The 210,737-nt window shown below is 42.7% G+C and overlaps 3 protein-coding genes, 1 long non-coding RNA gene and 1 pseudogene across 5 annotated transcripts; 2 read left to right on the top strand and 3 right to left on the bottom strand.

The window, feature by feature from the left end:
• Positions 1-5,380: 5,380 nt before the first annotated feature.
• Arhgap31 (Rho GTPase activating protein 31) lies at positions 5,381-115,574 on the bottom strand. Its single transcript, XM_020176544.2, has 12 exons — positions 114,748-115,574; positions 48,206-48,308; positions 44,726-44,870; positions 33,868-33,950; positions 32,805-32,912; positions 32,039-32,181; positions 28,504-28,702; positions 26,513-26,637; positions 19,637-19,699; positions 17,351-17,929; positions 13,994-14,271; positions 5,381-12,198 (listed from the first exon to the last, which is right to left on the bottom strand). The coding sequence occupies exons 1-12, from the start codon at positions 114,845-114,847 to the stop codon at positions 9,805-9,807; spliced, it is 4,320 nt and encodes a 1,439-aa protein (XP_020032133.2). The 5' UTR covers positions 114,848-115,574; the 3' UTR covers positions 5,381-9,804.
• LOC141423244 (acyl carrier protein, mitochondrial pseudogene) lies at positions 35,501-40,460 on the bottom strand (annotated as a pseudogene).
• Positions 115,575-138,268: 22,694 nt separating the features above from the next.
• On the top strand, positions 138,269-177,276 carry B4galt4 (beta-1,4-galactosyltransferase 4). 2 transcript variants are annotated; one of them, XM_074073218.1, is made up of 7 exons: positions 138,269-138,413; positions 150,354-150,746; positions 153,884-154,116; positions 162,961-163,148; positions 169,070-169,192; positions 170,956-171,060; positions 173,757-177,276. In XM_074073218.1, exons 2-7 carry the CDS (start codon positions 150,494-150,496, stop codon positions 173,887-173,889), a joined length of 1,035 nt encoding a protein of 344 aa, XP_073929319.1. In that variant the 5' UTR covers positions 138,269-138,413; positions 150,354-150,493; the 3' UTR covers positions 173,890-177,276. The 2 variants fall into 2 exon arrangements, with proteins under 2 accessions (XP_073929319.1, XP_073929320.1); XM_074073219.1 differs by lacking the exon at positions 170,956-171,060.
• A 3,718-nt stretch (positions 177,277-180,994) lies between these two features.
• Upk1b (uroplakin 1B) lies at positions 180,995-207,569 on the bottom strand. Its single transcript, XM_020176536.2, has 8 exons — positions 207,400-207,569; positions 196,147-196,234; positions 194,954-195,154; positions 192,727-192,801; positions 191,957-192,079; positions 188,179-188,358; positions 183,952-184,035; positions 180,995-181,909 (listed from the first exon to the last, which is right to left on the bottom strand). Exons 2-8 carry the CDS (start codon positions 196,213-196,215, stop codon positions 181,859-181,861), a joined length of 783 nt encoding a protein of 260 aa, XP_020032125.2. The 5' UTR covers positions 196,216-196,234; positions 207,400-207,569; the 3' UTR covers positions 180,995-181,858.
• Positions 195,127-207,450, top strand: LOC141423245 (uncharacterized). The gene is made up of 3 exons (XR_012447955.1): positions 195,127-196,492; positions 198,681-198,833; positions 201,161-207,450. It is a non-coding gene; the product is annotated as an uncharacterized lncRNA (long non-coding RNA).
• Positions 207,570-210,737: the final 3,168 nt, after the last annotated feature.

The following is a 210,737-nucleotide window of genomic DNA, read 5'->3' as shown; positions in this document are numbered from 1 at the left end:
ATGGGTGGTTCTGTTTGTTTCCTGCTGGGAGGAAACATTTCTGAGATGGCGTCTTGGCTGGTCTGTTCTACCTTGTAACATTTAAAGATACTTTTGAATAAGCTGCTGTCCTGAGGTTCAGGTTTTGCTGTCACTTTTCCTGTTCTTTCACTTCTTTTGCTTCCAAAGCTTTTCCTTTAGTTGTTTGAAGTAATAATTTTCAAAGACAGAAAGCTTTTAGAGTGCCTAGTTATGAAGGAGATGATGTGTAATTGGCCCTGTGGGAGAAAACGAGTGTAAAGGCCATGTAAACTAGCGTGTGGGTGTATTGAAAATACCCAAGTAACTGGAAGAACAAGCAAACCCCCAGTTAAACAATCTTGGGCACAACCTAGCAGCAACCATTTAGAATGGCATCATGTTTGGAGTTATGAAGGGATGTGAAATACAAGAAATTACTGCTTTGTCCTTAGAGAATTTGATCTAGATCCAAAATGTGTGTTTTAAATTTCATACTCAAAGGCTGGGGATGTAGTTCAGTGGTCACATGCTTGACTGACATGCACAAGGCCCTGGGCTTATACATGTTTGTGAGTCAATAAATAAATTTCATACTCTGGAACCTTCATGTTTGTGAACATTAACCCTTCAGGGTATTACCTCCCATGCTCTTGGGGGGTGATGTACTTAGTCCGCTGAAGTCATCAGTTATCTAAACTTCTACGGTCTTGTCCTGGAGAACCTAAAATAGATTGTCATGTTTTTGTTTTTCCCCCATCTCTGATAATAATGTTTTCTGTGCTTAGTTTTTTCACACTGAAACTTTGGGTGATGCAAAAATACAACTTTATGAAGTAAAACACCAATCATGTAACTCATAAACTGCATCTGAAAACAGTTCTTACGGAAGAATTCCCAAAAGAGAATAACAAGTCTAAGGAATAGATGAATAGGGGGACAAAGGAGAATGATGGAGGGGGTGAATTCAACTATGATATATTGTAAAAACTTTTATAAATGTCACAATGTGCCCCAAGAACAACAACAATATAGTAAAAATAGGTGAATAGCTATGAATATAGCTATTCAAGGTGACTACTTCCATGTTAAATTAACCATGGCTTCCTTAAATATTTTGATGTGTATGCCTCTTTTAAAAGTTTAATTGACATTTAGATGTTCTTCAAGTATTCAACAAATATATTGACTAGGTATTAACTAGGCCTTGTGAATAAGAAATGTAGAGCCCCTCCCCTCTGCATATGTGTCTGGGCAGGTAGGACAGATCATAAAATAAGTTTGTACCACATTTGCTGGTAGTAGTGGTAAGTTCAGTAAAGAGAAATCAGAGCAAGGAAACAAAGTAGAAATAGCACTGCTAGAAAGCATTGAGGAGATGATTTTCAAACAAAGATCAGACTATGCAGATCAGCCATATAAATAGCCTTGGCAAGAATTCCATGGTATAGTAGCAGTAAGGGCAGTAGCCTTATGTAGGAGTGAGTATATTGGAAGAACAGCAAGAAAACCAGTGTATTAAGTTAGTTGCTGTTTACCGTGGTTTAACCTAAATATGGTGGTTCTTGTGAAGGAAGAAGAGCAGGAAGCTGCTGTCTCATTGCTTTTCTTAGGGTATTGAATATATGCTTTTCTTGACTAACAAAACATTTGGTGAAATTAACAGTTGAGAGCAAAACGAGTAGCATAAGCACAGAAATGCCTCATCAGAAAGCCCCCAACTTAGCCAGGCAGCCAGTGGTGCACTTGGGAGCCTGAGGTAGGAGGATCACCAGGTTGAGGTCATCCTGGACTACGTAGCAAGACCCTGTCTCCCCACCCAAAAAAAATCTTGGCTCTAGCATACAAAAGTAGCCCAGATACACTGATGAGAGCAAACAGTAGTTTTCCCATTTCTGACTTGACCTGTCTTGGCTGAATACTAAAGGAGTAGCATGGGAGTGCCAGCCTAGTGTTTTGTCTGTTGCAATGGCCAAGTTCTCCCTGCTTTCACCTCCAGATATGGCAGCATTGGAGATAAGAACCCTTTCCTTCAACATACTTGTACACATTACAGCTGTTAGTACTTGGGTGTTACTACATATCATGTGAGAGAAGGGACACCATCTTTTCTTAGTGATAGTAGGAAATAAATACTGAAGAATGGTCTTTTGTTATTTCTAATTCCGTGCTGGGAAATTAAAAGATGAATGAAAAGGAAGGTATAGCAAATTATCAGTTGAGTGAACTTGGGATACTAGAAAGGAAAAGGTTTTTATTTGTCCGTGTGGCCTAGATGGGCAGATGACTTGGGAATAGAAGAAGGTAATTCCCAGGAATGAGTATAATGGAAATGTTTCTCAGTATCTTATTTGCTATGTATGATTCTTTGTTTATATTCTAAGCTCCTTTCCTTCCCCTCCCAACCACTTCCACCACTGTTGCCTCTTTTGCCCAGTTCTCTTTAGTCAACAATTATGTGTTGGATGTTGTTAGATGTCAGAGATGGTGATGTTCAGAGTTCATTAACGAATAAAAGACAGGTAAGTAAGTCAATTGTTCATAATAGATGTATGTATGAGATACAGTGGTGACAGAGAAAGGAATGATCAACTTTGCCTCATTGGAGGGGTGTTTGTGTAGCGGGGACAAGATCTATACAAAGATCTAAGGTCTGGACTCACATTAGATATTTACATAAAAGTTCACTAATGCCAGAGAGCTAGGTGAGTAGGAGATTGCAGGAGGACTTGACTTCCACACTGAGTTTGAATTTTTTATTCCCTTGTAGGCCACAGATTCTCAAAGGGGTAAACCCTGGATGCTGCATTGAGGGGGAAGCCTAGTAATATGCACTTCTCACAAGCACACCAAGTAGGTGTTTTGTTTTGTTTTTGCATTGGGTATTTTTGAGGTAGGGTCTCACAAACTACCTGGGCTGACCTCTGTTTCACAAGTAGCTAGAATTTCAGGTGTGAGCCACTGGTGCCTGCCCCAAGTAGTTATTAAGTTCATAGAAGTCTGAGAACTTCTGTAGTTAGAATATGCCTAATGGAAGATTTTAAGCAGAGAAATAACACAGCTTATGATCCAAAGCATTCTCAGTGTTAATCTCTAAACCACACTGCATCAGCAGCACCTGAGAACTTGATAGGAATGGATTATTTTTAAGCCTCACCCCAAACCTACTGAGTCAGAAACTCTGGAGGAAGCCCAGACAGTCTTTCAATGAGCTGTCCAGCTGATTTTGAGGAATGTAGAATTTGAACACCACTATCCTTAAACATTTTGGCAGTAATTTGTAGGATGGACATGGAAATGTGGAATGTTGCTGAGACTTAAAGCAAGGAGACCAGTGAGTCAACCATTTAAAAAATCCATATAAGAGAGAATAGGGGTAAGGATGGGTCACTATCATGTGGGTAGTAGGAGAAGCCATGGACTGTGAATCTAGGGAAAGAATGTGGAGTGAAAAAGGAAGAACAGGATTGTTTTCTCATGAATAACATGTAAGGGTAGAGGAAAGGGAAGCTTTCAAGTGAACAAGAAAATGGCCAAGAAAGGAAGTAAATTAGAGCTAAAAAGGACCCAAAAGTATCAAATATAATAGGGAAGTCGAGACAGAAGTAACTTTTAGATGTGGTTACTAGATATTGGTGACTCTAGCAAGAGAGATTTTACTCCAGCAGTGATGTGGAGATCAGGTTGTAGTTGGTCCAGAAGAGTGCATTGGAATGAAGTAGAAACAGTGAACATTGATGACTCCTCTAAGAACTTGTGTACAAGGTGGTAAAAGTAGGCAGAGTTAAGGAAGACTTGTGTAAGATAGAAGACTTTAATATTTACATGCTGAGGGATAGAAGACCACAGAAGGAAAGCTTGAATTTATGGGAGAGAATAATGGATGGGTAGACACTGATAAGACGAGCCTTGGAGAGAGGGGCACTTCCTCAACCACAAGGGACATTGGGTGCACACATGGATATGGTAAGTGGTGGTAGGAGGCTGCTGAGAAACATCTGACAGCACAAATGTGCAGCCACAAGCATTTGTCCTTTGGGAGGGGTGTGTGATCTAGGAAAGGGTTAAGAATACACAAATAGCCATTGTGAGTTTTGGGAATGAAGCCACTCCTGAGGTGATGGACCATAATCTAAAGGCTTTTATAACTTTCTCTGCACTTACCATAAACACAGTGAAGAGCAGGGAAGATGGATGATTAAGAGTTACGGTTCTAGGTGGGGGGTTAAGCCAAGCAGATGTGGCTGAGGGACTATTGGTTGAGGGAGTTAATGGCCATGGCAGGAATATTTGAGAAGATGCATCATGGCATCTAGAAAGGCTAAGGAAAAATGCATGAGATCTAACGAAGGTGGTGTCTGTCAAGAGTAGCAGTGGACCAGTCATTAGTGACCTTGCACAAATTGAAAAAACTAGCAAGTATAGAAGTTTCTGAGAAAGGAAAATGGGTATCTAGGATCACAGAATTCTGGACTGTGACATAACCTGATGTGTAACCCTAGAAGCAAATGGTCAAAACTGAACAGAGGTAAAAACCTGTAAACAATTATAGCAAGGGTGCCGGGTGGGTTTTCCTTGAGAGCAAGAGTGATGGGATATGTGGTAGAAGGACAAAAAGCCTGGTACTGAAGACTGAGAAGTCTGGGACATTGACTACATTGTGGCCATAAAGAATGGTAAAAGTGAGAATAGCTGGATCTATAAATTTTGGTAATGAGGGACTTTTTGAATGAGATGGGAAGAAACAGTGGTGCAGAAGCAGAAGTGAGAAATTGGGGGAATGTCTTCTGATTCTTTGTAAAAGTCTGTGCGATGTCAGAGAATGCAATGTTTTGTGCAGGAAAGAAATGTCCTGTTGGGAGCCCTATTGAAACCCAGGAAGTGGCAACAATATTCTATGAAGAGAGATTATTATGTGTGATTGCTCTCCCCACATCCCCAAATCCCATCTTTTTTTTTTTTTTTGCAAGACTATATGCCAGAATAGCAAACATTAGCTTTCTCCCTAAAGCATCATTAAATGACCACTCAGTAGTCCTTCATTGATGGAAGAAATAGCAAAATTAAGTTCACATCTTTTCAATGGATCCCATCACAACTCCTTAAGCTGTGGAGTTGTGAGAAGCAAGTAATGTTTTTCTTCTCATTTCCCATTACAGTGTATCCTGGGTACAGTACATCAACATACTAGGCATCTCAGTGAAGTGATTGTGTTATTGCAAAGGTGAGGAGGTGAAATTGCAAACTCTTGAAATTATTAACATTAAAATAACAAAAACAAGAAAAATTTACTGAAGCAAATCCTCAGAACTTTCACTGTGGCACCAGACCTGGAAGTAACAACAAAAAAATGACATCAAACAGAACAAACTGGAACAATGAATCTGATGCATATAATTTACTTTTCTGATTATTGACTTTGATGATCCCATGTCTTCTTCTAGCTCATAGTCCAACATCATAAGCATTATGTTTTATATCATTTATTAGAGTACATTTTTAAAGCATAACAATCTTTTAATTACACTTAAATGTCTCTATGGATAGTTTAATAATTATACTTTTTAATGAATAGAAAAACATTTTGATTATATCTTTGGAAACATTTGTAGAACTTAAAAAACAGCTGTAGTCATGTGGCTTTCTAATAGAATCCTTTGAAAAAGTGCTTTACTTTGCAGAATTATAAGCCAGAAAGTACAATGGCATTAAGTTAATGCAAAGCATTGTGGTTCATCCAGTAACACAACATTGCTATGGACTTTATAGGCTTCCATTATTAGCTGTGTCCTCTATCACTCTCACAGAGACACAACCCCTGCATTACTCAGGTACCTCATGGTCACTAAGGGATCTTCTGCATGCCAGTCAATCTGTGTGACCCCCCAATCTTACACTATCTGGACTGTTGCTCATCTCAGGCAGTCACCTTCTACCACCTCCTCCTCTTCTCTGTGCCTGGACAGGTGCTTGCTCCCTCTTCTGGACTTATTTTGCTAGAAAGGTGTTGGAAAGGACACATTCTTTGTCATTCCATGTTTTGAGTTGATCTTCCTAGTAGAAGTGCCTAAAATCATACTGTTGGTAATATGACATCCTGATTCATGTTGTCATCAGATAGGACCAGCCATGATAGAATGTGGTCCTACTCAATCCTAGTGGGAAGTGGACCTACTGGGAACTATTTCTACTCCAATCTTAGACAAATGAATCTTATGTTCTCCAAGACACACGACCTGGTAGACAAATGACTGTTCCACCCAATTTTAGCAAATGTGATTATCATGTGCTTTTAAATGCTACATGAAGTGAACAGTTTATCTTGGGTCTATGACTTCATCAGCAGCAGGAGTTAACTCACTTTGTAATGACAGAAGTCTCTAAAATCCCTTCTCAAGGAGTGTGGAATGCTGATCCCATCTGGCTCATTTGCAGAGATTCAACAGGACTTCACATCCAAATCAGGACTGTGCAAAACCTCAGGACTACTTATTCTTAGTTGCTTACCACTCCAGTTATTAAAAATCAAACCAAGTTCTCAACACCTGAGTGTCTCATTGGCACATTACGTTGGACTTGCAATTGTTAACAGTCCTATTGAAAGATGCTAGTTGCTACATTATTTTCACTTTCTGCCTTCATTTGATAATCAATACTATACTTCTCAGTCTTGTTCCCAGTGGTTTATCGTCTGTTTGCTCCCATTCCTTGCCCTTTTGGACTAGACTCCTCAAAAATATAGGAGTAGAAAGGCACCTAGTGCAGTATTGCTAAGCTCTTGATAAGTATTTCTTGAGGATGATGATATTTACACTTTTAGTGTCCCCAGAATCCAGAGTTTTGACTTGGATAATACGAATTTTAGGGCTTAGATTAGGCTAACAGTCTTAATGGAGTTCTAGGTCAGGTCCCTTCATATTCCAAGTAAAGCAGAGAATAAAAATTAGATATTCTCTATCTGGTCCATTTTGGCAAAAAGAAAAAAGATTGCCTGGAAGGGCCATTTTGGAAATAAATAATGGATTATTATCTTCTTAAGTGATCATTAACACTGAAAGAAAACATTGGTACATGTATGCATTTCAGTTCAAATTCAACATTTTAAATCAGTCACTGCCACCTGGAGGATGACAGTTTGATTTGAAGTTTGACTCTGTGGCCCTTTATAGCCCAGAGCTTCCTAAAACATTAGCACTCGTTCTGCTCCTCTTCTGGATGGGACTGTCCAGGGGTCCATTATTCAGTGCCCCAAGTGGGTGACCAAATGGGTAATCCCGTGGCATTTTGGAAAATAATTTAGGACAAAAATGAGGGGAGGGAGGTGTTCCTTTTTCTTTTTTTGTCATGGAATGTAATTTCCTCAGTGCCAGCCCAGTCCGGCCCGCAAGTTTATGAATATGTGTGTGACAGTTGACAGGCTCTGAGACAGTCAAAAGGACCATGCTTGAGCAGTAGTGCACTGAGAAGGTGAGTTAGCTTCTAAGCCCTTCTGGAATTGGCTGGGTAGTAATACTTGGAGTAGGGAATATCTCCAGACAGGTGTCAGTGGGTTGCATAATAACACCCAAACTCCTGTAGGTGATAAGGTGTCAGTCAAAAGGAACATGGCAACCATTTTATAAATTTACATAGGTGCCTCAACCCCCAGAATTGAAGTCACTTGTTAATATGTAAATGGTAGCTTCTTAGTCTATCCCCAATGAAAATATATCCAATATGTATTGCAAACAAAAGTTTAAAAAAATCAAAGTAGTTTTAAGTATTTCATTACTTGCTCAGAGTTCTGACAGTGAAGCAGAATATGGTCTTGCCCTCTTGTATTATAACTGGAACACAGGCCTTGTCAAAGCATGGGCACCACAAGTACAGTGAGACTGTCATAAAACTTATCTACGACATTTTTCTGATAAGGCAGGAATGTGCTTTTCAAATCGCTGGAACATGGACTTTTTCATCTCTCACCATCATATTTCTTCACCTTGCTTGCCTAGGAGGAAAATGCTATGTTCTAGGACTTTTCTTATGGGTTGGCATCTCATTGACTGTTGGTCCAATGCTTTGCTTATCCAATGAGAAAGCAAAAACACTAAAGACTTATTAACCGTCCCCCTGCTCACTCACCTCTCTAAAGGCAGAACTCTTTAGCTGACTTGCTGGTTACCTTTGCCACAGACATTGGCTTAAATGTATAGGGCAAGAGTTTGAAACTCTAAGACTTATCAGGAAAGGAAGAATGGGGCAGGTGTGGATCTACGGCAGGGCTTCAGCTTCCAATTTCTCATGGAAGGACATGACTTCACCTTATCTTCCACCTGGCCCAGAGGTACTGCTAGCCATTGTTTCTACAATGACTGAACTTTTGGACAGAGTTCAGCCAGACTTGAATCTGAGAAAAGATGCCTCATGAAGCCTTTTTTGAAGGGAGCACCAAAAATCTGCCAGCAAGTATATTAGTTCTCCTCTCCAAGGAAAGAACCATTGAAACTCCTAAATAACAGAAAGAGAATCAGATTGATTTATTGCTTCTGCTGGTATCCAGACAGAGAAGAGCAAGTATGAGTGCCAAGGGTGGGTGGTGAATGAGGGGAATTATGGAAGGGACAGAGGCACCTTGAATCTGTTCTTGAGCAGTAGGAGGTGGGGGGGGGGGAGAGAGAGAGAGAGAGAGGAAGGAAGGAAGGAAGGAAGGAAGGAAGGAAGGAAGGAAGGAAGGAAGGAAGGAAGGAAGGAAGAAAGGAAGGAAGGAAGGAAGGAATGAATGGACCCACTGGCTAAAATAGAATTCATTTTCAAGGAGGACAGCTACCAGTGAGTGGTAGTGATGGCCACTCTGGTAGGCTCCTCCCTGCATCCCTTCCTGTCCTACTGGGCCCAGCCTAGTGTGGAAGAAGAAAGGCTCGAGCCTTTCTGCTTATGTCCCACCAATTTAAACGCATCAAGTTAGCAGTGTAGTTGTGCCTTTGCATGAGACTTTTCTCTATGATGACATTGGTACTTAGATTCTGATACTGTTAACAAAGTTGATACCACACTTCACTACATAAAGATTTCAATGTTTCCTTAAGGTAATCCTCAGCTCAGCCCCCACTCTGCCAGCTACCAGATTTATAAATCATAATTCAGTACAGTGGCAGCTGAAGTCCCAAGTTAATGAAAGCCAGAAAGTCTTTGTGGATGGTGCCAGTCTTAGGGTTTGCTCTTGAGTACAGATGGTGACTTTCTGTGCTGGTGTGCAGTCATTTTGGACAGGTCTGTAGGGATGATGGGGAAAGCATGGGTAATTTCACCCATTTAGATATCTAAGTGGCATGTTAGTTGGTATTTGCAAATCTGCTTCTATTTTGGATAGTGCACTTTTACAAAGCTTACTAGGAAACTAGTCTAAAAGAACACATGCTCTTAAAGAGCATTAAAAGGTAGAGGAGGCCTTCACATCTCTAAGTAACATTTTTCTGACATAGGCAAAGGATTTTTCATTCTTTCAAAGGACATTATCACAGCCAGCTTTCAACAGTAACAGATGATAGTGTGGTCTCCTAACTACCCAGCTCACAAACAAGCCCATAATTTCATTGAAAGCAGGCATTCCATCCTCTTCCCTTTCTTCACCTTTTGCACTTGCTCATGTAGATGTATTGAAATGTCACTTTTTGGTCCTTGCCTTGACCACTCTTCTGGCAAATGGACTAATTAATGAATGATCAAAACCTGAAAAAAGAGATGTCAGAGGCCGAAATAATCTCAAACTTTGATAACCTGCACCTGTAATAACTTCCAGATGAATCATGACCAGCAGGTAAACTGATATCACTCTATTTGCCTCCCGCTTCTTCCATCCAGTATCACTGATCTCCTCTGGGGCTGGTAAAAGCAGCTGGTTGAGGTCTCTAGTCTTTGGCCATTCTTAGGGATGGTCATTTTATTTCTAAGTGTAACCCCTTCTGGTGTGACCCATGTGTTCTCTGCCAACTCCCCACAAAGAAGGCCAGGGGAAACTGTCTGTGTGGGACTTCTGATAGGGGAAAGCAAGACCTTGGAATCTGTCACTGTGGATGAAGGGGGAAGGTGGTCCATGATGGGGAAAGGAGGACTGAATAAGATTAGGCTCTGAGGTCTTCCTGGCCTTGACCTGTGGGAAGACTTAGGGCCCCCAGATGGTCGCTCTAGTTTTGAAGAAAGAGGGTTGTCCCCAGATGGTTCTGTCTCTGATGTGCGCTTTCTGCACTGCACTGTGGCATCCTGGGTAGAGAGCTGGTTAGATAAGCCTGGTTCTGGAGAAACGGTGGGTTCCTCACACATGCAGGATGCAGTGGTGTCCGTTGGTGGAGACTTAAAGGCTCCCGTATCTTGCTTTGGTTTCTCTTCCTTTGGGCTTTCCAGGGAGGAGGGAGAATCTTCTTCAGCAGGTTTCTGAGAAGTCCCACCAGTTGAGCTGGGTTCCTCTTGACTCCTTTCTAGAGGCTGAGCCCCACTCTCCCCTGTGCTCTGAGAAGGCAGAGGCTGTGGAATCTGTGTGTACTGAATCTTGGGTGGGATGACTGGGACTGCCTTGGCCTGACACATTTTGACCATGAAGGAGGTTCTCACAGCTGACACACTCACAGGAGCTGAGTTACGGCGACCTGTCAGGGCATGAGCAACAATGTCCAGGTCTTGGAAGTCACGGGAGTAAACCTTCCACTGGTCTGCTTTACAGTGAGATGAGGTCATCCAGGTGACCTTGGGATCTCCTGGCTCAGAAAGCTGCATTCCAGGTGAACTAAATGAGGCCCCATTCTCAAGCCGGAAGAGGTCAGATATGGGCACTGCAGAGTCCAAGTTGAGGGATGAAGGTCTGTTTTTCCCTTTTGAGGGCCCACATTCGGTGCTCTTCAGCTGTAACTTTGGAGGATGCTCTCCAGGTGAGGTCCTGTTCTCAACACCAGATGGACTCTCCTTGCTCTCTGGTCCAGGAACACTGCCTTGCTTAACCTGGGGGTTGCTGTGCCTAAGGTGTGGCCCTTGTTCCTTTCCCTCTGTTAGGCTGATGGAGTTGGTGTCTTCTGGTTTGGGTTGTACACCACCTGGTCCCTTCTGGCTGGGAAGAACCTCTTCTTTCATGCCAGAGAACTCTCTGAAGGACCTCAGTGCTTTCTCATCCCATTCATCCACCTCCCTCCTGGCTGCCAGGAGTGGCAGAGAGTCGGAATTCTCAGTTTCAAGATTAGCACAGCTGCTGGAGGAGGGAACCTCGAGAGTCCACTGGCTCTTCACAGTGGTTTTGCTATCCAGAGAATGACTCTGGTGGAGGCTAGGTCTGTGGCAAAGCCTCCTCTCCAATCGGTGGCTCTGGGAACCCTGCACCTGGGATTCATATACTTCTTTCAGGGTAGGAGAGTGAAGGGGACTTGTCACCCACTGGGGTTCCTCCCAGGGTTCCACCATTTCTAGGCCATGCTGAGCAATGTCTGTCACAGTGTCGTCTTCGTCACAGTCTGAAGGCTCCTGTACTGAATGGGCTACATCCCCCTCTCCTTGTGGAGAAATCTCGGCCTCCTTTGGTAGGTTTGGGAAACCAGGGTCTTTTCCCTCAGGAGCAGCATTCTTTGAATTTTCATTTTCATTTTGTCTTAGAGTAGCCTCATCTCCCTGACAGGGGATAGGGATTCCAGGGCTGTCTTTGGACTTGGGCTGCTCTATATAGGGATTCGTCCTCAAAATCTTAGATGGATCTTTTTCAGGTGCACCCTTTGATAGCAGGTCTCGAGGTGCCTCCTCTAGTGGAGTTGGAGGGGGAGGAGCAGAAGGAAGTGGAGGAGAGAGATTTCCTGGGCCTTTCACCTCCATGTTTGTGGGTGGAGATGCCTTCTCAAACAGAACTATTTCCTGAGGAGCCAGACTGGCATGGTCTAGATTCAGTCCCTGCTGAGGATCAGATCTATGAAGGTTGCTGGTTGGCTCCAGCTTCTCTCTGTTGACTGCTGTGGCAGCCCCCTGTGTACTCTGATTGGTTGAGTCCCTAGTCCATGCCTCCAAGGGGGTGGAACTACAAGCCAAGCTCCTGGAAGGAAAGGGCCCAGGACTAGATTCTAGAATTGGCTGAATTGGGTTGATCTTCTGAGTAGGTGATTGCAACGAGGTGAGTTCCTCTTCAGATTCAATAATTTTCAGCTCCTGTTGAATCTCAGGCCAGATCAGGGCATTGGCCAGATCATCTTCATCCTGAAAAACATCAAGAAGTTGATTCAAGAATCCTTCTGCTGGAAGTGGCACTCTAGCCTGCCTAGTAAGTTCGAGCAGTACCACGCCAGAGAAAGGAAGAAAGTCTGGAAGAATAAAAACTAAATATTAAAAAATCCTTTGACTTCTGTCTCCAAGGCTCCCACTCTAGTCAAAGCCACCTGCTTTGCCACTCACTACCATCCTAACTGGCATCCCCACCTTCTGTCTTGCCCTTCTGCAAGCCATGCTTCTCACAGAATGGAGTTCACTCTAAGGACAAACTTCTGAATATATTATGTGCTTTTCCAATGCCCTGAGGTCAATCCCCAAACCCTTCCATGCAGCCCTGTGTGATGTGGCTCCTGCTTCTACCTGCACCTCACTTTCTCCAGCCCAACTCATTCCCATTGCTTGAGTGTTTCTGGCTCTTTTCCCACCTCAGGTTCATGGCACATCTTGTTCTTTCTGCCTGGAGGTCTCTCTGTACTTATTACACCCTATACCCCTTTCATTTAGTGAGGCTCTTGACCTAAATATCTACTCTTCAGGGAAGAGGTCTCTGACCCCTGTGACACTCCTCCCTCTGACTAGGTTAGGTCTTCCTGTTACACACTCCCACCATACTCCTTATTTCCACTTCTGGAAATTACTTGTTCAGTGACCTTTCCCTATGATGCTGTCAGCCCCAGCAAGACTGAGATGGTGACAGTCTTGTTCATTGCAGTGATTACTTGGCACAAAGTAGGGTTTAGTATATGTTCAAGTGAATGAATGAATCGATGCCTTTACTTGTTCCCAGAATCCACCCTAGTTCTTCCAGCACTGACTTCCTCTGCTTCTTAAGGTAATGCCATTCTTACTTGGGCCTCCCCACAAGAATTCAATCTCCCTAAGAATCTGCACCCCTCCTCTTTAACAAATTCAAACATATATTACGGGAACCCTCACTTGTTCTGACAGGCCAGCATGGCACCCCAGCTCTGCCCTAACTCCTAGCATGTGTTCTTCTTGTGCATGTCCTGGAAGCAAGTTAAAAAAGGCAACGGGTTGGGGGGCGGGTAAGGGAGGGGATGAGGGGAGGGGGGAGAAATGACCCAAACATTGTATGCATATATGAATAAAAAAAAAAGGCAATGGGTTTCCTTTTCCTCTTGAGCACACTCCCCTGGTTACAGAGCTGCCTCCCAAATGCAGGACTCTTTTCCTAGGTGTCTCCAGGAAAATTCTTTACACCTTCTTATGGAAGGATGTCTCATAAACCTCATCTTGGAAAATTCCATCTTGGACCTCGGTTTCCATCTTGGACCAGGTTCTGTCAACTCTGGCATCATATGTTACCTTCTCCAGAAGTCACAAGAGAAGGGAGGGGATCCTAGCAGTCTTTTTCAGATTTTTAGGAAAAATTCTAGACATTTGTCCATCCAGGATGTCTGGGAGAAGAGGGCTGGGCCCTGTGAATGGCCATCATATTTTGGTACTGGAATATGACAAACAGGTTTTGTGCTGCTTTCAGGGTTGAATGTCATTAATTCTAAGAACATGTTACTGGTTAATGGTGACTCCAGGTCAGAACAATTTAGAGTTGAGTTTTTCCTAGGGACTTGAGCTAGATGATTCCTTCCCATCACTGCAAGACCTCTACAACATCCACAAAATAAAAACAAACTAGGCCTGAGTAAAAATGGGCCTTTTAAAGTCTCTTTTCAGAAATTGATTCTTAATATTTTTTAAAATGTACAAAGAGCTCTTGAGAAAAAGAGGCCTCTATGTGGCTGGAGCAGTGAGACCACCTTACCATCTCGTGGAGAAATATGACTTCAGCTCTGGGCCTGGGGCTTTCCTGGGCAGCATTGGGTCCCACCTGGCCAGCCTCTCTGTCTTCCTCCACCACCTTCTCTGGATTCAACCTCTTCTCTAATTCTCTTGAATGCTGGGAGCCCTGGGCGATTTCTGAGGTTTTCTTCTCCAGCTGGGTACCTGGCTCCAGGGAAAGGGCTTGGCTACATTCCATTGTCCCCAGGACTTCAGGTTTCAGTGTGCTGGCCTCAGGAGCTGTCTTCTTGGTGACAGAAACTGCAATGAGGAGGTGATTGATCAGTACAAAGAATATATTTCAAGGGAGGCTGGTCCCAGAACAGTCACTATTCTGCCTCCTGTCCTTCACAAGGATGGGATGGGGGGTTCTCCCAACTTACTGCCCCTCACATCCTTTACCCTGTTCTCCTGACAATTTCCAGCCTCAGTTACTAGAGTCACAGACTGTCAGAGATGAGAGGTCTTGGAAGATTTCAACTAGAAGCCATTTTACTTCCCCTTCCAGGACACACTGCAATGTCTGGAGACATTTTTGGTTGCTCCAGCTTAGTGAGTGCTATTTGCATCTACAGTGTAGAAGCCAGGAACGCTGCTAAATATCCTCCAGTGTGCACCAAAGGGTTATCCAGCCTCAAATGTCAATCAATAGTGTCAAAGCTAAGAAATCCTGCTCATGTCACAAATGAATACTCAGGGCCCAACAACTCATTGGTCCAAGACCACAAACATCTCTTCCCCACATTAGGCTGCAAGATATCTTATAATTATGGTTGGCAGCTTCTCAGGTGCTACAGTCAATTTGGGTATATCCAAGGTGATTTCACTCATATCTTAAACATATACTGAGACCAGCAGGAGGGAGGCAGACCACAGATTTGGCCTCTGTTGCCTTTTATGAAGGAAGGCCCTATTTTACCTCATCAGTTTTCACAGTGAGGAATAAAGACTAAGCAAAGTACAGAACCTAGGACAGTGCTTAGCACACAGCAGCCCTCAATAAATAGTATTTACAGTGGGACCAGAGAAACCTGGTTTTAAATTCTCATTTCTTAATGAATCTTGCAATTTTGGTACAATGGCTTCACAATACACACAGCTTTTGCAGCGCTGATGTGAGGATAAAGTAGATAACGGAGGCAGAGCACACAGCACAGGGTCTGGCATACAGAACAGCTCAGAAAAGTTGGCTGGCTAAGAACAAACTCTGAGCCAGGTGTGATGGTGCATACCTGTAATGTAATCTCAGCACCTGGGAGGCAGAGGAAGGATTTTGAGTTTGAGGCTGTACTGCTACCTCAATAACAAAAAATCAAAAACCAAAACTCTGCTCACTGCTCATTGCCAAGGGTTAATCTTGTGATGAAACATAACTCTAAAATGTCTGTCCAGCTGCCAGCTCAGATAGACACAGTGACAACACACTGCTGTTGGAACTAATAAAACTTTGGAATTGACCACAGTGCTATTTTCTTTTGCCCTTCACTTAATACACTTCTCCCCTTCCCTTCCTCTCCCCTCTCTTTCTCTCCTTTCTCCTCCCCTCCCCTCCCTTCCCTTATGGGATGGGTTTGAACTCAGGGCTTTGCACTTGCAAAGTAGGCTCTCTCCTGCTTGAGCCACACCTCCAACCCTCCAAATCTATTTCAGAATATGATCTCCATTCAAAAGCCCCACAAGTATCCCTCTACAGGGTGAGAGCTTGGGCCATTTATCTGCTCATTCCTGGCCCATATTGTTGAGAGCTGGCTTAGTTGATTCTTCATACTCTGGATGGTCCCAAGCAAGGGTTGAGTAAAATCCTTCCTTCAGAAGAGGCCCTGAGACAGAAAGACAGAAAGAAAGCCAGAAACCAAGGCAGACTCTTAAAAGAGGCTGCCTTCTGTGCTCAGAAACTGTTCCTTCCAGATGCACAGGGCCCACAAAGCTCTCTAGGACATAATTTGTGGATGCACTTCAACTGTTCCACCGCTCTCCTAGCGATGGGCATTTGGATCATTTCTAGTCTTTTCTATTGTCACAAGTAATGCCATCATGTGCACACACCATTTTGCATGTGTGCGGCTATTTCATTTTGGTGGTACTAGGATTTTGAACTCAGGGCCTCACACTTCCTAGGCAGGCAATCTACCACTTGAGCCACACTGCCGGTCCAATAAAGTTGCTTTATGCACACAAATCTATATTATGTATGTATGTATGTATGTATGTATGTATATATTTAGCAGTACTGGGACTTGAACTCAGAACCTCCAGTTTGCTAGGCAGGTGCTTTACCACTTGAGCCATGCCCCCACCCCTGTGCACAGCTATTTAGGATAAATTCTTCAAAGCATGACTTCTGGGAGAAAGAGCAATGCATCAGTAAAATTTAAAAGATATTTTCTGCACCCTACCAAGGCCTGTTAGAAGAATCTGCCAGCATCTCTCTTGGTAGAGCTCACAATCTCTTGGTGTGGACTGTGACCATTGGGTGGGGAGTGGAACAGGGACCTGTTACTCCTCTACTGACAACCCTCAGTGGATCCCTGTGCCTCTTTAAGGGCACACAAGACCCTCTTCACCCTAACCTGGTCATGTGTCCACTCTTCTCCTACCATTCCCTTCTGATGGGCCTTGCATGCCTCTGCTCTGGTCCTCCCTGTAATCCAAATTCAATCCATCCTTCAAGACATGCACCTAACACCACCTCTGCCTCTCTCCTTCCTCCTGCCTGCTGCAGCACTCAGTGTCATCATTCTGTGTTGTGCCCAGTTATCGGGGCACCGTCATTCTTCATGTTCATGGCTTCCATCCCAGGGTAAGTTCCTCAGGGCAGTATCTACTCCTAGAACCAATATCTATTCCTAGAAATTGCCTACTAGCCACGTTCTCTGCAGATGTGAGGAAGAAATGAGGGGTGGATGGATGAAGACAGAATTAACTCTAGATAAGATGAATTCCCAATTCCAGCTCTGTAGCTCTGCATTCTGTTTCTGACTTTTCCTTCCTGCCTTGTCACCATGTGAGTGAACAAAACAATGATAAATAACATTTTCTGAGTACTTCCCATGTATTAGACAAGTTCTGAGAGCTTCGTATCTGTTAACTTAATAGTCACAATGGACTTTTGGAGAAGTATAGTTATTATCACCATAATTCCCATTTTACAGTTTTAGAAACTGAGGCACAAGGTGCTTATGTTAACTTGACGAAGATTACATGCAAAATGGCAGAGACAGGATTTCAACTCATACAGTCTGGTTCTACAGCCCACAGTCCTTACCACTTCATCACATTGCCTTGCAATCTCTATTTAGACAAGTTCAAGTGTGGTTTTTAATCCCTCTCCCTATTTTACCTGTAGATGTCTCAGCTCCCAGTGGCTTCTCCTCTTCTGGCCAAGCCCCACTCTCTGAGCCCTGGAAAGAAAACTCTTCCAAGCTGGAGAGGGAATGCAGCTCCTTCGGGGGCGTTCTGCACGGGGTGCTGTTGGTGCTGATGACAGCTGACACACGCAGGGGCACGGACACTGCAAAGGGCTCCGAGATGTTCAGAGCCTTGCGCTGGTGTCGTGGTGAGGGCTCCACCTGGAATAGGCTGCTGCTGAAGACGGATTTGCTGGGGCTATCGCTGGAGGTGTAGAACATCCCCAGCATCTTGGGGGCTGCCTGCTCGCCCTCGGGATCCTCCACAGGCCGGAACACCTTCAGCTGCTCAGGTGGAGGACGGACCTGAGCGCCCTGCAGCTGGCTTCGGTCACCGCTGCTCACATCAAAGCCCCCCTCTGCCCCCGCAGGCATCCCCTCCTGGCCCCATTCACCCTCCTGCTTGCTGAGGTCACAGGAGCTGCCAGTGCTGATGGAGTGTACTTTCGAGGCTGGAATGAAAAATCCCCCAGTGGTGACTGTTCGATTAAAATTTCCTTTGGTTTCTTTTCCTAGAGAAAAAGAATAAGCATACAGTAAGCAGCCTGGGTACACACAGCTGCAGGCCCTCCAAGAAGGGGAGGCATAGGATTCTCAATACTGAAAGAGGTAGCAGTCTAATAAGGGAACAGCCACCCTAATGAAGACAGGTGCATAGCATTTGTTTGACAAGGGAGAAAGCATTTTCTCAAGTGCACTGAATTTTAGCAGGATACTCTAGAAGACTATTCACTGTTGTGCTACAGGTTATCAGTTTTAAACTCTGCAGGGAGAGCAGGCCATTGGTAAGAGTGCTAAACAGGACAGACATCTACCAAACTAAGTGCAGATCACAAAAAAAATATATATATAGAGGTGGCAGAAGGATGTTATGAAGAAGACAAAAAGGGCAAAATAACAGCATCTTGTTTTACTTTAAAATTTACAAGTCTTCTCTGGCAGCTAGACCCAGGCACAGTCTTTGTTTTCCCAGCAAGGAAAGCAGGGCTGTGCTCAGCTAGACCCTTCCGCCTTCCCTGGGTTTCTTCCTGTTGCTTCAGAGGATGAAGGACTCGAAATGTCATTAGAGAACCCAATGGTGACTAAGAAGTGAAGGTAAAGAAGAGAAAATTCCACACGGGGAATAAATAAGCTGAAAGATAACAGGGACCGGCCAGGGATCTGGAAAAGAATTTCTAACTTGGTTTTAAGTTAAGCATCTTACAGAATAAATTCTGTAAGAATGCTAAGCATCTTACAGAATAAATTCTTATAAGCACACTGTAAGGGAGACGTAAGTATCTTCTTTAACACATGAGGAAACTGAGGAAAGATGACCTACCCAGCATCTGGGAAAGTCATAGATAAAATCTTGATATATTAAAACCGCCTAGGAAATGGATGAATATAAACATGAGAAAAAGCTAAAAGCATCATGACAGCTTAAAAAAGATGTCAGAGTATTTTACAGGTTTAGAATTCTTTTTAAGTTGTGCTAAGTATTTCCTATATTGTCTCAGGATACTTCATTTATCAAAGGAAAAATGTCATGTATTAAAGGTGTTGGAAAGTCATGGGGTAAATTTAGAAGCATTTGAGCAGTCTGCTTGCCAGGGAAGCCCTTTGCCTTGTACCTTGCAACTGGGCTTCTTGGTTGCTTAAGAAAACAGAAGGGAGAGAGACACAGGCAAGTGAGCCCTTTAGGTTAGACCTATGAGAACAAATGAGATTACATTCTGTTTTACTGATGGGTACACCTTGTGTGTAACTGTCCACATATCCACAATTTGTACATACAAATTTGTCTAATCAGTGTTTGCTGGTAAATGATGAAAGAATGAACCTACCAATTCAAGATCATGACTTGGCAAGCACTATGAAGCCCATGCCTCTGGAAACACCCAAATTCAAAACATAAAAGCACCAGGCAAAAATCAGTACCTGGTTCTTCTTTCTGCCCATCCTTCCTCTGCCTTAGTTACAGATGTTGTTGACATTTTACCTGGGTCAGGTTTGAATGAAAAGGAGCTGTGGTCTGTGGTCTCCTCTAGGCCTAACCCTGAGGTAGAAGGGGAGGTTATAGCAAGAGCTATGAGAAGCCCTTGAGTTTGGGAAAATCAGGGAGGGCCTGGGGAACCAAGCAACTGATCATAACTGCAGATGAGTAGCCCAGCAGCTTCCAAAGCCAAGTCTGGAGTGAGTGCCAATCCTTAGCCCACAGATGAACTGTAAAATCTCACCTTCCACAGGCATTGAACACAGGGAGTCCATGCTTTTAGCTGGTCGGATAGTAGACTTTTCCACTAAGGACAAAAGAAAAAAATACCCCTGGTGAATGCGTATTAAGAAGAAGTATTCAGAATGACAGGTCAGGCTGTTAATCTGAGAATCTTCCAGGAAAGTTTTTCAAGTGTTCATAATTTATCTGTTTAGAAAACACCCCCCCCCCACTCCATTCTATATGTTCCTACTTTCTTAATGATACTGACTTTAGAAAAACAGGACATGGATACATCAAAGTTTCATTGATATTTTAGATAAAGATAAATTTCAATTTTGTCAAATAGCTATTAGCAAATGAGGAGTCCTGAATTCAATTTAATTGTACAAAAAGTATTCAAGACCAGGGCTCACGCTTATAATCCTAGCTACTACAGAGACTGAGATGGGGAGGATCGTGGTTCCAGGCCAGCCCAGGCAAAAAAATTTGCAAGACCCATCACAATGGAAAAAAAGCTGGTCATGGTGGCACACACCTGTCATCCCGACTATGCTGGGAAGCTTAAGATAGGAGGATCAAGGTTCAGGCCACCCTGGGTGAAAAGCAAGACCCTATCTCCAAAATAACCAAAGCAAAAAGGGCTGAGAAGTGGCTCAAGTGGTAGAGTGCCTGCCTCTCAATCATAAAACCCTGAGCTCAAACCCAAGTATCACAAAAAAAAAAAAAAAATTCAAGGGTAAATCTATGGGATAGAATCCATGAAATGTCTCCTTTTTGGCAAGGTAGAGAGCAGGATTCTTGGCTGCAGCCATATCTGTCAGCACCAAGGAATTTGGTACATCAGGTGAGAAGACCCGGGGGAACTGGAATCACCTTTCTCTTTGCTCTTTGAAGTCTGTAGACTGGTTGTTTCTCCAATGATCTCACCCACTGGAACAGATCCTAACCAAACCAAGCTTTTTTTTTTTTTTTTGTAGTGCTGAGATTTAAACTCAGGGTTTGCTCTTGTTAGGCAGGGACTCGATCACTTGCACTACACCTCCAGCCCTAAAGCAAACCTTTTTTGAGCACCCACATGCATGCTGTACTCTATATATCTTTGTAAGCTGCTATAGCTGGATTTTGGAAAAGTGTGGTTTTAATGAGTTAAAACTTATTCCAGCCAGGCGCTGGTGGCTCACACCTGTAATTCTAACTATTGAGGATGGAGAGACCAGGAGGATCCAGTTTGAAGCTAGTCACAGGCAAATAGTTTGTGAGAGCCTATCTTGAAAAATACCCAACACAGAAAGGGCTAGTGAAGTGGTTCAAAATGGTAGAGCACCTGCCTCGCAAGTGTGAGGCCTTGGGTTCAAGCACAGTACCACCAGAAAAGAAAAGACAAAAACTTATTTCAGGCACAATAATAGTTAGACACTGCTATGAGTACTCCCCCCCCCCACCGCCAAAAAAAAAAAGAGTTTGTGCACTGGGAACTTAAATCCTCAAAATAGCAGTGTTGGGAGGTAGAAGTGATTGGGTCATGGGTGCAGCCCCCATAGATAGATAATGCCTTTCTCTTATGAATGGGTTAGTTATTATGAGACTTCAGTCCTCTTTTCTCTCTTCTGCACTCCATTCCATTCCACTTGCCACCATGGGTCAAAGCAACATGAGGCTCTCACTAGAAGCAAGCAGATGTCAGAGCCATGCCCTTAACTTCCTAATGTCTAGAACTGTGAATCAAAATACACCTCTATTATTTATAAATCACTCAGTCTCAGGTATTCTCTTATAGTAACAGAAAAGGGACTAAGACAGATACATTCACAGACATCATCTCTTTTCAGGGAGCAGAACTGGCTGAAAAATAGTTCCTTCCAGGTCAAGCCTGTTAGGAAGATAGAGGACAGCTTAGAAGCTGAGTGTGGGGGAGGGGAGGAGGGGGGCAGGACTAGCAGCCATTAAGGTAAATCTGATCCACACAGATCTGGATTTGAATCCCAGCTCTGTCACCTTTGGGCTGTGAGACCTCAGATCAATAGCTTACTTTTTCTAAGCTTCAGCTTTCTTGTGTGTAGAATGAGGAAACAGAGCTGTCGTGAGGATTAGATGAGAAATGACTACGAAGTAATTGTGTTGTATTAACCCGGCGTAGAATAAATACTCAACAGTAATATTGTTTATTGGTGCTACTGCTACTCAGAGTCCACCAGGGCTCAGCAACAAAGGGCAAGATGGGAGGAGGTTTTTTAAGAAGCAGTTTGAGTTGGCTCTCATCCAAATTGGGCCATTCCTTGTGCTTTTTTGTTCCACCTTTTTTTCTCCTTGTTCCAAAACACCCCTCCTTCTTAGAAGGCTCTGACTTTGCCCCTGGCCTCCACCACTTGATTCTGACTCCCATGTGGAGCCATCTTCCCTCTAACCCTCTGCAATGGCAGTGAGTACCTGTGTTCCCCTCCCTTTCCATAGTGTGCCAGGCTTCTCATCCTTTGAAGAGCTACTGTTTTTACAAGTTTATAACCTGATTTATTGTCCTAAAATGGCCTGGCTGGCATCCCTTCAGCTGTGTGTTCTGACACATGCATTTCTGGATTTTCTCCAGTTTCCATGTGTTGATCTTAGGGGCAGTGACCTAGAGACCCTGAGTGTCACAGAGAGTAAACAATTCTGTCTGCGGGGCTGTCAATGTCCACTTTTGGTGTTAGATCCTTTCTGTCTCTCCTTTTTTCTTTTTCGTTTTCTTTTTTTTTTTTGGTGCTGTGGGGGGAAAGTTTGAATCCAGAGCCGTGGGCATATAAAGCTTGCACCCTATCACTGAACTGCCCCCCAGCCACTGGATCTTCTTTCTCTTGCTGCAATTCCCTGGGCTTGGGTGTCCACAGCAGCACGCCAGAGCTGTGGCTTTTTGGCAATAGTTCCTTAGGATTCCCTGGCTCCTTTTCTCCACAGTAACTAAGAGCTTAGGACCCCTGAGTCCATGCCTACACTTAGGTTATATTTTTCTGTCTTGGACATTTGTCTGGCCTCCTGAGATAACCCCTTCCCACTCCCATTTTATTGTAGCCTTTGTGTCCTTGAGTCTTCTCTTAAATACTTCATGCAAAGGTAAAGCCTAAAACTACCAGAGCCCTGTGGCTTTGGTATTTCTCTGTTCAGGTGAGTTCATGTTGATAATATACAAGAAGATCAAATTCATTCAAACATTAGTGTCTGGTGTTTGACTCAAAGTATATGTCTTTTATTTAGTCAGTGTCATTTTTTTCTTATTTTTTCTTATCTCTGTTCAATTTCCAAAATATCCTTAAGCACCTCTTCCTCTCCATCCAACAAAACCTCTAATACTATTTATAGTGAATTAATTTTTTTTTGGCAGTACTGGGGTTTGAACTCAGGGCTTCATGCTTAGCTAGGCAGGTGCTCTACCACTTGAGCTACTCTACCAGCCCATGGAGAATCAATTTTTTTAAATGCCCTTAGTTATGGAAAAATTTTAATATATTATTTATATATGTTAATTTAAGTATTCCTTTTTTAAAATAAGCATATTTAAAGAAATAGCAAACTTATGTGCCACACTTACAGAGATCAGACTGGTGGGTTATGTTATAGGGCTCTGTGGCCTACCTGTAAGTACAGAATCCACTAGAATTATGACCAATGACCATAGATCACAGACCATAGGCCTAGGCTTAGTTTCTGGGGTTCCAAGCAATGGTCTTCTAGTTAATAACAGCCATTCTGGCGTCAGTCAAGGCCACAGGGAGCCACTTGTACTCACAAGTACACATACAGTACACACACACAAGTACACACTCACAGTACACACACTGATGGCTCTTCAGTTTCACCCCTATATCCCACCAAAGTTCAGGCAGTTCCTTGATCTCTCTCTTGGTCTTTTGTTCATAAGAACAGTGATTTTTCAAACTTGATGCATATTAGAATCACCCAGCAAGCTTTTCAAACATCACCAACACTCAGATCTTGCCACAGACCTCCTGTGGCCAAACTGCTGGGGCTGTGAACCACTCTGTGGGCAACTCTGAGGTGCGGCTGTGCTGAGCACACTGTACTTCTTGCCACCATTTGGTCTAGCATCTTGGATTTCTTCCGTTTGAAAAGTACATGGGGCAGAAATCTTCCTAAATCAAGATTGAAGCAAATCACTTCATTTTTGCTCATTTGTTTTATTCTGTTAGTTTTGCCTTTTTTATTTCTTGGCAAGCCTCTTCTATTGCTATATCACCGATTGTCTCATGGACATGCTTAAACAATGTCTTATTCTACATTTCTTGTCAGGTACTCTTTTTCTCACATCCTCCTTTGAAAATCCCAATTTCTGTTTTGTATCTTTTGTGTCATACAGTGGCACCCTGTCCTTTTCACTTGGGCTATATTTCTATTTTGTGAAAGACGTGTTTCCTGGGCATTGAATGTCATAGATGCTTACCCAGAATCCATTTCCTTTTGCCCTTTTCACAGAGCTCTTATATTTGTGAGCTGTAATTTCTATTCCTCATGCTAGTGATTGGTTCCGAACCCAGGGCTAGGCAATCAGCACACAGCATCCCCCTGACCATGTAACCAGAAAAGGCTACTGTGGCAGGGCAATGGGGGGCTGAACATTTCACGGGGAATTCTGGGACAGAAGAATTTCTGTTCTAAGGAGCCAGTTACCAGAAATGATGTTCTCTACCTTTTGGGGCATAATGATAGTTGATGGGAAAGGCCCATCTCAATATTCACTTTACCACAGCAAAGGAAGCCAGCCCGGGGATGAAGCTGACCCAAAGAGGAGGGAATAGTGAGGGACACCTAGGAATAGAGACAGGGCTGCCATATTAAACTACCCTGAAGATTTCCCTATTTCTGGATGTCCAAATTATAGAAGCCAATAAGTTCCCTCACTGCTGAAGTCACTCCAATGGACTTAGTGTTTTTATATCTAAATCATTGCTACTGCCTCACACTGTGACATCCTTTATTACTCCAGTAGCTAAACAGGAAGATTTCTAACATCTGTACTTCTAACCCTGGATATGAAATTTTTACTGGGTTTGGGAAAAGTCCTTAAAAATATTACCTCTCATTTTTCCTGTAGGAATTAATCTTCCCCCAAATACTTGTTATTAAAATTTTCAAACATTCAGAAAAGTTGAAGACTTCTAAATCTACTATGGACTTTCAACATTTACTGACATTTTGCTATATATTTGCTTCATTTGTCTACTTCTATATCTACTTTCTTATATTTCATGATCTGAAAGTGAATTTTAGTATTGTGACACTTCATCATTAAATACCTCAGCTTTAGCTTATGACTCTTAAGAACCATTAGTACACTATGAAATTTTATAATTCCTTAATATCATCTAATAACCAATCTATATCCTTATCCAGTCTATTCCTTATTCAATCTATTCCTTACTTGTCCCCAAAATTGTCTTTTGTAGATCTTTTTCTTTCCAGTCAGGCCTGCTCATTGCACTTGTACACTAACCCTTTCAACTTGCTTTTATAACCATTGGCCCCATTTTTACCAGCTTGCAATCCCTCACTAAATAAATCATTATGAAAAATTTCCTTGGTCTTCCCTTTCCTGACATGATATTCATCTGAACAGGTTAGACTCTTCATTAGATAGTGGCTCCCTCGATTCCTTCTTGTATCAGGATCTGTCCAGTACTCAGAAATAAGTTCTATGGAAAAGCATCCTTATTTAAAAATCACGAGGCCGAGGGAGGAAGGACAGACTTCTTTATAGTAGAATTCCAGTTAATAGAAAACGGCTATTTAGAAAAAATAATAACAATAATAACTGGTGCAGGTAAGAACCAATCTATTGATGCCAAAATTCATGACAAATAGCACTTTAGACAAGTAACCTATCTTAACTTCCCAAACAGTGAGATATTGACATCTATGACACACTGAGAAAGGCATAGCTCAACTTCTGTAGAATTCCTAAAAAATTCCTAACTCCAATCTCACCGTGAGAAAACACTGGACAAACAAACACTGAGGTACAATTCTACAAAATAAATGGCTGGTGCTCTTCCAAAGTATCAAGGTCAGAGAGACTAAGGAACTGCTTTAGATTATAGGAGATAAAGGGATATGACAATAAAATGTGATATGGCTTTTTGGATTGGATCCTGGACCAGAAAAAGAACATTAGTGGGACAACTGGTCAAGTAGGAATAAGATCTGTAAATTAGTTAACAATAATATATTGATATTAATTTTTTGGCTTCAATAACTGCATTATAGTTATGTAAGATGTTAATATCAGGGAAGCTGCCTGAAAGATGTATAGGTTCTCTGTGTAATCAAAAAATTACTATTTTTTAAACTACCGCTTTGATTAATTTTTAAGTTCCTCTTTCAGGGATAGTGAATTTTTTTTTTTTTTGGTGGGACTAGGATTTTGAACTCAGGGCTTTACAATTGCAAAGCAGGTTCTCTACCACTTGAGCCACACCTCCAGTTCATTTTGGTCTGGTTATTTTGAAGATGGGAATTTAGAGAACTATTTGCCTGGGCTGGCCTTGAACAGAATCCTCCTGATCTCAGTCTCCCAAGTAGTTAGGATTATCAATGTGAGCTACTGCTGCCAGGCTTCAGGGATAGTAATTTTTTTTTTTTTGTGGTACTGGGGTTTGAACTCAGGGCCTACACCTTGAGCCACTACACCAGCCCTGTTTTGTGTTGGGTTTTTTCAAGATAGGGTCTCACAAATTATTTGCCCAAGCTGGCTTTGAACCATAATCTTCCTGATCTGTGCTCCTGAGTAGCTAGGATTATAGGTGTGAGCCAATGGTGCCCGGCAGGGACCTAAGAAATCAAAGACCTAAGAAACAGAGCTAGGTGAAAAAAGCTTGCTTCAAAAGATGCAATTATGGCTGATTCTTACCTGAGAGCCTCTGCCCTCTCACAAATACACTCCCATTCCTACTCAGCTTTGATTTGGAATCTGATCCAGAACGTCCCAGGTTGAATATTGATTTCCACTTCTTTGATTTACTGGAAAGCTTTCTCCTAAAAGACCCAAGCCATACGAGGTTAGTTTAACTGTCACTGGGGGGACTTTATGATTGGGAGAGAAGATTCCAATCATGTTCTTAGTTATAAACGGCCCTGCTATTTTGGGAAGTTTCCCCTCTAAAATCCAAACTGAGCCTGACTCTCACCCTGTCTCAGGATGCCCTAGATGAATGAATTAGGCTTTCATGAGTCAGAGCAAAGACATCTATCAAAGGCAAGGGAGGGGGGAAAACAGAGGCAGGGTTGGTGGGAGACTCAAAGGTCAAAAGTTGCTCCCACAGTTCTGAATTCTGTTAAGCAATGTAAACCTTGCTTTTCAAAGATAACATTTTTTAGAGGACTAAAATTAAAGACCATCAACTCCAGCTCTGCAATGCTGCCTGCCCAGCTGCCACATTGCTGGGACATCCATAAGTGAGGTGAGGATGAAAGGAGACCATGGACTGAAAAGGGAGGGACAAGAAAGCCGACCTGGAGAAGAGTCTGGCCTTGTGCAGCTGGGGAGAGATGCAGCTAGCTGGGTGGGGTTGGTAGTCACTGCAGAGAAAGACAGAGGGATCAGTGCACCTCTGGCTTTGCCTCCCACTATACTTCTATGGGAAAGGCAGCACTGGGCTGGAGGTCAGGAGAGCCTGGAACCACCATACATCACACAAAAGTCTAGAAGTCTATCTGGGGCTCTGCCTAGCCATGAGACTTTTATGACATTCTGAGTGAAACCCTACAACCTGTGGGTCCTGCAATGGGCCTTTTCTTTTAGGGCTCTTTAGAACATCAAGAGCTCAGGTGTAGCATGTCTTTATGAGCTATCCAAGACAAGTCTGCAGCGCTTGGTGGTTTCTTTTGGACTTGGCTTGGTTTTTTTTAAAGCACTTGGCCTTTGGGTATATTTGATAGGCTGGCGTATTTTATAGGGTATAGTGTACTCTGGCTATGAATGAAAGCACAGAAAAAAAATGTACTAGCTGGTCCTTCCAAAGTATCCTTCTTACTGATCCTTGAGAAGGAGTCTTATTTTCCATTGATTTAGGGAGAGGTGCTATGGGCTCAGTTCCAACAGCACACAATCCACACACTCCAGGAAACGGAGAGGTTTCTCCCCAGGAGAGTTCAGGTGTGCCATTTCTATAGCATCATGACTTGTGGAACATGGCGGCCCTGTTCCTCCCTCCCTGAAGGGAAACGGCCTGCCATCTTGGGGGAGGAGACTGACAGAGGGTGCCTGTTTTTATGTTCCTTTTCACTCACCAAGGACTAGGGTTGCAATGGAGGAAGAAATAAGGAAAGAGGATATGAGGAAAGAAGGTGCTTGGTTAGTTTTGGAGGGGAGGGAGGGCTCCAATAGGTCTAGAAGAGGCAAGGACATCAGAGATGCTGCCCCCCACAAGTGCTGCCACCCAGAGTTCTCTGTTGAAGTGGCACAATTTGTCAGCTTGTCCTCGTAGATCTATCTCTATGCCTTTTTTATTGTGATATGAGGATGGAAGTGAGGGGGAGTGGGTCAAGTTATTGTTTTTAGTAAACTTCCTTCTGTAAATGCCAGCTCTATTTCATCCCAGCTAAAGGAGTAAGGGAGTTTAGTCAGGACTCATGATGAGACTCCTACTTCCATCCTGGTGATTGGGGTCTCTGGTGGGAGATTGAGGGGGGTCTCAGTAATTCTGGGGCAGTGCATGAAGATAGCACCACTGATGAGAGAGAGTTGTGGAGATAGCTCTCTTCTCTTCTGGAACATTTCTTTACATGCCACCTAAACAACAACCCCAAAGCACACTGTCATCATGGCCCTGAGACTATCCACTGTTCTTCCTGTCTCCCTCCACCCACCAATCCCCCAGAGTTTAAAAGAATGCCATTTACTTGTTATCTGGTAACTCAAGGACAGTGTGGAAGAGGGTGCCCATGGGAGGGACGATCTCAGGCAGGCTGTTCTCCCTCCTTTCCTTCCGAGCAGGGTGGTTCGTAGCCAGGCTGCGGGCCTGAGCCTCCTCCAGGCTCACCAACTTCATGGGCAGGGACAGTGCTGGCAGGGTCAAGCTCTTCACAATGGGCCAGTCTTCTGTAAAGCAAAAAGAAGAGCTCAGTCTGGATGAGGGCTGCACCCTCATCCAGTGAGAGTCCTCATCCACAGCAACTCCTTCTGACTTCTTGAAAGGACATAAGTGCCAACTCTGGCTTCTCTTGAGCATGGTGGGTTCTGGGGATGAGGTTATACACAGGAAACTGGCAACTCTCCTGGCGGACTAGCCAGAGGGCAAACAGGGGCCTCAGGAGGTAACTGCACTTTCTGTAACAATTCATTCATTTGACAAATATTTATTGAGTACTTGCTGTGATTCAGAATTAACAGCAGTGGGTCTTTCCTTCCAAGAACTCTGCCTAATACTGTGGCCAATGGGAAGGTCTGTCCAGCCACAGGAATGGTCTAACTCAGCTATGACAAGGCAGGAGAATATATGCTCCAGGACAACAGAAGGCTGGAGCCTCTATTTTCCCTAGATCACCTAGGCTTCTATTTCTGCTGGAAAAACACACTTTGCGCACAATACTATTCCCTAAGTGATTTGTGGCTCTTCACTTTCTGTCCAGCCATCTTTAGTGTGTGTAATTAACTCTTTCCTATTCTATGGCATTTCTTAAGGAATGGAGTAATGAAGACAATCAATGATGTAGAAGGTCCTTTTCTTATCGGTGGTTCTTAACTTGGGGTGATTGTGCATACTTTCCCCTCTCCAAACCCCAACAGTGAACATTTGACAGTATCTGGAGACATTTTTGATTGCCATAGACACACGTGGGAGAGCAAATGGCACCTAGTGGGTGGAGGCTAGCAAAGTGCTGGCCACTGCAGGATGCACAGAATAGCGTCCCACACAAGAATTATCTGACACTATCATCAATAGTGCTGAAGTTGAGAAATCTTGATCTAAGCAAAAAAGAAGTCTACATTTGCTTCTAGTCTTTGGTGACCTTGTCAACTTCTTTTTCTTTTTTTGGCAGTACTTGGGTTTGCACCTAGGGCCTTGTGCTTGCTAGGTAGGCATGCTACCACTTGAGCCACTTCGCCAATGCTTTTTTGAGATGGGTTTTTTTTCAAGAGAAGGTCTCTCAAACTATTTGTCTGGGCTGGCTTTGAACCTCCATCCTCCTGATCTCTGCCTCCTGAGTAGCTAGGATTATAGGTGTGAACCATCAGGCTGGCTCCTTGTTGACTTCTGAAGATATAGAGAGACTTGACGGTAACTCAGACCAAATTAGATTACAGGGGAGTCCTTGGTATAGGACTCCCCTGTGTTCTGGATGGCACCATTTCTTTTTTGCAAGGCATGAGCCTCTCTGGGTGGAAGAAATTAAAGCCACTATAAAGGGCCTATAGACAGTGAAGACAATGTGTGACAGTGGGGTGTATCCAGGGAGGATAAGCAAGGCAATGATTCTATAGGTTTAAATACATCCTATGAACCAGATGCCTAGCTACTTAGGAGACAGAAATCAGGAGGATGGCAGTTCCTGGCCAGTCTGGACCTAAGGCCCACTCAAGGTCTAGATGTGTAGCAAGCATGTCTTAAACATTCATTACGGTCCTTATGATATGCTCCTCACTTCCACACTGGTACCTCCTCTCACCTCCCCATGTCAGTAAATGGCACCATGGACCACTCTGCTGTGTAAGCCAAGACCTGGAGCAGTTATTTTTTATTCATTCCCTTCTTTGATTCATCCCTCTCCCAAGATCCAGCCTAGAAGCAAGTCTTGTAACTCTACCTCTAAAATATACCCTGAATCCAGCTACTTTCCTCCCTTCTATCCTTCCTTTTTACTTCTAACATGCCAGTACAGGCCACCGTGTTTCCTAGCTGATTTCTGCACTGGCTCTTTACTTCTCTCCCTGCTTCCAGTCTCTTGAAATGTGGCATCCAGAACACTCAGACCTTGCACTTGCCACCCACCCCCATCCTCCAGTGCTGGCCCAAGGCACTGAGAACAAACCAGGCTCTGAGTGTGACCTATGAGTTCTTCATCTGCTTGCCTTCTCCTCTTTGCCACTGATCAGTGGGCTATAAAAACACAGTAAAACCTTTTGAGTGTGTACTCTCTTTATATATATCTCCAATATATACCACATTCATATTAAAGCAGGGATTTGGAGTCATGGAGACCAAGATTTGGTGCCCATATTCTCTCAGTTAAGCCATCTAAATGTGATGTTAATTGAAATAGGTCATTCTGATGAGTATGCTGGTCATACACCCACTGGTTCTCCAACTGTGGGCCCTGACTGGCAGCACCAGCATTCTGTGGGAACTTGATAGAAATGCACGCTACCAGTCCCACTCCAGAACTATCGCACCAAAACGCTGGTAATCTGTGCTTTTTTGTTGTTGTGTTGTTTGTTTTTTGGTGGGACTGGAGTGGAACTCAGGACTTCACAGTTGTGAAGTAGGTGCTCTACTGCTTGAGCCATGCCTCCAGTTCATTTTTTGCTCTGATTATTTTGTATATGGGATCTCTAGAACTATTTGCTGGGAGCTGGCTCCAAATCACAATCCTCCTGATCTCAGCCTCCCAAGTAGCTAGGATTACAGGCATGAGCCACGAGTTTCTGGCTAGTAATCTGCATTTTAACAAGATGCACACCAACATTGGAAAACCTCTCATACACAAATGGTCACTACAGGATTTTTTTTTTGGTTGTACTGGGGGATTTGAACTCAGGGCCTTGTGCTTGCTAGATAAGCTTTCTACCACTTGAGCCACATCCCCAGCCCTTTCTGATTTGGTTATCTTTGAGATAGGCTCTCACAAACTTTTTACCTAGTTTGGCTTTGAACCATGATCCTTCCAATCTCTGCCTCCTGAGTAGCTGGGATGACAGGCAGAAGCCAAGGTGCCCAGCCAGCAGGATTTGTGATTAACTTGATTTATGGGTTTTGCAACCTAGACTCATAGGAGTTCCAGCAACATAGAGCAGCTTATTTCTAGGGTTTATCATATCATTATGAGATGTCCCAAAACACACAAACATAATCATTTTTTGTACACTTACTACCTGGTACCAGGCAGGACAAAGTAAGTACTCAGGAAAGAGCATGCATTCTGGATATACATGTGAGTATGAACACACTGCCTCTCAACTTGTTCACTTAAGACTTCAGGTGAAGGCACAAGGATCTTTTGAAATATCATTATGCAGGTAAAAATGATGTCTAATCATTAAAAAGGAGAATGTTGCCAGTACCTTAGAGATACAGGCATGATCTGCAGACAGTAACACACAGTAGCAGCACACACACACACACACACAGAGTCAGAGCTAGAACCAAACCCACCCTCACTTGACCAGGGCCAAAAAAGGAGTATAGCCTGGTGGGACATATGCCAGAGGAGTCATTACCATTGTTCTCCAGAGTCCCAGGAGTGCCGTTGTTAAAGATTTCATCCACATGATTCAGTATGAATTCAATCACCACCTGCTGGACCCGAACTGCCAGGAAGGCTGCATCTCCATTGCAACCAGTGGCTTCGATTTCTTTAGACCTGACCGTGGAAGAAACATATTCACTGAGTGAGTCTGCCTTATAACTGGAAGCAGGCTTTTGTAACAGGTCCCATCATCTAAATTCATTTAGTTAGTTAATTTGTACACTATTTTAACTCTTTAAGACCAAGGCTATGAAACCAACCCACTGAACAGACTTAAAACAGTTACCAGGCAGTATACCTTGCAAGACTATAAACACATTCCATAAACACACGGGAAGTGATTTCTTTTTTCTTCATAGGATCCCCTTCCACTTCCACTCAATTGTCCTATGGCCATAATTTGTAAAGTCACGTGGAGCAGCTGATTCAAGTTACAGCCATCTGTGACTCCACCAAAGCCAAGAAAAGCCAATAAGCCCCCAAAAAAGGTCTTTTCAAGAAATTATAACATACGGACTCATAACTTCAGCCAACAAATGCCTTTGGAACCCAGAGTTTCCAAGTTAGCAGGCAAAGAACTTAGGCTATTCAGAGCACCTCTAATTCATATGTGCTGTAAAATATTCCTTAGCTGCACCTGGTTTTCAAAGGCTTCCATTTTGAAAAGTCCAGGCTCCGTTTCCTCTGTGGGGGCTCTGAGCCCAAGGGTGGTGAGAAAGCGAGGGCGTGGTAGTTACCTGAGCAGATTTGGAGCCCACACCAGGGCCAGGTTCCTGGCGTGCATGTTGGTCTTGCTGCTGAAGGAGGCGATGTGGGCCAGGTGCCGAATCAGGTATTCCAAGGTCCTGTAATGGTTCATGATTTGGGTTTTTTTTTGACAAAGTAATAAACTTCAGCGCCTGTGTGAAACCTGACATCTGGAGGCCATTTCTAAGTTTGGGTTCCAGAGACTGTATTTATATCTTATGAATTTGGAAGGAATATTGGGAAGAGATCAAGATTGATGGGAGTAATTTCCTTGGCTCCAGCCCCACTGCCCTGGGGGATGGGAGAAGTCCTGTCAGAAGTCAGCAGAGGCCCATGGAGCATCAGCCAGAGACAGAAGGGGATCACAGACTGCAGGGCCACAGTGGCCACTTGCTCCTCTTTTCACTCAGGGCAGAACTGCCTCCCCGTCTTGAGATAGGTTCTCATCTATCTTCCAGCAGCAGTTAACTTGGTGCTTGTTAGGAAGCTCATTTCATGGACAAAGAACGTTTGTGATTGCCTTGTTCTTTCTTATACCACCTCAAAATCTGCCTTCTTGCAAAAGAAAGGCAGGTGTAGGGACACTGGGAAAGGTGGTAACATTTGGGGCTAAGCTATGAAAGTGAAATGAAAGCATGGGGATGTCACAAGGGTGGTACTGATGAGCCAGTAGAGAGCTCAGTCAGCCAAATGCACAAGAGCCACAGTCATCCCTTCTTTGAAGGCCATGTGGGTTTCCATAGGTTTGGTTATGCTACAAATCTGCATAAGAACCAAGGACATCACTGTGAGGCTGGCTTGTCTGACTGGAATGACTTCCTATGGGATGCTGATGAGTGCCTTGCAAGTCACTTGGAGACAGTCTGCCCTTTGCTGCCAATGTCCCTGTCCAGGCACCAACTCATTCTGGTAAGAGTGACCTGCTCATGATTTTCAGATTGCCCCCAGGAAAGTCACTGTCCACTGAGCTTCCTCCCTTTCATCACACCATCCTGCCTTCTTGATATCACACCACATGAAGAGCCTGCCCATTTTTTCCCCAGGGATTCTTACCTGTAATGGGATGGAGGAAGCTCCTGGATAACATTTTGGATTCGGGCCAGTTGGCCTTCTTCCGGGCAATGTGACACTGCGTCCTGTCGAGAAGAACGTGAAGCAGCCCGGTGAGTGCCTGCAAGTGCAGGTCTTATTCAGGCCCCTGGTGGTCCAGCCTGATAACATGCCCAGAGATCACCCTTCAAAAGAGGCACGCTCTTCTATGACAACGGCCAACCACCTGCAATTTCTGAGGATTCATGATGTGAAGTATCTCGAAGCATGTGCGCACTAGGATGAGTGGCAGAGAGATGAGTGACAGAGACTGGGTGAGATGGAGACGTTGCCATGGCACATGTTTATTCGGCCAGTTGTCTTCCTGGGTGTGAACAATCATTCCTCACCTAATCTGTGACTCTTCTGTGACCTCAAGTCCTCAGCTGCTGCCTTTCCCAGATGCCAAGAAGCAGGAAAGATGTGCCTTCCTCAGCAGATATAAGAGCCTTGTCCCTGAGATCTGGTGGCCTTGTCCTAAACTTGCTCTCTGGTTATTTCCTGTGTGGGTCTTTTCTTCCCATCAGCCCAGGCCTTCCAAAGGGGACAGGAACCATGAAGGCAGTGGTAGTATGATGACAGGCTGGACCGTGTCCATTTCTCACCTGCCTGGGGTTGCTACACAATGCAACAGCCCTGCCTCAGGAGTTGTCCTGAGACAAGTCCTGCCCTGAGAATCTACGCTGCTTGTGACCAGTTCATGGTCCCTCCAGGCCACTGTGTGTGCTCATGAGCTGCTAGCAAGGGAGCACTCCCTGAGCCACAGCAATAGCAAACACATCTTTTTGTAGCTGTTTGTTTTGGGGTCTCACTATGTAGCCCAGGCTGACCTGGAACTTGCAGTCCTCCTGCCTTGGCCTTCTGAGTACTGGGATAATAAGATGTGCATCAACACACTCCTTCCTTTATAAGTAACCAATATAATTTACATATACTAGAAATGTACAAATTTTAAGCTACTACTCCATGAGGTTTTTTTCATAGATACACGCCTGGATAGCCCCACCTAGACCAAGTTATACTTTGAAGGCAGCTCCTGAGCTTAGATCTTTATGGTGTTGAGTTCCCAGGCATATGTGACTGATACAGTCTTGTGTTTCCACCTGGTGCTGCAAATTTGCCTTACATTTAGATATAATGCCAGGTGCAATCATCGAATACATTGTTTAATTTGATAAATACTGCCCATTGCTATACAAGCAAAAATGAGATTCTAATACATGACCTTTGTGTATTGCTCACCTCTAGTCAGCATTTGCTATCATTTTCTGGCTTGTGTTTAAATGCTGAACTTCCCACTCTCAGTAATGAGAGTTTTTAGGCACTTGTTACTCATTAAAATGGGAAAACAAGTAACCTTATTGGGCACCTGCTGTTTGCCAACCCTACTTTAAGTCATACTTACTAGATATGTTCTAACTGACAGGAGTAAGTACCCCAAGGACCTGTCCCAGCCTGGACTTCCCTGTCTCTCGTTAGAATGTAAACTCTGTAAGTACAGGAATGCCATGAGTCCCTGTATGCAGAACAGTGCCTGACACATAGCAGTTGCTCCCTGCCTGGGACATCATGCCAGGCTTTGTCCATCAAGTCTATCTTTCTTTTTTTTTTTGGTGGGACTAGGGTTTGAACTCAGGGCTTTGTGCTTGCAATACAGGTGCTCTACCACTTGATCCACATTTCCAGTGCATTTTCTTCTGGTTATTTTGAAGATGGGTCTTGGGAACCATTTGTCTGGGCAGGCCTCAACCTCTGATCCTCTTGATCTCAACCTCCCAACTAGCTAGGATTATAGGCTTGAGCCACTAGTGACAGTTTCCTTCCCTCCCTCTCGCCTTCCCTCCCTCCCTTCCTTCCTCTTTTCCTTCTTTCCCTTCCTTCCCTCCCTTTCTTACTTTTCCTGAGATAGGGTCTCTTATTTAGTCCAGGCTGGCCTTGAACTTACCATCCTCCTGCCTCAGCCTCCTGAGTACTAGGATTACTGGAATGTGCCATCAAGCCCAGCTCTCTTTATAAATTGAAGTAAAACATACAGAAGCTCAATGCTTTTAAAGGCAACCAAAATTCTCAGTGTGGAAAACTTGAGTTCTCGTTTTCTAAGCAGAACTGAGGGGAAATGTGAGACCTAGAGTGTTGGAGTCACAGGTGTCCCAGTCTTGTGGTGGATTTGCCAGCCAGGAGAACATTGGGAACAGACACAGCAAGATCTCTGCAGCCACCCTTGCTTTGTGAGATAGGCAGATAAGAAGGGGCAAGGAAGCACCCAGACATCTCCATTCACTTACATGGAGCCTTTTATTTAGGAAACAGGATTGTGGAGAGGACCTTGGCTGTCCCAGATAGGAGAACCTTGCTAAGGAAATTGAGGGTGAGACCTCTAGGGTAGGGAAGGCTTGGAATGTCTTGTGGAGCCTCCCACCTTCTGTGGTGCACAGAGGGAGGCCCAGGAGGCCTCTGTTCTCTCTCTGCCCAGCCAGAATCAAGCTTTGCAAAGTCTTCTGCCACGCCCCTCCTAAAAAAAAATATGCCTGGGGAATAAAGGTGTAGGTCAAGTTATCAGCTCTCATGGAAAGTTCCTTTAATATTTTAGGAAGCTGTTAGTCATCTTTGTTCTCTGAGAGAAGGAGGGGCAGGCCCACCCTCTGCTGCTTGTAGGTTGGGATTAGGGTTTATTTCATTATTCACAGACTCCCCCATCCTACTCCTATACTACTGGAGAAGCTCCCTAGATCCTCGATTTTTCTCTAGGAGGGGGTTTGGTCACTGCAAATTTTTTTTTAGCTTTTTTATGTTCCCTCATTAGGACAGCAGATTGCATGTTCAGCAATGGGGGAGGGGAGTTGAAACCATGCCCACCCTAGTTTTCCATCTGGAAGAGAACTTCACTCAACATTAGCCAGGCTAATTTGGCTAGCAGAACCTATTTTTTTTCTTTTTCTTTTTTTGTTTTGTTTTGTTGCTAACATAACTCTTAAAAGAGCTGGGATGAATCTGTCACTATGTGTTCTTTCTACTCAGTATCAATAAAACCAGTTTCCTGCCCTTTGAGGACACTGGCAAAGGCTTGGCCCTTATTTTGATGGTGGGGCTCTTTCTTGCTCTGGCTTTCTCTGTTTCTCCAAAGCCATTATTGCCCTGCTGCCCAGGCTGCCTATCACTAGGTGGCCCAACACAAACAACCTGGAGAGCTCTCCTTTTCAACTGCACCCCACTCTCAAATTTCAGTTTTAATTACTTAAAGCTATTACAAAATAATCTTTACATTATTAACTAGATTTTTTAAAAAAGCAATTTACGCATTTTTTTTAAAGCCAAGCATCCAAAAAAAGAAAAATACATAAAGGGAAGTTAGTTTTCCTTCCAACTGTAGCCTGTGTCCAGAGGCAACTACTGTGTCCTCCCAGTCTTTATTGTCAGTAGTAGGGTTGAGCTCCAGGTACTCTACCACTCTGCCAGCCCTTTTTGTGTTAGTCATTTTGAGATAGGGTCCCTCTTTATGCCTGGCAGGCAGGCCTATATCCTCCTATTTGTGCTTCCCCACGTAACTGGGGGTGACAGGTGCACGTCACCATGCCAAGCCATTGGTTGCTATGAGATCTTGTGAACTTTTTGCCCAGGCTGGCCTCTAACTGCCATCCTTCCCAATCTCTACCTCCCAAGTAGGTAGGATTACAAGCATGAGCCACTGTGCCTGGCCTCCAGACAGTCTTTACATGTGTCCTTGTCTTGCTTTTGAAAGCAAGTGCTATTAGGTGACCTTGTAAATTCCTTACCCCATATCTGTTCACAGTCACCTTGCTTGCTCCATGCAGGCCACACTGACCTCTCCATGTTCCCTCTAGCTTAGCAAGGCCTTTGCACCAGCTGTTTCTTCTTGGTATCCGCTTCACTCAGGTATGAGCACAATCAGTTCTCTGTTCAAAAATTCTTATCCTTGTCTTGGTTCAAATGTTGCCTCACAGAGACACCTCTGATTATCCTACTTAAAATAGTGCCCCCCGCATTGTTCTTTCCCCCACATGGCATTATTTTTCTTCATAGCACTCAACAGTTCTCATTATAGAGCTATGCTTTCCATGGGTTTACAGGCTTTCTCCTTCATTTAGTGTCAGTAAAGCAAGGACTCATCTGTGTTGTTTACCATTAAATCTCCAGCCTCTAGAACTGCACAGGCCAGCTGTACACAGTAAATGCCCAGAAAATATTCATTGAATGCAATGAGTAAGTGAGTGAGTCAATATTTTGATTTATGCCTGAAAATGCCAAGTAGTCACTTTTGGGCCATCCTTCCATGACAATACCATCCTAGGACCATTCCCCACTATGATAAATGCCAGCCTTCCTAAGGCAGCTCCCCTCAAATTTGGGCTCCTGACAGGGTGACCATCTTGGTCTGCCCAAGACAGAGGGGATTCTTCTGACATCTTAACATGAGAGAGTCCAGATATGAGCATGAGTGTGGCTCTCCCACTTTAAACCAAGGCAAACCAAGGCAGATAGCTACCCACCCCCCCACTTGAGGCCATCTTGCCTGTAGCCAAACATTAGCTGTTTGCTTCAGGTGACATTTCAGGAAATCTGTACAGTCAAAAAATCTGCTAGCAAACACTTTCTAGGTAACACTTACAACATTTTCCAGTTGCTGGAGAGCAGGGAAAAGAAACACAATGTGGAGTAAAATAAACAGTTCCTGAGCTCAGGAAGCTTGTAATTTAAGGAGGGAGATGGAGACGTAAAGAAGCAAATTCAATCTCTAATTATACTGCTTTCCCTGAAAACTCATAATCAACCATTTTTCCCCATTTTCTCCACTTTGGGTGTAATCATTTTAGCTGAATCAATGTGAGCAAAATTCAATTTTTCCTAAAATGAATGCTGTGAGTTTTTGGTTTTTTTTTTTCTGATGAAAAGAAAGTGGAATATAGTAGGTTGAATAATTGCTCCTAAAGATATCAGGTCCTAACTTACCTTGTTTGGAAAAGCCTTTTTTTTTTTGTGGTACTGGGACTTGAACTCAGGACCTACACTTTGAGTCACTCCACCACCCCTTTTTTGTGAAGCATTTTTTCAAGGTAGGGTCTCTTGAACTATCTGCCTGGGCTGACTTTGAACTGAGATCCTCCTGAGCTCTGCCTCCTGAGTAGCTAGGATTACAGGGGTGAGCCACTGGTGCCCAGCTGGAAAAAATCTTTACAGATGTGATTAGGGACTGAGAGTTGGGAAGATATTCTAGATTATTGGGGTGAGCCCCAAATGAAGTTACAGGGCTCTTTATAAGAGGGATGCCAAAGGAGATTTGACACAGAAGACAATGTGACCCTGGAGGTAGAGATGGGAAGAATGCAGTCACAAGCCAAGGAATGTCAGCAGCTACCAGAAACTGGGAGACACACGGGATGGCTCTTCCTCTGGAGCCTCTGGAGGGGGGAGCACAGCCCTGCGAAATCCTGAAGTTCATTCCAGTGAAACTGCATTCAGGCTTCTGGCCTCCTGAGCTATGAGAGCCTGAATTCCTGTTGTTTAAGTCATCCAGTTTATGGTAATTTGTTACAGTAGCTACAACTAATACATGTACTCGGAATTAAAATATGAAATTCGCAGAAAATGAAAATTGCTTTTTATTGCACTTCTCAGAAATAACTATAACTATTAACCTACTTACATTGGCAGCATAAAAGCAGCCATCTGCCCCAGGCCTCCCAGCACTGAACCTGAACCCTGCCATCCCTTCCTGCTTAGTTGCACGTACTGTATTCTTCCAATTTAACTTTATATTGTGGCCAGTAAATATTGGCTACACAGTTTTGAAAGTAACAGATTTCTAATTTATTAATTTTCTATGACAGACATGTAATACCCTCTGGATATTAGGTATAATATTGCAATGAATATAATTTTTTTTTTGGTTTTATAGATTTATTTTCAAAGGGCAAAGCAAACTATTTAAATACAAGTCCAGTGGAGTAGCTGTCAAATCCCCCATGTCCGGGCACACTCTCCTTTGCAGACACTCACTGCTGTCATCTGAGTCCTCTCTGATATTTTATTCACATACATCCTTCTTGTCTGCAATGTAATCTACAATTTCTTGTGGACACATTAACTTTTCTGCATCTATATCAGGAATTTCAAACCCAAATTCATCTTCCATGGCCATAATAATCTTCACTTGGTCCAAACTGTCTAAGCCCATGTCTTTCATAGAATGGGAATTTACCGAGAGCTTTTCTGGGTCAGTCTTGTCGTAGAGTTTCAAAACGTACAGAACTCGGTTCTTGATTCCCTCTAATGTCAAAGGGGGCAGGTCACTGTACTGACCACACAACTGGGTAACACTCCCTGGAACCTGTGCGAACGGCGAGGCCGGCTGTGTCGCCCTGGCCCTCCTCCGAGTGCCCGCGGGACACAAGGCAGTGCTGAGCGGCCGGGCTAGGGCCAGCGTGGGGACCCGCGGCAGCGGCGCGAAGGCCGCGGGCAAGCGGCGGACACAGGCGGAAAGGACACGAGCCGCCATGGCTACGCCGACCCAAGATGCACTGCCTAATGAATATAATTATGTATCAATTATGTGTGCACACCTGATTATTACCCGAGAATGGAGTCCTAGTAAAGAGCTACTGGATTAAAAATCATGAGCATTTTAGGACCCTTGATAGTAATTTCAAATGACTTTCTGGGATGTCCCACAAATTCACACTTCCAGTAGAAAACTATAAAGAACCAGTCTTATCACAGGCTTGCTAGCATGAAATGGTAATGCTAAGATAGATAGATAGATAGAGAGATAGATAGATACAGATAGATTTATGGATAGACAGGTAGACAGATAAATGGATAGATGGATGGATAGGTAGATAGGTAGATCGATAGATAGATTGATTTATATATAGATAGGTAGATAGATGGATAGACAGATAGATGGATAGATGATGGATAGACGGATGGATGGATGGATACAGATAGATACATAGATGATACAGATTTTTTTTTGTGATCCTGGGGTTTGAACTCAGTTCCTTGCACTTGCTAGGTAGGCATTCTATCACTTGAACCACACCCCCAGCCCTTTTTGCTTTAGTTATTTTTCAGATAGGGTCTTGCTTTTGCCCAGGGCTGGCCTCAAACTGTGATCCTCCTATCTCTGCCTCCTGCAGAGTTGGGATGTGCCACCATGCATGACTTGTTCTTTGCGGTAAGATCTGATTAACTTTTTGCTAGGGCTGACCTCAAATTGCAATCATTCTATCTCTGTTTTCCAAGTAGCTGGAACTATAGATGTGAGCCACCACACTCAGTCAAAAACTTATTTTTAAATATACAGATACAGTTTCCTAATCATTAGTGACTTTTAAATAATTTTATTTTTTCTATGAATTATCTGCTGAAGCTCTGCTTATTTCTTGAGTGAAGCACTGTATTTTTTTCTTTTTATTGATATGTATGAATTCTACATAATTAAAAAATATTAACTCCCTGTCATTTTATTGTATAGTTTTTATAGTTGGTGCTTTGCTTTTAAATTTTATCAATTATTAATATAGAAAAATAATGTAGCTATAATTCAGTTTGTTAAATTTTCCTCTTTTTACTTTTTTTCTTCGCTTTTGTTGTTAGGAAGTCCTTTACCATCCTGAGATCTGCTGACTAGTAAGAATGTAACTTGGTTTACTTTTGTTTGTTTTTGGAGGTGCTAAGGTTTGAACTCAGGGCTTCCCGCTTTCTAGGCAGGTGCTCTACTGCTTGAGCCTTGTCTTCAACCTCCAGTTGTGCAATTTGGTTCTTATGCAGTAGTTAGTCAATTCTCTCTTTCTCTCAATCTCTCTGGGCTTGAACTCAGGGCCAAACGCTTGCTAGACAGGCACTTTACTGCTTGAGCCACTCCACCAGCCCAGAAATTCTCTTAACATGGCTTATGGAGCTATGCCTTCATTGCTTCTCCAATTATGTTATTTAATACCTGAGCCTACTTAAGTGCTAGCTCTATTTCTAAGTACTGTGTGAGTTATGTTCTACTTACTAGCTGCACCATTCCAGGCAAGTCTCTCTGAGCCTCAACTTACTCATCTGTAAATCAGTGACAATAAAACCTGCTTCACTGGATTATTCTGAGGATTAAATGAAATCTTATTTACAATGAGTTTATCACAGTCAGCACTCAATAAACGATAGCTATTAGCATCACCAACATCATTATTCCATGATTACTTTCTAATTCTCTCATTCTATTGAGATATTTGACTTCAGGTGCATAAGAGTTTAAACAAATCATTGTAAGAATGTGTACTAATGTAATAGAGCTTTAGCTGTGTCCCTGAAGGTTTGTTTAAATTTTCATATTCATGACTGTGATCCAAGAAATTGCTTAAATGATAAATTCTGCAATTTAATTAACTTCAATAGGTCCTACTTAAGTAGAAGTCCATAGTCATAACAAATCATTCCTATTTTACTTTTTAGTGTCAATAAAGTGCTTAAACGCAATGCCATTTCCTCCAAATCTGATAACAAGTTGACAAAAGGTCACCTTCATCTTTTTCAGTCACTGTGAGAGAACAGAAAGATTAACAATACCATGGAACAGGAGCAAAGGGAGAGAAATGTGGGCTTGTTTTGATCCTATAGACAAAATTAAGAAGAAACTCTGCATCTGAAATTTCAAGATAAGAACTCCTATCTACCCCCAGTTATAACAGAAGATATTAGTTAAAAAATTCAATTTGTTCAACTCATTAACATGATGATATTCTATTCTATCACAGTCAAAGATGATACTGACGTACTGATAAGAGGACCACAAATATGTAAAATCAAAACAGCAGTAAGATATTATTTTTAGTTGATTCAGACTGGCCATTAATTTAACAAATTGGCAAGTCTGTAGGGAAAAGTACATTTCTGTCTCTCTGGAGGACAAATTGATGATACGTAACAAGAGTTAAAATAAGAACTCTCACACTGGGGAAGTGGCTCAGTGATAGATCCCTTGCCTAGTGTGCCTGAGGCCTCGGGTTTAATCGCCAGCACCACGAACCCCCAACACCAAGTACAAAATAAAAAAGAAACCTTCATGCAGCAAATATACTCTGAGAATATAAATAGACGAAAGTGTAAAGACACATGTGCACAAATGCCTATTATACTGTTGTTTAGAAAAGTAACCTGTTGAGATTCAGACAAACGAACCATCATTTGAGAGAGTGGGATCAGACATAATGGCCCATGACAGAACACTGGAAAAATAGTGTTTCTCCTGACAGAACACTGTGGAAAAATAGTGTCTCTCCATATTTATTCACGTGGAAGGACAGTCACATTTGGAAAAAGTTCCAAAACAGTAATATGTAGTATTGCAGTGAAAAAGTGTGCATATGGAGGGGGAGAAAGCTCTCTTAAATATTAATAACGGATACACCCTGGGGCCTGGCACTTCCTCCGGTGATTTACACTTTCTCCTTTATACTCTCTTCTCTTTCTCTATATTTACTTGTTTACTGATTGATTGATTGATTGTTTTTGCTGGGAACTCAGGGCTCTACTGCTTGAGTCACACCTCCAGTCATTTTGCTCTGGTTATTTTGGATGTGGCATCTCGAGAGCTATTTGTCATGGTTGGCCTGGAACCATGATCCTCCTGATCTCAGACTCCCAAATAGCTAGGATTACAGGCATGAGTCACTAGTACCCAGCTATTTTTCTAATTTTTGCAATAAAATTTTATTTTGATTTGGGAAAACAAAAACACTATTGCAAAAAGACTGGAGAAAATTCTCACATGTTAACATTTTAGCTCTCTTTGATTTTTAAAAAGAGAGACAAAGGGCTCCTTTCTACTTTGCTCCATTTTCCAAATTATATTTTATTGAATATAATTACATTTATTTATTTGTTAATTTGTTTATTTATTTATTTTGGTGGTACTGGGGATTATACTCAGGGTCTCACACTTGCCTGGCAAGTACTCGAGCACTTGAGCCATGCCCCCAGCAATTTTTTTCTTGAGAATTGCTTTTTTTTTTTTCTTTCCTTTTTTATAGTCTTGGAGCTTGAACTCAGGGCCTCACGCTTGCTAGGCAGGTATTCTACTACTTTAGCCACTCTTCCAGTCCAATTTTTTTTTTCTTTAGTTGTTCTTTTCAGATAGAGTCTAGAGCTTTTTGCCAGGGGCAAAAATCTGGGACTGCAATCTTCCCCTTTAGCTGGGATGACAGGCGCACCCCACTATGCCCAGTTTATTGGTTAAGATGGGTCTCTGTAACTTTTTGCCTGGGCTGGTCTCAAACCATGATCCTCCTGATCTCCACCTCCCAAGTAGCTAGAATTATAGGCTTGAGCCATGACACCCTGTCCCTTGTCTTGACTTTTGTTTGTTATATTTCCCTTCTCTACCCATTCCCTCTTTCCTACTCCTCCCACTCCCACAGAAACACAAAACAACCGCTTGATAAAAATGAACCAGCAGGGTATGAAGCATCAGGGTCTCGGGTTCCTGCACCACCTCTGCTGTGTGACCTTGGGCTAACCACTTTATTTCTCTGGTTCTCAGTTTTTCCCTATACAATGAGGTGCATTCAGTTGGATAAACATAGAGATAATTTAACCTAGCTCTTCAAACAAACAACATGATTCTGAAAATTTGAGAAAGAAAAGTTTAGAAAATGCTCCCCCTCCCCTACTTTGTTCACGGACCATCCCACTTTCATCCCAGTGCTAAAATAATGGCTACCAGCTGGTAAGTTTTATGACTGCTATCTTGGTGCTAAAACTCTCCTTGGCCCATCCATGCGTGCCACCTAGTAACCAGAATAGAAATGCAAACACTCACCGTGAATTTCTCGTAGAGCTCATAGGTCAGGAGGGGGTTAGGCAGCTCCCTAAAGTAGAGCTTGCAGAGGGAGCCCACGCAGTGGATGTCTTGGAGGTATACCTCTCTTGTCAGATCTGGACATTGATCTGAGCCAAACTCTTGCCTGAAACAACACAGACGGAGACATAACAATCCAGGGAGCTTGTGTTCCAACTCAGCAGCTTCTTGGCAGGTTGGGGGTAAAAAGACCCTACCCTGCTAATCTGCCCATATTTTTTCCCTTTTGTTTTTTGAGGCAGAGTTTTGCTACATAGTAGTATAGGCTGGATGGAGCTCTTGATCCTTGTCTCTGCTCCCAAGTGCTGGGATTAGAGGTGGGCACCACTATGCCCTGCTGATCTGACTATATCTTTGACCTTTGTTCTAACTCTAGGCACAAAGAAGTCATGCACCTCCACTTCAGGTCTGGGCTGCTCTTGCACAATTTGCTGTGATTAGAAGACATAAAAGTCATTTTCAAGTGGATTTTCCCATGGCTTTGTATCTGCCATGAACACTGGGGAAGCATGAAACCAATTTGCCAAAAGGTCTACTCAGATTTGTTTTTCCAAAACATTGCTCAAAATGAAATTCTGTCTCTTACAAGAGACCAAAACCAGGGTAGGTCAGATCATTATCACGCATCGCCATATGCTCGGGTCAGCAAACTTGTTATCTGGAGACTCAAACCCAAGACTTGAGAACTTAACCAACCATCTCTTTGATGCCTGGTGGAACCTTCTGGATGCTTGATGGGGACTCCTACAGGAAACATGAGTTCATAAATATCTTCTTAAACCATCAGTAGTGGGAAGTCTGGGAACATCCCTCCCTTCCTTCCTTCCTACTTTTCACTCCCTTCCCTCCCTCCCTCCCTCCCTCCCTCCCTCCCTCTCTCTCTCTCTCTCTCTCTCTCTCTCTCTCTAGATAGGATGTTGCTACATAGCCCATGCTGGTGTCAAGCTCATGATCCTCCTGCCTCAGCCTTCTGAATGCTGGGATTAGAGGAGTGCACCGCTATAGCTGGTTCAGTCTGGATTCTAACTAGGAAACATTTCAATATACTGCCTCCAATCCCAGGCATCTGCCATGTTACGAGTTAAACATTTGTTTAAAATGACACATTTGAGCTTTACTATAGAAGCCAGGCTTCTGGAGAGCATTCCTTGGTTAGTACGGTGGTGTGAGGTCACAGGGACTCTGACAGCTAGCATTTTGAAGACTGCACATTGCTTTGTCTCTATTCTGATTCTGCCTATTCAGCACTGGAGTTTGAACTCAGGGCCTCACGCTTGCGAAGCAGGTGCTCTACTGCTTGAGCCATTCCACTCTTGGTTCTTCCTCGTTAAAGGGTGGGAGCTGGGCACGGTGGTACATGCCTGGAATCCCAGCTAACTGGAAAGCAGAGGCAGGAGGATTGAGAGTTTGAGACCAGCTGGGGCAAAAAAGTTGGGAGCCCCTGTCTCAAAAACAAAATACAGACAAAAGGGCTGGGGGTGTGGCTCAAGTTGTAGAGTACTTGCTTAGCAAGCTTGAGAAGCTGGCTCCTGGCTTCAAGCTCTAGAACTAATAAATAAATAAATTAAATAAAATTGGGCTCTCTCTGATGCTGTCCCAACCTGAAGGCAACTGATGGGTTCTTAAAAAGATAACTATGTTGTGGTCTCAAGCGTGCACAGGTATGTGATTTTCTAAGAGAGCAGAAGGAGAACAACCTAAATTTACTTTAGTCCAAAATTTCCCTTGTTAAAGCTGAGGCCAGTCATTAAATAAAAAAGAATTTGCCACCACCCAACCGTCTCTCTAGTGCATTTCAGAGCTCCTAGCAAACCATCAACAAATATTTGCTGTTAGAGGATGTGGATATAGCTCAGTGGTACAGCACTTGCCCAGCATGTTTGAGGCTGCTTTGATCCCCAGGATGAAAAAAAAAAAAAAAAGAAAAGAAAAGACTAGGACAGTAGCTTGCATCCGTAATCCCAGCTACACGGAAGGTGGAGATCAGGAAGATTAAGGTTAAAGGCCAGTCATGGAAAAAAGTTGGTGAGATCCCATCTCAACAAATAAGTCAGGCATGATGGCTCATGCCTGTTGTTTCAGTTATGCTGGAGGCAGTAGGTAGAAGGATCATGGTCTGAGACCAATCCTGGGCAAAAACAAGAGACCCCACCTGAAAAACAACTAAAGCAAAAAAAGGCTGTTGGGGGGGTGCGTGGCTCAAGCAGTAAAGTGCCTGTCTAGCAAGCTCAAGGCCCTGAGTTCAAACTCCAATACTATCGAGAAAAAAAAAAAAAAGCTTTTGCTGTTAGTAAAACTCTAAAAAGTCACATTCATAAGTTAGTGCAATTATGTAGAGATATATATATATTCATTACAATCTATGCCCCCGGTGTAGCGCACTTGTGCAGCACTTGCCTACCATGCACAAGTCCCTCAGTTCCAATCCAAGCACCACAAAGAAAAATAAGTAGATAAATAAATAAATGAACAATCTACGGTTGCAACAAACCAATTACTTTTCTTAAAGCCACTGCTTCCCTAGAAGTAAAAAGGATGCTTTATTCCTTTGGTATAATTTAATTGCAAGTAAGATTTGTGGGGGGAGGGGTAGAAACCAAACAGGAGGAAGATGCCAGACTAAATTACCTGCATAATAAATTAAATCTTACATATTAACCTTGTAATAAGAATGTTCTTATTATTTTAAAAGTTTGTTTATAACCAAAGAACATATAATAAATATGTAAAAATCAATACTCATGATGATCTTTTTGGTGTTAAAAATAACATGCAAAATAAATAAACCTATTGCTTTAGTCATAGAAAGTATATATCTTATATATGTATATATTTTATATACGCTCAGCATGTGTACTGTATATACTCTCCACACGTATCTGTGGTTTGTGTCAAAGTCTTTGCCCACTTAATATGATAGAAATTTAGAATAAATCAGTAGAATAGGAACTGTTCATCCATTAGTAATTTTCAAAATAGCAGTATCAATTAGGGAAATGTGCAATGATGCAGACTTCTGATGAAACATGAAATGTCTGCCAGCAGAAAACCTCAAACAGCCTCGGAGTTAAGTACTGTGTAAGGGGACCTAATCTAGCTGAGCTTAGGGCAGGTGAGGGAATGATAATGTGTTCCATTTTCTAACTTGTAACTTAGATCATCTGAATTAAATCAAATCCACCCTAAGAAGGATGAGCCATACCCAAGACAAATAAACAGATTGAAAGCGTCCAGGAGCGTTTGTTGGAAAGAATTACATCAGGCCAGGGAGTCTCCTGATTGGATTAGAATCAGTCGGGTGTCTGAAAAGAGCCATATCTGATCTAAGCTCCAACCCTTCCCTCCATCCCTTCAGGGTTTTGGTACCCAACACGTGCAGACAGAGGCAGGGACACAGGAAGGCTGATGGGAGAAGGTCTCTGGGCTAGTCTCCTGGCTCACCTTAGCCGCTGTATGTTTGAGGTGACCCCTGAGAGCCGGTAGATCCCGTCCACAATGCCATGGGTCTCTATGAACTCTGCACAGCTCTTCAAGACATATGGAACTGTGAATAGGAAAAGAGAAACAGTAATATGTCAGATGTAAGTGGGACTGTCTTTTAAAGCTATGCCTTTAAAAATCCAGATCGCTTCAAAGAGAAACAGGTATGGTGCTCACAAGAATTACAAGTGGAAGCAATTATAAGCGGTAGGTGGTTTTCCTTTTGTATTTTTTAAAGTTACAGTATTTAGTCAGGTATGGTAGCACAGCTGTAATCCCAGTTACTCAGAGGTTAGAGGGAAGAGAATCAAGGCCCACCCAGGCAAAGTTAGTGTTTTAAGATCCTGTCTGAAAAACAAGCCAAAGCAAAAGGACTGGTGTGACATGCTCATCTAAATCCCCAATACAACCCCACAAAGTTTTGATAAAGTTTTAAAAACTTACATGTTTTAAGAGTTTTTTTCTTTTTTTTGCAGTACTGGGGTTTGAACTCAGGGCCAACACCTTGAGCCACTCCACCAGTCCTATTTTTGTGAAGGGTTTTTCAAGATAGGGTCTCACAGATCTATTTGCCCGGGCTGGCTTCAAACCCCTATCCTCCTGATCTCTGCCTCCTGAGTAGCTAGGATTGCAGGCGTGAAGCACCAGTGCCTGGTTTTTAAAAAAAATTTTTTAAGAACTTGAAAAATAAGCAAAAACTCAGACTTTTGAGAGCAGCAGTGACCTTGGAAGTCCCAGAGCTCAGTCAGTCTCCTCATCACACCTGTTCTCCAGGTATGGTTTCCTGACCACCGACATCTTAGTAGACATGCAAATTCTCAGCCCCACCCCAGACCTAGACCCAAGTTCTGGGGATGGAGCCCACTGTGTTTAAGCACACAGAGTTCTAAAACACCTGCTAAAGTTGGACAGCTGCTACCTTACCTTCCTTAGTCTACACATGAAGAATCCGAGGCATAGGCAGTTTTTTTTGAGGTACTAGATTTAGAGTTTGAACTCAGGACCTCACACTCACACCCCCAGCCCTTTTTGCTTTTAGTTTATTTTTCAGTTAATCTCTCACTTTTGCCCAGGGTGAAGCCTCAGACCATGCTCTTCCTACCTCTGCCTCCTGAGTAGCTGGGACTACAGGCATGCCCCATCACACCCAACCCTAAGCACAGGTAAATTTACTTAACTCATTAACCATTACTTATTGCTTATGAAAAGTAATCAATGGGAAGAAAATGCTTATAAGTAGGTAAAAGAAAGACACAAATTTGAATATACACCGTAAATTCAGTTATGTTACAAAAAAAAAACTACCAATGAAAAAAGACTGAAAGAAAATGTGCCGGGATGTTAAGCACAATTTAAAGGTTAAAGTGTCGAACTGTCCTTTTAAGGTGAGAGTCCCTAACTCTTCCCTGCAGTCACTGACCACATGCAAGGGGCTGACATGGCCTCTTGAATTCAGAGCGCCGGTGGAAGTCTGGCTGTGTTGTTTTTTCCTTGGGCTGACGTTGAGAGGCTCAGCCACTCAGTGACTTAGAATGGCAGATGCAGGCCTGCTGGATGCATGGAGAGGGCAACTAATCACTGCCACTTGGGTCCCTGCGAAGGTCCTCCTGGAGCCCCCCCGTGAGAGTGCAGCAAATGGTGGTTTTCACGAAACAGTCCAATTTCTCAGACCGACGTCTTCGGGAGCTCCCAGAGGCCTAGAGGTGGTAAGGTCCTCCGTGAACTGAGGCTCAGGGTGGCACTGCCAGTGTTCCCAGCACACACCCATCCATTGTTTTCTTAGAGTAACTAATGTCAATTCATCAGTGCAATTGTACCTGCTTGCGCCTACACACAATTCCAAACTGGGCTGGACCTTCACAGGGTAGACACCATGTTCAGATTCAACATTCTCCCCTCTTATTCTTCTTCTTTCCTGGGGATCTAACCCACGGCCTCTTAACGTGCAAGAAAAAGTGCTCTACCACTGAGTCACAGCCTTGACCTCTACCTATTTACCTATTCTCTATTACGATACCTTCCAATCACCCTCTCCCCTTGCTGCCTTCAAGCAACTGTAATACAGCACTCAACAAAACCGAGCAGACTTCAAAGAATTCTGCCCATCCCTCAAAAGCTGTGTAAGCCAAGAGCCTGTCTGCCCAGAACACATCCACACGAGTTTGTCCCATCCTCCAGGACTGTTGCTGGGAGAATCTTCCCAGTTAACCCAGGCTAGGGAAAGGAGCAAGGATTGGAAATATTGAGACCAGAGGCCAAAGAGATGGAAGTACTTCCTGTGAGTGAGTACACATGGGAGCCAGGTGGAGGAGTGGGCAGGAATTCAGATCTTCTGCCTACCTTGATTGGATCTATTTTGTAAAAGAGGGTTCTTGGTAAGACTGTATCTTCTCCCTCATACAGATAGATAGATAGGGCTCCCATGCTTCATAGGATACAACACACACACACACACACATCTTGAAATTCCTGCTATGTACAATGATGGTCAACTCTCTCCCTACTGTACAAAGCTCTTCTGTAACCAGCCATGTGTGGGCTATGGTTGAGAGTACAAGTTCGGTTGCCAAACTGAACTTGGGCAAAATACATAATGATTGTGTTTGCTAGTTTCCACAACTGTAATATGAAGATAATAGTGGTGTTAACCTCCTAGCTAACACTGAAATCATACTTGTAAACATTCAGCACAGACTCTGGCATATAAAAAGCATTCCAGGATGACGGCTATTATTTTTACTTGCAGCTTATCCAGGTTGTGAGTTTATAACTTGGTTAGCGTACCTTCTTCCATTGAGTGGGTTCTTACCAGTCAAAACTCATCTCTGCTCTTTGGCCACTGTGTTCTTTTTCAGTAAGTGTTTCTATTTGGGAGTAACCAGGTCTCTGATCTGTGCATTTAGGTGTTTCTTTGTAGCACAAAGGCACTGTTTGTTTTAAAGGTGGGGAAAACACATTCCATTTACTCTGGCTTCAGTACAGAGGCCCTAGAAGCTCTTGTCCACCGCTCTGTTGAAGCAGGTGGCGTATTAAAACACCCATGGCAAGAGGCCACCGTCCAGCCCCTGTGAACTGTCCCTTTCCTGGGTTCTCATCCTGGGTGGAGTCGGAAGGGGTAAGGATTCTCCATCACACTCTGTCGTGGGAAAGGATTCGCTTCCTCTCTGCGCAGCCATTTGGAGCAGTGGGCATCCCACACAATGAGGTTCCCTGACACACTCAGAAGTTGAAGAACCTCTTCTCCAGATCCAAGCTTCTCACACTTTGCTTGTGGATTTTGTTAACATGCAGATTCTACTTCAGTAGGGAAGTGGGTGGAGGCAGGTGGAGAACTTGCACGTCTAACAAGCTCCCAGGTGATGTGGTATGGCTGCAGTGGCCCACGCCCAGGGCAGCAGGAGTCTAAAGATAGCAGTGGGCGATGATGTTGCAGAGGCTCCAAAGAGTTTAGTCTTAGACTCAGAATTCTTGAGACTCTTGTTCCTGGGGTCCAAGCAGACTGAGGACACCCTGGAATTCTGGACAGGGTCTGACACAAAAGAGCTGAGTAGATAGAATGGAAAGAAAGCTTCCATGGGAAATTTAGGCATGGAAAGGAGTAACACTGGAGGTCAGAGTCACAGAGCTGGCCCAAGGGACTTTCAGTCTTCTTCTAGAGGGGTTCTCACAGCTGCTGATTATGATAGGATGATATAACTTAATTGTTTTCACTGATGGTTCTCTAATGTCACCTTAGTTTTTAGACTGGTGATCTCAAAGATAATTTGTTCGTTTGTTTTGTTTTGGCAGCACTGGGGTTTGAATTCAGAGCCTCACACTTGCTAGGCAGGTGCTTGTTCCACTTGAGCCATTTGCCAGCCCTTTTTTTGTGATGGGTTTGTTTTTTGAGATAGAGTCTCTTGAACTATTTGACTGATTTGGAATGGCAATCCTTCTGATCTCTGCCTCCAAAGCAACTAGGATTACAGGTGTGAGCCACCTGTACCTGCTTCAAAGTTAAATTTTAATCTAAGCACAAAATACATCTCTAGGTGGTTTCTGATGAAAAGAAAATCTTACTTTCAATTTAGGCTTTACAATTTATGAAGCATTATAAAATCCCTTGTCTCAATTGCTCTAACCCAGTACAGGTGAAAGACACTTTGTACTGATAAATTATGTGGGCAGCTCTCTTCCATTCCTGACTTCTTTAAGAACTTAGTTCAGAAAAAGGCAGCTGTCAAATTATTTCTCTGAGTCATCACCCCCCCAACACACATCGTAGGTCTCTGTGTGGCTGGACCTGATCGGTTTGGAAAACAGACTGGAACAACCCAGTTTTATTTGGTCATGCGTGCAGCAATGAAGGCCACATTCTTTCGTAGTGCATTAAATTGTATCCTGCTTTGGGGAAATAGACACTCCCCAGCCCCACTCTGGAGCTGGTTCAGGTCTTGTATTAGTCAGATATCACCCCTCTCTGGGTCCTGCATCCCTGACTTTCAAAGTGAAGTCTACTAGTGCATTCACACACAGGATACTACTCAGCCATCACAAGGAGTGATATATGCACAGGAGGGCATCCCAAAGACATTAGGCTGGGTGATAGAAGCCAGTCCAAAAAAGAGTCCATACCGTATGATTCCATTTATACAACTCTGGGAAATGAAAAGGAATGGACAGAGAAAGCAGGGAAGAAGCAGGAGATAGGGTTGACAGAGGGGATGGAGGAGACTTTTAGACTGATGGGTACATTCGTTATTTTATTTGAGTAAAACAAAGGACCAAGAGCCACTGGTGGGTAAAGAATAATGGTATCTGAGGGGAGATAGAGGGGAGAGTGAGGGACAAGACTGCACAGAGAAGAAATCCACATGGGAGAGAAGGGAGACATCTTAGTGCCTCTCTTTGGCATTTTTGTCTCTGGCATTTTCCCAAGAGATGTAGAAAAGACTTAAAGACCCGCTCCATTATTCTAGGTTGTCAATTTAGAACCTCCTACGTGTTTCCCCTGGATGTCAGAGCTGTCTCGTGGCACCCATGGCTTCTGTCTCTCTGCTAGCTTCCACTCTTGATGCCTGTCCTGTCTGTCTCTGTGCCTCTCCAACCATCTCTCTGTCCTGTGCTCCTCCCCAGCCTCCATGTGGCTGTCTAAGAGGTCACTATTCACCCCAATTTTCCCTGATTCTCACAGAACTGCTTTCTGTTCTCTCCTCCTGGCCTAATGTAGAAAATTCTAGAAAGTTTTGAAAAATCGTGGTATTTATTTAACAAAGTACAGAATAATGTTTTCTATAAAAAATTAACTACTTTCTGTATTTCTAGGGAAAAATTAAAATACATTGGAGCTTTAACCTGTCCTCTTTGGATAAAATTGTTTCTTAATTTTTTTGTTTTAAATAGGGCAGTAGAGCTGGAGGAGTGGCTCAAGTGGGAGAGTGCTTGCCTAACAAGTGTAAGGCCCTGAGTTCAAGTCAGAGTGCCACCAAAAAAAAAAACAAAAAACAACAACAACGACAAAGAAAAAAAAAAACCCTGCTGGAAAAAAATAGGACAGGGTGTGGTATCACATGCTTGTAGTCTCAGCTACTTGGGAGGTGGGGGCAGGCGAATCATTATCTGTGGGTGGGTCAGGCCAAAGTTAGTATGAGATCCTATCTATTTAAAAACAAGCTAAAAGCAAAAGGACTGTGGGTAAGGATCCATTGGCAGAAGGACTGTGGGTAAGGGTCCAGTGGCAGAACGCTCATCTAACGAGTGCACGACCCTGAGTTCAGTCCCTGTGTCCCCTGAAAAAAATTGATATACCTCAAATGCCATACATTTACCATTTAAAAGTGCGCAATTAAGTAGGTTTTGTTTTTTTTTTTAGAATAGCCACCATCACACTATCTAATTCCAGAAGATCTTATTCCCTAAGAAACTCAACACCCATTATCAGTTACCACCATTCTTCCTCCCTCTGTAGCACCAATCAGCTTTCTATTCTGATGGACTTGCTTTATCTAGACATTTCTGGCAAATGGGATCTTAAAATATGTGGCCTTTGTGAATGGCTTCTTTTACTCAGCATATTTTTTTCAAGGTCTATGTTACATGCTGTAACACGTGTCAGAACTTCATTCCTTTCTATGGCTACACAATATTCCAAATAATATCCTAAAGAATTTCCTCATTTTAGTTACCCATTTGTCAGCTGATGGAAATTGGAGTTGTTTCTAATTTTTAGCTATTATGAATAATGCAGAAATGAACCTTAACTGTAAGTTTTGGTATGGACATATATTTTCAATATTCTTGGATCTGTATCCAGGAGTGGAATGGTATCTCTGTGTTTAACTTTGGTGGTTTCTGGGGTGGTTTTGGTGATACTGGGGTTTGAGCTCAGGGCTTCATACTTGCTAGGCAGGTGCTCTAATGCTTGAGCCATACCTGCAACCCTTTTTCCTTTGGTCACTTTGCATATAGGGTCTTGCTTTTTGCCCAGGGCCAGCTGGACCACAATCCTCCTATTTATACCTCCTGCAGTAGTAGGAAATGACAGGTATGTGCCACCACACCCAGCTTTTTCTTTTGAGAGGGGGGTCTCGAGAACTATTTTGACCCTGCTGGCCTGGAACCACAATCCTTCTGATCTTGGCCTGCCATGTAGCTGGGATTACAGGTGTGAGCCACAGCACCTGGCTTATGTTTGACTGGAGGAACTGCCAAACTGTTTTTCAAAGTAGCTTTGTCATTTTACATTGCTGCCAGCCAAGAGGTGAGGATTCTGATCTCTCTACATTCTTGCCAATACTTGTTATTGTCTATCTTTTTTATTACAGTCATCCAACTGGCTGTGGATTGGTGTTTACAGAGCTTTTGATTTGCATTTCCCGAGGATTAATAATATCGAGTATCTTTTCTTTGCATGTATGTCTTCTTTGGAGAATGTCTCTTCAGATCCTTTGTCCATTTTTAGTTGAGTTGCTTATCTTTTTTTCATTGAGTTATAAATGTTCTTTACATATTCTGGATACTAGACCTTTATCAGATATGACTGGCAAATATTTTCTCCTATGCTATGGTTTGTCTTTTCATGTTTCAATTTTTTTGACTTAACTTTAATTTTTTTTTTTTTTTGGTGGGACTGGGGCTTGAACTCAGGGCTTCATGTTTGCAAAGCAGGCACTCTGCCACTTGAGCCACGCCTCCAGTCCATTTTGGTGATCTTGAGAACTATTTGCCCATGCTGGCCTTGAACCCTGATCTGCCTGACCTCAGCTTCCCAAGTAGCTAGGACTACAGGTGTGAGTCATCAGGGCCTGGCTCATTTTAATTTTTAATTGACACAATACTTGCACATATTTGTGGTGTTCTGTGAGGCACAGGTTTACATTTTAATGAAGTCCAATTAATCTGCTTCTTCCTTTTGTTGCTTGTGCTTTCAGTGTCAGGAGCAAAGCTTATTTCAGATGAATATTGTTGTATTTTTTAGCTCTTCACCATTCACAGACCTAAAAATGACATTATAAGTAAGGCACTGTCTCTTATTGCTATGGATCAGATCATACAAATCCAAAAGAGCTTTGACCTCTGGGAAATTAAGCCATTGCCCAGGTCAGAACCATTCTGGGGCCATCCTTTGGGACTTAGTAGTTAGAAGTCCTACATGTTTAACTCTGTAAAGAATTCAAGTGCAATCTTCTCCCAGAAGAAGGAGGAAAAAAAGGAATGAAGAATGTTAATATTTCTCTCACTTTTCCTACAAGGCTCAAAGAAATTGTTTTGTTATTATTTCACTTTTAAATCCAAGACAAAAGATAAAATAAAAATAAATTCATTTCAGGAGATGTGTTATTTGTTTATTTATTTGTTAGTTTTTTGAGACAGGGTCTCACTATGTAGCCCAGGGTGACCTTGAATTTGAAATCCTCCTGCCTCAGCTTCCTTAGTGCTGGGATTACAGGCGGGAACAACTATGCCCCCAGAGGATGGGCTTCAGTTCTGTTTCCTCTTCTACAGAGAGAGACTGTATTTTGTCTTTTGAAAACAGAGACTTGACTGTGTTACTTTCCTGCCTAAATACCTCCATGGCTCCGCATCACCACAGAAAGCACCCACAGGGCAGTGTGAAGCTTGCAGGCCTTCCACAACCTGGCCAGGCTCCATCTTCCCCCAGGAATGCTGGGTTCTGGCCAACCTGCCACTTCCTGAACCCCTCTGCACTTTCACACCTCCCTGGCTCTGCAGGGGATGCTTCCCTGCCTGTGCCTCTTCTCTACTGGAAACTCCTCCCATTTGTGTCTGAGCCTCCCTAACACCTTCCTCAGCAAAACGGGGTTCTACTTGGTGTATGTGTGCATGTCCCCAGAACTTCTCCTTGGTGGTACGCTCTAGAATCTCTAAGTACAAGTCAACTGCAAATGAAAACAGTACCGAAAGATCATTTTTCACTTTTCAGATTGGCAGAGATACATAAATTTGATAACACCCTATGATGGCAAACCTATGGTAAATCAAGCTCTGCTGTGCACTGCTGGTGGTGTCAGGGTAGACTGACGCCACCTCTGGAGGGCAAATTGACAATTTCTACCAAAATGACAGGTACACATACCCTTTGACCCAGTGGTTCCTTTCCAAGGAATTAATCCTATAGCTATTCTTATGTGATAAATAACATAATTTGCAAGGCTATTAATTGTAGCAGTTTTTGGAAGCGCTCAAGACTATCCATTAACAACAACAACAACAACAAAAAAGCCCACTCACATAAATAGTGAAACATTTATACCACGGAATATTATATAGTCGTTAAAAAGAATGTTAAAACTTTCATGTATTGATATAGAGTGGTTTCCAAGACATATTGTTAAGAAAAAAAGAACAAAATATATTGTTAGCAGAGCAACATAGTGATATGCTAGCATCTGTTTTATAAAGAGAGAATAAAAAATAGATGTGTATATTCATTTGCCTATGCATTCAATAGCTGTGGAAGAATATAAAAGAAAATGATAAATTCACTGACCTACAGGCAAAGGAGCTCAAGGAGAACATTCCTCCAACACATTATTTTTTACAAATTTTTTTCATAAATTCAGTTCCTAAACAGAAATTTACTGCATACCTGTTCTGTCCAGCACCAGGTGCAAGGTATTGCCTATCTCCATGCCTCTACACCATCTTCATTACTAGCTTGTGAGCACTGCCCTCTCAGTCATCCTGAGCAGTCTTGAAAACACAAGCACTCAAAATGTCTTGATGGAGCTGGGTGTGGTGGTGTGTGTCTGACACCTTAAGCTACAGCAGGAAGTGTAAAATAGGAGAATTGAGGTCCAGGTGGCCTGGACAAAAAATGAGACGTTATCTCCAGAATAAACAGAGCAAAAAAGGCTGAGGTGTGCCTCAAGCTGTAGAGTACATGCCTTGCAAGTGCGAAGCCCTGAGTTCAAACCCCAATCAATCAATCAATAAACAAACAAATAAATAAAAGTCTTGCTGGACAGGAAACTGGTCATTTTTCTCCCCTTGGGTCTTCTGTGCTTCATTGACAGGTGGAGCCTTCAAAAAAGCAAACACTATGTGCTGGGCACTGCCTCACGTGGCTATTTATTTGTTTGGCAGCCCTCTCCATTCTACGATCATAGCTAACTAAGAAACAGGTAAAATCATCTCCATTTTGAAAACATGAAAGCTGACTCTCAGAGATTAGTCCAGCCCTGGCTTGGTCCAACTTCAAAGTCATGCTTTTTCTCTAACGCCAGAAGTGATGGGGAACAGGAAAAGTTCCACGTTCCAGCTATCCTGCCTCAAGTCCTCCTCTTCAGGAGGGCAGGCCCTGGGAGTTGGTGTCCAACCATGGAGATGAGACTTGAGGACATCTGATTGGTTGGCCAACTATGGAGGTGACACTGGACGATAGCTGATTGGTTAGCCAATTGGTCTCTTAACCTTGACTTCCAAAATGCCTGAACTTCTCCTACCACAAGCCCTACCATTAGGTGCTCAACACCTCTTGGTTAATATCCATTTTAAAGTTCCTTTTGAAAAAGTTACAAAAGAATATATGTGGGCCAAAAAATGACAAAGATGCACAAATATAAAGACTACAGAGTGACGGCCAGATTTAAACTATTCTTCCCCATGTATCAAATGACAAAAAGTGACCCTTACTGGAATGCTAATAGTAGTTACCTCTAGGCGGTGGAGAATAAATGGTGTTTTGCTTTTCTGTGTTTTTAATTTTGTTTTTCTAATTTTTTCATGATAAGGATATAGGATATTTTTTGGCTGTTTGAATCCTAGATCTTGGGCTTGCTAGGCAAGTGCTCTACCACGTGAGCGACGCCTTCAACCCTTAAAAGTACTTTTAAAAGGTCAGTTTTGAAAAACAAGTTTCATTAAAGAAGCCAGAGGGGTTTCTGAAATCAGTGACTCAACTTCTAAATATTTGCAAAGTTCTCTCCGGTGACCCACTGAAGTGATCACCCCTCTTTAACAGAAGTATTTGCCTAACCTGTTGACCTGGGCAGCCAAGGACTAGCTCTGCCACACTGCAGAGCCAGGCTTCCAGAGACATATGGCTCCCTGGAGCCATGTCCCCACCTTCCTTCCCCCCCACCCTGCCACTTTCTGGCTCTCCGTCTGACTCTTATCCCTGTTGGGGTCCTCAGGTCTCTGCAATCAATTCAGCCCCTGTCTTTCTCAACCAAAGCAGATATTCTAAGGACCTGCCAAGATTGAAGGACAAAAAGGTGGAAATGGTCTTTGCCCTCCAAAAGCTGAGATGGGAACAGAGAACAATGGTGAACCTACTAGGTGCAGAACCTGAGTTTCGTACATTTTCATGCAGTCCTCCCAGCCACCTTGGGAGGGAGGCATTTGTCTCTGTTCCACCAGTGAAGAAACAAGCCCAGAGGTCGAAAGTAACATGGTCAGCAGAAAGATCAAAGTACCTGAAGGGCCCTAGACAGGCACACAAGAACGTGACTGGAGCTCTTTTAAGGAGATTGCATGGGGTGGGGGAAGTCAAACAGGGCGCTTAGGTGTTTAACAAGTACAGGAAGTTGTGTGCATTTACAGAACACCAAATGCATAAGAGGAACCACGTCAGAGAGTGCTGAGATGGGACCCCACGCTCAGGGGCTCACAGTGTTGAGAGGACAAAGAAGGACAGATCAAGGTGTGCCAAAGAACTGTGATGCTGGTACATCGGGTGACCCGTGATGGATGCTGGGATGTGTGGTGGGAGTTGATGTACAATACATGCAGATGCTTGGTTAAATGCCTGGCATAACAGACACCCAGTAAACGTCACCCACCTTCCGGTGGCATTGGGAACAGAGAGTAGTACAAACAAGGTGGGAAAATAAGGAACAATGTACTGAATTCCAGGAATGCTGACTAGACCAGTCTGGTGGAAAAGGGCTCAGGGAAATGGAGGAGTTTTTAAATGGTGCCTATGAAGACTGCATTCTATCTCAATCTCTATTTCCAGATACGCTTTAAAACCACTACTTGATAATAAAGCCCCCTCCTGCTCTACAGCACTCAATGGCTCCCCATTGCCTGTACTGTCCAATTTAGGCAGCTCTGGAAGCAGACATTCAGCTGCCTCACCAGAGTCAACCCTGGAGTTCTTTCCTTCAAGGAAACAGAGCTTTGAGAACAGGTGCAGAGGGCACAAACACATCACAGTAAAACCAAAAAATAAGGTGTCCCTTTAGGGTTAGTGAAGAAGGCCGCTAAAGATTTGTCAAAGATAAGGCTTGGCAAAGTGGCTCATGCCTCCTGTCCCAGCTACTCGGGAAGTAGAGATCTGGAGGATCTAAGTTGAAGGCCAGCATAAGCAAAAAAGTTTAAAAAGCTGGGCATGGTGGCATAAATAGGAAGATCATGGTCCAGGCAGGCCCAGGCCAGAAAAAAAAAGAAAGGGGTGGGGAGAGGGCTGGGGTGTGTTTCAAGTGGTAGAGCAACTGCCTAGCAAGCCTGAGGTCCTGAGCTCAAATCCCAGTACCGCCCAAAGGACAGGGATGAAAGAGGAGGTAAGAAGGCTCCATCTTTTCCAGCTGTTGCCTGATGTTTCCTTAGGAAAACTAAGAGCTTTTCTGACTCTTAGCTGGTTGAGGGCGGGGAGGTTTCTGGGAGCACCCATCTTCAGTGGGTTAATGAGCCTGCGGGAGAAGACTCATGGATGCTCCTGGGAGTGTGTTCGAGGGGGGTGGCTGTGGCTGTGAGGAAGGGTGGTGCTGAGTCGAGAAAACGGGTGGGGTGTGAGAAGGCTGTGCACAGACAGCAAACTTGCAGAGTCTCCAGCAGGGGACTGAGAAGTGACCTAATCCACCTAGTGCTCAGAAACTGGGTCCAGAGGATTCTCGTCCCCTGGCTGAAGTGGAGACTGTGAGGCTTTGTGTAATTTCTAAAGACTTTTTGGGTCCATCCTGCCCACTGTCTGACTTCGTAATCAGGAGACTTGTAGGGCTGGCCTCCCTCCAAACTTCCTTCATGGAGGACAAAGACTCTGTCAAGTCCCTGCAGTTCCCAGGCCCAGCTGATGAGCAACGACAGATCATTTAAAATCAAGGAGACCCTCAGCTTAATTGCACAAAGAGCATAGTCAGTTGGAGTCACTGACCAAGGCTTTAGTTACTGATGGGCAGCTTTATTGCCACCTGCTCTTTGGGACGCCACTGGGTGGAGGGCCTTCAGTGTTAACGGATAAAGTTGAGGGCACACACCCCTCCAGCGAGAGTCCTGGGGAGGTGGGTCATGAACCAAGCAGGTCAATGAGAGATAAATAAGGAAATAAACCTGTCTCTAGAGCTATATGCTTCACTGACACCCGTCATCTCAAGAATGAGGACAAGACAGGCTTTTTTGTCTTCTGAGTGTGTCAGGCCACCTACTTATTTGCATGCTGCAAGGATAGTCATGGGGACATTTTGATCAAATACTTGCTGGAATCCCTCCCTTCACAGTCATTATTTTATTTAATTCTTATAGCCCTGAGGTACAGGTGTTGCTATTCCTGTTTTCTAGGTGGAAAAGACTCAGTGTGGCTAGAGGACTTGTGATAGGTCAGACAGCTGGTGGCAGACCTGGGAGCCATTCCAAGTTTGTTGAATCCTGCACTTTTGATAAGCATAACATCCATACTAGGGAAACCAAGGCACTGACTGTGGGGAAGACCAGAAGCAGCAGAATACAGGTGATTTCAAGTCTAACAGCAATTTGAGGAGGGAATAGGACTTAGACAAGGAATTAGGAAGCCTGGGTTCCAGTCCTGCTCTACAGTTATTGGGTTTGGACCTTGGAGGAGAGTAACTCTTCACTTTCTGAATTACCCAGGAACCTCTCAAGACCCAGGAGGCAGTCCATGTCACCATGACAAGACCCAGCTGGGCATCCTGAGCAAATCAGCCACTTCTGGCTCAGACGTTCATCTGTGCAGTGGTAAGTTCTGGATCCAATGATTGCCTGTGCTGCTTTCTGGCCTAACATCCAGGATCTGTCAGCTCCCTGTGTGGAGCTGGTAGGAGGAGCTAGGCTAGAATTCAAGAAGCAGACCTGATTTGCAAACATCAAGCCCTCTTCACTCCTGCTCCCTCTGGTTTATATCTAGGTCTTCTGGAACAAAACAGAAGGGTTGGTTTTTGTTTGGTAGTTTTTTGTTTCGCATGTACAATCTTCATGACTCTCCAACTCACTCAACCCGTAAGAACGGAAATTTCTGATAAATGAAATATAAACTTCAATCTCAGGGGATTTATATGCATCTCCTTTGGTATGGCCGGATTTCCATTACCCACAATGCTGTCTTATTAGATGTAGACTGGAGTCCTCCAGGGACTTGATTGTAAATGGTCCTTTTCTTGCTTGTTGTACCCTCTGCTTTACTGGGAAGGACATCTTATGGTTTCCACACCTATGGTACCGTGGGTTCTTCTCATTTCTATATTTTTTCTAAAATCCATCTTGCTGATGGGAGATGGGGAGCATTTAGAAAAAAAAATGACTTCATCTTTGGCAGACTATTAAAATTATGTGAAGACCAGCCAGGTAGTGTTTATCACAGACTGGCTGCTCTCACCCCACCCCAGCATCCTTTCACTTCCTGCCCCATATTCCCGAGCCACAGGCAGCCATTGTTCCCAGAATGGCTTGGCTTGGAAGCTTTGGTACTGAGGCCTCCCAGCAGTTCCTGTTGTTACAAGGGCTCTTTTTCCTGCTGAAAACAAGGGTACTTCCCTGTGGTATGTAACCCTTTTCAGGCAGCTCATTTCTTCCACCAGCTCCTTTAATCCTTACCGCATTTATTTTATTTAACATGGTTTTAAAATTGTCAGTGTGCAAGAGGTGCAAGTCCTTAGTAGGGAGGACAAACTACAGATGAAGAACAACAAAAAAGTCATGAAATCTCATCCTCTCTATTTGCATTGAAACCTCTTTGGTGTTCTTGACTGAAGATCATGGGACTCCAGGCTTGCAGAGGTGACCATTCCCAAGGTGGAAGTGGAGGTTCTCCTATATCCATGTGCAAAAGGGGCTCCCAGGAGCTTATGAAAAGTGCAAACTCCAGGAGACTGTCCTACAAATCCTTAAGAGCACCTTTGGAGAAACTCTGAGAGAGAGTCTCTTTAGTTTGTTATAGAAAATTTGGGCTGATGTGGTGGTAGATGCCTGTAATCCCAACACCTAGGAGGCTGAGGCAGGAAGATAGCATGTTCCAGTTCAGCCTGGGCTACACAATGAAACCCTGTCCAAAAAAAAAATTTTTGTGAGCAGCTCCTGGGGCAATTGAATTTGAACGGGCAAGGGAGGTGGGAGAGCAGCAATTTTGTTGAGATGCTGGGAATCTCCTCACTCCATCCCCTGCCAGTTGCCATCGTGAACTTTTGAAAACACAGATCTAAGTGTGCTTGAGAAGCAGGCAAGGCTGAATTCTTTGTGATCCCTTTCCAATATTACCCTCTCTAGTCACGTCCAATTCCCCACAGTCCCTGAAGACCAACTCTCACTCCTTTGCATCTCTGTCCTAGACTGAAATGGTTTCAGGAGATGCTTGGTTCTTCTGAGCTTAGCCGAGAAAAGCCTTCCCTGGGGCTCCTACTGCAATCTCAAGCAGAATAAGTCATCAGAAACCAAGTCCAAGCTCTGCAGCACAGGCTGGGCTTCTGAACACTAATTCCTGGTGCAAATCACGGTATCACAATTTCTAAGATTTTCTGTTTTGCAGCCCTAAGGAACACAGCTGAGGGATAAGGTGTAGCTACTCTGTGAAGACCAACCTTCCCCCCTGCCCCTTGAGCCCCCAACACACAAACACCTTGCTCTCTGGATCACACTTCCCAACAGACAGACATACTTCTGCAGACAGACTATCCTTTTACCTGGAGATGCCTCCAGGGCCCGATGGACACCCAAGGGCAGATAGTGGGTTTTTCTTCAAGAAAAATCAAGCAATAATTAGTACCAATCTGTGCTTTGTTAAAACAGCAAGGAACAATGATATTAAGCCTTTTTCCTTAAGTTTTTTTTAAGCCAGGGGCTCATTATGAAGCCCAGGCTGGAAACTCTCCATGTAGCTGAGGCTAGTCTTGAACTCATGATCCTCCTGCCTCAGCCTCCCAAGTGTGCTGAGAATCACAGGTAGGAGCCACCACACACTCAGTTATCCTAAAGTTTTGTTACTCAAAATTACTTAGTATCTGTGAAATGTCTCCTATTAAGATCTGGCATTTATTGAGAGGCCCACACTGTGGATGGCCAGTTTCCACCTGGCTTCCCTCACTCTATTACTCTCTGCTCTTTGCTGTCTTCAAAAGTGATTTTCACCAAATATATTCAGGGTTAAGGCTCAAGGATGAAGACAGCACAAAGCACTGGGACTTGGGAGGGACCTATGATTATTTTGTTGAACCTATTTGACTCAGTGCCAGGAAACTGAAGCCCCAGGAAGTTCTGGGGTCCTATCTAAAGTCGCCCAGCTCAACATGGCCAAACCTAGAATTGAAGAGAGACCAAAAGGGGCAGGGTCATGAATAATTTGCAAAGTGATTAATATTTCCTTTCTTTATGCAAATTGATTACTGTCAAGTTTGTTGATACCTCCTTGGAGGAGGAAGCAGTCATAAATATACAAAGGACACAGAAGACTTGGAAAGAGAATGCTAGTTGTCATCAGACACTCTTATGTCTAGAGCTATAGGAATTAGATGTCACTCAGATATTTTTGGTTTTAATTTCTAATTTTTTCCCTCCCCATACTTCAGAGATTTAGCATTGGGATTTTCTGCTGTTTGCAACAGAAAATGTCAGAAGTTTCATCTGAACCAAGGGTAGTCTAGGGATGGGCATCTTTCACAAGATGAGGCTTAGGTTAAACCCAATTTCTTGGGTACACAGAAAGTGTCAGGCAAGGGGTCAGAGATACCTTCAGAGCCCTCTGGACACCTATGGGCAGTAGCCTAGAAGAGGTGGAGACCAAATGTCTCCTCAAGCTTGCACACAGGCCACTGTAACGCTTCCACGAAGGAAATGATGGTGACGCTGGGGTTTTAAAAGATCTGTGAGGGTCAATTAGAAGTAGAAAGACCTCTGGGAAATGACCCAGGCATTGTGTGACTCACCTCAAGAGCACTTCCTCTGGGAAGCCTTCCGATCCCCAAGAGTGGGGAGTACTTGCTATATAGTCTTAGAACAACCCGTACACAATTAATAACTCATTGTATTGAACCAGGGCCTTGTACTAGCTTGGCAGATGGTCTACCACCTGAGCTATGCCCCCACCTGGTTTCTCTTTTTTTGAACACCTGCCTTTCTTTCATTTTGTAAACTCCATGAAGAGCAATGTCTATCTTACTCAATTTATAAAACACTACACACGACCTCACTTTGCTGTCTAGTAATTTCCCAGTGCCTTGAGCAGTGCCAAGAATAGGGCAGGGCACACACATGGATGAATGAGTGAAAGGCAAGACTGGGCCCAGATGCACAGTCATCAACCAGACATTACGTAGCAGATGTCACCCGCTTAGTGAGGGCAGAAGAAGCCTTTGTGGGGGAACTACCCAAATACATATTGATTTATTCCCACCTCCTCTCCCCACATCTACTCCAGACTCATCCCTACTCTCCTCTGTGGGTCAACTGAATCCTGGAGAATCAAACTTGGGAGGGGCCTGAAGATCATCTTGTTGAATCTGCTTGATTCAGTGACAGGAATTTGAGGCCCCAGGAAATCAAGGGGCCTCTCTAAAGCCATCCAGCTCAACAATGGCAAAGCCCTAAAATTGGAAAGAGACTGAAAAGAAGGGAGAGGAGCAGTTTGCAAAGCGATTCAGAGTTTTTTTCCTTTCTTTCTGATTTTCAAGATTAAGGTTTAACTACCTGATAGGCTCCTTTCTGCCCAAACTACCACTTTGATGTCAGAAGTAATTTCAGGTATTCAAGCTTTGACACACCCTTAGCAGTCAAGTCAAATTAATTATGTTTATTGGATCTTCACATGTAAAACTCTGTGCCAGACTTTTAGGATTCAAAGAAGTATCTTGTAAGACATTGCCCATGACCTCGGCTTGCAGTCTAGTCCAATTACGTGCAGTTAAATTGAGGATAGAACAAAAATGTCAGGGAGAGCCCTTTTTGTTCATTCTACAGCCGCCAGGCAGGAGTCATTGGGTTTAATGGCATCTTTCTGGAAAGAGAGGAAAGGGAGTCCACTGCCAGAGGCTCTCTCCTGTCTCATAAATTTGTTCTATTTAAAAAGTGAGTAGCTGATCCTCTGCAAGGAGGAGGATTTGTTTATTGGGTTAAGGATCTCCCGGTTCCTGTTTAGGGAGGGTGTAGGCTTGCAAAGGATTGACCTAGGCTTAAATTTACTGAACAGAGATGGAGGTAGCAGGCTCTAAGGGGCAGTCGGAGCTGGAAGGGGTGGCCTCAGGCTAGGAGCTGTGTTGGGAACACGGAGGACTGCAGGTCTGAGCTGGCTGAGAAGATCTTGGGACTTCCCTGAGAATCAGCTCAATAAACAGAAAAGAGCACCCTCTATGCTACAAGTCAGCTGGTTGGGCCCCAGATGATGTGATCCCTTTTCCATCTACTGGATCTTGCTGGGGAGAACACAGAAGAATTAGGTAAGGGCTAATAGCCCTTTATGATTTGGTTTTAATGCAGATGTCATTTTGTTTCTGTCCCAGTATTGTAGTTTGCAGTCACATGCTGAGCCCAAATGGTATCCTTTTCTCACTAACCCTACCCAAGCATCCAGGAAAGGATTAAGGGAGCAAGAGGTCCCTGCTTGTGTCTGTGCTAATATCCCACCCTTTTCTCAAAGGCTTCCCAGTTTCATTTGCTCATCACATATTTCTTTGCACCCACTCTCTACTTGCATACTGGATGCTAGGTGTCAAGGACACAAAGGAAGGCAAAACTGGAGGCTCCACCTTAAGGAAGCCTTGCACCTAAAGGGAGGAAATTTATGTGCACAAATCTCCTCTCCTGTTCCTGGTTAAGGGGACAAGTTCTAGAGGCTCTAACCCTCCCTCTGCCATTCCCTACCAGTGAGACTTGTCTCCCACAAGTAGAATGCTATCATCACTCTGGGCCAGGGGAGGTCAAGTTTGCGCCTCTTACTCTGGGTTCTTATGGATGTGACTCTCTTTCACTTTAAGACATTTCTCATTCTGGGTGAAAAATTACACAGTTATCTTAATTACGGGGTTGAGTTTCTTTGTTTGTAAACTGAAGTTAGTAATAATATCTACCTTAGTTTATTGGATCTCAATAAGCTCCCAATAAATATGAAGAGCTGTTATTGTTATTGTCTCATTGGACTTGGGTCCTCCATTAGTGAGTGGGTCTGAATGTGAGAGATTATCCCTAGAACACAGCACCATGTCCTGCACAATGGACATTCTGTCTCCATGTCCACCCAGAGAGCTTGGGCAACAGGCTGCTGCCATACTGAGGTGCTCTCGTAGAATAGCAGTTGGGCAAACTGTAACAAGATGCTGTCCTCTTTGGACTCACCTAGAATCACAGGGCAATGGAAGATGTTCTCTTCACTCCCTTTCTGAATAGCGTTGTCAGATAAAATACAGAAACTCAGTTAATTTTGAATTTCAGGTACTTTTTACTAAAAGTATCTGAAAAGTATCCCCAACATTGCATGGAACCTACATGAAAACATGATTTGTTGTTTATCTGAAATGCCAATATAGTTGAGTGTCTTGCATTCCTATTTGCTAACCGTGGTGACCTTATTTCTGAGTCCCCATTCCCATTCTCAAAAAGTTACACCTCATATTTGCAGTCCCTCAAAATGTTCACCCAGAGCAGAGCAACCGACCCTGGCCTATGCCTGGGACATCCGTGACGGCTTAGGTCCCTCCTGCAGGAGGAGGGACAGAGTCAGGGGTGGGCAGCTGCACATGGGCATGTGCCAGGGCTATGCTGCTCTGAGTCAGAGGCTCCCGGATGTCCAGAGGTCTGTGGGCTTCTCTCCCTGAAGAGAAGGGGAAGCTATTTCCCTGCCTGGGCTGTGAGAGAAAAGAGAAAGCAAGGGCAAAGGTACCTTGCCATCCTAACCAGGCTGTCCCTTCTTGTGGGTGTCCTGCCCTTTCCCTGCCTTTGCATGTTCTCCACTCCTGTGGCCTTTCTCCTTGGTTACTAGGCACATTTTTGATCATATGACTGTGTGGAAAGGCAGAGATTATCTTTGGAGCATTCTTTTAGCAAAGGGGAAAGGTGAAGATACCAGGCTGTCCCTGAGTTCAAGGAGTATAAATATTTGGAGTACCACCTTCCTCTGCTCCTCCCTTTTTCTTAGAATATGTACGGTGATCCAGGCATGAGATAAGTGTCTGGCATATATTATTTCCTTTAATCCACACAAATCTGCAAGACCAGGATAACGTCCTCATTTTACAGAGACTCGAGAGAGGTTTCCTAATTCAGTTATAAGGGGTGGAATAAGTTGATTCTCTGTCACTCCCAGTCCCACTTGGAACCAGCCCCCAGTCTGCTCTTCTTTCTCAATCCTCCCTGGCACCTACTAGGGTTAAGAAATATTCCCTGAATGAGCATGATTGAATGTGTAAATGAATACAGCCAGACCCACTTCTGTGTACTCACCTGACAGTAATTATCAAGAGAATGATTTTCTATGATAAGTCTTTATGTTTTTGAATCTGAAAATTCATCAAGGTCATTTGCGATTAAATATTTCATGTCTAACTAGCAGGAAGGGAAGGGGGAGATAAGAAAGAATAATAGAAGGGGTGAATTTGGTCAAAATATATTAAAAGCATGTATGGAAACATCACAATGAAACCCCTACGTACAATTAATGTATGCTAACAAAATATACACTACCAACTAACTTCATGAGACTATTTTGTGTTTGTTTAAAAATGAACATGTTTTGGTTGCAGGTCCTGGGTTCCATGGACCTTGATGCTTCTTGCTATTTTTTGCATTTATTATAGTGTTTTGGAGGAACCTATTGTGTAATTCAGGATTCAGCTGGCTTTTGGGGCAATCATCCTCCCGGGAGTCTTAAATCACATCCTCTGGCTGGTCCCGCCTTTTAAGAATGTCAGTGAAATGTGCTCTGACCTTCAACTTTGTGTGAAGCAGCAGTAACCAGTGGTCTCTGCATAGCTCTGAGCATCCATTGAGAAATGTATTTCTTCTTTTGATCTTGCCCCATACATTTGGTATTAATTTTTTTCTTGGTGTGTTTCCATTTACACATGAATGACCTCAGTCGGTGTTAGCAGAGCTTTGCTAGAGCTAGAGGAATACGGGGCTTATGAACAGAAGTCCTTGAAGTTGCTGGCCTAGGTTACAGCCCCTCTTTCAAGTAGAGTCACAGTACACATTCTGTCACACACGTGCGTGTGTGCACACCCCCCCCACCACCACACTGAGTCAGAGGGCACCAGGCTGTGAATCAGAAAGGGACTCTACTCTGAGCAATGTGGAAATGAATATCAAAAAGTGAAACAACCATCTCAAGAAAAAAGTGGCGGGGACCAGGTTAGGTACCAGCTGCGACATCAGGCTGGGATGGTTTCAATCAACATTCCAAGCGTGTTCATAAGTTCTAAGTCTCTTGTCGGAAAGTGAGAGGACCTCCGGAGGCCTCGAGAAGTAGCAGGAATGTCTTGTGTGCAGATTTTTGGTTGTTACATAATATCTGAGCTGGATCTTTCACTCGTGGCTGTAATGTCCCTGCCACTGTGACCAGGGTGCAACAACAGTAGAGTAGTCCTATAAAAGCCCAGTCACTTGTGTTTATAGGAATATATTTAAGAAGCCAGAGCCACGCTGTTCTCAGCAGATGGAACGCCCTTGTCTTCCTTAGAATCTATTTCAAGGGTCAACAATGCTAATTTGGGGGAGACTGACTTCGTAATAGCTGTGTGACGCTGAGCACATTTTTTTTATCCTCTTAGTGTTTTAGTGGCCTCACCTGTCAAATGGACAGAATAAAAGTAAGTACCTCACACAGTTGCTGAGCAGATTAAATGGGTTAACATACACCAACCTGGTCCCCGCCACTTTTTTCTTGAGGTGGTTGTTTCACTTTTTGATGCCTGATGCATCAAAAACACCAAAAAACAAAACAAAAAAAACCCCCACAAAAAACAAAACCAAAAGAACGCCAAAACACTGTGTACAAGTTTGCCATTATTATTATCACTGTGACAGCAACATGGGTTTAAGATAACCATGAGTGTCACCTCCTTCCTGCAGCTTTTCCAGGTTTCCACAATTGGATGTCTCTCTTGTCCCCACCCTTAGGTGGCCTCCTGTCCTATTCTGCCCAGATCTAAACACTTGCCTTTTTGGCATTTATATACTTTTCCTCAAACAATCCTTACCAAGACCATTGCAGCATTCATTGTGCCTGGTGTGAAGTATCTACTTGGTGAATAATTGTTTAATTCTGGCCTCTTCAAATGCTGGATGCGCCCTGCCTCCCTGACTCTCTGCTGTCTTTAACCCCAAATATCTTCCTGGCTAATATAACGTATGTGATCTTCTCACTCCACAGAGTATTAAGACACATTCATTTTTTTCATTCATCAAACATTTAAAGGTACATGCTCTGTACAAGCTCTACCAGGCACTAGTAAGAAAAGAAATTCTGTGAACTCTCTCATGCCAATTCATACACTGAAGGAAGGCTCATGCAGTCATTTGAGCAGCTAGTCCAGCCACCTGCGTGACCAAGGGAAGAAACGGAGTATGTAAAAGTAATCTTGTGTTTGGAAAAGAAAAAATACGTGTGGTTGGCCAATCATTAGCATACTTATGAGAAGACCATGGCAGAGTAATAAAACTGGGATTGTCTGGATATTCTGGGCCATATGGTCAACAAAGCTAAACTGCTCCAGAAAGAGACTCATTGAAGTTCTTCCTGGAGGCTGCAGCCTTGGTTTGTTTCGGAACAATGTCCCGGCCACACTGAGCACTAGTCTGGGTCCTGTGTGTGGTGTTTGGCTACAACACCCAATAAGATAAGAATGATCATTCTCTATTGAATGACTCTTACTGGAATTTGACGTGGTGTTTGCAATAGATACCTCTAGGTCTCCAATTTTTGGAATACCACTAGCACACTTAATTTATATGATAAATTGAGAAGAAAACAATCATCTTGAGATAGCCACTGGGGTCAGCTCAGCTTTTTTACTGGATAAATTATTCATTTCTACACAGCAGACCCTCATCTGTGTTATGAATGTGTGGCCCAGTCAGACTAGAAATATTGCAAGGTATACATCTTATTGTGGTTTTAATTTGCATTTCCATAGTGCCTAAAGATGGCAAGCATCTATTCATGTGTTTTCTGTCTGTATATCCTCTTCAATGAAATGTCTGCTTGTGTCTTGTGCCCATTTTCAAATTGGATTGTTTCACTTGCTCTTACTGCTAAGGTTCAAATTTTCTTTATATATTCTATATACTAGACATTTGTCAGATTTGTGGTTTGCATATATTTTCTTCTGTAGCTGGTTTTATCATCTTTTGTCAAGGTCTTTTGTAGAGCAAATTTTTTAGTTTTGATGAGGTCCAATTTATCAATGTTTCTGTTTGTAGATCATGGTTTTGATGTCAAGACTAAGATAAGAACTCTTTGCATAGTTTCAGATTCCAAAGATATTCTTTAATTTTTTACTTCTAAGAGGTTTACAGTTTTGTATTTATATTTAAGTCTATGGTCATTTTTAAGCTCACTTTTTCTTTCTTTGTTTTTGGCAGTACTGGAATTTGAACTCAGGGTTGTGTGCTTGCTAGGCAGATGCTTTACCACTTAAGCCACTCCGCCAGCCCGTCACGCTAACTTTTTAAGTAAGGCATAACTGCCATAAGGCTCCTTTTGTCTTGGGGACATCCAATTGCTCCAGAACCATTTCTTGGAGAGGTGGTCCTCCCTCCCTTGAGTTGGTTATATACCTTTGTCAAATATTGGTTGGCTGACCTGTGGCAGCTGTTTCCGGGTTTTCTGTTTTATTCCACAGACTGTGAGTCTGTGATCTGCTAGTAGGACACTGACTACACTGTCACTCTGTACTAGCCTAGATATTGGGAGGAGAGATTCTTCCCACTTTGTTCTGTTTCAGGGCCTGTGATTTTTTCATATAATTTTGTTTTTTCTGTACTGTGGCTTGAACTCACCTTAAGCCACTCCACCAGCCCTATTTTTTTGTGTGAAGGGTTTTTTGAGATAGGGTCTTGTGAACTATTTGCCCAGGCTGGCTTCGAACCGTAATCCTCCTGATTTCTGCCTCGTGAGCAGCTAGGACTACAGGCACAAGCCACGGGTGACTGGCCATCAAATAGATTTTAAGGTAAGATTATCAATGTTTACAGGGAAGAAAAAACCTTCCTGGGATTTTGATAGGAACTGTATTTAACCAGTAAGTCAATTTAAAAGAAAATCAATTATCTTCACTATGTTAAATGTATAAGAGTTTTTCAAATTGTTCCCATTCCATTTCTGTAGCCAAGAACACAATTAGTCTATATTCACTGACTAATCTTACAATTTCCCCTTTGGATGGTAGTCTTCCATTGTCCCCATTCATGCTGTGTGTGTACCGTTGCCAAAATAATGAAGCGACCCCAAGCCCTCCTCTACCACACTACCCTTTTGTTCAGGAGTCTCAAGTGACTTTCTGCTCCAGACCCAGGCCCAGGTTCACTGTCTTACTTAAACTCACCAAACTTCCACTTCTTGTTCAATCTTGATACAACCAGGTAATCTTGGCTCTGGACCTTTCTTTTCCTAAATCTGTAATTTAGCTAGGAATAGCTTACACACTGCCGACCTATTTCAATCTCCTTCCAAGTCAAGCTCACACACCAAAAAAAAAAAAACAAACTGAATAATCTGGTCATTTTGTATATGTTTGTATACAGTGGTAGTCCTAGCATATCTGAGCAGGTCATTCCTTCCTTCTTTTCTCTCTCTCTCCTTCCCTCCCTTTTTCTTCATTTCTTGGGTTTCACTATATACTACTGGCTGACTTTGAACATGTGATCCACCTGTATCTGCTTACTAAGTCTGAGATTACAGGCATGTACCACCTCACCCACCTTAGAGCAGGTAATTTTTAATGCCACTCTGGAATTATGTTTGTTAATAAGCATATAGTATGATAACAATAATAACTGATATTTTCTCATTTTGTTTTTTGGTTTTGAAAACATAATTTACAGAGAATAAAATTCTATTTTAAGGACACGTAAATTCCGTTATATATTTCATGCATGAACTAAAAATTTGCACTTAGTGAAATAAAAATACTTTGCAGTTTGCATTCTGCTTCACAGTTTTAAATTGTGTTTTTTTATTCATTTATTCATATGTGCATACATTGTTTGGGCTCTTTCTCCCCTCTACCCCTTACCTCCTCCCTCTCCCCACAGTTTTAAGTTTTGAACATAAATAAAAATTTCAAATGGTCACACAATGATTTATGTTCTGATTCTCCCTGCTTGTCATGTCATCATTGTGCTGTTTTTGCTTATTTCACAATTCCTTTTTTTTTCTATTGTTTACTAGAATACATTAATGGGACAAGGAGGTTTCCTTGTAATAATGCCATAGATGTTTGCAGTGCACATTGAGCAAGTTCAACCCTTCCATTAGATTCTCATACCTTCCACTCCCTCCGCCCCCGCCTGTCAGAGTCTGATGGGTTTCATTACACTCTTATACATGTGTATGTAATGTACTTTGATCCTCTTCACCCTCCCCCAGTACCCTCTCATTTCCCCTTCCCCTTCTCGATGGTTCTCCCCTCCCCCCAGGTACTCCCCCTTTCACAATTACTGTTTAAATGTAGGTTATATAGTTCTGGGTTTGGAAATACAAACCATACCTGAAACTCAGACTATCCACACCAGTATGAGCATGTGGTTAAAGTAAGTCCACACGTGTTGAAGGCTAACTGTCTAAATGAGAGTTCTCTAAGTAGTATCATGCACAATGCAATGTTTATTATGGGATAAATAATAAAAATGTACCAATTTGTTTATTAAAGGATAAGTAAAAAAATAAACTTTAAGTATATTTGCATATATATATAATTAAAATGAACAGTCTCTCAAAATGTTAGTCTAGAGTTACTACATGATTTAGCAATTCCACTCCTAGGTACATATAGCCAAGAATAATAAAAACATACATTCCTGAATGTATGTTCACTGGGCTCAGTGTTAAGAGTACTTGCTTAGCAAGCAGGAGGCTGTGCATTTGATTGTCATCATCGCAAAAAACAAACCATACATTCACACAAAAACTTGCAACCAAATGTTCATATTCTTAAGAATATCCCAAAAGTAGAAAAAACTCGAATGCCCATCAACTGATGAACAGATAAACAACTTCTGGTGCAATCATTTTGTAGAATACTATTTAGCAATAAAGGATTTAAGTACCAGTAACACTTCAGCATAGCTGGCCCTTGAAGACATTAGGTTAAGTGCAAGAAACCACATATAACAGGCTACATGCTGTATGGGTCCATTCATGTCACATGTCCAGAATAGGAAATCTACAGAGACAGCAGGAACATTAGTACTTGCCTAGGGTTGGGGGAGTGGGCAGGAAGGTGGGGAAATAGGAAGTGACTTTTAGGCTGATGAAAATATTCTAAAATTGATAGTATTCATGGCTGCCCACTCTGTGAATATTCTAACAGCCACGGAACTGTACACTTTTAATGGATAAGTTGTATGGTATGTAAATTATATCTCAGTAAAACTTAAAAACTTTTTGGTAGTACTGGGGTTTGAACACAGGGCCTTGCACTTGCTAGGCAGGTGCTCTACCACTTGAGCCATACCTCTAGTCCTTTTTGCTTTAATTGTTTTTCAAATAGGGTCTCACATTTTTGCCAAGGCCAACCTGGACTGCTATCCTCTTATTAATGCTTCCCAAGTAGTTAAGATGACAGGAGTGTACCACAAGGCCCAGCTTGGTGGTTGAAATGGAATCTGGCTAACTTTTTGCCCAGGCTGGCTTCCAACCAGGATCTTCAGATCTCTGCCTCCCAAGTAATTGGGATTACAGATATGAGCCACCATGCACAGCCCTTCGATAAAACTTTTTTTTTTCTTTAAGCAACAATAAGGATGGGGATGTAGTTCAGTGGTAACTCTACCCTGCCAAGTATGTGCAAAGCTCTTTGTTCAATCCCCAGCACCACAAGAAAACAAGGCAAAAAAAGAAACAATAATAAACACTGCAATTGTTTAGAACTTACACCAACAACCAAGTTGAGGAATATCTTATCACTGCTATTGTTAGATAACCACATGGTGGTAAAAAAGAACAGACTCCTTGTTGGATTCATTGTCTTTCTTAACTTCTCTGCAGACAGTGTGTTTCCTTATTTCAGACATGCAGGGTTCCCTCTACCCTAACCTCTGCATCTTGGTGCATCACTGTTGATATGGTCTGCTTAGGTCTGTGCCACAGCTCATGTAGTCATTGGTTGATAGAAATTGCTGAGAAAAGTCTAATTTGAGAACTGTAAGAAATTTTGAATAAAAAAAAATAGAGGTGACACCCCTGTTTTTGGAGGGGGTTCGAGAGCCATTGAAAATGAAATAAAGTCTTTATATAGCTAAGTAAGTCTTCTGTAGATTTTTTTTACCCAGAAACCACTGTTTCTAAACTCCATTAACTCCAGATCAAGGTTTCCCCAATCAAGAGCCTCTTCTGATGTCCATTTTCAGAATGGCCATTGTCAACACACTGTCCTCATGCACTAGGACAATTCATTGGTAGAAATGCCTGCTGCTCCTCCTAACCCCTAAGCAGTAGGAGGCCTCCTTCCACAGCTGTGGAGGGAACACCCCCAAGGTATCTCCCCTCCAGCCACAGACAAATGGTCCTGCTCACCAGAGTCCAGACCTCCACTGCAGCGTGCCTGCTGTATTCCCCCTTCTCCTGACTAGGCTCCATATCCTGTGGGAGCCTGTGAGTCCTTCTGCCCCACACCCTTCCCTCCTGTTCTCCCCACTTACTAGCCCCAACCTGAGGAGGACACATAACCTCAGAGGTTCCCAAATCTGGCCTGGCCTGGTCATCCAACCTCTCACTACCTTACTGGGACCAAAGAAGCTTATGTCTACACTTTAAGGACCAAGACTAGAGTTACTGGCAACCTTCCTTTTGCTTCCTGGAATGTCATTAATGGTAGTCAGTCCTACAATATGGTAAATGCTGTTTTAAAAAGGACTTTTCTGTGTTTCATCTTCTGTGATTCTTGCAGTTTTTAGAAGTTAGATATCATCTCCATTTGGTAAGACTGAGGTTCATGTCACACAGTTGGTTAAGTGAAAGAATTACAATAGAAACCTATGGTTTCTCTTCCTTTCCCATGGAGTATTACGCAGAAGAGACCACAGTGAAATTACAGTCTGTAGAGACTCCTGTTGGCTGGGCTTAGAGCCTAACCACCATTTTAGACCTTTTTTTTTAAACCATGGGAAAGTGCATTCAAGTTCCAAGCAATCAACATACAAGTGTTCTTCTAAAGCATGACTAATTTTTAATTTGGGGGCTGTTTCTATTGTCTCCCCACTGAAGGTTTCTGTTTTTTTTTTTTTTTAATTGACTCTGTTATCATACTGGTCAGGGCCCAAAGGGAGGAATGAAAAACAAAAGCTTTGGAGTTGAACTTGGACGGACCCAACATCACTTATTAACTGTACCTCAAGACAATTTTTCTTATTTAAATGAAAGAGTTATCCATCATAACAATCCATTATTATTTGTTGGATTCACCTCAGTACCAAGGAAGTAATAGGTTCTCAATAAATGCTAACTGAATTTATATTTCACGTATATTTCTATTTTTAATGGACACAGTATTTGTACCTATTTATGGCATGCAGTGTGACATTTCAATACATGTATAGAATGTGTAGTGACCAGATCAGGGTAACCAGCATATCTGTTCTATTTATCATTTATCATTTCTTTATATTAAAGAATACTCAAAATCCTTTCTGTTATCAAGCAAATTTACTTCTCTGAGCCTCCTCTATAAAATATAGGTAACATTATACCAATAAGACTATAGTAAGAATTAAATGAAGAATGCATGCTTGTCCTGCACTTGGTGTAGAGCTAGCCTGCAGTAAGTGTGGACTATTGCTATTGTTTACAGGTGGGAGGGGTCAGGTTGACTGACTTGAAAACATAACCTGGACTATAGCCCTATTGGCTAGGGATTAGCCTTGTTTACTCCCTGTGTGCAGGTGAAGTTATTAATAGCACTTCCTTCCATTCTTTTTTCTTTTTTTGGCAAGGACTGGGGTTTGAACTCAGGGCCTTGTGCTTGCTAAGCAGGCACTCTACCACTGAACCATAGCCCCAGCCTTCCTTCCATTCTTAAGGTGCTCCAATATGAATGATAAAATATACAGTTACCCTACCTGGAGATAGGTAGTTGGCAGGGCCTAGGAGCAAGCTGTGACTTCAAGGGGACCACAAAGCCCCAAGGCTGGAGGCTCCCTATCTTTAACGTAATCTGGCCTTAGTCAAGAGCATCTCATCCAGTGCCGAGAATTACCATTTGGATGTTTCCAGAAGCGATATCTGGGTTCCCATTGAAGATCTGAAGCCAGGAAGAGAGCTTGCAGGGTTGAGGGAGCCCAGCCAAAGGAATCAGCAGTCATGTAAGATTCTGGTCAGCCAGGAGCTCTGCCAAGGAGCCAGGCCACAAGGGCAGGGCGGGGGCTGGAGAGAGGGCCAAGAGGGCAAGCCAAACAGGAGGTGAGGGGGAGCCAGAAGAGGGAGGTGTCAGGGACATCAGTAAGGGAGGTCAACAAGGAGCCGGAAGGGTGATGGGTCTCACTGTGCCTGGAGGTGGGGTGTGCCTGGGCATTGGTCTTCTCCCTGGGGACTGGCTTCATCCTTTCTCATCTTTAAAAGGGTTAGGGAACTGTCTAGGGCCCATCCGGGTCATACGCTCTGTGATGCTGGGCACATGTGCCAGGGTTGATCAGTGCCAAATACAAAGCAGCAGTGCCATTTAAACCTAAGGCATTGCATCTTCTACCTGCCTGTGTTAATTTGCTGTTTATTTCAATTTTACTCAAGTACTTAAGTTCTCACAAAGTAACTGTAGTAAAACACCTCTCATAGATGAAGTGTGATAATCAAAAGTCCTACTAAGGCAAAAGAAAAGAATGATGGGGTGAGAGGAGAGCTAGGTCTGTCCTGCTTCTGTGCCTTCCTGATTCTGAATCTTTACACAGGTCACTTTGTCTTCCTGAGCTCATTCTCTCACCTATCCATCCAGATTGCCATTGTCCTGAAGATGAGGAGACAGTACAGGGTGCCGGCATGACAGACTGTGGAGTGGCACACAAACAGACTGGATACCACTGTAATACAGTAGCAAAGTTGCACAGTTCCTAAAATAAATTTATCATTCATACTAAGAAAATCCAAAAATGCTAGAGAATGAAAAATATTGAAACAACTGGTCTATATGAGTGTAATATCATCCACTGTACAGTAAGCTGCTGAATATTAGGTGATAGAGAACAAGTAAGTAACGGGGGAGGAGGTTAACTTGAAAAAGCATGATAAAACAGACCTGAAGTATCAAGGAGAAATCCTCTTGGGCCATCAATATACACGTTAAAAAAATGAAGGGCAGGAGGGAAAAAATAGGTCTTTTTCGGAGGTGGAGACTAGTGGGCACAAGGAAAGAAGGAATGAGGGTGAATATGGTGGATGTATTTTGTATCCATATATGAAAATAGAAGAATGAAACCTGTTAAAACTGTTCTAAGAAGCTTCTTAGAGGAAATAGAAGGAGAACAATGGAGGGGATAAATCTAACTAAGATATATTGTAAGCACATATGTAAACATCACAATATATCCCCAGAACAGCTACTATATGCTAATAAAAGTATTTTTAAAAAGCCAGAAAATGATTTTTATTTTTAAAAGAATGTGGCTGGGATAAATGTAATGAAATATATGTCAAAATCATTAGAATGATCTCAGAATTCTTGCAACATCAAGAAACACCCCCTTTACTTGTGAGTAATATGTTCAAAGGAGTTGGTAACTCCTCCTTCTTCTGGAAACATACAACAGTTAGAGAACAAATGACTTCCCAAAAGGTTGGGATAGGTCCATGGGTGAGAGGCCCATAGTGGAATATTAATATTAATGGAAATTCAGAGTTCCCTTTTGAAGAAGGAATGATGATCTTTCTTTCTAAAACACACTCCTAGTTTAACCAGAATGCTGGGTTGTGTTGTTTGGGTTCAGTGTTCCAACATGTGGAGCCAGCAGCACCTTTCATCAGGCCATGTAGTATTAGAGAAAAAGCATGGGTTATCCAATCAGAGCCTGGGCTCTATCTAATCCACCAGTCCTGGTTGCTCTAAATGATCTTTAGGCCTTGGCCTCACTGAAGCATGGTGCTCTCACATGGCAAATGGACATACAGGTATCTACCTAGTAGCTTAAATTAAATAACATTAACCGTACCTCATATGGCACAGAGGAGGGCATTAGTAAATGGAGGTTCTCACTATCACCATAAGTACCTTGACCTCTGCCAAGCATTGCCAGGAAGTCAGGGACAGAGACTGTGGCAAGTGCCTGCTACTTGTCAATGTAGGTGAGCAGTGGAGCAAGGCTGCCAAAAAGACTAAGGTGGTCAGGCCGCATAGATAGAAAATTGTGTGTGTGTGTGTGTGTGTGTGTGTGTTTGAGAGAGACAGAGAGAGACTGAGATCTTTGAGCACTTTGCTCCAGTGCACGTAGAAGCTCATCTTAAAATATGGAGACTCCAAAGGAAGATAAGAAGAGCCCAGAGAACCTAAAGATTATCTCATTTGGAAAAGGATGGAAGGTGCTAGATGATTTAACCTGGAAAAGAGAAATCTAAGTGCAAGGCTATTACTCTTTTCAGATATTTGAAAGATTTAAAGAATTAGGTGAAGATATATTCTCTGTGACTCTAAGAATAATACAGGACCCAAAGACAGAGCTGACAGAGCCACTATTCAGCTCTCAATAATCCAAAGGACTCGTTCCCTAAGGGCACAGGCTGCCTCCCTGAGGTCATTGCAGGCAACTGAGCAGAAGCCAGAGGCTCTGGGTCCAGGATTCCTGCACTGGGTTGGGCTAGGGCTAGCAGTCCTAGGAGCTTCCTTTGGAGTCAATCAACCTTTACCAGAGCCCTGGTTTCCATCATCCTGAGAAAATGGTTTTGTCCTTATTAAGTCATATTTTATAAATCTAACGTTCTTTGAAATGGTTACTTGGTGCGTATACCTAAAGATATTAAAGTCAGAGAAAACAGTGGATATAGTGCTGTTAGAGCTGTTCTCCTTTTGCCACTAGATTTAGCTCCTTCGGACAATTTTCATTCCAGTCAAGAACTAATGACTGTTAAAAAAGTTCCCAGGAATTGTCCACACACCTTTCCTGCCCCCCTCAAAGTCCAACATGGTGTTAAAGAATCCTACTTAATAAAATTTAAATTACCTTAACAACACTTAATATTATAGTGTTAGTACTTAATGTTAAAAATAGTTAACATCACTTCACTGACCCCTTCCATTTCTATTCTTTTCTCTCAAATTGTTCTCAAGTTCACAGTGCATTTGTGCAGGAATGCAATACTACACACTCACACAGAAGGAAACCGACTCGAGGGCTGATTTTGCTCCTCTTTTTCCTGCAAAAACAGCCATGTATGTTACATCAGATATCCCATCTCAAGCATGGAGTGTGGCAGAGCTGCGATTCAGGGCAGAAACAATGTTCAATTATTAAGCATGGAGACCCTGGGGCGGGTTTGCAGACCCTGTGGTCCTAGCCAAGCACCCGTGAACTCATTTGACCAAGGCCAGACCATCAGAAGTGGACATTTGAAGCATGTCATCAGTTTCAGAGGAGCACCCAATGACATTTTAATCTGAAAAATTATAAACAACCTCTCTCCCACCAGCAGCTATGCCACCTCCTGAGGAATGTGCGGCATGGTGGATCTGAAGGCGCCATTGATAAGGATGGCAGCTTTGCAGCGCTCTGGGGAGGCGAAAGTTTGACAGCTGAGATTATTTTTAATGCTTTCAAAGGCACTCACTTTAGAGATATATTGCACATGCAAAGCATACATCTGGTCCAGTGCATAATGTATATTCAGCAGCCTACCTAAAAGCCCACTTACAATGGCTTTTCTAGAAGCCTCCCTCCAGAGCTATAGAACACACTAGCTTCTGGGCACTTGGAGGCTGTCCCCAGCTTCCTGATTTTACAGATGAGAGACCTGGAATTCCAAGAAGGGGAGGTGACTTGCTTAAGGGTCACCAGAAAATTAGGCCTAGAATCCAGGTTGCTGACTCCCAAGACTAGTTTATTGTATGATGGGAGAAACAAAATAGCCATACTGTAAACAACTGCAAACCAACCCTAACAACAGGCAAAGCCACTGCGGGCCAGGAGACCTGGTTCTCATCCCAGCAGAAGAAGGTACACCCAACCCCATTTTCTGACCACTGCAGCACAGACCGGGGGATGCTCACGCTGGGGCATTGCACAGTCCTGGGACATTATCCACATGTGTACCTCTTCTCTTTCAGTGTGGCTCGCTGTTTTCTTGAGGCTCTTGCCACAACATTGACTGGCATGATTAGCTTAGTTTGAGCAATCAGATGATTAAATGGAAATGTCTACCACCCCAGTTTTGTTTATGAAGCAATTGGCTCATTGAGTCACAGATGATAGCAGAAAAGCTGCTCTGCACAGACACAACCTCATTTTCTTCTCCTCTTTGACTTCCTCAGTGTCTTTGCTTGTTTACCCACACAGGGTCTTCATTTACCGGCTTTCTCAGCACCAGGGAGGACTTGCACAATGAGGCTTGGATAGGGAGGACACTGTGGATGGGCGCTCATGTTCAGTCACAGAACAGTCTGTCCTTTCATGGCACTTGGAATGAGCGCCAGCTCTGTGAGTGAGCTTGCAGGGCATCCTCTGTCTGAGAGCCAAGTCCTGTTCCCAAGTTCTCCTCCGTAGCCTTGGAGACGGCTGGATGGGAGTGGGAGGCCTGTAAGAGGCCTTTGTTCCTGGAGACTCTATGGAAGGAGGATATGGACATCTGGGTTTTGGGCCTGGCGAAGGAGGAGGAAGAACTGGAAAGAGAAACCAGAACTTCTGCAGCCCTGCTAAGACAGAATGGGGCCAGGATAGGCCCACTACAAGAAGATTCCATGTTTTCTATCCCTTCTAACAGCTCCTGGACGTCTCCTTTTCAGATGCTCCTAACTAACAGGCTGTAAGGATTTTGTCAGGAGGTTCAGGAGCCAGAGGTGTTTGTGTGGTGTGTGCATGTGGTTCTGGTCCTTCAATGGCGCCATCAGGCCACCCCCAGTGACTCAATGCAGGCTGTGCTGACATGTGACTCAGGAGAGCAATCAATGGAGAAAGATGAACTTGGCGACCATTTGGTACAATCTAAAAGGCAATGAAGTGGCAGTGCACCCTACTAGTATCTATTTTAGGGAAGTCTGTGGGGACCATGCAAACTGGACTTGCTCATATTCTCAGGCAGACTGCCTCACTGTAGTATTGTTAGGTCCCTTTCAAAGTACACAAGAAGGCCGTATGATGAAGTTAGGAGATCTCAACATGGGCTGTTTAATTATTCAATAGATAGTTCTTAGAATCAAAATAATCATTATTATTTTTCCAGAACCTATCATTTAAATGATCTACTATAGGCCAACATCTACTTACAGGGTTTCATTTCCTCTTCCTAGAAACTGGGTATTAGCATTCCCGTTAATACATGAGAACAGAGTTGCAGAACTAGAAAAGGGCAGGGATAGTTTTCTTACTTAGGGCTACCTGTTCCCACAGCTTGTATTTTTATAACAATAAATGCATTCAACTTTAAAGTATCTTTTAAATATTTAATGTTTTTATTGTCGTATGCTGTGCATTCAATTATGGCATCACCTTTTTCATCTCTGAGAGTACAACTCATTGTCCTAAAGGTTACACCAGTTGGGAAGCACATTATATTGAAAGTTCAGTATGGCACTGACAAAGACACAGATAAACTTCAGAATGGATTACCAGAAGTACAGTGTCTAGAAAGAGGAAGGAAGATATTCCTCTTCTCAAATGGAACTGTAATAAGATGGATTCTTTTGTTTTCTCCTAGTCATGAATGTTGAATTTACTTGTGCCAACACCACCAAGTGTATGTGCACTCAATTCATTTATTCATTCAACAAATATGTGCAGTATTCAAAATTGTTCTCAGCACTGGGGAAACAGCAATGAACAACAAAAACAAAGTTCTTTGCTTCTGTGGAGCTGCCTCTTAATGGCAGTGAACAAGTTGACAAATGAAATATATGCAATATAAACAAAATACATAATGAGATGGTGACAAGCTCTTAAGAGAAGAGCAGGGAGAAGTGTGTGGGAGAAGGGGAAGAGAAAGGATGTTGCCATTAAATTGGGTGGTAAAGACCCTTTAGTTTTATTTAAACAGTAAAGTCCCACTAAGAGGGTGACTGGGGGTGGTTAAAGCCTCAGCACATACCAAGCAGGGAACAGCAGATGCAAAGCCTCAGACATGTTCTGAAGTCCTACCAAGGGCTTAGTATCATGAGTGACAAACAGAACTAAAACACCAGCCTCTGAACACCAGGATCTTGAAGAGGAAAGAACACATCTGCACCCAAAACAATAGGCAGTTCACTGCCAAGCACTAAATTGGGTAGATCTGATCACTGAAAAACCTTCTCCACTTTAGTTATACCAGACCAGCCATTGTCTCCTGAAACACTCCTGGAATGTCCCCAGGCTCTGACTGTCCCAGCACTCAGGCTAGAAAGTTCTTCCCACACTTCCACACCAGATCTTACACAAGTTTCCAACCTGTCCTTCATGGAGCACTTCCTGACCACCCAGCATCCAGTGTTTCCTTTTCTGAATCTAGAAGGTGGCAGGCCTCACCGACCTACATAACCAGAGCTCAAGTTTTTACAGGATCCACAGAAGACTGATGCGCATGCTGAAGTCGCCACTGCTCTAAGTCACTCATCTTCAATTGTGACAGCCACTGGAAAGCCCTGGGAAGCTTTTCAAAATTCCAGTGCCACCTTCCACTTCTAAGATTCCGATTGCATCAGCATGGGTGAGAGCTGGGCATCGAGACTGTTTTCAAACCTTCCTAGGTGACTCCAACATGCAAGCAAAGTCTGGAAATTACTAGTAGTTCCTCTTTCATTTCCCTCAGATTCTTCTCCCCACCTGTTTTGCCCTAGCTATCAAACAACCTTATTCTTGAGGTGGATTCTTAGGTATAAGAACCAGGACAAGCTAGCTTCCTATCCTGTCCCCAGGCTCTGAGCCCTGCCACATGAAGCCTTCACTGAATGAAGAACAGCAGGGACAGAGGGAGGAGGTGGACTCGTGGCCTTATGGTAAGGCCTTGGGCAAGCCACTTCAATATTGCCTCTGTAAAGGGGTACATCAGTATCTTGCCAGTCTGCCTTGTGGAGTCATGGGTCTTTGGAAAATCAAGAGATTATATATAAAAGTACTTTTAAAATGTAGGGTATTAATAGGCATGAAAACTGGGAGGACCTTCTGTCCAGTAGTCCTATGACACTCATTTCAAACTTAAGAACCTTCCTTTCTCCTACTTCCTAAACATAAACAAGAACTTGTAAGCAAATTTTATCTTAGCATCCAAAAGGGAGGAATGTGCCTGTAGTTTCTGTGTTGACACAGGTCGGTATGATTCATAGTCACCACGTGTGGCACCTCCCATTCTAGATAGCAGCGATTCCATGACTTGAGGATGTTTTCAATTGATAACAAACACTCCATGTGTTCAATAGATTAATTCATCAACAAGGTCCAATTTGAGATGGTGCCATGCAAGTCCACACTGTGCCATTATGGAAGTGAAGAGTAATACTTACCTCTTAAAGGAAAAGCACAGCATCTTCATTTAGCCACCGCAAATCAGATCAGCTGATTTACAAACCGGAAGACCAAGAGACCCTAGCTTATTCAAATAAATTTTCTGTTTTACTAACAGGAGTAGCCCATTAAAAGTTATGCTCAATGTCAAATACCAGAAGTTAAGACTAGTGTGTTGCCCTAAGTAGATCAAGGAGTTGAGAAAGCACAGAAAGTTTCCTCTTCCCAAACATTTTTTTCCTCCACACCTACCCCTAAAAATTCTATGAGGTTCTCATTCTGGCAGACTTGTTATTGTAGTTAATAGATTCAAACGGCCTTGGAAAGGGCAGCAAGAAGGCACCAGTGAACCGGATGTTGAATGGGTCAATTGTCCTCAAGTTTTTAAGATTTCACAGATCAAATTTAAAAGATTCTGGGGATCCACATAGGATTGCTAATTTTAATTTTTCTGAGAAAGGACATCCAACAAAGAACAATAACACCTCTCATCATTTCATAAAAGAATGGAAGTCCAAAATAAAAGAAGCTATGAAAAATAGTCTCATCACAAAGGAACAGAAGAGGCAATGGCGATATTAAAATCGTGATGAAATATCAGGTAAATATCTCACATGATCCTAGCATTCCTCTGTGTGTGCATTTGTGAGCCTCTATTCCAGAGGACCAGGAGGGTCTTAAGTGAGTTGAGAATGTCCGATGTCCTCCAGATGGGGTGCAGGCTAAAGATAAAGGCATATTCTGAAAAGGGGCAAGACTGTAATCCTCGCATTCATGTAGGCTGAGGCAGGAGGATCCTGAGTCAGAGGCCAGCTTGGGTTACACAGCAGGACCCTGTCTCAAAATAAACCAAATTAAACCAACACAAAAATTATAGAAGAAAACACCACAGTTAGTAATTCCGCGTGGGTTACATGCAGATACAGATAACGGAGTGCTAGGACAGGACGATGGGTGGGAAGGGAGCTCCATTCCTCCATTATGTAAAGATGGTTGGCCCCCTACTTATGATAGCCCCCAAAAAGAAAGCTCAGCGTCAGAGGCCTCCCACTAACTTGTTGCTTTTGCCTGGGAGGGCACCCCCTTTCCCCGCCCCCAAGGAAGTGGGGAGGAGAGGAAATGTGAAACTATGTCTACAGTGTGAACATGATAGAAATGTAAGTTAAGGGCAAGGACCAGGGGAGGGGAGGCGGGGGGACTGGGACGTGACATGGACAAAAATCTTACTAAAGATGAGACTTTCTCCAGAACGGATAGAAACATTTTCTACTAATCTCCATTTTGCCAAGAGAAACTGAAACTCAGAGGACCAGCTCCAGGCCACACTGTTGGTGGGTTCCAGGGCCTAGCCCCCCTGCCCAGCTCTCAAGACCACCTTTGGCCAGTTACATAGTATGTCCTGTGAGGCAGGTAGGAAACCCAAAACATGAAAGTGTTTGATGTCCCCACTGCAGAAGAGCTAATACAGAAACCTTAAAGCGACGGAGGTCAATATGGGAAGGGGATCAGGAACCAGTGTAAAGATCAGTTAGAGATGAATCAACTTGGGTTGTAACACGTGTACAATGAAGCAATGCTAGGAATCTCTCTGTATATCTGTCCTTAACTCAACTAGCAAAAACACTTTGTCTTTCTTATTATGCTTATGTCTTCTCTTCAACAAAATTAGAGAAAAGGGCAGAACAGGTTCTGCATGGAAGCGAGGGGGGTGCGGGGAGAGGGAGGAGAGCAGTGGGGAGAAATGGCCCAAACAATGTATGCACATATGAATAAACGAATTTAGAAAAAAGAAAAAAAAGCAATTTATTTAAGCCATGATGTTCCCTCCAACCCCTCCCCCACACACTTATTTTCCCATTATCAGGCAGGTTTCTTATCTTCCTGGATGTGATAAAAACAAAAACGTCAACGTTTTTGCTGTGCAGGGTCGCTTCTCCCTCCACCGCCCTTGCTAACGCCACGCGCGCGGTGCACCTTCGCCTGGGCGCGTGACAAGCCGCACCACCGCACGTGCGTGGAGCTGCGTGGCGGGTCAGCAGGCAGGACTCCAGGCTGGCCCTGGGGTGTCCCCAGTCCTGGGACAGATGCGTGCGGCTCCGCCCAGGCTGGGCGCCGGGTGACTCACGGTGCTGAGGGCGGGCCGGGAAGCCGGAGCCTGGAGCCCGCGGGGGCGCGAGGGCTTTCCCGCCGCAGCGCTCGGTCCCCAACGCCCGCCGCGAAGGGGATCAGAAACCCGGGGGCCGAGTGGCGGGAGAGGAAGTCGCCGGCCAGGAGCCAGCGTCATTGTTTCTTTTCTTTTTTTATTGTGGTGAGCTGGACCCCAGTCCTCCCCGCAGGCTGGGCAAGCGCTCTCCATGCAGACGCATCCTCAGCCCCCATGGTTTTCAGACAGGACCAAAGGGAACAGTGGCCTTGACGTTGCTACAGCGAGGAGATGGAGAGGGCCGAGGGGGCGCCAGGCCCCAGCAGATTAAGGAGGACTGGCATCCCATCAACTCGGGGCTGGGATTGGGAACAGCAGTTTGGCGTGAGCTCCCTTTCTCCTTCTCCCTGACACGGAGTGTGGCAGGGTCAGACCTGAAGCCAGGTCAACAACAGATGACTGAGGAGCTGGCTCTGGATGGCCCCTGAGCAAAGAGGGCGTTTGAGGCCAATGGAGGGAAATGAGCGCTCAGCCACAGAACCCGCCCACCTCCCCTTCTCAGCCTTGTTTCCCAGGCCAGCCATGTCTATGTCAGAGATTCCTTTGTCCTCCACATTCATTTGGAGTTGGAAAAGGCCTAACAGTGACCCCCCCCTTATTTGGGGGCCCATTTCTCTTCCTTAGGGAGGGAAAGGAGGTGGTCAGGAAAGCCTCCATGTCTACATCTTGCGCGTCTCTAGAGATCGTAAGTAGCATCAGAGAGTATGTACTTATTAATAAGCTTCCCCCTGTAGAAGAACTGTCCAATTTGGTGTGAGCATCTGGTAGAATGGAGAATGTAGCAGTGTTCTTCAAGTGACCTAACACTACATACTGCACCTTTGAACAACCATTGGAACACAAACTGTGTTGAAGACCCCTGTTATGGTAGAAGGCAACACTCATGTTCTGGATCCAAATGGTGGATGTAGAATTTAACAAGCCTTAGAAAAAGATCTCTTCTGGGTTTAGGGAAGTCTTGGTGGTTCTAATTCCCCTCCCCTGATTCTTCCTCTGTAGGGAATATCCCTTGCTGACCTCACCTCTCAAAAGGATCTCACCATAGGTGGGCTTTTTAATCACCTGCCCCTCACCTACCAAGGCTGTACCCTTTTACCACTGATGAAGTGGGAAAACACACTAGGTTGAAGACTACACTCCAAGCCCTTGGGTTCATGGCCTTCCTCTAACAACTCTCTCAACATCATCTGCCTCCACTCTCCCCAGCCTCATCACTCTGTTTTCCAATCACTGGAAGAGGTTACTGGAGACACCTAGAGCCATCCATGGTTCTTTTCAGAGCCAAGAAACAGGATGTTTCTGCACTAGGAAAATGTTAGGCTTTATACTAAAACTTGTTGGTTAAAGAAGATAGGGAGCAGGACATTTGGGTCAATATGATTTTATTTTGTCACCAAGACTGAAGAGGGGGCTTGCCTTACTTGATATCCTGCAATGTATGGAATGCAGAGAAATATCATCTTAAGATGTCTTATGCTGCAATGTGCAGTGACTTCTTAAATACCTTCCATCAAAATCAAAGAAGATGGCAGAGAAATCATCTTACTTAAAAATCATAATGGAACAGAAAGGATTTCTGTTTACTTTGTCTAAAATCAAAACACTAGCATAAGCATTTGTATGATACTTGGGCCCACAAAATCAAAGAATTTTTTGACTATATCCTAAAATAAATAAATAAATAAAGCCACAACCAACTCTCTAAAGACTACTTAAAACATATATATATATATTATATGTGTGTGTGTGTGTGTGTGTGTGTGTGTGTGTGTGTGTGTGATGAAATCCAGAAGGGGCTTTTATCTCCTAACACCCATACCAGAAGATTAATCTCTGTGGTGGTTGTCTTGTTCTGAATGGGACTAGGTTTGAGCCTAGCTTTGGAATTCTCTCTAGTCAGAACATCTGCTCCACAGTTGTCAATGTTTGTTTGGTATTGCCCCAAAGAAGGCAGCACAAGGGAAGAATTTTTAACAATGAGTCCCAAGATAGCCTAGACCTGCAGCAGTGCTTATTTTGAAAAGGCATTTTTGGGGAACGATGTGACCTGTGTGTGACAAAAAAAAAAAAAAAAAAAAAAAAGAGCAGGTCTTTGGAACAAGAGATGGATATCCATTTAATCCTCGAATGAAGTTTAGCTTGTTTTCACCATGTCTCAAGTTTTTTCCCAGAAATATTTGTTCACCGAATTATTACTATATTCCTTACTAGCAAAACTTAGTTTTTTTAATTTTAAAAGATTTGAAATGTTTCACTCCAAATAATTATGTGAGAGACTGGTTTTACAGTATTCAATTAGAAGTTTCCAGGAATAAAAAGCTCTAGTTATCTTGGAGAGGAAGTCTAAGTAAAACATGTAACTATGGGTATATCATTTGTACATTTCTATCTCCAAGAAAAGAAATCATTGTTACTTTAGGTTCTATGGAACAGGACTAAATTGTTTCACGAGGAAGAAAAGTATCTTAGTTTGCTAAAATGAGGTTCAAGACAAAGCTGACCTGTATTTGCAGAGTAAACAAGTTACATTTAAGTCAAAACTCAAATAACTGGATGATGTTTTTAAGAAAGATTAGAGTGCAACTCTTCTGTCAATAATACTGTCTTTAAAACTATTACCATCCAAGAGTTCTAATGGAGGTAATGTATTATGACTGAATTTTCATCCAGTGGAAAACCCCTGAGACTTAGCATTTGAAAACTCCGTGGAAACAGCTGGGTTTAGGTTGGAAGTTCCAAAATTAAATTGAAAGAGGGAAAGCTCCTCATCCCTCAGACCATCTGTTCAAAGAAGAGTGAGGAAAATGACAGAGCCTTCAGCCAAGAAGATGGCAGCACTAAAATCGCCAGGCCCTTTCCTTGGCACCACTGCTTCATTGGCTACTTGGCATTCCTATGAGGCAAGGCAAGCAAGTATTTGTCCTTGTATTCAGATGAAGAGACAGATTTAGCCAGGTGTGGTGTAGGCCAGCCTAGACTGCAAAATTGAGAGCTGTCTTAAAACATGGAAGGAAAGAAAGAAGGAAGGGAAGAAGGGAGGGAAAGAGGAAGGAAGGGAAGAAGGAAATTGAGGTTTAGAGAAGATTCTTACTCCATGTCACACCAAACATTTTTAGAAAGATCAAGACTCCCACCTAGCTGACCGCTTCAAAAGAACTATGAAGTTACATTGCATTTTTCTGTATCACCTGCTTGCAATTCCCATCCTGTCTTCCTTTCTTTCCCCTTGTCTTTTCTTCTTTCTTTCCTTCCCTTCCTCCCACATTAATTGGGATATGTCTTTAGGAGCAGAAGTCACTCTATGTTGCTAATGTTTACCTAAGAAGCACTTGCATTGCTAGTGGCAGGAAGGCTAACAACTACTTGTAGAAATCTAGAGAAGTGACACTAATGCCACTTTTGTGTGTGTGTGTGTGATGGTACTTAGAGTCTTGTGCTTGCTAGTCAAGTGCTCTACCACTTGAGCCTCGCCCCCAGCCCTACCTTATTTCTTTGTTATTTTTGTTGAAAACACAAAGTTCACATATCATATAAAGTATAAAACAGCACATTACAGATTAGTGCTGACCATTTTTGGTCAAATAATTGACTTTGTGTGTAGATTCTGAAGGCTCTTTTTAAAATGTCTTATCCAAAACAAACCAACACGAAACATAAGGACTGGCCAAAGGAAAGGTTCCAGGGTAAACATGAGGGTGATGGATCCCAGAAAGGAGGTCCCTATAAGATTGGGCAGAGCAGAAACGAGGGGAGAGGAGGCAAATAACTGGCTGGGTGAGTGACTCTCAGACAAAAAGAAGTTTTGCTGATGACTTGCATATTTAAGCAGCAGTGTTTTTCAAACATTTTTCAAAAAACATAAAGTGCCTTGTTTAGATGCATTTCACCCCAAAGCCTAAAACAAATAGCACTGAAAAGCAGAGCTTTCTAGCTAAAGCAAGGTGAGGAACTCTGGAGCCCTCCCTCCAGGCCCCTCTACTAGCCCCTGCTATGGGAACAGCATAGCACAGATTTACAGTCAATTGTCCTTAAATATTCCTTGAAATAAGCCAGCAAAACCAATTTATTAGGATTAAAGTATGGGATCCCCCTGCAACTATCTCACTAAGATCTCCCCCTGCCTCCCTGTGGCCAAGTCATGTCTACTGTAACTCAGGGTTTGCAGTGAGAAGAGGCAGCTGGCCAGGGATTCCTCTCCTTCCTGGAAACCTGATTACTTATCTTCAGAGCAAGGGGTGTGAAAATAGAAGGTTTGGCTTCCTAGCCAAATGGCTAGGGGGGTGTGGAATTGCTGTGAGCTATATTAAGTTTATCCAGTCCTAAAATAACAATTCTGTACAGAGAAAATTATTCCCCAAAACATTTCCACCTAAACTGCACTGAGAAACTTCACACTTTCTATTTCTTTAGCAAGTCACTATTTTCAAAGCATAATATTTTTGTGTCCATTATATTGGATTCCCCACCTCCTGAGGCAAACTGGACAGACACCATTATCTCATTTTACAGATGAGGAAGCTGAGGCTGAGACATATGAAAAGAATCCTTCAAGTTCACACGACATATATAGTTTTTCTCATTCCTAGCCAGAGCTTTAAATATTGTGCGCCTAGACCTTGAATCCTAATGTGGTGTAAATATAGGCCACAGATTTGGTGTCACCAGCTTTCTCTGTGTCCTCATTACATAGCAGATATAATAACTACCTTCCTCATCTATTTCACAGGACTTTTAAGAACTAATGAGATGATTTGGTGAGAGTTCTCACCAAATGTGCTAAGGGTTAGCTATTCTTCTCCTTCCCCTACCCCAACATTTTGGCAGGTTCTCTAACCTTCTATGAATTTGGACTTCACTTTTACAAACCAAATAAAATTTGTTTCACACTCTGTTGATATTGTGCAAGTCAGCCTCTTACTAATGTCAGCAGCTGGCCACTGGCCAGAGCAGCCAGCTAACCATGCTTTTGCACAACCTCCAACCAAAGTCAAGATTAGAGGACACACTGCCAAAGGTTTCTAAGGCTGCTCTACCCCAAGTCCCAAGCAATGGCTATAAAACTGTGGGCCAGACTGATGTCTTAGTGAGGGCCTTAGGGGAGCAGGCAGGAGAGACAATAGGTCTCTGTGGAGTCATCACAGCCCAGGGTTTTGTCTTCATGGCAGAATCTGAACGTGAATTTGGCAAGTGCATCTGACGGGATCTGTTCTCTGCAGCTAAGTTTAGAGGGCATGACTTTGTAAAGTCAAATGGCAATTTAATAGTTTTTAAAATAGCTCGAAATTGGGTCTGGGCTTTTTATAGATGGGGGCCTCCCTGAGGAGAACAAGTTGCAGATGACAGAATCTGTTGGATGAAAACAAAATCAGAGTAAAGAAAGTTGGACTAATTTAGGAAATATGTGTGCTTTGAAAACAATGTTGTTGTTTTTTCAAAGCCTAAACTTTATGCACGTTCATTGTTACAATAACAATAAAAAACTCAGAATATACACAAACACATCAATGTGTGCAGAAGAGAAAAGCACCCAGAGAAAGCTACTGCTAATGTTTATAAGCCTTCTTTCAGACTACCTTGTATATTTGGCTAAAATGGAATTCACTGTATAGGGTGTTTTATAAACTTTAAAAAAATTTAATGTTTTTGGACATCTTTCTATGCTGTTAAATAAATGTCATACTTTTAACTAGCTGTATAGAAAAAGGGTATTATTCTCAAGCTGTGAGGTAGCCTTAGAACCCCCCTTTTCATCAAAAGGTACCATCTTCTGAGCCTCTCCTCCCCATCCCCTAGTTCAGGCATCGCCCATACTACATGGTTCTAGAAAACTCACGGATCTGTCATTTCTGGCCAACGCCAACCAGAAAACCAGCTGTGTCTTCTCAGGCAAATGACTACTCTCAGGGCTTCAGATTCACCATGTGTTAATGAGAAGTTCGGACAGAAAGTTTCTAAGATTCTTTCAGCTCTAAAATGACACACTAGCTTCTAGTTCATTTGTCTCTATGTTTGTCTTGGCACAGGATAATCTTGACACTGTGTGAATGGGGATCCTATGGGGAGCTGCAGCTGTGCACCTGAAAATGCACTTGAAGGCCCTAAAGAACCTCTGCTAGAAGCAGGTGGTTGAAGCTGGCAGGGCTGGGGAAGTACCAAGGGCACATTCAAGGGTTATGTTGGGAAGGCAGCTCTCCTTTTTTCTTTCTAATATGGCTGGCAGTGGGTTGTGTCTTCAGGAGGCATCAGATTCACAGCACAGCACTAAATACAGTCTTTGGGGCCAGTCAGCCCTTCCTGAGCACAAGTGTCTCTCAACTGCAGAATAACTGTGGCACTTGCTTTCTACTTAAAAAACCCTCTTGAGGGCTGGAGGTATGGCTCAAGTGGTAGAGCACCCACCTAGCAAGTGCAAGTTCCACCCCCAAAGTGGAATATATTACCATGACAGTTGTTTGCAGAACAAAGACTCAACCTAAGCTCCACCAGTGGGTTCCTCCTGCACCTCCCTGGTTTCTGCAGGGGCACAGAGACACATGATAGTTGCACACACATGGCAAAATATTCATACAGAACACATCTCTCCACTTTCACCTCATCATCACACAGACTGAGACAGTATGACACTTTCCTGGATCCAGCCATTCATTCAATAAGTGTTTATAACCTGTATGCTAGGCACTGGTGATAAAATGACAAAGCAATTCACATCGCTCCAGGCCAGCCAGGGCAAATAAGTTCACAAGAGCCTGTCTTAATAGAAAAAAGCCGGGAAAGGTAGCATGCTATGGCAGGAAGCCTAAAATAGGAGGATCACTGTCCAGACTGGCCTGAACAAAAGCGAGACCCCATCTTCAAAATAACCAGAGCAAAAAGGAGGCATGGTTCAAGAGGTAGGGCACCTGCCTAGCAAGCATGAAGCCCTGAGTTCAAACTCCAGGATTACAAAAAAAAAAAAAAACTCTAAAAAACAATAATTAGAAGTATGTTGGCTAGCAAACTCTACCCCATCATAAGCAACGAGAAGAAGTATTAATATTCAATAAACAACAGATAATAGAAATTACCAATGAAAATGGTGCCTGACTCATACAACATATTCAATGAACACTTAATTTATCAACATTTAGACAGTAAGACATGTTTTATGAGAACTTTTAAAAAGTGAAAGATTCATACATAAAGAAATTGTTAGATATATTATGGCATTTTTTATAAAAAGTATGCATATTTGCTTTATATACATGAAATCTCTGGAAATACTTCTAAAAATTAACACTAGTTGCTTTTGGAAGAGAGAAAGAGAGCTACGGTTAGAGATGGGATGGAGATTTTTTTTGTATTATCTTTTAAAGTCTTTTACATTTTCAATCACAGGAACATGATACCTGATTTAAGAAATAAATCTAACACTTAAAAAACTATCCATTTGGCAAAATTCCATGTAGTTAAAAAGAACATGAAAAAGCTGTAATCACAAATGAATAATTCCCTAAGATCTACCATTATTTGAAAATTGTTTTTCAAAGCATATGTATGAGATAACTTTATCTTTGTGGGAAAAAATCATTTGGTACATGTATTTTTTAGTGTATGCACAAAGGAAAGTCTCTGTGCTGTCCAATGCAATAGCTAGTATACACGTGCAACTATGTTCATTTAAATTAATTAAAATTAATAGTTCAGTTAGTAGCATCAGCGCTCAACAGTCCTATGTGGCTAGTGACTGCTTCATTGGATGGTGTATATTGACCAGGTTTCTGTCATTGCAGAAGGTTCTACTGGATAAACTGGTCTAGATGAATCAGTTCAGACTAATAACTGATCAGTGGATCAGCAATGTTGTGAGAGGAGACTTTGGACATCATTAGTATCTATATTGTTTGAATTATTTTACAATTATTTTGTAATTTTATAAGGCGGCAGGATTTTATTCCTCATTATAATTGCTTCCAGCATTTTTTCCCCCTAACTGCTCATATTCCACTTAGGAGCAAAGATGAAGAGTGAAGGCCAAGAGTTTTCAGAGAAGGTATATTAGTTTTGCATTGCTACAACAAAATGTCCAAGTTTTGGAGGCTCAAGGGTGTGGTGCTGGCATCAGCTCAGCTCTGGTGGGAACTGTATGGTGTCATAGGAGAATCCTTCATGGGAGCAAGAGATCAAATCAAATAGTGAGGCAGGAAGCTAGAGAGCCCATCTCCATAATCCCTTCTAAGGGTAACCCCCACACACAATTTACCTAAGGACTTGTTACCAGGCTTCACCTCTTAATAGTCCCACTACCTTCCAACATGACTACCTTAGGGACCAAACCATCATGCAAATCTGTTTTAGGGAAAGGTCACTTAAACTATATCTAAACCACAGCAAAAGCTATTTGGAAAGAGAGTAATGAAAATAACCACTATCCAGAGGGTACACAAGCCTAGGAGGCAGCCATCAGGCCAAGTGATCATTACAACCCACCTTGCTTCTTTTTGGGCTCTGCTTTTCAGTTGCTTGGAACAAAAACAGTTTGAGTACCTGCCAGTTGGAGAAGTGAAGTTTGAGTTACTTCTAGTTCTTGAAGCTCTGTAATCTGGTGAGGTTGAAGCAGGTTCTAGACTGGAGGACTCAAGGGACCCTGAGGTCTCCCAACAGATGGGGACCTCAAAAAGTGGGAGAGGACGCTTGTGGGGACAACCATCATGGTAGAAAAAGGAGCCTGGAAAGCCAGGTTTAAATGCCATCTTGGAGAAGCACTAGAAAGAACAGTGAATCTGATCTCATCCCTGTGGCTTCTAAAGTTGGAGGAATGAGAAAACTGAAGAAAAAGCTGGAAGAAAGAGAAGTAAGTGAAAAAAGAAGTATGACCAGGAAGCAGGTGGAAAGGAACACTACAAAGTTTTTCACCTCAAATAAAACTTGGCTTTGAAATGTTAAACATCCTTCTGGTTATCATCCACAAGACAGAGTAAAATGAAATTTCCTACAATTATAAATAAATGGAACAAACTTTGAAACTCTGGTTTATAGTTGCTCTGAGCACCTCAATTTCCCTCCACCTGAAGGAAGTTTATTACTTGACTAGGGTTCCGTGTTTTCTCAACAGCAACAACAAAAACAGCAGAAAGGACATGGTCAACTTTAAATGTGGTTATTTTGAGATTCTTCTTCCTTGGACACATCTGTCTTCACCACTCACTTTTCCCTGGAAAATTTAGAACAGTCATTCAATAAGCCATATATTCCTATAAACATGGCCCAGGCAGGTAGAACTCCTTCACCCTTACGTTCTTCTGAGAATGTTGACCCTGTCATGCTTTTTTCTACCTTTACATGTGCTGTTGCCTCTGTCTGGAATATCTTCCCTTCAGGGAGGTGTCACTCACCTTCCACTCATCTTACAAGATTCCTCTGAGTCAGAATTGAGGTCATCTACTTCCTACTGTGGTTTATGTGAGGATCAGTTGAGGATGTTGTCCATTTCTTGCATGGGATTATGATCCCTCTCTAAGACTTGAAAGTGCCTCTTCATCTCTGTGTCCCAGCTAATCCAGTGCCATGGTCAGTGTTTTATAAATGTTGGTGGCATTTGATGTCTATCTCATCCTGTACTCCCATAATCACCAATCTATCCCCTTTGCTCAAGTTAATGAGCCAACCATGTGCTGTGGGAGAAAAAAAATGTGGTAGGTTGAGTAATTCTCTCCTCCCCCAAAGAGTTCTACATCTTTATTCCTGGAATCTGTGACTGCTGCCTTATATGGTGAAAGGGACTTTGCAATGTGACCAAGTTAAAGATCTTGAGTTGGGGAATCTATGCTGGATTATCTAAGTGGCCCCGTTATAATTTTGGGGTCGTTATAAGAGAGAGTCAAGTAATAGAGATCAGAGAGGAGAAGGTGGAAGACAAGGAAGCAGAGTGGTGTGGTGTGGGGGGAGGCACAAATGAAAGTATAAGGACAGCCTGTAGAAACAGGAAACAGGCAGGACACAGACTCTCTTTTGGAGCCTCTGGAAGGGAACCAGCTTTGCAGTATCAAATGTCCCAATGAACCGAGACTGGCCCCAGTCTTCAAGGAGATTATTTTCTTTCTACTGAAAGGAAGAAACAATATAGGAAACTGACAGTGGCTGAAAGAAAGAGGAATGCAGATCTACACCAGGGTAGAAACACTGGGGATGACGATGACTGACCAACTGGGGAAGGTACAGACATTTGAACGGATACAGTGTTGGGTGCTGGAGTCAGAAGGAGGGTGTCTAGCCTCTCAGTTCTGAGCCCTTTCTTTGATCACTTTCTGTCTCATTGGATTTCCACACCCTTCAGCCCACCCACCTCATCTGAGTGTCCATCCTTCCAAACTATCTTTTCCCCTGTAAAAAGCCCATTTCTTCAGTTAATTCCAATTTTCAGAAGGAAGCCAATTAGACTAATTCCTACTGAGATGAAAACAATTGATAGTGCCTTTAATCTTCCCAAAGGCTTGTTGGGCCTTTATAAGGCATTATCTAACTCATAGGCCTCTCTCTCTGACTGGTAGTTCTCTGAACCCTGTCACCATAGCAAGATCTCAGGTGAGGTGAATCCGTTGGTTTAGAACATTTCCTTCCTTGCATACTACCAGGTGATCTTGGAATGTCTTGCATCATCACTGGCTATTCTCCTGGAAGCCCTTCCAAGTCAGGTCTAACCAGTCTGTTCTTTTGACCACTGAGGACTGAACCTGGGCTTCCTGTGTGACTGGGTATTCTGGTACCTATCACCATTGACTGTTCTTTACTACGTCACAGGTGAAAGCCTCCTTTGCTTGACTGAAGGATAAGTTAGAAGGGATCATGTAGTGAGATGGATGAGTTTGAGCCCTGGCTTTCCTAAATGCCACTTTATGGTCTTGGGCACATCCTTTCACTTCTCTGAGCCTGTATTTTCTCATCATTAATGAGCATTAATAAAACTCACTTCCCATCACAATACCTGACTTCAAAACATACGAACAAGGCACAGTAACCAAAACGGCACATTTAGAGTAAAAGCAGACACATAGATCAAGGAATAGAGTAGAGATCTCAGAAATAAATCCACATATTTACAGCCATATGGTTTTTGGCAAAGGTACCAAGAACATTCATGGAAGAAAGGACAGTCACATCAATAAACAGTGCTGGGAAAACTGGATATTCAAACGTAGAAGAATGAAACTAGTCCCCCATCTCTCATCATATACATAAATCAAATCAAAATGAACCAAAGATTTAAATACAAAACTCCAAATTATGAAGTGACTAGAAGAAAACATAGAGGAAATGCTACAGGATATTGGTCTGGGAAAAGGTTTCTTGGATAGGACCCTAAAAGCATGAGTAATAAATGTAAACATTGACAAATGTGATTACATCAAACTAAAAATCTTCTGCTCAACAACGGAAGTGATCAACACAGTGGGGAGACAACCTGCAGAATGGGAGAAAATATCTGTAAACTCTTCATCTGACAGGGATTAGTATCCAGAATATATAAGGCACTCCAAAAATTCAGCAGCAAAACAAACAATCTGATTAAGACATGGGCAAATGATCCGAATAAACATTTCTCAAACGAGGATATACAAATAGCCAAAAGTATATGAGAAGACGCTAGACATCAGCAATCATCAGGGAAATGCAATTCAAAACTGCAATGAAATATCATCTCACCATAGTTACAATGGCTACTATTAAATAGGCAAAAAATAACTAATACTGCAAGGTTATAGAGAAACGGGAACTCTCACAGACTTGTTTGTGGTAATGTAAATTAGTACCGCCATTATGGAAAATAGTATGGAAGATTCTTAAAGTACTAGAAATAGAACCACCATGTGATCCAGCAATTTAACTACAAAGGAAAGGAAATCAGCATGTTGAAGAGATATTTGAAGTCCCATGTTTATTGAGACACTATTCACAATATCCAAGATACAGTGTTGACCTCAGTGGCACCAACAGATGAATGGATAAAGAAAACACAGTATATATACATAATAGAATACCATTTGGCTATAAGAAAGAATAAAAGTCACTTTGGGTGATATGGATCAGACTGAAGGACATTATGTTCAATGAAATATGCCAACCACAGAAAAACAAATACCGTATATTCTCATACATAGGAGCTAAAAACATTGACCTCATAGAAGTAGAGACTAGAATAGTGTTTGCCAGAGACTAGGAAGAGTGGGGATTGGAGAGAGGGTGGCTAATGGCTACAGGGTGCAGTGGGTTAGGAGGAATAACTTCTTTTTTTGTGTGGGGGGACTCAGGTTTGAACTCAGGGTTTTTCCCTTGCAAAGTAGGCACTCTACAACTTGAGCCACAACTCCAGTCCATTTTGCTCAGGTTGTTTTGTGATGGAGTCTCTTGAAATATTTGCCTGGCTGGCCTCTTACCATGATCTTCCCAATTTCAGCCTTCCAAGTAGTTAGGATTACAGGCATGAGCCACTAACACCCAGCAGAGGAATAACTTCTAATGATCAACAGTATTGTAGAATGCTATGACTAAAAACAATTGTGTATTTCAAAAGGGCTAGTAGAGAGGATTTTGAATGCTTCCAACACAAAGAAATGAAAATATTTGGGTGATGGTTATAACCCTAATCTGATCATTACACACTGCATATATAGAGTGTAGAGCATCACACTGAACCCCATAAATATGAACAATTACTATATGCCAATTACAATAATAATAATACTTGCCTCTTAAGGGGGTTGTCAGGAATACAAAAATTGCCATTTGTAAAAGTGTCTGGCAGGAGGAGCCATAATTCCTGCACTTCTGTGGATCCTTCAGGGGCCAACAGGGCTAAACACATGATGCTGATGGGCAGTGGTACCATGTAGCTTGCATCTACAAACTTACTCAGTAGAACAGCGTATTCTCCATAGACCCAGGCCTTACAGGGCTTTCTGTTTGTTCATTTTGTTTCCAGGAGTCAACGGAACTTAAGGAGTATTTCTAATAGTGTACCAAGTTGGATTAAAATCACATAATCACTAAGTCTTCGGAATTGGAAAAATCTCAAAAGATCATCAGGTACAGACAATCCATCTACTGCCATGAGTTTCTGGAAGGTGGTAAGGCATATATGATGCCTGTACTGTAATCCCTGGAACCTATGGATGTGTCACCTTCTCTTCAAAAGGACTTTGCAGCTGTGATTAGGTTAAAGACCTTGAGATGGAGGTAGTCGAAGATAGTAGATTTGTATTATTTTAAGCCATTACCTTTATGGTGATTGTCATGGCAGCAAAAGGAAACCACCGTTAGGGGAACAAATAGGAAGCTAGGGGATCAGCATGGTCCTATCAGTACTTGAAGCTGCTTTTACATGCTAACTATAATAATAAACACCCTCAGTATCTTCCCTTGTCATCTGTAGCATTTTACCACCCATCACTATTCTGATCACCTTCCTAAATGGACTGTGTATAAACCTCCCACTTAAAATGGAGTCTGAGAGTGGTGGTACACGCCTGTAATCCCAGCTACTTGGGAGGTAGAGATAGGAAGGTCTCGTTTCAAGTCTGATTCAGGCAAAATTAGAGTGAGACCATATCTGAAAAACAAAGTAGAAGCCAAAGGACTGGGGGCGGCTCAAGTGGTAAGCATGAGGCCCTGAGCTCAATCCCCAGGACTGCAAAATAAATAAATGTCTGAAAATAAAGACAACACTCTTCTGTGAGACTCCCAACCCTCAGAAGGGGGTCCCTCCTTCTGTTCCACAGTCAAAGACTGAGCATGGTTTGCAGTTAACTCACACTGAGTTCACTATCAAGCCACACTGACCCCATTCAGGTCACTCTCAAGTTATGGGGCAAATACACAGGAGCACATGAACTGTCATACCCCAGGCCTTACGCTGTTCCATCAGTGACAAACAGGCCATTTTTCAGACTTATAAATCTCTTGAAACACAGATGAGAACTATAAGGCTAGATGGCTGTCATGAGAACTCTCCCTCCCTTTTACTTTTTCCTCCCTTCCTTCCTTCCTCCCTTCCTTCCTTCCTTCCTCCCTCCCCTCCATCCTTCCCTCCCCCTCCCTCCACCCTCCCTTCCTCCCTTCCCTCTCTCTTTCTTTCTTTTTTTGGTTTTGTTTTGTTTTTAGATTCTTTCCTTTTTCTGATTACTAAAGAAATGTGAAACTTAGAAAGTTTACCACGGTTCCACCCCAGATATATTTATCAATAGATAAGAATCTTAAAACTAGCTTTTTTTTCATGCATCCAACCATATAAAATAAACAATTTCTTGTATGTAAGAGAATTAAAAGAAGAAAAAGCCCTTAGGGAGATATGAGGGCCTTAGAAATTCATTCTTAGCTCACATGATTTCCACAACTCAGGAACCACATTCTGAGCAACAAGGCTGAAGCAGGGTGAGAGTTCTTTCTTTTTTTTTTTTTTTTTTCTTGACAGAATAAAAAGTCCTCCTTTATTAAACCTATTTGACATGCTGTATTTATGGTCACCTATGCCAGAAAGAAAAATCTGTCAGTTGGCCCAAACAGCTTTTGTTATATGGATAAATTATTAGCAACTCTAACAGAAATGCATTTAAACACAAGTACTATATTATTATATTTTTTTGGCTTTTTAAAAATTTCTTTTATTCATATGTGCATACAATGTTGGGGTCATTTCTTCCCCCTTTCCTCCACCCCCTCCCTTCCCCCCCCCACTCCCCTCCTTCTCCCTGCCACCCCCTCACTTCCAGGCAGAAACTATTTTGCCCTTATCTCTAATTTTGTTGAAGAGAGAGTATAAGCAATAATAGGAAGGAACAAGGGTTTTTGCTAGTTGAGATAAGGGTAGCTATACAGGGAGATTCCTCACGTTGCTTTCATGTACATATGTGTTACCTTCTAAGTTGATTCTTCTCAAACTAACCTTTTCTCTAGTTCCTGGTCCCTTCGCAGGGTGAGATTTCTAATGACAGAGTAAATGGCTGCCATGTTAACACCCATGGAAAGTTTCTAATCCCCAGGCAGTGTTCTAGTTCCTTTGATCCGTATAATGACCCTAGTGATTCCCACTTTACAGACGAGGAAGCTGAGGCCAAGAGAGGTTTGACAGTTTGTACATAGTCACAAATCTCCCATGTGGCAGTGCTGGAATTTGAACCAATGCAGTCTATCAACAAAAAACCCCATGCCTCACCGCCGTGTGCACTGCTTCGCAGATGGGAAGTTACTAACCTCGTTGTCCTACACCTATTAAGGCAGGAAAGCAAACTAATACTTCTTTCCCCCAAAATAAGGATGCAAACAAGGGGACACTGGAAAATTCAATTAATCAAGACATCTATTCTCCTAATAATTTTTAAAGTTTTTTTTTTATTTAAAAGCTAAAAGTTCATGTTCACTATTGATGTTTTGGGCAATATTAAAAGCCCAACAAGGAAAATAAGTCAGATGGTTTCTCTTAGCTGCTTCTTTTCATTAGCTAAGTGGATGTTTCTCCAAGCGAGATTTGCAGGCCAAGGATATCAGAATGGCCTGGAGCACATCTTAAAAATGTGGCTTCTCACCCAGAATTACCAAAGCAGAATCTTTGAGGAATGGGCCTTGGAATCCCGACAGGCAGCAACAATTAGCAATTCTATGTACAGCTCTAGAAACTGTAGTGTCCATTCTGTAGAACCACGTGTTCTCCACACTAGCATACACTACAAGACCTTTGCAAATATCTATTTAAAACATTTATTAGATGAGGAATACTTCTACATTGTTGGGATTGTAAATTAGTGCAACCACCATAGAAAGCAATATGGAGGTCCCTCAAAAACTAAAAATAGAACTAACTTATGATCCAGTGATACTACTCCTAGGCATATATCTGAAAAAATGTTGCTCCAGGATATGACAGAGTCACTTGCACACCCATGTTTATTGCAGCACTATTTACAATAGCCAAGCTTTGGAAGCAGCCCAGATACCCCATGACTAATGAATGAATTAAGAAAATGTGGTATATATACACAATGGAGTTTTATTCAGCCATAAAAAAGAATGAAATTATGTTGTTTGCAGGTAAATGGAAGGAACTGGAGAACTTCATGTTAAGCAAAGTAAGCCAAGCTCAAAAAATCAAAGGTGCATGTTTTCGCTCATATGTGGAAGCTAGACCTATAAGTTAAATGTATATAGAGAAACATATATGATCATATATACATATTACATATATGTGTATATATACATATATAGTGACAGAGAACAAAATTGTATTAGTGAGTATGAGGGGCCTACGGGAGGTAGGAGAGGTAAAGAAAATGTTACAGAATTAAAATATTGAAACAACCCATCTATATATGAATATAACATAATGTACTGTACTGTAAGTTGTTGAACATTAGGGGAGCATGGTGATAGAGAAAGAGTAAGTAATGGGGGGGCTAATTTGATTAAAGCATGATATATACAGGCCTGAAGTATCACAGCAAAACCCCCTTGGACTATCAATATACACTTTAAAAAAGTGAACAGGAGGGGAAAACAAATGTCTTTTCCAGGGGTGGATACCAATGGGAGATGGTGGGCACAAGGAAAGGGTGAATGCGGGTGAATATGGTAGATGTATTTTATATCCATATATGAAAATAGAAAAATGAAACCTGTTTAAATTGTTCTAAGAAGGGGAGAAAGGGGAAGAGAGAGAATGATGGAGGGGGTAAATCTAAAATACATTGTCAGCACATATACAAATATCACAATATATCCCCCTGTACAACTATTATATACTAATAAAATTTTTTAAAAAATTTTTATTAGATGTCCATTTTGTTTCAAGGAATCCAACATGGAATTTGAAGAACACTTATAAGAGTATAATAAATTTGACTAATAATTGTTCAATTTTAAAATTCAAATTTAAAAGTCAGAACTACATTTTTAGTCATGGCTTAAAAAGAGAGGTTCTTGGACCCAGAATTCAAAACTCATACTGTCCCCAGAGAACACTTCTTTTCCGAAACTAAATTGTCTTCAGGGATAGTAAAAAAAAAAAAAAAAAAAAAGGGACTGTGGACTCTGCCCCATTTGGAAGTCCAGCATTGAATGGAGGACACAGAAAGCTTGCAGATTGTGGATGGGTATGTTTCTCTGCCCTTAAGCCACAGGCTGTGTTGTGTGCCCAGGTCAGTCACAGCTTCCATGCAGCCCCACAGGCCCCAAGCAGGGATTTGTCCTCAACTCTAAGACTGATTCAGAGACTTACATTTAACCTTGCTTTTCCAGAAAACAAAATGGTTCCTCCCCATTAACACCAGGCCCATGTTCTAGCTATTAGTCAAACAACAAAGGATTTTCCAAATATGGACCCAAAGAAGCATGTGTACTTTGAAGGCCACAAGGAAGCCTAAATAGCAAAAACTTGTTTAAAAAGAAAGCCAACAACTGACGCCAAAAGCGTGAGTCCCTAACAGAACAGCAAGACAAAAGCCAGAAAGAGGAACAAAAATATGCATTGCAGGGAGGGGCCAACAGGGAGGTGTAGATTTATATGGAAGAGCTGACATCATTGTTTCCCAATAATACTCAGCAGACAGGAAACAGATGGGAAAGATGTGGTGGAAAGGGCTACTTATGCTAATGCAGCCAACAGTGCATGCGTGCTGCTTCCAGTGCTGCCATTTGGAGCCTACGTGTTTGACTTTGAAAAACTGGGGATGGAAACTCGATTGCCAGAGTTTTATTAAAGTCTAACTAAATCCTACTGAACTTACCCTGGCAAAACTGAGTTCTGCACATCACGTTTTGCTGACAGCAGAGCCACGGCTATTTGGCCTCAGGGCAGACAAAGCCATGGGAGGAGAATTAAATGTTAAACAGATATGCTTTGAGTCCTACTTCACCTACTTCCTGGTTACATGTTGTTAGACAAGTTACTTAACTTCTCTGAGCTGTTCCTTATTTATAAAATGGGGACAGAAAATGGGGACAGAACAGAACTTTCCACATGCACAGTGTGAGGAGGTTAAGGTTAGAGATTTATGCCATACGGCTAGATTTAATCAAGAAACAAAATCAGAGTGGTCAGTCAGCATCCATTTTTCTTCCTCTTCTCTCCTCACCTCTCCTCTCGCCTTCCCTCTCCTCCCCCTCCCCTCCCTCCCTCCCTTCCTCCCGCTTTCTCTCTCTCTCTCTCTCTCTCTCTCTCTCCCCCAGACTGGCCCTGAACTAAAAAACTTCCTGCCTCAATCTCCTGAGCTCTGGGATTGCAGGCTTGGTGCAGTGGTCTGCACCCAGTATAGTCAGCAACATTTTTTCAAGTTTTATCTTTTAACAGAGTATCTCATCCCTCCGTACTAGGATAGGACTTAGACACAGCCAAATCCAGCCAAACCAGTGGTCATTCTTATTATCAGCTGCTCTGTCCTCTCCAGAGGGCAGGCCTATTTACCTGTCCCTGAAGACAGGTTTCTGTCATCTCCAGTGTGTTCTTCCAGCCTGACCACTGTTAAGTCATCCTCAGCTACCTTTCTCAGTGGAAGTGTCTTCTCCCCTAGGCTGCAGGAGGGCATGACCAATTCCAAGTATCAGACAATACCATGTGGTTTTTTGCCTCTAGAAACCAATAACCCTTCTCCCCATTCCTCTGCCTTTCCTCACGGTCAGATGATCTGTTTTATTCATCTTCTCTGCTGCAAGCAACCCACTCTTTCTTGAAGTTCTCTTTCACTCAGCTGCATCAGATGTTAGCATCTCCAGCTTGTCCATCCTCTGCTGCCCTTATTTCACTCTTCTTTGTACTTATTTAGTTGTTTCCCTACCTTATGAGCCCTCTGGGAAAAGACCAACTTGAGAACATCTCTGTAAACCCAGGTCTAATGGATTAGAATTCCATTAAACACTCATTGCATTATACAAGATAGTTTTGCATTAAAAACGTGAACAGCCATGGAAAGAAAAATGCACAATCACACAAATTACTTCAATGGCCTTTCACAAAAACTTATTTATGATTCTCCACAATCGCACCTTGTATGTTCTAGTGTCTGTAATGAGGAAAGCTGGTATATGTTGCTAGATGCTCCTAGAGCTTTTCTCTAGGAGCAGTTTAATTGAGAAAAATAATGTCACACTGCTGGATGGTTGAAAGGAGGAAGAGGAAGGGAAGTCTTCTGGAAGGGAAGATGGCAGAGTCCCAAATCAGCCTTTGTTTTTATTGGTAGTAAGAGAGTAACATTCAACCCTCTCCCTCTAGGAGAGGACCAGGGAGAGAGCCCACCAAAGACATTTTGGGCGTGCATTCTGGGCCAGCATTAGGCCATGGGTGTGGTACCAGGGCCTGGTATGCATCAGCCAATCTTGAACCAGAACAAAGAATTCCTGAGACTTGATCCCAGAAACTCAGTTGGTTCTGAGGCCTACCGAGAATGTGGTTCATACCAAGGAGTGACGGGTGAGGCAATAGGAAAAGGCAGTGTTCCTGGGAGTTGTATGCAAAGCCTGGGTCAGTTTTTACCCAGGAGTAGCTATAAATCCCCGTGGAATCTGAAATAATCTTGGAGTCCTGATAGTCCATCACATAAGCGAGTTCCCCATCCTGAGGTCCCTAGAAGAGCTCTAACCCTGGTTTCCTCTAGAGGAAACAGGGTCACTGAAGCTACTGTCCTGTGTTCACCATAGGCTCGCCAGAGATAGGCACAGTGAGCTACCAAATCTGCCTCAGGTGCCGCATGCCACCTGCTTTCAGTGTAGCGTGCCACCTACTTGCACACACAAAGCCAGTTACAGAAGAGAACAGCAGACAGCATGGAGACCAAACTGGGTGCCTCTGGCCCCCAGTGGATGTTCCCACAGGGAAAGAGGATTGTGGCTGCAGTGGGCAGGGAGAAAGAGGCCATCTGGCTGGAGTTGAAAGCTGGTGGGTTTAGATTATGTATATGTGTGTGTAAAGCAACTTGCAGAGGTCAAAACGCTATATAAATGTCACTTGTTTTTATGACTGTTGCTGGTCTAGGCTGGGGAAGAAAAAAACAAGGAGAAAAACATATAAATGTTTTTGGGGGAGTGTGGTCAAAACTGATAAAGTAAAAGCCAAATTATGAAATATGGTATTCCAGGAGATGTGATTCCTACCTAGGACCATGGCCTTGAGTCAGGCAGATCCTGCCTTTCTCATCTTGATAATCCTAGCAAGTGACCTAACCTCTTAGAACTCGGTTTTCTTTTCTATAAAATGAGGACAAAGATCCTCAGTACTTAAAATGACGAAAAGATTACTTTGCATGTGTACAGTGGCCAGTACACAATAACAGTCAATGTAGATAGTAACTCTCACTACCAATAACAAGGGCTGATTTGGGATTCTGCCTTCTGTCCTTCCAGAAGACCTTCTTTCCACTTCCTCCTTTCAACCATCCAGCAATCTTTCTCAATTAAATTGCTCCTAGAAAAAAAAAAAATCTAGTACCAGTATTAATTCTCCTCTGAATATAGCCAGCCTGTTTTCTCCCAGGCTTTCTTTATTTTAAGCCTTGGCAAAAATTGCACCCTGGGAGGAAGATTAGACAGACCGGGGGTCTAACTTCAGGTTCCTGAAGTTCCAAGCAGTGTGACCCCACCTTACCTAGTATGTAAGGATCACCAAAACTAATTCAACCCAAGCATGACATCTGTGTTGGGCAGAGAGAGAGACAGCTCAGAGAACTAGGTGGGGTGTGCACTCAGAAGCAAAAAAGAAAGTTAATCTGTAGGGTGGGGACAAGTGGGTTTAAATGCATGGCCAGAATACGTGGGAAAATCCTAGCTCCAAGGTCCTGGTGTCAAGATTGGTGTGAAGGAACTCCTAGAAGGAAGTGGGGTCCTGAGACCCCGAGGCCAGCGTGGAAAGGCAGTTTGTTCTGGAGAGAAGACCCAATCAGATGGTTCCATCACTACTTTGTCCCAGAAACATTAACTACAGTATCCAGTGGCAAATGGAATGGTTTTTGTTCTCATCCCCAGCCTGAGTCTTGGAACTTTCAGTCCCGCCCCCTTCTTCCACCCACTGCTCAGAGAATCCCGGGAAACCCTTATGCAGGGAGACCATTCCCGGGAACAGAGTCCCCAGCAAATGCTTCAGAACTGTCTCAGTCAACCAACTTCTGGAATTCAGAATCTCTCCTCCCCAACAGAAAAGGCTCCCAGGCTAGCCTACAAATACCTAGTTAAAGTGGAGGCATAAACATTCATTCCAAACAACAGCTCTGATGGTATTGGAGTGTTTGCCTTTCACTTAGGGCATCATTTATGGGAAAAAGTGCTCTTGTTTTTAGAGTATTTCACCCTGAACTCTAGGAGTAACCCTCCAGTTCTCCCCTGCCCAGCAGATGCTCTCTGGGCTCCAGGTAGGGCTCCGGGGACAGGGAGTGAGTTTCCTTAGTGGCACTAATGCCTGGGCCTCCTGAAGCTGGAAGCATCTGGGTGGCTGCCAGTGGGGGTGGAGACGGGAGGAGGAAGGGTGAGGCTGTCCCTGTGGTCAAGGGGTTCTTGGCACAGGTCTACAGAGCAAGCAGGAGGGAGGCTGTGGGTAGGTGGAAGTAGCTCTTTCCACTGTGTGGTTGTTTATCCTATCCAGACATACAGAGTACTTGCAGCCAGTCTCAGGGCTGGTCAAAAGTGCCCCAGCCTTAAGCCTTTACCCTCCTCTCTTGGTTCTTCCTGTTTCACTCTGGGAGCCAGAGGTGGGGATACCCCTGCACACTCAAGCCCGTGAGGTGGCTGTTCTGTCTCTACCATCTTCCCTCCCAGGACTTGACTTCTCCTTCAGTTCCCTGAGGCCCAGTAGTGGCTGGCTGTGCCCTTCCAGTCTTTGAGGGTGTGTGAGTTTCATGTTGGCATTTTGCTTTTCTACTTCTCTACGTTGATGCTCCCCCTCTCATGGCATCTGGGAAATTCCTGCATGAATGAGTCTCTCCATCAATGTGGCAAGCAATCCTGCTTCCATGTCTCAGGGTGATTGGTTAATACCCCTTTAACTCATTTCAAATACTCATTATCATTGCATTGCAGCCTCAGTCAGTCTTGGTGGCTGTAGTAGGATGAGTCTTAGGTGTCATAACCGTAAAAGTTTTCCATGAACACATCCTCTGCTGAGTGCTTTAATCTATATCAACTCATTTACTATCACAGAAGTCCTATTATTCTCATTTCACAAGACACGAAACTGAGGCCCAGAAGAGTTAAGTAACTCACTTCAGGATCACTCAGCTAGGAACAAGCCAAGGTGGGATTCTATCCCAGGCAAGGTTCTAGCAGTCCAAGTGAACCCCAGCAAAAGCACCTAACTTGAATCAGGAAAGGCTTTCAGAGTGTTCCAATGTTGAGGCCCAAAGGATGAGGAATTAGCCAGCCAAGGATAAGGATGTGCCAGCCAGGATGCTGGGAAAGGAACAAGTAAGCCACAGACAATACCCCTGCCCTCAGACTCCATTCAGCATTGAATCTTATCTTGAACAGAAAAATATTTACCTTTTTTTGCTAAGACCTTGCTCCTACTTACGTTTGAGTGTGTCATCTATGTAATTGGAGATCAAAGCTTTTGTATTTTCTCCTTCAATTTTCTCTTTAGTCATGACCGCGAACTTTAAAGTTCACATCCCACCATGTCTGTAATCCTAGCTACTGAGGAGGCAGAGATCAGGAGGATCTGGTCCGAAGCCAGTCCCAGGCAAATAGTTCATGAGCCCCTATCTCAAAAAAAAACATCTCAAAAAAAGGGCCAGTGGAGAGTGCCCGCCTAGCAAGCATGAGGCCCTGAATTCAAACTCCAGTGCTGCCAAAAAAAAAAAAAAATCACATTCCTGATACTATACAAATTTCTTAAGTCCAGGGCCCTTCTTTTTCCTACTATACCTAGCAGAGTGCCTTAATAAATATTTGTTTACTGAATGAATAAACAATGAAATGAATAAACAATAAAATGAATAAACCAAGTATGGGAATCAGTTACCTTCAAAAATAAAGAGCAGAGCTGGTGGATGGCTCAAGTGATAGAACACCTGCCTAACAAACCTAGCAAGAGTGAGGCCCTGAGTTCAAGACCCAGAACCGCCAAAAAACAAAAACAAGAAACAAAGTAATAAAAGGTTTGGCTGAGTGCATGTCTCAAGAGGTAGAATGCTTGCCTAGAAAGCACAAGGCCCTGAGTTCAATCCCCAGTACCATCAAAAACAAAGCAAAACAAATACATTTGCTGGTGGAGTGGCTCACATGGGAGAGCACCGCCTTGCAAATGAGAGGCTCTGACTTCAAACCCCAGTATTTAAAAAAAAAAAAAAAAACTTAAAAAAATGAAGTGCAGCTGCATCTAAAAGTTCCAGTTGGCTTATCCTTGTTCTTTGAAATGCCAGGGCTTATTCTTATCAAGTTTAGTATTATATTTGCTCTGGTCATTTATTTATTTGTCATGATGGAACTTCTGTTACACACACACACACACACACACACACACGCACGCACACACACACGCACGCACACACACACGCACGCACACACACACGTGCACACACACACACACACACACACACACACACTGAGTACTGGGGATTGAATTTAGGCAAGTGCTCTATTACTTGAGCCACACCCCTAGTCCTTGTTGCTTTAGTTTGTTTTTCAGATAGGGTCTTATGCTTTTGCCTGGGCTGGCCTCAGACTGCAATCCTCCTATCTCTATTTCAGGAGATATTTTCAGGCATATTTTCAGGCTGGTAAGCATGCAAATAAAAAAATCTTCAGAAATAAAAAGTTTGCAGTTCTCATCAGACATTCAGAGAGTGCATCTGGGGTGACCAAGGCTGATCATCCAGGAGAAAAGGGTCTGTAAATCCATGTACTGCAGTGCTCTCCCCCTTGCCTACACATCAAAACCACCTAGGGAAGAGCCTGATTTCATTGGTCTGAAAGGGGACCTGGGTGCCAACATTTTTAAAAAGCTCTCAGGTGACTATCATGTGTAACCATCATGCAGAGTGCCACTAGCCCACTATGCCATGGCAATATCACTTTTTACCATGGAGTGGATAAAAGGAACAAAGATGGTTCAGAAGGGTGAGAAAGTCTTCGGCAGCTGAAGTGAGTCCAAACTGGAGGAAGAAGACAGTTTCCCCCTTAACACTCCCTTACTTGTCCCCTGGCTCCTGGCTCCAGCATCTCTAATCACTGTTGGAAGACCCAGAACACTTGGCTCATTGGGGAAAGAGATAGGAAATGACCATAGACACACTCTGGCCTAGTTTCACCCATACCCCATAGCCTCCCCCAAAAGGTGACAAAGTGATGTAGTTTGGTTACACATCTGTAAGGCTCTTCATAGTCAGTGGTCAAAAGGAAGAAAAAGAAAACTATACTCTTTTCAGCATCAGCAGCAAGGAAGGGATCAATCTTCTCCCTCTATCTCAGACAGGAAGAGAAAGTTAGCTGGTTCCCAGAGGGAAGCCTGGGGTTGGGGACACCTACCACTGTGCTGGAGGGGAAGTGTAAGAGGCTCCCAGGAGCTACGTCATGCTCTGCTAGTGTGTTCTTACCAGGCCAGAGAAAAGTCATCAAAAAAGGGGGAAATTGGGCTGGGGGTACAGCTCAATAATAGATCACTTACCAGGGAAACCCTGGGTTTGATCCCCAGCATTGAAAAAAGGGGGTGAGTGGGTAGGGGAATTGTCCACTTCACCTTGGGCTTCTGGGCTGCTGGAAGTGATCAGGGTAGCGTCTGTAACCGACATCTATGTGGATGCCTGCAGGAATTGTGCACCGATGGGTATGTGTGTTTCTAGGGAAGGAGTTTTATTTTATTTTGTTGTATTTTATCAGTTTCCCAAAGGTTAAGGATGATAACTGGTCCCAAGCAATGTCCACACTGAGCTGAACAAAATTTGTCACCCACAAACTGCCCCATCAGATTTGTCCAACTGAAGATAGCAGGGCTGGGCTCAGTGAATTGCAGAAGTGGCTGGCATGCATCCTTTGTGCTTAGCCTCTGTCTGCCCAGAGTTCCCACTCAGAGGAGCAGCTTCCCCATACTCAGATGGCACAAGCACAGCTAACTGTCACCAGCTTTGTCCCACATTCCAGCTTGGGTTTTCCTTTCCTCTGCAAGTACAGGGGTTGTCTTTTTTCCCTTGCATCTCTGTTCTTCCCTTCTGCCCTTGTGCTCCCATGCTTGAATCCATTTTCCCCAGTCTCTACCCAGGTCCACTGCCTTAGCCTTGACCCCCAAAGCTCGAAGTTCATAGTATCAGTCTTGAGAGGCCCTCTCCAGTCTCCTGGTTACCACCCTGACTTGTTACCCACAGTGTTCCAGGATGCTCTTCCAAGATCTCGGACAAAGGGGCAGTGCCAGCTCAGCTTTTCCTTCCTGGGAACAGAGTCCAGGCCTTATCTACTAATACATGCTCTGGAAAGGCCACGAGGAAGCTACATTGTTATGGAGAAAACCATTAGCTGTGACTTTGTCTATCAATGCTACACTATAACAAAAATAAGAAAAAACTTCCAGAGTTTTAGCTATGTGGTAGGGGTGAGGGAGGAAGAAATCTTAATTACTCTCACTTATATAAGTTGCTAACTATACGTGCCTAATGTCCACAGGGCACAGTCATGGTGTATGGATCACTAAGTGGATAAGTTGTCTTTCATTTCAAAGATGAACTCTATTCATGTATGTTTAGCCTTGAAAGTTTACTGATCGGATGTCTGCTTTCAATTTAGGGGGAGAAATCATCAGAAGAGAATGTTGGCTTAGACATGGAAGTCAAGGAGAGGTAAGAAGCCTAGCAGGTAAGGGCCTGCTGGCATCCTTCACAGTTAACTGTACGACCTTAGGTAGGTCCAATTTCCTGCTTTGGACTTCCTTCTTTTCCTCCTTCCCCGGGTGAGAAGCACTGTGTACTGACTGGCATTCTATATATTTTTGTTTGTTTGTTTTGGTGCTGAAGATCAAACCTAGGGCCTGTGCATACTAGGCAAGTGCTCTACCTCTGAGGTGCATCCCCAGCTCAATAGGCTTTAAATTTTTTTCTTACAGTACTGGGGATTAACCCCAAGGCATTGCACATGCTAGGCAATCACTCTACCACTTGAGACAAGCCCCATGCCCCACTTTTTTCTTAAGCAGCAGTTCCCTTTTTTTTTTTTTTGAAAGGAAGCATGCAAAAATCCAGATCTAAAGCCGGTCAAAGAAGAGCTGCCTCAGGGTGCATCTGAGGTGTCTAACAGAACCCTAGGGTTCTGGCTTATTCTGTGATTCATGACTGCATAAAGGGGAGGGGCTCGCAAGCCCCCTTATGCAACTCTCACCATTTTGGAGAGAGGGCCCAGGCAGCATCCTAGTGGACCTGAGGGTTAACCTGAAGGCCCCTGCAAAAACGGCTAGAGAGAAACATATCATTCCAAACTTCCCACCATAGTGGTTAAGGTGTATACTTGGAGTTTCCCTCATGTTCAAAATAGCTCAATTCAAGTGATTTTATTTCAAATCGACCTCTCCAGATTGTTGGTAAGGAATTCAATGAATTGACTCCAGTTGTGCGTCAATTTCAAAGAGGCAGTTTTGAAACCTGTGGTTGCCCAAGCTCTAAAATACTAAGCCATTTGTCCTAATGACACAGCAGACTCTGAACTCTAGAATACCACAGGAATATCACACCACTGCAAATTACTAGGGGTGCTGAGTCTTCAAAAAATGGGAAGTGAAACAAAAGCACTGCACTGTTTTTGAGATGCACATTTGATATGGGCGAATCGAATAGTTTTTTAGATTATTTTCCCAGAGGCAGAGTTATTCTGCACAGTTACACAGCCTGTAAGTTTTCCCTTTGTTGTATCTAGCTATGTATAAACACACAGCCCATGCAGTGGGCTACTTTCTCTCTCCCTGAAGCTTCCAAAGACAAGGCCTTTTTTGTCATGGGTAAGTGCAGGGCCAGTCAGCTTTACAAAAGGAGTCATTTAATGCTCAATTTTCCCAACTTTCCTATGATTAAAAACTTCTAACCTCAAACGCTGTTATTGTATTCTAGATTGTTTTCTTTCCCCCTCCCCCAACAAATGTTTAAATTGTCTCTACCCTGTTGGGTCCCTTTTTTTCTTTTTTCAAGCTGACCTTGAAAACTGAGACACTCTCCTTTTCTCTTATGTATCCTAAACTATTTTAAAACCTACGCCCTCTGACCTTTTTACGACACACTTTTTGCCTGACATACCAAAAGCTAATCGGAAAGCCAAGAGGAGGTAAAGGGTCGGGGGTTGGGGGCAGGGTGTGGGGGGTACTATATATTTGGCATCAGCTCAGAAATTCAGAAAATGTTTGTGCAACCACTCCCCCAGCCAAGATCCCCACCCCCACTCCCTGACTTCTACCACATTAATAAAAAAGGATAGGAGCGGATGAAACTGGAGAGCCTAGGAGAGACAACTAAGACAGTCACAATTGTGCACACAAGAAAGCCCACTGGTAACCGATCCACATGTTACCCTCATCCCTCCCTTCGAACATCCAAAGTTTAGGATCAGGACCTCTCGGGCTCCCACCCCGACCTCCAGAAATGGTCAGTTAAACTTGCGGCAGCACCGCCCATTAACCCCTAGTGTGAGACCCATGGTAGGACTCAGCCTCTCTGCACGTCGGGGTGGCACCGCTGCGCACCGTAAGAACCATGCATTTTCTTTAAAAAGAAGAAAAAAAAAAAAGTAGTGAGCGCACAAGCCTGGAATACATTAACTTGTGAACCGAATCCAACACACCCCAAGAGAATCCACCGCTGTCTCAAACAAAAAGGAGGGGTGTGTGTGTGTGAGGGGGGTGGGGAGGAAGGCACATTACCATCCTGTCCTGAACTTTCCAGATACTCCGTCAGGTCACAGCCGAACGCACTGGTGGCTCCCTTTCGTTTCAACTTCTGCTTGGCACCCTTGTTCTTCATGAGTTAGTCCCGAAGAGGCTGCCCCTCCGTGTCCCCCTCCCTTTGCTTGGCACCGCGCGTACGATGGTGTCCGGGTTAGATCGCCGGCTGCCGCGCGGCGCCGGGGGTCGGCATGAGCCAGCAGGACACTCGGGCGCGGGCGCAGCGCACGGACCCCGCGGGGCGGCCAGCCGGGTGCGCGCGCGAGCGGGGGCCGGGGCGCGGCGGGAGGCGCGGCCGAGCCAGCAGAGCCTGAAATCCACTCCGCGCGCCTCCAGGGCCGCCGCGCCCGAGGGAGGGAGGGAGGCAGGGAGCGAGAGAGGCCGCGCAGAGCTGGCAGCGGCGGGCCGGCTCGTCTGGGAGTGTCACTTCCTCAGTTCGGAGTCCCAGGGACTTTCACAGGCTCCGGCGGTGTCCTCGGGAGCTCTCCTTCCTCTGTTCCTTCCGAGGTGCGCGGGCGCGGGCGGCAACGGCGAGGGGGCGAGGGGGCGAGGGGACAGCCCCGGGGGCTGCAGTGGGTCCTCCGCCCTGGGCCCGCTGTCCTGCCTTCAGACGGCTTCGCTGAAGCGCAAAGCAAGCATCCTGTCTCCTTTGCCCGCCCTCACGCCTTCCCTTTTTTCCTGTCTTACAAATCCTAGGATCATCCAGCTCAGGAAGCGCTGGAAGGAAGTTAGCTAGGGAGGGGGGCGGAGGGTGGAAATTTTTGGCAGCTCAGAGCTGCTGTGTGTGGAGCCGGAGGAAGTAGGTGGGTGGGTTGAGGAGTGAGGGTGGGGGTGAGGACAGCGCTCTCTCTCGCGCGCGCTCTCTCTCTCTCTCTCCCAAGGCCGGGCTGCCACTCTCCAGAGCGCTCGCTCTCTCGCTCGCTCCGGGCCTCCCTGGAGGAAATCGCCGCTCCCCCAGGGGGACCCCGCGGCCCAGCGCCCGCTTCCTGCCCAGCCACCCTGCTCTTTGAAGCGGACGGGAGGTGTCCCGCGCACTGCGCTTAGGGCGCAGGGACGCTGCTCGGTCGAAGTTCTGCCTCGGTGTTATCCTCCTTGTCATCCCATCCCTGACACTTGCTATTTCCGTGCCTGCCTTTCTCTTCAGAGTAGTGGCAGAAAGAAAAAAAAAAAAAAAAAAGCAGAGAAACCAGACAGGCAATGGGTTCACACTGGCCATCCCCACAGGTCCTTGCCAGGGTCCATGTGCCCCAAGTCTCCCACGCAGGTTACCTTTGGGCTAAAGAAGCCGCAGCTGCAGCTTTGAAACCACTGCCATAAAGTCCGATTTCTGATTAGAGATTCAAGTTCACACACACACACACACACACACACACTATTACAAAGACGCTCAATAGAAGTGATTGTAGGGGAAGGACCCAGGCGTTAAAGGTCTCTGATATTCTAATATTTTAGCATAATATAGAGACCACTATCTCCCAGGTTGTTTGACAGTTTGTGTCAAGTTGCTTCAGGAGGACAAGTTTTTCCTTCAGTTAAGATTTGAACTTCCTTGACTTCTGTGCACTCAGTTTACAGCAAGCACTCAAATTCTTGTGATTTAACAGTCTGAGGATTAGTTTAAACTTCCTGTATAAATTAAAATCCATACATAGGTTTGAAGGGCAGCAACATCCATACACCCAGATTACTAGCAAAAGCTTTAAGTGTGGTTATTTTAGTTACTAAATCCCTTTACAATCACTTACGTATCACCATGACACTATGAACTTTGACTCCTGACCTTTTCTCTATATCAAGTCACAGCCTGATAGCCAGCCTACCAAATCTGGCCCACAGATGTCTTTGGTTTGGCACATACTATGCTTTTTTTTTTTTTTTTCCTGCCTGACATTAAAGAATTAGGATATTTTTATATGAGAGATGGATTTGTTTTCTCTTTGCAAAAACAGAAGCTCTGGTTATACCACAAATGTATTCCCATGTGGCAAAGCACACTGATGCCAATGCCACTGCCCCTTTGGCAACACCCTCTTTAGAGAGATGAACCTCCCACTTTGAGGCCCCACTGTCTGCCTTTCCCCCTTTGCACCTGCCTGGCCTCTGTAGCCACTTGGTTTGTACCCCAAACTCTGTATTTGGGCTCTCCTTCCTTCCATCTTTCCATCTGTCTCCCACTGACATCAGCATCACCCGGTCATCAAGTCTTCAAGTAGCCACTGACTCATTTCTCTCCTTCCACCATCACTGCCAACCTAGCCCCGCCCAGAGTGAGGAGTCCTTTAAAAGGCCTCTCTAAGGGGGGTTCTTCTTCATCAGGCCCACTCAGTGAAGATCATCTGCTCCTTCATTATTGGAATAATTCAGTGGGCTTTGCAGAGTTGGCTCCTCCCACTTCCTCCTCCTGTGTGCTGGAGGCCTGGCCAATCTCCCTGAAGTATTGCCTTGGTACATGTTTCCTTGTTCAAATCTGTCAGTGACTCCCTGTTTCCTACTGCTAGGGTAGCAATTTCTGAGCATTTTGTCAACTACTTGGAGAATATCCGTCAGGATATTTAATATAATGACTTCTCTTTTTATTTATAGAGAAGTATTTCCATATGGAACTATAATTATCACTATTAACATTTGTTTAGGAGTTTACTTCAGCAAGGACTTTCATATTCTCATTTTTCTCTTTGACCTTGCTTACTGAAGATATTTTTTAATGAGTGTGTGAAGGAAAATCACATTTGGATTGCAAAGGGTTTTAGCATTGAACTGTGGATTACCTAGGATGCAAACTTATATGAATGTAATATAGGCATGGTAACTTAAGAAATATATAAGATCTTTCATGATAATATAAATTATTTCTGTTGCAAATTTATTAGAAAAGAGCTTTGCTCACAGGGACATACCACCAAAGAGTTCTGTGACTGCTTAAAATCCCTCTTATCTCCATCTGTTGAGGACTGGTGCCTATCAAAGTGTACCACCTTCTTCATCACCAAGAATGGCAGGCATCTTCTCTGCCATAAATAAATAGAGAAGACCGAGCGGGGATTGGGAGACTTTGGGGTCACCTGTGATTACAAGCTTTTCTTTTACCCAGTTTCTCCATAAAACTAGATTTAGCTGTCAGCAACTTCAGCATTCTCCCTAGCAAGTAGCTAGCTAATTGCTCTTATGTGACTCTTTGTCCATGGGCTGTGAATTTTGTGTTCTGGGATCCCAGAGTATTAGCTTGTTTTGTTACCAGATTCATTTATTTCCCCACTTCTCCATTCTCCCTCCACCTCCAGCTACCCCTATTTTAAAGGAATGTGTGGTATCTAGAGCCAAGATCAGTTGTGGGGAAAGCATTTCTATGAGAGAGGCCTAGTGCCTCACCTCAGCCCAGCCACCCATACCCTCAGGCTCTGAACCACTAGAGATGAGGGTGACCACAGCAAAAGGGCTTCTACGAAGTTGTGTCTCTCAGGCTCCTGTGCTCAGGTTCCTAGGTTTATGTCATTTGCAAACTGCTGCTTCTCAAAGTCCAAAGGAGGCTGAATAAGCTTCCTCAGTAGGGCGGGGATGTGGAGGACCATAAAATCCCTAAGTGAGCAGAACCCAATGGAGAAGTCAACTTGAAGGAATGAGAACCCGAATCAGTGCCCTGTCCTCACAGCTGGCCTCCTATTGCTCTGCTCTCTGTAACTGTGAGAGCCAGAGCTGCTTCCAAGGTCAACAATAGAGAGAGGAAGGGGGCTATAAATGGTCACACCCAGCTTAAATGTTGAAGATCAGACCTAGGCATTCTTATAATGCTCTCTCTCTCTCTCTCTCTCCTCTCTCTCATTATATATTTTACTTCCCTTTCAGTGCCTGAAATTGCAAAGCTGTATTAGGACAAAAAAAATTACACACACACACACACACACACACACACACACACACACACACACACCTGCTCTACACCCTCACTTCCCTGGCTGAGAAAGTAATTCAGTTTCTTTGTCAGCCACTAATAATTTGGAGTAGAAAGGGTGGAGGGTAAGGGAATAGTTAGAAAGAAAGTACTAGGTTACAAAGGAAGTCTTATTTTTTAAATAACGAGCATAAATTGATCGATCCCTACCTCCTAATGCAGAGCCTCAGCCTTTGATTTCAAAGACTGGACATTGGAGAGAATAGAGTCAAGAGGATTCTAGGTTTTATAAGACTAGAGGCCAGTAAGTGTAAAAAGTATTTTTTGGAGAAAGATGAAACATACTTCTCTACACATCAAAGGACATACCAGAACTTTCAGGAGGAAATGTTCTTTTTAAAAAAATTTTTTGGCAGTATTAGGGTTTGAATTCAGTGTCTCACACTTGCTAGGCAGGCATTCTATGGTTTGAGCCATGCCCCCAACTCTTTTGGTTTTAGTTTTTCAGGTAGGGTGAGGATGTGTGTGTGTGTGTGTGTGTGTGTTGTTATTGTTTTTTGTTTGGTTGGTTGGTTTGGCTGGTAGCTAGCCTTGGACTGCAACCTTTCTTCTGACCTACATCTCCTGTATATTTGAGACCACAGGTACATATCTCCATGCCTGGCTTTTTGGTTGAGAGAGGGTCTCACTTTTTACCTGAGCTGGTTTCAAACCACAATCCTCCTAATCTCCACCTCCCATGTAGTCATAATGTTACATGTGAGCCACCAAGCTCTCCTAGGAAATTTTCTTTGACAGTATAACATGCAAGACTGAGTAGAAGCTGGCAGGTTAAGATGAGAGATGACGTAAGGCATTTATACATAGTATTTGAAATTATTTGAGAAATAAGATTTTTCCTACAATTTTTAGTTAGACTCTAATTTCTTTGTGTTGCCTATTGTATTGTTAAAAAATAAGAGGTCTGGAGCTCTTTTGTGTTCTACTGAATATTTAAAAAAAGCCATAATACATACACACGGTTGGGACATTTAATAGCTCTTTAGTAGTTCAGGGCCAATGATTGAACCAGAAGCACAAGACCCCCGGTTCCACTCGGCCGCAGGCATGGATGCTGCCAGCAGCAGTAGGACATTTTCTTCCTGGAGTCACATGCGGAGAGAGACTTCACAACGCCAGAGGAGAAGCCATGTGCCCCAGGTTCAGTCACTATTATGCCCACCTCTGAACCTGCTCAGGCTCTAGCTTCAGGCTAAGTCCGACTTTGGAACCATTTGGTGTTAAGGCCTGTGTTCAGTGGGTCTGAGGGCCAGATGTAGGGGTTTTCCCATAGCTGGGCTGTTCCCATAGGCAGCAGTCACAGAAGCCTGGCAGGGTCTGTCCTGAGGATCTGGCAATAGGTTCTCCAGTCCTGAGCAGCTAGGTTTGAGATGATTTCTCTTGCTCTCTGGGTTAGATTGCTGGAGTTCCCAAAGTAGACAGACTCTTTGGGTAGAAAAGCCTTCATCCCTCACAGAAAATGGGAGTCCTCAGGATAGAGAGTGACTCGCCCATTTGACTTATCTCCACGATTCTGGTTTGGTTTTGTTACTTTGTTCTACCTCTGCTTCTTCTCTACTCTGTTCTGCATCCCTTTGGGCACATTGCTTTCTTTCTGGCTGGAAGAAAACCACAGAAGTCCCAGGGCTGAGGTTCTGAGCTCCATCTTTCTCCCTCCAGGGTCTCTAAACCCCGGAGCAAATGATTTTCTTAGGTGGGTGGGGAGCCATCCCGCCCCGTTCATTGTGTTCCATAGTTTCCTGTACACTGCCTGTAACCCTTTACCAATCTGCCAGGCGCCTTTTAACACAAAAGGGAGGTGGGAGGCGTGCTGAGGAAAAGCATCGCTATAAATAGTCCTCTTGAACAAAATTGTTTTCCCAATACACAGTTGTCGTTAGGCCTTGACGCCCTGTAATCTTCTCCCACACTCTCTTCCCCTTCCACTCTAGCCTTCCTCTCTATGCAGCTTTTCCTCCTCAGTGCTAGAGGGGAGACACAGGTGCTTCATCTCCATGGACTCTCCTGGCTCTAACAGACCTGGGTCCCCAGCCTAGTCCTGCCAATTATCCACCTGTGACGTTGGATGTGCAAATTACTTAATCTCGCTGAGCCTCAGTTTCCCCCTTCTAAGTAGGGGTGAATACTTTGTTGAGTTGCCATGAGGGTTAAATAAGGTAGTGAGAGTGCCTAGCCCTTAGCTGTACCTTGATAGGTGCTGGATTGATAAATAAGAGAGATTTTGATTCCATCTCACAGAGTGAGTCTTCCATCATCATTAAGTCTCTTGGTATTTTGTCTCAATTTCCCCATCGCGTTCCTGGTCCCACATAAAACAATTTGTGTAAGACTGTAAGTTTGGTTTTGTGTTTATTTTTTAATGTTTTGCTCAGTTCTAACATGGTTTGAGATGGTTTTCTTTATGTTTAAGTGGTTAGAACCAGGAGAAATTTTCAGTAAGGGTAAGAGTGCCTCTTGTTAAACAGTTTCCTAACAGGGAGGATACATTGCCTTTGTGGGCTATTTGGGAGGTCACTTTGCTCTTGACTCATGCACTCTTCTTGCGTCTTTGCTATCCCATTCCTACCTTGGAAACACAACATAGAGAAATTAGTACGGACATATGAATGATGACAGGTTACAGATACAAGTTACCCTCAATGTATAATTGTGCCCCTAGAATTGTGAACATTTGTAAGTGGGATAATATATTCTTGTTGTTTTTCATTATAACCTTGGGATAAGTTTGTGGGCTAGTGGGGATATGGTACCAGTTTGTAACAAAAATCACACTTGAAAATTTTACATGTATTTCAGAGAACAATTCTGCTTTTCTCAAGCTTAGCACCTAAGTATTTAATTCTTCTTTTTTTAAATTGCAGTACTGAGGTTTGAACTCAGGGCCTTACACTTGCTAGGCAAGCATTCTACCATTTCAGCCAGTCCCTGAATCCTTTATTGCTTTAGTTATTTTTCAGGTTGGCTCTCATGTGTTTGTCTGGGGCTAGCCTCAGACAGCAATCCTCCTACCCACAGACTTCCACATAGCCAAGATGACAGCCAAGATGCCACCACACCTGGCTTACTGATTTGAGATGGGGTCTGGCTAACTTTTTGCTCAGATTGGCCTCAAACCATGATCTTCCCGACCTCTGCCTCCAGAGTAGCTGGGATTACAGGAGTAAGCTACCTCACCCAACCTGGTATTTAATTCTTTATATTGATCCTGAAAGAAGCTAGTCAAATACACACAAATCTGATATACCTGTGTACTTTTCCAAAGTAAGATGTGTGGTGTGTGTGTGTGTGTGTGTGTGTGTGTGTGAGGGTATATATGTTTATATCTTTGTCTATGTCTATTTCTCTTTATTACACATGAACTTGATTTCAATGGAAGTCCTCCCTGATTCCATGAGACCTGATTATTTAAAGTAGCTACAGGTTTTGGCTCTAATTCTAGGTTTTCAGAAGACCCTCCTCAGTTAACATCCACCCGAGGATGCTTTAAAAATCTTTCAAAGATGACACGAACCTGCCTGAGATATTCTTTAACATGATTCTCCCTATTTCTCAGACAATCCTAATTGCAAACATTCTGCCCTGTTTTCAAGCCACGTGCAAAGGATGTGTCCTGATTTTTGGTTTAGAGAATATAACCAGTACTATGGCTTGAATTGTGATTTCCCCCCAAATTGTTGAAATCCTACACCTAGTACCTCAAAATGTGGCCTTATTTGGAAATAGAATGATTGTTATATAATTAGTTAAGATTCAAGTAATTGGTCAGGTGAGGTGGCTTGCACCTATAATCCCAGCTATTCAGGAGGCAGAGATCTGGAGGATCAAGGTTCAAGACCAGCCTAGGCAAAAGGATAGTAAGACCCCATCTTAACAAATAAGCTGAGTGTGATGATGCACATCTGTAACCCCAGCTATGTGGGAGATATAGATAGAATAGAGGTGCTGAGGCTGGTAAAAAGTGAGATCCTATCTGAAAAATAACTTAAAGCAAAAAGGGCTGGAAGCATGGCTTAAGTGGAAGATCACCTGCCTAGCAAGTGCAAGGCTCTGAATTCAAACCTCAGTACTGCCAAAAAAAATGCAATTAACTGGAACAGGGTGGGTCTCTAATCCAGTATGACAGGTGCACTTATAAAAGGGGGTATTTTGTACATGTGAACTTACTCGGGATGATGCTGTGTGAAGTTGAAGACAATAAGAGTGATGCTTCTGTAAGGCAAGATTGCCAGGATGTCATCAGACACTCAGGAGGCGGCACAAGGCAAACTCATCCCACTGCCCTCAGAAGGAACTGACCCTGGGAACACCTTGTCTTCTAGAATCCAGAACGGTTAGACAAAAAATTTGCTGTTTAAACCACTCTGTTTGTGGTACTCTGCTACGACAGCCCTAGTGAGCTAATACAGCTCATGCCATTAGGACCAGAACTGCATTCCAGCCTGTTCTGAGGACGGAGCTGGAAAGAGTGTAAGCAATCGCCCAGTCTCTGGTGTGGAGGCTGGAGGAAGTAGCTACATCTCTAGCTGCTATGGATTCTCCGCAATTTTACACAAAGAAGTGTCATTTCAGCAAAGAGATCCAAGGAGGTCAGGGAGAATGGTTACAATATTACCAACATTTCACTGGTTCCAGAGGATAAGGAGTTGTGGGGAACAAGTCCCCGGACTTCCCACATCCAGGGACTTGTTCCCACAACAGTAGTCCCTTATCCTCAGGGGATGTTTCCAGACCCTCAGTGGATGCCTGAAACTGCAGAGTATCAAACCTTGTATGAACTAGTTTTCCTATATGTATATATGTGTGATAAGGCTTAATTTATAAATTAATAATAGTAAGAGATTAACAGTGATAATGATAAATTGGAACAATTATACAATATAATTGATATTCTCAGACTGCAGTTGGCTGCAGGTGACTTAAACTATGGACAGGAAGGGACTACTGTACCTTTACATTAAAAAGGGGCTCTGTGGAGCTGTGACCACCCTGAAGCCCCCCTGAGCAGGCCTCTCTGGTTCTGCCCCCTGCTCCTCCATCCCCTCCTACACCTCTGTAAGAAATTTGCTGAGTTATCTTCCTTCTACATCCCAGGGTCTGAAAATTGAAATTTTTGAGAAAGCCTATGAAATCCATCATTTATACCAGTCAGTAAAAGGGCCAGTCAGTCAATAGAGTGTCATGGTTTGTATACAAAATTTCCCAAAAGGCCTCATCAGTTGAAGGCGTGGTTCCCAACTGGTGGCACTGTTGAGAGGTACTTGGATCAGGAGAGGGCTAACTTCAATGGATAAACCGTTGATCAGTTCATAACTGAGTGGGCTATTAGGAGGTGGGGCCTGTTGATGGAAGTAGAACACTGGGGTGTGCCTTTGAAAGGTGAATCTTGTACCTGGATTTCCTCTTCCTCTCTGCCCCCTTGGCCTTCATGAAATGAGCAGCTTTCTTCTGCTCATCAGCCTTGATGTCTCAGCCTTCCCACAAGACTAAAAGCACTGGAACCAGCCAACTGAAACCTGTGAAACAGTGAGGAAAATAAACCTTTCCTCCTTTAAGTTGATTTTTCTAGATATTTTGTCACAACAATGGAATACTGACTAACACATGGAGCATCCTCTGAATGTCAGGCATTGGATTTGGTGTGAGGACACAAAGTTGGGATGACACCATCCATGCTTTCATGGCATGCTCACTTAGCTGAGACAGTTAAGCACTCTGTAAGATCAATAGCAAGACGGATTCATCAAAGTGGGAGTGCCAGGTTGCTGGCAGAGACAGTGTCCCTCAGAGGAAGAGATCCTTATGGATACCTGAGTGATAAATAGTTGCTCCTGAGATACTATAGGATAAGGTTTTCAGGATGGCAAGAACAGGACTTTTTCATGTTGATGTAGTTGGGTGTGAGTGACTGGTAGCATTCTAGCTGGTGCAGAGGGAGGTGGTAAGGTGGGGCTGTGTGTGCTATAGAGTCCAGAGTGGGTCTTCCTTTGGGGAGTCACAGAGAATCTTGTGTCAGCTAAATCTGGCAATGGTGTGGCTAGCAAGGAGGAAGGCAGGATGCTATGGGAAAGGCACGGCCCCTCCTCCTCAGCTCCTTCTCTCCTTAGTGAGAAGTAGAAGGGCATCTGGGTTAGATGCCTTGCTTCTGGACTGAAGCTACTTGGAGTTAAATCCTTGTCTTGTCATTTGCTTTAGTTCCACAATTAGTTTTGAAACCTAGATAAATAATCAGATGGTTTAGTTGAGGGAATTTAATTTATCTGCAATAATACTGTTGTTTTTGCATAGAAAATAAGTCATGATAGATTCTAGAAATGGTGGCATCAAAAGTTTACCCTTTTCCTTAGAAATTGTTTGTAAGACCATCATCATGAAGTTAATTTGCAGACTCCTTTTTCAGAAGGTAGTGGGGTTTGAACTCAGGGCTTCGAGCTTGCTAGACAGGTACTCTACAGCTTGAGAAATGCCTTCAGCCCATAGTCCTTAAAGTGTACACAATATCTTGGCCTTTTAGGAATTTGGCTTGAATTATTCAAGTGCCCCAGCCCTTCCAGAAAGCGGATTCCATTTGAGATGTGGGTTTGCCATCTAGTGGGCACTTTGAATATGTGTGCATTCTAATGCACGTACATACAACACACAAACAGAATTTCCTTCATGCTCTTTTCTCTCCCATCCCCAATACTTAAAGTTCAATGGTAGTTTGGAAGCACCCCTGTTGGTAAAAGTGTCTTAGTTTATCTGTATCAGGGGCATAAGAATGTCTTATAGCAGGAATGCTTGCACACACGGTGGAGAGTAATGGCCTTACATGGAGGATGCTTTTGAATATCACATATTTCTCCACCTTTCTTGCTCCATTTGAGAATTACTGAGTCAAACAGAGGTAAAGAGATATGTGACCACTTCCAGACATAGTGCCTGCTCCACTCAGTAAACACTCATTTCCTGCCTCTTCTTCTCCCACGCTTTCTCCTATAGAAGCAGTATTACATTACAATTTCAGTGTGCATTTGCTTTTACTATGTGTGAAGTACTCTGTTAGCTTTGTGAGTGCAAAGATGAATAAAACCCGTTCCCATCTTTACAATGCTCAGTGTAGGAAATTTAGGGTTTTGCAACAATTACAATGATGCCAAAGGATCCTAGTGACAGGGATGAAATGGATATGGGGACACCCTGGATTTACATTTGAAGGGGCAAAGACTTAGAGGAGGATAGACCCAGAAAGGGAGGGAAATGGAGAGAGTGGAGGACCAGAAACAGGGTGGGACATGTTTTGTAAAAGTTCGAAGAGAGATTCAGGAGCAGCTTCCATATGGTGTAAGATATTGAGAGGGCCGGCTGGGAAGATCGGAAGAGGTTTTGTTTTGTGTTATGAATGGAATCCCCTTTTGATGTTTTCATGACAGGGCAGTGAGGATTTAAATTGTCGTTCTGTTATTTTTGGATGTGGGTTAGTATTTCTTTGGAAAGTAATAGCATGCAGAGACAGGCTGTGAAGTGGTTTCACTTTATCTGGAAAACATAAATGTTCAGCCCATAAAGCTTTAAAAATAGATATGTTATACTTTCCTCATGTGTCTTAAACCTAAAATTAAGCAAAAGTAAAATGATAAAAATGAATGATAAATATTTTAAAAATATTTGGTTTAAAAGTACATGTGTTTGGTTAAAAATTTTAAAGTACAGAATGACATTAAGTAGAACAAGAAAAAAAATGTTTCTGACTTCAAACTCTGTTTTTAATTCTTTTGGTGGTGAGCACTATAATGATAACGTCTATGTTGTCACTGTTCCTTGACTTACCTACATTATTTAGTGTTTGTTAACACCATGCTATGGATGATGAGCAAGACAGCTTATTTACACCACCTCCCCATTGCTTTCCCCCTTCATGTGTTCTGCTACTTACATTATTTTCCGCACTCCTCTTGGTTATTGTTATAAATTGAAATACTGTAACTTAAACTTTGCATTCTTGTTCCATCAGTGTAGATACTGTCTTAGTTTTCTACTGCTGTAACAGAATACCTGGGACTCTAAAAGAAAACAGGTTCATTTTGGTTCACGGTTCTGAGACTGTGAAGTTCCCAATCATGTAGCTAGCTGCAGTGGGTGAGGGCCTTGGGCTGTTCCAGCACATGGAGGAAAACAGCCTGGTAGTACATGCCTGCAATCCCGGTTTCTTGGGAGGCAGAGGTAGGAGGATTACAGTCAGAAGTCACTCTGGGCAAAAAGGCAAGACCTTGTGGGGTGCCAGTGGCTTGTGCCTCCAATCCTAGCTACTCAGGAGGCAGAGATCAGGAGGATTGTGGTTCAAAGCCAGCCCCGGGCAAATAGTTCAGGATACCCTATCTTGAAAATACCTAACACAAAACAGCTGGCAGAGTGGCTCAAGTGGTAGAGCACCTGCCTAGCAAGTGTGAAGCCCTGAGTTCAAACCCCAGCACCACCCAAAACACAAAACAAAGCAACAAAAAACACATGGTGGAAAAATAGAAGAGACAAATGGTTGTGAAAGAAGCAAAAGACAAGGGGCAGCTTCCCTTCGTAACAAGCCACTCCCAGTAAGTAGTTCAGCCGTTCCAGACTTAACTGGAATGAGAACTTAAGAGAAAGGCACTAATCCATTTATGAGGACTCCATCCCCCTGACCCAAACACCTGCATTTGGGCCCCGTGTGAGTTTTGGTGGGACAAACTGCATTCTGACCACAGCGGGCAGTGACCTTTGATCCCTTACAAAGAACTATGGGGAGAACAGCCTGCCATACTACCCTTTACCTCTCCCTGCTTGCTCCCTTCCAGCACAGCCCTCTCTACCCCCCAATTCCTCTTTTCTACCTTTATGTTTATACCATTTGTGTCTTATTCTGTAAGTATAATTTTTTATGCATTTTATCTGTTGATTAATTCTAATAATTGAAATTAATTTTAATATTACATAGTTTATGATTATGCAGGTATTATCTGCTACAGATTATAGGGTGTTTGGCTCACAAGTTAGGACACTAAGTCAATGACTGGGTTATACAAAGGAGAGTGAAACAAGCATCAAGATCAAGTTGAATATCTTACTTGTGTTGCACAGCTTGCTCCATTCCATCCTAGTGTGCTCTAGAATTTATGCTGACTTTTTTTTTTAACAGTTATTTGGTTTTACTTGGGGCTTGTAACTGCATTTCTTTTTGTATTTGTTTCACTACGTCACTAAGAATGTCCAAGACTAAACTATATTTTAACTTTACTTCTAAAGAAGGCATAAATGTACATACCACATAATTTAAAAGGAACTAGTAGACAAACAGCAAACTCTTTTGTCTCTTAGCCATTCAGTGCTTTTCAGAAGCAACTACTCTTTTTTTCTTTTTGGTGGTGCAAGAGATTGAATTCAAGGCCTCATACCTGTTAGACAGGTGCTCTACCACTTGAGCCACTCCACCAGTCCTTTTATTTTAGGTATTTTTCACATAAGCTCTTGTGTTTATGCCTGGGTTGGCCTGGATCCCAATCCTTCTATTTACACTTCCTGAATAGATGGGATGACAAACACATGCCAACACACCTAGCTATTGGTTGAGATGGGGGTCTCACTAACTCTTTACTGGCTGTCTTCAAACTGAAATTCCTCCCCCAACCCCCATCTCTACCTCCTGAATAGCTAGGTTTACAGGCATGAGCCACTGCAGTTCCTCTCTTATTAGTTTTTACATACCCTTTTAGAGATTTTTTTTTTTTGTGTGGGGGGCGGAGGTAGGCTTTCACTGTGTAGCATAGGCTGGCCTTGAACTTGCAATCCTCCTGCTTCAGACTCTGGAGTGCTGGGATTACAGGTGTATACCAACATGTCTGGCTCCTTTTTAGAGATATTTTATGCAGTTGTAAGCATACAAATACAGTCTTATGTTTTCCACACAAATGGTAGCACAATGTGTAAAACCTTACTTTTTGCTATTGTTTTAGTTAGCAATACATGTTGGAAATTACATTAGTCAGTTTTCTGTTGCTATAACAAAGTGCTGGACACTGAGTACTTTATAATGAAAAGAGATTTATTTAGTTTACAGCTTCAGAGACTGAAAGTTCAACATCATGTGGTCCCCTTGGTTTGGCTTCTAGTGAGGGCTCCCTTGAAAAAGCCACCAAGTAGTGGGTGACATCACGGTCAGAGCAGAGAGAAAAATAGCATGGCCTGTAGCCAGATAGCAGGGAGGAGCCAGTCTTACTTTTTTTTTTTCTAACAACTCTCTCTTGTGGGAACTAATAGGGTTCCACAGGAACGACTTAATCCCTTTAGGGCCAGCACCCCCAGTGAACTAATTACCTTGCACTAGACTTCATCTCTTGTAGGTTCTACCACCTCCCAACACTGCCACACGCACACACACTGGCCACCAAGCTTCCAATGCATGAACCCTTGAGGGAGATATGCAAACCACACGCATACCAAAGCAGAGACCCTTCCATGTCTGTAGCTAGACCTCCAGCTGTGTTCCTGCTTTGCTTTCTTTCTTTTTACATAGCATTATGTGGAGGTACCATGGCTTATTTCACTGGACCCTAGGGTTAGCAATTTGTTTCTAATTTTGCTCTGACAAATTGGTGCTCCACTGATTTATGGATCCTTGCAGAAACATAGGTGTGAATATCTGTAGAATAAATGTCTTTGGAAGAACTGTTGGGTCAGAGACATGTCTATTTTTAAAGAGTTTGATAAGATTGACAAATCATCCTCAGAGGAAGTTATGCTAATTTACATTCTCATTAGCTCCATGAAAGGTTATCCAACACTCACATCAATGCAATTTTTAAAAAGCTGTGCCACTGATTCTCAGTGTAGTTTAGCTGGCATTTGAATCTCATTTGTATTAGTAGGAATGTGGATGAGCATATTTTCCATAAACTGAAGCTGTCTTTACATTTCCTTCTCTGTGGTCATCTCTTCACGTACGTTGCCCATTTTACTACTGGCTTATTGATCATTCTTATTGACTACACGCTATTGTAAGTGGCACTTTAAAATTTAAATTTACAATTGTTTATTGCTAGTATTTGGAATTAAATTCATTTATATATATTGATCTTGTAATGTGCAATGTTGCTAAACTCATTTAATAGTTTGAGTAACTTTTATGTCTATGTCATTGGAATTTCTTCAGAGATAATCATGTCATCAGCTAATAAAGATAGTTTTGCTTTTTCTTTTTAATCTGGATTCCTGTGATTTCTTTTTTTGAAAATTATGACTTCAGAGTTTTCTTTTTAGTTTACAAATATGATGAATTTCATTGATTTTTTTTTTTGGCGGGGTGGGACTGGGGTTTGAACTCTGCTTCAAGCTTGCAAAGCAGTCACTCTACCTCTTGATCCATACCTCTAGTCCATTTTGCTCTGGTTCTTTTGGAGTTGGGGGTTCTCTTGAACTGTTTGCTCTGGTTGACCTCAAACCATGATCCTCCTAATTTCATCCTCTCAAGTAGCTAGGATTATAGACATGAGCCACCAGGCCCAGCTACATTGACTGATTTTTAAGTGTTCAACCAACCCTCACGAACCCTACTTAGTCATTCTCTTATATATGTTGTCCGGTTGACTGTTAAAATTGTGTCAAAAAATTTGCATCTACCATTGTATACTATTGAATATCGAATAGAAGTTGTGATAGAGGAAAGCCTTGTGTTATTCCTGATTTTAGCTGGAAAGCAGTCAGTCTTTCACCATTGAGTATGATGCTGGCTGTAGATTTTTCATCAGTGCCTTTTACCAGGCTAAGGAAATGCTTTCATATTCCTAGTTTGTGGAGAATTTTTATCGGGACTGCATAATGGATTTTGTCAAATGCATTTTCTGTCTAGTGAGATGATCATATTATTTTCTTTATTTAGTTTGCTTATATAGTAAATTACATTCAAAGATTTTTAAATCTTAAACCAATTCTGCATTCTTGGAATGAACCCCACTTGGCCATGTTTTGTATTATTATCCTATTTATATTGTTGGGTTCATATAAATATAAATATAAATAAATAAATATATTTTTATTATATAAAAAGGGCCAACATTGCATATATATTTATTAAGTACTGTAGTTATATAATTTTACAAATGAGAGCAACAAGCCCCAGAGAAGTCCTAAACAGAGAGGAAAAGACGGGAATGAACAATTCAAATGCAAGCACAATGACTCTAAGTGTGAGAAGATGCTGAACTCTGTCATTAGTAAAACTCTGATGCAAACAAGAACAAAATACCATTTCTCGCATCTCACACTGCTATTAGAACACAGACTCATACAATTTCATTACAGTGGAGTCTAGAATATCTAAGACAATTATGTGGACATTTAGCCTTTGGTCCAGAAAAATCAAGATATTACAATTAGGAATTTATTCTAAAAATAAACTTTCAAAAAAAATAAAAATAAGTGTGTACAAGGTTACAGATTACAACATTATCAAACTGCAAAATATTGGAACTACCTAAATGTCAAAACACAATCAATTTAAATATAGGTTAGCATTAGCAGAAAGGAATATTATTTAGCTCCACAAAAAACTCCAAAACTCTCTTCACTAATATAGAATTAATCCCAGCATATATTATGTGATAAAAGAATAGGCAAAAATATATAATATATATTTCTTTTGGGTGAGAAAGAAAGAAAACAAGAAAGCACACAGGTATTGTATTTAGCAAGTTACACATTTTTGGCTGCCATACTTTTTTTTTTTTTAATTTATTGGCATATTATAACACTGGGGGTACATTGTGACATTTACAAAAGGGCTTGCAATGTATCACCCCCTCCATCTTTCTTTTTTATTCCCTTACCCACTTCTTAGAACAGTTTCAACAGGTCTCATTGTTCCATTTTTATTACATGAATACATAGTATTTTTTACCATATTCGACCTCCTTCACCCTGTGTGCTCCCCTTTTCTGCTGGCACCAACCCCTGGATAGGCCTTGTTTTAACTTTCTGCCTTTTTCTTTTTAAAGACATTTTTGTTTGTTTATGATGGTATACTGATGGTATACTGGAAGTTTCATTGTGACATTTCCATATATATATATATACCCCGTATGTATATGTATTATATCCTGAGTTCGTTCATACATCAACTGTATTCACCTTCTTTACTTTCTTCATTTACCTTCCCCCTCCCCTTAGGGTAATCTGTTTTGCATTTTTGTCCTTCATTGTTTAGGTGTTTGTCCTTGGGACTTTTTTTTGGAGGCACTGGGGTTTGAACTCAGGTCCTAATGCTTGCTGGGCTTGCAAGGCAGGTGTTCTTACCAATTGAGCCACTTTGCCAGCCCTTTTTCATGATGGTTTTTTTTTTTTTTTTTTTAAACGAGATAGCATCTGCTGAACTACTTGCCCATGGCTGGCTTTTAACTGGATCCACCTGATCTCTGCCTCCTGAGTAGCTAGGATTACAGGTGTGAGGTACTGGTGCCCGGCTGTTCAGTGGGATTTTTGCCTCGGTATTTTGCCAGTAAATGCATTGTGCTTAAATCTATCTAACCCCCTCCACTGTGCTTCCTTACTCTTTCCCCCTATCCTGTGTTGTTCAACAGTTTTCAGTGTTCAGTTGTAAAAACTACACAGAGGCGATGTACTTCCTTATTCACTCTTATTTTTCTTCTTATCCTCCTCTCTTAGTCTTCTCTACAAGTTCCACTTTGGGGTATATATTTATATGAATATATGATATTGCTTATATTTGTATTGGACCTATATTCTACATATGAGAGAGAACATGCGGCCTTTGGCTTTCTGAATCTGGCTAACTTCACTTACGATGATGTTCTCCAGTTCTGTCCATTTACCTGCAAATGACAAAGTTTTGTCTTTATGGCTGAATAAAATTCCATTGTATATAAATACCACATTTTCCTAATCCATTCATCAGTAGTGGGGCATCTTGGCTATTTCCATAGCTCAGCTGTTGTGGATAGTGCTGCAATACACATGGGTGTGCAGGTGCCTCTATTGTAACCTGACTTACGTTCCTCCCTGGGAATAGAATTGCTGGATCTTTATGGTAGTTGTAGTTTTAGTGTTTTGGGGAGCCTCCATACTGTTTTCCATAGTGATTGTACTAATATACACTCCCACTAACAGTGTATGAGGGTTACTTTACCCCACATCCTCACCAAACACAAACTTGTTGTTTCTGTTCTTGATGATAGCCATTCTAACAGGAGTGAGGTGGAGTCTTAAGGTGGATTTGATTTGCATTTCCTTTATGGCCAGGGATGTTGACCATTTCTTCATGAGTTTTTTGGCTATTTGTACTTCTTCCTTTGAAAATATTTTTGGGTTTAATTTGCTAAACTTTTGTTTAGAAGTTTTATATCAATATACATGAAAAGTATGAGTCTAGGGTCTTTATTTCTTGTAATGTCTTTGTCTGAATTTGATATTAGGGTAATGCTGACTTCATTGGATGAATTGGGAAGTATTTCCCCCTTACCAAGTTTTTTGAGAAAGTTTGTAAATAATTGGTATTATTTCTTCCTTAACTGTTTATAAAACTCACTGGCTACTCTGGCCTGGTGTTTTCTTAGTGGGAAGGCTTTTACCAACAATTTCAATTTTCTTAGTAGATACAGGGCTATTTGTGTTATCTATTTCTTCTTCTTGAGTGAACTTTGAAAATTTGCATCTTTAAGGGATTTGTTGCTTTGCATGGTGGCACACAGCTCTAATATTGTAATCCCAGTGCTTGGGCAAGGCTGATGCAGGAGGATAATGAATTCTAGGCTGGTCTAGGCTACAGAGTAGGACCCTATCTAGAAGAAGAAGAAGAAGAAGGAGGAGGAGGAGAATATTTTGTCTATTTTATCTCAGTTGTGGAATGTATTGACCTAAAGCAATTATAATACTCTCTTATTTTCCTAGTAGACTCAGTAGTGACGTCATCTCTCCCTACCCAATATCGGTAATATGTATATTTTATCTTTTTTTTTCTCTGATTACTCTGGTTAGAGCTTAATCTATTGAACCTTCCAAAAACCAAATTTTGGTTATTTGATTCCCTCTGTTGTTTTTCTCTTTTCCATTATTTTCTGTTTTGGTTAATATTATTTCTTTCTTTCTGTTTACTTTAGGTTTAATTTGTTCTGCCTTTACTAACTATGAGATCATTGATTTGAGAGCTTCTTTTCTAATGCAGGCATTCAGTGCTATTCCCTTAAGTCCTGCTTTGGTGGCATCTACAAATGCTGATATACTGTGTTTTAATTTTCATTCAGTTTAGAAGACTTTTCAACTTCCTTTTTGATTTCTTCTTTGATCTCCAAGTATTTAGAAAGATTTTGTTTCATTGTTAAATACTTGAAGAGTTTCCAAGGATAGTTCTATTACTGATTTCTAATTTAATTCCCCTGTGGTCAAAGAGCATAGTTTGTATGACTTGAATTCTTTTGAATTTGTTGAGACTTGTTTTATGACCCTGAATAGTTCTCTGTGAACCTGAGAAAAATGTGTTTTCTGCTGTTGTTGGGTTAAGTGTTTTATAAATGACAGTTAGGTCAAGTAGTTGGTAGCATTGTTCAAATATATATCCTCACTAATTTTCTTTTTATTTTTTCTAGCGATTATTGAGAAAGGACTGTTGAAATCTCTGACTCTAATTGTGGATTTGTTTATTTCATTGCACAGTTCTAACAGGTCTATATTAAGTCTCTGTAATTAGGTTCATAAATGTTTAGGGATTTTACTTCCTCTTAATGAATTTACCTTTCCTTTTATCATTATAACATGACCTTCTTTATCATGACAATGTCTTTTCTCCAGAATCTATTTTGCCTAATTTTAAAGTAACTAATCTTGTTTCTTTTTCTTTTTTTTTTTTTGGGTAATAGGGATTGAGCCTAGAGCCTTGTGGATGCTAAGCACACACTCTACTGCTAAGCTACTGTTTCTTTTAACTAGTGTAAGCAAGGTATATCTTTTTTCTATTCTTTTATAACCTATTTGTTATATCATCTTCATATTTGAAGTGCAGTTTTATATGCAGCATATAATCACATCTTGCTTTTTAAAAATCTACTCCAACAATCTCTGCCTTCTAATTGGGGTTTTACACCCTTTACATTAATGTAATTAATAATATGGTTAGGTTTGAATATATCATCTTGCTGTTTGTTTTCTATTTGTCTTACCCATTGTTTGTTCTCCCTTTTGTATTTTTTTCTACCCTTCTTTGGACTTGTAGATTATTAAAAAATGATTTCATTTTATCTCCTTTGTTGCCATATTAGCTATAATTATTTTGTTATTTTAGTGGATGCTCAAAGGTTTATCATGCATACTTATCAGCTCTACCCTAAATTGATATTATACCCATCTAGTGTAAGAACCTTCCCATACAGTGTAAGAACTTGCAATAGTATACTTCCATTTCTCATCTCTGATCTATCTGTTAGTGTCTTGTATTGTACTTTTCATTTCTACAAGTTCAAGTACTGTCTTTCTTTTATCTTCCCTGTCACTGACTTTTTGAATATATAGGATACTGTTATAAAAGTCTACATATCCCTCTCTGTTAATTCTAACATCTACATCACTTTTAGTTCATTATTTTCATTATTGGTTGTGTTTTCTTTGCCTCTTTGTACCCATGGTCATTTTGGATGCCAGACATTGTGAATTTTATCTTACTGGGTGCTGGATATTTTCTTATTTCTATAATTCTTCTTGCGCTATGTGCTGGAAGACACTTTAGTTAGTCATTTAAGCTTGATCTTTTGGGTCTTGTTTTTGTAATATGTTAGGCAGATCTAGAGCCATGCTCAGTGCAGGCTAATTCTTCTCCACTACTGAAGCAAGGCCTTCCTGAGTATTCTACCCAATGCCTTGTGAAGTACCAGTTTTTCCAGTCTGTTGATGAAACCATTCCCAGTCTAGTTGAGGGACAGGAGCTGTTCCCTTGGTCCCCTGTTCTGGGATCATTTCCTTACATGCATGCATTAACTATGAATACCTGAGGGGGGCTCTGTAGAGCTCCAGAACCAGCGGGGGGGGGGGGGGGAAGTTCAGTCTTTGAGATTTAATCCTTTCTCTCTTTTTCATTTCCATTTTTGTTTTGAAATTTTATAAGCCTTAGAAAAGTTATAAAAATTACTCAGTGAACTGATGCACTTTATCTAGATTCACCAATTGTGAACAGTTTGCTATATTTGTTCTCTTTCTCCTCTCTCTTTCTCACTTTCTGTCTCATATTAGCTGAAACATTTGTGAATAAATTGCAGACATGATACTTCACCATTAAACAACTCTTAAGGACAAAGTCATTTTTCTATACAGCCACAACACAATGTCAAATTCGGGGAATTCAGATACTATTATGTAATATACGATATGCTTTGGTATTGAGTATTGCTGTATATCAAATCACCTTTTACCTCAGAACTCAGGATAATGATTTATTATTCTTGAATATCTTGATCCTGTGAGCCAGGAATTCAGATGTGTCACAGCAAGGAAGGCTCTGGTGTATGATGTCTGGAGCTTTAGCTACAGTGAGTCTTAGTGGCTTGGGGCTGGAATAGTTGGGAGGTGGCTAGGCATCTTCTTTTCTTTTTCCACATGGCCTCTCCACACGACTACCTTGGGCTTTTCATAGCAAGGCAGCCAAGGCAGCCTCAGAGAAGTTGGACTTCTACATGGGTGTTCAGGGCCCAAGCATGAATGATTCTAGAGGTCACTGACAATACAAATTGGCATCCCATATGAACTGATGCTCTAAGGATATAACATCACCTTTATCACATTTCGGTCCAAAATGCAAAACTGGAATCTAATAGCAAAATAATCAGACAAGTCCAAATTGAACATTGTAGGAAACAAGTAGCCTGCATGCTTCAGGAGCATTAATGAAAGATAAGGAAAGAGGACAAACTATCTCAGATTAAAGGAGGCTATAATAATATACTAGGGCCATCATAACAAAATGTCACTGACCAGGTAGCTTAAATAACAGAAATATATTGTCTGATAATTCCAGAGGCTGGAAGTCTCAGTTGATGGTGTGAATAGGGTTGCTTTCTTCTAAGGCCTCTCCTTGGCTTAGAGGCAGCAACCTGCTCCCTGTGTCTCCTGTTCTTCCCTCTGTGTTGTCTGTGTTCTCATTTCTCCTTCTTCTAAAGACATGTCATATTGGAATAGGACCCACATTTATGACCCTATTTAAACTTACTTCTTTCAAGGCCCTATTTCCAAATATAGTCATATCTGAGGTAATGGGTAGTGGTAGTTGTAGCATCAACCTATGAAGTGGTGGTGTGAGGACACAATTCTGCCCATAACAGAAGCTACGCATGGTGTTGGATTGAAAAAAAGTTGCTATAAATTATATTATGGAGAAAATTGGAAGTAAGTATCTATAATGTGGTAGAAAGAGGAATTGGCATTCCTCTTTCTGAGAAATGGGGTTATATTTCCCCAGTCTGGTAACTGCTTGGATAAATGGAGGTGCGGAAGTGAAGCCATGCCAGTTCTGAGCACAGTACTTAGGAGCATTTTCTGTCACTTCTTCCACCGCACTCCTTCTAGTGCTGCCTGGCTCATGGATCCTTCTTCGTTCAAACAATGTTCAGTTCACTTTATCAAAAGTTTTCTTTTAACATGTGCTTCAGGGTCTAACTCTGCTGGGTATTAATTCTGCTGTCATTCCTGTGTAGCCTCCTGTGCCTGGTGGATTAAGAAAAATTGTGAATATGGTCTGGGGGAGTAGCTCAGTAGCAGAGTACTTGCCTAGTATGTGCTGAGCCTGGAGTTTGATGCTCAGCACCACAAAAAAGAAAAAAAAAATGTGACCTTGTATCTCTTTGAATATTTTAGGACCAAACTGAGCAGGTGTTCTCTAAAGAGGGTTTCCATTGCTTCTGCCCAGAGTACAGGGATCTTGGAACTTCTAGTATGGTGTTGGCTTGATGCTGGAGGCTTAGGCTCTTATCTCCTTGTTTCAATCCCACATGGCAGTGCCACCATAAACGTGTGGCCTCCGTATAGCCCCTGATCTCCTTCTTAAGAGTTCAGTGGCCTCAGTTCCTTTCGGGATGGAGTGGGAGGGCTAGTTCTCAGTGGATCCACTACTTCCCCAACAGGGCAGTGGGAGGACACCCTGGAGAATCTAGCCTGCCAGGATTTTACACTCAAATCTTTAGTGCAAACATAATTCTTTCTTGGCTTTCTGCAATAATATTTTTGAAGAAATAAGGATTTGAAAAAATGTATTCACTTACTATTGTCAACAGTCCTGCAAAATGGAAATGGCCAGGCAAAGTCATGCATTATGCAGCCGAGAAGGCTGAGACCTGTCAGGATGATGGAAGACGAGTTTACTTTGTACGGTCTCCTTGCCAGGACATTGGAAGCCTCCATTGGGGATGGAATTTAGGAAGCGCCCAGGACCGAGTCCACGGTTGGCACAAGGTTTTACGACCTCGGGGAGGCGGAGTTGCCCACCCCATCCCCCTTCCACGCTCCTCCCGCGCCGGGGCAGGGCCAGCCTGGCCGGTGGGCGGGGCCAGGCCTGCGGGAACGCGGGCCTCCCCTTTCAGGGCGGGGGGCGGAGCTTGCACTGCGGGGCCGCCTCTCGGGGGCGGAGTCGGTGTGCAGGGCGGTCCCGGGCCCCGCGCCTCATCCTCTTTCCCGGGGCTGTGGTGGCTGTGGCGCGTTAGGGGTGAGTATGCCGGGCCTTTGCTGCGCCCGCGCCGAGACGCTCAATTCCTGGCTTGTGGGCGCTGGATGGGGCGTCTCCGGGCTGCCGCGCGGGTCCGCTCCCGGGCAGGGTCTGGGCGGGCGTGGGGCCTGCGCGGCCCGGACGCGGTGGGGTGGCGGGCGGGGCGGGGGGCCTGCGGAGGCCCACCACGGCGGGGGTGGGGGGTCCACCTTGGCGGGGGTCCTCGGCCCAGGTGCGGGCGGGGGAAGGCAGGTGAGATGTTCTAGGGATAGAACCTGGGCGCACCCCAGCTGTTCCGCATCTGGGTTCTGGAATCCCCCACCAGCACCCGTCTCCCTGCGGGACGCATCCACCAGAACCCCCTTTCCCCTGGGAGCCTTCTTTCCCAGCGTCTGACCTGGAAAACTAATGAGCTGATCCCTGCCCCAGGCCCGCGAGGGACCGACGAGTTCTGACCTTCCTGGGAAAGGGTTAGTCACCGAGTTCCGAAGGACTTCGGTGACACCTGAAGTCCGGCTTGGTCTGACTCTCCATCCATGCAAGTGTCTATTGATCGGTATCTCTTGATGTTCTATCTTCCATTAGATAACAAAGGGAAAAATAGAAAGGTCCAAGGGGATCTGAACCGAAAAAAGGCCTTTGAGCAGTTAGCCACAGAGGGTGGGCGTGTGCGAGGATGCGAGGTGTTCCAGGGTGGGCGAGGGATGAGGATGTGGAGGTGGCTAGGCACAGGTAGACCTCCCTGGCCGGTGATGAAAGAGAGCAGAAAGAAGGTGGTAATTTGAGCGTTGAGGACAGATGGCTTTTTTCCTCTTTAAAAACAATCAGCTAATTTTTAAAGAGAAGAAACGAATATATTGAGGATGCAAGAAGTTCAAGCAGTCGCAGATCGGGATGAATAGGATTGAAGTGAAGAAATTGATACTCCGGAGAGGGTGTAGGGGCTATTCCTGGTACCTGGCCAGGGAGTGTTGGAATGTGTGGTGAAAGGGAGACAGTGGTTGATTGGACATAGGTGGGTTTTTTTGTTTGTTTGTTTGTTTTTAATCTTCCAGAGCAGGTTTGACCTTGGTGGACAAAACTATGAAATTGCAGAAACTTTCCTGGACATGTTTGCATGTGTTTTTGAGACAGGTCCATAGCTTTGATCAGATTAAAAATACCTCTTAAAGAGAATTACTGAAGATAATGAATTGTTTGACCAATAATCCGAGGGCCAGTGGATAGGGAGGGTAATAAAACCGGCTGTGTTACCACACTTTATGTGCCACTTGGTGTAGGTATTTAGTATGTGTGCCTTCGTTCAAATGATTTGAAAACTAACCCCTCTTTGTAGGCCTCTTATTCAGAATGGGAAAACCAAAGCACATCAGCTGTGGTCTTCTAGTCTCTTTTTCAGCTGTGAATGAACAATGGTTTCTCACACCTGACTGGCTGCATGCCTCAGAATTACCTGGGTTTCTGTTTAAAATAAAGATTTCTCAGCCCCACTTCAGGCCTTTGAAATAAAAACCTCTGGGCATGGAGCCCAGGAATAGGTATTTCAAGAGAGACAACAGGGTTGGTTCCCTGGCACTGAAATTTACTGACAGTTTATGAGGTTTTTCTTTGAGATTGGGACTTTGGGGGCTAATTTAGGATAGGTTTCCTTAAAGGTAATGGGAATAACTTGTTACTAACTTTATGTAACTTAAAGTTATGATCCATGTGTATTGTGTCATCTTTAAATTTTAGTATATTTTAAAGGAAAACTAGTTATTTTTTTAAACCAGAAAACAACATTGTTTCCTGTCATAAAACTCCCTAAAAATTAGCTGCAAGAAGAAAACAAGACTTTCTCTGACCCCACCACTGAGAGATGCCTGAGAGATGGCTCTGCCATGTTATGTACAGAATTGTTTCATAATTGGGATTACATTTAACACATTTTAAAATCTTTTTTTTCATGTATCGAGCATGAGTCCTTCCATGCAGTTAAACTCCTTTAAACAGCATTTTAATGAAAACATGTGTTCCATCATGTGGGTGTACTATCAATGAAATGGGGTCCCAGTAGCTACTATTTATTTGGATTCTTTCCAATTTCCAGTTATTTTAGCAGTGTGGGTTTGAATATTGTGATGCATCTTTCCGATTATTTCCCATGTGATGGAATCAAAAGCTATTCAAAGTTCAGTTTTAAAAATGTCATTTTCACAGATCTTCTTACTGTTTTTCCTCACCAGAAGAAAAATGAACATATCTAAAGGTTCTATTTCTCTCTAGGTCCATTCTCCTGCTTCATTGGTTCTCAGACTTGACTGTGTATAAGACTCCCTACTTGTTAAAATTTCTTTTTCTTAACTCTCAGTCCCAGCTGTTTTGACCTTTCAATTTGGAGTGGGACCCAGAAATCTACAGTGTTAGTATACTCCCTTATGTATTTGATAAAAGCACTTCCAGAACCACACATTGAGAAACCTTTTTAAATGAATGGCCGTATAGACTCAGAAAATTTAGGTTATTTGCCCACAGCTATTCACAATCTGATAGCAAGAACTTGAACTCAGCACTTTGTGACTTCAAAGCCTCGTTTTTTCCATTATCTCAGAGCTTCTTAAACCTGAGGTGCTCCGGAGGTCTGCTATAGTTTGGATCTTATATACCTCCCAGAGGCCCATGTGATAAAGTACTAGTTACCAGGTCAGTACTATTGGAACCTTTGAGAGATGGAACCTGATGGATGATAGTCTTCAGATCACTGGCCCCATGTCCTTGAAAGGATAGTGGTGCCCCAGGTCCTTCTTTCCTCCCCTCTCCCCTCCTTCCCTTCTTTCCTCTTCCTTCTCCTACTTCTCCTCTCCTCTTTCTTTCTTCTTGGGGAAACACTTTCATTCGACCACACGCTTTCCACCCACCATGATACGCTGCCTTACTACAGCCCAAAAGCAGCAGGCTGACTCACCATGGAGTGAAACCTCTAGAACTGTGAGTAAAATAGAACTTTCTTCTTTCTGAGTTGATTGCCTCAGGTAATTGCATTAGTTATAGAAAGCTAACTAACAAGCTCACACAGTATACTCTGAGCTCATGGAGGAAGCTGGGCTGGGTTGGAGCTCCTTCCCACTCAAGAAGCCTCCTTTTTGAGTACTCAGTGGCAGAGGAGCAGAAGGTGGTGGACATGACCAAGAGAAAGTGCCATTTATTAGAGATGGGGCCCCTGCTCTTAAAAGGTGTTGATATTACCAAACCAAAGGGAGCTGGTATTGAGGTAAGCTTTTTCCATTTAAAAAATTCTCCTAAATTAGAGCTTTATACTCATTTAATCTTTTTAATTTTTATTATTTATTATTATTATTATTTTGGAACATGGTCTTGCTACATAGCCCAGGATGGCCTGGAACTTGCTATGTAGACCAGGCTGGCCTCAGACTTGCAGTCCTCTTGCCTCAGCCTCCCAAGTGCTGAGATTACATATGTGTGCTGCTATACCCATTTAATTTTTATGTTTTTCTATTCACTTTTCCTTCCTTGCCCCATCTCTTTTTTCATCTATCATCTATGACTAGTAAGTCATAGAAAGTCTTTCGTTATTTATCCCATTGAGCATATGCTGTGTGCCAGGTTGGTTTGAAGCATTAGGAATATAAAAAATAGTGCTTTTTACTACCATGTGTCAATTTGAGATACACTTAGTCTCTGGCTATTCTTTTTCAATTTTTTATTTTTAACTAATTGTGGATTGTAAAAAAGTTGTGAAAATGATAGGATTCACCTAGCTTGCCCTAATATCAACCTCTTGCATAGCCATTTATCAATACTATTCACTAAATATCTGACTTAATTTGAAGTTTATCAATCATGTTCTTTTTTTCTGTTCCCATAGTCTGTCAAGGATTCTACATCACATTTAGTTTTTATTTCTTTTTTAGTCTCCTCTGATCTGAAATAGCTCCTGAGTTTTTCCTTGTCTTTCATGATTTTGAGTGATAGCTATTTTGTGGAGTGAATTTGCCTTATGTTTTCTCCTGCCTATAATGAAACTGTCCATCTTTGGCACATACACGACAGTGATGATGTTTCCCTTTTGTGGCGTATCACAGGGTCATCAGATCAGTAGGTCTTGTCACTGCTGATTTAAGCCTTGGTCACTTCAATAAAGTAATATCTGTTGATTTCTCCACTATAAAGTTACTGTCCTTCCTTTTGTAGTCATATTTGAGGGAGATTCTTTGCAACTTAGTGAAACATGATACTCTATTTATTTTCAAAGTTGAGTCCATTAATTTTAGCACCATTGATGTTTTTTAACTGCAGCAGTCATTACTATGGTGTTTACCTAATGGTGATTTTTTTTCCCATCTGTCACTTCCTTGTTCATCAGAAATGAATGTGTGTGTGTGTGAGAGAGAGAGAGAGAGAGAGAGAGAGAGAGAGAGAGAGAGAGAGAGAGAGAGAGCTGCCCCTTCTCTGTCATTTGTTCAGTTATTTGATCATCTATACTGGTACAGACTCATGGACATTCATTTTATTACGTGGGTTAAAATACAGTGCCGTTATTTTGTGTTCCCATGATTCTAGTTTTGGCTATTAGCAGCTCAGTTTTTGAGTTTAAATGACTTGTACATGTAAATGGCTGCCATCTTTCTATCCCATCCTTCCCTCCAAGGGGTCCATAAAGGTCAGGACAGTGATCCCTCAGAAGCTTCCTAAGGAGCTGTAATTAGGAGAGTGAGCACCAAATACCTGAGGAGGGTGGGAAAATGTGGGGTGCAAGTAGTCAGCTCCCAGGAGCTGTGCAGGTGTAAACAAGTCACAGATATCAACCTCCACTGATCCTGCTCCAGGAATTTGCAAGGAAGCAAGACTGCATGCCTGGGGCACATCACACTCACTCACACACTTGTAGCTGCAGAAAGCTCGGATGGCTTCAGAGGTGTTGAAGGCTGATTCAGGTGCTCTCAGCTGCTGAATGGCCATCACTTCTTTCTCCCTGGTGCAAGTGCTTAATAAATATATGTGTTATAACACTTGGTGCTCTTGGCACCCCCTTTCCTCCCCACAAAGTGTTTCAAAAACCAGGAGGATTGCAGTTTGAAGATAGACCCAGGCAAATAGTTCATGAGACCCTATCTTGGAAAAATCTTAACACAAACCAGGACTGGTGGAGTGACTCAAGTGGTAGAGTGCCTCCCTAGCAAGTGTGAGGCCCTGAGTTCAAACCCCAGTACTGCCAAAAACAAACAAAAAAGTAGAAAGACAGTAGACCTTCAGGTACCTATTACCTATCTTCAGCATATCTCATTATTTTGCCAAAATTGTTTTATCTTTTCCCCGTCTTTGGAGTGGGAGGAAGGTAGCATATTTGGAAGTGAATTGCAGACATTAAGATCTGGGAAAAGATTGAAATAAACTGAGTACAAATGCCATGCTTTACTTCTCTTTCTATCCCTTGGTGCCTGAGCCTGTGCTTAAAAATAGGTCTCAGAAAAGACTGGTTGAATTGAGGGGAGGAAAAACAAAAATATAAATGCAAACTTGACCTTTTGAACCAACTCTAGGGCAGACTTCTAGAAAGGGAAAGTGTCATGAGAGCTGCTGTTAAATAACTGCTTTGATGTTGCCTGAATTTGTTCTCTACGACCATGGTTCCCCTGTCATTCATGGAAACCTTGATTGAGTAAAAATATAGCCCTGGGATTGTAGTGACAGTTCAGGGTCTCTTTGTTACTTAAATATTGGTAAAAATAAGTCCAATCTGATGACATTTCCCCAAACACCAGCCAATAGTCCCCTGCTCTAAAAATAGCTTTCTTTAAAAAAAATCATTTTTCCAAATGTAAAAGTATTATGTATCTACTCACTGAAAGAAAAATAGAAATTATGGAGAAATAGGAAATAAAAAGTGTATTTCAGGGGTAACATCATCTAGGCTAATATTTTGATAACACTTGGACATATATCACATTGATAATCAAAATCAGTAAACACCCATGTTCCTGGGAATGTAGCAGGGGTGTTTGGGTGCATTATTTAATTAAATTCTTATAGTAACATTACGCAATAAGCATTCCTCCCCTGTTTTATAGCTAGGGGAACAGCCTGATCAGGGTTGTCTCTAGTCACTTAGATGAAAAGCAGTGGGGGAGGGGAGGATGATCTGTCCTGAAAGGCACATGGGACAGTGTTTTAACCCTTCACACCTCTGTGTTTTTACTCACAGGAACCAAGGAAGCTTTGCTCTTTTTTTTTTTTTTTTGCTGTATTGGGGCTTGAACTCAGGGTCTACACCTTGAACCACTCCACCAGCCCATTTTTGTATTAGGTATTTTCAAGATAGGGTCTCACAAACTATTTGCCCAGGCTGAGATCCTCCTGAGTAGCTAGGATTACAGGCTGAGCCACCGGCACCTGGCTGAAGCTTTGCTCTTGAGGTTCCTTCTTGCTGGCTGTCTGAATGGTCAGCTTTGGGGCAGGTACTTAGGTTGATAGAAAGGTGTAAGTGACTGTTGTTAACTGGGTCACATGTAGGTTGATCATTAGTGGGATGAGCAATGAAGGCCTAGTTATTAAGTAACCATTAATAATGGTTCCTTGCTTATAGAATAAGTATCTTGCTTTTGAAGAAATTCATATGCTGGGCTTCAAGAATATTAATTTATGATTATTCATAGCTCTATTTCTTAGGTAGGGTTTTTTTCAAAATTATTTTTTAGAGCAATTTTAGGTTCACAGCAAGATTGAGCAGAATGTATGAAGGTGTCTTACATATGCCCTGCCTAAGGGAGGTTTCTAAGTCTCTAAGCCATGCCTCCCCACATGTAAGATGAGGGAGCTGGACTTGTGTTCTTTAAGGTCCTTTCTGCTTCTGACATTGCAGTAATTTTGCAATTTTTGTGAATTTTCATGAATTTTATGATCATAAGTTCCTTCAGCTCTGTGATTTTTGTCAGGGGACTGTCTCTGCAGAAATAGTTCTTAGAAAAGCAGTGTTCCCTGTCCACATTTTCCAAGTCATATTTATAAAATGTCGTCACCAATCTCAGCTTTTAATCCTCCTGCAATTAAGTCTATCAGAGATTATCTGATTGGCCTCAGGAACCTGACTGCTCCAGGAAAGGGAACAGAACTCCAGGGAGGCATTTGAACATCCAATCCCAAGGGAAGAGACAGAGGATGGTGGGAGAGTAGAAGGCCATCAGGGAACCAACATAGTTCAGATGTATGTGTTGGGCCTACCCAGGCGTCAAGGGGAAAAAGAGAAAGTATCCATGTGAAGTACGTGATGGAAGCATGGCCTTTGGTGAGAACCTGGGTGCAGACTCCAGCTCTACCCCTTTACTAGTTATGTGGCTTAGGCAAGTTATTTCATCTCTCTAAACCTTTGTTTTCTCATCTGTAAAATGATGAGACTAAAATTCTTACTTCGCAGAGTATTGAATGCCTGTGTCCCTCCTCCCCTTCCAAATCACATTTTGAAGTCCCAATCCCCAATGTGATATTACATGGAGGGGGGCCTGTGGGAGGCAGCTAGGTTAAGATGAGGTCATGAGGATTGAGCCTCCATGTTGGGATTAATAAAAGAGAGAGAAGAGAAGAGAAGAGAAGAGGGGAAAGGAGGGCAGGAGAGGAGAGGAGGGGAGAAGGGGAGGGAAGGAGGGAAGGAGAGAAGAGGGGAGAAGGGGAGGGAAGGAGGGGAGGGGAGGGGAGGAGGGGAGAAGGGGAGGGAAGGAGGGGAGGGGAGGGGAGGAGAGGAGAGAAGGTACTTGCACACCAAGGAAGGCCATGGGAGGACATAATCAGCAGGAGGCCCCTCACCAAGAGCCTGAGCATGCTAGACCCTGACCTTGGATTTCCAGAAAGCCTCCAGAACTGTGAGCAGTCAGCTCATGGTATTTGGTTACAGCAGGCTAAGCAGACTAAGACAGTGAGTCTTGTGTGGCTAAGAAAACAAGCCTGCGAAGAGCCCCAGTCACCCCACAGTTATACTCTGAGAGCCACAGTTGCCTGTCAGGGAGGGAAGCCAGACTGCAGCTAGAGAGGCCTACCCATCTACACCCTGCTTGCTCACAGACTCCTGAGAAGAAGGCAAATATGAATGTCACGCTGTGGGTGCACAATAGGAGTACTGGCACATGGGGAACCAGGATTAACTCTGGACAGGAACTCCCGGAAACCTTGGAAGGGGTCAGATGAAAATTCAGAGTGTCAACAAGTGATTTGATCCTTTGTGTGATGTAGAGTAAATGCACAAATAAATGGCTGTAGTTACTATAACCACCTTTATCACTGACCTCTTAAAACAGTTTTATAGCATCCTAAATGGCCATAATGTTTAATTGCTTGGATCAACATTCTCTTTTGTGGTCTAATCCCAAAGCCTCCATTTGCATTTATAACATTGAATTTGTAGGTTTCCTTCAAACTAGTTTAGAACTAAAGTTTTGAAACTACTACCCTTTAGTAAGTATAAACCAATGTTGAGAGTTGCTAAATTGTTTTTGTTATTCTTTATAGTTACTTATCACTTCTCAACTTCTCACTTAAAAAAAACCCTTTCACATAATTGCAAAGGAACTGATATAAAATTATATATGTAAAAATACATAAACACAAAATCACAAAATCATATATGTATCAGTCTGTTTTCTGTTACTGTAACAAAATACCTAAAGCTGACTACTTTATAAAGAAAAGAAGCCCAACATAATAGTACATGCCCATAGTCCCAGCTTCTTGGGAGACAGAGGTAGTAGGATAGTGGGTTTAAGGCCAGCCCAGGCAAAGTTAATGAGACTCTATCTCAAATGAACAAACAACAGCAACAGAAAATTAAAAACCAAAATACAAACAAAAGGACTGAGGGTGTGGCTCAAATGGTAGTGTTTGCCCTGCATGCATGAGGCCCCGGGTTCAAAAACCCAGTAAAAAGAGAAAAAAAAACAAAACAAAATATTTAGCACACTGTTCTGGAGACTCAAGGTCATGCTGCTTGCTTTGGCTCAGCTCTGATGAGGACCTTATGGTGTGTGGATGGCATCATAACAGTAAAACATGAGAGAGGAACAGATCACATGGTAAGACAGGAGGGTGAGGCACGGGGAAGGGTCATGCCTTATAACAACCCCATAAGAACTCTCTCTCAAGAATTAGCTCGGTCTCATGAGAACTCCTTCATCCCTTCCATGCTAGCACCTGCAATAACATAACCAAGTCCTACTAGGCTCCACCTCTCTCTCTCTCTCGCTCTCTTTTTTTTTTTTCTTATGCTTTCTTTTTGGTGGTACTGGGATTTGAACTTAGGGCCTTGTGCTTGCTAGGCAGGTGTTGTACCACTTGAGTCATGCCCCCCAGCCCAGGCTCCATCTCTCAACACTGCCACATTGGATACTAAGTTTCCAACACATGAACCATTTGGGAGACAAACCACATCCAAGCCATACAACATATAATATAAATATAAGCATATAAGCTGTAATATGAAACTATGTTATTAAATTGGAAAGAGAAAAGAGAGGAAAAAGTCACTTTCAGCTATTCCTCTACATGTAATTATTGTTCACTGCTGGGTGCATTTCTTTCAAATTTTTCTTAACTCTCTCTCTTTAGTTGTAACTATAGCACACAGATAGTTTACTTCCATTCTCTTTTTTCATTCAAGTTTTAATCAAAAGTGTTTCTATGTTTTTACTCAGCATAGAAAATATCTCAGTCTCCATTTTATTCATTTAGTTGATAATATGCTTGATTAGGCAGGTACTCTACAGCTTGAGCCTCGCCTCCAAACCGGAATTTTTCTCAGTAATTAAGAGCATAACCACCTTTTAAGAGATGAATTCATATTATCCTACCTCATGCTATTGAAGTATGAAATCAGAACCACAATTTTTCAACTGACAGTAAGAAATATGTACAATGAAGTCCAGATAGCCATCAGTGTCTTTGCGTGTTGGCCATCCCCAGACCAGACCCTTTAATGTGGAGTAATAGTGACAGTCACTATTTAGTGGGTATTTACTGTGTACCAAGAGGTGGGCCAGATTTTTATATAGTAATATATTAGGTCTAGTCCCACAGTCACTTCTCTTGGTAGGTACTATTTTACCCCGCTTTACAGATAAGGAAACTGAGGCTCAATTAAGCTACTGGCTCAAGGTTACATGGTTGACATGTGGTAGAACCATAATTTCTGTCTAAATCCAAATCCCTTAATTTTTTTTTTTTTGGAATATAGGTTTTTTTTTCTTTTCATTTTTATTAGCATATATTCATTGTACAGGGGGGATTCATTGTGCCAATTCCCAATAGCCTTGCATTGTACATTGGTTAGATTGCCCCCACCATCTCCCTCCTCAACCCCCTCCCTGCCCCACTTAAAGCAATTATAAGAGGTTTCATTGTTCTGTTTCATGTAAGCATACGAAGCCCATCAACCATATTCCCTCATCTTCATCTCCTTCACTGTCCTCCCCATCCTACAAGTACATCCCCCCACTGTACCTATTTTATAGTCCTGTCTTTCATTTTTAATTCCAAAGTCAGTATTCAAAGGAGTTATTCAATGTATCCCAGCTGTGAATATGCTTTACTTTGATCAGTTCAACCCCCTTTGTTACTCTCCCTTACCCCTTCCCTCCAACCCCTCATTATTCGACAACTTTCAGTACATACTGTTATGTCCTCTATCTGCACAGGCATAATGCATTTCAATATTGTTGACTCTAGCATTCTCTTTTCCTTTCCCTCCTCCCCAAGTGCCATAGAGCAGTTCCATTATTGCAAACATGTTCTACATGTAAATGTGTATACGATCATATTTGTGTATATGTTTATCTTTTGTATCTATCTTCCACATATGAGAGAAAATATGTAGCCTTTGTCTTTCTGAACCTGGCTTACTTCACTTAAGATGATATCCTCCATTTACCATAAAACATTTTATACTTTATATATATAAAACATTTTCTTAATCTATTCATCAGTTGTAGGGCATCTGGGTTGTTTCCCAGATGTTACAATAGCTTGGCTGTTGTGAACACGCTGCAGTAAACATCAGTGTGTAAGTGTCTCTGTTGTATCCTGACTTATGTTCCTTCAGGTATGTGCCCAGGAGTGTATCACTGGATCAGATGACAGTTCTATTTTTAGTTTTTTAAGGAATCTTGATTCTTTTCCATAATCCAAACCCTTTATCTTAAACACTGTAGTTCAACCTGTTTTTCTTTTTCTTTTGCAGTGAAAGTAATAGGAAAGTTTAGTAGGAAAGTAACATGATTAAAGGGGGGAGAATGGAAAAAAAAGGGAGAAACATTTTTTATTCCCCATGCGGGAAATGAGATCTGCCTTATAGATTGTTGGCCTCCTCTGTTGGGATTCTCTTTGTATTTCTTGCCCTCACCCCACCCCCACTGTTGGGATGTGCCTCTTGCTGGTGCCTCATTGAGAGTACAGCATCCATTCTCTGTTTTTGAGGGCCATGTTTTCCTGATTCTTACAGGATAGAAGACCTTTGGTCTTTTCTTTTGGCAAATACATTTCTGTCACAAGGCATCACATTTTGTTAAGTCCCTTAAAATCTGTGCCAGAAAGGGGCAACTGAGGAAGAGAGCCATTGGGATGAAGTTTAGGCTGTGGCCATTTCAAAAATCAGCATTTGTAGTTGCCCCTCTCTCTTCACCTTTTTGTTTCTGCATACTGTCTGGAAGTATCTTCCCTTTGTGGGTGATAGACAGCCTGGGCAGTAACCCAGAGAGAGCTCCTGTGATGTATAGATGGTTGGAGCCTTCTACCTAGCCCTGAAGTTTCTGGTTTCTGGTTTCTGATCTCTAAACCCTAAATGGGAGAACTGCCATTACTTTTAGTTAGGGTCCCTTGGGGATGGTTTTTAGTGTATGCTGAAGTGAATCATTTCAGGACAGGATTTCCATTTGAAACAGCACGTCCTTTGTGATTGTCGTTTAGAGATCATTGGAGCAGAACTGCTGGGTGACAGCAGGCATCACATCGTCAGATGTCATCAAGTTTGCATTCAGACTGGAAAAGTTTAGCTTGAAGTTGCCTGCCTTGGAGCAGAAGTACATCTAACTCACGAGATAAAAGACATGGGCTGCAACCTACCTTTCCACCTTTCCTACAAAGTCCGATTGCTATTGCTTTTTACCCTGTGCCTGACAGTGGTGGGGTGGGCCACCAGTAACTACTTTGTGGGTGCTATTCAAGAGATTCCCAGAGCAAAAGCTTTCATTGCTAATTTCAATAAGGCCATAACTTTGGGAAAGGAAGACACTCTGACCAATGGAGCATCTGTGAAAAAAGCGGAACTGGAAAACTGCCCTCCCGTGTCTCCGAACCTCAGTAAGTGCTTGCTTTTTCCTTTTTCATGGGTGCTATGTAAACTTTTTATTTAACACATTGTGCAGAAAAGCTTAGAAATCAGAAGTGGATAGCTAAGTATCACAAAGTGAATATATTCCAGGAAGCAGCCTGCAAATTAAGAAGTGCAATCTCACTAGAACCCTAGAAGTTCCCATTCTGCTTTCAGTCACTACCCTGGCTTCAAGAGTCTAATAATGTTCATTAGATTTTTTTTCCTGGTTTTGAACCTTGCATATTGGAAATATGTGGTGTGTACTCTTTTGTGTTTGGTTTCTGTTATTCAACCTTATTTTCTGAGATCAGTTTCCATGGGTGCATGTGGTATAGGCTGCTTATTCTCACTGATATGTGGTACACCATCTGAGCATACCCAGTCTTATTATCTAGCCAAGGAAGTGTGAGTAGCACACAATAGAGTCCATTGATTTGGGCCTGTGGCTCTGTTCCATGTCTCTCATCCTTCTTCTAGGACCAGTGGGCTAGCCTGGGCACATTCTTTTCATGAATCGGTAAGTGGAAATATGCAGACACAATCAATTCTCCACTGTGTCATATCTGTTAGCCAAAAGTTATCTCTTGGCCAAAAGTATGGAGTCAAGGTGCAGGGATGAAGGTTTTGAATGTTTTTAGTGTTATTTCTATATGTTTTAGTGTGATATCTTGTGTATTTCGATTTCCCTTAAATGTTTGCCTTTCAGGACAAATTAAGAATAAATTGGTTTTCATGAACACAATAAATTTGAGAAGGGAAAAAACTCCAGTAAGTGTTATTTCTCACACATCTTGATTCTCCAGAACATGAAAGTGCTTGTAGTTCTCCATATTGTCCTCTCTTTCTAGAAGAGAGGCATTCCCTCTTTCTAGAATGCCTTTTCTCAATCTGTGTCTGCCTAGTGGATTCCTGTTGTCATCAGAAATCTAGCTTAGATCTTGCCTCTTCCAGAAAGGTTTCTGGGAGTTCCTATTCAGAATTAATATTGGTTTCCCATGTGCCAGTACCCCTACTGTGCACCCAGTGTGACATTCATGTTTGTCTTCCTTTCAGGAGACTGTGAGCAAGCACGGTATAGAGCATACAGGGTGTAGATGGGTGGTCCTTTCTAGCTGCAGTCCAGCTCCCCTCGCTGACAGGCAGCTGTGGCCCTATGTGTGTACTAAGAGAGCGCTCTGTGGGGTGGCTGAGTCTCTTTGCAGGCTTGGTGTTCTTAGCTACACAAGACTCACTGTCTTAGACTGCTTGGGCTGCTGTAACTAAATACCATGAGCTGACTGCTCACAGTTCTGGAGGCTTTCTGGAAATCCAAGGTCAGGGTCTAGCATGCTCAGGCTCTTGGTGAGGGGCCTCCTGCTGATTATGTCCTCCCATGGGCTTCCTTCTCTCTCTCTGTCTCTAATCCCAACATGGAGGCTCCATTCTCACAACCTCATTTTAACCTAATTGCCTCCCCAAATCCCCCACTCCAAATAATATCACACTGGGGGTTCAACATACTAACATGGGCAACACAAGCATGCAGTTCCCCTTCCTAACTGAATCACAGTCTTGTGTTGAATTCATTTTGACATAGTACTTTTCTTTAGTCAATCATGTAGAAGCAAAAACATTATTCTTGACTGTAATCAATCTGTTCACAAATTACACATTTGAGATGTGAAAATGAATTATAAAATGAAAACTGTATTATCCCCCTTGCTCAAAGTCCTCATAATATATTCAAAAGATCTGCAATGATGCAATTCTAAGCAAGTACTAGATGAGAAGTGTGATGTAAATAGTGATATCTTAAGATTGGTCCTTAGTGACCCAAGAAAGAATAAAATTAGTGGTGGGGAGCTGGAAGGGGGACTGGAGGGAAGAAGCAGAAGCAGATTCTAGGTTAGGGCATATAAAAGTTGCAGCAATGAATGAGAAGGCAAGCAAAGGAACTAGTTTGTATCAGACCTGTTGCATGAGACTTTTTGGAGTGCACAGAGATACTAGGTTCATGATGGGGTTTATTAACAAGCCACACAGGAAACTGTCTGAATAACTACCTCTTCATGCTGCAGTTCAGTTGTGGGTGGTGGCTCTCATAGCACGTCTCCTTTGTAATTCTTACTGTTTGTTTGCAGGGTGTGACTGCCTGCTGTCTCTATATCTTTCATGCAGACCTTTCAGAAGGCTTTTGGAGGCCAGCTAGTCTTTGGGTGGCTAGAGGGGATTATTTGCCCTTGGTGCTATTGGGAGCCCCAAGGTACTGGTAGACAGACATTTGAGCCTGGTCTAAGCAGCCATGGCCAGGGTAGGGGATCGTCCCAAAGAGCAAGGTGTGAGGACTTAGTCTGCTTGGCACAGAAAACCTCAGGTTGCAAACAGTTTAAGGCTTTATAGCCTGACCGGCATATGTTAAAAAGGGGACTTGTAGGGACGGAAACCTAGCTCAGTTCTTCCAGCGGAACTCTGCCTCCTCTCTCCAGGCAGCATATCCTGTTAATTCAGGTCAAACAGGATGGCCAGTTGCTTCAGCCTGATACTTGAAGCCTTGCACAGGATTGGTTACCATGGACACTGGGGTTTCATTGGTAGGGCTGCTTCCACACTCACTGAGCAAATGCTGTGCTTGATTGGAAGTGTCCGCCAGGACGGCACAGTGGAAGGATTGCTGGGCATTGCACATCCTGTCATGGCTGGGTTAGGGTTAGGGAATGAGGCTGGTTTCTACTTCTTTCCAGTGCTTTACCTTCAGGGACCTAGGAGCAGAGAGTTAGGGAAGAAAGAAGTGAGAAAGGTGCCTTGTCTGGGAGCTTATTCCATGGGATGCTTTGGGTTTTTATATTTCACTCTTCTGGAATTTTGAGAAGGAAAAGAGTTGAAGAGTTACTCAGTCTAACCTTTGCTGGGTACCTTGGTCACCAGGACAGTGGCTAGAGTTGATCAGATACCAGTTACTTGCTTCTGCAGCCAGTTACCTGTGCCACATGATTCTATGGTTAGAGGTGATGGTGAAATGAGGCTTTAGTAATAAGGGGTAACATTCATGTTGTGCTTCCTGTGTGCCAGGCAGTGTCTATGCACTACTGTGTTAGCTGTGTAAGCCTCCCAGCACTTTATGTGACAGCTCCTCTGTTGATTGTAGGAGGCCAGAGCAAGCTCATTTTCAAACCAGACCTCACTTTGGAGGAAGTACAGGCAAATAATCCCAAGGTGACCCGAGGCCGGTACCACCCTGAGGAATGTAAGGCTTCACAGCGGGTTGCCATCCTCATTCCCCACCGGAACAGGGAGAAACACCTCATGTACTTGCTGGAACATCTTCACCCCTTCCTGCAGAGGCAGCAGCTCGACTATGGCATCTATATCATCCACCAGGTGAGTATGGGGCTTTTCGGGGCCCTGCCTTGTGCTCTCCTTCTGAAGGGCTCAGCCATGTGACCCTTTGTCTGTCTTGGGCCAAGGAGTATTAAACTATCAACACAGGAGAGCTCTCTTACCTCACTTATCCTAGAAGAGAGTAGAGGAAATTCTTATCCCAGAAGGTGGAGTCAGGAGACCCAAGTTTAGAAATTTTACTGTCCTAAAATGAACCTCCAGAAGAAGTCTGTTTTTGTGAGCCCTTCCATGTTAGCCAATGCCTGTCCTAAGGTTTCCCCAGAGAGCTACAGGTTCCCTGATGTACCTTCTGCATTTGTCATGTGCTACATGGTGTGGTGCTGGACTTCTGTTTTTCCATGTCGAGGGTGGCTATTCAGTGGGTGGAACAGAGTGCTGGGTGTTAATAGTCATTGGATTCTGTGAATTTCTTTACATTCCTGCCTTTCTCTTTACCACTTTATCATTTTACACATCCCATGTTTAATTTTCACTTTCTTAATTCACTCATTTGGCTTCCAGGAGCATCACTTAGTAAGAACACAGTGTAACTGTAGGCTGTTTTTGAGCGATCAGTGGAGTGATTAAAGATGGCCTTATTTGATATTAAAGTTTATTAGAAGAAAAATAGGATATCAGTTTAAACATCTACACCTAAAAGTTTCAAGATCATCCTGGGTCTCCAAATAATGCTCCCTCAAGTCCTTACACACTCTAAGAGTGTAAGCAAAGTCATTAACTGCCTACTTAATATTGAATGTGACTGGTAATACTTGTTTCGACAACTCAGAGGATCAGATCTGCAGTGTATTCTTTATGATAGCTGAGGCTCTTGAAAACCAAGGTGCTAATTCAGTACATCTGTGTCTATTTTTTTGGACTTGAAACAAAACTTTACATTTATTTTGTTTTATGATTTTTTTGGTTTTTAACATTGTTCATCATAGCTGTGATTTATTTAATTCTGAGCTCTTACTCAGGATGGCAATTCCAAGGTACCGTATATTTTTATGAATGCAAACGCTTGCGTCTGCTTTGTGTCTTTTCAGAAAAGCAGTGGCAATGTCTGAAAACTGCCTGTACTTCTGTTGTGATAAATTGTTTATCAAATTGGAATTTATTCTTATGGAACTTGAACCAGTTAGCAATGGGCAAATTAATACTGTAAAGTCTTTTTCATACCCCAGCTTTGGTCATGTTACAGGACAGGCTCTTCTTACCCAGTGCCCACTCTGAGGATTAGCCTCTGCCATTAGTGTCATAACAGGTTGTATTGCAGTGATTTCCAAGAGACTTTTAAGTCACTTAGAAATATTAGCAACAACCTGTTTTTTTGCCAAGGGTCAGATTTGGACCTTGGTTATCCTACCTTTGCCTCCCGCCTAGCTGGGATTATATAGGTATGATCCTACATCTCCAGTGTGTTCCTTGAGATAGGGTCTCACTAGCTTTTTGCCTGAGCTAGTCTTGAACTACAGTCCTCCCATCTTTGCCTCTCAAATACTTGGTATTACAGGTGTGAGCCTCTGCATACAGCTAAAGTTTTGAGTTTTAAAAAATTTTTTACTATGGCAAGAAAACTATCCTCTTAATTTTAAGTGTATTGTTGATTATTTGAATTTTTTTTTTTCCAAGTTTTTGTGGAAATATTGACAGACGAGAAACCAAGTTGTTACGTGCTAGTGTCGAGGGTCCTTGCCTTCATAGGCCAGGGAACTGGCTTGTTACGCAGCTGAATGATGAGCAAAGCCGGTATATAAAGTAGGATTTATTAGAGAGAAAGGGAAGGCTATAGCTAGAGAAGCACAGTGGAGCCCGGAAGCCAGTGGCTCGCTGCACAGGTGGAGGCTGGGGTTTTTATGGACGTTTTAACTCTGGGTTAGGTGGGTTTTCTCATTGGCCATGGATTTGCGGGCTTTCTCAGGTGAACTGGTTTGGTTTGCACCTTTATTGGGGGAAGGGAACAATCTTGAGAGCATTTTGCTCATCAGCCCTGTGGCAGATTTGTATCTTTCCTTTAGGATGCAGGAATGCAGGCCTCCATCTCCTCAGGATACAGGAATGATATTGTCCTCCATTGGGGATGGGAAACTCACTCATCTGCCTTAGGTCTCCAGACCCAACAAATTCCCCCTCTGAGATAAGCACCCAACTGCTGTTGGGGAGAGGGATGATGATTCATCTAGCTGCTTCGTGCTGACAATGGGGTGATGGGGGGATAGGGGAGAGGGTACTTGTCTCAGGGGTTGACCTGTATAGTTTCCAGGGGCCCCTGATAGAACGGGATGGAGGACTCATGCCTAGGCAGAGGTGAGTATTCCTTGACTAAAAGCTGGAGTTTGATCTGTTGGACCTATTGAGATATAAATCTGGAGAGAGCATTTATTATACAAGACCCAAATAGGAATATTAGTAGGAGCATAAAAAGGTGTCTGGTAAGGGCTGTATATCTAGGGATCTAGATTTTACAAAATCCTGTAACTCCCAAGGAAGCTCTAAGCTGTTTTATGGTATGGGAGAGGATTGGGTTGATTCCCTTGTGACTTAGGGAGTGGGTCTGTCCCTTTAAGAACACACCTAGGTAGGTGACCTGTGGGAGGCAGGGGCTGTCAGGATTTAGGTTAAATGTAGCACTTTTGGATAAAAGAGAGCTTTAGCCCATTATTTTATATAAATTGACACTTTTAACTTTGTAAATGTTTGTACCATATTTAGATAAAGTATAGACATCATACAGTTATAAGGTGGTCATTTAAGACACATGAGCAAATACATAAATGAACTCTGATTTAGTAGTACTTAAAGCTTGACAAGATCAGCAAAAACCACAAGTAATTTCTTTGATAAAATCTTTTCCTATAACAGTTTTTTTGTAGATGTTACTTAGAGCAGAACAATATTAAGATAACTTTGTTATTTTATAGACAAAGAATTTAATTTTGGTTTGACATGATCCTAAAAATCTGTTAGGCAACTCTTAGATTACAGTTAACTTTAACTTTATCACACACCAAAGCTTTTATTATACACTTTTAAGATTTACTCAGACCTTCATATAATATTTTGAACCCTTTGATGGTTTTTCCTTATCCTTCCTCTCCATATTTGAAACAATCTTTAAGACAAACCCTCTTTATAAAATCATTTTTCATCTAAAAAAAATTTTTTTTTCCTTTAACTTCTTAAAAAAAATACACTCAATACCTATCTATAGCCTTTCTACTTGTTTACTTTGTAACTTGTATTTTAAGATTAACTAAGAATTTTAAATTTATTTTAGGGGCTGGAGCAACTAATTAGTAGCCTTTTTGTTTTTTTTTTTTTAAGGAATTTATGAGAGGCATAAGGCCTCATGTCCCTTAGGCTTGAGGGGATGTTGTTTTTGGCTGTGGAAACTGTGAGGGATTTTTGAGTTTTATTTAAATAGGGAGGGCCGTCCTGGCTCATCCTACACTCATCTCATCAGTCCACACTGTGGAATCTATTTGTTCCTGAAGGAGGGGGCAACAGAGATAGCTGCCTGGGGGGAGGAGAATTTGAGCTTTTAATTGAGATAGTAAATCCCGTCCCAGCAGGGGCACTGGAGTTTCAGGTACTATGAGAAGAGTGACAGAGGCGGAGGTCTCCCCAAGAGCAGGCCAGAGGCTGGGTAAAATAGTGCTCTGGGGGCTAGCCAGATTTGCCCCGAACGATAACTTTTGTCATTGGACCGGGGGCCAGGAGAGAATGGTAAGACAGAAGAATAGCTCCACTGTCTAGCAGGAAAATGACCATTTGTTTTTCTGCCCTTATGGCTCCTCAATATTGATGCCAAGAAGTGGAGCGTGGACAGGAGGCCGGGACCCATCAATCCACAGGAGGTGGCACCCCGCCTTCCATCTGGAGATGGGGGCACTTAGACCTCCAGTGGTTACCCTTGCAGAGAGGGCAGGGTCCCTTTTGGGGGCGGAGCTGTCTCCTGTGCTGTTCCCCCTTTTGAGCATCCTCGGCAGAAGTGCCCTCCTGTCCACCATGGTAGCAAGTTCAGGCCCCAGTCGGGTGGGGGCAGCAATGAGGTCATGATGTCTCTTATCGTTCTCTGTTAGTAATGTCCCGGTTATAGTATACAGACATGGCTAGTTGTATTAGATGATCCAATGACTTTTTTCCTTCAGCCACACTTTGTTTTTTATGAATATCTGGAACTGACTGTTAGAAATTTATCTTTGAGGAGAACCTCTCCCACCTGTGACTCTGGGTCCCCTGTGGTATGCTTTCTGATAGTGTCCTTAAGATGCTGCAGAAAGGTAAGGGGGTTTTCTTCAAGGCCTTGCTGTACTACAGTCATCTGGGAATAGTTTAGAGGTTTGACTTTGGTCTTTTTTTTGCTCTTCCACTATGAGGTGGAGTAAGTGGCATTAACGCCATTTATCCTCCTCACCATTTTTTTTTTCTTTTGATTTAGCGATGCTGGGGAATTGAACCCGGGACCTTGCACATGCTGGGCAGACATTCTCCCACTGAGTGATGTCCTTAGACCCCAATTTTTTTTTTCTTTTGGCTATTCTGGGATTTGAACTCAGGACTTTGTGGCTGCAAAGCAGCACTTTAGTGCTTGAGCCGTATCACCAGCCCCTTTACCGTTCTGATTTTCAGTGTGGATCTGTCAAGGGGACTGCCTGTGCCCCTGGAGGTATAGGCACACTCATTCCCATGGGTGCCACGGGTATTGGGGCTCAATGTAAATGGTAATCATTTCCAACCGGAGTGGCGTGGAGCAGAACCCACTGTTTTTCTAGTGAGGACAGAGTCTGGTCTAATAGAAGCACAATATCCTTCCATGCCAATTTAAAGGTTTGGATCACAGAGATAAAGGCTTGAATGTATTGATCTGTTGTATCAGTTTAGCTACCCAGATCTTTTATAATTTTCCTTAGATCTGATAACTGGAAGGGGACGTAGACTTGCCCTCTTCTTACCATTGGCTGTTGAAGGGGAAAGCACCCATTAGGAGGTTCTGAATATTAGGGTGGCTAAGAAGGTAGGGCATAGGGTGGAGCAGTAGAGGTGGGCCTTGTCATTGATAAGGGACATTTCTGGTCCTCCTTCCCCATGTTTATCCTGTGGCTTCCAAAGAATGGCCAGCATTTGAGTATCTAGATAGCAATTGTGGAGCCAATCTGGGTGGTCTTGGAGATAAGAGAAAATTTGTATAAGGGACCTCAGTTTATTTTTTCCTCTCTTTTACAGAAAAGGTCTAATTGGAGTATGGTATTGTAATTTAAGGACCTCTGTGAAGGCCACTTCTCTTGGTCACCCAAGGTATGCTGAGGTCAGGCCTCAGTACAAAGCTTCTAACATTTCCTTTTAACATTTTAATAGACAAGCCAGAAGACTGGAAGGGGGCAGATCCCATCTAGAAAGACGACAACAATAAACTGGGTCAGTTCCCTTCTCGTCAGCGTCCTGACTGGGAATGACCTTACTAACGAGTCCAGGTGTCCCTGTCTTGTGACTTCCCCCCCATCTGTGGTCAGGACCAGGGAAAGTGGACTGGTTGGGTTAGAGCACCTGACCAGCACAGTGAGAAGAGAAAAAAAAAAAAAAAAAAACACTAGGATCCTGCCTTGTATCTAACAGCAGGCAGCCTCTTTAACAAAGGAATATATCATCTGTAAAGTTAGAGAAGGGCATTCAGAGGGTGTCCCAGGGCAATAACAGAACCATAAGGGACGACTAGTGCTAATATTTGGAGGGAAAATTTATGCTGAGGCCAAAAGTATAGGAAATTTTAAATGAGAAGTTTAGAGACCACAGTAACGGCCATTTTGCTATTTCTGGGACCATAACCTTGAGATAATAATTAGCTTATGAGGGCTGGGCCAGTCAGGCCCAAGGCCTAAGGTGGGGCCGGGAGCTGGGCTTGAGCAAAGTGCCATTGCCCCCTCCCATGCCTGTGATGAGTGATCCCATCCTGTGGCCTGCCGCCCCTCCCCCTTCCTGTGTACAAGTGCCTGCGCACGTTTATTTTTCCTCTCATCCATTTTGGGGAAGTGGTGGCCAGCCACAGCCATCGCCATGTGTGGCTGGTGGCTTAGGATGTGCTGGGTCCTCTCTATGGATTCTCTTAGCTATGGCAGGTGTTCCTGCTGTGTCCAGTGGGCCGCCATCCCTGTGCATGAGCACGCCTGTTTGCTTTCCCTCGTCCCCCTTGTGGGGGCGGAGTTAGGGGATGAGAGTGGCAGCCGCTGGTTTTTTTGTAAGCGCTTTTGCCTCTCTGGTGCCTAGCAACTGAGAGGGCAGACCCAGAGGGCTGGTAAACTAGTTGGAATAACTTAAGTCATAAGGTACCATGCTACAAGTTTTTCATGGGAAGCCAGTATTCCAGTAAGCCCAGGGAGGGGAAGACAGAGATAAAAGACAAGGTGGGACCAGGGAGGGAACAGAACGGGTGTGTTTTCCAAACTCACTGAAGGAAGCCCACAGTTATTTAGAACTGCTTGGGAAAGAGGAAGGAGAGACTGAGGGTTGGGGGAAAAGAGTTTCCAGGCTCAATGCATGAGGGATTATTGGTCATCACTGCTGTCCAAGTCAATCCTGCCCAAAGGCAGTACTGGAGCACTGGAACCAGGGGTGACCTCCACTCTTGGGCCACAGAAACCATGAAGGAAGCATGAAAGATCTGATTGTCTGTTTACCATGGACATGGCTGTAGGGGTCTGAGACTTAGCTGCCTTTGGAGCCTCAGGGCAGGACAGGAAGTTGCATCTCCAGCCTTTGGGTGACACTGGGGAGTGCCCTGGCCAGAACACCTTTTGTGGCTTGAAAATAAACTTTCCTTCCCACCGGCTGTTTTCGGACCTCCTCTTAAGCAGGTCAGATCTTGAACGAGAGAGAGTTGGAGTTTAAGGAGAGGAAAAAGAAAAAGCCTCAGTGCACTGCAGTCGGGTTCCGCCCACATAGCATTGGCAGTATGGTATAATCCCCCGTCTGGCCTCTGAGTTTCCTCAGATTGCCTGCCATACAGCTGTAATGGGCTCAGAGCTTTTCCTCAGTTTCCCAAGGGAGAAACCCTCCTTAACCGGGGCAGGGGGGAGAGAGAGAGACAGAAAAGGTCGTCCTGAGAGTTCCACCATAGCTAGGCCGTGGAAGGAGGGGTTTCTCCTGGAAAACAGACTCCATTGGAGTGCCGGACGCTCACGGTCACATTCCTAGGCTGCCTTTCCCAGTTAGGCACAACCTATACCAACTTTGGTTCAGAAGAGATTGGGTCCCTTGGTGGTCGCCAAAATGTTATGTGCCGGTGTCGAGGGTCCTTCACAGGCCAGAGAACTGGCTCGTGAGGCAGCTGAATGATGAGCCAAAGCCAATATATGAAGTGGGATTTATTAGAGAGAAAGGAAAGGCTACAGCTAGGGAACTGCAGTGGAGCGTGGAAGCTGGTGGCTCGCTGCACAGGTGAAGGCTGGGGTTTTTATGGACGTTTTAACTCTGGATTAGGTGGGTTTGTCTCATTGGCCATGGATTCGCGGGCTTTCTCAGGTAAACTGGTTTGGTTTGCACCTTTATTGGGGGAAAGGAACAATCTTGAGAGCATTTTGCTCATCAGCCCTGTGGCAGATCTGTATCTCTCCTTGAGGATGCAGGAATGCAGGCCTCCATCTCCTCAGGATGTAGGAATGATATTGCCCTGCATGGGGGGTGGGATACTCACTCATCTGCCTTAGGTCTCCAGATCCAACAAAGTGACACTTGGAGGAGTGGAGAACTCAAATTATATTTTATGCCAGTGGGCACAGGCTTATACCATGTCTGAGTATTGAACGAAGGATTCACAGGATATTTAAAAGGCAGTGCAAGGCATCAGGTTACTAGGAATGTGCTCTGATTAATTAGGGGCTAGTAGTGAGCTAGAGACCTAAGGTTGTTTAGATAAGAACAGCAGGGGAGTCCTGCTTTGGAAAGTTTATTTACAGGTGGAGATGAAGAAAGGCGGGAATGGGCGATTATCTCTGCGTGGTGCCCTTTTTCCTCGGGCCTGAACTTTTTGCATGGCTATAATGGGCAAGTTCTCAGTCTTGTTTGAGGTAACCTCTTTTACAGCTTTTAATTGGCAGCTTCCCATGTTTTTTGTCCCTGTTTCAAGGATATCTTCCTCTTCAGTATTGGTGATTGAATTCAGAGCCTTGCACTTGCTAGGTAAGCACTCTACCACTTGAGCCATGCCTCTAGTATTTAAGCTATTTTTATTTGTATTTTATTTCTTGGTGGTATTGTGGCTTGAACCCAGGGCCTTGTGCTTGTTATGCAAGTGCTCTACCACTTGATTCATGGCCCAGCCCTTTTATTTGTATTCAAAAACTACATAAAAAAATTTTTTTTGATGGCACTGGAGTTTGAACTCAGGGCCTCGTGCTTGCTGGGCATGTGCTCTACCACTTGAGCCACCCCACCAACCCTATATTTAAACATTTTTAATTGTGCCAAAATGCACATAAAATTTGCCATCTCAGCCATTGCTTCTTTTTCACTTAATTTCACCATTTCAGCCATTTTAAAATGTACTATTCTGTAGTGTTAAGAATATTCACTATTGTACAACCAATCTATAGCACTTTATTCTTGGTAAACTAAAACTCTATCATTAAATAACAACTCTTTGGACTTAAAGGAATATAAATATGAGTGAAAAAAACCCCAATGGGTTATCATCATCATTTAGCTTTTTCTCCTAGATCTTAAAGTCAGCTGTCTATTCTTGTGTATTAGCAAGAATAATGCCAGCTCCTTAATTGCAGATGAAGAGGGGATGATAGGAAATGTTATCTCAGGAGCTTTTCACATGTTAATTGCCATTGTCTGTAGGCTGGAAGTAAAAAGTTTAACCGAGCCAGACTCTTGAATGTGGGCTACATAGAAGCTCTCAAGGATGAGGTTTGGGACTGCTTCATATTCCACGATGTGGACCTGGTGCCTGAGAACGACTTTAACCTTTACACATGTGAGGACCAGCCCAAGCACCTGGTTGTTGGCAGGAACAGCACTGGATACAGGTAAGGCATCTGTGCCATGGGCTGCTCACATGAACATAGCGTTTGAATGTCTTAGGAAAGCAAGAAATAGGAAAAAACAGTCCATTTTTCCTCAAAATGCAAGCCAGGAATTGGAGAATGTAATAAGGAAAAAAAAAAAATCCTCTTGACCAAGCATGGCAAAGGCAAAGGAGAGAGAATGTAATCCAGGTGTTTAGAATGGGGCCAGCTCATCCTGCAGCACTTTTTGGAGGACTTTTGCAAGCGCCCCTCAGGGGTAGAATTCCAATAACTTTCTGTCTATCTCTAACTTCTCCTCTAGGAGGAACAAGATGATGCCTTTAGACCAGCTTTTAGACCTGACACATCTTTCCAGACCACAGCCTCTTTCCAGACTCCTGGGGAGAAATGTGGAGGGACAAATGCATTGAGTATTCTGCTCAGGAGCCAGGGCACCCAGGACAAGCTCCTTTCTCTCAAAGCCACTTTGGGAAGTGCTAGGGACCACTGTCTCCTCATTCTGTCCCTAGGAGAGGCATAGTGGCTTTTAAAATTTATTTTATACCAGTTTCACATCCAACTGAGGGGAAATAGTGCCCAAGCCTATGTATGTGCACATTTACCTGTGAGCTCCTCTGGAGCCCCACCGTTCACGTGACTCATAACTTACGGCTAAGAGCCATGTGACCAGTTTGAATAGGCAGAGCACCTGCCCTCTAAAGCATCCTGGAGAGGGCTGGTGTGGGTGACAGGAAGATCCTGAACAATTGCATTATGATTGCACCTCCACAAATACGCCATAGCACTTAGGCAAGGATGGGGACAGCTGGAGAGGAGTATGGGAGAATTAGAGAACTACAATACTGTAAAATAATAGAGGAGATTCTACCATTGTGGTCCTTATGACTAGAAACTGAATTTCTTTCTTTCTTTTTTTTTTTTGGTGGGACTCTGAATTCAGAGCCTCATGCTTGTAGGCAGGTACTCTATCATTTGAGCCACTCCACCAGCTCTTTTTTTGTGTTGGCTATTTCAAGGTAGGATCCAGCAAATGCCTGGGCTGGCTTCCAACCTTGGTCCTCCTGATCTCTGTCTCCTGGGTAGCTAGGATTATGGGTGTGAGTCACTGACACCTGGCGTGGAAACTGAATTTCTTATTACCTCACTTGGTCTTGGCTTCCATGTTGTTCTTACAGTGTAGGACTGTCATTGTAGACTTACTTAAGAGAATTCTTGAGTAACACTGACTGTAAGTGACTGGCCTTAGGTACTGACTTTGCAAGCCATGCAATAGAACCAAGCACCTAGAATGAGTTATGATGAGAGCACAAAATCTTTTAAGAACACTTGGGAAAGGATTTTAACCTCTTGGGATCAATAGGAGCTTCCCAGTAGAGTTCCAGGCATGCCAGAGAGCGTGGCCCAGTGTTGGGGCAAATGTGAGTAGTTCTTTGGTATTCTAAAATGAATGTTGGGAGGAGAGGCAAGAGATACAGGCCTTGCTTAGTCTGCTAAGAAGTCTGCATTTCCTGTGGGAGGAGGCAGAGAGCTGTTGTAGATAGGTGGGGAAGTGCAGTTCAGCTGACTTTAACATTTGATGGAGCAAGGTAAGAGGGGAGAAGCTGAGGGAGAAGATGTCACATGCCTGAGTGAGAGCAGGGGCTTTCAGCCCACAGAGCAGTGAGAGACTCAGGATTTTTCTGTTTGGGGGATCTTGATCTTTGGATCTGGAGATGTTATTTTCTGTTTTCCTTGAGAGATTTTCACATTGAAGAAAGCAGCATATCATGACTAGGCACCCTGTTTTTTCAGAAGCACCTCACCATCTGTTCACTTATTGTGTAAAATTAGTAAGATGTCACTCAAACATAGAACATCTGGACTTGAGACACTAGCCAGAGATGATAACCTTAAACTTCCCATTGCGCTGTTCTTCCTGAACGACCACATGGGATTACTTAAGGACAGACTTGGCTGGGTTATGCATTGTATATTCATATTTAGCTGGACCATAAGAAAGTATAGTGCTTGGGCATTCCTGCAGGGTGTGATTTTGACTTAGTATTTCAGTTTTCCTATTATGGATTCTGTCAGATGCTACACACTTGAGGAACCATCCCATGCATGAATCTTGCTGTGTAACTTGCTATTGTAACTGGCGAGACATTACTTTTATAACTAGATACCAGAAAGCCCTTGTCTCCTTTGAGGAACTCATATTTTCTTAAAGCAACCAAGTAATTCAATGTGCCTCTCCTTTTGATCTGAATGTAAGAAACTCTTAGCCAAACTGTGACCTTCTTTTAGAAATGGAAAATAATCTTATTTGCAGAACAGAGTTCTAGTATATTTGAGGGGGGGTTGTGGTGCTAGGGATCATCCCATGGCTTTGCACTTATAGACAAGTGCTCTGCCCCAGCCCTGATCTTCCTCACTCATTCTTCTGTTGTGACTTAGATTTTTCTCTGTTACTGGTTTGTCATTTATAGTTTTCTATTGTATTATATGCATCATATAAGCTGCCTCATCTTTGGTGACCAAGAAGAGGTGTGTGCTTCCCAACTGTTTAACCTTTGCAGCTCTGGGCAAAATCCTGCCACTTGGCAAGTTCAGATACAGGAAGCTAAGTGTCTGCCCCCCTGCCTTGAAGTTTTATCACTGTACCAACACCCCCATAAATAAAAGTACAAGAAATGTTTTCGCTTGTCACATATTCAGAGGGAGGAAGACAAAGTAACTTCCCCAAATGTCTCAGGCTCTTACCAAGCCAGAAGTAAATCTTGCTTGTCATTTGTTAGTGATAAGCTCTCTGGACTAGCCTGTGGCAGATTTACTGCCAAGAATTCCTTTGGTACCTGCCTGCTTTCTACCAGGAATCTACTGTAATTTATTTATTTATTGGTGGTATTGGGGTTTGAACTCAGAGCCTCACACTTGCTAGGCAAGCACTCTACCACTTGAGCCATGCCCCCCCAGCCTTATTTTGCTTTTGTCATTTTTCAATTAGGGTCTCCAGCCATGATCCTCTTACCTGTGCCTCCTGTGTAACTAGGATATCAGGTTTATTGATTGAGACAGGGTCTTGATAACTTTTTCACCTGGATTGGCCTTAAACCTCCTGCCTTTTGTTGTTTTATGGCTATGCTTCCTCAGCTTGGGAACTTATTGGCCTTAAAAATACATAAACTTGTTCTAAGGTCAAATAAAATTTATGCTTTTCTAGATAAGAATTAAAACCAAAAACAAAGGCCAACAAAGAAAGTTGCCTGTGATTCAGGAGTTCCTTAACTTTCCCCTTGACTTGTCTCCTGTTCCTCCCACCCTAGTAGAGCCTACCTACAGGTGTTTCTCAGAGAGCCTGCACTTTTTTCCTAACCAAGTTCTGGCCATCAGGAAATCCCCCACTTATCTGCCTGTCTCAATCCTTCCAGGCTCAGCAATTCCTGCTGTGGCAGTGACTCCTTTCTTAGAACCCTGGGGTTGTCCAGGAGGGCAGAGCCCCTGTCTCACCATGCTCTGCCAGCTGTCCTGCACATGGCAGACAGTGGGAATGACAGATCCCTTCCAGACCATTGAGCTGGTCCCTTGTGGGGGCTGCTTGTTAGTACCAGGCAAGTTATTTCTACTCACAGGTCCTGACAAAGCTGCTGTCTTCGGGTAGGTGACAGTCCTTTCCCCGTCAAAACAGTGATAACCATGGCCAGAAGCCACTGCTAGTAGAGGTTTTGGTTAGTAGTTGCCATCTGTTTGTTTTTGGTTGCAAAAATACTGTTTTCCAGAATTGTAGGTGGGCCACATAACTGATGGTTAATCTCTTTTTCGTTTTTGGTGGTGCTGGCATTTAAACTCAGGGCCTTCTGCTTCCTAGGCAGATATTCTACTGCTTGAGCCATGCCTCCCCTCAACCCTACCCACCCTTTTTGCTTTAGTTTATTTTTCAGGTAGGATCTCCTGCTTTTGCCTGGGGCAGCCTGTGGACTGCAGTCATCCTACCTATACCTGTCATGTAGCTGGGATTACATGTGTACCTACTCCACCATACTTGGCTTGTTTATTGAGATAAGGTTTCACTAACTTTTTGCCTGGGCTGGCCTTGAATCTCCATCTTCTCTGTCTCTGCCTCCTCAGTAGCTGGGATTAGAGAAGTGAGCCATCAGGCCCGGCCGGATGGTTAATCTTGATTCTCAACTTGATTTGGATTGAGAAACACTAGATTAGTAAAGCATGTCTCTGGGTTTGTCTTTGAGAGCTTCTAGAGATAGTTAGGTAATGAGAGCTCTGGTATAATCAACAGTTTAATCCACTGATGGATTCATGAGGTGATGGAAACTTTTGGAGGTGGGCATAGCTGGAGGAGATTACTGGGAATATGTGCTTGGGGACTGCATCTTTCTGGGTCCCTTGCTGGTCTCCTTCTCTGCTTTCTGACTCTGATGAGATGGCAGCCTCCTTGGCCACCCCTTTCTGCCACGATGGGGGTGCTCTGCCCCTCACAGGCCTGATAGCAATGAAGTCAGCTGGCCATGGACTGAAACCATGAGCCAAATCAATTTTTCCTTCTTCTGAATAGTTTCTCTCAAGTATTTGTCACAGTGACAAAAAGTCACACTACAACAAAAACTAAATCTGTTTTTATTATGGGCTAAACAGGGTCCTCTCTGTACTCAGAACATGAAGGAAACAGCTGAACTACAGATTAGCGTTTGGGCTTCCATTTGTTAGACAGCAAGTGTCTACATGTCTATTGATCTTTCCTTTTGGTTTTTCTTCTTATCTGGAAAAAAAACCCCAGTATTTAATTGGTCCTAGAACACTTTGAATTGAAGTTAATTAAAGTTAGAAATCCTCTATGCACTCACATCTTTTTATTCAGCAACATCCAAGTTCTGAAGACACTTTCATTTGCATTTTTGAATTATACAGTGTTGTACTTAAGGGTTATCTTTATTTCTCAGGCTGCTAATTTGCCCATGGAAAAGCCTAAGAATCCTGTATGACTGGGATGTGCCTTCTGCCAGTTACTGGTTGGTCTTTTCTCTGGGGTTTTGCCCTTTTCCCTTTGTTTGTTGATAGTTGTAGTGTCTTACAGAGCTTGACCCCACTGCACCCATGGTGTGCTTGTTGTCTTGCCCACTGCATCGTCTTTAGACAATTTCTCCTGCCCCGTGTGTAAGTACTGCCTGCTGCCATCTTGCTTCCAAAGTGTATCGGTACCACTCCTCTCTTGGGGACTTAGATCTGGTGTCTTTTGTCTATTGGCAAAATCCCCAGAGGAGGTCTCTAATTTGGCTTACCCATGACATAATTTACTGTCTTCTCTCAAAACCAAATTACTGTTCTCTACATTATTTCATGAAAGGGACTATTCCCTACCTAGTTGTGCAGGCTGGAAACCCCAGAGCTGGTAAATATTGAGTTCTCTAGGAAACAGAGTCTGAGACAGTGACTTGCAGGGTGTGTACTTTCAGAGTGTGCGGAGGAGCTGTTTCTTGCTCTCCAGTCCTCCCCCTAAGAAAGAAAAGTAAAGTATATTTGTTGTGGCAGTCATTCATGCTGAACCTGGATATAGCCTTACAATCCTTCTTAACTCAGTGCCCTTAGCAGCCATTACCATTCACTGGATAGGTACATGAGATGAAATCTCTCATCCAGATCTGGCGTTGTGGTGCACATTGAGGCATCTCTACAGACATCCACACACCAACATGGGCAGGTACGGGTGGGTGGCACCTTGCTTAGTGTGCAGAGGTGAGCACTTGTCTAGGCAGAAATGTTGGGAAGAGAGGGAAGGCCAGGGGTGCTGGGAGGTGGGTGTTGGATGGGAGTGGACAGATGAAATGAAGTGCATGGTCTGCTGAATGTTCCTGGAGGGTCTGCCCTTTGTGGGGAACCAAAAGGCTTTGCACTAACGTTCTTGTTTTTTCTCTCTTGTCTTGTTCCAGGTTACGTTACAGTGGATATTTTGGGGGTGTTACTGCCCTCAGCAGAGAGCAATTTTTCAAGGTGAATGGATTCTCTAACAACTACTGGGGATGGGGAGGCGAAGACGATGACCTCAGACTCAGGTGAATAACAGAAAAAGACCCTGTATGGGCTCTGCTATTGGTGGTGGCTCTGGGAACCTGTGTTTATGTATGGCTACTATAAATGCAAGTCCAGCTGGCCACAGGACTGCAGATGAGGTTCAAAATGCTGTCATGGAGGGAGGGAAGGAAGACCAAATTGCTCTTTGCCAGTGGCAGCTTAGAAATGATGGAGGATGGTCTACCACTGTGTTTGGGGTGCAGAAGTGTTAGTGGAGGCCTCTGATGCTTTGTCAGTAGTAGTTACTTGCTGAGATGAGGTCTCCCCAGAGAATGGGAAGTCTGCAATTATAGGGTGTTTGTGGAACTGCAATTCAAAGAACGGCCTATTATAAATCTTTTGCTTTTCCTCAGACCTCAGGGTACCCTGGCACTATTATCAGCACAGAGCAGGGAATGCCTCGGCCTCTGAGGATATGCCCCCTTCAAAGCAGACCAGGGAGTCCTCTCTGCACACTGTGGGAACAGCTCCTGGCCTGACTTGCAGGGCTGACTCTGGTCTGTTGGTATGACCCTCAGATTCCCCCAGACCACTTTCTACTCTGGAGGGCCCAAAGGGAATATGCCCAGGATGTCTGGCTTCCTCTCTTACCTCCCTGCCCTGAGTGTACACCAGATAGTTACTGGTGTTCCTGCCTCTAAAAATCAGTAATTATTAGGAGCCCGTGATCAGGATGTTAGACTTCTAATCACAGGTTTCCTGGCTGTCAGCAGACCCTTTTCCTCCTGCTGTTGCCTCTTAGGAAATTTCTAAGCTAGGTTCTGAATGAATAGATGTGTGAGTAAGAAATTTGCTTTGGCGTGAAGTTAGAGGCTCCAAGCTGGTCTTGCTCCCATGTCTGGACTGAGAGTCTCTAGAATGTTTCTGGCAGGTGGGAACAGATTGTCCCAAGTGGGGACTCCCAACCTGTGTGGTTTCAGCTTCTCCAGGTCCTTTCACTGTCCCTGGGGATGATGAGAAGGATTTTGCATTGATTCCATACCTCACTGTCTCTTTTCCTGTTATCCCTCAGTTTCAAGGCAGAGGAGAGCCCCCAAGGTTTGGTTCCATTTCATAAGAACAGCTTGGCCTTCACATTGGCTGTTGACTAATGTTATAGACAATCATAAATGTTGTTGAGATGTATTTTCTGACAATTAGCATGACCCTTCTCTGCTTTTACATAATATATTACAGTTTGCTAAGCATGTTCGATGTAAATTATGTTGTTGGAGTCTTTGAAATCAACTCTGCATCACTACTCTCATTTCACAGACAAGACTGAGACCTGGATAGTGAGTAACTTCCTGAGGTTGTAGAGAACAGAGTCTAGATTTGAAGTAGGTTTGTGGCTTCAAAGCTTGTGACTTTAAGCAGTCATTTCTTTCATTGTTACAAGAAGGCAACACTATTTAGAGATCCTAATAGACTTGATTTTCCTATTCTTCAGGATGTATTCAGATAACTGCTTTATCCAGTTTTTCTTTCTTTTTTTCAAAATGACTAACTATAAATTGGTCTATCTCCTTTGTGTCCCACTAGTAAATGCTAAATGTGATTCTTATATGGGCTTATTGCCCGAGATCCCACCATTATAAGAACATCTGAAATTTTCTGTTTCCTCTTTTTTTGATACCAATTAGAGATGTCTGTGTGTGAGAGAAAGGGAGAGAGAGAGAGAGAACATTTTTTGCAGGTTTCTTTTTAAGTACCTAATGGTAGATAAGTGGGATAGGTTTTTTTTTAATGTCTGTTATTTTTCTAGGGTTGAGCTTCATAAAATGAAAATATCCCGACCCAAGCCTGAAGTGGGTAAATATACCATGATCTTCCATACTAGAGACCAAGGCAATGAGGTGAATGTGGGACGGTAAGTCCTAGGTTCTCTGTCCTCCCTTGTCTTGCCAGTTGGTGAGGACTATGCTGAATTGGATCAGATGAGCAAGTTTGTCTTGTTAAACGCTTCTTATTAAGGAAGTTTGCAACCAGAAACAAAAGTAGGGAGAATGGTACGTGGAACTCTAACTTCAACAACTGTGAATTCACAGCCTCTTTTCTATTCCCTACTTTCTCTCCTCCCCCACTGGATTATTTAGAAATCAACATTCATAGATGTCGTAGCATCTCGTGTAAATATTTCAGTATGCATCTTAAAATATATGAAGTATTATAAGAAGAACCACAAAACCACTATCATGCCTAAAATGGAATTAATAATACTTAATATCATCAGACATTCAGCTACTTTTCAGATTTCCTGATTATTTCATAAATGCTTAAAAGGAAGTTGTTTTTTAGTCTAGTGTATGGACAAGGTCCATATTGTATTTGGATGATCTCTTCTGAACCAGAGGAAGCCCTGTCTTTTTTTTTTTTTTTTTTTTGAGACTGGGTCTTTCTGTGTAGTCCAGGCTGGTATTGAACTTGCAATTCTCCTGCCTCCAGCCTCCAAGTGCTGGGGTTATAGGCATGTACCACTATACCTGTTCACCCTTCTTTTATTCCTTGCAATTTATTTGTTGACCACATCAGGCCATTTTTCCAGTACAATTTCTTAAATTATGGATTTTGCCAATTGTATCCTGGTGATTTAACTTAAGATGTTCCTATGACCTCTTTTTTTTTCTTTTTTTAATAAATTAGGAGTCAGATTTCTGGAAAATTGAACTAATTCTGAGTATGAAGCAAGAGCCCTCATCAATGGAGTTGTTTTCCTCTACTTGTATCCCCACAGGAGGATGCAGAGTCTGGCTGTGTCTTTTTGTGATGTCAGAATTGTTCTGTGGGCTCTGGTGCTACTAGTCTGATTCTCGCCTTGTGAGAGTCCTCATCATTTGTTCACCTAATGGTTTTTAGTTTCCATTGATTCTCATTGCCTAAATGTATTACTTAATCAGGGTTTGAAAAATTGCAGTATCCTAATTCTATCATCCTTTCCTCATTTACTGAATTTTTCTACAAAAGACTTGCCTTTTTGTACCTTAGATACAGTTTTACAGGAAATGCAGAATGAGGGGAAAGAACCAGCACTGAGTTCTCATTTTTCAGAATAATGAGCTGGTGTTCCCTGGTACCCTTTAGGACATACTTAATGTTCTTTTTGATAATCAGGTTGTTTCATCTTTGGCTGATGTGATCATCTTCAAGCTGGCTTCTGAGTCGTTTAGATGTAAGCACAGTAGTCTTTAAGAGCTTCCTGCCCTGTGCTCTGGGGAGGTGAGATGTCCTAACCTCATCTTGTCCTTTCCTGCCCAGGACTTGACCCTTTCCCCAGTGAATCCTCACAGATAAGCAAGTTCTTTTTGCAGTTCTTTTTTTTTTTTTTCTTTTTTGCAGTTCTGATTGAAGAATTTTTGGTTCTTTATTCTGATTTCTCCCCTTGAATTTTAAAGCAGTATTCAAGGACTTTTTAACCCCTTTGTTCAAGTCTCCGTTTTACAACAATATTAAAAGACTTTTAGCTCTTCTATTAGAGGCTAACAAAACAACCTATTTTGTCTTTCCAGTCTTTTATCCGTAGGCATGCATTTTTCTCTTAAAATTAAAAAAGGAATTATTGAATGGTTACAAAGAAATACTTATACCTTGTATGAAAAGTATGAAGATTCTTGATACTCCCACTCCCAATGTACGTCCATGACCTGTGTGGCCTCCCTAAACCCATATCTTCCTTGTTCCCATCCCACCCTTACCCCAAGTAACACTTTCCAGAATTTTTGTAATAATTATTTGTGAGGATAATAATTATTTCTGCTGTTTCTTCATTTTCTTGTTTTCCCATGTTTGAATCCCCAAACAAAAGATTATTTAGTTTTTCTTCATTATATGAATGAAGCCACATGTATTTCTTCTCCTCTGATGTTTTTTAACTCATCACTATGCTTCTGATCTCCATTCATGTTGTGGCTTTTGCTACTGAGCTCCTAGGGACTATTCGGTTCACTGCCCGCACCTCTCCTCATGTTCTTCACCTCTGCCACACAATGACTTGTTCTTCCTCAAATGCATCTTGCCAGCTGGTCTCTCTGCCTGGAGTATCCTTTCCTTCACCTCTTCACCCCTTTTAGGCTTTAGTGGAGTTTACCTTCTTACAGCCTTCTGCATACTCCCTCATGGAGTTAGGTGATCCTTCATTTGTCTTCCTGTACATACAGGCTCACTTTTTTCCTGAGACTCTTATGAAATCTATGTTCCCTCACCACTTACATACACAAAATATTCTCAACAACATTGAAGATCCCCTGAAGTTCATCCAACAACTTATGTGGCACACATCTCGTTTCCTTGTGTCAGTGGTACCTGTACCTCCCTCTGCCCTGTAAAGTGGGGCTCACTGAGGACAGTGACTCTTTCACCATTGGATCCCCAGGTCCTCCATGTGGGGTCTGACACATGGAGACATGACTGTCATTGTTGTCTGTTACCTTCAATGAGAGCAAAACCATTTTTACAGTAGGAAGCCCAATTTATAAAACTAAATTTCCCACACTTTGGGGCAAGGAAAAAAGCAATGGGGACATGTAAAATTCTTGTTTTATCATTCACATTTGTTCTGTTTATGTTTAGAATGAAGCTGTTACACCAGGTGTCACGAGTCTGGAAAACAGATGGCTTATCAAGCTGTTCTTACAAATTACTGTCTGTGGAATACAATCCCTTATATATCAACATCACAGTGGATTTCTGGGCTGGTGTATGACCCTGGATGTTTGGAAGAATCGGTTATTTTTGCAATAATTTTGGTCTAGAGACTTTTCCTAGTAGCATACAGTAAGAACTTGTTGCAGCCAATTAATTGGGCTGAATTTTTCCCTTTTGTATGTTCTCAGCAGAGCTCCTAGTGATATGGAATATAGAACTGTTGTAACAAGACAGCTTTCTTAGTTGTTTTGATTACAAGGGTTAAATGTTGTAATACAGATACTTGAAGGACTAACTATAAAAGAGACAGTACAAAGGATGTAATGAGAGCTACTTGAGAACTCTGGTTGACAACTTAGGAGATAAAAGGCCATGGAAATAAGATTGCCTATGTCTCAGCAAACAAATTGTTCTCATCCAAAATAGAAAGGTACGAAGATGTGTTTCTGTTATTCATTTATCTTGCGTGGTCATCTGTGAAGAGATGGGTCCTGGGTGAGAAGAAGGCCACAGAAGAGGGGAGAAAAGAATCAGATGCAGAGAACTTGGGAATGAAGAGGTGGCCAGAAGACAGAATGTCAGAGAACTGGCAATGCCAGCTGCTGCCACTGCTTCTCTGCAGTGGACACCACCTGCCCAGATACACCTCCAAGTAATAATAGCCCACTAGAGGACACATTATCTACTAGTTTTTAAGGCACTTTTGTAAAATGATTTTGTACATGACAGATATGAACTAGCACATTAGTACCTCTATAGTAAAATATGAAAAAAATTCGGGTGCTCAGTCTTATTTTTTACTGTTAGTAGAGGCCAAAGATGTAATCATTTCAGCATCCAGAATTCTAAACAACTTAAACACAGAACAATGAAACAAAATCCTCTACTGTCTTCTCTTACTACTCTGTTCTGTGTTCAACCATCTTGTACTCCTGCCACTTGAGCCACTCCACCAGCTCTCAACCATCTTGTATATCAACTCCATGGAGCCTCTGGGTCTCATTCCCTGGCCTCTTCAGGTTCTGTTTTTCTTTGCAACAGTGGGGATTGAACTCAGGGCCTCAAGCTTTCTAGGCAAGCACCCTACCACTTGAGCCATGTCCTTTTGGTTTTAGTTTGGTTTTCAGGTAGGGTCTCACCACAGGTTGCCTTGAACTATGATCCTCCTACCTCCACCTCCTGAGTAGCTGGGATAACAGGTGCCACCACACCCTGCCCCAGGTTCTTGTTCTCTTCATACTCTTATGCCTTCTCCTCCCCCAAAATCATTTATGGGAACAGGGCTGGCCTTGGAGGTGCACCTGGTTCATTGTGATATGGTAATCAGGTGTGCAAGTAGTACTTGAGGCACAAAGGGTTTGGTAGGTCTTTGATTTGGAATGATGGTGGGGCCCTGGCACTGACTTGGGTAACTGCAGTGATTTGGAAGAGAAGCCACCAGTGCTGCTGAGCTTCCTGAGGAGGGGAACAGGGGCGGGAGGGAAAGGACCAAAGGTAACTGGAGCCATTCTATTGCTGAGTTGGAACAGCAATAAGAACATTTTGTTTGCTTAGGTGAACTAATGGACACATAAATAATGTTGATAATGGATGGTCATAGGAATTACACAACTGTGTTCCAGGGGCTCTCAATGCATCATTATTCCATTACACTTTAACACAAATGGGTACCAGCCAGTATGTGTAAACAGTATCTAATCCTTCCTGAATACAGAGAGGGAACAGGAGGGTTTGGAGAAAGATGAGGCGTCCCACTGAAGTGGGGAAGGAGGACTTGAAAGGCCAATGCATTTTATAGATATGGCAGTTTACCTAGGTCTAACCTGGTTTCCCTTTTATTAAGCACCTGGAGCAAATTTGTGTTTTTTCTTTATTCAGCAAGATGGTACTCATGGTTTTCATATTTTCTGTCCAAACCTTACAAAGGAGCTTTGCTGTTGGTGTATAGTGCAGTGAGTAAGCCTCCCCATTTCCTTCCCTCTTTTCTCCAGAACCTTCTGTAGCATTGTGTCCAGTTCTCTTAATGATGAAGCGATGAAAGAATTGCAATGTGGAAACTATGGGTCCCTGCAGATGGTTGGGTAGGGTGATGGAGGACAAAGGTGTGTTTGAGGAATTTGAGAATTCATATTTGAGAACTCAATTTCTTATTTAATGGAAACAGAAGATAGCTAATACCATGGAGAAACTCCCCACTTGTTGTTGTTGTTGTTGTTATTAACAAGGGATCTATGTTTTTTGATGTTGGAAAATACTGAACTATGCCTTCCACTTTTCTTAAGCTAATTCTTTCAGCCAGGATAATATACACAATCAGTTTGTATGAAATTTATTGAGGTAGAAGACAATTTTTAGGATCTTCATGTGACTCTGTGCCACTTGACTGGTGTAGAGAGTACAAGGCCCAGTGACTGACTGGCTGGAGGCTGTGGCTACCTGTTACTAGTTGCTGCTCTCCTCCTCACTCTTGCTTCACAGCTGGACAGGAATCTGGCTTCAAGAAACTGAGCTGCTCCCAATTCCTGCCCTGCATGTTTGGTTGTTGTCAGTTGCCATAAAGAGGCTGAGCATTTTGAATACAGTAGAAACAGCTATCCCTACTGGAATTGCTAAAGATTATATGGACGCAACTATTTTGAACATCACAATTCCCTGACACCAAGAGTGTGCTGCTTTGCAGTTTTCATTGATTTTTTTCTCACTTATGCTGGCATTCATTTTATGGCACTTACAGATAGTGATATTTTTATACATACTTTATTGATGATGCAGACTCATGAGATATGAGGGGCAGATGAGGAAGTAGAGGTCAGAACAGGTGGGGTCATTGCCAGAAATCCCATGGCTTGGAAGTGACAGAATCAACGCCAACCTCAGGTCTTCTGATTCAAGATGATCATACCATTTTGCCTTCATCTTGCTTCATTCCTTGAAGGGGTTTTCCTGAATCTGTATCCCTGTCCAAGTTCCTACAGACGTTTGCCCTTTTCTGGACCCTAAAATGTATATTTAAGTTCTCACCTTTTTTTGTGATCTTTTTTCCAGGCACTCTTCCTAGTTATTCTGACCTTAGCCCTCCCATTTCCACCTAATCCCTAATTGGATAGGTTTCTTGGGAGCCCCCAAATCTCTGGGAACAGACTCTTGAGAAAGGTGAAAGACATTTTATGCCAGTCTTGAAACTTCATCCAAGACCCATGCATAATACAGTCACTGTCAAGAGCCATTAACAAACATGTCCTTCAAGATGGAGAATGTTCAGGTACATTCGTAAGTTCTTGTCATTGGTTTGTAGCATAGGGAACCATCTTATACCTGCTGAGAAGGTTTGACAAGTCCCAAATCCACACAAGGTCCCACCCCAGGAAGCACACCTGTACAGATAAAGGCTCCATTGTTCCATTGACAGTTGTTAAGAATTCAAATAAATATTGAACCTTCTGTGTATATGTTTATAAATGTGTGTTTGGGGACTTGGAAGAGAGGTTGGTAAAGGGTGGGGCATAATAATTAAATACTTGCTCTTTATTACTTTCTCAGTTTTTTAAACTTTTACGTTATTTTAATATTTTTTTCAGTGCTGAGGATCAAACCCAGGGCCTTGTACAATGTTGGCAAGTATTGTACCATGGGGCTACATGCTAGCTCCCTGCCTGTGTTATTAAATTTTAACTTTCTAATAGCCATGTAGGTATATATATGTATATGTATACGAGTGCGTGTATGTGTGCTGCAAAGCAAAAACAGATAGGAAGGTAGTAAGAGGAGGAGGTAGATTTGAGTTCAGGTCCATCTTGACACCTATATTGTGTTTTCATCCCCCTCCCTGAAAATCATAATTTAAGATGATAATGAGATTTTCCTGTTAGGGCAGTGAGAACAGACATCTTTTTTTTTTTTTTTTTGCTAGGATTCTAGAAAAAATACAGAGAATTTGAGATTAAAATGTCTTAACTTGATGACTCTAGTACATTGTTCCACTATTGAATGAGTTTTTCTGAAGAGTTATTACTCATACCTATTGTTTGGACCAATCTATTTGGTTATTGAGCATATCACTTGAAGCAAAGTAGCATTAGTCGGTGTGCTCCCATGGATTATGGGCCAACCAGAATTCTTCAGGGCGAATTTATGATACAGCTTCCTGTTAGGTATCTCTTATAGGCCATTAGCCATTCTCATGTACACTTTGCATTCTTACAGAAATCCTCCCAGTCCTGTGTGAGGATAGGCCCACTTTTCCCACTTTTAGTTCCAAGAAGCTAAGTGACTTGTCACAGTCATGTGGAGCTGGGATTTGAAGCCAAGTATTTGACTCCAAAGCCCATGTTCTTAACCACTGCATGGTGGCAGATAAGTAAAAACAGAAGAAACAAGAATGCGTAGAATTATCTGGAGAATGTCAATACCTTTCAGCCAACCCCCCACCAAGAATACATCTGTAGATAACTGAATTGGGTTGGGTGGTGGCCAAAGGACCGACAATGCTTGTTAGATGGGAGGAATAATTTTGACAGTTCTATTGTGAAAAAAAAAATGGTCTTATGACTTATTGCAGAGAGTGAGAATGTCTCAGAGGAAGCCATTGAAGTCAGTCAGTAAATGGGCTTACAAGGAACCTGTGATAGTATTTGGGCTTTAGTTGGGTCATTTGAGAAGGGTTCAAGGAAGCAGGATTTGCTCCAAATTGGATGCTGTCAGGATGCAGGGCCTAGCACATGATTCTGTCTCAGTAAGTTTTATTTGTAGGGAGGGAGACTCACAGAGAATAAAGCTGTCATTGGTAAGTTGCAACAGTCACTCGTTTAGCCAAGAAAGATGTTTATTGTTTTGTGCTTAGACACACAGTGACCTTATTTTTGTGCTTGACATAATTATGAATTATGAAATGCCTTTGCTTTGCCTCATTTTATCATGGTCTCACAATGACCTGACCTGAGGTTGTTGTTCCATGAGATTGTTTATGTTCAGCAGGAAATGGGCAGAGCCTAACTATGATGCCGGCCCATATCTGAATGTCAAGGTTTCTCTGTCTTCCTCTTTCAAGAGAAACTCAGGGGCAGAGACCATTAGAAAGTAGGGCATGACAGTATAATTTCTCTTTAGCCCCAGGGCTTAACTATTTGTTTTCTAAAGATCTGTGTGGTAGGAAGCTTGGGGATTGTGAGCTGGGGGAAAGGTAGGTGGAAAAAGTGTCCTGCAGCTATGCAATCTTAGCAGTGGCTGCCTTTCTCTGAGATATTTCTGAGTTTCCTCATAGGATGTGACCATCTGAGCCTTATGCTAAACTGTCACCCATGAAAACAAGTTTAGCTTACAGCCAGCCTCTGCTGTGTTTCTCTGATTCTGTTTCACAGCAGTTGATAAGGATTTGAGTGAGGTGAGACAGGGAAGGGAGGGAAAACTAGATACAAAATGGGAAAAGCAATTGTTCACCCAACAGAAAGGAGAAACCAGATAAGTTTCTAATTCTTCAACCACAGCACAGCTTGTCAATCAGATAAATGGTGTGGGGGGGGTGTTTGAGAAGAGATTAGATTTTTCAGTTTCATGTATTATTTTTTCCTTTATGGATATCCAGAAAGTGATCTGCTTCAAGTAGCATCAGATCCTGTTTATTCTGGCTGATGAGGAAAAAGGAAAGTTCCAGGGCTGACAAACATGAGCCCTGAGCCTCAAATGTTAAATGTAAACAACCCTCCAGGAACCTGAGCAGCCATGTAGGGAAGGAAATGGTCAACAGAGAGTGGTTGACCTGGTGGGTGTTGCAATGGAGAGAGTAAACGTTGCCCAGAGTTAGCCTGAGACATTGTTCTTGCTCTTGAGTGGTAATTGCTCTCTGCCCACCTGGTAAGCAGGCTGACTGTTGAAGAAGTACTGGGCCTGGGCCCTCCTGAGCTGATGGCTTGGGAGCCACAGTCCGTGAGTCAAAAGGAAGAGAGGAAGAATGGACCTCCAGGAAAGAGGACAGGTGGAAGTAGGTATCAGGACAGAAACTGCCTGAGGTTAACCCCAATACCTGCAGTGGTCAGCTCAGGGGTCTGAGTGGTTGGACTCTGCAGGGGGATCCTCACGCCTCCAACTAGCTCATCTGGAAGGTGTGTCCTTCTCAAGCTATGTTGGGTGCCTGGGTTCAAAGCCTTATTTGTTTTGTTGAGGAGCAAAGTCTATCCCCACCTGTAATGGCGTTCACACCCTCTGTGAAAGATGATGCTGAGGCTCTAGGTGGGAAGCTAACTGGAAAGGGGGCAGGGAGAAGGGACCACTAACTGCCCTTTTGCTCCCTATTTCTTGGTAGGAAAGGCATACGGTAAGGCTTAAGCAGGAGCAGGTGGGCCACCTGCTCCTGGCTGAGATCCAGTCACAAGGGGAAAGGCATTTTACAGGCAGAGAGCATTTTGGAGCTTGAAGCCCTGGAAGGCAAGGCAGGAGTGCAGCCGGTGAAGTGGAGAACCTGAGGACACTGGAAAACCAAGTTAGTGTTGAAAGCAAAAGGCCCCAGGCCCCTGAGAATATGAAAAGGGAGATAAGAGTTTAGTAAGCTCTACCCTTCTCCTTTTCCTAAAAGACCACTGAGAAACTTCTTAGCCAAGTGTGGGTGTCTTTTATCCTGATACCCCAAGATATCTTCATCCTGGAGAGACAAGGAAAGGGAGCTGGGGGTGGGGCAAGCTGGCTTTAGATACCAGTCCTGGGGACCAGAGATCAGGCACCTGCCACAACTTGGCTACCAGGTGCCCCAGAAAGGTGTGCCCTCTACTCCCTCATCCTGCCCCTGCCTCAGCACTCAGCCCAATTCACAGGAACCTGACTGGGCATGGATGGGGCTGTTGTTTTTGTTTGAGTTGGCTGTCCTTAAGTGACATATGTTTTCTTCACAAGGGACACAATTGGGCTGTTGGCGTCAGAGAGGTGCACATTGTCTCCAAGTGCAGGAGGAAAAGGATTTGAAGAACATTAGCCCCACCTGCACTTCTGCGGTAAGTACAGCAAGAGTGAAAAGTAAAAGTTAACATTGAATTCCAGTCATTTCCCTTCCAGCAGAAACCTGCAGTTCCCATCTCCTCTATTTTAATTCCCACACATTAGGCTCTTTTGTTGGAAACCCCATTTTGCTAGACTCATAGGACCAAGTATGACACTGATAGAAACAAAAGAGAAAGAACACTTGTAAAGATCTCTTTATTTATAAGATTAGACAAATAAATGGAGAGTTATAAGAACTTCCTTCCTGACCATAAAGGGAAACACAATTCAGAAGAGAAATATTTTGACAGCAAACAAAATTCCCTATAAATCACCCATTCTAGTAGCTGGCCTGTGGCTCACCTGTTTGAAAGGCTTTTCAAGTTGACACCACTCAGGACAAAGTCGGAGTCAGTATATAAGGCCCCTTCTACGTCCCCAAAGTCCACATACTTTTAATTAATGGAAGATTGAGGTTACTAAACACAAATCACTCTGCAGGGCATTAGAAGAAGTTTGAACTGTGGTTAACTAAAAATCAAGAATTGTTCTAGCATCAAATGAATCACCATTCTCTGTCCATAGGAGCCACCATGGAACAAAAGGCAAAATGTACATTTCAGCAATCTTTTCCTTCCTTCCCTCACCCAGACAATACTGAGATAAATGGAAAGGTTTCTTTTAGAAAACAGTGAGAAACACAGGCTATTTGCTATTCAGATTTGCTGTTTGAATATAGGCCTTGCTTACTGTGACAATACAGGTTCCTTTGAATGTCAGTCAGTATGCCCCCAAGTTAAAAATAAGCAGGGATGAGAGTATTCTCTACTTGCCACATTTTCTGGCTGACAGTCCACAAAAATGTTGCAGAATCCTAGATGAGGATGAAAAATACTCCTGAGAATTGCAAGAGCCTGAAAGCCTGCAGGAATTCTGTCTACACCCTCTGACTTGGTGATTACGTCGCTGCAGATCCCCATGTGGAATGTGCGGTGACAGCAGGTTCTGACACCAAATCCACAGTCCCTGGAGGAAGGAGGTGTGGTGGTGCCACAGCACGCTTAATATTCAGTTCTGCTCCAGTAGAACATGGTACCCAGGAGAACCCAAAACTAGAATAAACAAGGGAAAAAATAAATAAGAAATTGTTTTAGAAGCAATCGTTTTAGAAACAATTTCTCCTACTTGGAAGAAAATGAAGTTATGTTCACTAATCTTTAAGAGTAATTTTTCCTTAATCAGCGTCTCTGGACCAGATGTGAAATTGAGTCCATCCTGCTCCAAAGCATTGCTTATCACCTGTCACTCAGAGCAACTTCCTAGTCCCCACTTTCCCACCCTACTTCCCATCCAAGACTCTCTGACTTCTGAGGTGGCTCTTCTCACTTTTGTGCTAAACTAGATCTGGCATCTACTCCCAGGGGACCCTAGCCACATTGCTTAACTTTCCTGAGCCTCAGTTTCTATATCTGTAAATTAAATACACCTTCTCTACCTACCTCAAAGCTAGAAGAGTGAATGGGATGATGAAATAATAATAATTGAGTCTAATATGTATTAGAACTTATATGCGCCAGGCACTGTTGCTTCCAAAACCCTTTGAAGAGCCCAAAGCACCGATAAGATAAGTCAGTTACCTAAAGTTAAGGACTAGTAAGGAGTTGGGCTCCAACCAGACAGTCACCCTCAGAGTTTAACTGATTAAGGGCTTAAGGAAAGCTCTTTGTGAGCAGCAGTGAACTGGTCGTGCCTCAGGGCTCCTCTCACTACTGTTCCTAGTCAGACACATTGGCTACCTACCCAGCTACTGTGGTGAGGATTTCATATTAAATGTATTTGATATGGTGTCTTGTCCATAGCAGATTCTCAATCTCCCTGGAATTTCAAGGGAAATTTACTATATTTTGAATCCATTGGATACTCGTGGAAATATCTAAGATTACAATTAGCCTGCAGTTGTAAGATACTTGAAATTTGTTAAATGTTATCCTACACTTCCTGCTAATATGACAGGAATATAAACTTCCCTGTTAGTCATCTTTCATTCAACAAATTACTGAGCCCTTACTATGTGCTCTCCCAGCACATAGTATAAAGAACAGTTGGTTCCCAGCCTGTGGCAGGGTCAGTGCCATTACAGGGAAATAGCTCCATGGTAGAGGTGAGAGGCATGCACAGAGTGTGTCTAGGAAGGTGGATTGAGGGATCGTAAAAGACTCAAAAGAGCTGATTCCTCTCTCCTTCCAGCCTCACTCAGTTTACCACCCCCTTCCCTAGGACTTCTCAAAGTATGTCATGCAAACACTGGTTCAGAGATCCAGATGTCATAAATATTTAAATAATACACTCTTATTTGCATTTTCACCATTTTTACATTGGCACTGATGGTGCAAAGACAGTGGAAGTAAGCCTGGTAGAGTCGTAGCAGGATCAAGGCAGAGGCACTAAACTGTGTTAGGAGTCACTGTATTCTTCTCTGTTGGGCACTTGCAGTTTAAAAAAAAAAAAGCCAGTTTTACTTGAGATTGTCCTTAATGAAGCAATGAGAGCTACTCATTTCATTACATTTGAGCTTTGATTACACATCTTTTTAGTATTGTGTTATTACAAGAAGAAAGTATGCATCAAGCAGTGCTTTTGTGTACTGAAATATGGTTATCTGGAGGAAAAGCACTGGTGTAGTTGGTTGTTTTAACTCACAGCCAGGGCAGAGAACCAGAGCTCTGACCTCTTGCTGCATGTGTATCAGGTACAAAGGGCAGTGGGAAGTGAGGGCCTGGTGCAGGCTGCCCTTTGGAAGGGGCTCAGTGAATAGGTGTTGGGCAGGAACCATCTGGATAGTGAGAGGACAGTCCTTGAGATCTAGTTGTAGTGAAAATGAGACGTGGAGACCTGAGCTGCAGGTTGGAGCTCAGTAAGAAGTCTATGCCAGGGAAGGAGGCTCTCCAGTCCCTAAGAGGCAAGTGCGTTCCAGGCAGTCTGGTTTTAGAGAGCATCCTTTCCCAGCTCAGGAGGCTAACTCCGCCCATACCTCAAGGGAACCTACCATCCTTGTTCTGGTGTCAGGAGTTTCCTGCTAGCTTTCAGTTATGAGGGTTGGTTTCCAGATTTTCTGGTATGATTGAGGGAACCAGTGGTATAATAAAATACTCACAGTCCAGCAAAGAATGGCAAATCCAAACCAGGCAACCCCCCAGGCCTGTCGGTTCATTGGTCCAGAGATCAGTTCATAGCAGCCCTGGAAAAGGGGATGATTCACATTGATGTGAGAGGAACAGGAGAAAGATGTAAGAGGGAAAGCAGAATCTTATTTGGATCACACCCTCCAGAGTCCATTTTACAACTAGGCTATTTCCATATTGCTAGGGACAGTCAGCCACTAGAAGTGTTTTGCTGAGAGAACATACAGAATACTGTTGAATAATTATTCTATATCACATTTATTTGTCTTTATCACTTAGTCTCTCTAATAAAAGTATATTTCAGCATGACATTTTTTCCTATGTTGAATACATGGATAATGCACTCAATAATTTTTCCCTCTCAAAAGATTTTCTTGGTGATTTGAGAACAGAGTTACTTTTTTATTTGTTTTTCAGTAAAAAATGGTTCTGCTCCATGGAACCAGAGGTCTTCTGTTGCCATTTAAAAATAATTATTAAGGAATCCCTATGTCATACTCCCTAAAGTGTATAATATACTCTCTAAATTCAAATATAACTTGACATTATATTTGAACATACCTTTATCAGAGTCTAGTGATGTCTTGAAGAGCCATGGTAAGTGTGTATGAATGAGTGATTAATTAATTAACAATTAATTAATACTGTAAACATTTATATGTGGCACACTCTGTCCTAGTCACTATGCGAAGTTGCAGAGTGATAGATACTCTGGCAAGAGCTACCACCTGAACCACCCTACCTGTATAAAAGCCCTGGGAATGACAGAGGAGATGTGTGATAATCAGGGGTGACTACACTGACCAGGAAGTCCTGAGGCAAATGTCCTAGATTTGCCAGCAAATGTCAGCATTTTCAGCAAATGTCCTAGGCTGACTATGAAGATTAGGCTACACCCAGTGGCTACAGGTGGCACTTAATGTTTTGTTCCCTACCCTTGATAATCAACACATAAGTCTTCCCTTTTATGTCACAGGCATCTCCATTCACCTACATGCCCAAATGAAAAATCATGGAATTATTCTTAACTGTTACTTCTTTACTCAACATGTACACTTCAGCAAATCCTTTTGTGTCTATTTAAAAATTACATTCCAAATCCAATTTTACTTCTTCTTGTACCACTTTGGCCCATCAGGCCCTCACTTGAGGATTACTCCAATAGCCTCCTAGCTAGTCTCCCTGAGATCTGAGTTCACATACAAAATCCAGATCTATCTTTGCCTTCTAGCCATCTCCCACTGGCCTTGTCAGACTGATATCCCTGATGGATGTCCAAAAATCTAAGAGCATTCCCATTACAGGGCCTGTCCAGTTGTGTTTCCTTTGTTTAGAACTCTTCTCCAAGTGTTGGGGTGGGGAGGAACATTTGCCTAGCATGAGTGCCTGGGTTCAACCCCCACTACCACAAAAGAAAAATAAAACATTAATGTATGCTAACTCAAAAATAAAATGAAATGAAACAAGAAAAAATACTTTTGCTTATTTTTGGTCATGGCACTTATTGCTACCTGGACTTTTGCCATGTTTTTCTTGTTAGCATGTTTATTATCTGTCTTCCACACTAGAATGCCATCTCCACGTAGGAAGAGATTTTATTTTGTTCATTGTCAAATCTCTAGAACCTAGAATAAGTGTCTGGCACACAGTAGGCATCTAATAAATATTTATAGAATGAATGGGACACGATTTTCCCTCACCCCTCTATAAACTCTTGGCAGACCATCCTTCTACTTTTTGTGGAACATGAGATTTAGTAATTGCTACAAATGGCATAATTTACAACATACTTGGTAATTCAGCCAACACTCCTACCTTTCTGAAATCCTGAGAGTGACCACCCATCTAATACTATATGTAAGAGCTCTCCTATGCCAGGTGCCAAGTACTGCACTGCGCATTTACCTATGGAGAGAAATGGGTTTTGCCTTTATGGAGCTCACAGACAGAAGCCCCAGTTTTTGAATCTCATGAGTGAGTTTTCATGATGCTAATCATTTTATTAATGCCTCAGTTCCTTAGGTCCATCATGTTATTTTTGAGATGTAGTTATCAGAATTTGCACATAGCATTTATGAGGCTGATGGAGCAAATATATATAGAATATATATTTGCATCTGACCTACTATGGGAAACTGTTTGATTTCTACCATTATTGCACTTACAATGGCTTTTCTAATTTTGTTTATTCCTCATGATGGTAGCAACACATGTGTGCACTATAGATCTTCAAAAGCTAAAATATGGATTTGACATAGAAAACCATCCACCTCTTCATTCACCTACCCACCAAACATTTATCAATTGTCTGCTTTTGTACCCGGTGTTGTGCTACATACTGAAGATACAGAATTGAATAACATAAAGTCCTTAAGAAGTATAACATAATTCTTGGAGGTGAATGATAAAATAGGAGCAAAGTACTGTAGGTATTGCGGTGGTCCATTTTGCCTTGTGGCAATGGATTGGTGGAGGAGGCTCAGCAGGAATTATAGGAATTCTGAGTCAGAGAATGGGGGACCACAATAGGGAGAATCAGGAAGGATTAATAGATAAAAGATTATGTTGAGGGTGAAGAATTAGCGAGATTGAGGATGTAAGAGTAGAGGGAATCAGGGGCAGAGGAAAAAACTTCCGAATTCAGGAATCTGGTGGAGTAGGGCTGAGCGAAGATGATGACCTGTAACTGGAGTTTGGCAGCTAGTAGAATTGTCAGGTGAGGCAAGGAACTGAAAAAGAAGCTGTTGGAAGGGTGGCTAAACTGGGTGTAGAGGTCCCAAGACTGTGAGTGGACAGATCTGGTTTCTATCTTTCCCTCAAACCTCATTTATCTCAACTGGAGAAAACCAGTTAGATTTGTTCTCATGACTAGAATATTGTATGTTCTAGGGAAAAAGTGCCGTTGTGAATTAGATCATATGAAAGGTGAGTGTCCTTTTTTTCAAAGAGGTAATGCAGTTTGTACACAATTACAATCCAACCAAGATTGGGTTGCACGAGCCAATTCCAGTGCTGAAATACTGGAAGCATTTTATTAGTCGTGAAAGCGATAGTTGTTTCGTACTGAGGTTCTATGCACCAAATTTAATTTTTATAGCAGTCTGAATAGAGCTGATTAGAACAATGCCAGTATAATGTTGCCATAAAACTAAATGAGGGTTGCTCTGAACACTGTGCAACATCCTGTTTGTCACTCCTCATCCTTCCTGGATTGATATCTTCAATCCTGGTGTGATACCTGGCCAGGGGTAGTGTGAGGGTTGGCAGTGCCATGTCTGTCACTCCAAACGTGCAGCTTGTACCATTTATTCCCATCCTAAAGGGCCTGATACATCTCAATTATTTCAAAAACTGCCATACAACTAGTTTTCCCAAAGCAGCACACAGCATGTCAGTGCACAGTGTTGGTGGATGCTGGCTACAGTTATGTGGAGGTGTTCACCAGGGCTTTTGGGGGAGGATTACCAAGCATCTCTTGGCTTGGAGTCTGGAGCCAGAGTGCTCAACTCTAAAGCCTGGCTACCACTTATTAATTGCATAACCTTGAGCAAGGTACCAATTTGTATCTCTATGTCTCAGTTTCTCACCTGTAAACTTAGGGATCATACAGATACCAAGTTTTGAGCATCAGAGGCATGAGTGCATGGATGGCTTTTTGTAAGAGCTCAGTAAGTGTTTCATGATCATCATCAGATCAGCAGTCTGGAAAACACTTTTTTTTTTTTCAAACACTATCTGTATATAAGTCGTCTTTGACTCAAACTAACATAATAACATTTTATTAACACTGTCCTGCCTCACTTCTGATAAGAAATGTGGATGCCTAATTACTGCCTTTACCCCTGGCAACTGTCATTGCTTTGGAATTGGCAAAACAATCTTTTTGCACATCATTGCTTCCAATTTGCATTTTACAAATCATTACTTAATATAAATGTTTCTTGAAGAGCCAGTTTTAGACATATAAATCACCTTCAAGTGAAACTTTGCTATTGCAATTTTCATGTTCTGTTAATTTTATGAAAATGTAAGTTTCCCTGTAACAGTTCTAGATTAGCACTCACAGTTTACTAACAGGGAAGGAAATAATTAACATGAGGTTCAGCAGAATTCCTTACCGAGAGACCATTACTTACAGTCATCTGTTATTTAATTCACAAAGAGCAGAAGAACCAGGTCTTGGAGGGGAGGGGACTCACCTGGCTGTGATAATAACCGGTCACACCTAGTTTGCAAGCCTCCACGTTGAGAGGCTCTTTGAGGTTGTTCATGACACAGCACTGCCGAGGCCAGGGGTAGTCGGCATCATTATTCTCTGTCCGGAAGGCAGACGTGTATTTCTGCCAGTCGGAAGGGCCATTTACACCACAGCAATGGTCCTGTTAGGAGATAAGTGATATAAAATTCTCCTTTATGGTCCTTCCTAGAGCCATCAATGTAGCAAGTGAGACTTTTTTGAGAAAGATGTGGAAAGTATACCATATCTTATGTTTACTAAAACAATCCCCAAACCAGCGCTGAAGGTTCTGTTAACTTACATTTTAGCGTCTGAAAAATATTTTTCACATGTACTACTGTACTAGCCATTAGTGAGCATGTGATTTAAACTCTGTAACACTCATTCCTTAACTGTGATGAAATTGGGATTTGAAGTCAGGGCTTTGCACTTGCAAAGCAGGCACTCTACTATTTAAGCCACAAGTTCAGTCATCCTTAACTATAAAGTGAGGATAAATACAGTGTCTGTCTGATAGCCTTAAACTATAAAGTGGGATAAATACAGTATTTACCTTACAGAGTTTTTGTGAGGATTAAATGAGTTAATGTGTTTGGTGCAGGACCTGGTTCACAGTAACCCCTTAATAAATGTCAGTTAATTCATACTAATATCAAGATACAATAATATAAGAGAAATATATGTTTTAAGATCACATCTGAGCAAATTTAAAAGCAGAAAGTTAAAAATTTTAGAGGTGAAGAAGTTATGAGTAATTATTCTTGTTTTACTTTTCCTATATTTTGACATTTCCTAGAGTAATTGTAAAGGGAGAAGATAAACTGGAAAAAATGTAAAAACTTGATGGCACACAGCTATACCTCTTTATAGGAAAGGAAGGTCAATTTATACATAACTGATATCCTTATACTCTGTATAGAACTGAAGACAGGATGAGGTAATTCATATCACTTTCCTTTCCTATCATAAGTTCTTTCTTCTCTACTCTCATCTCCCCCTCTCCCCTTCCCCCTCTCCCCTCCTTTCTCTCCTTTTCTCTGTTCTCCTTCTTTGGCAGCACTAGAGTTTGAGCTCAGAGCCTCACATTTGCTAGGCAGGAGCTCTACCACTCTACCAGCCCCTTTTTACTGTAGTTATTTTTTAGATAGGGTCTCACATTTTTGGTTGGGGTTGGCCTCATACTACAATCCTCCTACTTATACCTTCTAGTAGCTGGGATTACCAGGGAGAACCACTACGCCTGGCTTGTTTGTTGAGACAGGGCTGCTAACGTTTTTGACTCCTGTGGAGCTGGAATTATGGGTGTGAGCCTCTATGCTTGGTAGTGCTATCATACATTCTGCCACAAAGTTTCAAGGGAAGAAGTGAAGCTACAGGTATCTCTCAACTTTTAGAATAAGTATATCTAAGGAAACTTGATAAAAACCATCTTTAAAGGATACCAAGCTTTTGCCATTGGATTATAGGAACTATCTAACCAGGAAAAAGTAATAACTTTGTGTTTTAATCTGAGCATTCTAGGGAAAAAGATTAAGTTGAGGCAGGGTTATTTAAGAGTAGGATTTAAGTGGGGACAGAGAAGAGTTAAGGGTGCAGAATTGAGCTTGGTAGGTCTCCAGCATTGACTTGGGGAAAAGGGCGAAAATGCAGTAAAGGAGTGACCAGTGTGACAAATGCTGATAGGATGTCAAGTAAGATAAGGACAAGAACTTGACCATTGGGTTTGGCAGGATGGTGGAGACTGATAACTGTGCTAAGGGTCATTTTATTTGTGTGGTGGAGTCAGAAGCCAATTGTTACTGAATGAAAGCAGATGAGAGATGTGAAATGGAATAGCAGGTGTGGACATCTCTTTATTCTTGCCATGAAATAGAAAGTGGTAGAACAGAATAGTGGATGAATGTTGGGCAATGGTTTTTTGAAAGGTGAACAATTAAGGAGTTCTTGCAGGCTGAGTGAGGGAGAAGCTGATGAGAAGGGTAAAAGCAGGAAAGACTGCTGGAGCAAAGGAAATAGAATGTAGAGCAGAAGCCAGGGCCTCAGACAAAGGACCATCCATTCATCATAACAAGAGAGAAGGCAGAGTACAGGAGCAGAAGAGTGTAGCTGGGCAGATGTGGAGGTGGAGAGATAAGATGGTTCTCGCTGAATTGCTTCTTTATTTTTAATGACGTGAGGTAAGGCCATCAGCCGGGAGTGAGGGTGAGGAGGGATTTTGCTGGTGTGAAGCAAGGAGACAGTATGTGAAATAGTAGCAATAGGGAATATGGGAATTTTCTGGGAAAATATACTAGGAAAATTTAGAGCATTCATTTGAGCTTTATGGTCATAAATATAAATTTGAATGATCAGTATGGTTATGTGACTTTTTCCAGCAATGGCTAGCTCTGGATGTGGGCAAAAAGTTGTATAAGCCATGGTGGGCATTGGTTAGGGAAGACTGAGGAACGGAGGTAGGTAAGGGAATAAAGGAGGCTGATAAGGGAATGATGATAAGTAGAAAAGAAAGAGCATGAAAAGGGTGAGGGAAAGTGAAAAAGTGGTCAATAAATTGGAAGTCCTAGTGGAGTAAAATTATTGGGATAGGAATATTAGAGTAAGTGAAAGAAATTATGAAGATAGTGGCCAGAAAGTGGGACTTTCTTGGGTGGCACAGTTACTAGCTATGGCCATGAAGAGGTTGGCTGAAGTGAGGTGGAGGAAGAATCTTTGGGATGGAGTAGGACAGGAATTGAGAGACCAGATGTTGTCTGAGTCATTTATGTGGATGTTGAACTCTCATCTAATACAGGGTGGACAGAAATATGAGGGAAGAGTGGATAGTGAGTGAGATCTTGAAGTCCCTAATGAAGAATGATGGGATGGAAGGTGATAGAAATAATCACAATAAAGAGGAATAGTTGATGATGTAGATTGATGATGTGGACTTCAGCTGTTTGAAGGAGGAAATAAGGAAGGAAGGAGAATATGATAGCCAAAGCGAGCAAGGAGGACACCTAGCCAATTTTCAGGTCCTATGAGGTATGAGAGAAAAATGAGAGGGTGAAGGCCACCAGGAGACAGCTAAGTTTCCAGTGAACTGACAGAATAAAGACAGAGCTCAAAGAAGGAGTAGAGGCCATAAGAGGTTTTCTGGTTATAGAATGAGAAATTGGTGGTAGAGGGTGGGAGCAGGGCGACTGAGGAGTCCTCTTGGGGCTATGTGGAAGATAACAATTTGTACACACAGGGCAAGATGAGGGTGGCATTTTGAAGCGTTGGTCTTCTTATGGTATTTGAGATAAACCTGGACATGTGGTGTGATCACTAGTTAGAAAAAAATGGGTGATTAAGTCAAGTCACAGCTCCTGGTCCTTAGCTGAACTGACTCTTAGGAGATGTAAAAGGGTACCAAAAAAGGCAAGACAGGCAGTAATTGCCATATGAGTTCACTCTGGTGCAGAAAAGATGTTTTTTTTTTTACTGTAAAGAGACTTGAGTTCTAAGAGGAAGAATGTATGATCAATCTAAACTTCTTTAATCTAACCCCTTTAAAGGTAAGCTAATCAACCTCATGGCTTGAAATAAAATATAGGTCTAGGGGCCCCACTGAGTCCTGTGTATAACATCCTCCCACCTTGATACAGGCAGAGATGACTTTGCCTGTATCTGTGTCTTTCTGAAGGAAACCTTGAGGCATTGACTTCCATCCTCCTCACATGCCCTGGTAACTGGCATCACCCCAGGACCACACACCTTACCTGGAGCATGAGCCTGTCCCAAGTTTTGGTGACCCCATTGTTTTTCCACTGGTCATCATTGCTTGGAGGACTGTTGTTTTGGTACCTCACCAGCATCTGCTTCAGGAAGAGGTTGGGTGTGAACTACATGGGAGGAGACCACACAAAAGGGAGAGTTAACACACTACTGCCCAAAGAGGGAAAATATTTTTCTCTGCCTGTTTCTGAGGACTCTGAATATTTTCTTGGAGCAAAGCTACACTCAGAGGCACCAGGTACAGTTGGCCAAGGCTGCCTTATGTTGGCTGAAGTCCCCATATAGGTAAGAGACCTCTGTCTTAAAAGAAACTACTCTATGTCCAGGATGGACAGATGTTGTAGGGCAGCATATGCTAGGAAAACAACAAAAAGAAGACAATGATACTTCTTAGATGAAGTAGAATATGTATCATCCCACTGGAAGGCTACGGCCATGGCCATGGCAGAGTGGTGATGAGTGTAAGGGTTACCAGCTTGGGTCTGGGATGTCAGGATGCTTGGGCTCAGAATTCTTTCACTTTCACTTGCCAGCTGTGTATCTTTAAGAGAGCTTTTTATATTGCATTTTTTCACTCATAAAAGGAGAAGTGATACTGCATATTTCTTAGGTTGATGAGTATTAAATAAAATGCTGTATGTCTTAGTGCACCTATTAGCATCCGTAGCTCATAGAAAGGGAGGCTATTATGTTATGATGATGAAGGTGATTTATATTGTCATTTTTGCCCTGTGCTTTTTGGGAGTATACTCACAAAGTCACGTTGTGTTGCTGCTGTGACACAAGATGCCACTTCAAAGCCATAGACTATAAACATCAGAATGAAGTACTAGAAAGGAAAGAAAAGAGAAAAAAAGGATTACAGCTGTTCCCAGAGGGAGGCTTCCCTAAATGGTTTTTCAGCACAGTCGTCTAAATTTTATCATCCAATCATGCATGGAGCTATTCCACAAACCCTCTTTGATCAGCTGCTTGGATGAGAACTGGTGCTAGGTGCTAGCTAAACCCTGGTGCTAGTCAACTCAATTCTCTGCTTTTCTCCCAAGAACAGTGGCCTTTGAATACAGGGTTCTGTATTCAAATCTAGTATCCTGAATTTTAACTGGGAAAAATAAATACAAGAGAATGAATCGATCATGTGTATGCACATGTGTCACACTCAGTGACAGGCAAGAGAGTCTTACTCTGTCACACATCATGTAGAACCTTATAAATCCCTGCTAATTGGAACAAATTTCCTTTATGATTGATTTGCTGGCAATTTAGAATCACAGAGCTAAGAAAAAGACAAGCCAGAACACGTTTAACACCAGTACTTCCTAATCAGTATGCAGACTCACCACAGAGGAGCAGGCACCCTTCAGACACACAGCGACTCACTGGCATGCTCCTCTCGTACACCCCTCACTCTAGTGAGGGGGACAGAGCTCACTGTGTGGTGTCGTGTTGTTACATGTGTGCACGTGGGCACATGGCTCTGTGCCCATGAGGCATGCAATGCCTCCACATGACACTGTTTCTGTATCTGGCTGGAAAATAACTGAACAGCAAATGGACTCAGAGTCTGGCTGGGGAGGTTTGTAAGAGTTGTCTTTGCTTTCCTCATCTTTGCACATGTGCTGTTGGTCCTTGTGTTGTTCTTGGTAATGGGCACCATGGTTGGAGTCAGTGGGGAGCAGGAATAGGAAGACTGTCCTCCCTCTTTGAGGGTGGGGGCTCTCTGCACAGTGCTCCCACTATTCCATCCAGGAAAGAGCTCTGGCTGCAGTCAGGAGGCCTTGAGAGGCCCTGCACATTCTTCCCTGTATTGCCGGCTGCCTCGTTCTTGTCAAGAGCTTTGATGGCTCCTCTTGCAGAGCTTCAGAGCCCCTTGATCACACCCCTGACAAGAGGCCAGATTTCAGGTGCCTCTCCATCAGCACCTCAGAGAGGGCACTGCTCCATCTCATTTTCTCCCCAGCTCATTTCTCCTGGCTGTGTCACACACACAGGGCTAGCCCACAGTGCACCTGGGATGCAGGGGAAGGTTGTCTTTAGGGATACCTGCTTCTCCTCTTCCTTTCTCCTGATTCTACCCCACCTTCCCAAAGAGGGAACATTTGCTCTGGCACTAACTCTCACTAGGGAAACAGACAAGGTAAATTGGGACAATGGTTAGTTCAGAGGAAAAGTCAACAAGCCCATTAAATTACTGGGCTTATTCTATAGAAGTGAAACTCTGGTCCTGCAGCATCTGGGTAGGAGAGGTCTTTCATCGGTAGGGAGGTTTTGTGTGTGTGTGTGTGTGTGTGTGTTCAGTTCCATCAAGTCCTAACATAAGTTTTCTTTTTAAACCTTTGCTGGCTACAAATTTGCTTCCATCTGCAATGGCATGTCACAATCTTGCTGTCTGTGGTTTGGGGACAGAGTTAGAGCCTGTGCAGGCAGGTGCAAGTGGTCAGTTGTTCACAGTTGTGTTTTCTAGGGTCCCTGCACAGCACAATGAATGACAATGTGGAAAGTGCAGGCCATCGTACAAAACCTATCAGCCTTGAACTCAAAAATCTTCCAAAAGGCCTATGCTCTCTGAAAAATTCATGCCTACTTTGTACTTCATATTCTAATGTATCAATGCCTAATTAATATTAAAATATTTAAAAGTATGTCTTATCAAGAGAAAAATCTAATAAGTACATGCTTATGTACAAGTTAGATACATGTAGATGCCAGCTGGAGAAACACATTTGGAAAATACTCAACTGGGTCACCTATAGGTAGTTCTCCTTTAGATTCTCTGTACAAGAATCTTCTGGAGTTGCAATGGTGGAGGGCCTCCTTGCCCTCAGGATCTCACTGCAAAAAGTCTTCCCCCTTTCTCACTCCTCGTCTAGAATACTCTGCTCCCACCTACCCACTGAAAACCAAAGAATTGTGCTCAATGAAGAAGAAAGAATCCATCAAAACTTGTCCAGGGAAATAGCTATAAAATTGTAAGGTCTTACTGCCAGAAGAATCTTCCTGTTGGACTTCATGGTGCCCACAATGCCTAGAACAGACAGACAGAAGAGACAGATGCCAACAAACATGCCAATCCAGGCGGCTCCATAGATATCATCATTGTTGGTGGCTTCAAGCAGTGGGTAGAGGCCATGTTGGTCAGATACAAAGAAGATACATTCAGCGGTCAGGGCGATGCCACACATCTGGAAGCAAGGCAAGAGTGGGCCATGTCAGGCGCAGGAGCACAGCCTTGGGAAAGGGGATGGGGGAGGGTGGATAATTAAGCCTGACACCTTCCTTGCACAGGCTTTGTGCAACTGACTTAAATTCTTCATTGCTAGGAAATCAAACAGCTGTTTTCATGCTGCTAACTTCTTTATACCTTCTGCCTTGGATACCTTCCTTCATATGTCACTCTGTCGCTATTTAGGAAAAGACCTGGATAGTTACAGACTATCCATAAAGTCCTTGGATCATGAACCACCTAGACGGTGCCTTCTTTCATGAAGGTTATCCCCAGCTCTATCCCACTGCCTCATCACTCACATTTCTGTGTTATAATACTCGATGTGGCTCTTGGCAGTTGTCTTCCTAATGCCTGTATTTCATGGATAAATAAAATTCGCCCTGAAAGATGACTCATTCAGAGCCACACAGGGAGTCAGAGGCAGAGCTGGATCAAGGTTCAATTTCTTGACTCCCAAACAAGACCTCTTCCCCAACCCCATGCCCACAGAGTTTGGCCTCTGAGCTACTCTCACATCCTGGTACTGGCTTGTGTATAGAAGAGCAAGAAGATATAAGCATCTGCTTCAACAAATTTATATCCCCAGATCAAACCCAAGGTGAAATCAGAAAGAGCACCAAGGGGTGTTTGTGTGTGTGTGTGTGTGTGTGTTAGGTGTGTTTGGACATGACCACAGTGGATATGACTCCTATGATTCTTATGTTTTAAAATAACAAGGCAAGTATCTATGTTTTCCAACCATGGTCCTCTGATACCTTACATAGTTACATGTGATTGTTTATATAGTTAAATTCTACCTGTCATATTTATTAACACATTTCTAAAAATGAAGGAAACATAGGGAACCAGTAATGGTATCATTATTTTCCTCAAAACTCTTATTTTTGATTAATCTAAAATCATGCTTACAGGAAGAGCAGAAGCTTCTGAAAAATACTCATTACTTACACCAACAATCACATTTCCAAATATCAGTAGGCCCTGGAAGCAATGAACAGTGGAATCATCTTTGGCCATCTTCAGGATTTCCTATAAGCTAAAGACACAAGTTAAGAATACTGCAATTAATAGGTGCAGGTAACAGACACTGCTATAATTTTCACATAAATCATGACATTTTTGCCTTTTTGTGTCCCAGAATCCAAAGCAAGGTCTTAGTAATGGAGGAAATTTGATTACGGAGATAAGAAAGCACAGTAATTTTATGAAGAAGGAAGAAGAGGAGGAGGGAAGGAGAAGAGAAGGAGGAGGAGAAGGAGGAGGAGGCTTCTAGAATCTGTTCAGTGTCTTTCAGGTAAGGAGTGTACCAGGTACATACTTCTGAGAGATGAGCCGAGGCCCTGCAGGGTGAGCAAGTACGTAAGAGAAGACATGAGGTGGTGATGACTGGGCAGAGCTGAAACACACTAGGGTCAGGGCAAACTGAAACCCACAGGGGAAAGCAGAAACTTGAAGGTGGGTACTATGCGGACTGTGGGCTGCTATTAAAAAGCATGACTTCTTGAATATATTGTTGGCAAATATCAAAGTTCTTGTCATAAAAGAGGGGAAGAGAGAGAAAAGGGCATTTAGTGCCTTCTTTATGCCAGTCTACCAGGAACACAGCTAAGTCTCATAACCCAACTAGGTAGAAAAAGAAAAGAGAACAGGAAGCTCCACTTCTCAGATCAGGAAACTAAAGTTTAAATTGGGAACATAAGTTCCCAGGGTCAATACAAGCAACAATGGCAGAATGGGGTAGTGTGAGTCTCTGTGACTCCCGGGGCCCTAGCACATCCCTGTAGCTCACACTGGCTTCCAGAAACATCTACAAGGTTTAGTGCCACAGGCAGCAGAACATGGGCCTCTCACTTTCCTGGGTGTTATCTGGAAGGAACAGCCATTTTGGCTTCTGCATTTGAAACAGCTTGAGAGAAGTCATCCTCATCTCTCAACATTTTATTGATAAAAGTAATTAACCCATGCATGCTCTAAATTGAAAGGTATCAAGTAATTCAGTTTTTATTTTGAAGTAGTCAAAGATAATGTAAGGGAGAGAGTTGTATGCTAGAATTTTGTGCTCGAGAAGGGAAGCTATGTTCCCAAATAGTTGTAATGCATATAGTGAGACTCTAAACATGGTGGGAGCTCTGAGAGGGGAAAGATATATAGGAATCCTTACCAGATATGTACAATTTTGATTATTAGAGATGGCAATGTGTAGGAGGAAGGTGGAGTGAGTGATACTCCAGAGACAGGGAAAGTTAGGGAGTAGAGACATACCAGCAAGGTGCCCACAAGATAGCAAATTAGTCAGTTTGTCCGAACTCCTGGTTTGTGGAGGGGATTGGTGGAGGCAAGCCTTTTATTTTCCTCAGGCCCTGCCAATTTTTAATTCTGTAGTTGTACTATAATATACACATTAATAACCTTCCAAGTAATTTAATCTTCTCTAAATATTTTCCCTTTTTTATTTACCTGGGAAGCTATGGGAATTTAAGGAGTTAAAATTTGTGGTGCTTTTAGCTCAGAATTTGGCACATAGTGGACACTTCATCAATGTCTGCTGAAGGAATTGAAGAATCTGGGCCATTGTTACATAATGATTCCTGTGTGGAGTTTCTGTTTAGAAATACCATTTGTTTCTGTCCAGTGATTGTTGCACAATAGACCAAGTAGAACCTTAACCTTGACAAGCTTAATGTACTCTCCCCACCAAGGGAAAATCTTACTCATGTAGCCAGATCTGTCACATTGTGATGTTCATTACTGGAATGTACTGACCTTAACCCTGACCAGTTGGATTACTCTCCAAACTAGATTCACAAATAAATTGACTGTGAAAGATAGAAGTTCAGATAACAGAAGCACAGAGAATAAAGGGTAACTGTCTGGAAAGGCCAAGTTCAGCAGCACCATTGTACTGAGTATTCACCCACGTTAGGTAACATCCTACATATGGTTTAAGGTGTGACTATACAGCATTAATTTAAAGCAAAATTAACCATACATAATAGAATAAAGGGGAAAATAGGAGGAGGTTGGGGGAAAAGGAAGGGGTCAAGTGGACCCTCAACAAGGGCCTTTTATTGATCCAGAAAGGAGCTGACAGGACCCTGAGCAAGGGATTTGTCCCCAGTGACTGTGTCCCGTAAAACACATGCTTTTCCAAAGATGACTGTGCCACACAGGGTTTTAAAAGGTGGGAGAGAGCAAACGAATACTCCCTCTCATGGGCGAATTCCAAGAGTAAGCATTAGGATGGGAAAGTGCAGGCCAGAGAGGAAGAAAAGCAGGACGGAAGCAGACAGGACCCTGGTGTAAGCAAGAAAAGCATGAACGAAACCTAGATGGGGACATAGCAAGAAGCAGCAGGGAGGCGACCCAGCTGTGGGCTGGCTTATGGATGGAAGGAGTACATTGACCAGCAAGATATTCTGAAATTGCTGTCTATTAGATGTTTTCTCTTTCTTTTTCTCTAAACATTCTCTCTGTCCCTTTAGGCCACTGACATCAGTGACACACTTCAACTTAGAAAGCCACTCTTGTTTTCCAAAATAAAAAAAGTGATGGAAGCTGTCATCTAATAGACATCTACGGTGCTCTCAGTGCTATTAGGCACTTTGTGTTTATCTTCTCAACAGACTGAGAGATGGGTATGTCTGTATTTTTTTTTCGCTATTGCTTCTGTACAGATTACCACAAACTTATGGCCTAAAACCCCACAAATGTATAGCCTACTGTTCTGGAGGGCAGAAGCCTGAAATGAGTGTCATTGGGTCAAAATCATGGCGTCAGCAAGCTGCACTCTCTGTAGAGGAGGTAGGAATCTGGTTTCCTCCATTTTGAAGATGCAGATAGAGAGGCTTGGTGAGATTAGTTTGCCTAGGGTCACATTGCTAGAAAGTGCAGAGGCTGAGGTTCAAATCCAGCTCTGCCTCACTCAGATCACTCACTTAACACTGAAGTTTATAAAGGCCTATCATACCGTTTATTATACGTTCAGTAGAAAAAGAAACAGTTGGCTTGTTTCCTTGCCAACTCCAGAACAGAGGGAACAACTGTATTTTTTCTGCTCAGAAGATTCTAGCTTTGCAGAGGTTGGAAGCACCAGGTCTTTCTTTACTCATGTCTCCAAGTTCTTGTCACCCTAGCCCTTCAGTGCTGTTCTAATTACATGCACGTCTCTCCTAAACCCAGTGCACACCCACACTCTTCCAGGAAAATCTTTTCAGATGAATCCCAAAACCACAGCTCTCCTTACCTACTCCCTGTGGTCAGAATTTGTGGCAGTAAAAGGTGCAATGTGAAGTCAACAGGAGAGGCAGCATTTCATAGCCTCTTTGGCCACTTGTGTTCTAGGCTAGGTTGATGTTTGTGGCATTCCCCAGTAAAAATGTCAAGAGGAAGCCAAATGTAGGTTTCCTGTAGCTCACAGTGGGGTCTAATGGCTGTAGTCTGAGAGTGGCCATGCTAGATTTGGCATCAGAATGCCAGGATTCCTGTCCTAGTATTGCTCTATCAAGAGTTACTCTGGAACTGGGAATTGGTGGCTCACACCTGTAATCATAGCTATCTGGGAGGCTGAGATTGAGAGGATTGTGGTTTGAGGTCAGCCAGACAAAAAGTTCATAAGACCTCCATCTCAATAGAAAAAAGCTGGGCATGGTGGTGTGAGCTTGTCACTTTTTGTGGAAAGTGCAAAATAGGAGGATTGCAAAAAGCAAGACCCTATCTCCAAAATGACAAGAGCAAAAAGGACTGGAGGTGTGGCTCAAGTGGTAGAGCACCTGCTTAGCAAGCATGAAGCCATGAGATCACAACTCAGTACTGCCAAAAAAGGAAAAAAAAAAAAGTTACTCTGGGCAATGATCCTCTAAGTGTCTACTTCCTCATTTATAAAATGGGTGGAACACAACTTGTTTGATGGGATTGATCACCCAATGAGATAAAAAATGCAGAAGTGACTGGCAAATGCTAAGACTATTTACCAACATGAGAAATTATCAATACACAGAGGATATTTGGGGAGGACAGGATGTTGGGTTATGGTTTTGCTTTATTCACCAGACACCCATGGGGCATAGGAAGGAAGTTCTAATGGTGACTGGCACCACAGTCAAGGGCTCCTAGTTTGAGGAGAAGCAGCTTTGTGTCCTCTTTACCTCTGTTCCCTGCCCAGGGGCTGCTCTGCTGGAGGGGCCTGGATTCCTTACATACAGCTACCCACTTGTGTTTCTTTTTCATTTTCATGGTTGGTTTTATGGGTTAAAGAAATCTCTGGAAAAAAGAGAAAAAGCTTCCCAGTTGTGCTTGGGTGTGGCCAGAGTCAGGTACCAAGTTGCACGCCCTTTGGGAGGGCCCTCTGCATTCCTTCAGCATTCCTGAACAGTTAACTGCTGTCACTGCCCAGCTGCTCTGAGGCCTCTGTTCCAGAGGGCAGGGGATGCAGAGATGACCTCCGAGGTTTCCCTTGTGCTGGGACTGCTTTCTTTGTGACACAGAAATTACTGAGAGGACTCTGCTCTGCTCCCCTTTTGCAGTCCTTCTTCTTGGTATCAGCCTATGAAGGGCTTTCTGAATGTATGTGTCCAAACACAGGCTGTGGGATCCTGTTATCTTTGTTCTTCCAGGTCCAAAGTAGCTCAGTGCCTGACATGTGGTGGGCAATCAATTATTTTTCTAAATAAAAATAGATAGATGTTTACTTAAATGAATGAATGGGTATGCATGTTAGTAGTTTGCCTAGAGCTTGTATCAGAACAGATTAGGGAGTATGGTAAAGTAGAAAGAACTTGAGCTTTGGAAAGATCTGGTTTGAATCTTAGCTTGTGGCAGCAGGAAGTTACTAAATCTTGGTTAAGTTTCATCTTTAAATGGGAATAGTAATACCTAGCTTCAAGGGGTATTGTGAAAATATATGTGAAGTTCTCATACAATATTATTATCTAGCTAATATTAATTTTCTTTGCTTTTACCTCAGTTTCTCGAAGCAGACAGACCAGAATTAATAAGCCGAGAAAAGATGAAGGCACCTAAAGCTGTGACTGAAGTTTTTAGAAATCAAAGGCCTATGTTTTCAAAGGAAATATGGAAATATGACTTCAACATGGAACTCTAACACATAAAAACAGATCAAAATGGTGCTTCTTTGGGTGGAGTAAGAGTGGGAAGCCTGGGCTCTCAGAACACCCCCTCACCCCCTCTCCATTTCCAAACCACATAGCAAGCCAGAATGGTTGGAATCAGTGTTGTGGAACTAATGGAAAAGAAAGATATAGGCAAATGACTGAGCTTAAGGAGTTAGAGACACTTAAGAGTCAAGTTGGAAATTCCCAGTCACAATGTATAAGTGGGCATTGCATAATGTCTGTGTCAAAGAGATACCCCCACCCCCATTTTCAGTGGTAGATGACCTGGAAATGTTCCTGAAAAATGGAGTGAACTTGCTTCCAACATACAAGCCAGAGGGATATCCAGGAAAAATTTCTCTCCTGTGTCAAGGGTGACATGATTTCTATGAAGGCTAACACATGCCTGAGAATAAGATTTCTTTGACATTGACAAGGTTCCATACTGATACTTATTTTTTTAAAAAGACATATGAATTTGTTATCTTCCAAGAGAGGACAGGCATGGAGAAAGAATGAGAGGGAGGGACCAAGTGGCACTTCTCTACATACAGAATGGGAACTCTTGCTCTCTGATGCCTGGTAGTAGTTGTGCCTCTTGGATTTTTGTCTCTGCCCCTTCCTGATGAGGAAATATTGTAGTAAATACCTTGTGATAGTTAATTTTATGGTCAACTTGGCTAAGATATGGTGCCCAGGTTTTTTTTTTTTTTTTTTTTTGTGAAATATCAGTCAGTCTGGATATTGCTGTGAAGACTTTTTTTTTTACATGTGAGAAAAATTTAAATCAGTAGACTTTTTTTTTTTTTTTAAGATAGGGCTTCTCTATATAGCCTAGGCTGGTCTCAAACTCACAATCCTCCTGCCTCAGTCTCCTATGTGCAGGAGTGACAGGTGTGTGCCACCATGCCAGACACATCAGCAGATTTTGAGTAAAATGGATTAACCTCCATAACACTGGGGCCTCCTCCAATCACGTTAAGGCCTTAAATCCAAACATTGTTGTTCCCCAAAGATGAAACAACTCTTTCCTGAGACTGGAAACCCTGTCTCAGTCTGAGAAACCCTGTCTGAGTTTTCAGTCCACAGATTTTAGACTTAAGACTGCAACGATAACTTTTCTTTTAGACTGCCTACCTGTTGCATAGATTTGAGATATACCAATCTACAAAACTCACATGAGCCAATTCCTTAAGATAAATCTTTTCCTCTCAATAGATAGGCTATATGTCCTATCTACCTGTAGAATATGTATATATATGTTCACATGTATTATATACACATATAAGATCTCTCTCTCTCTCATCTGTTCTATTTCTGTGGAGAACGTTGACTAATACACCCTCCTGATTTGGAAGGATGCATATTTCCAATAGAAGCTAAAATGATCATTTTCTGATGTCTCCTTAGACCCCTCAGTCCTTCCTTCTGATTTCCATGGCTGGCCACTAACTTCTGGCCCAAAGGAATACAACAACTTCTGCTCCCATCCCACACAGTGCCTCTGGTGTATAAATGTCCTACAGCACTTCCATCTACTGTGACAACATATTTTGATGACAAAATTGAGTATCTGCAAGGTGTTTCCTAATTTGAGGAAAAGTTACTGGTCAGAATTTGTGATTTTAAGCATTTTCCTTTCATAAATTTTCTTAATGCTAGGTGCTGTTACTACCTGTCTATGTTAGGATCTAGTTTGTAGAATAAATGTAGGTCCAAATGCTCTACCTCATTATTTTGAGTATTATCAATACTTTGTGATGTTCCACAAACATAAACAAGCCTTTTAAGTGCCAGCCATGTAATCAACCTTGAGACATACTGTCCTAAATACAGCTCTGATTTTTATATCACTCCTCTGCTAGCTAATCTCCAATGGACCCCTGCTGCCTAAATTTAAAGGCAAGTCCTGCACAGCTCCTAGCTCCCATGGGCTCAGCTATGGGCTCCTTCTTGCTTCCCATTACCAATCAACCACACCATCCAGACTTCTCTGTGGCTGGCCAGTCTCTTCAAATCCCAATCTGCTCCTGTCCCATTCTGTGGTGCTCAAATTTGAGAACTTGACTTTTCAGTTCTTGGAGACAAACCAATCACTTCCCTTTTCTTGCTGGCTAGACTCACCCATCTCTTTCTTCTAATCAGTGGAAGAGAGCTGGACAACCTCAGAGATAACAGGTTGTATTCAAGACAGTACCCAGCCAGTTCCAAATGACTTGCCTGTCCCCTTGGTGTCCTGAGCATGCCTGTAAGTTGTGCATAGGTTGTTCCTCCCTTTGGAAATCCTTTTTGTATTTCCACTTATTGAGCCCTTTGCCATCTTCTGAAGACATGAGAAACCTCTTCTTTCTGCAACTCTACCCTTGTCCATAATTTTCCTTCCCTCCCTATGTCCCTCGCTCCATCCTTGACAAATGGCAGTGCAGGGAGGTAAAAGCATGTCCCATTAGGTGGATATGTGTGTTTGGTTTTTCTTGCCTCGTAGCCTCTGCCACAACCACCTTTACCTGTTTGCTTAGTAAGTTACTTTGAACCCACCAAAGAACAGATTGCTGTACATTAAAAAAGCCAATTTGATGAAGAATGGTATTAAAAAAGATTAATTGTGACTCCTTGAAGTCAATGACTATTCTCTTGGTGGTTTTTTTGTCTTACTAAAAAGCTATGTAAGTAGGGAGGAATTAACATGTCATTTATCCTATGGCCATTATTGGCCATGTATTCATTCATGGTGTGATAGACTCTCAGCTCTGGCTGCAAACTTAGGTGCTCTACAGTCAACCTCCACATTGTACAGGTGAGGAAACTAAGAAAGAGAGAAAGGGACTTCTTCAAGATCATCAAGATTCAAGTGCATGTCTCCTGACTCTTAAGCCAGTCTTATATTGAGTTTTCACTACTTTTTTTTTTTTTTTTGGATTTGAAATTTTATTTTATTTTTTTTTTCATTTTTCTTTTATTATTCATATGTGCATACAAGGCTTGGTTCATTTCTCCCCCCTCACTAATATTTTTTAAGACAAGAAGATATCACCTCCAGTTATGTCTATCTAGAATTAAGAAACTCCCAAATCCCTGCCCTTGAGTCTGCTGACTTTTATCTTACAAGTTAAACCATTAGGGGAAATCACATAAATAAAGATGGCAGAGAAAAAGCCTTCTACCCTCTCCCTGTACTCAGTCTTCCTCATTCTTCACCCTAGTTTCTGAAATGCCACAATTACAAAATCACTTCTTTGCTCCTGATTAAAGTGCAAATACATATAAAAGAAAATCGTCAAGTCTCAAAAGCCATCAATGTCCATGCCTTATTGTAAATTTTCAAAGGGAGAAGGAAGACTTTACAGAAAAGGAAAGAGACCCAAGCAGAAGGTAGTACCTAAATAGACAAACCTCCTGGGGCTCGGGATGTAGTTCAGTGGTAGAGTGCTTGCCTAGCATGTGTCAAGGTCCCAGGTTTGAGCCCCAGCACTAAAAAAAAAAAGAGAAACTTCCTTATTCAAGATTTAGGGTTTGGGACCAGGCAGGTATGTAAACCCAGCACTTGGAGGTAGATGCAGGAGGATCATGAGTTGGAAGCCAGCCTGTGCTGCATAGCAAGACCTTGTTTTAAAAATCAAATGGGGTCTGACTCCTAGTGATCTGATGTGCCCTCCCTTCTTGCCTGCCCTTTCACCTCATGGTATGTAGGGACTAGTTCAAATATATGATCTTCTGAAGCTTCCCCATGTTATTCTAATGCAGCACTTCCCTCACATATACTAAATTTCTTTAGCTGGCTGGGGTAGAAAGGAAATTAATGGATGAGGTGAATTAAAAAAGTGGGAAGTGACAGTGGCAAAGAGCAGAGAGGTGATTGCCACTTTAGAAGTGATATCACACCCAAACAATGTATGCACATATGAATAAACGAATAAAGAAAAAAAAAGAAGTGATATCATCGCAGACTGAAGTGTGCAGCTTACCTTAAATGTTTCCCATGTACAGGAAGACCCCTGTGAGCCCTGCCCCATGGAAAAACTTCCCAGCGACCTGGCACCATGATGCCTTACTCAGATTGCTCAACACCCTGAGACTTTATTTGCTTTGAAAAATACTGATTTTTAAAAGGCTAGAGATGTATTTTTTGTGCCTTCTTTTAGTTTGTTTTCTTATAAATGTTATTCATATCCAGAATGTTGATGTTTCTAGGCACATTGAATAGGTTTAAAAACAATTGCTCACTAAACAAACCAATTTGCAAAGCAGAAGAAAGATGTGAGACTCACCCACCAAGCATGAGATCATTTTTCAAGTTCATTACAGAAACTTCACCCAAATTTCTGTACCAGAGAACACACAAACCACACCCCAAACTCTACTCATACTAGAGAAATTCATATTAACAACAACAAAAAAAAGAAATAGGAGAGGGAGAAACTAGAATGCAATGTGCTGTCACCCTAGCCCTGACCCTGACCCCCAGAACAAGAGCAGACAGTTGCATGACTTAAGAGTCTAAAGATGGGTGTGGAGATTTTAGATGATGACAAGTGATAGTTTGCTTAAATAGAATGGGTCCCTGACAACAATGAAGAGAGGAACTTATTTCTGTGGCTGTGACCTTCAGAGCTCACCATACCCACTTGGTTTTTTGTTTTGTTTTTTTTCTTGCTTTAAAGCTCTGTTGACCAGTATGGTAGTTAGTATCTACATGAAGCTATTTAAAGTGAAATGAATTCAACTTGATACAAGTAAACATCCAGTTCTTTAGCTGCTCTAGCTATACTTCAAGCATCCCATAGCCCTGTGGTTTTAGTGGGACTTGTCTAGAGCATTTCCATCACCATACAAGGGTGTATTGGATAGCACTGCTCTAGATCCCTGTGACCCCATGCCGAGCACCATCATCCACCACCAGAAATGAAGGACTAGACGTATCAGTGGCTCAGGTGCTCACAGGTGTGGGCAATGGCAGTGAGCTGCCCCACACCAGGGCAGGAATACGATGGAGAATCCTTGGGGGAGATGAGATCAGGTCACCCTCTCACAAATGTGGTTTCCATCCCAGGTAGGCAATGGTGGCCCATCAGGCTTGTGGGCAACCTGCATGGCCATTAGACCCAGATTCCAGTCCAGGGTATGCCAGATTCTGGGGTTCATTGGTATTGGCTCTGGTTGGGCAGGAGAGGTTAAAAAAAATTCTGACATTTCCTTTGAGTGACTAAATGGTGTCTAAGTTCCACTTGGTATCTAAAAGTCTGTAGTCTTCCCAGGTAGTTAAAAAAATAGATGAGTTGATTTTTAACCTATTATAGCAGACAGCAAAATAATCTGCTGTAAGCAAAAAGAAAATGATTTTTCTCCTCATTGAAAAGATTAATCAAAAGGACTATTTCCTCACAAAATTTGAAAACTACGTAAGTTATATATGGAACTAAAATAACGTATATAATAAAACCTCAGTAAGTTCTTTCCTGTTGTGTTTATTAACTCAACTCAGGCAAGAAATAGTCAATAGGCATTGTCTTTAACTTTAAAAAGACATTAAAATTAATAAAAATACCTAAATGTCTTAAAAATCTTTAAAACTAGTTAGAAGTGGGGTGTTAGGCTTATAAACATAAAATAATACTAGCATTATTTGAAACTTATTATTTGAAAATTGTATTTTGTGTAAAACTTATTTTGTTAAGACAAAAAAAACCCCTATAATTAAGACCTGCAGATCTTGGTGGATCAACTAATTGGTGAAGAGTAAAAATAAATGATATATAAAAATCACATTGTGTAGATAAAGCTAATTTGTTGACTTATGTCAACTGACACATTTATTAAGCAAAACTGTTTGCAGAAGAAGAACCTAGAGTAAATGACTTCACAAATCCCATTAGAGTTGACAAAAGATACCTGACCACAAACCAGGAGGCTTTCTTTCTGCTAGGCAGATTATTAAGAACCCGACCCAGAACAGTTACAAGATCATAAATTATGAAAAGGGACAAACTCTATTATCAAGAATGTAACTTCCCCCTTTCCCTGTCATCCCGCCAGCTTCGTTCCAACCATGGAGGGTGCAGTGGCTTCCGGGGAGAGAAGTCAGTGTACTCACAGCGCTGCCTCCTCCTCCTCCTTCTCCTTCTCCTCTTCCTCTCACTTGCCCACTGCGCAGCGTGCACCAGCCCAGCTGCTTTTCTACCCTGCAGCAATCCTTCCAGTCCAGGGGTGGGGGGTGAGGGGGTGATCTGTGACTGGGAGGAGGCACCTTACATGGGCTGAGCCAGCTTCTGCCTGAACCTGCCTGGCAACAGGAAGCTGTTTTGGAACATGCATCTCTGCCCCACACAGGCACCTGGACCTGGCTCAGCTCACCACGGCTTTGAGTCTAGACTTCAGGGTTTCTGTCTTTATTTTTAGTTGATTTGTTTTCATTGGTGTGATTTGATCCTTATGTCTGCTTTGTATATTAAAAGGCCTGTTCACCTCTTGGGGATATACCCAAAAGACTGTTACTCCAGAGGCACCTGCACATCCATGTTTATTGTGGCACTATTCACAATAGCCAAGTTATGGAAACAGCCAAGATGCCCCAGCACTGACGAATGGATTAAGAAAATGTGGTATCTATACACAATGGAATTTTATGCAGCCATGAAGAAGAACGAAATGTTATCATTCGCTGGTAAATGGATGGAATTGGAGAACATCATTCTGAGTGAGGTTAGCCTGGCCCAAAAGACCAAAAATCGTATGTTCTCCCTCATATGTGGACATTAGATCAAGGGCAAACACAACAAGGGGATTGGACTATGAGCACATGATAAAAGCGAGAGCACACAAGGGAGGGGTGAGGATAGGTAAGACACCTAAAAAACTAGCTAGCATTTGTTGCCCTTAATGCAGAGAAACTAAAGCAGATACCTTAAAGCAACTGAGGCCAATAGGAAAAGGGGACCAGGAACTAGAGAAAAGGTGAGATCAAAAAGAATTAACCTAGAAGGTAACACCCACGCACAGGAAATCAGTGTGAGTCGATGCCCTGTATAGCTATCCTTATCTCAACCAGCAAAACCCCTTGTTCCTTCCTATTATTGCTTATACTCTCTCTACAACAAAATTAGAGATAAGGGCAAAATAGTTTCTGCTGGGTATTGAGGGGGGGGAGTGGGAAGGGGTGGAGTGGGTGGTAAGGGAGGGGGTGGGGGCAGGGGGGAGAAATGAACCAAGCCTTGTATGCACATATGAATAATAAAAGAAAAATGAAAAAAAAAAAATAAAAGGCCTGTTCACCCTCACTTCTCCTGAGGTTACAGATCCCTGTCAGCCTGTACAGGCTGTGCCCAGTTTCAGTGTCTATAACTTGCACATGCTGTCATGATGGGGCAGTAATTACCCAATAATTCTCACACGGTGGGTGGTCCAAAGACTAGTTAAGGAACAAGAGATCTGGAAGCAATCAGATTGGGAGAAATTTGGGCAAAGAAAGGGGTTCAAGTAGTTATCTGATGAAGTCCAATTTATCCCTTCCTTCCTCTTCCCTTCTTTCCTGCCTTCCTTCTGCTGCCACCATGTGTCATACACAGCACCAAGAGTAGAACTTTCAATGAGCAAACAGCACATTGTGTAGACTGAAACGTGGCCACTTTACCCTGGTGTCGGGGATGGGCAAAGGTATAAAGTTACAACTTACTGAGTCCTTGATCAGTGGATTGGGAGTTCCTTGGGGGTCCCAGGTGAGGTTCTTCAGAAGCAGTTTTGTAGGCAGCATGTTTATTAGGGATTGTCCTGAGATTAACACCCAAGGAAGGAGGAGGGAAAACAATGGGGCAGAGAGAGAAGTTAAGTGCAATATAGGTAGGACAGCCTCAGATGAATCCCCAGGAACCTCTGGAAGAAGATGGCCTGTCAGAGCTCTACAATGGGTGCTTCCCATGATGTGTTCTCATTGTCCTCACGTATGGGTCTCCCTGGGAAGACAGCTTTCTGTAAGCTGAGGCAATAATGTTTTGTTTTGTTTTTTGGTGCTACTGGAGTTTGAACTCAGGGCCTTGAGCTTGATATGTGAGCTCTCCACCACTTGAGCCATGCCATCAGCTGTTTTTGCTTTAGTTATTTTTCAGACAGGGGCTCACGCTTTTCCCCCCAGCCAGCCTTGGATCATGATCCTCCTAGCTCCACCTCTTGCATAGCTGGGATTACAGACATGTACCACCACATCTGGCTGTTCTTTGAGATAGAGTCATGCTAACTTTTTTGCCTGGGCTGGCTTTGAACCATGATCCTTCTATCTCTGCCTCCCAAGTAGCTGAGGTTATAGGTAGGAGCCACTGTGCCTGGTCCATGAAGTAATTCTTGAAGGGAGCTGACATCTGGATGTGACCAGTCCTTCCAGAAGCTGGACCACAGCCTCTGCCTTGAAGGGAAGACTGCATAGGACATCTCTGTGTCCTTCACAAAGCCTTCCTTCTCTTCAGCTCACCAGGGCCTGGTTAGATAAATTATGATAATTCTCACAATAGATTCTATGCTACAGTTAAAAATGATGCTGGGGAAAAATGTTTCATACCATGGAGATAAGTTCCGTCACTTATTCAACAAATATTTATTGAAAACTTATGATGTGCCTGACTCTACTTTAGGTGTTAAACATGAAAAACATTCTACTAAGTAGGTTGTGTGATTTGACACATTTTTAACTTTAAAAAAGTTTGTCTACATGTGAATTTACAAGTTAGAAAGAATGTATAGCAAACATTAAGAGAAATATATATGTATGTATATATATCTTGGTAAAATATGGGTGACTTTCATATTCTTTTTTGCATTTCATGTACTTATAGGACCTTTATTGCAATTATAAAAAGAGAAGCATGTTATTAAAACATCTGCTCTTCTGGAAACCTTTGTGATCATAAGGAAGTGGCAAGGAAGCAGACAAAGACAGATGCTTCCATATTTTTGGCATTTTGTGTTCTATTACTAGGATTATATATAGAGAAAATTAAAAGATTTGAAAATGTTTTCAAAATAGTCAATATAAACACAAAACACCATAACATAAGGCAAAACACTAGCTAGGAAAAGACAGATTCCTTTTCAGATAACTGATACTGATTAGCTGTGAATTTCAAGTTTTAATGTTAAGGGACAAGTTTATTTTTCCTATACCTGATTTTTAAATCTGTTCTGCTAATCCCTCTTTCCTCTGGCTAGGTGACTGTCTCAATCACATCCTAACTTGATTTCAAAAGTCACCAGTGAATTCTCATTACTAAAAAATCTCAGTTCCGTTGGCAAGACAGATATTTAGTTCCTATAATCACAATTTAGACTGGACACTCAGGTGGTTTGGGAGGATGACAGAGAGGAAGAGGTAGGTGTTTCTCTCTAACAGTCTCTCCCCAAGGCCTGGTGCGTTCCCTCTGAAAAGAAAAAATGCTGTTGCCTGTA

This window comes from Castor canadensis, chromosome 5 (genome assembly GCF_047511655.1).
Source record: "Castor canadensis chromosome 5, mCasCan1.hap1v2, whole genome shotgun sequence".
Classification (NCBI taxonomy): domain Eukaryota; kingdom Metazoa; phylum Chordata; class Mammalia; order Rodentia; family Castoridae; genus Castor; species Castor canadensis.
Note: the sequence above shows the minus strand (reverse complement) of the source record. Positions and strands in the feature narration are given on the sequence as shown.

Bases quoted from the DNA above. Each gene is read 5' to 3' on its own strand.
- Upk1b (XM_020176536.2), bottom strand. From the start codon at position 196,215: ATGGCCAAAGATGATTCCACTGTTCATTGCTTCCAGGGCCTACTGATA. The intron at 192,080-192,726 runs GTGAGTATACTC...CCTCCCATGTAG, and splicing joins CAGCAACACAACGTGACTTT to TTCACACCCAACCTCTTCCT. The intron at 181,910-183,951 runs GTGAGTATTTTA...TGTTTATTCTAG, and splicing joins TTGCCATTCTTTGCTGGACT to TTTTGGGTTCTCCTGGGTAC.
- B4galt4 (XM_074073218.1), top strand. From the start codon at position 150,494: ATGGGCTGCAACCTACCTTTCCACCTTTCCTACAAAGTCCGATTGCTA. The intron at 154,117-162,960 runs GTGAGTATGGGG...CATTGTCTGTAG, and splicing joins GCATCTATATCATCCACCAG to GCTGGAAGTAAAAAGTTTAA. The intron at 163,149-169,069 runs GTAAGGCATCTG...GTCTTGTTCCAG, and splicing joins AGGAACAGCACTGGATACAG to GTTACGTTACAGTGGATATT.
- Arhgap31 (XM_020176544.2), bottom strand. From the start codon at position 114,847: ATGAAGAACAAGGGTGCCAAGCAGAAGTTGAAACGAAAGGGAGCCACC. The intron at 48,309-114,747 runs GTAATGTGCCTT...TCCTATTCACAG, and splicing joins GGAAAGTTCAGGACAGGATG to TTCCATATGTCTTGAAGAGC. The intron at 14,272-17,350 runs GTAAAATAGGGA...TCCTCATTGCAG, and splicing joins GGGAGCTGAGACATCTACAG to TTTCTGTCACCAAGAAGACA.